We start from the raw sequence: 246521 nt of genomic DNA, 5'->3' as shown, positions 1-246521 counted from the left end.
TCCGATTTCAATATGTTCTCTATGTTGTTTGTCGTCCATACATTGTATAATCCCGTTTAAATTATGTACTTGAGAATGTGCCTCAGAAAAAGAGTTTTCGTCTTGTGTCATTACTAACAAATGAAGAAAAGCTTCTGTTTAAATTAATCCTAAGGTTTCACCCAATTCAATTTTATTTTGTTGTATAGCTCCAAATCACAACAACAGTCACCCCAAGGCAATTTATACTGTAAGGTAAAGTTACTTAAATGTTAGAGAGAACTCAACAACCAGAAATGAGCAAACACTTAGTGACAGTGGGAAGAAAAAAACATGAAGCCTCCAACAGAATCATCAGAATCGGAACACTTTAATAAACACTTTAATAATCCCTACAGGTATTTGGCAGGAATCTGTTGCAGATGATTGGAGGTAAGGGAAAAGACTAAATCCAAACAATAAGTGAAAGTAGAGTTTGATCATTATTAGTGATTAAATGCAGTTGTGATGTATGAATCCACAGGGAGTGAAAAGAGGTAAATGAAAAAGAAATGAGTGCATCAAAAGAAGCCCAGCACCAGTTTAAAATAAGGGATCATTCACTGTCGCCTCATCCAGCCCTAACTATAAGCTTCATCAAAACGGAAAGTTTTCAGTGTAGTTTTTAAAAAGACTTCCTGAATCCAAACTCAAGCTGGTTCCCACAGGAGAGGGCCTGATAACTGAAGGCTCTGCCTCTCATTCTACTTTTAGAAACTCTAGGGAAGAAAAGTGAGCAAAGTGCTCTGTTAGGTTAATAAGGTACTTTAGGATATGTGTTTTATGTCGGATATAATATCAGACAGCTTGCTGCTTGCTAAAAACCAAACCCCCAAGTACAAATTGAATTCTTCTCATTCCTTATTACTGAGAATATAGAAGCCATAAAATGCTCCGCATATGTTAAAGCCGAGAACTGTTCTACCTTTGATACCCTGTAGGACTCCCTTTAAAGCTTGGGTGTGGCACTTTGATTTAGTCTTTTTTTTTTTTTTTTTAATAACACAAAGACTTGTGTTCTCTTTGCTTCAGCCTTGTGTTGTTTGATGCAAAGAATAATATTAAGAATAATAAAAAAAACAATTATTACAAAATGTGGTATTTTCATTTCTAACAATCAGATTGCAAAAGTCTGTCTCTCAGAGATGCGGTTTGAGTTTTGAAATAACCCTCAACCTCTTGCACAGATACACTGAAGACGTTTCCCATCCATCACTTCCTCAGCAACCTCTGTACACATATGCTATGTTTGAACTGTACAACAGGATATGCTAGCTTTGTTTATTTCACCACTTCTTCTTTGTGTCACTGTGCTGCTGTGCGGCTCGATAAACTATTATTATTCTGATTTAAGACTGATATTAGTGCTAAAGGGTGTAGAAAAGACCTATTTTCACTAGTCTTGTATGACTTGTTGCATAATCAGCGATCTAATATGTAAAAAGGAGAAAAATGTAATTAGAATAAAGGCTATTGTTTTTTTGACAGGGTTATTAACTTTTATTTAAACAGGAAGTCAAACTTTTAAGAATCTCATTCACCCACATCAGTACCCGGGTCCTGTTTTGGTTTGGACCTGTGTGCTGTGAAACAGAAGTGCCAACCGTTGAATCACCATGCTGCCTACTGAGAGACCTGTTCATGTATGCTGCCTCATGGCTTTTTTTTTTTCTTTTTTCTTTTGAAGACTGAAGCATCTGCATTAAACAAAATCCCAAGGACAGCTGTGAGAACAGATGTTTCAATTTCCCTCTTCATGTAATCCAAGAGATAAAAAGATCAGAGCAGATGTTGCTGTCAGGAGATGATTTGCAGCCAGTGATTTGCAATTTGTCACTTTTAGGGCTGCGATAAGTAACCGTAACAAAGCTAAATCCAACAGGAGGAATGTCCTCGTTATTCAAAAAGGCTGATTAGATTCTTCCACAAGGGGGCACTGAAGCATCACAGATGCTCAGGAGCTCAGCGCTGTGCTTTCTTAGCGTCTGGTCCCTCTCAACTGAGTGGATAGATTAGGCAAAACGTCCTGTTTTCCATCGTTAATTAATCAATCAAACAAACAAACTGCACGCAAAGTGACCACCAGCTGCGACTTTATTCAAAAGTTTGAGAACAGCAATACTAAAAACACTTGACTGATTGGGATTTTTAAAGTCATAGATTCCTCATTATGCCACCAATGTACAGAAGCCACTTGACAGTTGACATTTTGATCTTCAATACTCAAAATTACAAGAGGCAGCAAAGCATACTGATAAACAGCTGTCTGGATAAGTTTACACCGAGATAAATGTCTACAGAACAATTGTGCTGTGAGATTTCTAGATTAAAAGTACTACATCACCTATTAGAAAAATCACATCTTCTGAGCTTCTTTTGTAAGGTCAGTTGTCAATGCTCCACAGAACGCATACACAAAACTCTCATTCAAAGTACCAGCTAATGAAAAGACCTTAGTTTCTTTGTTTTCATACATAAAATAAAAGTAGACTTCTTTTTTTTTTTAAATGTAGAGTTACGCCAAAACTACTTCACTAGCCCCGTGCATGGGTTATTTTCCAACATGATGCCCCGCTGCAACAGTAGCACTAAAACACCTCACTGCAATGATCAAAAGACTCAGGATTGGAAACATATCACCAAGTCACAAGGTATCACACACGTACAAGGCTGAATCCAGTAAAATCATACATTTGATGAAAGCAGCTAGAGTCAGTTTTTTACAGTAGTGACCAGCACACTGCGTCCAAATTCAGTTTTTGAGCTGTTCAAGCCTCGAACAAAAGCTTTTTTGTTATTGTTGTCTCGGCTTTGTAGTTGAATGAGTCGATCTGAACACTTTATTTTGCAAGAAAACACTGTACAGTTGTTAGGTATACATCGGAACAAAGACACGTTACTCTGAGGGTGTAACAGCCAGCGAGTAAAGAAACAGACATCGGGGACAGTCACTCTCCCGCAGAAGATCCCATTTCAGATTTCACGATGCCAAAAGCTGTGAATCTATTTGCCTTAGAGTTTGCTTCATCATGGTGATAATGTTTTCTGTCTTGGAACACAAACCACCTTTGATTTCTCAAAAATCTCCTCACACGTTTGCCACTCACTGAGTGTTGTCAGAAGTACAAAAGTAACATGTTATATGGCAAAGACAGTTTGCATCAATTTTTTCCTTCTATTTGCTTATAGAAATGTCGATATGCAACATGTACATGAAGCCTGTAGAAAGTCAAGATGCGAGGATTTCATACTTTTATGGTGCAAGACGTGTTAAAGTCTAAATGACACAGTAAAACATCTCTACTTAAAAATGTCAGTAGCCCCTTATCCCATAAATGAAATATTGTTTTCAAAACCTGAATTCACAGTACAAAAATATAATATGCCTTCACTAATTGGATATCATGACGTCTCTGGTAAACAGCAGACTTATGATAGTCTTTAATGACCCCTTCCAGTTATATGAGTCCTTTACATGACCTTGCAATACCATTTGGCACTTTGGCACACTATGTACTCATACACAAACGTAAATTATGCAACCACTAAAGCATCTACGTGAGGATGTAAGTCAGAATTTTCGGGAGATGAATGCCTAACCTCTGCTTTACGTTGTGGAATGGCATTGTTTGGGGAGGGGAGAGATGACATTTACACAGTTTTCCCCGTCATGGCCAATTAGACAGCTTCTGCAGAAGTTTCAGTTGATACAGACATTGTTACTTTGGCTATTTTCACAGTGGTCTTCACGCAACTCTCTGCAGCCCTGTTGGCAGAAATGTGGGTATTTCTGTTCTGGCAGTCTGACTCGAGGCTATTGTCCAACTGCTGGCCACTGCCCCTGCAGGCATTGCAGGAGCTGAGGAAAGCATGCCTCAGGTCCTTGCTCCTCAAGGCGTAGATGATTGGGTTGACAGTGGAGTTGAGCAGGCAGAGCATGCTGCAAAATGCAAACACTGTCTTGATGTCATCGTCCATCCTCCAGAAGAGGTCATAGACCATGATGGCAAGCAATGGGCCCCAGCAGATTACCAGCACCACCAGGATAAGCACCAGGGTCTTGGCCAGACGGATGTCCATGCGTGCCTGATCAGGGCGTGTGGTCTGCACTTTGGTCCCATCTGCTGAATAGACAACAAGGCTCTTCTGGGAGGCGCGGCTCAGCATGCGGACAGCATGGTGGTGAGCTTTCCACAGGATATATATGTAGGCGTAGATAATGAAAATAAGCAGCACGCTGGTTACACCGATCCAGAACATCAGGTAGTTCTCATCGATGAGGGGGAATATGTCTGAGCAAACAGAATTGAGACGCTTACAGTTCCAGCCCAGCAGAGGTAGCACTGCGATGATGATGGAGATTGTCCACATCATACAGAAGGCTATGACAGCCTTGGTCCGTGTCACGATGCGCCTGTAGGCGAGAGGCCGGTGAATTGAGATGTAGCGGTCAATAGCAGTGAGGAAAAGACTCCCCACTGACGCTGTGAACGATGCCGTGACTCCACCCAGCTTGAAGAGAAAAACATTGGGGCTGTCCTTCCTGTGGAAAACATGGAAGTCCAAAAAGCTGTAGACAAAGATAACACTGCCCAGCAGGTCAGCCACAGCGAGACTGCCGATGAAATGGTAGGACGGTCGACAGCGGAGGGTGCGGGACTGCAGGATGACGCAGAGCACCACCAGGTTTTCCAGAACAGTGAAGGTGCCCAGGGTCAGAGACATCACAGCCACAGCCAGCTGCTGGCTAGGAGTCAGGATCATGAAACACTCCATGTCCATAAAGTTCTCCCCACACTGTATATTGTTAGTCTCATCTTTGAATGTACTCCTGTTGCCAAACAAGTCTGTGGCATTGGTAGGGTAGAAGGGGATGCCCTTGAGGATGAGCTCCTCGTCTGGAGGTACTTTGTTTGGGAAAGAGTTGCTGCGGAAAGCAGATAACGGCTTCTGCAGAGAGAAGCTGCCCTTGAAGTCTACATCACTGAGCGGGTCATCATAGTTAGCATCGTTGGAGCCCAGATACTGCAAACCAGATGTAATAGTCCGAAAGGTGGTGTCTGCCACACCATCCAGCACAGATTTCATGGCTGCGTCTGAGGGTTATACTGCAGTCTAAGATGTCTGGACAACCTACAAATTGATTTAAAAACAAACAAAACAACAACAAAATTTCAGAAATATTTTTTTAAAATCTAAGAAAATACAAGCCATAAACAGAAACAAGTTTGCAGCAGTGCAAAATTTGGGCTGAAATTTCTCTAAGATGGATAATCCTCGCATAATTCAAATTTTCCACTGCAGATATCTGAAAGTCTGTGCAGTTCAGATTTTTTTCCACACGTATTACTGAGTTAGTTAGTTAGGCATGACCCACACAGTAGCTCACTTTGTTCTTAGTACTGTTTTATACATTTTTTAAGCTTATTGTGCAAATTTGTGCAGTCTACTATGAGACATATAAAATTACAGAACAATAATTATTAAATAACTTCCACATACAGTTTTAAACACTCCCACACGAATTTAAACATTTAATGTGGGAATGTATATTGGAACCTGTGTTCCGGTGCGTAAATTAATATTTGGAAATACGTAACATTTAAGAGAAAAAGAAAAAAAGAAAAACCAACCCTTTGATGGCGGAAGAAACATTAAAAAGGCATTTGAAGTACTAATCTAAGTATTAATGTAGCGCTTGCAATAGAAAAGTGCTGATTTTTACCTTACATAATTTTCCCAAGTGCACAGAATCGCCCTTTTTCACCGCGCATTAGTCCAAGTCAGAAACGCATCCTCCAACCAACTCAGATCTTACATAAAAGGAGAGACAACCACCATGAAAGCTTTAAACGCAAATCGTCACTTTTATCATAATAATTAGTTTGCTTTTCAAATTCTCTGCGCAAGTTAAGTTTTTCGGGTGTCTGCAGAAGTGCCTTTTCGCTCTTGGAGTGCGCTCCTGCTTTGTAGAAACAGGTTGCTGTTCCTGCTGCTCCTGCTGCTCCTGCCGCCTCCAGCGTCTCTCCAATCTATTTCTCTCTGTCTTCACACTTATGAAGCGTAGCTTCCACAAAGCCCGGTCACGTGTTTCCATACCGCGTTATCTGCCCAACCCATGAAGCTGTCAAGTGCGGTGCATAGGAACAAGGCAGACGACAGAGGGTTCTTATGTGGGGAAAAAAACAGAAAGAAAGAAAAGAAAAGGGATTTTGAATTTTGAATTCCCAAGATCCTCTTTGCAGAGGATGTTCTCGGGCAAAGAACCAGCATCACCACAGCACAACAAATAGATAAATAGCAGCTTAGTAGAAGCTTGCTGTCCTCCTACTTCATGACGTTATTGTGATCACAATCGTTTGTATTGTACAGGAACAAATAGCTGCACGTTTCAGTTGCCTTGAGTAGGCTTAACTTTAATTTGAATGCTTTCAAAGACAGATGGAGGTCGCAGACTTCATTGATAGTCACTCCATGCCTGTTTATTCTGTGAATAATTAACCACGATTGACAAACTCAGAGCGCAGATAGCACACTTCATATATTTTGTTGGCTATCTCTAACTGTTGAACCCCATCATCCCCACCTATCCAGTCGGGTCTGCCTTCCAGCTATTTTTAAAGCTTAAAAAACAACCTCAAGATCCCGATTTGGAGAAAGAAAATTGGAGAAAGAAATAAAGAAAAGTACGTTTTAGTCGCATTTAACATTAAAACACTTCACATTTCACACACAGTCCTGATCGGTGATGATTCAAGGACATTTTCTTTGTTTTTTCTTTGTACACTTCATATTTGCTCCAGTGTCCCTTCTCATCTGGACAGGCCGACTAGTTATCAGCACATTCGATCAGATTACTCACCAACAAATTAAGAGTCAGATCCTGTTATGAATCACAATAGCAAAGCCCTGCCCTGTGCATGGTCGTAATAAATAAAGATTCAGTTCACTGATTATGAATGATCTAATTTCCATTTATTCAGACATTTTAGTGATGTTTTCTTCTCCCCACATGGCTTCAGGCCAGCGCAATGGCAGAATTGGCAGTGCAGGCCAAGGAGGCAGGAGATGATAGCAGTAATGTTGCAGATAAAATCAGAATAGATGCATTAAAATTGGACATTTGTTGGTCACAGGCTGCCTCAGCAGACAGACAATTAAAAAAACCAACTTGCTGGCTCTGTGGGACTGAAATTAGACTGTGCCTCTGTCATCATCACAGGTGTAATTATTAATATTGTTCCGCCATGGCTGCCAGTGATGTCTGAAGGGAACAAAGTGTACTGTTTCACAAAGTGTGAATTCATTTATTGTCATGGGGAGGAAATGACAGAAATGCCAAAAAGAACTTAGATTATTTTTTTGTCTTTTTGCTTAAATGAGGTCAAGGTTGTTAGTATGAGCCTGTGAGTTACTCGTAGATTTTCTCCAAGCTAATTCTCAATAATCTGTAGAAAAACTGAGAAAGAACACGTTATTTACAGTCACAATCAGCCAGACTAGATTCGATAAGATCTGAGCTTCACATACTGATTGAAACCTGAGTGAAGACCAAAATAAAAGCCCTCTTCCTCCTCTGTTGATAACTGATAAGCTCTAAAAGACTAACTGGGAGATAAATGCCTAGTTCTAGGAAACATCAAAGCAGTGTGAGGAGAGAGACGCTGCTTCACGTTGTCTGCTCTGGGTTTCTCAGTTGGTACACAAGCTTGAGGTAATGATCTTACTGTTTTTAATCTCCCTCTGAAAGGAGAATGGTTCCCTCAGATGCACTTTCACTGCTAAAAAGCCAACTGTGATGTTGCAGTACATCCTATCCACTTGTGTTTTGATCATATGCTGTACTTCACCTTTTCACTGCATCTTTTTGTCAACTTCCTTGCTGTATTTCCTACAATTTAATAGCTGCAGAAGTAGTTTGATGCAATTAAAGTTAAGGACATGAAAATATTTCCTGGCAGGTGTAATTACTAATAAGGAACAAAGCACAGTTGTGCTTTAAGCATAATATTCATGTTAATCAAAATGTTGACATTCAGTAGGTGCTTTCCATCTTCAGCAGCAAAGGTTATAATGTACCAAACACAGGTAAATAGACTTATATTCATACAGTGCTTCTAGTTTTACTCAGAACACTGTCTACACTACAAGATACATTCATCTATTACCACACACTGGCAGAGTGCTTTTATTCTTTACATTTAGCGTTGCCACTTGAGCTACAGGCACCGAAAAACACCACATCCTTCACGATGTAATCAAACTAGCAACCCAAGGGTGTCTTTTGTGATCACTCTAAAGTCCTCTGCACTACCAAGGGAGCTTTTGAAGGATGAGCACAGTATGATTAACTGTGCAGCTGTTCTTAAAGTATCAGACAACCTGAAACGTCAGGGTGAGGGCGGTGCTATATAAAAGGTCGGGAAAGATACAATTGATCCTGAGTTAAGATATTCTGCGCTATAGGTGGTAGTTTTGATAGGGTGGACTGTATTCGTGGGATGCAGAATGTCAGTATAAAGTTTACAGCGTTAGTTTGTGGACTAGGATACATGTCCTGGCTGTAAACGTGGGGTATTTTATCATGAATACATATTGCTTCACATGAATAATAAGAATCTGTGAGGGGATTTTTGCTACGCGATGCTTTCAGGCTTCTCTTTGTTATTCGAGTTCCATCTAACATCAGGTTTAAGCAGGCTTTGGTTAAGGTAAACAACCTGTGTGACAAGCAAAACACAAACAGCAGATAACGATCAGTTATCACCCGCTGACGATTAAGCATTTATTTACTTTTTAAAAATTGATCTGCATTTGAAAACAATGGCCAGCTGACAGAAACTATAATCATGGCCTGGCTGTGGCTGCACATGAAAGCAAATCAGAGAAGTCAATAAACTGGCCAGTGGGTTCCCAGGTGGATAGGGACCATCTCACATTTGAAGCCAACTTCATGTGGCCATTTGAGGAACTGATGCCACTTGAATGGAAACAACAGCAACAGATTGTAATATTAAAACAGAAGGGGATAAATTTAAGATCAAGGCAGACTGTTCTTTCTTTTACGCATCATTTCTGCAGAACTCACCTTTAAGCATCAACATCTATTTGACTGACACCTGGAAACAACAAAATTCTAAAATGTCACTTATATTCAACAATACTAACTGCCTTCTTATGTGGAGTTCAACACCTGTGAAAATAACATACATCCGCTAGCATGTTGCAGTTTTACTCTAAATATATAGACACCACAAAATGTTCCAGCAAAAATGTCCAACATGTGAATTTCATCTGTTTATTATTCTCTTCCCAATCTCTGAGACTTTGTAATATCCACCACATGGAGCAGTTAGACTTTAGGCAGCAGGGTGGTTTGCCAAACTGACGGGTGTACTGTGACAGTTTTCTCTGACTTGGTTGGCATGCTAACCTGTGAGTGAGCAATGAGTGATGGCTGAAGCAAAGCTCACGGCCATCTGCGTTTCAGTTGTGGTACATAACATTTTGTCCTCCAGTGACTCACTTCGAGTCCATGGACCAGACAAAGAGCTCAGGGGGAAATTAAAAAAAATAAAACAGTCAGAGGAAGGAAGTCTTACTAGATGTAATTTAAGTAACTAACTGGTATTCAGTACAAAATGTCAAACTCTCCAGTTTAGGTACATTTACAGCCATTTAAGCCCATTAATAAGCGTATATGGAAAACGACCTTCTTAGTCAGAAGTAATTTTGTTACCTCACCGAATGCATGAAGTCATTATTTCAACATTAAGGTGCATAAACAACTGTCTACATTATAATATAGGCTGAAAATAGGAAACAGCTATTTATGTAAACGGTGCATGAAATAAGCTGCTGCTGTAGTTTTGTAGAGCCTGTGTTAACCCGGTAAAAGGCCAGTACTATAACATGTAGATAGACGATTAATACGAGGTACTGCCTTTTCTGGATGTAATGCAAATAGTCTGCACATAGACTGTACACGTGTCTGCACCTGCTGTTGGACCCTGCAGCTGTGCAGTAGTCAGCCTGTCTAAGGAATGTTCAGTTGGCGACGTATCAGGACAAGTGTCCAGAAAGTCCTGTGCTACACTAGCATAACTTGTATGGAGACAGGAATTGTCCTGCTGAAAAAGCCACAGGGTAGGGTGCTATCACAAGAATCGCACAAGTACAAGTGTCTCAGTTTTCCCTCAAGAATGATCAGATTTGGGATGGCAAATCGTGACTTATGGCATGCAAGTCCGCATCCAGCATCCCAACAGCAAGCCCTCTGTTGTGCCATCGTGGCATTGTGACAGTGTTCTGCACAAACTATTGTTTTGTTTTCTGATACCACTGGCTTAAGAATGCAACAAACTGAACACATTCTGAGGTGTACAGATTCATTCATTTGCGTTTGACAAACAAATTAAAATTCCCACCACTGAGTGAAACCAATCAACGAGAAAACTACTCACAGAATATGTTTGTGTTTTCCAAGAGATTCAAATCATGTACTGGGAAATTAATTCAAAAGAAATCTTACTTTTTAATGGTTCGTTTTTTTTTTCGAGCCTCAAAAATGACTGCATCACACTGCACTTGAAGCTGTCAGGTAAAAGTTCATCAAGGCTGTTTACTCCATCCTAACTTCCTGCCTCTTCCCTGCAGGTTTTTTCCTGCAATTTTTTAGGAAGAAGTTCTAACAAAAAATCCCAGATACCTCACTAATACATCAGTAACAAACTCATCAATATCCAGCTAAAAAACAAACAAACAGAACATCAAAAATAAAAACATTCCTGCATTCGTCTGATCCTGGTCTCCCAGCGGTATTCCCCTGATCTGAATCCTAAAAATTCATTGGGAAACACGAGCATTCAGTTGCTCATGCTTTTGCTCAAACAGGTGAAACCAGTGAGTAAGGTTATCGCATGACATGTGGATGAGTCATCTGAAAATAGGCCACATGTATACTTCTGCCTTTTTGCCAGTAAGCAGTCCAACTAACTTAGAGCTTATTTTTTTCCTATGTGGCACTTACTCATCATTCCGTGTAATATTCTTAGAAATCTATCGAGACAAATGAGCCGTTGTTTAGTTCCTCCATAAATAGACCCAAACTAGCTATAAAATCTGTATGTAACAGAGCTGCAGCTGCACCATCAGTTCATGATAAATTACAGTTTACTCCAGCTCTGCAGCAATAACCAAACTTCCTCTTATTTATGCTAAACAATAAATAAAATTGTGATGAATAGATCTGATTAGTTTTATGACACTATTTATGGGTCATTTGTGGGTGAATCCCATCTGTATCTATTATGACCGAAGAACGGGCCATATTCTGTTCACATTACTGGTAGATGGATGTTTTCATTGTTAGCTCTTCCCCGTTGAGAGGCGCTGTCATTTCAGAAGGACAACCCACATTGAAATGCTGTCAGGCAAACATCACATCTGTTTGTGTCGTTACTGAAGTGATTGTTTGTATTTGAAAACCCTTTTCACTGTGACCTTGCTTCAATAAAACGACAGAACAGAAAATAAAAGGTTGATAATGGGAAAGAGAACAAGTGATTGCAGTTTGATCCTCCTGCACGTTTTCTTTCTCGTCACAGGCAATGTGTTGAATTTTAAAAAGAGTTTGGTTATCTAAATTTTTATTCCTCTCCGTTGTGTGTGCATGTGCTTTACAATTTAAGACAATTAGCATTCACTTTCTTACACAACTGTACACATTTTATCATAACAGGGGGTTTTGGTTGTGGTTTGGCAGCAGTGTTTGGCTAAAGGCCCAGACTTCAGTGCATGTGCTGTCACAGTTTATTAAACAGATTATAAATCATACTGGCTTTGTTGAGTTTCTGATATTTCTTCTTATGAGTTTGGCATACGTAGTTACTGAGTGAAATGTGGTACGCAATTTTACTACCCTAAGGCTGAATTGTAGAAACCTTAGAGGTGCATGAACTCCTCATACAGCCTAAGCATCAGATCAAGGTTTAAATTTTGCTAACTCATACATATCCATCCTACAGCTTGTTTGGCCTGTTTGGACTCCCATGATGATATGCTCAATCATAGCAGATGTTGTTTATATGCTGAAAATGGGCGATTTTAGCCTGTTAGGTGGTTGCTAGGTATTGAAATTAAAATCATGTGGTTATAAAATAAATGCTTTTGCTGTGAAATTATAACAATGGGATGTTTTCATTATGTTTTTGTAAGATAAAGACTAAAACAGGTTATTTTAGCCCACTTCTGGGTACTTACCAGGCAACATGATGGTGTCATAATACATCATGCATAATTCAAGATTTCTGGATAGAAATGAGATGTTACTGTTGAGATGATGCTTTTACAAGGTGTTATAGGTATATAAATGTATTTTTAGCCTGTTATTAGACAGTTGCTAGGCAACACGTTGATATCATAATATCTGATATAGATAAGAACCTTCAGGGGCCTAAGATGTACCCTGGGCCCCAGTTTGATTACTCAACTCCTGATGATCTAGGTCGAGTTGGTGGACAAAGAAACGAACAAACAGACAAAAAGGCATTTGCTATATTATAGGAAGATACTGCAAAAGAACATTTGCATCAGCCTACATTGTGATTAGTGCTAATTAGTTAATGTTTGCACACTACAACTCCAGAAGCTTAAGGCTCACAAACATACTAAACCATGCCAAGAACAAACCACTCCAAGGAGCATCTGCCTTTAATCCCAGCAAAGTACTGAATTATATTATAAGTACTGAGTTATGGAATTATGGATCATCTGAAAAAAATTCAAGTTTTATGCCAGAAGATCCTTCACAGTGAGTGTCTCACAAAACCTCTGTCTGAACCATGGGAAAATGCAAAACTCGCTATGCTTACATTGCGTGCATCATTGTGTTAAATTATTGCTGTGTAAACTACAGCCTAAATGTGTCTCCTTTAGCAGAAGGGTCTGTCTTTGAATGAGAAAAGAATATGTTTGTTTGCACACCAACATACAGTGCTAAATAAAAATGGAGCATTGCATTAATGGTCTGTCATTTATTTTGCAGAGTTAATCACTAAACAACATAGAGGAGCCCTGTGACAGAAAGTGTTGGATAGTTAAATCTTACTGAAGTATAAAATAGACATAATTGTATTGGAGACATTAGGCAATGAGAAAGATTTTAATCAGCTACCTTGTAAGGATATGCAATTTCATTATAGTTAGCAACTGAAATGTGATTGTGAAGGTGTTAATTCTAATTATGTCAGGGCTCTGTGTGCGGGCAGGCAGAGAGGAGGATCCAAATGCAGGACTCGGAAAACGGAATGCAACTCAAAAACCTCAGCTTTATTGCTGGCCAGAAAACAAAACATGAAGTGAGGACTGAACACCGAAACCAAAAACACACAGGCATAATCTGAGGGTACGACGCGACACTGGGCATGGGAAAACACAGGGCTTAAATACACAGGGTAGTAATGAGGAAATGGGCCACAGAAGGGAGACACAGCTGGGAGAGATCAGGGCTAACGAGACATGGGGAACAAAGCTGCACACACTAACATAAGACAAAGTCTTTCACAATAAAACAGGAAACATGAATCACAACTCAGAGACATGGACTCAACACAGAGACAGAAAATGAAACATGGAACTGAACTATACATGAAACCACCATTCCTAAAACATGGATAATAGAAACATGAAACTCTAATAATAATAATAATATTAATAATATTAATAATATTAATAATAATAATAATAATAATAAACATCACAACAAGAGAATGAGAAACAATCCAAAACACCAAGATAACTGAAACACAAAGTACCAGAGAAACAAAGAATAATCCATGATGCAAAAGTGAACCAAAACATAATAAACTCAAAATACTGGGTCCAACGGACCCAGAACCGTGACAAATTATATGATTTAAAATATTATGTTAATAATAACATTTCTTCTGTTGTTTTTGCATTTTACCCCATGCAGGAATGATTTCTCTTTGCATATAGTTCAATGTCATTGAACATCAAGACCATTAAGGGTAAATTTGTTGGTCAGTAATGAACCCATCCTTAGCTGCTCATAATAATACCATTTAGATGAATGCTTTCCCTAAATTCTTATATTTAATTTAATGTGTACAAATCTTATTAACATGACGGAATAAGGCTGCAAAACAACAACCACGTCAAGGAAGGTGAGCGTTGTAAAACTTGTTTTCTATGAAAAGTCTGCAGGTAAGTCATTATGACCGCAGTCACCAACAATACCTCCTTCTCTATTGTGTTTATTTACCTTCAGTTTTAAAATAATCTTCACTGAGTTCTGCTGTAAGGTTTAAAGTACTGAATTTAAATTTATGCTTTGTCCCTGAACATATGTTAGAAAGACAAACAGGGTAACTGGGTTATTGCATTTGAAAAGTAACTTTCCCAGCATTCTTTCATCATTTTCTAATTCTTGAAAAAGTTTCTTTTGACTGTAACTAAAAACTGTCTTCATATTCAAAAGGTGAAAATAATGAATGCATAAAGGAAACCCAGTAGACTAAAAGTATTTAATTATATTAGTATATAGGAGGCTTTATGCAGGCAATACAGAATATTTTTTTCATTTGTCTTGAACTTGAGTCAAAAGTGGCAGAGAGAAACATATTGGTGGTGACAACAGCAAACATAATGCACTCCAAGCTGGAAAAAAATGAATCAGCATTTGTTTATCTCCCTGTTCCTGCTTATATGAAATGCAATGAAGTCAGGATGTCTCACATGGGTGAACGCCGCAGTGCTCTGCTGATGCTGCTGCATGCGGACTGATGATAGCCTACTGCCTTTTTAAGCATCCTCATACACATTTTATGAATTATATGTCAAAACACCTAATGTGGGTGAGCGTGCTGCAGTCTGAGCTGAATATGAGGAATTTTTTAAAAAGTTCTTAAGGAAGTCAGCCTTCCATCTACTGAGACAGGCATGTGTGCTGCTCATGAAAATCAAGCCGGACTGTCAGGAGTGCTCAGTGTTCCACAAAGTCTTTTCATTTATTTGAGCACCAAGGGTAATTTTCTTTTTTTAAGCTGATGTTTTTAGAATCATATCAAACATTCACAGTTTTGTCCTCTATTAATAGCTCCCTTCTTTATTACAACTGTGAACTAGGACGGGGGGTGAGGGTGGGGGGGTGGAGGGGTTGCATTGATTGACAACAACACGGGCAGCTGCAGCCCGCAGCTGTTTATTAGGCCTCATCTCCGCCAATTACAATCAATGAACTGGACATCTCTGTTTGTGCCGTTGGTGCCTCTTTATTGGAATTATCTATATATACAGTATCTCACAAAAGAGAGAAAATCCAAAAGGTGAAAATGTCCAAATTGTGCCCAAACTGTCAATATTTTGTGTGGCGACCATTATTTTCCAACGCTGCCGTAACTCTGTTTGGCATGGAGTTGACTAGAGCTTCACAGGGTGCCACTGCAGTCCTCTTCCACTTTTCCATGATGACATCATGGAGCTGGTGGATGTGAGAGACCTTGCGCCCCTCCACCTTCCATTTGAGGATGCCCTACAGATGCTCAATAGGGTGCTTGATCAGTCAAGTATCTTTACCCTCAGTTTATTTAGCAAGTCAGTGGCCTTTTTGGAGGTGTGTTCGGGGTTGTTATCATGTAGGAATGCTGTCCTGTGGCCCAGGTTCTGAAGCGAGGGGATCATGCTCTGCTTCAGTATGTCATAGTACATGTTGGCATTTATGGTTACCTCAATTAACTGTAGTTCCCCAGTGCTAGCAGTAGTCATGCAGCCCCAAACAATGAAATCCCACCACCATGCTCGACTGTAGGCAAGACACACTTGTCTTTGTACTCCTCACCCTTTGCCGCCACACATCCTTGACACCATCTGAACCAAATAAGTTTGTCTTGGTTCCATCAGACCACAGGTAATCCATACCCTTAGTCTTGTCTTAAGCAAATCGTTTGCAAGCTTTCTTGTGCATTATCTTTAGAGAGGCTTCCTTTTGGGTCGACAGCCATGTGATGCAGTGTGCGGCGTATGGTCTGAGCACTGACTGGCTGACCCGCCACGGCTTCAACCTCTGCAGCCACGGTGGTAGCACTCATACATCTATTTTCAAAAGACAACCTCTGGATATGACACTGAGCACGTGCACTCAACTTCTTTGGTCATCCATGGTGAGGTTTGTTCTGAGTGGAACATGCAATATAAAGCGCCTTGAAGCAACTGTTGTTGTGATTTGGCGCTGTATAAATAAAATTGAATTGAATTGAGTGTGAGCACACAAAAAAAAGAATTGAGTGTGAGAGCAATAACACCAAATTCAACACACCTGTTCCCCCTGAAAGCTTGTAACACTAATGGGTCACATGACACCAGGAAAGGAAAATGGGTAATTGGGAACAAGTTGGACATTTTCAGTTAGGGGTGTACTCACTTTTGTTGCCAGCGGTTTAGGCAATAATGGCGGTATGTTGAGTTATTTAGAGGGGACAACAAATTTACACTGTTGTACAAGCTGTACACTGACTACATTGTATCAACGTTTCATATCTTCAATGTTGTCCCATGAAAAGATATAACAAAATATTTTTTTAAAAATGCGAGGGGTGTCTGTCTGCGGTTTGCACCCATACACTTGTTCATTTGGTTGCTCTTATTAAGTACAAAAATTATCGGGTGCCAGTTGATGTCACTGGACTGAGGAGGCGACTCATATGCTGTAAGGCTAATGCAGAAGCGTGAGGTTTGAATCCGCCCTGAGGTCTTGCTGTGTGTTTTTCTCTCAGCTCTCCCGTCTTATCTCTTTGTCTCTTGTCCCATTGCAATAAAGGCTGAAAAGCCCAGAAAATCAATTTAGAAAAATAATATCTTGTGATTCAAAAGGTTATTGTGCACATGTGTGGATATGTATTTCATGGTGCCTGTTTATCATCTTCTGCTCAACTGCAGTACAAAGCTTCAGTTTGTAATTCACTCACCATCAGACGCCTCGTCCTTTGTGCCAGTTACAGTGGGGCAAAAAAGTATTTAGTCAGCCACCGATTGTGCAAGTTCCCCCACTTAAAATGATGACAGAGGTCAGTAATTTGCACCAGAAGTACACTTCAACTGTGAGAGACAGAATGTGAAAAAAAAATCCATGAATTCACATGGTAGGATTTGTAAAGAATTTATTCGTAAATCAGGGTGGAAAATAAGTATTTGGTCACCTCAAACAAGGAAAATCTCTGGCTCTCACAGACCTGTAACGTCTTCTGTAAGAAGTTTTTCTGTCCCCCACTCGTTACCTGTATGAATGGCACCTGTTTGAACTCATCATCTGTATAAAAGACACCTGTCCACAGCCTCAAACAGTCAGACTCCAAACTCCGCCATGGCCAAGACCAAAGAGCTTTCGAAGGACACCAGGAAAAGTATTGTAGACCTGCACCAGACTGGGAAGAGTGAATCTACAATAGGCAAGCAGCTTGGTGTGAAAAAATCAACTGTGGGAGCAATCATCAGAAAATGGAAGACATACAAGACCACTGATAATCTCCCTCGATCTGGGGCTCCACGCAAGATCTCATCCCGTGGGGTCAAAATGATCATGAGAACGGTGAGCAAAGATCCCAGAACCACACGGGGGGACCTGGTGAATGACCTGCAGAGAGCTGGGACCAAAGTAACAAAGGTCACCATCAGTAACACACTACAACGGCAGGGAATCAAATCCCGCAGTGCCAGACGTGTTCCGCTGCTGAAGCCAGTGCATGTCCAGGCCCGTCTGAAGTTTGCCAGAGAGCACATGGATGATACAGCAGAGGATTGGGAGAATGTCATGTGGTCAGATGAAACCAAAGTAGAACTTTTTGGTATAAACTCAACTCGTCGTGTTTGGAGGAAGAAGAATACTGAGTTGCATCCCAAGAACACCATACCTACTGTGAAGCATGGGGGTGGAAACATCATGCTATGGGGCTGTTTTTCTGCCAAGGGGACAGGACGACTGATCTGTGTTAAGGACAGAATGAATGGGGCCATGTATCGTGAGATTTTGAGCCAAAACCTCCTTCCATCAGTGAGAACTTTGAAGATGAAACGAGGCTGGGTCTTCCAACATGACAATGATCCAAAACACACCGCCCGGGCAACAAAGGAGTGGCTCCGTAAGAAGCATTTGAAAGTCCTGGAGTGGCCTAGCCAGTCTCCAGACCTCAACCCCATAGAAAATCTGTGGCGGGAGTTGAAAGTCCGTGTTGCTCGGCGACAGCCCCAAAACATCACTGCTCTCGAGAAGATCTGCATGGAGGAATGGGCCAAAATACCAGCTACTGTGTGTGCAAACCTGGTAAAGACCTATAGTAAACGTTTGACCTCTGTTATTGCCAACAAAGGTTATGTTACAAAGTATTGAGTTGTATTTTTGTTATTGACCAAATACTTATTTTCCACTCTGATTTACGAATAAATTCTTTACAAATCCTACCATGTGGATTCATGGATTTTTTTTTTTCACATTCTGTCTCTCACAGTTGAAGTGTACCTCTGGTGCAAATTACTGACCTCTGTCATCATTTTAGGTGGGGGAACTTGCACAATCGGTGGCTGACTAAATACTTTTTTGCCCCACTGTATAGTAGCCTGCCTCAACAGATTCTGTGAAGCCCTACCTGTCCATCTCTGGACCTCTGGTACATTTTAAATTGGCCCACTTTGTTAGCGCTATTTATTGGAGACTGTTAATGCTTGACCTGCATTAGAGTTCTTCTTTGGGTCCAAGTCACTTATATCCCTCCTGTCTCTTCTTCTAAAATCCTTCAGAAAATTGATCGTGCGATGACGTGCAATGACATATGCTTTTACACTCTTATTTTGAAAATATTTTTTTCAAATTGCTATTAGTTCTGCTTTTCCTGTCAGATCTGTGACAGGATAACAACCCAAAGTGCAAACTCCTCTCCTTCCACTGGGTTTCATTGAACATAGCTTGAACATAGCAAGAATTTTTCTTGCATTTTTCCTGACAGTTTGCTTTTGCCTATTTACCTGCACTGCTTGGATTTTGTATTTTAGACAGGTTTTTTTGCACTACACATTTTCCCAACCCCTTTGCTCAGTTTTTCCCTTGTTGACTGCCTACCTGTGTGCGTGATTCCCCATTTGCACATTAAATTGTAATTATTGTAATTATTAATGATTAGTCTTTTATCCTGAGTAGCGTCCGATTCCTGCCTCTGAGTGTGTTCTTGGTATGATCCAGTTAAACCTAGCAAACTGATGTTGATTAGCGTTAAATAATGGAAAGAAATAAAGAAATAAAGTCTGCATGCTAAAAGCTCCCGCGGTGACAACAATTTATTACGGCCACAAATGTCTGGTAATAACTAACGCTGTTTTGCATTAGAAGCTTTTACTTTGCATATTTTGTGTGATGAATTTCCTACAACTGATTTCAAACCTTAGTTTCTGACTTATTGCCCTCAAGGGAACATTTGTCTAGCAAAAAAGGTTAAGGTTACTTTATTGCCTCTCAAAGGATGATTGAAAAACGTCTGCATAAAAACAAGACAACAGAAAACTCACTGCTGTGTCTGTCCTGCAGGAGCTGTTTGTTTAACTGGGAAAGGGGCAAATGATGGCTTATAATGGTTATGCTTACACAAGCAGACCCTGTAAAACAGCGGTCCCCAACCCCCGGGCCTCGGACCGGTATCGGTCCGTGAGTCGTTTGGTACCGGGCCGCGAGAGTAGAGGCTCAGGTGTGAAATGTATGGTTTTCAGGGTTTTTATCGGTTTTCAGCGTTATTTTGTTATCGTTTTTATCGTTAACTTGGTTTTCCTGGGTCTTTTTTACGTGTGTTATGAATAAATTTTCTTTTTTTCGGTACAGGTAGTAGTTTTATTTTGTTGTATTTATCCGCGACACCTTAAAGGCCGGTCCGTGAAAATATTGTCGGGCATAAATCGGTCCGTGGCGCAAAAAAGGTTGGGGACCGCTGCTGGAAATCTTTCCAGAATTTATTAACACATATGGAGAGTACAAAATATAAGTGAATCATCCTATTGGCCTTCCCAGCAGTGGACTGTTTAAAAATGCTTCGAGGGGTGACAGCATGTTAACAGAACATAAAACATGGAAAAAGTTAAAATCTTACATCTAAAACAACAGAATAAATCATGGAAATTTCAGCTACCTTAAAATGCAAAAGTAAAACAAGGAAAAGTACTTTGGGATGCAAAGCTTGTACTCAGGGGAAAAAATATGACCTTCAAGGATATATGTTTGCAGGCACATTTGTATTCCACAAATCCTGTTGGGTATCACACACTACTGAGTGGACAAAGAAGCCCGACCCATCCAGGTGAGAGATAAAAGCAGCCACATCGCGGCTTCTTTCTTTAGAGATTTTAAGAAACACTGTGGGCCTGCCAGCCTGTCGTGGAGGTTTTGTGTCACACTGATATGGGGAGCTGAGCTGTGCGAGGCAGCTGGTGAGGATGCCCCCGAGTGCCTCCTGTTTGGAGAAGCTCTGGGCAAGATTGACTGGGAAGAGACCCTGGGCCCACCCAAGACACACTGGAGGACAAAGTATCCCAGTTAGACCAGGACTGCCTCAGGCTCCAACTCATTAAATTGTACCACTCACAACAACAGTAGCTGCATATGAATTAGAAATAGAGCCAGAAGTTCTGATGTTTAATCAGTCTAAATAGGACAAAATTAATTAGTAATCAGTGATACACAAATTTGAATCCAGGAGGGTTCCAACATGAAATCATCCTTGTTCATAAAACTCAGTAATAAATCTTGGGATCTTTGTTTTGCTCAAAAATAATAATACTCATTTTAACAGACAACAGTAACATTTGCAATTAAGGTGATGATGAACTACCCCAGACAAGCTTTACTGCCCCAATAAACTGTAAACAAAACAAAGTTATCCAAACAAAGTGATTGCTAAATATCTACAGCTTCCTCTCCAGAAACTAATGGCAGCACTCTTACCCATGTTTAATCTAGTAATTCATGTTATGGTGTCATCACTGTCATTATCAGTCTTTCTTCAGTAAAAGACAACATGAATTAATTTAATTAGGTTTAATCTCCTCTATATATTTGATTAAAAAAAAAAAACGGCAGCATTAAAGGAAAAAAACATCCACCCCTCCACCCCCCCCCCACCCCCACCCCCCCCCCCCCCCCACACACACACACACACACACACACACACTTTTTAACCTGCTTATCTAATTAAGGGTCACGGTGGGTTGAAGGCTATGCCAGCTTTAAAAATTGGGAATCAAAAATATGAAAATGATTCAGATGAAAAGCAGAAATGAGCTCATATGTGATTATTTAGCATGACACCGTTCTGCGTGTCTTTGCATGGTCAAATTTGAAACAACATTAGAATAAAAATCTGATGAAGGCTCCTCACAAAAGAGGAGCCAAAACCAGACGGAGCTAGCAGGTGTTATGATTTTAAAATAACTTGCAAAAAAACAAGACAACCAAAGAAAATCCAAACAAAGCAATAACCAAGAAAGAAATATGGTTAAAAACATATATAAGAAAAGCAGACTCACTGTGAAAGTACACAGTCAGCGACTACAGACCTACAGACATCTGACAAAGTGAAGAATAGATTATAAATACACAGGGATCTAATAACACACAGGTAAAAATGATGGTGGTGGGGAGGAGGATTACAAAAGGGGAAAAAACAAACAAAATGGGAAGTAAAACAACAGGAGACGCATGAAACTATTACCCAAATAAAACAGGAAGTGACAATAACAGACATCAGGGAAACAGAGAAAGAGGGAAAACATGACAGGAGGCTTTTCTCATTTCTCTACTTTGTACCTCCTCACCTCCTCTGTCCTCCCAACTGTGACCCGGGAATCATACTCTGTACGCCTCAGTGAAGGAGAGAGGAGCCTTGCTGGAGAAGCTTTAATCTACCACATGCACACACAGGTGTATTCTTTGAGGAAGTGTTTTTATGTATGATGCATGAAAGAGCTGGGGCACCAAGAAAATATACAAATCTGACCAGGAGGAGAAATATTTCTTTGCATTCAGAAGTTATTTTAACTTCCTTGCTTCCTCTGTTGGTGGGAGGGATAAGCTGAAGATAAAAGGAGAGGAATCGAGTATCTACAAACTTTTTTAGTTTTCACCAATATACAAAAACTACATGCATATAATAGAATTTCTACCAGCATGTTTGCTGCTGAACTCTCTTACAGATTTCAGTCCAGGTTTCTCTGAGCTCCAGGACACTCTTATAACTCCCAATAAATTTACCCCAGATGTCAAATAAGTGAATCATCGCAAAACTTCAGTGCAAAAAATCCAAGCACATAAGTGTCCTTTGAGAGTGCACGACGCACGACGAAGCTTACACTCTGTATGCACCTACCTGCCTCTCTGTGAAGCGCAAGCATCCCATCTCAACACCGAACAAGCACACTGACTTAGATGTACGGTTGGCATGACAACCAGTGAGGATTGAAATGGCTAGTCACATGACACAGCCAAGGTTGAGCACAGACAAAACACGGGAACATAATAATTTTTGCTGCAGGGTAAAGATTTTACAGCAGACAGTGCATCAAAGAAAGGGGCCAATAACAAGATGTTCTGAGCCAATTATCCCTGGGACACCCAGTGGGTGCAAGCATGCCTCCTGTGCAGCGCAGCGCATCTGAAGTGGGAGTCTATTCCAGCCCAGCACATCGTGATCTGACAAGTGCTATTGAACTGTGCACAAATGGTGCATTACAGCTGCTTGAGGAAGGGTAAGGAGACAAAGAACAAAAGAAAAATGAGCAGAAAATGGGTAACATCTGCTATCTGAACCAAGGCTAAGCTTGGCTGTCATAGCAACTGAGTCCCTTTGAATGAGATGTTGGTGGTGCGGCATCATGTGGCTGAATAGCAGGCCTCTGGACAGAGCCCAGCTGAAGTGTGTACACTGAAGGGCTGTAGTCATTCACACTATACTGTCCAACATCTGTCCCTCGAGAATGTGGGAATATTAAAAGACTCAGTGCTATGAGAAACACAATGGATGGGCCTTTTTTTGTCCATATGAGGTGACTTTATGTAAGCCTTTGTTTAAACAGAATTCAACCAGAGACATGAGACTCTTTAAGGACTTTTATTAGACCGTGTACGCATGCCATTTATGTTACAAGAGCACTCATTTCTAATTTTTTAGTGATTCTTTTGCACTTTATTATTTGCTTCAGTTTCACATAACTAATCATTCTGAATTACTGGGTTAAAATTCCAGGATTCCATTAAATAAAATAGAAGAAAATGTAACAGCAAAAAGTAAAACTATAAAGACACTGCAGATGCACTTTTATGAGGAGCTGCTTTTGTTTATATGTCTGTGAAGGTTCTCAGTCATCCAGGTCATCGTAGTCAAAGGAGCTTGCAAAGAAAAGCGTCTGGACTTCTTTAAGTTGCTAGAAGACGTTTCACCTCCCATCTGAGAAGCTTCTTCAGTTCTAAGGTCAAATGGTGGGGAGTCCCAGATTTAAACCTAGTGGGAGTATCCCCCCAAAAGAGGGACAAAAGGACCCCCTGATGATCCTCTAATCGCCTAAGCCAAGGTGTGAAACTGGGTGTGGGACCCAATCAGCCAGGGTTTCGGGTGAGCTCATTGTGAAACCTGGCCTCACCTTATCATGCGAATTCCTGAGGTCAGATGGCCCAGGATGTGAGTGGGTCTTCTAGCAACTTAAAGTCCAGACGCTTTTCTTTGCAAGCTCCTTTGAGTGCTTTGGTTTATAAATACAGAATAAAAGGTATTACGACTACATATACTGCAACATGCATATGTAGGCCTCAATCCCTTTTATTGTACTACATACATATGACCTACATGGACATCACAGTGATCCTGGGTTCAAATCTAGTCTGTGTGGAGTTTCATGTATCTGCGTGGGTTTTCTCTGGGTACCTCCCACAATCCAAAGACATGCTTGGGGTTATCCCACCTCTCGCCCTATGAAAACTGGGATAGGGTCCAGCTGTCATAGGGGGAGATAGCTGTTTTTTCCAGATAAAACCTATATTTAAAAAAATCACCCTACAAAATGTGATCAACTAAATGACCCTATGTAAGTGAAAAGAATTAGCTCCACCTGAACTACAAACAACATCAAAACACAATGTTAAAACATTAAAAATACACCTTTTTTGTCCATCTGAACAGTATTTGAATTACTGATTTAGACGCTTAGTTTAACTTTTTACCAACTTTCAACTTTTTTAAAATTAAATGCAACTTTTCAAATTAATTATGTTGATGTATATGACATTAAGCAATCTGATGTCCTTCTAGCTGAAAACAAGCAAAGCAGACTGCAGTTTGCTGCGCTGCGCCTTTTGTGTTTGCCGTCTGTCTTTGCATTTAATGAGAAAATACAGATATGTGTCTCATCTGCACAGATGGAGGCACTTTGATTGCATTAGTATTCTTCTCGGTTTTCTGACTAATTTAGCAAACTTATTCCCTCCCCCACGATAACCTTTTCCTTCCTCCTCTCCCTGCCTCATCGGCACAAACTCAAACTTTCAGTTTTATCATACAGGAGGGCATAGAGAGGATTAAACCTCTGACTGTAAACATTTGGTCTTCGTTGCCTCATGAGCGAAGAAGGTAATGTTTGCTCTATTGCAGCCCAAAATTGTACTGCTAAGTCCAATTTAGAGTATGATAATGGAAATGAACTCAAAAAGGAGCAAAAGTAAAAGCAGATGCAGTTAAAATAACAACAATAAAAAAAATTGTAAAAGCCATTAAAAAAAAAGAAAAATAAATAAGTAAATAAAGTAATAGTGGAGGGGAATAAACACAGATTTACTTTTTTTTTTTTTTTAAATCAGTAAAAGTGAGTTTAGAGGAGTAAATTAGGAGCTGGCTGCTGCTGTTCACCATTTTTACTTGTACATAGTTCTGTGTAAGTTCTTTTCTCTAATGTTTCAGTTTACCAGCAGTTATTACCCAGCTCCAGAATCACATTTGGGCCGACAGAATTAAAGATGAATATTTACCCAGCTTTGTTTGAGACTCTGGAGTAAAGGCCCTCATTCTGGTCTTTCCATTTTCTCTAGTGTACTTTTTACTCATGACACATTTGTTTGACATTTAATGAACTATGCCTTCTTACTTTCTTAAGTTTTGTTTATAGTGTTGCACTGGACCCCTGTTAAGTCCATGCTGTAGTAAGCAATTACCTTGCTCTCCCATGAGTGAAGCTGTTAATGTCAGAGCCAATGCATCCTGAACAACAGTTACTAGGAAAAAGAGAAGACTTTAACCTTGAATCAACAGAGTCTGATAAAAGCATGTTACACAATTGCAATTACAGCCTACATGTTACATCTTGTTTCACATTATTATCCTTGTGCTAATCCTATACTGTGTTTACACAGCACATACTAAACAGACATCTCACAGTTGCTGAGGTCTGCTTTGCTGACATGTGTAGATATGATTCTGAAATGTACACCTCAGGCTACAGCATGCGCTACCCTGCAGGACACAGTGCTGTGGTGCAGATTTAACACACCACTATCAGCCCAGCAATGGAAGCACTCTCACGTTTGTCTGTATAGGTAAGACTGGATGTGTTTAACAGTTCCTCTAAACTATGTGACTAAATAGCTTGTCAAATGACCCTACTGTATATAAAAGATGCACTTAGCCACCATGCTGTTACTGATTGGTTTGTGAAGTCCCGTTTTGAAGCCTTGAGCTGAGTATTTCGGCTGTCACCTTCTTGGTGTTTTAAAAACTGAAAATATGAAACCACGAGCTCTGGGTAGGGAATGAGACTGTGGATACAAGAAATGGAAATAAGCTTCCTCCGAAGGAGGCTCAGCTTTAGAGTTAGGCTAAGGAGCTCAGTCGCACTCGAAGGAGGCCCTCGGGCAGACCTGGGTGATACTGGAGATATTATATCTTTGGGTTGGCTTGAGGACACCATGGTGGTTCCCCAGCTACCTTCCTAGGAAGTAGCTGGGCATGTCTCCCTAGATAAGCAGTGGATGAACAGACGGACAGATGGAATGGATGGATGGATATGGCCCAAAGTCAATAACTAGGTAGCAATGTCTTCTATTCACTTCAGTTCAATTCAGGATTCATGAGGTTTAGGAGGGAGAAGAAAAAAGCAATACAAAAAATGTAAAGAACTGCAGCAACTGTGGACTAAATGCCAGCTAAGACATCACTGAGGATTCTAAGAAAAAGCAAAACTAGAGAAACTCAATCAAGAGGATTAAGGGGAGATCAATGATCTTAAGCCACCACCTGCAAAACTTTTCCTCTTTTTGGGGGGTGTCTGGTTGATGCCTCTCCAGTGCACCTGTTGTCACTTTTATTTGCTCCAAAGCAGATTGACAATAGTTTATTCTTCCTAGTTGGACAGAATGGTGTCTCTATTATGTCTCTATTTAACTGTGCTTGTGTTATACTGTGATGATCACATGCTCCCTTAATGTTCTTCAGCAGCGTAAACAAACAAACAAACAGAATGAGGGTTAAACTGTTCACAATATAAAAATACACGTTGAGGATCGCCAATCAGCATCTTTGTCGATAGAAAGAAGAAAACACAGAAAAAGGAGCAAACTTGAGCCAAACTTGAGCCTCAGCCAATAGCTGAGGCGGCATCAACAACACAAGGTTAGTCATTAATGTTGTGGTTTAGATTACTTGGCATAAGAAAAGTTATGGTCCTTATTTAATTAATCTTCATACTGAGAGAGGCTTAAAAATATTTGTTGTTCAGGAAACCACGAGCTTTTAATGCTACACATCAAAAGGGTTGATAAAAAGCTGGAAAGGCAGAGAGAGAAAGCTTTTGTTTCTTCTCTTTGGATCTCATTTGGATCTCAAAAGCAAGAACAAATTGCAGGGTTAATAAATAATCACTCGACAAGCAGATGTCCATCTTTTAAGTTGGATAGGTACATTTTCCATTCGGCCTATAATCTCATACAAATCACTACTGCAGAATTATGTAGTTCATGATGTAACATGAAATATGAAGCTTTCATGTTGCTGGCGCAAGCTTCATATTTACCATAAAGACATAAACGTCAATATTTTAAAAGTTAAACATTTTAGAGCAAGAATACTCTATGGGCTTTTGTGTCTGAAATCTCCAGATCCATGTGTGCTGATGAAATCTATCAGCTTTAAGGTGAAAAGTCTAAAACGTCAGAGTCCCAGAGGCTCATTTCAGAGCTGGCATTAGTATTCATGTTGCATCCACGCTCTCCTGGTATGATTTATCTGCGCTGATTGCATTTGCCATCTACAAACGCATTAAAATCTGATTTTTCTCTGCTTAAATGAAGATGAGGATAAGATAGAGAAAAACTTTAATTACTCTTTGGGGAAAACAAGGATGCTGCAGCAGAAAGTATAACAATAATAAAACACTGCAAAGGGGAATCGAAAAAAAGAACAGAACAAATGGGATTTTGATCTTGGACGAGAGCGAAATAAACTTTGGAAGCAGAAGCACATGAAGGATGGATGAACGATAGATAGAGAATCTTTTTTTAACAGAAGGGAGGTGCTTAAAAGAGCGATTTTGTCAAAAAAAAACAAGCTCAAAATTTTTGCTAGCTCTGTATAGTATGGTGCAAAGGTTTCGCTGCTTTTTCCACTCATTTTCAGTTCAGTCCTTGCACTTCAAATTTTCAGAGTAATGCTTTTAATTTTTTAGGCCACTAAACACTTACCTATGATTTACTCAAGCATAAAAAAGACCCTAAATTAAGGAATAGAGAACTAAGCAAAGAACCAAATTTAAATGGTATCATAGCCTGTTTGTTACTAGCAGTCTGACACAGAAGCACATACCTGGTTCCCATTTCTTTACCTGAAGCTGTGAAAAATGTCAAAGATACCACACTTGGACAGTCATAAACCTGTCAGGCACAAACCAGGAAATTCCAAAGAGCCATTAAGTGAAAATATTATGTGAAAATATAGCATGGTGTGCAGGGCCTCTTTTTTTTTTTAAATGAGGAAACTGGACAAATGGAGGACACAAGAAGTGGCAGCCCTAAAAAAAACAAACCTAAAAAAACCCCAAAACCAAACAAACTATGTACAGTATATGAACACAATCAGAGAGTTATGTACTTAAGAAATAGGGAAAAAACAAAGAGGAAAGAGGAAAGACCTGACACAGGACCTGCCAGATCCATCTGGTGAAGTACCACCAGATTTTGATCCACCATGCAATGCCATGTGAGAAGTGTCTGATTGGAGCGGCTTCATTTTTCAGCATAGTAATTATCTCAAACACACTGCCAATGCAGTAAAAGCATGCCTGGAAAGAAAAACACACAGTGGAACACTATCTGTCATGGATTGACCTCCCCAGAGCCCGAACATCAGCAGTGTAGAAGCAGTGTGACGGAGAAACGAACAAAAGGATGAAGAAGGCTTAAAGAAATGGCATGATGATGAAAACTCAGGCTGTGCTGATAAATAAAGGTGGTACCAAATACTGGCTTGTAATGAGGGGTGGCTCAACAGTTTTGCAACACGCTGTATGCATTACATGTAAGTAATACAATTCAAATATATATATATATGGCATAGTGGGGAGTATAATAAGGACTTTGCTCCTCCAAACACATAACAGATGCTTGTTATAAACATCCAACGAGGAGAACAGATGAGCAATAAAATGCGAAATTGTCTTAATCTTCTATCTCATCCAAATTACATGAGAAACAAAGTGTTTTCATTTCAGGGAGCTCCATCGACAGCTTATAATACACGGAGCTAAGTTTAACCATGTTTTTTCTACATGAACACACATGCTGGCAAGCGTGTTTGTTTTACAGACTGAACGGAGTTATAGATTTGTCTCTGGTCCTCATTTTAACAAATAGAAAATTATGCAGAACAGCACTTTGTCAGGCTCATGAAAGTACAGAGCATCACAGAATAAAGAAAAAAGTTACTTCATTGTTCCAAACCTTTAATTTCTACATATGTACACAGAACAAACATATGCATAAAGATCCAATCTCCTGTAATAGAGATGAACCCCGGGCACTGAAATGTGAATATGTGTGTTTGCAGCTTGTGCAGCAGAAACTATGATGCAGACCCAGAGGGTGGGAGGTGTTGTCTAAGCTGGAGTTTAGGTTGAATGATGCAGGCAGGCTGCTAGTGGAGGCTGGTGTGGGAAGAAAGCTGATGGACAACCCGGAGGAGGGGAGAAAGGACTGTCATCTTCCCATGTGCTATTTACATCTTTTACAGAGTTTGCAGGCACACACACACACACTGACTGACTTCATCACATTTCTTCATCACAACAGAGGAGGAGGAAGAGGAGGAGGAGGAGGAGGTGGAGGTTTGACACCATTTTACAGAGCTCTGACTGAACTGACAAGGAGTGAAGAGCTGAAGGTGCTCATTTGTCAGGACAGAAAGGAAAGTGCCAGGGCATTATTAAGGAGCAGATTTTAAGATTTCAAGCACGCTCCTTTAAGACAAGTGTCATCTGAGAGCGAGGTTGTAAAAGCTTGTTTCTATTTTATAATAGTGCTGTTGCTTCTAGTTTGACCTTTTCTAGTATCTGGAACACTCGGAGAGCCCTTGTGTTCGCAGAGTAAATAAAAAGTATAGTTTTCAGAGTTGAACATTCACACAATTAAGTGATTTAAAAAACACATTTACGCTATCAAACAGTTACACAGCCACGCAGTTTTTTTTAATGTGGCCATGCTGAGAACGACATCACTCAAACTGGTATGGTACTGAATTTGTTTTTTAATTAATTATTAATTAATTATTAATTATTTTTTTCTGGCCTTGTAAGATAAATATAACATTTTGGGGTCACTCGCTCTTATCATATTCAGGCATGACTGCCATGCAGAAGTACACAGTGACACACTTGGAAAATAATTTAGGGGGTAATTTGACTCCCACCCATGTTGCCCAGGACACAATTATTACGACTGCTGTTGATATTAAAAATGAAAATAATGATATCATCAGTCATTTTCATCTGTTTTGTCTTTTGTATTTTTGTCCTTAATGATTTGAATTCTGAAAACAAGTGTGGGAAGGTGGATAGATCTCTCTGAAACCATGTGCAAAAGTGTTTAATGGAAAAATTCCACAATCCATTCTTTTCCTCTCATCCAATTTGGCTTGTGGTCTAGGGTGGGTTGGAGTTTTCTCCCTCTTTTCTCTCTCTCTCGTCTCCTGTCTTTCCTCTGCTCTCAGGTGGCGATGGACCCCATAGCTTCCCACTCCTTATCCGACACGCCTGTTACTATTTTACCAGTTCTCAAGGACCAATTTGAGCTCGCTTTTTCCTTGTCAGGTGAAGCTCTCCCTCTGTGGAAATTACTCACCTGCAATCCTGAGCTGGTCCATTTTTGAAAAAGGAGGAAGTTGTCACTTGTCTCACTAAAGTCACCAGCCTGTCCGCCCTTTAACGTCTCCTCATCTTCTGTGAAAGACTCCAGTCTGTCACCCTCTCTGCCTCCTATTTCCTAAATAAATTCAAACACTTGTCCCAGCCTTGTGAACTGAAACTCACCATGTGGCTTTCTCTGTTGTAAATTCCTGTGCAGAACCTTGAGTGTTTATAAAAAAAATCAAATCATGTTAAAACTACAGATTCCACTGAATTAATTCAATTAAATGATTTACCTAATTTGATTGTGGCACACTGTTAATCCTATAGACAGACAATTTGTTTGAGGATTATGATTATCTGAGATGAAAGTTATCCAGATTATAAGATACAAAATACACGACTGATCGACATTTATAGATATATAGATATAGAAAGCTGACTTTCACTGGTGCCAGCTGCCATTAAAAACCTACCAGAAATACATCAATATTAGAAAATACAAGGATCAGACATGCAAAATATGAAGCTCCCTGTTTAAATTAGTATCTTTATTCAATCACTATAAATATTTTTTAAAAACTATGTAAAAAAACAAACACAAATATTCAGTGAAATTAAATGCACTCTAATGTGTGTAGGTGGCATGTTAGCATTTAGCTGCATCTTTAGCACCATAAAGGTGCATGATGGTGTTCGCAGTCATCAGGAGTGTGCGTGGCTTGGAGGTAGCTGGTTTCTGGGAACTGTTAGGTATTGGCAATATAGTGGCGAGGGCAGTCCAGCAGAGAACTGCGGCATCCATCAACCTCGAAACGACCAGCACTTGATTACACCATGAGAAGCAGATGTGGGGAGGTCAGCCCTGGCAGGAAAACTACACCTATGAGTGTATGAAGAATCAACGACAGCCCAGGAACTCCATCTGGGACTAAGACTGAAAGACTAGAATTTAGTCTGTGCTGTTTATGGCTATGCCTCGGCTCCTCCCCTGCTTTTAAAGAAGAAAAGAAATGAATGGGCAAGGGTTGACAAAACACATCATTTGGTACCTTGGTATTAGTGTTTCACCAGTGTTTGTTCATGTATAGCATAGCTAGTGAGCAATATTAAGTACTTGCTGATGAATAGGCGACACTGGCTTAAGTTTAAGAATCTTTTTTGTACCTTGTGGATTGTGCGTGGATGTTTCTACAGATTTATTTTGCTGCCTTTATGTTTTGGCAGGCCTTAGACTCTACACGTAAAACACGAGTCATGGGCTTATGTAGTTCTTGCATTATATAATACAGACATCAAAGAAAGAAGTGAAGGCAAATACTGTTGAATATTCGTGTAATTGAGTTTAAAAACCTCTTTTTCTTGGCCAGGACTCCCTTGAAAAAGAGGTTTTTAAACTCAATGGGACTTTTCCTGGTAAAATAAAGGTTAATAATAAAAAAAAAAAACCAAGTCAGATTGGTCAGATTTACTTTATCACTGACTTAGATAATAAAGAGCCAGATTAGGGTTTAAAATTTTAAGGGAATTTAAGATTTAAGAAAAGTTTTTTACTGGGATCAAATGAAGTCCAATCAAAGCCAGGAATGTTGAGACTGTATCCTAACAGGTGGTCTTGTGCTTCAGTTTCAGATTTGGGGATTTAAATCAGATGAGACTGCAGCTCTGAGGTGTTTGTTATCTAAAGCACTGTCTAACTGAGATAAAGCACTGGCACTGTCTGTACTTTAATTCTGGATTTTGTGTTGGAATCTGGGTATTAGCTGTTAAAACCACTTACATTTACACAAGAAAATACATCACCATACTGTAGCTTAGGCTCTAAATCGCATATCACACATCGCACTGAATTCCCTGCCACAAAACGTTGTATAGGAATAGCTAATCCCTTTTTAATCACGCTTTTCTTTGCTTTCACTTTCCTTCTTAATTATTTTCCCCTTTTCCTTTCTTCCCATTTCAGAACATCGGGGGGAGGAAAAGATGTATTTTCGACATGCTTCATCAACAAAATTTTGCACCCACCTCGAGCCACCCTGACCTCTCACTTTCATCTGTTCTGCAGCTTCATCTCCTCATCATTAAATCTTTTTCTAATCTCTACCAAACCTCACCACTCCCTTCACCCTTCACCCTTCACTCCTCCACTTAATTTCCGTTAACCAACTAAATCTGCAAAAGTATATACGAGTTAGTTATTCAGTGCTGCTGCACTCGCAACTTTGTCCCTTAGTCACGTGTATTATTCTGCAGGTGAAAACGAATGCACTATGCTGAGGTTAAGTCAGCTAAAACATACAGTGACCAGCTGGAAACAAAAGAAAACGGAGATGCTGCAAGAAGTTGAGAACAGATCAAATTGAGAAAAAACGGCATACTAATTAGAACCAAAGAAATATAGAATAATATCTAAATTATACCAACGACTAATGGAAAGCAAAGGAAATACACCAGGTTCAACAGAAAAGGGAACTGGAGCTAGTCGTGTAATTTTCAAAATGTAGGCAATTGTATTAGTATTTAAATAGTATTTACGTTACATTGAAGGAAATATCGTTTCAAGAGAAGATATTTGTGTTAACTGCTTGTAAGAAGCTATCGCAAAGAGTGCAAAACCAGATCCACCAACACAAGATGAAAGGGTGAAAATATGAATATATGAAACATATGTTTTAGAGTAACTGACTTAAAAGATAAAACTTTACGAGGAAAAGTGTGAAGAGAAATGGACGGAATTTATCCATCAATGATAGGGTGAGGAGCGAAATATGGATGTTACAGAAGCAAATTGTGAGACTAGCCGATCCAAATTGTTCACGGGTTGATGTAATGTTTTGCTTTTCAGTTCTGATTTGATCTGAAATGTGAAATTTACTTTGTTCTCGCACAAACTGAAAAAGGCTCTGAACCCTTTTTTCCCTCATTTAAATCTTTTTAATAAAGCAGTGTCTCCTTCTAAATACAACTGTTAAGATATCAGATTTATTGCGGTCTAAGAATATTATTATATATGTTAGACCATAACATCTTTACTAAATAAAATTTGTAAAAACTAAATCCCAGTAACATTAATGTTCCTTGTTGGGCAGTTTGAAAAGCTCACAAAAAGAACAATCACACTTAATGGACAGAAGAAAGGAAACCTCATGAACTGATAAATGAGCCACAGGACCTCATGTCTTCCATCAATGCAGTGATAATTGAACCAAAGTCGTTCATGGGGAGCCGGGACAGAGAGTTTGTTTGTGAGGCACAGAGAATGACAAACTGCCATACAGGGTGATTTAATGTCCGCTGACCATATCACTCCCACAATGACTGCTCCTTGCCAGCCTCACCAGTGATGATTCAAATGGTTTCCCTTTATAAAAACTTTCAATCAACTCTTTTTGTATTAGGCTGAAAACACAACCAGAAGAAAAAACATGTCTTAATAGTTAGTTTTGGTTGTTTTGATAATTTAAGCATTATTTTTCAAAATTGATTTTTTTTTTTGTTTGTTTGTTTGTTTGTTTGTTTTTTAAATCTTCAGACCCTTCAAGGGGACATAGGGTCTTAATTGATCACAGAATAATATGATGACCGAGTGTGGCAGAAAGGATTTTACTGTGGAATTGGAGCCATGCTTGGAGCAGTGAGGACATCAAGAAGCTGAAAGTTCAGACAGAGGTTGTACCAGATTTTCAGGGGCACTGAGAAGGGGCAAAATGACAACATCCACACCCATCATCCACTATGGATAAAAAGTATTGTAGCACTCTGTAATTGTGGGATTTGGGTTCTCAATTGCCGCACAGGACACCGGCATGCTAAGAGAATCATCTTTCCATGGGAGCCTTGTTGCATTGTGCTTAAAATCTGTCTCAACTTATTGAACTGGCTCATAGGAAACAGTCAGTTCGGATCCTAGGTTATCTGGTGGTGAACACATGTGGTGAATGTTTGTTTGTGGCTGATTTTATTTTTTTTTTTTTTGCTAAAACCTGGTTGTCTATTTCCTGTTTAGTGCCCTGTTTTCATGGCACATAATATAAAAATAAATGACAATATCAGTAGGGTTGAAACTGAATTGATAAAGCCAGGAAATGTGCAGTTTAATGCACTGCTACCATATTTATGATTACTGAAATCGACAGGATAAAAGAAGAAATCAAACTCTGGTGTGTGTGTTTATTTCCCCTTCTACATATCATAATGCCTAAAAACCCAGTTCTTCCTGTTATGGACAGTAGATGCCATCATGCTGTCCCTGCTCAGTCTCTAAAAAACTGATATGTCTTCCTCTGAGCTTTCACCTTCCTGCTCTGATGCCTGGCCTTCTTCCACCTCTTTCATCAGTTTTGAGTAAAATCCTTTCTGTATCATCCTACCCTCTGCTTCTCAGAGTGTATACGTTGGTTAAGAATGTAAGGTAGTAAGTCCTACAAAGGACACTGAATAAAAGTTTAGTTGTGGAAGGGGTCAAATTACTGTGCATTTCGATTTGATTTTAAGCAATAGAATCATAATATCTGCAAAAAAAAAAATCCTTTGTGGCCATAAAATACAGTAGTTGCATTTTCTGTCCATGTGCATTATTAGCCCAGCCCACACCAATATGGCATCAATAGAAAGCCCAGGATGCTCACTTGACAGCACAGCAGGAGTCACATAGATTGCATAAATGGTGTGGAAGAACCGTACACAGCCACAACAGCCTGGCACCTCTTCCTCATGCTTGTCCCCAGCTCGGTCACACACTGCTGTGGGATGGTGTCCTATTCATTCCAAAATCGCAGGCAGGTCATTTCATCCTCTCCACTTCCAAGTTCTGGAGGTAGTCTCTGATAAAGCCCACTCTGTGGGGGTCATCTTGGATCCTAGATTGGGGACATATGGGAATTTTCTTCAGTGATGACAAGGGTTATTTTTCTAATTGTTGTAGGAAGAATCTGGAAAGTTTCCTCCACATATTCAGGTTTATTTACAGTTGTGTTGCTGACCCAAGCATAAATGGGCCTGAAGGTGAAGGGTAGTCATGGAGGGTTTCCTGGTTGCCCTATGAGTGATTTGTGGAGTCTGTTCCGGATTGTCTGGGTAGAGAGATGGTAGCCATATCATCCTGCAAACACAGGGTGAGGAAACAATCTTCTCATGTAGTTGTCTTTTTGGGACGCCTACTTCACAGCCTGTCAAGCTTGGTCAGCACGCCACATTTATAAACTATACGGGTACAATGCAATATCAAACGCCAAAATCTAAGCAAAAGCTAACTAAGTCCACTTCAGTGACTCCAGTTAGCCAAGGTGATGATTAGCAGATAGCAATTGACTACAGCTTCCTGTCAGTGAAAGAGGCCACATGCCTAACAAAAACTTCCTGGTGGATGAGTAATAAAAAATAATAATGGGAAGTTCTTATGAAGGAGGAAACTATCAAGAGAGGCTTTTTAATGCTGTTAAATCGTATGCTGGATGCTTTACATTTTTGCTACTAAAATGTTTTCTCTACTTTCAAATTCGAGTGGCTTGATACACAGATTACAGTTTCTCTACTAGAAACAGGGTGAAAATCATCAATGGGCCTTCTGCTCAATTTGCCTCAGAATTTCATGGTCTAAAGTTTGCATGTATAGAATTAGTAGTGAAATTTTAGCTTTTATAAATTGTGCATATTTAAGACATATTTTTTGGAAACATGGTCCATCGGCACGTTTCCAGCATGTTTTTCTGCATTTTGAAAACCACGAACCACGTTTGACCTTGAATACCTTAAAAGAAACACCAGTGAACATTTTTAAACCATAAAATTCAGTTTCAAGTCACATAATATTATGTTTATGTTTTTTGCGTCCCACTTATTTCTAATAACCTCCAAAACTGTCCCCATTCAACCTTCTGGTCTTCAAATCTGGTGTTTCGTAAAAAGGGGAACTGCTATCAGAGGAAACGTTTTTTCCCCATTAAAGTAAAGCAGAAGAGGAGTTAAGCCTTGACTCTAATGAAATAAGGCTGACTCACTGTAGGATTCAGATCCATTACTTTGAGCACTATAAATCCTTGTGGTGGTGCCACAGACATCTGAACCAAGGCATGACAGCAGTTAAAGGCTTAAATCAACCATCAACCCGGTTTATGCACATGGTGCGTTTTAGTGGTCAGGAATACATCAGATCTCAATGCAGTCTAAATTCATCACTGACTTGCATCTAAACCTCTATACCATATTATATTTACCATGATCATAACCCCAAAAAAAGGATCTAAGTTAAGTTCAATTTTCAATCGCATTCATTGTACTTTTTTCTGTCTATATCTTTCTTCTTGCCCCATGTCTAGTTTTTAAATACCCCAACCATGAGCCCTGCACCCCAGTTAGCGTACCATTGACTTTACCAAAATATCCTCCACATTTAAGTAAATAAGTTGGGGAAAAAGCAGAGAGGTAAGAAGTGGACTTTTAAATTGTTTCTCCACAATCCAATGGGATCACCAACGCTACTCTGCTATCTTCAACCACAGCACAGTATTTTTCTGTGTAATTTAAAAATAACCAAAACAGATCGAGTGTATGTTTGCTCGTCTGAAGGATTTAGTCCTGAGCTGTTCCAGCACAAAGAGACATTCATTAATGCTGTACACTATTAAACCACTACAGGCGCTGAACAACAGCGAGCCTGTTTACTCTGAGTTAGAGGGCACTCTTTGATGTGGCGGAGGCCGATCTTGTGGGGAATTCAGCCTCTTAAATCCTTACAGAATGATGCGATAACTCAGATCAGCGGTGCTTTGTGTCACCTCTGCTTCAGATAGAGACAAAGAGGTTTTGCTGCTGTGCCACAAAGGCTTTTCTCCACACTCCTTCCTAAAGCTCCCATTTCAAAGCTTTTCCCCTAGTTCCATTATATCAATTACAAACACCCCCTCACACTAAAATCCTGACTCAATTTTCTGCTCTTGGATTTCAAAAAATGCATGATTACAAATAGCAGCTGGGGTGCTGTTTCCAACGTCTATTTTCTTCGCTGCCTCGTGGCCAAACTGGATAATTTATTGTGCTGAAATGTCTTTTTGATGCATAGAATTTTTTGAAAAGCAATTTGCAATATTACTGCTGTTGTGTGGGCTTGTCTTTCTTTTGTGTCAATCATAGTTTATAATATTCAAGAGCATGAAAACTGGCTTATGATTTTTTCTTTCTCTGTTCAGAGAAATGCAGATAAAGGCTCTGTTGTATGTTTTCATCCACATGCCAATCAGTCTGTCTCAGTCCTTTTTAAAAGTGTCACTTTATAAGCAGCATGTTGAAAGCTGCTGTGAGGAAACTGTTGGCTAAATGAAGCTTGGAGTTTCCCCACACTGAGTCTCATCCTTGTGTTTCAAATGCCTCTCAAATGACATCAAGTCATGTCATTAGTGAGACTGAAAGCTGAAGGGAGGCGGACCTTACAGAAATCAAATGGATCCCTGCGGTGACAGTTGTAGTAGCGGCACGAACCTGCAACACTTTGGCTGCTACATTAGGAGAGTTTTCTATTAAATTAACTCAGGGTAAGTGCAGCCAGATTACCAGATTGCATCTTGCTTTGAGTTATACTGGACTGTAACTGACACCAGAAATCTTCCCAAAGAGGGCTTTAAAAGAAACCATTAAAAGAAAATATTTTCTTGGTATTCAAGGGCTTCAAATTAGGTGATTTTTAATATTTTCCTTACTGTAAAGCGCCATGAAAATAAGAAACAACAGCAAATTTCCCCTGTTAACAAGTGTGGTCTTCATATCAAAGAGCTAATATCAAAGGGTTTAGGAGTTTCAGCTCCCTATGTGCCACTCTCTTTTTAACCCTCTGTTTCATCGACAGTTGTGGGCAATTCACTCGTTATGTCATCTTAATGTAAGCAGATAAAGGCCTGGAGTTGATCTGAGGTATGGTGCTTGCATTTGGAAGATTTAGCTGTGAACACACAACATGTGGTCAAATGAGCTTTCCTTGCAGATGAAACAAGCCATCCTCAAGCTGCAAAAACATAAAACATATGAGAAATTGCTACAATAGTATGAGTGGCAAAATCTGCAGTTTCGCACATGCTGAGAAAGAAAGAAAGAAAGCACTGGTGAACTCAGCAATGCAAAAAGAACTGGATGTTCACGGAAGTCGTGCTGGATGATCGCAGAATCATTTCCATGATGAAGAGTAACGGCTGTCTCTGTCCAAACATTAATGGACCTATGCTCATATCCTCTTACAACTTGTGATCGACAACTTGTTAGCCAATGAGTTTGCACATTACCCAGTCAAATCTGCCCCTCACTCATTACATCCAAATTCCAAACACCAACGTGGACACAACAAAAAAGATCACCTCATGGCAAACCAAAGGCTATGTGCCTCTTTTATATTTAAGAGTATATAAAATGACCACCAGCACATCATCCATTGGTTTTTCACATTTCAAAGCCTCAACATAAAATCCTGGGTTTTTAAAAAGAAGATACTATATTTGGACAAGTTGGCAAAGTCATCAGCTGATGCTGGAAGATCTGGTTACCATGATACATCCATAAACTGCACAGGTGCAGTGTAGCCAGGCACATACCTGGTAATTGGTGCTAAGTGACAAGCTTAAAGAAATCCCAACAACCAAAACTTCAGCATTGTCTTTTTAGTCGGGTTGTACAACACAGCAGGGGGTTTTATTAGTTTTATAACAGCATGAGAAAATGCTTCAAAAGGCAAAAACACTGAGGTGTAGCCCAGCAGACGGGCTTAGGCACCAAAGCAGCCATTAACATAATCCATAGGGACCCATATATAGACCAAAATGTTTTCTTTAACCACGCTATCGACCTTGAACTTAAAATTGTTAAAATTGGACACTTTTACATTTTTATTGGCCATCAGAGGAGCAGCTGTTTTTAATAATTCCATCTTAGCTTGATTTTTCTACCTTGGAGGTGGCCACTTGATAATTGCATGCTATTGGTAGCATCAGCACTGTCATGCTTAAGTATGGACTTAGCTTAGACTGTGTGTTGCAGAGGAGAAAATAATGGTGCTTTGTTTCCAATTTGTGCTTCTGTGTCTGCACTTTACTGGATTCCCACTCCACTTTAGCAGCAGGGCAGTAAACAGCTCTCCACTTCTTTCTCCCTGGACATAAAAAAACAAGCGTGATTGGTCCCCAGCTTTCCCGTTTGGGATTTAGATTGAGTGGCTTTGACACTACAAGACAGACTCACTGTCAGGTTTTACATACAGGATAACAGGTTTGAGGCTTGTGAAAACCTTTACGGTAACATTGTCCTTTAGCACTAGACTGAGGAATGGAGGGTTAAATGTGTCTTTAAATCCCACTACTTGTATACAGTCCATCCATTGTGTGAGAGAAATGTTTGGTATTGATTAAAAGCTACACAGAAACTTGTAATATGGTCATTTTGAAGTCTGTGGCAGAAAAACAAACAAACAAAAAAACACCCTTCACATCTTCAGTTTTCCAGACAGATGCAATTAGAAGCTACAAGACAAAACTAAAAAATGATGCAAAGCCTGCATTGACTTTGTTTTTTGCTGTTTTTGTTATAAAGTCGAGTGTTGCTGTTGCACTCATAAAACCCTCTATTAAAATCCCTATTTTCTTTCGCCTTGAACACTTGCAGAGAACAAACTAAATGTACCACAGAACAAGTGACGCCTTTTCTGTGGTCACGCTGCCAGCTTTCATGACAAATGATCTGATAATACATATATCACCTTATATTTAACAGACAAATCCCCCTGACTCGCACTCATATTAAAGTCCTAAAGCTAGATGTGACTCATTAGTTTTGCACATCTCGCTAAATTTTGTCGCACATATATTTTCTCTGGCTGCAGGCACTTGTTGGTAATAACTCTGCTGCAATGACTTGACATAGCATTTAAACACAAGGCAGAAGTTTATTATATTAGCACTATTTTAAATACAATGATGGTATAGTATAGGGGAGGAAAAGGCAATTTGAGGCTCTACAACACTTTAATATAAAATACATTTCCAGTTAATGGCTTTCATTCAATAAAAATTAACCTGAAGTCATTCCAGGGATGATTATAGATTGAAAGCAGTCTCTAAGAAGCTCGAGGTCTGTGGATTACAGCCCATTACCCCTCAGAATAATGCCCATTATGCAAAAAGTGCCTTCAGCACCAATACAAGAAGTGTGTGCTTTGTGTAGTGAGATGGAAAGTCGGGGATGATTTCCCAAACTTTAGACATGCAGCATAAACATCATTTTTTGTTATTGACCAAATACTTATTTTCCACCCTGATTTACGAATAAATTCTTTACAAATCCTACCATGTGGATTCATGGATTTTTTTTTCACATTCTGTCTCTCACAGTTGAAGTGTACCTCTGGTGCAAATTACTGACCTCTGTCATCATTTTAAGTGGGGGAACTTGCACAATCGGTGGCTGACTAAATACTTTTTTGCCCCACTGTATATTCTTAAAATATTCACTTGTGCCATAGCCAAGATTTTATTCAATCTAAAACCACAGGACTCAGTGAAGAAGAACCCCTTCCTGCTTCCCTCTAAAATGTGCCAAGAACAAAAAGTATTATTTCTTAGCAAATAATTGTTTATAATTTAACAGTGATCCATATTTGAATTATCCACATTTGTTGCGTTTACTGTAAGTACATTGTGCATTACTATGTGGAAGGTGGACGGTCACAAAGGCTTCAAACATCGCTTTGTTTCACAACAGTATTTTACATCTTTATGATTTAAACTTTTAGAAATACTCCTAAATTTTCCACCAATTTTCTGTCCTGTGTAAAGCTGGAATCCCCACAAAAGAAAGAGTAGTTCATTTTTATGGAAAAATCCCTGCAGTTCTCCCACTGCAAAGCCATCCAGTGGACCCAGTTGGAGCTTGAGCCTCCAGGCTGCACGTCTGATACCCAATGTTTGATTGATTTTATGACACTGTAAGTGCAGCTGTTAATTCCAGCTGTTTTAATGTAAAATGTGGTAGACCCTTAATGTAAAAGTCAATAAGAAGTGTTGAGTTTACGGTGACAGAAGGACATTATCACATAAACATAGTTATTGAATTGTAAAATCCGCTTAGTGTAATTTGAGGGATAAAAAAATCACAGTATAGATGGATGCAAAGAGGGGAAAGCAGATTAGCTTTTGTTTAAGCCACTTGGAAATTGTTGGAATTTCAGTGATAAATCTGTAGTTACATGTTTTTTAGAAACACTTAAGGATTAAGTGTTCTTTTATGGGCTAAGACCACCCATGAACTGGAGAAACAGAATAATTAAGCCTCTCAATCTCATCACAAATGGGAGCTTTATTGAAATATTGATTATTTATTAGTCCTTATGAGGCAGGTAAACTATGAGTCTTTCTCTGATGGAGTTCCACTGCAGTATTGATCTTAATTAGCCCCTCAGAGTTGGACATATAATATAATGATGACTCTTCTGTTGTGTTTTTTTTATATTTTTTATTGTGCATCAGTGTGATGAATCAGGCGGATCTACACCAGCCAGTCAGTGAATGGGTCGTATTCAGCCTCACTGCTTCATAAAAGGGAGCCTAAAGGGAGCTTCGGAGACAAAGATCGAGAGCTACAGAGATCGAAGTGGTGAAATGAGCATGACGCGCAGGGGAGCCATATCAATAATGTATAGATATTTCATCAGTATTTTGTCTCTGGGTGGTGGTGATTGCCAGTTTATAGGAAGCACTGTATACCAAAAAGCCTCTCCAAAGACAACAAAGCCTATCTCCCGTGTCAAATCTGTCATTACTATTGCCGTCTTGTTCAAGGAAACTTTGTGGAGTCTATTTCCTTTTACGGCCCTTCATAGGACACACACCAGCACTCCCCGCGCCTCGCTGTTGCCTGAACTTAATGAGGCGCGGCAAGATGAGACCTGTACCTTCTGGCATTCTTAGGATGAAACTTTGTCAAGGAAAAAGTAAAGTTTATGGAAATGCCCAATGAGCAGGGACTTGTGCCATTTCCCTCCATCATTTCCGTACAAAGCAGAAGCCACAGCACACACTCCTGCAGCTATATCACATGAAAAATGACTTTTGCTGTGACAAAAGCTGCCCCCTCCTTCCTCACTTCCACCAAATCCAATTTAGTAGTTTCCAAATCACTCCGCTGCCTCTCTGAATATGATAAGGAGATGCTTCCATATTTTTAGTACAATTGTAGGTGGAATTTGGGGGTTATTACGGCTGTAAATTACACCTGAAAGAAAACCGCAGTTCCGTAGATGGTAAATATACAGCTCAATCTGGGCAGCATCAAACATTTAAGTAAAAATGGTGTTTTATCCACTGGGAAACAGGAGCAACAAATAGGCTTTATACAGGTTTTGCAAGATTATCCATAACTGGCAGCAATGTAGATGTAAATCCCTCAAAGAAATATCAGAAATCATAGAAATGCAGCAAATGTGTAGCCTATAGACCAACTCTTCTTTATAGGCAGATATAATGTTACTCTTTCACAGACTATTAGGTTTATTACATTTCAGGAAAAATGAAAGTGCTGTTGCAGCGTGGTGCAACAGCCCTACCTATGCTAATCTCCTCACCACATATCAGCAGGATCTACTGTGTTTCTACTTATTTATTAGAATTATTAAAGTGGCGGATGCACATAGTAACATGGTCAAAGGTTAAAAAATAAAGAGGTCAGCATATGTGCATGTTGTCCCTTTAAGCTCAGGCTTTTTTTTTTCCTACTATTTTCTACAGTGCAAACCAATACTGAAGAGATCGGAGTTGTTTGCTTTAATGATGGTACTGAAGCTTTTCCGACTATCTTAACCAGGTGCATGAGGTCATCACCTGGAATGTTTTTTGTTTAGCAGGTAAACCTCAAACACGGATTCCTTTTTTTTGCCTTGTTAATGTATTTGAGACCATCTCCTGTGTTGTGCCAAGATAAATGGACTGACATTTATATAGCACTTTCCTCAAAGCACTCAAAGCACTTACACACAGATATACACTCATACAGTGCTTTATTCACAGTGTTTTATCTATCACGGACACACACAGACACACACTGATGGATGCATTAGGGCAATCTGGGTTTATTATTTTGCTCAGGGACACCTTAACGTGCAGACTGGTGGAGATTGGACTCAGAGTTCCTATCTGCTTCTAAAACCCCTAAAGCACCAGTGTGGCTGGTGCTTTAGGGGTCAACACAGTGGCTCATCTGCTTCTGTCTCACCCTCTGCCTAAGATCTTCCTCTATCGCACCAACCCTCTGCATGTCCTTGAATCTTCTCTGTGATCTTTCCTCCTTCCTGGCAGCTCCATATTAAACATACTTTGTCCAGTATGTTCACCATCCCTCTTCTGCACATATCCAGTCATTAAAGTAACCATTAACTCCTCTGTATACCAAAGTATTCTATAGTTAAATATCAGGCCATCTGAGTTACAGCTGAAGCTTTAGTAAATCTGAGTCTGGTTCATGCAACAGGAAACTGATCCCAAGTATAGCATGAAATATACAACAATAAAAAAGGTGTTGTAACAGCCCGATCAATGTCCAGACCTCAACCTGATTAAAATGACCTTAAGAGATCTGTGTATAAACAAATGCCTGCAAACTTCCCTGAAGTGAAGCAACGATGGAAAGAAAAATTACCAAAATTCCTTTACAATGATGAGCGAGACTGAAGATGTCAGAAAACCATTACTTCAAGCTATTGCTGCTAAAGCTAGTTCTACAAACCCCCGGATCATGAGCTGTGCTTAGCTGACACGTGTAATATGCTCACATATTGTTCATCTGAGGTTGCATTTAAATACTTTTAGAACCTGGCAAGGACCAAGTGATTTTTACAATTTTTTATGATTTAATCAGAATTGAAAGATGTACATGAATGAGGAGTATTGTTATGATTACTATTACTATTAGTCGATTATATGGGACTAACCACTCGTTAATTGAGCATGACCAGACAGCTTGGAAGAGCTAAACAATTCTGAAAGTGGCAAGAGAGATGGTGGCATTGTCACGCCCAGCTCGTCGCATGAGCTTTCTTGGTCGGGAGCCATGAGCTTCACATTTGAGTGTAAATCTTCCACCTGCAAAGCAGTTCGACAGAGCTCAGCAGCAGACCTTGAATATCTAAAATGGACAGTGTGAGACTGCAGGTTAAATATGAAACGAAGGACCTGCTAACCAAGTTAGGAAAGAGAATGAGTTGACCTCGCAGAATACATGACCAACGCATTATCGTGCATGCAACTGAGCTCAATCTGGCTGTCCAGGGAAAACAAACCAAGCTTAAATTTAAGAATTTTAGTACTTAAAATTGCATAAAAGGTTGCCAGCTGCACACAGCCAATATTTTGCAACCCAAAGGACTGCTGAGAAGACAAAAGGCCCACAATATCAGCCTCGCCCAGCTTCCTGCGGACAAAGCTCTCCACTGATACTTTTTAATTTGGAAAATGTTCCACAAGTTTGTTTTACTTTCCGTCAGTGGAAAGGATTCTCCCCAGTGTTTTTCACAATTCATGTGAACAGCAAACATGATCTCCCTTACTGCTACAACAAGGCTGATAAGATGGCAACAAAAGGAAAAACCTTCTTCAGGCTGAAGACCAGTTTGAAGTATGTAAAAAAAACAACAACAAAAAAACCCATAAATGTGGTGAGAATTATGTGAGGAAAAGCAGTAAAATGCAGAAAAAAGATTAAGGCATCAAGCTTTTCTGGGTTTAATCAAATACAACAAAGAAACACAGGAAAGCTCACACAAAAACTTAATTTATCCGTCCTTTAATTTTCTTAAAGATTATCCATTGAGTGTCACGGGGGGCTTGAACCTATCCCAGCTGTCTTGGGTTGTGAGGCGAGGTACACCCTGGAGAGGTCACGAGTCCATCAAAGAGCGACAGCCAATTTAGATTTAGATCAATCCCAGGACCCGCAGTGCTAGTCAATGTGCTGCCCACGAAAATAAGCTTAATTTAATGAGTCCGAAAGTTTGCAAGAAGTAGAACACAGTGAATATATACTGACAAAACTATTCTACCAGGTGGGAGAAATGTTTTGTGGACATTTATGCTGATCTGGTCACCCATGTTGTCCAAGTCATGAAGCTTTTGAGGGGTTTTTTTTTCTCTGCAGGAATTACTCGTTAAAAGCCACCTGATATAGTGGCAGAATGGAGGCAGCTAAACACTGGTGGGAGATGGAAGAGACTGTTCAAGCACTGAGGTAAAGAACGTCCCAACTTTGCACTGTAAAATACAATAATAGCACAAAACTGAATCATCTAATGCACCAGAGGAAAATAAGGTAATGTTCTGTGAAATGTTCACGTAAATAAGAAAATGACCTGTTTTCGTTTTTCCCGAATGAAAAAAATTCCCGATGTTGAAAGAGCACTCCGGTAGTTTAGAAGCTCACAGACTACAAAAGCAGGAGGTCAAAATTGGTCGCGGGTGAGAAATCACGACTTTTACTCCCGAGCATGTGGGAGAAGTGTCAAACACTGTGTACTCTGTGCCCTTTGTGGGCTATTATCGTCATTTACAGGCACTTTACCGGTAAAGGTGAAAAAGTACAAAGGGTCTGAACCTTTTACCTCTCTTTTAGCATTTTCACACATTTACCTCATCACTTTGTCGGGTCTTCCACTGGGCAGTTATCCTCGTGTTAAATCGCAAGCCTTTCAGTCTCGCGTTAAGTCTGACTGTTCTGAAGAACAATTCGTTTTTTATTGTCCGTGCGCTGGTACATCCCGTGAGGTCAACCTGCAGTCACTCTGAAAGATTTTGTAAAATGTCAGTTAGAAAATTACACCTTCAGGTTAAAGGCGTCCCTCCACCTTTTCTTCTCAAGCGATGACATTCTCACTTCACCGAGTTAATGGAGTAAAGGAAAAAAACAGGAATCACATCTCATTCTTTAATTTTCTGTGGTTTTACTCCTTTGTAGCCTGGAGCGAGGAAAATTCATTGACGTTATACTAACTTGGTGGAACTGCACAAAACTTACTGTGATTTGATGTTGATTGCAACAAATACTGGCTCTGATATAAGCAGTGCTCAGTGTTAGCTGCTGAAGAAATCCTTTGGGGGGGAAAATGTGGGAACTCATTAAGGAAAAAAGAAAGGCCTGACCTTTTCAGTATAAATGCAAGCATGTGGACGAACATTGGTGCTTACTTGCTACCACTTTATATCCACTCACTGTGGCTTTAACAGAGCGTGCGCTGAATAAACAAAGCAACTCCACACATGGTTCATCAGCCTGCTGCTATACTTCATGCAGCACAGAGGACATTTGTGTCATGAAGAACATTTCCACTTGGGCCAATGAAAAAACATGGATGATGCAGGAGGTAAGTGAAAAGCTAAAGTACGGAGTACCGCTTTCAAGTGTGGTGATGAGGCTGCGCTTAGAACAGGAAGAGCCAACCCTCAATCAGCAAATCATGCCCATGCTGGGAAGCTTTAACATTTCTTTTGTGACCCTGGTAACATGTGCCAGGTGATAACAGGTCATAAGGCAGCCAGGTTTAATCTAGTGAAGTCATTTTGACCTAAACCAAATATGTCTGTTGTTGAGGAAAAACTAGGCTGATCACAAGCAGGATGTTTGATTCATGGAGAGACATTTGTTTGGTTTTGGGAGATCAAAATTGCTAATTTCAGTTTGCTTGCCTGCCCACATTATTGCAAAACTCACATTTGAGTGTAAATTGTGGTTAACTAGTTTGTCAAATTCTGTCAAATTGACAGTTATATCAAACATTGGCGCTTTTAGTCAAATATGATACAAAGAGAAAGTGTATAACTAATTACTGCTTTGTACGGTTAGCCGCCAAATTACAACTTCACTACAAAGTTTGCATTTATAGCTTATACACAAGTATATATGCTCAGCTACATGAATGGCATAAACTGCATACAACAGTGCAAGCCTGACTGTTTTATCTGATGCTCACAAGCAAATGCAAACAACACTGACTGCAGTTCACTTAAAGGCCATGGGTGTCTTTCTGGGATGCAACGAAAAAACAAAAAACATTTAAAATAATGTTAAAATAAATAAAAAATATTCTTTTTTGCCATGTCACTTATCTTTAGATGTTTGTGCCCTCTGGTTGCTTTAAGCAGGATCAGTGTTTATGCCTGATATCCAAGTAGGTTTACAGGTATTTTGGGAGTCTTTGAAAATGCAGCAGCAGGCATAAGTGCAGTTTCTGTGTGTCACGTTGATTGAAAAGCTGATCACAGAGTGGGCTGACACTACACTGGCAGCCTCGCTGTGCTGCTGTAAGAAACAAAGCACGCAGAATAGCTTTATGGTGTCACGAACAAAGACCCCCCGATCGCTGCTTCTGATGGAGACTGAAGACCTGTGCTGCAGCTTCATCGGCCGACGCCCCAAATGGGAGTCATTTGTAACCTCATGGCATCAAGCCGAGAATCTGCTAGTAATAGATTTGTGCTGCAATGCCTGCTCGAGTCCATCAGCTGAAAAATTTATGCAATTAAATTTTTAATTTCATCGGGGTAATCAGGTCAGGACTGTCTGACTTTATTATCAGGACTAAAGCCTGTTATTAAAATCAGTCGGCTGAAGACTTGATTCACAGTCGTGACTTTAGGGTTCACTGATGATGTTGTGAAGTCCCCAAACTTTTTTTTAAATGTTTCCGATACCATCAGATGTGAGGCTAATAACGCAGCTCGAGGGAAGTCGATGAGCAACCTAATCAGGATCTTAAGAAGGGCTGCGCTCTCAGGAATGATACAAATTAAACTAAGATTTCAGAATAAAGTCAAGGTGAGGATGTACAGGCTGAGAGGAGGTAGAAAAAGATTGAGCAATGTGTAAAATGTCTCTGGTGGGTACACAGAACTGGATGCAGTGCCTGATTTCACTACATGTGCAAAAGTAATTACTAACACATGGCACCAGGGCAAATTGGGTTTTTGAGTAAGGAAAGAAGCCTACTGTTGCTATTTACAAAGAGGGCGTAGTAATTGTGTGTATGAGGGAACTCAGAGATTTTTACAAGTTCCTTTCTCAAGGTAAAAAATATAGGAAGAGCGGTATTAAATCAAGCATGCAAAGAGATTCTCTGACGTTTGTGGCACGCAATTTACTGTTAATTGTGTCGAAATTTAACACAGACAAAATTAATATTTTTTGGCACTTGATATTAAAATTAACTGATGGGAACTGTGTGTTGGAAACTCAGCAAAACTATGACAGCTTACTTACTATTTTGACCCATTTAGCAAATTTGGCCCTTAATCTTTAATTTCAGGTGTTTCAGTCTCATTGCCACAGGTATATAAAATCAAGCACCTGACTGTGAGCCTTGCCTTTAGAAACATTTCTAAAAGAATGAATTGATCTAAAGTGAGTGGTGTTACTGCAAAGTAAAAGTGTTCAGGAACCACCTCCAACAGCAATTTGGATTATGACATATACCAATCAAACCAATATTAGGTCCTGTTATGTCACCAAAACAGCTCCGTGTGTGGACACAGAGCACTCTCAGGGCGTCCTGTAGCATCTGGCACCAGTTCTTGATTTGGTGGAGATCGAAGGTCTTTGTTATATTGGTTGATGTGTTCCTGAGTTGCTTTTGGAGTGTTTCAGAGTGTATGTCTCGCCAGAGAAGGCTGTTGTCATTGGGGAGGTGGGCTTGATCTGTAAAAATGTTTAGGTGGGTGGTGCATGTTGTAGGAACATCCACATGAATGCAGAGACCCAACAAATTATAATGAAGTTGTCATGCAGGGTATTAGTTACTACCTGTTTAAAACAAAGCCTAAACATACATCTTGTTTATAGGTGCATCACATTAAATTTTATGTGCAGAAATACTGAAAATCAAGGCTTCTGCAGCAGTAAATCGTGCTACACGACTCACATTTAAATATACTGCTGGGGCCATATTTGGCCCTATTTGATCACTTGAAGAATAAACTGAATGATAACATCATGAATTTTACTGGACAAGGAGTGGTTTGATTATGAAAACCAAATTAATTTCCTCACATCGTTTAATTATTATTAATTTGAATAACACATTGGGTTTTTTTCAAGATAACAAAAATGTAGTTTACAGTAATCGCAAACACTGTCAGTACACGAGCAGCTCTGAGCTGCAAACAGAACATTTCTGCACCTCTCAACAGTGAGAGTCGCAGAGATGCATTATTCAAAATGCAGGTAATACTGAGACAATAATGACCCGCGAGTCGTCTCTGCTGAATTAATATTGCAGTGAAGCTCAGTGGTTTTCAGCCTCCAACACCTGAGCTGAGAGTGAGAGCCTGGTAATCTTTGCTACACCACCTGTGCTCATACAGAGTGTTTGGATTTCCAGATCCATACAGCCGCGGTGGCGCTCCCCTCCTCCCCTCCGGGGCACAAACACACCCAGAGGAAACGCATTATTGACGAAGCAGGATCTTCCTTTTCACGCGTCTGTCTGCGTTTCCTCGAGCGTCCGTCTTCCGCCACGTTTTCGTGAGGAACACGACACAGAAGGTGCCGAAGGGGTTTTGGAAAAATAAAACAGGTTTGGGTCAATATTAAATCTAGAAGAACAGTTTGCAAGGATGGATTTAACTGAATGAAATTTAAGCTCGTAGAGAAAAGGAATGAAAACAGAAAAACAGGTATGAATCCTGCACCTGCTGCATGAGAGCGGCGGCGTCTCTGCGGCAGCAACCTCACAACAAAAAGGTGAGGGGAGGCTTTGATGAAAATCAGCCAGCTTTCATGTGAAGCCGGAGGGGAAGAGAGCCCAGGGAGTGCAGCTCATCCATCCCCGCTATAAGGAGAACGGTCGCCTCGGGCGCCAATCGACAGGAACTCAAAACACACATGCATGATTTGTTACACTCGTGTGTTACGCTCCCCTAACTTACATTCATTTCCTAACTCCAGATCTAAATTCTCCACGCTGCATGACTAACCGCTCAACGTCACACTAATCTTAAAATAAGCACAAATTCTGACTCTTGATCCTAAAAGAGAAGGAAAAAAAATCCTTCGCAGCACGGGGGTGCAGAGAGACACATTTCAAAGAAAGTTGCACCTCACAATTGTTCTGAAATGGTAACTTTTAGTCACACAGAAGCAGAAATAGAGTCACCGAACGTCAAAGTGGTATCACCCACTATGAGCGAGCGATAGAGAGACCCGTAACAAACAATTAAATATAGCTGATTACATAGTCCTCTGTGTAAATCGTTTCTACAAAAACAACAGTGGGCGATGAGCGCTGCAGATGAGAGTTACTCAAACAACAATGTGGGCAACAGGTTAAGAAAATAATCCATACGTTTCCTGGCAACAGGCTTTACCGAAGGGATTAAAACAAAGCACGTTGAGCACGTTTAATAATCGGAGGAGGAATTATCTTCATTTGCCTGGGCTTCACGGGGAGGTCAGAGGTCAAGCGCAACACAATGGGTTATAGAGGTGGCGGAAAACTGCTGCCTGGGGACCTGGGCATGTGTCTGTTTTGTATGGGTTGATGACTTGTTATTCCTGTCATACTCCTCAGCAGGACACTTAATTAAAAAGATAAATATTTGTTTGTCTCGAGGCCGATGATTAATCTTGTATGTTAAATGTTCTAATTAGCTTTTTCTGCATGGCCACAGCCTGTGACTCTCTATGCTCGCAGCATACAGATCAGGCACAAGCTTTCACTGACATTTCCACTGAAATTTGGCCAAGAAAGATGGCTGCATATGTGGTGCTAATATGAAAAGTCAGGATTAATGTTTCACTCAAGTTGCTGAGATATATTGTGGAGCTTTTTTTTTTCTCTTTACAGCACTCACATATTACACAATTAAACTGGGGAGGTTTACATACATCTGGATCTTTCTAGGTTCTTAAACAACCTAAGATGAACAGCAGTGGGAGTGTGTGGGCGTGGTGTTGTCCTCTTCCTCTTCTCCCCTTGTCTCTCTCTGCCCCTGCCTTCTCCTTTAGGACACACCTGCTGCTCATCTGCCCTTGTTTACCACCAATTACCCTCCAGAGGTGATATAAGCTGGAGGAGAGCAGTGTGGGTGTAGGAGAGGTTTTTGGTGGATTTCCTCTGAGCTGGTCTGTGTGTGATTCTGGCCTAGGTGTGAAAAGGTTTGCTGTGTGTCCGACCAGCCCCACCGTGCGTGGCTCTTTGTGAGTAGCTCTCAACTGGGCAGTTGTTTCGTGTATGCGAAGCGGCCTCCATTTTCTTGGTTTGGCCTGCCTGGTTTATTGCTAATAGCAGCGTTGCTGTCTTTTTCTATTGATACTATCAATAACCAACATGGTTATTGGTTATAATAAAGACTTATTTTGTGTTTAACACTTCTGCCTGGCGTCCTTTTCATTCCAATCCGGATCCAGTTGTTACTGTCCCCCACCCTCTTCGCCTAACCTTCATGTGGGGACGTAACACATGATGACTCTCATATCATTGTAAAGGGATTTTGGACCACTCTTCTCTGTGGCGTTGCTTCAGTTCATTGAGGTTCGCAGGCACAGCTTTCTTAAGGTCCCACCACAGCATTGAAATCTGGACTTTGACTAGATGATTGCAACAGTGATTTTCTCCCCCCATTTTTAGTCATTTTGTTGCAGGTTTGCTGCCGTACTTGGGGTCCTTTTTCAGACAGATGTCCTCTATTTTGACTGTAGAATATATACAGAAGCGCATACGACTGACTACAGGCCTGGAAGGTCCTGTGGCTACAAAACCAACCCAAATCATCATTCCTCCACCAGCGTGACCTTGACATTTGGTGCGCTGTTTGGTTTTCACTGTGCATTATGGCCAGACATTTCCACTTTGGTCTCGTTTGTCTAAAGCACTTTGATCTTGGTCGGATTGTTTGTTCAGATGCAACTTTACAAACCAAACCCAAGAGGTTTTCTTCTAGTAAACCTTCCAAACACGCCGTTCTTGTCCAGTCTTTTTCCAATTGTGTTGTCATGAAATTTAACATGCTGAGGCCCGTAGAATCTTCCCTTCATTTTGCAGTATCTCAGAAGTGCACGGTCTGCGTTTGTGGTGAGTTTAGTCTTCCCAGGAGTGGACGTCAAAGTAGACTATCAGTATCTCTTTCCACCTGTTAATAATTCTTTGGAAATGACTTTTACACCCTTTGTGGATTGATGGGTAGCAAGTTAGAGGTGCTCACACGTGCAGCAGATGAGCAGTGAATTAAGTGCATTTGATTAGCTTCACCTGGCTGCCACTTACCTCTTTCATTCCTATAGAAGCAACAAACAGTCTTCATTTTGACTTAGTTTCTGTTAAGTAAATAAAAAAATAACATGGTGGTCACATGTAGAAATTTGGTCTGTTTCTTAAATTAATGTCAGGGGTGACTAATTCAAGACTGAAACTGTAATTCACTTCACATGTCCTGATGGTGTAAAACTGACTGTTAATGCAGTTCAGCCACCTTTTCAAACATGTCGACACACCGAAGGTTCAGACAAAGAGGACAGATTTTTTTTTAGCCAGGGTGTACAAAAACAGTTTTTTTTTTTTGTTATCACCTTCACTGAAAATTGGTGATTTTTTTTTTTTGTGCATCTTATCTCACAATTGTACCTAATATATTAAATAATTTACACCGGGCTCTGGAGCGTTGGTACAAGGAAGTCTGAACAGACTCGTCATGAAGTAATGAGGGGAAAAAGTCACACCTAGCCTTGAATGAGCTCATCAGTGAAATGTCCAATCAATTCATACCCTGAAAAAAAATGAAGGGAATGTGTGAAAAATGACCGAACTGTTAATCCTCTTGAATTAATGCTGCAAACTCATAATTCGGTAACATCATCCATGATTATAGTCCAAATACATAAAAGACCCAACTAAAAGTATCCCTACTCACATGTTCACAGATGTTATTCTGTGGCAGGTGGTTATGTAACAATAAGTATAGACATTACTGTTTATTTTGTAACTACAGCACATTACAGTCAGCATTTATTCTTTAAGCAACAGGGATGAGACCGACTACAGAAGTGAGGTGAGACGCCTGGCCACGTGGTGTGCTGACAACAATCTCTCTCTGAATGTGGAGAAGACAAAGGAGATTGTTGTGGACTTCAGGAGAATGCACACCCAACATGCTCCTCTGACCATTGACGGAGCGTCTGTGGAGAGAGTGAGCAGCACCAAGTTCTTGGGTGTGCACATCACAGAGGATCTCTCCTGGATGTACAACACCACAGCACTGGCCAAGAAATCACAGCAGCGTCTCTTCTTTCTCCGCAAACTAAGAAGAGCAGGAGCACCAGCCCCCATCATGTACACTTTCTACAGAGGCACCATCGAGAGCATCCTGTCGAGCTGCATCACTGTGTGGTTTGGAGCCTGCAATGCGTCCTGTCATAGAACCCTCCAACGCATAGTGAGAGCTGCAGAGAGGATCATTGGTGTCTCTCTCCCCTCCCTCCAGGACATTTACAGCACCCGTCTCACTAAAAAAGCCCTTTGCATAGCGGCTGATCCCACGCACCCAATGCAAAGCTTCTTCAAGCTGCTGCCGTCAGGGAGGAGACTGCGGAGTCTCCAGGCCAGGACCAGCAGGCTGAAGGACAGCTTCATCCATCAGGCTGTCAGGAAGCTTAACTCCCTCCCGATTCTGCCCCCTCTCCCCTCTCTCCTCCACGGTCTCACTGAACTCTGTCACACACACACAAACACACACACTCTCTGACTCACTCACTGGCCTGCACCAGTTACCAGTCACTTTGTGGAGCATTTGACTGCCATTACCTCATAAGACTTTGTTGTTACACTTTCTCTTACCGTACATTACTAAATCTCCATTTGCACTATTTGCCTATTTGCACTACTCTGCCTGGTTTACACTCAATGTCACTTACCCATTATATTGTATATTGTATAGCTTTCTTGTTATATGTAAAATTGTATTTATTTAAATTTTTACTTTTTAATTATTTTACTTGCATTTTTAAATATATTTAAATGTTCATTTGCTATTTATCTAGGGATTGAGAGTAACGCAATTTCTATTCTCTGTATGTCCTGTACATGTGGCAGAATCGACAAATAAAGTTGACTTTGACTTTGACTTTAAGCTTCTGTTTGATTTTGCTTTAACATGCTTTAAGCATTTTGTTGTGTTTTGTCCTCCTGCCCGGGGCCTTCAGAGAAAAATCAGTTAAATCTAAGTGAAGCAACTTTTCTATTAAACTGTTACCTCGTCCTTGGCAAACAAAATACACCTTAAAATGAAGATGTTTTTCACACAGATGTGCTGTTTCTTAGACTGAAAAGTGTCTAAGATTTTTTCTGCCTTTTTGAAGCCAAATCACATGGCACACAAGACATTTTTTTAAAAAACAAAATCCTAATTGGCTAAACACAAAAACCAGTGTTCTTCACTTTGATGCTGGATATAGCATAAACCTTTTGGCTTTAATACCTCGGTGTAGATGAAAACTGGGGAACAACGAGCGCATGGCGAATTAAAATCAAAGTCAAGCGATTTGAGGCTCTAATCTTCTGGAAAAGTTGTATTTATCCTTCCGTTTGAAGCTTCTTCACTTCTGCGAGACAATTTGTTGATTTTTGTTTCCTTTTGTGTGCCACCCATCTGCAGCTTGACTTCACTGGTTTTGTAGTTGTAGTTACTTTGTAGAGACTGTGTAATCACGTTGTCATCTCCCCCGCCCACCCATGTGGCCTTTAAAACAAAAGTCCACACAGATGGGCTGAGGCAGAGTACTGAGATCTAATCCTTATCTGAGATATGAAAACATTTGGAAACCCCCGCCTGAGTCTTACAGGTGGAACTCAATGAGAAACCTTAATCTGTTAATTGAACATCTGCGCAGCTTTGTGTAAATCTACATGAGACCTGATGGTGGAAACTATTTTTGTAGTGTAGACTCATCAAGACAGCAGACTGAGCTTTAAAGATGTTTACTCCTCTTTCAAAATCAAATTAAGGAACTAGTTGACAAAACATGAACACGGTTTGTCAGGTGTTATTTGTTGCTATAACAATTCCCAAGTAAATAAATACCAATTAGCTCAGTTGTTTAAAATTATAAACAGCAAAACAATGAAAAAAAAAAATTACCTAAGCGTAATTTTTTTTTTTTTAAACATTTTAATAAGAACACAGGCAATTAAAGCTACAAAGAGGTCTACAATGTAATTTAATAACATCGAGGTTTTCTGGTGCCCCGAAATGTATGGGCTGATAAAGCAAACGTGCTGCAGGTAAGAAAGCCTTGAAATGTCCTTTATCTGTTGGGGTGTGAGTGGCTGGATGTACACCGTAACCGTGGAGCAGTCCCAAAGGCGTAGCTACGGGCTACGGGATGGCCCGGTTGGGTCTCTTTGGAGGGGGAGGGGGCATTAGCTCAGAGTCTGGGTCTCGCGGGTTTTTCCGGTTTTGGGATTGTGCTCCCTGAGCACAGCGGTCCAGATACTCCAAAAGGATTTCCTTAGTGACGGGCTCCCGGATGCTTTGACACACAGCTGGACAAAAAAAAGGAGAAAGGAAGTTACAATAGAAATGCCGACAGGCTTTTCCAGCAACAGTGAATTCATGGTTCTTTCAAGCACGTTCTCATTCCCAGGTGATCAAATAATGCAGTCTGTCTCTTGCTAATCTCTTCCTAAACAGAGCCAGTGAGTCAAAGTAAAGCAAAACACAAAGATGCAAAGGCGAGTCATGATGTACACTAGAACTGCCTGTTTCATGTTTCATGTATCATGACTCAAAGTCCTACAATCCATTCACACACCTTCTAACATGCACGCACACACACTGGTGGCTGTACCAGGACCAATTTAGGGGTCAGTATCTTGCGGGCATGTTGAAAAGATGAGCCAATGATTGAACTGACTGGTAGATGACCTGCTCTGCCTCTTGAGCCACGCCCGCCTCAGAGATGTCCTGGCATAAAAGTTACGTCGCCACAGCAGGTAACTCTGCATGTCTCAGTATGTGCCAAATGTCTATCCTAACACAACCCCGCTATACTATGGAGCCATTTTTCTTTTATAACCTAAGATGGCCTGGTGGAAAAAACGAAAAACTTAACGTCATCACTGACCGTCCACTCTCGAGATTTAAAAGCAAGAGACACCTTGTGCATAACAGAAAGATTCAGGCACCTGAAACAACTGCATTCTCTGATGATGGTGTGGATGATGCAAAAACACCTAAATTAATGATTCATAATTATATTAATCAGAGAGGATTCGACACGCATCCAAGCTGCTAAAGTACATTTTAACCACTATTTTATCACAGACACACACCAACTTTTGAGTCACTCCCACTGTCTACGGAAACATGATATGGACTTTTTGATTTTGAGTGCTAGAAAAAAGCCCCTCCTGCTCCACAGCTCCCTCTGCACGGTTATGACAGCGCCATAATACCAGCAGCATACTGACGACTATATCCAGCCTCTAAATGAAGCGAAATGTTATCAGCTCGGGGACAAATGTGTTACTATCTGACCAGATTTGAGATAAAAGGCGCTTTTGCCATCTGGGCTCCGAGGCTGTACAACAGTCCGCCTCGGGATCTAAAGCTCAATAATTCAGGACCATCTTTTCTATCTTCTTCAATCAATTTCGTTCATTCTTTAAATGTGTTTTCCCTCGCTTGTGCTTCTTGTTTTTATTGCTTCAATATGTACTTTTATGCTCCTCCTTGCATAGCGCTGTGAACTCAGCATTTAGATTAAGTGCTACACAAACATGGTTTATTGCCGTGTTTATCTATTATTTTTGCATTCTGTCCTCGCCTTGCTCTGCTTTGTTTGTGTCCATTTGTTTCTCCTGTTGTGGTTGCTGTGCATTTTCATAGCATGTGGCACGTGGGGGAGAACTTTAAAGTTTAAAACAAAAATCACAACTTGTGAAATGAAACCCAATTTGATTGAAGCATTGAATTTGTAATCGTTTTCCCCTTTTCATGCATTTCCCATTATAAGTCCATTATTTGAAAATATATTAGAAGTAGTGCCACATCTGCACTGTCTTCAAGACAGCCATTAACTGTGGAGGTGAAATGAAAGCCTAGGGTTGCATTGCCTAACTGCAAGAGATGGCCTAAAAATGTGCATGGATAACGTTTGCAGTCCATCACAGCTGGATTTTCATTCCACCTTCGAGCGTGTCCGTGTGAATCGACTGCAAACATATTGGATTTTTGACTGATGTCGTTGCACCGAAGTAGGTCTGAGAGACCATAACCCGGGCCAGATTAAAGCCCTTGAACTAATAAATTGTCTGACAGCTCTGTGGTAGCGTTTATCCTCTCTCACAACATCTACCTCTTTACTGCTCTAGGGGTGCTGCTGGTGGAGAGGAAGAAAGGGTACTCAGACTGAGAACTCACGATTTATTCTAACTTTAAGACCCATAGCTCATTAAAACCTCATTAAAGAGACTTAAATGTACAAGCACAAGACAAGCAAATCCTTGTACTTAAAAAAAAGTTAAAAAATGCATCATTATATATGTACAAAAAACTATACAGCAAAACACTTTATTGCCAAAGTGTGCAGAAGACCAACAGCGTAAAAATGCAGAGCCTCAAAGCAGATGCCTTAAAGCAGCGGAAGAAACTGAGGCTGCAATTCACACCGGACCACCAAAATTGGACAATAGAGGATTGGAAAAACGCTGCCTGATCAGATGAGTCTCCATTTCTACATTTGCATGGTTGGGATTTGTTCAGAATTTAGCATAAGCACCATGAAATCATGTATTCATCCTGTCTACTATTAATGGTTCAGGCTGGTGGTGATGTTGATGGTAGGGGGATTTCTTCTCAGCACAATTTGGGGCCCTAAGTTCCAACTGAGCATCATTTAAGCACCACAGCTGATAGAATCTCACACCACCCTACTGCATGTATCTCTCAGGGCACAATCAAAGCCCTTTGAGAAGCTGGCGTTGCCCCTCTGCAGCCAATGTGGCTCCACCAAACAAGACCCTGTCTCACTGAACAGGGAGAGAACCACAGTTTATGTCAATGCTCAAAGCGGTCGAACCCTGGACAACTAAACAAAAACCAGCATGTATAGAAAAAATGTGTGGTGTGGTGACTTTGCCCCAAAGGCATATTTCTTTCCTAGTAAGCTTTACTAGCTTTACTACAAAGACAAACGACAAGTAGTTTTATCTACAAGTAATAAGATACATCATACGGCTGACGCTGCGTGACCCTCCACTGTGCGCATTAATCAGCACAATTATAAGACCGACTTATGGTTCCTACTGATTGGTTCTTTGGGTCAGGGGCAGGAGAAAGGCCATCTTTGCTGCTACAGTTTTCCATTTAGCTTCCTTTGATTGTCATGTCATGTTATCAGCCAATAATATATCATGCGCATTCCCATTCACGACAGTAAAACCTCTTAAAGATTGGAAATTGTGTGGCAAAATGTCAGCTACTCTATTCACAGTGAGGAGCTAAAGAAAACAACTTGTCCTCAGCTCCAAAGACAAGGCCACAGTGTCAGTGTGCATTCTTAATGGAGAGTACACAACATAACATCTGCCCCTCCGCATACACAGTCTCACAATGCAGAAATAAAACTGAGGCTGTTGCAAATACAAATAAAAGAAATATAGATAAAATAACCCATTAATCACAGGCTGACTGGCTGTTATTTGCACAGATTTAGACTCAGATACAGGAGACAGTGGGATATTAAAAATAACGGCTGGAAGGAGAAGGACAAAGACTCACCCATGGCTGTATCATAGGAGTTGGGGAAGCTCTTGTCCACCCTTTGCCTCATGAACACCCAGCTGTTGTTGGTAAAGGTGCACTCAATGATCTTGTTGTCGTATTGTTTCAGCTCTTTAGTGGCCTGCGCAGACAGAGATGAGAGACGGCGCGTGCCTTTAATGTGAGCGAATACAAAGCATATTCTTTTCTCTTATCACACGTTAAAAATCGTGAATCTAGGTGGGGTATTATGGTCTGGTTTACCACAGCCTTGCTTTTTACTTTGAGCTGAATCATTGTAAAAGGTTTCAGGCACATGCTGCACAACTGATCAATGCAGCTACTTTTGATAAATGACACACACAACTGCAATTTCTTCACATTTTCTTTATCATCATCATCAATTTTGTTATTACTGATACTAATTAGATACTTTTAGAAGACATCAAGAGGAAAAAGACTTAAACTTAAGGCTGCTCTATGCCCGATGCATTCAATTCTACAAAAGCAAAGCAAATTGCAATGACAGAGCACTAAATTGGGATTAAACTGACCGTTGGTTCATACAGGCCACAAAGATCAGCTAATCTCAGTGCCACATTAGCTGATGGCTTAGCAGATATCACTCTACACATCCAAATGGCACAACTAATTCTGGAAACAGTGTTTAAAGATGACTTGTTATACTTTTGTTTATAGTCATGGAGAAATTGAGCATGACAATGGCTGAGAAAGGTGATTTAAGTGGCTTTAAATGTGTCATGGCTGATGGTGCCAGACTGGCTGGTGGAAATATTTCAGAAACTGGTGATCTGCTGGGATTTTCTCCCACAACCATCTCTAGGGTGTACAGAGAAAATACCCAGTGAGCTGCAGGTCTCTGTGCATCAGGGAGGTTCCAGCACAGAGCCATGTCACCAAATTACTACAGATGGAAATAAACTACTTTTGACTTGACTGGTCTTCACTGAAACGCAGTAATATGCAGCTCACTGTGCAGATTAACTGAATGTCTTATTCAAGTAGCGGCAACATTTGACTGAAGCAAATACTGACATGTCTTGTGGGAATCTTCTGAGACCAAGGATCTCTCTAGGAGAGAAAACACTCAAGAAGACTCAGAAGTCTTATACAGAAATATTTTGGGTGACATTTTTGAAATTAAAGGATAAATGTACCATGAGTTAATGTTCACATTAACATCCATTTTCCACAGTTATAAATTTTAGGTTTCTATTAAATGAATGTATATTGCTATTTGTATTGGTCTTTAATACTATTTGGGCACAAGCTTTTTTTATGTACAGTAGTTTAAATTCTTATGTTATTCTTCTTGTGTCACACATTTCCTTCAAGTTTCAATTGATTTTTAGCATCAGTATTAAATAATTGTGTAACTGTACCTTTTAGAAGATGAAAACATCAAAAGCACAGGCTATAAAGTATTGTAGTTTAGACATGGAAGGTTTAAATGTAATAAATCGAAATCAACTGTGGTGTGACTTTAGGAAGCATGCTTCTTTGAATGTAAGACGAGGCTCTGATGCTTCATGCAGAAGTATGACGGAAGCTAATCATGTAGTTAATCTTTATTTTTGATCATTAAACACAGCTGCATTGCTTCAGAAGGACCTACAATAACACATCAGCACATACAAACACTAACACAACACGAGTGTCTGTATTTCATCTCTCAATAAAGCAGTGCAACAGCTCCTGCTCCACCTACTGAGCTACACAGGATCACTGACTTATTACATCACACTTTGCTTTGAAAACAAAATCAGCTCTACACACTGAGCACACTGTAACACTGCTGAAGTATAAGAAAATGGCACACGATACTGAAGATCAAGCATGAGTCAAAGAAGACATTTGAGCATCTGTTGTTTATTTGTCGAGGGACTGAGAGGATTGTCGAGACTTGGAAAAATGCAAATCTTGTAGCTGCTGGGAACGTGGAAGACAAAAAGTGCAGCTGAAGCGGTCACGTGCAATTGCACGCTTTTAAAATACGCAATAGAATAAGCAATGACATGAGTTGCTATGAGGTGCTGTGATGTGACTTTTCACCTTGGCCTCGCAGAGAGTAAAAATGACGAATACCTCCGGGGTTCAGCGTGAACACGCAACCTTTAGCTGAGGTCAGAGAGTGACTGGAGTTGCCAGGAAAGCACCAGTATTTGGCAAGACGCTAAAAAACACAAAGTAAGAGCTTATGTGATCCTGGAGCGTGGTGCATCTGGGCTAACAGTGGGGGTCGAATTCACACAGGAAGCAAGAACGCTTGTGAGAAAGGAAGACAGAAAGTGAGAGAAAGAATCCAGACTAAACAGACATCTTTTAAAAATAGCTTTTTAGATAAACACACTAAATGGCCTCTAAATTGATTTGCAGCTGTAACTGTTAAATATTGACAAAACTACTGAGAGCTTATTTTGAAGCCAAGTCAAACATTTTTTTTTTTTTTTTTACTAGGAGAAGAATTGCAGATGATGTAAAGCAGCGACAGAATCTCTGAGCTTTCCTAAAGCTCCACACATCAAACTGCCAGCAAGCTGTGAAGGGCAGTACAGGCAGGCGGGACGTGCTGCTACAGGCTGGATCTCTTCCTGCTGGTGAAGGGTGACATGTTGGCTGCCATTTTCCATCACCACTTGGTGCTTAATCCATCCAAATCTGTTTCATTATGGCAGCACACGTGTGCCACCAGTTATCAGGGACTTTGGCAGTCAAACTCTTTATCAGCCAATGTTGCACTATTGCAGAGCAGAAGCGCTCTGCTGCCTGCCTTCTATTCAAATCCTGAAACAATCAGAAATATATACAGCAAATATAAACATGGCTGACAAGGAAGAAAAGCAGCCTTTTGTTGTGGACAATTTTTTTTTTTTTTTACTAAAACGTGATGAGAGAGCTCTTTTTTCCCCAAGTATCAAGGCTCAGTGAAAAGACACGGAGGTTATGATTGGTCATACTGAAAAAGTTCCAGGACTTGACTGATCAAACCACTGTTATGACCACTTGCAAGAGAGAAACAACTTCCCTTTAAACTGACTCGACTTTGTTTCATGTCAAGCATCATCGTTGCTGACGAGAGCTCCATTTCCACAGCGTCCATTCCACAAAATGACACTATAGCTGAAGGGTTGCTGTTCTGAGCACTGCAGAAGAACAATCGCAAGAAAACAGAACAGGATTTCCAGGGAGTGACTAAAGTCTGAATCTGATTCCTGAAACCTTTTCACAGCATCGTGCATGCTGGAGAGTTGTATTTTTAATATCCAGGCTCATGTTCATAAAAACACTAATTACTCATGACGTGATTATGTCTTAATGAATGCAATTTCCATTCACATTAGTGGTACAGTGCCAGTGTGTCATCTGATAATCCCACTAAGGATTTCTTGTGACTGTACAATGTTAATTCCCCAGTAATATATTCTGTCTCCCACAGTTTAGAAATTTTGATTTAAAATTTTTAAGGCATTATCGCTTCATATATGCAGCAGTAAAAAATAAAAATAGCCAATCATTAAGGTAACAATGCTGTTATCTTGTCCTGTGTATCAATTTTTATTATTCTGGTCAGGGAGTTTATAGTAGCGCTGACCTCAGGCAGTTCAAGTTACAAATAGGGCTGTTCGATATAACGATATATATCGGATGAAGATATAAAAACGTCTATCGTTTGTTTCGTGGTGTCGCAAAATAAACTGTTTACGGCAATATTTTTTCATCGTTTTGATGGTCACTGTAGTGGCTACATTAATTTCTTAAAGTTCTCTCTTTCTCTTATATTTAATATAACCACACTACGGACGGACAAGAGCCTGTTTTTATGCGTTGTCGTTAGCAACAACGACGGTAAAACCATCGCGTGTCCACTTGTTTATTTTCCACATACACCTTTCACAATAAAGCTCAAGATCCTGTTGAGACTGAATCGCGTGAAAGAGTATGCAGAGTATTTACGGATGAGAAGCAAAAAAGAGCCGCCAGGTGCTAACAAATAAACCTTGGGCTCAAATGTTAGAACAAGCCTTTCCCCGCAGCACGCTGTGTAATAAATACTCACAATTTATGTGTAAAAATGTATAGTTTCATGCATCGTTAAAACACTGGACTCCAGGTACACGACGCCCAGCTGGAAACACTTCACGCAAATCGAGCTGCTCGAGATTCACTACATCGTGCAAAAAAGAAGAAGAAGAAGAAGAAGAAGCAGCAGCAGCGGGACCAAAATTAGCTCCAGACTACTGGAATTTATGATATCTGACCTTTTACCAACCTGTACACAGCACGCAGGCAGTCGCCCTGCTTCCTTATCAAATACTGGATCCTGTGGGGACTATTGTACGAGCGCATTATGCTACAGTATGATGTCAGACGAATAAACAAAGTTTGTAATTTCCTTGAATAGCTGTTTTATTTTCCCCATCACGCCTCTCTGTGACTGACCCTGCCTTTGTTTCATTCTCGACTTAATCAGAAGGGGCCCGGAGGTCTGCGGCACTGCAGCACCCGGGCCCATTTTAATAACGAGAAACTGGATGAAATAACGTATAAGTGTGGAAATGATATAAGATGCAAAAGTAAGACTATGAACAAACGCACCCTCGAAGGAAATAAGATTCTGGATAGACTGTATCAATATTCAATCCTAATATATGATGCATGCTCAAAAAGAATACGCTAACATCTCCTCCCTATTAATATTAGCTTCCACTAAAACACACACAATTCAACAGGATGACTCACAAGACAAATGTTCAGTAGTAAAGTTAAAATATTTGTCACAGATCAGCTGCATTATCTACTATGTAATTACAGCTATATGTGCCCTTGAATAGCTGTGCCAGAACAAACAAATGGGACTTCCGACCACTCCACGACTCCTTTTGAATGTGCGAGATGACATCAGGATTGAGGTCTCTGGTGAATATGTATAATAACAATCATTATCCCACACATTCAGATTGGCTGCCGCATCGAAAAAGAAAGATGAGCATAACAAGGTAATAATGTGTAAATGAGGCAAATTAGAGGCGAGCAGGCATGCGGCGCACTGTCGAATCTGGCAGTTAAACAACAACTGCTCCAAAAACTTCTCAAACTTTTAACTGGTTGGTTTGTTTTGGTCTGCAGCATGACTGAGTGTTTTCCTGTGACAGCACTTTTAATTACACAGTATTCATACTTTTTTTTTTTTTTAAATCCCACAATTTAGATTCAACAATATCCAGGAAAAGTCTAAAAAAAAAAATGTCTGAAAAATCCAAATCACTTCAATAACATTTCAATAAAGTCCTGCCACAGATTAAACACAATAAAATATGTCTTTGCGTAACTGTTCGCTTACTTAGAAATACATAAGTCGTATAAATTACAATTCAGCGCTCAGCAGGTGAATTCCACGCTGATAAACTCTCAAATCTCAACTTCCTCAAAGCAAAGACACACCGACGTAGGTGTTTTGATTAGACCCTAAGTCTGAATGCCTTGAAATTAAGTCATGTAACAAAAGTGTATGACGTTTGATTCATTTTCGCAACTCCAGTCAAACTCCAAAGGATTCAAAATGCATCAATAATAAACCACATGAGAAGTTCAATGCACTTATTGGCAAGATGCATCTGGAGTAGGAGCAACAAAAACGTACACATAGAAGATGCCCTGCTTTGGAGCAGATAAGCTGTAAAATTTACTACTTTGCATTCTTTTCTTTTTATGCATTTCTTTTCCAAATTTTTAAGGCGAAACTATTGTATATTCTGGAAAAAACAAAAACAAAAAAACAACAACACACACACAAGGGTGGAAAACGAACAAGAGTTTGACTCAAACAGACTAAGTTTGTGAAAAAAAACATCAAGACCATACTTCTATGAAAAACCCACATATCCACTGTGTTGGGAACAAAAAATCAAGCTAGTCCAGAAGTGCAATATGACTGCCTTGAAACATCTCCAGCTTCAACAGAGTCCCAAAAAAGTGTATTTCATAAAGTGTTTCTATGAAATACTAAATAAATATTCTTTCCATGAGCCAAAATATCATTTGTGATTTTAAATGAATGACATTAGCTAAATAGTGGTCCATGTGGGTGGGACCAGTGGGTGGTCCCTAGATTGTGGTCCAGGCAATCCTGTAGTGACAAATTTCAGAGTTCACGCCCTGGAGGACGGGGCTGTGGCCCCCCCACACCCTCTAGCAGATTATTACATGAAGGAACCTTTTAAAAAACAAAAAACAAGCGCGTCCATGCTCACAGGTGTACACACGGGTGATCACACCCACAAACTACACCCTTTTTGGCTCCTACCTCAAAGCACACTGTGTTCTGTTGATCTTATGTGCTGCACAATAATGTTTAACATTTAGTATTTACTGTCATATTCCCATATATCATTGTGATGTTGTTTATTCTATTACTCTTGTTCTCTTCTGCTTGCTTTCTTTTTTCTTTCTCAGCAGGTGATCCAGGTGATTGATATATGCATTTTTTTTTTCTCTGCCCGTTCTGTTGGTTTTTGTCTTTTGCCCTTCTCCCCCGTCCCTCTTCTCAGCTGTTTCTCTTTCCCTCTTTCTTTCTCCCCTTCTTTCCCCCAGTCAAGTCTGTCCCGTATTCAGTAAGTGAAAATAAAATAAACAATAAAAGGTGAATCAAATGGACCATTACGGCAAGGCTGGGATGGTCAGTTTGGTAAAGTAAATCCGTTGGGCATCTTTCTTTGCCTTTAGACAACAATTCTGATGGCAAAAGAGCCAAACGGGACAGGCCAAAAATAAAAATAAAAAATAAAAAAATAAAAAATAAAAATAAAAATAAAAACATTTTTTGATCTATTTTCTGCCTGTGGCCACACCAGCATTGGGAATTAAACTAAAGCAAATATTTAAAATAACTCGAGTGAAACAAAACAGGTGGAAAGTGTGGGAACACTGAGGTTGTTGGAAATTTCCTACAGACTAAGATAAATGATTTTTCTTAGTACCAGTTTAAAAAAGAGACAAAGGAAAAACAACTCAGTCACGCAGAGAAAATTAACAGCAACCATAAATTCCAGCTCATCTTCGTTAATTGTGGCATTAAATGAAGAAACAGACTACCAGGGTCAGGTGTTCTTTTATCTCAATCATCTGGCTTCAAAGAGGCCAGTATGAAAAAAAGCAGCTAAATTAGCTCATACTTTAAGAGGAAACAGGTGCACCGCTTCTCCTGCAAACTAATGAACTGCCATGTGTTTGTTTTCCCAGAAATATATGTAGAGAAAGGTCTGCTGTGCCAATTAAAAAGGCATGTCATTGTTTCATAATGACAAAATAATACCATTTACTTATTAGATCCTCACAAACACCTGCGGAAGTAATGATGAAAAGGAGATGTTTTAATAAAATGTGCTTCTATCCTGCTCATCAGTGTGTTCATATTATAAGTTAAATGCACAAATGAAGGATTTGGAAACTAGAATCTTAGAAGAGGATTGGAAATGTCCAGGGAGCTTGAGAGTCTCAGATGTTGTTCCTGGGATCCGCCAGTGCCACTCGCCCAACTTGCGGGTCACTGAGTGCTCCGATTATCACTGTTGTCTTCACACTCAACATTTTCTCAAGATCCTCTTTCAGCGTTTGGTATTTCTTGAGCTTCTTGTGAAAAACAAGAAGTTGCAATAGCTACATCTATCACTACAGCCTTCATCCTCTAGTCGTTCACTGCTACTATGTCCGATTGAGTTAGCCTGTATCTGGATGTCCTACATGATCTTATCTTGGCCATTCTCGAACACCCTGGAGGGCGTGTCACATTGTGACCTCGGGACTTCCAGGCCATACTGAGCACAGATATTTCTGTATACTATGCGGGTGCCTTTCAGTGTTACCCTTCCTGCTAGCATCTTGCACCCTGCTGTTATGTGCTGGATCTTGGCTGCTCTGGTAGACCCCAGCATCTATGGATCTTGTGCTCATAGATCTTAGGCTTGTTCCTGTGCTGTCTTTCAGAAAAAAAAAAAGAAAAAAAAAAAAACAAATTTCAGAGTTCAAATGTATTGAGTATTTTTCTGCAACCAGGTTTTGGGTGCTACTCCATCCTCTTGCCCAATTATGATCGCTTCTGGTTCAAAAATAAAATGGCAATGGCAGAAATGCAAACTTGATGCTTCAAAATGGCAACCCGCAAACCAAATGCTGACGTCACGGTGGAAATGTTTTTGAAAGTCTAGGAATAACGACAACCCAAGCATGTGAGTCAACCCCAGTTTGTGAACCTGTATAGTCAAAAAATAAAGGTCTAATTATGTAACACTTTTCTATTTCTGATACACGTTTTCAGTTTCATCACAGCTTGGTGAGTAGTTGGTGAGTGTTTTCTCACAAGTCAGCATCCTCCATGCATACCATGGGCGCCCACAGCAATCTGCCAGTGACCAAATCAATCGTAAGGAGGTTTTCAGTGCAGCACACTCTTGGTGACTCAACCTACAGCAACCACATGCTAACCGGTCAAGGACTGCCCATCGTTTCCTAGCAACCTTTGGTTGTCAGGGGGTCACTGATGGGTCTCTCAGCCTTAGTGAAAGGGGCTTTAGCAATCGATTTCACAGTGACTACCGGTAACCTCCAGCAACCAGTTGGAGAATACTCATTTCAAAGCAAGTGGCGGTCCCAAGAGAGCCATCAACCAGTCTCTAGGCCTGTGGCCTAACCCGGGTCACAAATAAAATCCTGTTTCCAAAAAAGCTAAAATGATAAAATAAAGAAAGAAAAATTACACAAATTTACAAATGATTTATACTGTGCATTTAATTAAAGTATAAAAACAACATATCAAAAGGAAGAAACCAACATTTTTTGTAGTGTTTTGAAAAACATGCTCATGATGAATTTAATGTGAGCAACATGTTTGCAAAATTTGGGATGGGGATAAGAAAATACAGGAAAAACATTAAATACTGCTATAAATAAATAAATAAATATGATAAAATAAATACTGTTATGAGTGGTTTTAGTACTTGTGTTTTTTTTAGCTTGTAATTGCACTGACTTGACTTAAACTGTTTCCAGAACATTACTGTTTTTATTTACATTACATGGCTTCAAAGACTTTCTTTCTAAATTCTAATTACAGCTGAATTTTTAACAAACAGCAAGTCATAAATAAGTCCAGACATGCTTATTATAATTAGACCATTTTTCAGTAAATACTCATTAATTCCAAACAGCATTTAGAGAGCCACACAAATGTTTTCCAGAAGTCTGCTGTCTCGCAATATTTGTGAGACAGCAGACTTCTTTCTGAAGCACTCAGCTGATAAATTCTCAGACAACATCCCTTCCAAATATTCACTTTACCTATACCCTGTAGGTGCAGACAATGTAAGAAATTACAACAATAAGGAACTAAATTGGAAGACTGAGCCAATAAAACAAGTTTTCGTGAAGATTACAACATTTTTCCTATCACACACAAAGTTGGTTTGATTTCTCTCAACAGCAGCTAAATGGATTTCAATATAGTGGAAACTGGATATGCCTCCAAATGCATCTAATAGGCACGTTGAAATTACTAGCACAGCCACAAGGAAGGCGATGAATGTCAAAACCATTGTGTGACAGAGCACAGCAGACAACAAACGCACACACAGGCTGTGTAGAGGTGTCAGATTTATCAGGAACAGCCTTTCTGACTAAAACCACAAGTCATCAAGTCCTGCGATGACAAGTAATTACCATTTTTAGCATATTCACATTCAGACTTACTGTAAAACACATTTTACCACAAAAATAACAACATGCAATCTGACAGAGGATGACCCCGGGGCTGCAGCTTTTGCTCCGACACCCCGTGAGAAGGTTAGAGACCGAGCAGTAAACAGAATCTGCCGTGTTTGGTGACAGAGCCCAGGGCTGATACATGGGAATCTGGCACGACAAGACGATACGATAGGGAAAAGAAAAGCTTGTTTACTGTGTTTTTGAACCATGACTGAAAAGGCTACAAATGCTACAAGTCATTTCATGGAAATTTACAGCAAAGTAAAACAAATGGAAACACATGTTGCTCGTCAGCTGCCTCAGACTGGCAAATTTTCATTCTAAATTAATGGACCCTAACCAATATATGATGGTGATGCGATGGTAGCTATCACTGGAGTGCACAGGACCGAGTCTGTGTTGCTGTTGGTCAAATGTCTGATGATGTCATCTCAACTGTGTATTCACACACAGCAGACATTATGCAACTATGAAACCCGTTGAACTGAACATCACTGTTATGTGGAGCTTCCAAATGCATTTTGTTTACCACTTTTTACAGCAACATGCATCAATTTAACATGACACAAGCATGATGACTCGCCACACTCATTCTGTAAGAGTAACTTTCCAACAGTACATTTGTTGTCTTCTTGCTTCTATGTTTACCTGCTCAACATCTGTCAAGCACCCAACGATTCGACACAGTCTCTAATAGGTAAATGCATTATCCTATTAATTGTTTCAACTTTTGCAAGTCAGAAAGTCCAGAATGGCCTTATCAACTTTCTGCATCCTGGAACATAAATTCAAATTGTTTATGTCTGACATGAAACAAAAAAAGGCCAAACTTTCATAGAAAAGGTGTTGATATTAATTAATAAATTGCCCAAAATGTAGCATTTGAATGTTATGCTTGATTAATTTCTTCTTCTCAGAGAATTCGAGTGTAGTTGTTCCAATTTGGGTTTAAAAATGTCCAATTTGGGATTTCTAAAATATTGCTATTTTATTGTTTTATGGTAGGTGGTATAACACATTTTATCAGCGCGGTACTGCAGATATATTAAATGTGAATATACAATTCTACTACAAACTCCATGTTATCAAACACACATATAAATTTACTGAAATATCTGGGCAAACAGTTTAACCTTTACTAATGAGATCAGGTATTTTTTGTAAGAAAAAGGAAACTGCAGCTATTTAATTTAAAAATGTGAGCAATAGGCAGCAAAAAAATATTATCTGATTAAATATTACACTGAATGTATATAATAACCACACGTGAAGACTTAAGAGGTTCTAGAAATAGAAATAAAGCTACTTTCGGCTGATTCCTTTTTCACTGCAGGTTGTGCCACAGATCAGGAATTTGTGCTTTTTCTGGGGATTGAACCTGGGATCTTTGCACAAACCACTACACATGGAGCCACTGGAAGTAAAACCTGAAGCTAACTGGGAAACCAGCGATTTTAAAATATGAGAAAATGTGTTAATGGAAAAGGAAAATTAAGATTACACTTGTAAAAGTGGTTGGAGGACTAATTTATAATCAACTGCAGTTTTGCCTAACCACACACCTTTAAAAAAAATAAAAATAATCAGACATTTTACACAAAGCTAATTTAAAGCTGGATGAGGATGGAGGCTTTGGTTTTTTGGTACAATGCTTTATTTTATTTCTCACCTTCATCTGCGCAAAGGGCCTGTCGTAGTTGCCAACATAGAGGAAGCCAAAGGTCTGTGGTAGTAGCCTGCAAAGACAAAATGATCTCAGTTAACACCAGCAACACACTCAGCACAGGATCTCAGTAAGAGCTGCAAAGAAATCACTATGTCGCCTGCATTTTGCAGCTAGTAACAGAATGGTAGAGACGTGAGATTACACCTCTCGAAGCCCTTCTGTCACTCGGCACAGCTTGATGTTTTTTAAACTAGAGTATAGGCGTGTTTATAGTGCAATGCAATAATAAAGTCTAAGTCACATACAGACTAAACCCAACAGCATGGACATTGTATAAAACTAATCTCCAGGTGATTGTCATCTTAACAGGCTGTTGGGTTTTAAAGTGAAGGTTTTGATCTTGCGTGCGCAGCTCTCAATTCGACAAACATGTGTCTCACAGCTCACCAACAGATGTCTTAATCACATACTGTTCCCCAGCATGCTCCACCAAAAACACCCCCATGTGCCTGTAGTTATTTCCAGACACTTTGTCTGATGATATGTGTGCCACAGACTGCGCATACAAGCATGGGCACTGGCTTCATATTAGTTAACCATTTTTAGAATGAAAATAAGGGGGCCGCTGAGCTAAAGTGACGGCTAAACAACAGTGCAGTTACACAGTCTGATCCAGCACGCAGATTTCAGTCGGAGCTGAAATTGGAGACCATCTTTCCATCCATTTCAACCCCCTCTGGTCTAATGATAGCTAGCAGAGGCAGGAAGGAAGCAGCAGGAGACATTAAAAGAGCCAAATAGCCATGCCGTGATGGACACTGTCCAGCGCCAAGATCTTACAACAGCGTGTCCAGTCCCATCATTACCTCAACTATTACTTTGGACCTACACATTGTGACCACTTTTGTAAACACGCAGGATTCAAAAACAAGAAAAGTGCCCTTGTGCTGACACCATTTCTCCTAAAGCATCCATGAGATAGTCCCAGAGGCCATACAAAAGGTGCAGAAACAGATAAGATAAGGTTTGGAACACAGTCTCTAAAGCAGAGACTCTTGTTGTGGTTCACAGACTATTGCACAGCTCTAAGCTGTGTTTCACTTACAGGGTCATGTGTAAATTACACCGAAGCATCAATTTTCATCTGAGCTGGGGTGAGGCGAATAGTGCTACAACAAGAGAATTTAACCATACAGAAGAAAAATAAAAGGTTTTTAACGCAGAACAAGGCGGGAGATTCTGTACAAACAACCAAGGCGCTGTTAAATGTCAATGCAGTCTGCAAACAGCATGAACTCGGAACTATAGTAGCTGAACACTATTCCAACAGAAGCAAAAGATCAAACGTAAATTAAGCAAGAGATTAGAAAGGGTCATAGGACTCAGTATCAATGAAAAACAAACAAACAAACAAACAAACAAACAAACATATGTTTAAAAAAATGTTAATACTAGGACTGAAGCATGATAAAATACTGCATCATGCACCACTACCCTCATACCAATACTCTGGTCACTATATCTGAGCTATTTCCTCAATGGAAAGCCATTAGACGCTCTGAGATTGAACTGAGCTTCACTAAACCCTATTAGGGCAAACAACTATAAAAGAGTCATTTTTGAACATGCACAGCAACCAGTTTGGACAACCTCTGACACAGGTGCAAAATACCCTACTCAGTCAAATCAGGCAGCGACATGACTTCAACCGGACAGCTACAATGCCCGATTCCTCTGATGTCACAACAGTGTTCGTCACTGTCATAAAGTGGGCGTCGCATGCTCCATTCAGGCAGCTGGCTCATCTAAACTAAACTATTTTCAGCAACGAGAGTGTGTCTAATGCAAACGATCTCCTGTAATTTCTTGGGTTTGTAGCTTAAAACAACCCTGAATTTATCCAATATGGCTTCACTGTCTTCATGAGATACACTATTACAACATATATCTAGGGGTGACACTGGGACATTACTCTGTTGCATAAATCAGCCTCCACAAAAAATATCTAAAATTCTAACGTACTATATAAATTTTTATATGACATCTTGACAGATTGATAGGGGAAAGAAGCTCCGTTGAGCTCAAGTATGATTAGTAATTCATTACCATGACACTCAGATCCACCCAGAGCGCAACCTAGCTGATGTTCACATGTTGTACTTAAAGATTTTGTTGTCAGACAAAAACAGTTATCAGAAATGCAACTTTTGATGTTTTCTTACGCTCCACAGCTATATTTAGAAATTACTGAGCCTTCATAAAACAAAGAGATCATTAGGGGCACCCCACAGTAACTTCAGGTATTGCTGTGAAACTATAAAGAGCTCTTAAATTAATCTCCTAATTGCTTAAGTCATCTTCTAATTTCTTTATCTCTTACGTCTACAACCTACCAACACAGCCCTGCAAACTGCAGCAGATATAACATATGGGACTAGTGCAGGCTATATACACTTGTATCTATAAAAAAAACTAATATAAAGAGATGGACTAATTGATGATCGTGAGTTTATTTGTTCAATATAAAAATAAATGGTAAAAATGAACATATTATGGTAACTTGTATAGCTTAGCATGATTCACGGATAAATCTTTATTTGCCTCATCTGCTGTCTGTAGGATATAGACATCGTCCACAACTGTTGTATTAATCATATAGATATCCATACATAAGAATAAGCACAATAAGATCCACTTGAATAGTATTCTGAATCTTGCACAGTAAATGAAGTCTAAATGTAACAGCTATATACAGCCGCATGTCCTTGTGGTCCGCGCTTCAGATGTCATCTACAGAATTCCATTCAAAGACACGCTCCACTCTAGTTCGCAGAATCCTTCGTCTTTGTGCTGAAGGATGAATTGCTACAAGCTCACAGCAGACTTGGTGATTTATAGTGGGTGTATATTCCAAACCCTTCTGTGCTGCTTCTAAAAAGCGATGTATGTTAATTGTTTGTACATAATAAGTGAACACAAACTCTCTGACACCGTGTTCGGCCTCCATTACAGTCTAAATCTTTCCTCTCTGGATGCAAAAGTGGATAGAGCTCAACAGTTCAGTAAAAGAGTAAAGTACAAAAATTCAACAGCATTGACTTTGTGTTGCTCTTGACTTTTCTGGTGCATTTCCAAGGCAGGTACTTGACTGTGAGGTCTGACTGTGGATCCTTTACACACACAAAATATGGTTTGCAATGTTGTAATGACACTCAACTCCCCAGAGTACAAGAGTAGTAATGAGAAGCTTGGGCTCTGGGCTCTACAGAGACAACCCAAGCCATTTAGACTGGACCATTCTCCATTTTTTAAGTTCTTAAAATCACTGCACACCTAAAAGGAGATGATGTAACCATTACTCATCCTGCCTTCAGAGCGAATACTGACTCGAATTATCCATAATTCAAGTAATCTATACAATAGTCGAGACTGTTCTATGCTTGGGAGAGGCACTGGAAATGTCCACCAACACAACTTGCTGCTTCATCTTTCCATTTCCTTGTTTTCCACCTCTCCTGTCACACAATAATCACCGTCTGCCTCTGTGCTTGCTTTCAGAGATGGCAATAAAACTTGCAAGGCTGTATGCCTCTGTGGTACGCAAAGATGTGCTCAAAGATTGATTGTGTGGGCTGATGAATAAACAGTTGTTACCTCCGTACATGCCTCTCTTTCTCTCTCTCTCTCTCTCTCTCTCTGACTAAGAAGAGATTTGAAAAGCTATACCGAGGTCTGTTGAGAGCTCATCTGCCAACAAAAAAACAAAAAACAAAAAAATCATCTTTTGGGGAAATATCAGAACATTCTCAAATGGCAACAATAACCGTCTGTGTTCTCCTACACACACAGGGAGGACTCAAGGCGCTGACTAGTGGGCCTGCTGGCTGGATTCGGAGTAGAATGAGTGAATGTACTCTGCTGCCATCCTCTCAGTCTGCTGTAGGTAAATGGTAGCAGGCTCGTGGCTATAAAGCTGGGACAGTCACTAAGGTCAGCTGGCTCTCGAAGGAAAAGGCAGTGTTTCCAGAAAGCTGACAGCGACTCAGACAGCACTCACAGACTGGACAGCAGAAAAGAACACAGAGTTGAAGGATGTGCAGAAACAGAAAAAAGAGCACTGGATCTTACAGCCAAGCTAGCAGCTCTGTGAGACTTTACCCAGGCCCAGCGGTGCTTTGATCTACTGCAACTGCCAAGTCAAAGTTACAAGGCAAGTTTCCGCAGGTTTAATGTTTGGTAAATTGCAAACACCAGAGCTGAAGCTATCAAGAATGCCATTGCTTTTGGAGATAATAAAATTGTGACCTGATGATGGTTGAAAGAAACACTGAAGTGATGAATTTTCCCCCCCAGAGGGGAAATGAGCACCTATAAAACTGCAGAATAATCCATCCAATAATTTTTAAGTCGCTCCAAACCACAAACGCCAGCCTCCTACTGGCACAAGAGGACAAATTGAAAAGATGAAGAGTTATTTGAATTTGTCTTCTGGGAAAAAAAAACAAATAAACACAATGTTTTGTGCATATCTACCCTGCAGATTTGCAGGTGCATGATTAGATTTTGTTCAAAATCAAATGTACTTTAACAAGGGAAATGTATTCCTTTAATTCATTTTCTTCAAGGCAATGTATTATGCTTTTTCTTGTTTTTATATATAATATATTCTCTTATTCTTAAGGTTTGACCGGCACACAGCCCCCCCACCCTCACCTTTACTACAGAGCCCTCTCCCTACACTCCTACCTCCCTCGCTTCCCGCTTTTCCCCCTCCCTGACATTATGACATCCCCCTCCTCCCCAGTTGTCAGGAAACAACTGAGGAAGCTTCGCCCCAGGAAGGCAGCAGGCCCAGACAAGGTGTGTCCTAGGATGCTAAAGGCGTGTGCTGCTGAACTTGGGGAGCCGCTACGACGAGTCTTCAACCTCAGCCTGCGACTGGGGAGAGTGCCAGCCCTCTGGAAGACATCCATTGTCCCAGTCCCCAAAAAGAACCGGCCCAATGAGCTGAATGACTTCCGACCGGTGGCACTGACGTCACATCTTATGAAGACCCTAGAGCGGCTCCTCCTCAACCTCCTCCGACCACAGGTACAACATACCCAGGACCCACTAGAGTTCGCCTACAAGGCGGATGTCGGAGTGGAGGATGCCATCCTGTACCTCCTACACAGAGCCCACTCACACCTGGACAAGGGAAAAGGCACGGTCAGGATCCTGTTTCTTGACTTTTCCAGTGCCTTTAATACAATCCGGCCCTGTCTGCTTCAGGAAAAACTAAACAGGATGCAGGTGGACCCCTGCCTGGTCGCTTGGATCTCCGACTACCTCACTGACAGACCACAGTACGTCAGGCTGAAAGACATCACGTCTGACACTGTGCTGTCCCCTCTTCTCTTCACCCTGTACACCTCTGACTTCTGCTATAACTCTGAATTATGCCATATTCAGAAGTTTGCGGACAACACAGCCATCATGGGGTGTATCTGGGATGATCAGGAAGAGGAGTACAGGAGTCTGGTGAGGAACTTTGTCACATGGAGTCACACAAACCACCTGCAACTCAACACCTCAAAGACCAAAGAACTGGTTGTGGGTCCAGACTAGGTCCACTGCCAATTCAGATAGAGGGAGAGGAGGTGGAGGTGGACAACACATACAAGTACCTTGGGCTGTGGGTGGACAACAAACTGGACTGGTCATGCAACACACAGCACCTGTATAAAAAAGGCCAAAGAAGACTGTACTTCCTCAGGAGGCTGAGGTCTTTTAACATCTGCAGGAAGCTCCTGAGGATGTTTTACCAGTCGTTGGTTGCAGAAGTACTGTTCTATGCTGTGGTGTGCTGGGGGAGCAGCACGGCAAAGAAGGACTCATCCAGGCTGGAAAAACTAATCAGGAAGGCTGGCTCTGTGGTCGGCATGAAGCTGGACACCCTGGTGACAGTGGCAGAGAAAAGGACATTAAAGATGCTTCTGGACATTATGGACAATGCTGGGCATCCTCTGCACTCGGTCGTAAATAATCAGAGGAGCCTATTCAGCGACAGGTTGCTTCTCCCAAAGTCAAGAGCCAACAGACTTAAAAACTCCTTTGTCCCACACGCCATCAAGCTGTTTAACTCCTCGTTAGAGGAGAGAGGGAGGGGAAACAGGGGGACAAAGGAGGGCGGGAACAACTGAGCTGTAGTGCTTTTTTTCCTCCACTGTGCAATACTCGCAATATTTTTTCTTATATTCGACTGTGTATATCCTTGCTCTCATTCCCGTTTATTGTATCTGTCGGTGCTGCGCTACTGGAAACTGAATTTCCCGGAGGAACCCACCCAAGGGATTAATAAAGTTTCATATAATCTAATCTAATCTTTCAAATGATGAAGTCATTATATATGCATATAATTGCTTTGATTGCTCCAAGTACTCTGTTCTAAACAGGTCAATGTCAAAGACTGCAAATATCCCAGGCACACAACTCTGATTGTGAGCACAGAAGCCCCACCCACTGATTCAACCTTCTGTTTGCAGAGGTTAGCCAATCAGAAGGAAGACTGTTTAAAAGGAGCCCGATATTAGAGAGGGAAGAGTAAAACAGATTTTTTCAGACAAAAGTTGAAATACAGGACTTCACTAAGGTCCCATATTTTGAACTGTGAGTAATGTGAAGCTACTCCTTTAGTCCAATAATAAAATACTGAGCTTAAATTGAATAAAATGTGGTCAAAACATAAATCCATTCAACTACTTATCAAAGTGGAAAGACCAGGGGCTCATCTCAGATGACATTTGGTGAGAAGCATGGTAATTCCTAGACAACGATTTTGAATCACAATGATGAATTAACCTACTGTAAGCCATTTTCACACATGCTCTGTAGCCCAGAACTTATTTAGACGTTACCAGATGGAAGTGCAAATGTCTGGTGAAGTCAGATGGGCCATCAGCTGGTCTTTAACCTGCCAGCTTCCCAGCATAAAGTCAGTGTGATATCTTATGAAGCTCATGTGAGAATATAGCAGGTACTTCATAATGAACACATGGGCATCATGCACTCATGGAAGTACATGTGTGAATCTCCAAACCTGGTCTAGAGTCTCGAGCAAATATAGTTTTAAAGGGAGAAAAAAAATGGGAGCGAACTAATGCAAACTGGAACAGGGAAAACACACAAACTACACACAGAAATGGCCTGGCTCTTACGAGTAGACCAGAGTAGTTGGTCAAAAGTTGTATTATTTTTGGATGAAAGGATCATATCATATCATCATAGAAAAGTTCAGACATGTAATTAGAATAATATTTCCCAACAGATCTTTTAATCTATCCATTTATAAGCTTTGTTAAAAGGATGGCAGGTTATTATTATTAACGCATAACCGTAACGTTATTACTGTAACAAAACGACGATTTATTTTGATATATTACTGAGAAAATATGTCAATGATATCTAACAATGTTCATATTTTTGATCTGATATTACCGGGGCAAGGTGAGGGAGGTTTGAGGAGTATGTTTAAATAGTTTCCTTATTTTGTGTTATTATAGTTTGTATTATATTTTCTTTTATGGCAAAAATATAATAAAAAGACTGTTCAACAAAAGAAACGCCCTGGTCGTCCAGCATCTTTAATCTCTGAACCGTTTAGCTGCAATTTGACAGTGCTAACCACTGCACCACCCTGCCTCCCAAGAAACACATTTGTAAGCCTTTATTACCTTCCGATTTCCACCTCCCCAGTATAGAATTGTTTTCTGCGGAGCTGTAATGTATACTTGGGTAATGGTTAGAGCGAACATCAGTGGAGCTGAATAATTTATGTAGCAGAGGATAATAAAAGAAAAAAAGCAAGAAAAAGAGGAGCACAAAGCACATACAGCATATACGAAACTTCTGGCACTTCTGGAAAAAAATGTGCTTAGGCAAAATGGAAAAGAAATGAACTTTTCATGCATTAGCTGTGCTGCTGTAAAAGGAAGTGAACCCTGAGGCAGAAGGGAAATCTGAAAGGAGAAAAGAAATGGGATGAAATAGAAACTGAAAGATGAATGTCAAGGAAATTCAATGTGTGTGCTTTGGACTTTACACATGTGTGCACATGTGGTTGTCTCTGAGTACTCCAGTGTGTCACAAAATCATAGGTGCTATTGGATTCCTCAGGCAGAGCGTTTCCCTGGCAACAGTGACGTACCCTTCTCCTCCGACTTTGGTGATCTTGAGACGAAAGTCCACGGAGTTGAGGTTGGGGGGCTTCCATTTGAGGATGTCGTCACACCTTCCAGGCTTGTACCTCTGTGGAGGAATCCAAACCCCAACAAAATTACAATGTGGCAGACACTTTGGAATAAAAATACATGAAATGTACCTTCAAAGAAGGGGGGGGGCCTATGCGGAGTAAATTTATGTGTGCGTAAAACACAAGAGAATTAACGGTTGAATAATTCATGAGCTGAGCAGAATTTTTCACACAGTCACAGCTAATGAGATGAAAACCCTCATACAAGTGAACCTCTATTAAGACGCACTGTTGGCATCAAACTAATTGATCTCGGGTTATAAATTAGCCTTCGAGTATCGAAAACATCATAAAATGCAAACAAGCGCCTGAGTGAAAAAAGAGAGAACTAATTAGAAAATTTGCACGCACTGCAAATTTGAAAAGAAATGATTAAAGATGAAAAATTTATGGTGGGAACACCAGAATAGAAGAGTAAATATAAATTTGACAAAGTATTATGCATAGTGATTCAACATGATTACATTCTTCACATCACTGCTGCGTTTCACTGCGCAGCAACATATGACACACGGCGAACAACATGCTTCTCTCCATCGCTTCGATTATTCATGCACGCCTGACATTTCAGAAGGGCATGAATCAAAAGAAGTGAAACATGAGAAATGTAAAGGCATGACGGGTGGAGGCGGGAACAGATGACCAGATTCTGTCACTGTCAGGTTGCCCAGTAACAGAAGTCTACTCCAAGGAAATGTGTGGAAAACAGACAGGATTCCTCAGGAGAGCCTGCACCGTCACACACATGACTAAATTACTAAATAAGGAGTTCCTGCTCAACCCACGTAATGCCCCCATGGCAGTACTATAGAAAAGAAATGTAAATCAACACAGTATGAGAGAATCATCACTAAAACCTGCCCTGCTCCTTCGTGAACAAGAACAAGAAGCCTGGTGTCTGAGTTCAGCAAGCTAACAGTTTTCAATCAAGCCAAGCCGATATCTCTAGGAAGTATAAAAGTATACCTAAATCGTGTGACTCTGTGGTCAATTTTCAAGGACATTGCTGGTGGTACAATATGTTTTCTGAGCCTGCGCAAAGGCAAAAAAACATTTATACCTGTTCCAAATAATGACGCCTCATGGAGCTGTCCAAGAGCTGTCTTTTATATCTCCATTTAGGTAATTTAATAAATGTGCAAAAGGGGTTACGTGTTCAGAGATTTGAGCAGTCTCTCCTTTCATAAACTCATGGCACGAGCAATATTTTATTTGTTGTTTGAAGAATGAAAAAAAGCAAAGAAAAAGGGAATAATAAAAAAACCCCAAAAAAACCCCTAAGTACATCCTTAGCTCTGTGGTTACAATTCTGACCATTAACTGAAAGATCTTAATTCTGGTCAGGGTAATTTGTGTCTCTCTAAAGGTTGAATACAAACCAATTATTTTATGTTCTGCTGGAGAAAGACATGCAGATAGAATAGAAAAGACTTTGCATAATGTGCCAACACTAAAGCTCTGCTCATAGGACTAGCATTCACTGGGGAGCGCCAGTTATCTGGAATAACAGTGGAGGTTGTGTGTGAACCACATTTTGTGCAATTCTTTCAAGTTTGTAATTTAAAAGCTAAAGAACTCCAATTACCTGCCATAATTTATTAAACACGGAGATCCTGCGCTTACATTAGTCCCGTGTGAATGTGAATCTTTGTGATATGGGCTCTGTATTTTCCCCAGATATTTCTTATCCAAGCACGTCTTCTGAAACCTTTCAGTCAAGAAGTTTAGAGCCTCTGCTGGCGACTATAAATGAAAGCTGAGATATTGGGTGCAAATTCATGAGGGGTCATGGAACGACACATCAAGGGGACACACTCAGAATAAAGAAGCATAAACCACAACAAACAGTTAAAAAATGAATTAGTATTTTATTGTTATCTTCACCTATCAACTAACGATATCTGTTTTACCCATTTAGAAAGCCGCTGAAGGTGGATGAATTGTATTCCAGCTGACATTCCATGAAAACCAGGGTACACTTTGGAAAGACGGGTTCTAACCTTAACCTTATCTTCTGTTACAAGAACCCTCTGCATGCTCTCTTTTACTAAATCATGAACGTCCTCTGCGGTCTTGCTATAATTCCTTCTGCCTGGGAGGATACTTTGTCCAAACCATCTCAGTCTTGCTTCTCTCTCTAAAGCTTGATTTAGACTCTACGTCCTAACTTACAAAGAAACTGGAAATTTATTTTATCCCTACACCGCAAGCTTCCATGCCATTCAAGTCTTTATTGTGTGTGTTGACCAGACTTGCAGTTGCATCATAGACTTAAAACTGGTTTCCAGTTATGGAAATTAAGTTGTAGATCTGACGCAGAAATGTAACTCACGTTTTAACCACGCAACCTGAGCTGTCTCTGACCTCATTTCTAATCGTATCCCTCCTGGTCACGGCAATGAAAATATGAGGATCTTCAACTCTGTCACCTCTAGCTCCACCTCCTGTCTTTAGTCTGTTAGTGCCACATCTCCAAACCATGAACAACATGTTATAAACCTTCTCTTTTGTTCTTGCTGCTACGTTCTAATAAATCCTTCCTGACACTCATCTCCATTCAATCCACACTGCCTCACTTCTTCCTTTCTGTGCACTGGACATTGCTTTGGATGGTTGACGCCAGGTATTTAAACTCATCCACCCTCATTTCTTCTATTCCTTGCAACTTCATGTTTCCACCTGCCTCCTTCTCATTCTTCCTAGCTTCTACTGACTTTCATCCCTCTTTTCTCCAGTGCATACCTCCACCTCTCCAGGTTCTCTTGCACCTGCTCCCTACACTCCCAAAGAAACAAAACAAAACAAAAATAACTTTCAGTCCTGTAGACAGCCTCCAGGTCTAAAAAGTGATGCTAATGTGAAAGTCCCTTTAACTTCTATTCTTTCTAGATCACCTAGAGTCAAATAAATGATAAAGCAGGTACGGTTTAGGGTTGAGCTAATTTGTGACTGAGAAGTCGCTATCCGGTCGTTAAGTCTGACGTCACTAGCCGTGTCTGGGCCTAAACTCCGCTGCAGGTCCATATATCAAACGATCACTATGGCATTACTGAGAGTTAAAAAACTGTCTAAAGTCTTTCACCTTTAATAAAATGATCAGCGTTCTGCTCTACCAGGTGTAACAATTGAGTTTAACATCCAGGCATCCACGGGCGACCGTGGCTCAGGGGGTTGGAAATCGCATCTGTAACCGGAAGGTCACCGGTTCGATCCCTGGGCTCTCTGTCCTGGTCGTTGTGTCCTTGGGCAAGACACTTTACCCTACTTGCCTACTGGTGTTGGCCAGAGGGGCCGATGGCGCGATATGGCAACCTCGCTTCTATCAGTCTGCCCCAGGGCAACTGTGGCTACAACTGTAGCTTGCCTCCACCAGTAGGCATGTGAGAGAATGTGAGAGTGAATGAATAGTGGTATTGTAAAGCACTTTGGGTGCCTTGAAAAGCGCTATATAAATCTAATCCATTATTATTATTATCCATAAAAACGGAATTTATGACATTTAACGGAGTTAGAAGTTAGCAGGGAGTTAGCTCGCTAGCTTCTATCTAAATACAATATAGCATGTCCTGACTGCAGGGTTTTGGAAACAAATTAAAACGTACAGCTCTGTTATCACTTCCAGCATAAATGAAGACAGAAAACTAAACAGCAGTGACGTTTGTAGGGTTACTGACGTTTGGCTAGCTGGTATATAATGATGTGCTACATGACCGCTAGCGACACAGCTATGTTAGCAAAATATAAACAAGCTAACTTTTTTCCCACTCGATAAAAGTTAACGTGAGTGTTCTCGGTGGTCAGGAACAAATGTAATTGCATGGCAGGATGCTGTAAAAGGACCAAACTTCAGCCAGGAGAACAACTGAGATAATCCATCCACAATACGAGGTTAGTCATTCATATACTGCTGCATGGGCTGGGCTGTAGTTACATCCTAAGGTTTTAAAAACTGAGCTTAAATAAATGATTAGCGGTAATAAAAGCCAAGGGAGGTCAACAGGGATCACTGACTGTTTTAGGAGCTTTTTGAGATTAAATAGAAGAAAATACAAAACATTAAACATGTTAACAACACAAAAGCCATATTCAACGCAGACTACTTTAGGCCCGGAAGTAGGATTCGTCACGTCATCACTTAACGACCGGATTGTACATCTTATAAATGTGCTATAGAGCTAACACGGAGAAAAGCATCATTATGAGATTCCTGTACTGATGGAAAACTCTGAAGATAACTTTATAAACTGGTTGACATGAGGTCAGATTGACTTTATCATTTCTGGTGTAAAGAGAAGGGACCACAAGTGTTGGGCGTCCTCCAGCTTTGTCCACCGTGGAGCTCTTAGTGTGGGAGGTGGCCTTCGTGTGCCTTTGAAACCAACACACGCTATAAAAGCTTTTCGTGGTATTGAGCTAGACAGGAGGAAAAAGACGGAGTGGCTCTTTTACAGAGCCTTGACTGAGTACATCTTTTCTTCTGAAAATGTGGGTGTGGAAAGGAACATTCTTCGGTATAATTAGTTATGCTATGCAGCACAGGTATCAAAATAAGCATTAGAAAATTACTTATATCACTTTTGCAAAATAAAACATGAAATCTAAGAACTACATGGTCAACAACTGTTGATAAAATGACTTTATAAGTGAGCTGAAAAAATAAATTAATATGGTGCCAACTTGTAAAGTGCTAGAATAGAGAAGGGCAAAAACGTTTGCAGGTACTGTGGGTCTTAAAACTGACAGAACCTGTCAAGTTAATGAATGGCCGGACCCCCATAAAACTCATTGCCCCGTGGGATCTATTGAGGCTTGCTCCCAACTCTGCATACTAAAATGTGCACGCTAACATTTTCAACCGAAGTTATATTTGCTTTAAATGAATGCATGCCAGCAGAGCCATAGCAACAACCTCATGAAAGCCCAATCAAAGATAAAATAAAGAGTCAACCTTTAAATTCATTTCTAAATGGAAAAAGTGCTGCCTGCTGAACCTGTGCTTTCATTACTATTGGCAGTTTTATCAACAAGTGACTGCACATGCAAAACAAGAGCTTTATTATTGAAGTGCAAAACAGACCTTCAGACCCGATCGTACATTGAGGAACTCCTCTCTCATCTATCAAATTCATTTTCAGGTAATGATGTTCCATTGCATACAAATTGCTTGCTGTTTCAAGTTAGAAATTCAGAGGCTGCTGGTGTCAGCGTGAAGGGAAGGAGAAGACAAAATGGGGGGAGATGCACAGCTTGAAAGCAGACGAGTGGCTGTATAGTGTCATTAATTTTTAAAAAGGACAGAATAAAACCAAAACAAATGTCTATATCGAGTGTGGAACAAACGATTTAGCTTAACGTTTACTCCAGGAATATCTTGCATTAGTCAACACACTGAACAAAACATGGCCTAAGTTTAGTGTTGTAAATCTACTTTCAAACTTGTGTACAATGTTTTTGCTCACATATAAAGCCAAGACTTTTTTCCATTTCTTTGCACTGGTGCCCTTTTTATGTCAGAGTAAAGCGAGGTGGCTTCAAAGCAGTTGTCAGACGTTTGTCAATGTCTGAAGAATCAGGCCTGGGCTTTGACCAGAGTTACTTTTTCTTACTCTCTTTTTTTTTTTTTTGTAAGATGTGGCACCTGGAATTAGGGCTGGGCCATATACCGTTCACGGTAATACCGGTATAATGTTGGGCAACGATAAGAAAATGAAATATCGCGATAGATTATGGGTAAAACGCACATGCGCAGTGCCTTTGTTTTCATACGCACATGGCGGAAAAAGCATGCCGGCGACGCAGAATGAGAAGGGCGAAAGCGGATCGTTAAATGAAACGGATGAACCAGAATTGGTTTGTAAAAATGCTGCAGCTTCAGTGGTGTGGAACTGGTTTAGCTTTCGTTCGTCAGATACACAACAAAGCACTATTTTTGGTAGCACATGCTAGCGGGCCGTTGTTATTACCGTGTTTTTTGGAAAATACGGCACACTTAAAATCAATCCTTTGATTTTTCTGAAAATCGACAGTGCCCCTTATAATTCCGTGTGCCTTATGTATGAACTCTGGTTGTGTTTACTGACCTCGAAACAATTTTATGTGTCACACGGTGCTGGAAAATGTTTAGTATGACTTTGCTAAGCTATGAACCTGCACCACTTGATGGGCATTATGGCTATCGTAGGCAGGAGCCTCGCGGAGTGATACGTACTGTGCTTCAACATGATATTACCGTATTGTGTGTGTATAACCTCTTTTGAAGTTTTGTGGATATTATACATGGTTATGCTGAGGGTATGTCGGCCATTTTCCACTGGAAATGCCTTTTGGTTAAACTGTCAGCAAGGATTTTGCATTTGCACTGTTAAATTTTTATATAACTTTAATGCACATAAAAACAGCTGCTTGTTTAAGTGAAAATACGTTGATTTTTTTTGCACGAATAAAGTTGTGGAGTTGTAAAGTATTTTGTCTAGTGTCAATTATATCGTCAGTTATATCGTTATCGCAAATTTTCAAATGTATATCGTGATAAATATTTTTGGTCATATCGCCCTGCTTTACCTTGAATTCAGAAGCCTGGACATATGATGGACATTTACTTATTGCAAATTTCCCAAAAATCTCCTGCACTAATTACAGACTAGTGCAATTGATCGAAAAAAAGGAATGTGACTGGACAAATGATTGTTACTACGTGTGATGATTTTGCAATCTCATTGCCTCGGCAATGGCTCCTTCGAAAAACTGGACCAGGTCTTCAAAATGATTTTGGCACCTCAGACATCAATGACACAGAGTTTGTATGTTATCATTTTGTGACTGGAGTTGGAAATGACATGCAATCTGTTTATGATAATACGGTGATTATCAGAGCCATTAAGGACTGTTTTCAAAAGTTTTGGAAAATTCGTTTGGGGAAAGTTGCGCAACAAAATCAGCTCAGGCCAAAACCTGCTCCAGATTGCAGTGGCAGCTTTAGTTCTTCGTGCTGGAACAAGTTTGTCATGAAGATACTTTAAATGTTAATAGACTATTCGGACTTTTTCTTTTCCTTTCTTTGTTGTTATTTTTCTGTTGTTAGCTCATGTGGCCTTTGTCAGTCAACAAACTTGAATAATAGTCAGCAGCTTATGTGTCTCCAGGAAAATGATGTATCTATTTTTTCCACTGTTAGTAATGAATCAAATGAAAATACGTCTATTGTGTGAAAACAATATATAGAGAATATGTAGCTCATGTCTTGCCATCTCTATTTTAATATGTTTTGGTTTCTTCTTTAAATTCTACACCTCTACTGCCCTGTACTCCGTCTCCTTATCTCTTGTCTGAAGGCTCTGGATAAAAATACTAAACATTATAATTGGGCCAGCTTTCGGAAATCCCAGCATGATGACACTGTAGGCTGCAATGCAGCCAGGCCTGCTTACTTTGCAGTTTTCTACTTTAACAAACTTCAGCTTTTTGGGGACCAAAATAAATAATTAAATGGAGTCTACAAAACTACCACAGAAAACTTCTCAACCTCCAATATTAAAAAAAAAAAAAAAAGAGACAGGCAGAGAAAGAGGGAAAAATGCACCTGCAGTCTTTGCTTTAGCCCAAAAAGTAAATTTCAGCTCCTTTAGAAATCTTGAGCTCATAAAAGTCACCAAAACAAACATGATTAACTATTACTTTTTATAAGAGCTTGACATGTTATCAGAAAAATATCTTTATCACAATATCACTATTGTGATAAAGCTACTTTTAACATAAATTAAACACTTTGTTGTGACTGTTGGTGCTTAACCACTGACCTTCACTGATCTCAGCAAAGAGAAATAAAAAAAACTGAGAGGAGGAAAGGAAGCAACATGAGAATTTAAATAAAATAACTGCAAACAGACAATGTTATTGAATTGCTGCAGATCAGAGATTTGTTACCCTTTCAGTCTAGAAATAAATGTCTGTATTTGATCTGGTGCAATCATATTTTCACTGGGAGAAATCTACCTCTGTCACTTTCACTGTGGCACAGAATTGTGAGAAAAACAGCAAAGCTGAATATCAATATTCAGGACCCCTGCTTTTTTTTTTTTTTAATTAATGTACACTATCATGTACACACGCTACTTAAACACACTTCCCCCAAAGAAATTAAAACTAATTCAAATTCAATTCTTTTATTTCAATGTTTTTATGTTTAGCACATAAAAATTATCTGGTAATCATCTTAAAATTAGGTAAAAACCTAACCTCAAATGATCAACACCGCATGACATATTGCACAGTACCCCTATTTAATTCACAAAAACCAAGCAGAAATGTGGAGGCATTGTATGAAAAACTAAGTGCATGGCTCAATAGACGATAAGCTGAATGACTATATCAGTCTTTCACAGCACTGTGGAGGAATTTCCCCCCACTTTTCTTTATAATGTTGGTTCAGTTCAAAGGTGTGCAGGCATTTATGTATGTACAGCTCTTAAGGACCCCTCGGAGCATTTTAATCACAAAGAGGTCTCTTTTTAACAGAAGCATTGCAATGCCTTGATTCTTTTCTCTTCAGCCATTCAGTTGTAGATTTGCTGCTGGACTTGGGATCAATTTCATGTTGCATGTCAACAACCAACAATACCAAAAATTAAATACTTGCCAAAACGCAGTTTTAACTGATGGCTAGCCATATGAAACATCCAAGGATGACTAAAGAATTGCGATCAAATGTCAAAGAAATGTTAATGCTTGTACTATGTTTCATGGGAAGCTATTTGATTGCTGCTGAGACATTTAAACTCAAGCAGAGGATATGCTGTCTACAGCTTCTCAGACATATATTCTTTAAAAGCGTCCAAATCATATGAATGGTTTCACAGACACTAAAGCTTGAATATGAAAAGGAAAAATAAAAGAAGAAGCATCCACATTTTCATCCAACTTTAGCGTAATATTCCCCAGGTATGACATCATATAGCCAATCTACATTAACTTTTTTCCTAAAGTTTAGAACGTCTGAGTTTATATGATTGCACAGCTACTAAAATCTACATACTGTAAATATTTATCCTGAGGGTTAGAGCAGGGCGATATGACCAAAAATATTTATCACGATATACATTCGAAAATTTGCGTTAACGATATAACTGATGATATAATTGACACTAGACAAAATACTTTACAACTCCACAACTTGATTCGTGCAAAAAAAAAAAAAAAAAAAAAAAATCAATGTATTTCACTTAAACAAGCAGCTGTTTTTATGTGCATTAAAGTTATATATATACACAGCTGTAATGCTCCGACAATCCATCAAGCGGTGCAGGTTCGTAGCTTAGCAAAGTCGTACTAAAACATTTGACAGATTTTCGAGCGCCGTGTACGACATAAAATCGTTTCGAGGTCAGTAAACACAACCAGAATTCATGCATAAGGCACACGGAATTATAAGGGACACTGTCGATTTTCAGAAAAATCAAAGGATTGATTTTAAGTGTGCCAAAAAACACGGTAATAACAACGGCCCGCTAGCATGCGCTACCAAAAATAGTGCTTTGTTGTGTATCTGACGGACGAAAGCTAAACCAGTTCCAAACCACTGAAGTTGCAGCATTTTTACAAACCAATTCTGGTTCATCGTTTCATTCACCGATCCGCTTTCGCCCTTCTCATTCTCCGTCGCCGGCATGCTTTTTCCGACATGCGAGTATGAAAACAAAGGCACTGCGCTTGCGCGTTTTACCCATATTCTATCGCGATATTTCATTTTCTTATCGTTGCCCGACATTATACCGGTATTACCGTGAACGGTATATGGCCCAGCCCTACTGAGGGTTATGGTATTTATTAAATAAACAAATCCTGTCATCTATGAACTGATTATTTGACAATTACAGAAAGCATAAAACAAATCCAGCCTCTGATTGCTACACAATTATCCATCAACACTTAAGTGCATCTTGAAAAAAGGCTGATTCCTGTGCTTTGAGACACACCACCATAATCAAAGTGAATCTGCCAAATTAGAAGAGAAATCATTCATAATAAATGAAATATGAATTTATGTATAATGCCTGATTTACTGTAAAAGGAAGCTTATTGAAGGGTTTGCGTAAGTACTTTGATTACAGTTTTTTTTTTAATGTCTCAATTTAATAACATTCTTGTCCTTCGAGGCAAGTGTGCGATGAAAAGGCGGGACAAGTCCAATAAATCTGTTCCCAAGAGTAAAGCTTCAGACACACTGGTCTGTTTCTTTGTGAGTCACACTGATGGTTTGAGTGTTGATATGCAAAATGGTGCAGTTGCATTAAAAACAAACCCTCTTGGGAGAAACCGGCTTGAGAAATAAAGGGCAGGGGAAAATCTTGAGGTAAACTGTCTGCAGCTATGACACAGACTGAAGAATAAGTGAGTTTACAGAAACTGATTATACTGATTATGGAGCAAATAAAATGCGCATTAATGAATGTTGTGCCCTCTAAACTCAAATATCTGTCTCAGATAATCTACAGCAACATCATTCAAAAGCTTTAACTTCACCAGATCCAAACTGTATATGAATCACAGTATTTGCACTGCCTTAGATTTGTGAATACAGCTTAAATGATGTGGTTTAAAAAAAAAAAATAAGAGAAGAGAAACATTTTTTTTTGTACTTTTTGCACCGAGATCACCATCTGGAGTGTTCCCATAAGCAATTCTGCCATCTGTGGCAATTCCGTTCAAAATCTTTTAATTCCCTAAACAAAGAAAACATATCCCAAGGACACCATGTGTTGGGTGAGATAACGCGACTAGTGACCGATGGCTGCTGTGGCGCTAACCTTTGTGCTAACATTAATGGACATTCACTGAAGTAAGACCCCGCTGAGATTAACCCCGAGACCACCCTAATCCCATTCGCACAAAAAGAGATTAAGGTTGCAAAGGGTTCTGTAGACACGAACACAAATCAATGACTTAGAAAAACAATTTCAATATGAAGGAGTGTTACTGGCTCCCTGCACACTAATGATCGCTGGAGCTGTTGGCAGTAAATGCTTTTTGCTTTCAACCTCTGTGAATATGCCTTTATTGAATGACTAATGTACTTAAAAGACTGTGTACCTTGAGGATAAAGCTGACCAAAAGATCAAAAGCCTTTTGCATAACTTAAACTCTTGGCCTTCTGTTATTTGAGGGAATTTCACAGCCCATAATGTGTCTGTATCTGGAGGCAACCAGTACACATGAGAGAACAGTGCTCTCTCTGTCGCAGTGCATGACTGCATCTTTTTTCCCTTTTACAAAGTAAAAGATAATATTACACAACTTCTCCAAAGTGCTTCTCTCCAGTCATTAATCTTTAATAAATTCTAATGCCAGTCCTCATCTCCTTGTCTGATCTACTCTTTTTACTTGAACTTTAACACCATGCTAGGAGCTCCATAAGGCTGTGTTTGTGTGTTGAGCAGAGGTGCACTTTGAGCTAATGCTATTGAAACTATTTAAAAAACGAAGCATACACAAAAAGACTGTGAACTGTGGCAACCACTAATGCAAGATGTCAATAAAATTCAGTAACTTTTAGTGATGAATTTACACAAAGTATCCAGAAGTGGGCACATACAAACTCAAAAATATTTAAAATTTAAAGCAAATGATTGGTAATAAAAACACCTTTCAAAGTATATGAACTTTGGTAAAATCTGGCAGATTTACATCTAACATTTTTAAATCGACTTTTATTAAAATGAAAAAATAAATAAAAGTTAAAAAAGACCTATACATTAGCAGAGCAATGCTGCTATCATGCCTAAAGCATTAAATCAATGTCACGACTCAAAAAAAGGTGGCAAATATATAGTAAAAACACTACTTTGAGTTACTCTTTTGTTTTATGTTAGAAATCCACAAACGACACAGCTCGCACTGTTTCCTAGTTACAATTTTTTTATTTTTTTTTTAAACAAAATTTAGTATACGAGTGGCAGATGCTGCTCTCTTAGTTAAATGGCAAACAAACCTCTCACTAAAGCAGGCTAATCACATCTGGCCAGCACGCAATCCTCTAAATAAGATTAGTCCTGAAGCGAATGAGTGCATCCCAACCATAAATCTGACTAATGTGCAGGTCGGCAGCTCCTAGTTGGCAGCACCCTCACGTGAAAATGGAACTAGAAAAGCCTCAACGCCAGACTGTCTCTGTTTTTGTGTGTGTTTTTTCAAACACATGATGAATTAAGATACATTACATTACTGAATAACATATTATTGTACCAAACCCTCTTAATCATTGAATTCAGATGTTTTGACTCCAAATGCCACAAGTGTATAAAATCAAGTACCCAGCCATGCAATCTGCCTCACAAACATTTATGAAAGAAAGTTGTTCTAAAGACTTCACTCAACCCTCTCAGGCTCAAATTAAACTTTTTGTTGCTAATGCACAAGTCCTGCAGTGGTACTTCTGAGTTAAAAAACTAATAAATTATGTATGTGGGGTATTCAGGTTGTTAGTTTTTAACTGTTGCAAATCGGCAACGCCTGCCTTGAGAGGGTTAATCTGAGCGTGACATTGTTAAAGGTTGCCACCTCCCTGATATAGTCCTCGATCAAACGCAAGTGGTATTATTGTATAGTGGAAGCATTTCGCAACCATATAATGTGCTCAAGTCCTTCATACATCCCCGACTCAGTAACTTTAGAGTTCTAAACCTTCTCTGGCATTAACATCAGCATAATAACTCTGTGTCAGGAGCTTCATGATATGGTTTCCATGGCTGAGGACGTCCTGTAGGTTTAATATGCAAGTTGTCTACAACTTAGGGTTATCTGCCCTTTCCATGCTGTTATACTTAATTCTTCATTGTAAACATCTGAGGGAAATTCGTCTCTGGTAACTTGTTTTATTTGGTGCAGGCCATTACATATTAGTATTCACTTCCACCTTGATGCTAGATTTCCATCTATACTGCACGCACCAGAAGAAAAGACTCTTCTGTTATCCAAAATCTAAGTACTGCAACACGGAAAGATTTGTTTATTTTTATTCTCTAATATCCAGAACACAGAAAGACACAACTTGAAGTGGTACAACTGTTTTTTAGTTATAACTTTTGTTCTAGGGTGCTATAAAATAGTGAAACTGGGAGCTATAGTGCTTTCAGCACACAGTAAGACATCGGCAGACTATTTTCAAATAGACCTCAAAACAGCAGGTGAACAGCTTTCCTATTTGTGTTATGTCCAAAGTGTTGTCAGCGTTGTGCCTGTTACCAACCCTAGTGATGGCAGCTTTTATTATTAACTGTTGAGATTGTACCCAGGCTACTATCACGCTGTTCGGAGTGGTTAGATGCATGCTAAATAATCAACTCCCGTTAAAGCAGAAGTATATCATAATTATTTATCTCCGTCTAGAGCAGATGGATAGAAATTCGTTCAATATAAATAAAAACAGACATTGTTACATAATATTTTCCATTTCCCTTCTATTTGCGTCATCATTTAGTCAAACACTTGTCATCTTTTTGGGTTCCAGCCCATTAGTTTGCCTGGCTTTGCAGGGAGGAAGTAGCTGCTGACCTTCAAAGTTTGGCAAGATTTCATTCGCAGATATGTGAAACAGCTGAAGAACATTTCTTAAAAGACGATTCAATCACGAATCAAACTGAGTACAGACACTTGGAAAAAATCTCTCTTACAGTGCACAGCCTTTCAGTGATGTGAAAGGACTTCTATCCATTTCAAAGGTGAGACTTATACAGGGGAGGGAGTGAAAAAAGGCACCTGACAACAAATTGTTTGAACAATGACCTGTCTATGCAATCAGTTTTCTCATTGGAGATCATTTGCACCTGATGATTCCCTTCCTGGCTGCTGAACAGCAATCATTTCAATTCTGTAAACCACGGCTGCCAAAACAAATCACAAACCCCAGTTGACAGCATCGTCCTAATCCATGACTGGGATGCAGATGATGTGGCAGTTTCCTCTGAAGGTTTTTCAAATTCTCAGACACATACATAGTGACGTCAAAGGAACCAGTGTGCTTTCAACACCCTCCTCCATATCGCATTTCACAGAGGCTGCAGATGACTATATGATCATAAATCAATGACTAGCTGCACAATAAAAAAAACAAAACAAAACCGTAGTGCTCTGATTCCAAAACAATTTCTGATAAAGACTGTAAATAATTTATAAATAATGATAAGGATAATATAATATAACAGAACAATTTTTCAAAGAGTTAAAAAAACAAAAACAAATTCAGAAATAATAAACCCTAAATCTAATTGGGATTCTTTCTTTCATGAGAGAGAAAAGAGTAACCCAACCACATTCATAAGGAACCAAAATGCAAATGCAAATCAAAAGGAGAAAACTGAAATTGGAAAGATGATACTGCTGAAGGACCAAAACACCTGCAAAACATAAGAAATTTATTGCACCATACTGACTGAGACAGTGATGCATCAATTAAGCAGGCTCTGTGAAACTACTTGGGAATGCAGATGGTGGAGGAAAAGTGCAGCTGTGTAAACCTGCCTCCAGTAAATTTCTTTGCCAGATTTCCTGAGAACTGTGGCTACAAAACGGGTATAGCTACAGTTATCCTAAATGATAATTACTTCTTAAATCATGAAAAACAGCAAGAGGGAGAAACACACCGACTGTGTTTTGTGGTTAAATCTATGATCGATTTAGAATTCAGGTTATTTTTTGCAGGTTTGCAGCCCTATTGTGTTGATTCTGCAATCTCAATGAGAATTCCCTTTACAACAGAGTTAATATTTTATTTTTTTGTGACTAACAAAGAGAAATTATGCTCACCAACAATTAACCAGTGAAGTTTAGTTTTCGTGGTTCTCTAAATTTAAGTGAATTTGAATTTAATTTTTGTAGCCAGAGAAAAATCTGTAAGATTCAGACTCAGACAACTGGAGACCCGACGACCAGGTAGTCGTTCTTGTTATACTTAGAACTTTGAAGTCTGCCTCCTGGTGCGCATGTGTAGCTGCTGCACTGTGATGTAATGTCTGTGGATGAGTCCATGTGATCACAAAAAACAGGCAGGCGTAAGGACATCTATATGGACCTTTGCATGCATCGTCTGAAATTACAGTTCCAGCTTTAGGTCCCAGTCACACAGGCCCAGAGACCGGTCAGCTACTCCCTGGCAGGGAGGACTAGGAAAAACATACATTCCTCAACCAGATGGCGACGGACTGCAGACGGTTGATGGCAATCACTAAGTACTGCAACAAAAACCTCCTTGAGATTGCTTTGGTCATGAGCAGATTGCCTTGATTGCCCCTAGTTGGTGACTTGTCTGTAAACACTGTCTAACTACTCCGTAAGCATTTAAGATACAAAACCAGAAATGGAAACTGCTTGTGGTGACCGACTGAATTCTAGTCATGCGTGTCTGAGGCCTAAAGAAAGCAATCCAGTGTTGCTTTCCAGTGTCACCCTATTTCTTTTAAATAGTTGCATATTTGTATGAAAAATGTTGGCTTTTATTACACACTATGATAGCTCTAATATAAATCAGCTTAATTGCAATTCAATGGCTTCCACATAGCTATGCTAATGGGAACAGAACCTCATTATGGTACCAATTTCAGGAAAACCCTCAGAAATGGATTTTTAGAAGCTTTTAACTTCCATGTAAATGATCTACTGTACATTAGAAGAAGTCTTGATAATCATGAGTTGTAATCTGTGAGTAACTAGGCAATAGTTATATCTATCTATCTATATACATATATAGACATATATACACATATAGACATATATACACATATATAGATATATACATATATACAGATATATACATATATACAGATATATACATATATACAGATATATACATATATACAGATATATACATATATACACATATATAGATACAGTGGGGCAAAAAAGTATTTAGTCAGCCACCCATTGTGCAAGTTCCCCCACCTAAAATGATGACAGAGGTCAGTAATTTGCACCAGAGGTACACTTCAACTGTGAGAGACAGAATGTGAAAAAAAAATCCATGAATTCACATGGTAGGATTTGTAAAGAATTTATTCGTAAATCAGGGTGGAAAATAAGTATTTGGTCAATAACAAAAATACAAATCAATACTTTGTAACATAACCTTTGTTGGCAATAACAGAGGTCAAATGTTTACTATAGGTCTTTACCAGGTTTGCACACACAGTAGCTGGTATTTTGGCCCATTCCTCCATGCAGATCTTCTCGAGAGCAGTGATGTTTTGGGGCTGTCGCCGAGCAACACGGACTTTCAACTCCCGCCACAGATTTTCTATGGGGTTGAGGTCTGGAGACTGGCTAGGCCACTCCAGGACTTTCAAATGCTTCTTACGGAGCCACTCCTTTGTTGCCTGGGCGGTGTGTTTTGAATCATTGTCATGTTGGAAGACCCAGCCTCGTTTCATCTTCAAAGTTCTCACTGATGGAAGGTGGTTTTGGCTCAAAATCTCACGATACATGGCCCCATTCATTCTGTCCTTAACACGGATCAGTCGTCCTGTCCCCTTGGCAGAAAAACAGCCCCATAGCATGATGTTTCCACCCCCATGCTTCACAGTAGGTATGGTGTTCTTGGGATGCAACTCAGTATTCTTCTTCCTCCAAACACGACGAGTTGAGTTTATACCAAAAAGTTCTACTTTGGTTTCATCTGACCACATGACATTCTCCCAATCCTCTGCTGTATCATCCATGTGCTCTCTGGCAAACTTCAGACGGGCCTGGACATGCACTGGCTTCAGCAGCGGAACACGTCTGGCACTGCGGGATTTGATTCCCTGCCGTTGTAGTGTGTTACTGATGGTGACCTTTGTTACTTTGGTCCCATCTCTCTGCAGGTCATTCACCAGGTCCCCCCGTGTGGTTCTGGGATCTTTGCTCACCGTTCTCATGATCATTTTGACCCCACGGGATGAGATCTTGCGTGGAGCCCCAGATCAAGGGAGATTATCAGTGGTCTTGTATGTCTTCCATTTTCTGATGATTGCTCCCACAGTTGATTTTTTCACACCAAGCTGCTTGCCTATTGTAGATTCATTCTTCCCAGTCTGGTGCAGGTCTACAATACTTTTCCTGGTGTCCTTCGAAAGCTCCTTGGTCTTGGCCATGGCGGAGTTTGGAGTCTGACTGTTTGAGGCTGTGGACAGGTGTCTTTTATACAGATGATGAGTTCAAACAGGTGCCATTCATACAGGTAACGAGTGGGGGACAGAAAAGCTTCTTACAGAAGACGTTACAGGTCTGTGAGAGCCAGAGATTTTCCATGTTTGAGGTGACCAAATACTTATTTTCCACCCTGATTTACGAATAAATTCTTTACAAATCCTACCATGTGAATTCATGGATTTTTTTTTCACATTCTGTCTCTCACAGTTGAAGTGTACCTCTGGTCCAAATTACTGACCTCTGTCATCATTTTAAGTGGGGGAACTTGCACAATCGGTGGCTGACTAAATACTTTTTTGCCCCACTGTATATACATATATACACATATATAGATATATACATATACATAGATAGATATATACATATACATAGATAGATATATACATATACATAGATATACACATATACATAGATATACACATATACATAGATATACACATATACATAGATATACACATATATACATATACATATATATACACATATATACATATACATATATATACACATACATATATACACATACATATATACACATACATAGATATATACATACATATATTTTTATTTTGACAGCGAATGCGCACCTGCGGACCACTTATGTGCAGCCCTGGTTATTTAGCTCGTCATATTGCAGCCACAGAAATAATTTTGTCCATGAAACCATAAAGCTGCACTTTCTTTTTGCCTTATAGTCTGATTTGTCATAACTTTTCCGTTTTGTGGTAAGCTTTTCTTTGGCTGTCACTTCTTCACCCTGACCTGTCTTATTTGGCTCAGCAGAACTAAAATATATATCTGTCTGTGAAGGTTCTCAGTCATCCAGGTCATCTTAGTCAAATATAAATCCTGCTGCTTTTACCCACGCACTCACATAAGCTCAGCGATTCTCTGCGCGATCAACCTCTCACATGTTTAAGCTTGCTGCGGGAGATTTCACTTGTCATGTTTGCATAGTAAGGTAACGATTAATAAGACGATGTCAGAGGAATTGGTGCGCAAATTATCATCACTCACAGATCAGTGCTGTCGCTCTCTATACACAGTTCGCGCGATTGCAAAGTGAAAGCAAAAAAACAAGCGCAAATTCAAACGCGATTTCAATATGTCACATATTGACAGTGGCTCACCGATGCCAATGACATAATTACCCAGCTACATTTCCGAAAGAATGCAAAAGCATTGACATATATTTTTCCTTCCTACAATAGCCCGACGGGCAGGGCAGAGATAGATTTTGGTACCCCGACTGGAAAAATCGCTAGCCCCGGGACGTCGGGCTAGCGATATTGCGAGCCCTGTATCTGATTGAGGAATCACTCATCTTTGGAAAAGAGAGTTTATTACAGAGAAATGTCTCTTTCCAAAATAAAAGCTATACTATCCGCTTCTTCTGGGCTATATTCTCAGCAGCATATTAAGCAGCTGTCTAAATGACTCGGCTAAAGTTAGTAGCATGCTTGCTTGTTTTTTTTCTGCTTCCACTTGTCTTTGCACTAGGATGATGTCGGCATAAATGTGCAGTCATATTCGTTGTGTTCCCACTAGTGCTTTCAGGTTAATCTCGTTGAAATGACCTTAACGCCACAACACGGCAAATCTCCGTTAACGAGCTACCGCCGATCGCCCCGTGCATGGGGCTAGACGGCCAACACGTTAACGAGCTAACTGCGCTAACACACTAGTTCCCACCCATGTAATTGAGCATTGCATGACACATCCAACATACTGTTTTACTTTAGTCCATGACTCGCTTACCTTCAGGGTCATACGTCACATGAAAACCAAAATAATTCCAAACGCCAGATCTGAATGAGAGTGGGGGAGGTCCATGTTGTAAGGAGAGCTTAACTTCTGTCTCGCTAGCTTGCCCTGCGCTCTTCCTTCTGACGATGCTGTCTGTGTTGAGCGCTCAGTGAATCTGCGCTCGACTACTCCGCCTAGGCTGCACTGTCGACCCTAGGCGGAGTAGTCGAACGCAGATTCACTGAGCGCTCAACACAGACAGCATCGTCAGAAGGAAAGTTGATAAAATAAATTACAAATTTTGTATTGTTCGATACATATGCGTACCGAACCGAAAGCACTGTATCGAACGGTTCAATATCGAACGGTTCAATATCGATACGAATATCGTTGCACCCCTAACATATACACACACATATATATATATACATATATATATATATATATATACATACATATACATATATATATACACATATACATATATATATATATATACATACATATACATATATATATATGTGTGTGTGTGTGTGTGTGTGTGTGTGTGTGTGTGTGTGTGTGTGTGTGTGTGTGTGTAAAAAAAAAAAAACACCCAGCACGCCCCTGCGGGCGGTTTATCCTTCAAGCTCGGGTCCTCTACCAGAGGCCTGGGAGCTTGAGGGTCCTGCGCAGTATCTTAGCTGTTCCCAGGACTGCGCTCTTCTGGACAGAGATCTCCGATGTTGTTCCTGGGATCTGCTGGAGCCACTCGCCTAGCTTGGGAGTCACCGCACCTAGTGCTCCGATTACCACGGGGACCACCGTTACCTTCACCCTCCACATCCTCTCGAGCTCTTCTCTGAGCCCTTGGTATTTCTCCAGCTTCTCGTGTTCCTTCTTCCTGATATTGCTGTCATTCGGAACCGCTACATCGATCACTACGGCCATCTTCTTCTGTTTGTCTACCACCACTATGTCCGGTTGGTTAGCCACCACCATTTTGTCCGTCTGTATCTGGAAGTCCCACAGGATCTTAGCTCGGTCATTCTCCACCACCCTTGGGGGCATCTCCCATTTTGACCTCGGGACTTCCAGGTTATACTCGGCACAGATGTTCCTGTACACTATGCCGGCCACTTGGTTATGGCGTTCCATGTATGCCTTGCCTGCTAGCATCTTGCACCCTGCTGTTATGTGCTGGATTGTCTCTGGGGCATCTTTACACAGCCTGCACCTGGGGTCTTGCCTGGTGTGATAGACCCCAGCCTCTATGGATCTTGTGCTCAGAGCTTGTTCTTGTGCTGCCATGATTAGTGCCTCTGTGCTGTCTTTCAGTCCAGCTTTGTCCAGCCACTGGTAGGATTTCTGGATATCAGCCACCTCCTCTATCTGCCGGTGGTACATACCGTGCAGGGGCCTGTCCTTCCATGATGGTTCCTCGTCTCCCTCCTCTTTCTTGGGTTTCTGCTGCCTGAGGTATTCACTGAGCACTCGGTCAGTCGGGGCCATCTTCCTAATGTATTCTTGGATGTTCGTTGTCTCATCCTGGATTGTGGTGCTGACACTCACCAGTCCCCGGCCCCCTTCCTTCCGCTTAGCGTACAGCCTCAGGGTGCTGGACTTGGGGTGAAACCCTCCATGCATGGTAAGGAGCTTTCTTGTCTTTATGTCAGTGGCTTCTATCTCCTCCTTTGGCCAGCCTATTACCCCAGCAGGGTACCTGATCACGGGCAGGGCGTACGTGTTGATGGCCCGGATCTTGTTCTTACCATTCAGCTGACTCCTCAGGACTTGCCTGACCCTCTGCAGGTACTTGGTGGTTGCAGCTTTTCTAGCGGCCTCTTCATGGTTCCCATTCGCCTGTGGGATCCCCAAGTACTTGTAACTGTCCTCTATGTCTGCAATGTTGCCTTCTGGTAGTTCAATCCCCTCAGTTCTGACTACCTTCCCTCTCTTTGTTACCATCCGACTACACTTCTCCAGTCCGAACGACATTCCAATGTCATTGCTGTATAGCCTGGTAGTGTGGATCAGTGAATCGATGTCTCGTTCACTCTTGGCATACAGCTTGATGTCATCCATGTACAGGAGGTGGCTGACAACTGCTCCGTTCTGTAGTCGGTATCCGTAGCCAGTCTTGTTAATGATCTCACTGAGGGGGTTCAGGCCTATGCAGAACAGCAGTGGGGACAGAGCATCTCCTTGGTAGATCCCGCACTTGATGGTGACTTGTGCTATGGGCTTGGAGTTGGCCTCTAGTGTTGTACGCCACATCCCCATTGAGTTCCTGATGAAGGCTCTTAGGGTCCCATTGATCTTGTACAATTCTAGGCATTCCAGTATCCAGCTGTGGGGCATTGAGTCATAGGCCTTCTTGTAATCAATCCAGGCAGTGCACAGGTTGGTCAGTCTGGTCTTGCAGTCTCGGCTGATTGTTCTGTCTACCAGTAGCTGGTGTTTTGTGCCTCTGGTATTCTTGCCAATTCCTTTCTGTGTCCCGCTCATGTATTGACCCATGTGCCTGTTCATCTTAGCCGATATGATGCCTGACAGGAGCTTCCATGTAGTACTGAGGCAGGTTATTGGTCGGTAGTTGGAGGGGACCGGTCCCTTCTTGGGGTCCTTGGGGATCAGGACCGTCCGGCCTTCAGTTATCCATTCCGGATGTCTCTCGTTAACTAGCAGCTGGTTCATTTGTGCTGCCAGACGCTCGTGGAGTGCAGTCAGCTTCTTCAGCCAGTAGGCGTGAACCATGTCGGGCCCTGGTGCTGTCCAACTCTTCATACTGGAGACCCTTTCTTGGATATCTGCCACTGTGATGGTTACTGGACCCTGTTCAGGGAGGTCGCTGTGGTCAGCCCTCAGATCCTCTAGCCACTGAGCATTGCCGTTATGGGTTGCATCCTTCTCCCATATGCTCTTCCAGTATTGCTCCGTCTCCAGCCTTGGTGGTGCTGTTCTCTTATTGTTCCCTTGCCACTGAGAGTACACCTTTGCTGGTTCTGTGGAGAACAGCTGGTTTATTCTCCTGCCTTCTATCTCTCTGGTGTACCTCCTCAAGCGGCTGGCCAAGGCTGTGAGTCTTTGCTTGGCAGTTTCCAAGGCCTCAGGTATGGACAGCTTGCTGTATTTCTTAGGCACCTTATTTGTCGCACCTTTCTGCAACTCCGTTAGTTGGCTAACCTCCCTCCGTGCTACTTTGATCTTGCCCTCTAGCCTCCTTCTCCATGGAGGGTACTGCCCCTTGTCGCTGTTCAACTTGTAGCCAAGCATCTCACTGATCACTGTTGCCGTATTGTAGATCAGCTTGTTAGTGTCGGTAATCGTGGTTGTAGGTATTGCCCGTAGTGCTGCATTAACATCATCTAGCAGACCTTCTGAGGGAACTTCACGTAATCTTGGTAACCGGCTACGCGAGATCCAGGTTTCAAGCTTGGCCATGATCCTATTTTTCAGGTCAGTTCCTCTCGCACTCAACGATCCTTCTCCTATCGCACTTGGGGCTATGTACCCAATCTCGGGTGGGGGTGATGATATCTCCCCCCTGACCTGGCGTCCTGACTCCTCCTTGCCGTAGCATTTGTGTTGTACCTCGTCAATCTCTAGCTGTGAGAGCAGTCCCTTCTTTCGAATGTTGGAACACTGAGCTACTAGTTGTTTCGCCGTCATTGTGGATGTTGGGTATCGAAGAATCCATAGGTCCCTCATCCTATTCATGTAGCCCCTTCCGCCGGGGTTACTTGCATAGTAGCATTCCAACAACGCCCTGTTTTCGTCTCTTGCCCACCGATGCCTTCTTGTTCCAGTAGCCCACTTTTCGTCAGGGTGCCCTGGTTCCTCAACACCTGACGCGGACCTTGTTGATCCGGGCGACGTCCGAGCCGGCATGCCTTCATATTTATCTGTCTCGCTCATGTCTGCGGTAGGCTTGCTTAGCATAGGGGGTCTAGCCTTAGGACCCTTACTGGATACAGACGCCCCAGGCAGGAATCGAACTTGCGATCCTCTGTTCCAAAGGCGTGTAGTCTAACCACTACGCTATCCAGCTGCTATCTATCTATATATAGATATATATATATAAAAAGAACGGAGCAACATTATCATGACTGTAGCTTACAGGCGGGAGCATTTATTTATTAGTGCCAACAAAATGAAGGGCTTTTCACCCTTGTTTTTCAGTGAGCTGCTGTTATTGATGACACACTACCTATTTCAAAGCATAAATCTATTTCCACAAGCTACCATTAGTGCAATATGCTTTGTCACTACTATTGCACAAAGTCAAATGCAAGCACAAAAGTAGCCTAGGAAGTGTTTTGTCTGGAACTTTTAAGTATAAAATAACTGCTTAACCCTTTAGTTAAACAAGTGGAGTCACTTGTTTTACATTTGGGTCACACATCAGCAGCTTTTCGTGTCTCCTTCTTCACAGCCTGGTTGGAGGATGACATTTATATCATGTAAACATTTATACTGGTATTTTCATGGACAATTTAATATGGCACGGTCCTTGTGTGCAGAAGGTCATCTCTGAATGCACAAAACATCAAACTTTGAAGCTGATGTGTTACACCAGCAGAAGGACACACTGGGTGCCACTCCCATTACGCAAGAACAGAGGCTACAATTCACTTAAATTGGACAACAGAAGACTGGAAAAATGTTACATGGTCGGATCGGTCTCGATTTCTCCTGCTACTTTAGGAAGGTAAGGTCAGAATTTGGCGTAGACGATATAAAACCATGGTGGTTCTGTAATGGTGAAAAATTGGACAGAAGTTTTTGTAAAATATAAAAACTTCAGTCCAGGGTCTTTCTGCATTAATGTTTGTAAATTATTCCGCAAAAGTAGAATATACTGCAGTGGATTAGAAGTCCTTGAGTCGATCGCAGATGATGATAAGAGGTGTTTTAGTGTTACCACCATAGGATTTTCTGCTGTCGTAACACCAAACAAATACGTATTTCAACCAAGTTCGTTTAGGCTGTAACAGAAAACACTATGTGTCAAGTTTACTGCGTACTGTCTTACAGGAAGGCCTGTGAATTCATGTATTGCCGTTTCCTTTACAATAACCGAGGGCAAGACTGGCACAGAGAGTGACAAACGGTGGGTGGTAGTGACAAGCTGTTCGATTCTTTTGTATGTGCATGTAGGAAGACAAAGCAGAGTCTGACAATCAACCTGCAGCAACGGGACTAAGGGTTTGAAAAATGACAAACTGTCACACTCTGTTGAAGGCTTACCCCACATGGCTGGAAGATAAGCCCATCGACTTCATGGCTGACCTGGGATGTGAAACTGCCTTCTAGGAGCTGGAAATAAAAACAAGAAAAAAAGCCCAGTTTGAGTCAAGTAAAACAGATAAATGATAAGATTGACAACTGACAGCTTTAGCTAAACTACAGGAAATTACATTGATTTATGAAGTTTTCTAAAGCTATAGAGCTTGCCAACACTTACCTAACACTCTAAAAGCAATGAAGTATCGAGTTTCAGCATAACCGGAAGGCTTATATTTGGCAAATCACTCAGAGTTACAAGGACAAGCCTGATATGTTATTTTCTCCTTGTAGCCTTGAGACTAAGCACTAATCTTTTTTTGACTGATAATGCATCTCTGAGAGATCAATACAGATAACTTGACAGACTAGGTTAAGGACAAAAATAGCAAGAAATCATTAGGTCCCAGATGATGTGAAAGACAGCATTTCATCTCTTCTATGAACACCAACCACTGTAGCTGCTGCTAAGAAAAGGAGAACAATGGCACCATACTTGAGGAGGGATGCCCAGTAGGGCTGAACGATTATGGAAAATAATCTAATTGCGATTTTTTTGCCCCAATATTGCGATTGCGATGCGATATGCGATTATTTTTTAAGGTCTTTGTCTTCTGTATTATTAAACAAAGACAAGCAATACATCATATAGTATGGCCAATACTATATTACATTAATTTTAAACTGTTCTTTCCTGGAAGACAGACCTCTGTTATGATGACATGAGGTGATGCATGAATTGATGACTGACATTTTTATTTAACTTCTTCAATCACAACAGTATATTTGAACATACACAATAGTTTATTTTTAGCTTACAAACATCTGAGCATAAAGTGCTGACAAGGAACCCTGGTGTAAACATTAAAATGAAAGTCAGTACAATGTGCAGATTGCAGAAATATACATAAAAAAAATCAGTGGCTTTACCACACTCAGTTTTTCGACATCTGTGAACTACTAGACAGTCATTCAATTAAAAAATAATATTAAATAAATAAAACTAATAAATAAAAAATACACACATCTTACTGATCTCTGCAGTCAGTAACATTACACATAAAGTGCAAACATAATAGCAATTGTATAAACACACACACAAACACGCCTTTAAAATTTAAAGGCGTGAAATTGGACGGTCTAGCCTTCTGATTAGCTAATCAGAAGGCTAGTTCTGATTAGCGTCACCGCTGTCTCGGTGGAGTTTAATAAACTCGGCCGTCTGCTTCTTGCTATCTAAAATATAACCAGACACTGGCGTAAATTCTCAACTGTCTCATACTTCTGTTTAATAAGTTTTCTGTTTGACGTTTAGTCAGCTGTGTGAAAACCAAGGAGGAACCCACCCGGGGGATTAATAAAGTTTTATTTTATCTAATCTAATAACTTTAATCTCAGCCAAACCGATTTACTCACGAACAAACAAAACACTGAAAAAAGCCCAACAATAACATTTTTAGGTTGTCTAAGTGACTTATATATTACGTTTAACCCGAGCAGCGAAACTCCGCGGTGATCTGAAAATGATGTGCCGGGAGTTGTGCCGTTCTCGGCCGCATCAGTAACCCTCGAGCTCCCGGCTAGCTGTCGAGCTGGTGGGTAGCAGACGCCTCTGAAAACGTCGAAGCACTTTTGCAAATATGGGATATCTTGATAAACCGAGCAGATATTTGATGTTTACACAACTACTTTCTCGCCTGAAAATATGTTAAAAGTTTATTTTGTGACCCAGAAAGATTAGTATGAGTAATTTTAAAACTTAGTAGCGGCCGCCATTGCTGGAAACTGGAGTTTGGCTGGGCCGCGCTATGAATTCTGGGATATGGTAGTAATTTGGACAGCCTTCGGCGCGTCGCTGTGACATAATCGGTCTACAAATGCGGCCTCAGGAGGATGCAGCCCATGAATTTGGACATGTCCAGAGTATAATCGCAGCCTTTGCGGTTAGAAAATTGCACTTGATCATGTCGCGATATTATCGCAAATGCGATATATCGTTCAGCCCTAATGCCCAGGGGAGACAGAGTTATTGTACAGCAAAAGCAAATTTTCTACATCATGAAGCACATCAACTGCCATGGCAACGACAGCAAGGATATTAGCATTTCTAAATTAATGCTGAATATACCAGCTGCATTGGGGAACATATGAGGAAATCTCCCAATTCAAGAGCAATTTAAATTGTTGTCCTGTCTTTCAAATAAATACTGTTACCCGTCTACAGTCGGTTGTAGTTTCTTAGACTGAACACTTCCAGAGCTGCAGTAAAAACACAGTTTACCTATTAGATGACTCTTGGAAACATCAATGGAGGGTAATGAGGAGAAATGGGGAGAAGGACCACGGTTTCATTAAGTGTGGGTTTTAGTATCTAAGCATCAAAAACAAGGACTATCAGAGATATGCTCACTGGCTTCCACCTTGTGTTTGAAAGCCATTAGCCAATGAGTGTGAGGTTTCACAGTTAGACATGTCTCTTGTCATCAAATCACATTTCAAGATGGTGACGGAAAAAATCTCATCTCAAGGCTATTAAACTCAAAAAACTGGTGAATGATGTCACAGTAGCTACGTCCATCTTTTATATGGTCTATTGGTATGACTTAAAGATTTCCTGCATCAGCTTCCACTTTTCCATTGCCTGTCCATTAAGTGGCATAGAGAGATCTATTTATTACCCATAGCATAGTCAGTTGTTTCCCCTTTTAGTCAGCTGATGGAGGAATCCAAATGCTGTTTCAAACATATCTATGTAAAGCATAAAGAGGGAATAGCACACCTCTTCAACTACAGAGCAAGACAAATGGTCTTGATTCAGTCAGATATATCCTGAAAAGAGAAGCTGGGGTGAAGGTGAGTTGCAAAGAAGCTTGCAGTTTTTGTAGTTAAAGCAGATTCATGAGCTCACTCTGAATGAGATTTCTCAAGTGGATGCTTAGAAGGATTTCGGCTGATCCAACAACTGATCTGCTGAAATCCTGGCAGAACTTAACTTTTTTAATCCATAATACTCAAGCAAACTTTTGAAAAACTCAAAAACATAATTAGTTTAATACCTATTAGGATGCCTTAGACGAAACATGTAATACTCTACTCTTGTTATTGCACAGTAAACGTGTATTTATTTCATAAACCTGCATATTCTGCAGTACAAATATAGTGCCTCATTGCAGGTTCACTATAAGCTATGTTCTCTTGTACTGCCTCCTTGTGTTTTTTTAATGTAGAGAATGGAAGCATACAACTCTGTAACTGTGAAAATTAAACAACTTTTAATTGCTTTAATCCAAACACTTTGTAAGCAGAGAAATAAAATGCCAAAAAAAAAAATCATGTTCAGTCAAGCATAAAAATGAAGACTGAGGCTTTTGTGTGGTTGACGGGGGGAGGTCAATGTGAAGAGGCCAGCCAGGGTTAGCCGAGTACTCCATCTTCAGTGATATTTGAAAATGTAAGAAACTGAAATGCAAGACCTTCAAACAAATGTTTCAAGAGTGAACAAGAGAAACGAGATGAAACTGCAATCGAGTGGCAAATCAACCTTCCACAAAAATAAAACTGTGCAAAGACTTTAATGTGATGTTGGGATGTTAGTGTCGTGCTCGCTGTGAAATATTGCCAATATAAAGTCAATGTTCACAGTGGCAGGAAGCGAAACCTACTAATGCTGCTGCTACTGCTGGGAAAGGGAGAAATCGATATAGAAACGTGTCATGTGGCATGGAAAATTCTGCCAGTTGTCAAACCTAATATATGATTGCACAGCTACACACTGCAGAACTGAATATAAGCATTTCAAGGGCCAAACACTAGCAGAAAATACAAAATCAGCTGAGAAAGAGGGCTTGCAAAGCAAGAAATGTCACACTCTCTGTTGCAAAAATATGCACTATATGAATGATCAGCTACGTGACTATTTATGAGAGGTGTGACTCATACAGATGAACCCACAGGGAATTCTTTGCAGTTCCTCTCAGTTCATCGTGGCCCACATCTTTGTGTCAGTATTGTATTTTAATTCACTGTGCTGGCCAAGAGCAAATGCATAAAAAATATGGAAACATCAGATGTTTTTTTAGGAACTATCTTAAAAAGGAATAATGAAATTGTAACATGATAAATCAGTCATTAAAAAAAAACAACAACTCCAAAACAAAACAAAAAAATCTGCGTTATCATTATCTGCTGTAGTTATGCTGGAGGAAGCTTCTTATGCTGTTTTTGCAAACCTTCACTGATCTTTGGCATTTGGTATGTTCATGCAGAGTGTAAATATATTTCGGCAAGCAGGAAATGGCTTTGGTCAATAAAACAGAAAGCAAATGCATTAGTGCACTGCAGTAGATATCAGGTATCATATCAAAGCCATCAAGATGTGCTACAGCAGAAAGCAATGCATTCTAGCCATGCAGAAAGGTACTGAAAGGTGGAACAGGGGTGACCTTTTATAATATATTCTATCATGTCTTTGCTGTAATGACAGACAATAAAGTGAGGTCATTAAACTTTAATTAACATTGCCTGCATACATCTCCACTTATTGTCCAGCCATGACATTTCAATAAGCAGCCATGAACATTGTAAAGTGCCTGCTGACTAGGAGATAGCAAAGTGTTCAGTAGATATGAAGACTGCCAACTATGATTAGAGCCAAGATGAGCTAACACACACTCGTAGTATAGGAGATGAGAGATTGTCATCTGTCCTGGTGCTGCTTGGAGACAAACCAAATTATAAGCTCAATCACAAATACAAGAAAGTGTGGAATGAGACAGCTAAATTTCCACTCAGCGCAGGGCTCAAAAAGCCTGTTAAAACCAGAAGACCATAGAATTCTTATATAGACGGTCTCTCCTGTTAAGGTCCCGCTGACCTGAGTATTTTGTCCAGCATTAGACCAACAGATTGAGCTGCTCTGTGATCTATGATGATATACTCTGCCACAAAAATTCTCTTTGAAGAGAGCAGATTCTGCTGTACAATACATCAGAAAAAATCTGCTGTGAAGACGGACACTTATTCACTTATTGCATTTTTAAAAAGAAATGGGGATACAAAGATACTGATATTAAGACACAAATATAGAAATTACCTGTTATACCACATGCATGGCACTATTTTTTCCTGTAATTTTTAAATAAAGACTTTCACCTTTTATTTACTGAAAGAAAAAATATTCATGGTGCCAAAACATTCTGACAGCCTTGTTATTAGAAGTTAAAGGTTAAAATAACATTATGCTTTATAATTAGTCTTTGTCCTTGAGGTGTTTCTTTTTCCACTGAACATCTGCAAAGCCAGTTTTATTTTTGTATTTATTTATTTTTACCTCTACTGCTCACATATTGCTACGATTCTTTCCACAGTGCTGCAACCAGCAGTTAGGACAGTGGAGTATGTAAAGCTCGAAGCAAAAACCTGCTTTCACACACTTGTGTGCACAGTAAAAATGAAAAGGGGACCCACTCATGGAAAAAAAAACCTCAAAACATTCCATTGCATTACTTGTGGTCAAAAGGCTCCACAGTCAAGTTTATCCATTTTGGTAGCATAAAAAAAAAATCTGACAGCTTCTATGAAATTTTACCAGCGCGGCAGGACTAGAGAGTGTGACTATTATCAATAGTTATCTTGCGGTTATCTATTCTTTTGTTCATCCACTGATCTCTGTCCTGCTGTTATACCACTTGATTTACACAATAACTCATCACCTTTGCTGAAATGGTGATCTCAGTGATATGGATGCTATGGAAAATGGTGTGATCCTTGGGTCATTTGCAGCATAAAGCGTGTAGCAGCATTCAGTTCTTCTTCAAAGATGATGAATTTGCATTCAAATAGCATGTCTATTATACCACTAGAGGAGTTCCACAAAATACTTTTTCGTTTTTCAGACGATGTGTTCCAGGAAAGTAAGAGAAGTCATTAGCCTTAGAGGGGCGCAGATGCATTTATCTAAAGCAACGGCAAAGTGTTCACTCCCTGCCATATCTGCAAAGAAAGTGGAGCAACATCAGTGCTCTCCAGAATGATGAATGAGTCACAGCAGATCACACAAAGCTTGACAACCATGCTGACATGGAGAAGGCAGGTAGCCAGATTAAAAGAAATGGTGTCTTTATGAAGGAATGGCACGTAGGCGGTAAGATCTGGGAGTTCCATTTCAGTTCTCTTGCCATCTTAACACACCCACCCACCACCTTCGGCAAGCACAGTGAACCCTGGATGGAGTGATGAGCAGAAAAGAAGACTTCCACTCACACGTACTCCTACAGTAAGGAAGTTCCTTGGAGTGATAATGCAGAGAGGGGGCAGCGACCCTGCTTTTATGGTTAAACCTCTTTAGGAAGGAAACACAGAGCTGAGCCTGGGACAAGTAGGTTAAGGTGAATAGCAAAGCCCCATTAAGAGATCAGGACTTTATCGTAGACTCCACGGCAGAGACAGGACAACGAAGACGCTCGGGGAGATAAATCAGTAATATACAGAGCACTTTTTCTCAGGTTGAGAGAGACTGAATGACAGAGTGATGGAAGTCAGACCAATTTCTTCACCAGTGTTTCACGTTCGAGCTCATTTCACAAAGGGACACAGTGATGAATGATATCCAGCAAATACTGATAGGATTGAAATGACATGAAGTATGCTACTCTGCTTCCCTCTTTTTCTTACGGTGATTCGTCTTTAACAGAGTAAAAGGAATATTTTATATAAGCAAAGGACACAGGAGAAAGTCATTTCAGGTTATCTGAATATATACAGATTCAGTAAAATAAAATAAAATAAAAATGCCATAATGGTCAGAACATAGATATTTATTGGAAGCTATACACTCACCAGTCGAAACAGTAAAACCACTCCCAGGTGAAGAGAATAACACTGCTCTCTGGTGAAGAATGCAATGCTTTGCTGAGAATCCTTCAGTCCTGGCAGACCAACCGTGACTATGACACTGCCAGAGAGCAACAACATGCCGCAGCAGGACATTAGGCCCTACCACACTTCAAAAATGGCTCGGGAACGAGCTGAGAAACACAACAATGAGCCTTAAGCAGGAACAAGCAGGAGGCCTCACCCTGAAGCCCAAGGCATCTAAAGGACACACTGTAAATATCCCAGTGTAAAACCACACAGGACACCACGCAGGTCCTCTGTCAATGCCTTGATGGACTAGAACGTTTTCGGGAGCACAGAGATTATGTCAGTGAGCTCATTTCAGTTCACCAGAACTGAAATTCAACTAATATTTTTCATGAATAACTTAATAATAATTTGTTGTGAAAAGTATACACATAAATTATACGTTTTTTATAATTTCAGATAAGTTGTTTGCTTTGACCAACACTCCAAAGCATTTAGAGATACTCACTACCTCATGATACATAAAAAAATAAAAGCAGCTGATTTTAGGAGGGAAAATACACTAAAAGACTACTGGGCATTTGCCCTTTGGGAATGCGGATACTGTAAGTGTTGCAGATTGCTTTTGTTTCGATCTACTGATCATTTTAGCTCTAGTGACAGCTGTTGACAGCCAGCTAGGTAATGGCCCTGACGCTCTGATGACTTGATGCACAAGGAGAAAAATGACAGTGACAGAGAAATAAATGTGCAAATGCCACCAGTCAACCGAGAAGAACAAACAAATTTATCAAATACATTTGGAGTTTGATATCGGACCGTTTCGACCTGTGTCGCCATAATTTCTCATCCATTTAACTGCAGTAAAGTCAGATTCACCTTCAAAAACAAACTGAAAATGAAGGCTTCGTAAAAGTTGTGAAATTGCTTTTCTTTGGGGATTTTTTGGTCTAAAAAACCTGGAATCACTACTGTGGTAAAGATTTTAACAGTTTTCTCTTATTACTCTTATTTAATCCAGTTGTCTTCTCCAGTCTGCACCATTTTTAGCTTTTCTGCTGCTTCCACAAAATATCCCATTGGTCAAAATTACAGCTGTGATCTAGAAGATGACTTTGAATGACCCATCCCCATGTGGTTAAGAATGACAGACTGTATTAGGCTGAACTACAAATGCTTGTGTGAAATACCAAGTAAAATGAAACTGACAAAAGGTAAAAACATTTTCTGTGCATTTCTACTAAAAGTCAAAATGCCGTGCAGTCCTACCAAGATGAAATAAACCAGGAGGCATTAAAGGTGTACTGAACTCTTACTATTCAATTTCTAAAAACAAACAAACAAATGAATTGATGTTTCCACTGCGAAAGTTGCAAGTGACCAAACAGAGCTACGTGTGAAAATATTTATAAGGAATCTGTCCCAGAATGTTTGTAATGAAGTAATGAAGAATATCTACAGTGACATTTTATAAAGAGTAGAAATAGGATAATGTATGCAAAATGCATCTTATGGTGTGTTTTTATAGAAATGATCCAAGCATTCAGGATAATGCAGCTCATTCTTATTAAAGTAACACTGGCTTATTTTTTGTGCAATATAACAATCTCTTCCTCACCACAGCTGGACTGTTATTAAGCACTTTCGTTTCCTAAAGCCTTTGTATTTTCCTGCAGCCTGCTCATCCTCTTTACTCTAAGGAGGTCTAGGTGCGGGGGCTGAATCAAAGGTGGAAAGGATGGATTGATATTCCAGTCATACTGTGGGGCTGTTGCTGGAGGAACCTTTCAACCCTAATGTGAATGGTTCTATAAAGGCTGTGTGCAGTTGCCTATTAGATGAAAAGCCCACATCAGAGTGTGCAAGGCAGCTAAACCACTGGCTGGCCTGGAGTTAAACATGGTTATCCAGTCTTGAAAATGTCAGTGTCTTTAAAAAAAAAGAAAATTGATTGTATTTGATTTGACACTTCCAGAAAAAACTCAATTATTAACACTTAGACGATTAAACTAGAAGAGGCCAAAGATGATGAAAAATCACAAGGGCGCAGCGTGAAATTAAAATGTGTTATGAGGGGAATTTGGTTTAACCGGACAGGTGTCTTGATGACTGATGGACATGGTCCAACATTTCTAGCCACAAAATTGGAAAAAGTTTTTACAAGATCATGAAAAACTTTCAGCATAATAATGAATAATATTAAGTCTGGTTCAGTAACCCTATTGACTAAAGAATTATTAACGCAGAGCTTCATTAACACCTCTCTGATAGTGTTATTTCTGCATTGGACTGAATTCTATTTTAGAGATATAGGTAACTGTATTTACTGGGCTTTCTTTGTGAGGACATCTGTAAAATATAGATAACTAATTAAGCAAACTCTGTGAGTCATTATTAAAAAAAAGCCACCAGGTATTGTTGATGGTTAGGTAATGCAATACTTGCATATTGATCAATGACTGGTCAAGAGGTAAAAGGGTATGGAGTGGGTCTAAAGACTGGGTTACAACCAAAAAAAACCCCAAAATTACAAGTTGGTACAAGCAGTGGAAACCTTTGCAAAGAGACAGTAAAAATGACAATATTTGAGCAATATCAATATTTTGGGCATTAATTAAGTGATCATAGGAAAGAGATGGGACTTTAGCCAGTCCAAGTCTGTGCTGAAGCTACACCACTGCCAGTTAGACGCATTACCGGTCTGCCTCCAAGACAGGAAAGATAAACTGACTACTGCAAACGCACAGCAGTGCTGAACACAGCCCACATACTCAGACACATTCATACAGACAGCAGACAGAGTGTCAGTGTGAAAAGGCAATGACCAGGAGGCAGCCTTTTACTGGGCTCCGATAGCATGCTGTGCTGTCAGTAAGAGAAGAGAGTGTGATGGTTTTGGAGTTGGCTGCATATCTGAAAGGTAAAAGATCGGACTTTGTGTAGAAGAGTTCAAAGGAGTTACATGTCAGGATTTAGATGTGGTTATACTATTACTGACCTTAAACTTTGATATTAACCCTTGAGCTCCCCTAGGGAAAAATGGGACCCGCTTGGGTACTTTTGGATTTTTGATTCTCAATATATCAGTCATTTTAAAGACTAGTTGCATGAAACTTGGCCAGGATGTGTGTTTTAGGATTATTTTTTAAATTCAATGATCCCCTCTATGGTGTGGTGTATAGTAAAGGAGATTCACATATGTACCCCCTGCAGTCACCCTTGTACCCGCTTGGGCCCCATTGACTCCCATTATAATCACATATTTTCGATATACTGTAATCCTGACATGTGATAATTTTTTTCTCGTGAATACCTAATGGATCTAAGCCTCTGCCTTCAAAATAAAGGAAAAATATGTTTTGGATCCAATGAGCACAATATTAGGTACAGCACCACCATAGACATTTTCAGTGTTTTTGAATGCAGGACATGGTTATCTTATTATGCAAAATACATGACAATAAAACAGCTGACCACCATAAAATAGTCTTGATGTAGTGGAACTGATATAAGAGAGTGGTGTGAATGTGATTGAGAATATATATATACTGTGTGTGTGTGTGTGTCGGTCGCAAACAAAACAGCCCGTAGAGCCGCCTCCTTGAAGTGAACAACGGCAGCCTGCTTCGTTTTTTTTCTCTTTTCTTTGAACCTCTGTCAATGTTATTTTTCTGACTTGGCTGAGGGCAAAAACAAGGCTCATTGTGCAGAGAAGGGAGGGGTGTGAAAGCAGCCACTTCTTTGTTGAGCCAGAGGGGGGGAGGGGTGTGAAAACAGCCACCTGCTTGCTGAGCAGAGGGGGAGGGGCAGTCGTTACTCTCCCAGGCAAGTCAGCAGAGCGGAGGGAGAGAGACAGAGAGAGATCCTTTTCTATCTTCTTGGATTCAAGTGCACATTTGAAGTCTGTGGGAATAGTTTGCAGCCTTGTCTTACTAGTCATTTCTGCACAGTCGCCACGAAATGCACAGATGCGCGCACCACAACACGAAGCGCACGGTCAATTTAGGGGAGCTTGGAAGCAGTGATCATCCTGCAAACAGCGCATTATTATCGTAACGGCTGCAAAAGTTAGGATATGTCCTGTCTGCAACATCCATCCATCTAGAGGTTCGTGCTATAAAATGTAAATTACATCTTTGTTCAGTTTGTTGTTGAGTTTGCTAAGGTCAGTTCAGTTTCCCAGTGTCACAGGAATGGAACAGGAGGGAGAGACAGAAAATGATCATCGTCTATCCAATAAGATAGAGGATGATCATTTTTTAATTCAGGTGCACCTTTGAAGTCTGTGAGAATAGTTTGCAGACTTGTCTTACTAGTCATTTCTGCACAGATGCCACGAAATGAACAGATGCGCGCATGCACAACACAAAGCGCACGGTCAATTTAGGGGAGGCTTTTGCTGAGAAAGCGCAGCGTTCCAAAAAGCTGAAGCAGTGCTCATTGTGCAAACAGCACATTATTATCGTAACTGCTGCAAAGATATATATAAGATATGTCCTGTCTGCAAAATCTAACCATCTTATGGTTCATGCTATGTATGATAATGTAAATTACATCTTTGTTTAGTTTGTTGTTGAGTTTGTTCAGGTCAGTTCAGTTTGTTTTTTTGCAATAAAGTGTTATTGTTCCAAAAATAATAATGCATTCAAATCAATGTTGTTATGAATTATTTACCTATTCAAGGCTGTAATAACCTCATGCCAAATACTTCCATTTGCAAGTCATTTTTTGAAAATATTGCATATTATGGGTTTCCCCCCCAAAAAACAGGGTTTTTTTTATGACAATAAAGCCATAAAAACCTAAAAAATATTTAAAAAATAATGAAAAACTTTATATCTGTGGTTAGGTCTGAAGTTGTTTAAAAGATCTGATGTGAAAAAAATCAGAAAAAAAATTCATATATGATATTGCTATATCACCTTTTGTCAGGGGACCCGTGTGGGTACGAAGGGGAACTAATGGGTGTAAATTTTAAAAACTCTTATTACTCCAAAAATAATAATGCATTCAAATCAATGTTGTTATGAATTATTTACCTATTCAAGGCTGTAATAACTTCATGCCAAATGCTTCCATTTGCAAGTCATTTTTTGAAAATATTGCATATTATGGGTTTTTCCCCCCAAAAAAAACAGGGTTTTTTATGACAATAAAGCCATAAAAACCTAAAAAATATTTAAAAAATAATGAAAAACTTTATATCTGTGGTTAGGTCTGAAGTTGTTTAAAAGATCTGATGTGAAAAAAATCAGAAAAAAAATTCATATATGATATTGCTATATCACCTTTTGTCAGGGGACCCGTGTGGGTACGAAGGGGCACAGATGGGTGTAAATTTGAAAAACTCTTATTACTCCAAAAATAATAATGCATTCAAATCAATGTTGTTATGAATTATTTACCTATTCAAGGCTGTAATAACTTCATGCCAAATACTTCCATTTGCAAGTCATTTTTTGAAAATATTGCATATTATGGGTTTTTCCCCCCCAAAAAACAGGGTTTTTTATGACAATAAGGCCATAAAAACCTAAAAAATATTTAAAAAATAATGAAAAACTTTATATCTGTGGTTAGGTCTGAAGTTGTTTAAAAGATCTGATGTGAAAAAAATCTGAAAAAAAATTCATATATGATATTGCTATATCACCTTTTGTCAGGGGACCCGTGTGGGTACGAAGGGGCACAGATGGGTGTAAATTTGAAAAACTCTTATTACTCCAAAAATAATAATGCATTCAAATCAATGTTGTTATGAATTATTTACCTATTCAAGGCTGTAATAACTTCATGCCAAATACTTCCATTTGCAAGTCATTTTTTGAAAATATTGCATATTATGGGTTTTTCCCCCCAAAAAAACAGGGTTTTTTATGACAATAAAGCCATAAAAACCTAAAAAATATTTAAAAAATAATGAAAAACTTTATATCTGTGGTTAGGTCTGAAGTTGTTTAAAAGATCTGATGTGAAAAAAATCAGAAAAAAAATTCATATATGATATTGCTATATCACCTTTTGTCAGGGGACCCGTGTGGGTACGAAGGGGCACAGATGGGTGTAAATTTGAAAAACTCTTATTACTCCAAAAATAATAATGCATTCAAATCAATGTTGTTATGAATTATTTACCTATTCAAGGCTGTAATAACTTCATGCCAAATACTTCCATTTGCAAGTCATTTTTTGAAAATATTGCATATTATGGGTTTTTCCCCCCCAAAAAACAGGGTTTTTTATGACAATAAGGCCATAAAAACCTAAAAAATATTTAAAAAATAATGAAAAACTTTATATCTGTGGTTAGGTCTGAAGTTGTTTAAAAGATCTGATGTGAAAAAAATCAGAAAAAAAATTCATATATGATATTGCTATATCACCTTTTGTCAGGGGACCCGTGTGGGTACGAAGGGGCACAGATGGGTGTAAATTTGAAAAACTCTTATTACTCCAAAAATAATAATGCATTCAAATCAATGTTGTTATGAATTATTTACCTATTCAAGGCTGTAATAACTTCATGCCAAATACTTCCATTTGCAAGTCATTTTTTGAAAATATTGCATATTATGGGTTTTTCCCCCCCAAAAAACAGGGTTTTTTATGACAATAAAGCCATAAAAACCTAAAAAATATTTAAAAAATAATGAAAAACTTTATATCTGTGGTTAGGTCTGAAGTTGTTTAAAAGATCTGATGTGAAAAAAATCAGAAAAAAAATTCATATATGATATTGCTATATCACCTTTTGTCAGGGGACCCGTGTGGGTACGAAGGGGCACAGATGGGTATAAATTTTGAGGGATGCTCAAGGGTTAAACAAAAACCTTGAATAGCAAAGGCATACTCCAAAGCATTAAAAAAAACAACTAACTTTTAGCAGAAAAAGGTTGATTTAAGTAACTGCTCACTTTATTTGACAGTTGAGTGTGTAGACTAGAGACAATCAAACCCAGGCCATTGGTAATGGCACATCTCGTATGTCCCTAACAATCACGCATACAGCTCACACTGGCAAATAATCCTCGTTAACCAAAAAGTCATTCCATTTGTGTGTTTGTCCAATGACTAGACAACTAAAAGTCTAAAAGAAAAAGGGAGGCTTACTTGTCAGATAAAATGAAACTATTCTAATCAATTAAAATATTTGCAGATGACCTTTTCTTCTGTTTACTAATTGGATCATTAATTGAGTAAATTTCTTGCTTCACGCTGGAGCATAAATATTTTAGACTACCCTTCTTGTTTAGGAAAAACAACTGCACTTGCTTTCTATGTGTAATTGGGCTGTGGAGAAAATGTATATGCATCAACAGAATGGATACAATTCAACCTTTTAATACTAACAAATGTAGCAGTACTAACCTTATACTAAATAATGTATATTTTGCTCCTGGAAAATTACGAAGTATGTGAATGCACCACACTCAAAATGTGTCTGCAAAAACTCTGTAACAGAGACCTGTAAAAATGCCTCTATAAGGGATGAGAGTGAACTTGGTAAAAACTAATGATGCATGATATTCCCAGGAAACTTCCAAAGGCCTGAATTACTAGAAATTACCACGAAATTTCTCTGGTTGATTACCTACATGAAGACAATATGTCTATATATTTTTTTAAGTTTATAAAAATTTTATGTGGCAGTTTGCATACATATAACACATATGTTGTATACATATCAAACACAGGTGAGTAGTAATAATGTATTTGGGGCAGTTTCTTTTAGTTAGTCTGAAACACGTTATGGAGGCATTTCAAAACAGACGGGTACACGTGTGAGAGTTTTAAATGAACAGGCACCGTCTATTGGCTGCTTCTCATCTCCTGTTGATTATCACTCATGTATTACATAAGCAATTTAAACAAGACTTTATTGATATTTACCTTTATGTAGGTCCTTCTTCTGAAACAGATGCATTTAATAGGATCATGTTTTGGAAAGAGGGTGAAAAACATTCTCTATACAGATACACAGTGTGACATTTTGTAGTCCATAGGGCCTCACAGGAATTTATACTGTGTCTGTAATAATTTCACCTTTCAGGTTCAAGCCAGCCAGCAGCTGCCATGGGAAATGTCAACTTGGAGCTTGAAGCTTAGATGCTGTTTCCATGGTTATGTTCAAAAACATTTTTTCCTCTTTTGTAAAACGAAATAATGCAATAGCTGCAGTATCACTCAGGTTTTTATGTCCTTGTACAAATTAAAAAATAATAATAACACAATTTTGACTTTAAAATTCACAGCACAGAAATGATTAAAAATTATATTTTAAAAAAAAATCAGTTTAACATAATAGAAGTTGTGCTGCTGGCTTTTTATTAGGATGGATGGGGACAAGGACACCCTGAAACGACCATGGTTTAAAAAGAAGAAGAAACCAGCAGCCTAAAAGCAGAGTAGCAAAATGCAAGGACACCTGCTGACCTGACCCAGAGGACACGTGTTTCGTCATCCGCCCTGAGCCTGGAAGGAGGAAGGAGAGCAGGCAAGCAGAACAAATAAAAGAAGCTGCCTCACTTGATTTTGCTACATATTTAGCTGCTTTCCCGTTAGTGAATCCGACCTTTACTGTATAGATATGCCATGCATCATCAGCTCTTGCATAATGTCTTGGAGGCTTTGAAGAAAACTAAAAAATCTCAAAGCAACTGAGGTAAACAAACATTAGTCATCCAGTCCATGTTGTGTGTTCTTCCACGCAGCATAAGCCCTTATACAACAGTCAACATGTTTCCCTATGAGTGGGTGCAGCAGCAGGCACAGCAGCAAGAGAGAGAGTGAGGACGCAGGTTATGAAGTGCAGCTTGTTCTTGAACCTAACCGTGGAGGATGTATTACCATGGCCTTAGGTGCAGGCTGACACTTTTTCCTTCTTTTTTTTTGCAGTGCATTTCATAAAGTAGGTGGGACATGCAGCTGAGCCGTTAGAGTTCCCCCAGCCTCAAATTAGATAATTTTCTGGCCTTAATTAGGACGAATAAATCTTGTAGATATGAAGGTCAATAATGTAGATTTGATCTTACTAGCTTGCCCATTATCCAGTATGTTGGGTAGATCACCACAGAGGAACTTTTATATTAAGCTGTGATAAAAGCGTGTTTGTGTTGTTGTTGTTTTTTTAAACCAAGTTAAAACACCCACATGAAGGCGTTACTTTCCTCCGGCCCCACCACAGTATACCTGCTCCGACTGACAAACATGAACTCTGACTCATGAGTCAGGGAAATGCAACAAGAGCACCATGAAGGGAGGACGTTTACATGAAATCAAGAACCATTAATACTGAGGAATGGGAGCCGGGAAAGAATAAAAAGGCTTCTCATCACATTTTGGCCATCGGCCATCTGAAAGTGTAACTTTGGCCTTCTGACCATGAACTAGTTTTATTTAACAAGAGAAATGTTGGTGTAGCTTGCTTCAGTCTCGCACATCTGCAGCACTACCATCGGGGATTAACTTTTTCCAACTGAATTTTGAAAGTGCTTCCATTTAGTTAAAACCTTACGTAGAAACTCCGTCTCCTTCTGGCTTTGCAGAGATAAATTCCTGGTATAATTTAAAACATGCACGCGTTTCAGTTTGCCTTTTTCACAGCCTAAAGTATAAAGCAGACAACTCAAATGATGTTAGGTTAAACTCTCAGCACAGATTCTGCAGCTGCTTATCAGGTGTAGGCAGCCTCAAGGCCATATGTCACCAACTGCTGACAATCAGTGCACTACTAATTTATACTCACTGACCATTTAATAGGAATACCAGTGAAATCTAAAGCAAAGCACAATGTTGCCAACAAGGGAAACTATTCGGGCCACTTGGACAACATGAACTGCACACAAACTAACAGATATTCTAAGCGACTATTCTGAATACTTTCGGTCCAACTTTTCAACTTATTTTGTCATCAGGAAACTGCAGGAGAAAAGCAGCCATCACAGCAGCACACAAACAAAAAGTAACCAAACAAAACTGCCTTCATTCAAAATCTACCCCTAGTGATTTTATAGAGCATTTGCCCTAAAATCTATTTCACTTTTCTACTTACATTTTAAAGGGAAGTCGATTTCATTGCTTTTTTTTTTAATATTCAGCATGCTACTCTAAACCTTAATCTCACCCAGTGTGATTAGGTTAGTGCTCTGTGAAAAGATTGCAATCTCACAAAAAAAAGTATCCAGATAACCATTTTTCAGGTCTCTATCCAAATTCAATCTCAGTTAGGAAAAAAAAAAAAAAAAAAGGTGTTTCAAGATGACATTGAGTTCAGCTAAGAAAGTTGGTTCTTCTTTCCCCATTTCATGACTTTCTAGTTTCCAGGGAGAAGATGCTAGCTGTGTTGGAGATATCGGTATTTTGTAGGGGTGGGGGGAAAAAAATCGATACTGTGTAGTATCGTGATATTTTGTTTGCTAATAATGTATCGATACAGGGACAGCAGAAATCGATATTTTGTTACAAAAAAAGTTTTTGTGGACTGGAACATGCTGACTTCAGAGCATGTTGATCAGCTCCTTTTTCTGAGCAAGAATCCTGACATTCCTTCACTGTCCAAATGTGTTTAACTTTTTTTTTGGCAGCAATAAACATGACAGTTTACTTATTTTAATTTAAGACATGTTTTGTTTTAATTAAGTTTAAAACTTTTTTATTTAATGTAAAACTATATTTTGTTTTAATTTACTTTCAAATTCTTCAGTTGCTGAATGGGCTGCATAGTTTTCATAAATTGAGAAAGTTCAGAATAGCTATAAGTGTACCAGATGGTTGCATTCAGTTAAGTTGGACTAGACTGTAATACAAACCGTCCAGTTTGTCAACAATAAAACTGAAATGAGAGAAAGACTGAGTGTGAGACTTTGATATTAGATAAAATGAATATTGATAAAGTTTACCTTTATGTACAGAATCTGAATATCGCAAAATATTTTTTAAAAATAGCAATAATATCATATCGTGGGATGTATGGCGATTCCCACCTCTAGTACTTTGTAGGGGATCTTTATTCATCATAGGCCTAAAATAGGATACATGACGGTGAGATATTAGAAACTCTATAAAAAGGGCACAGCGAAACCTAGACCTTCTAATATCCTTTTTTAATGTTAAGGTTACTAAACTGTGACTTAATTGAATCTGAATACACCTTGAACCACATTTAATTACTGCACGCTTTACAAAAGGCCTCACTGCATGATTGCTTTTAAAAAATGAATTAAAAAAACAGAAATTTAAAGAAGAAAAGCCCGTTTAAATTTATTCCTAATTTAAAGAGCAATTAATTGAGTTGAACAGATGTAACTTGTTTCTCTTTCTTCCCCTCACAGACAGACCTTTCCACCAGAAGACATCTGCTCATATGCTCACAACAGCAACTCATTTTCATGTTATTCATTAAAATAAAACAAATTCTGCATTCTTTTGCCTACTAAAAACATGGATTTTAGTAGCTTAAAAAAAATGAAATAATTTTCTTGAATTCTTCTACACTTTTTTTTATTATTGAATTTTCAGCAACGGGCTTTCTGAGGGTTTTTCAAAGCCTTTCTTTGGACATTGGCTGTTTGTCTTTTGTTTTAGTTGTTTGTTAAGCCCCTTAACACTGACCTATGAACCATTCAGGCATAACAAAAAAAAGAAAAAACATCTTTAAGGAATGAACCCGGACTGTAACTAGACATAATAGACAGCTTGGCAAAGAGACAAGTTAAGTTGCGTCTTTAGACACTGTGTTACTAGTATTGTTCTTGTTCTTCTTCAGAGCACCGTGCATGTGTGGATATATATTTCTGATTGGTGCTCAACCACACAATACCTTCTGTTGACGCCCATACCTGCCAAAAATAACCACCAAATTTTTGCTAGGTTTCAGGACTAATAAGCTCCAATTTTTTAAGAGTTCATCATCAAGGTCAAAAACCACCTGTTTGAAAAAGTTCTGTCACACACCAAAAAGTTAATAAAACTTAGACTTGAGTTTTATGATTAGTTCACTCTTAAGGGAAACTTGCCAGCTTCCAGTGGGCTGAGACTGTAACACTCTTTTCTGTAATCCAGGAGGGAATATGAATTTCTACCTTGTAAACTGATCATCTGTGGAAATTGCCAATACTCTTAAACTCTGCAAGCAAGAAAATGACCAGACATTCCAGTCTTGACTTGATGTCTAATGCCACGAAGGGAAGATTTCTGCCGAATACATTCTCAGTCCAATTACCAGAGAATTTTTTTAATGTATTGAGAATAATGTGCATTTTTGTTTTTATTGTGAAACATCAGCCATCCCAAAATGATATTTAGAATATTGTACAAGTGCACAGATCAAACTAATTTACTTGTGAACATTTATTAGTAAGTTGAGATAAGAGCATATTTGACAGTTAGTTAAAGATTTCATCATAACAACCAGGAGAAAACTGCAGCATTTAAACAAAGAGCTACAGTTAAGTGCAGGAATTTAAGGTTAGAGCAATATTAGACACTGCAACTTTTCCCATCTCCCTGCAGGTGATTATTACAGTGGGTGTAACTGGAGTTTGACAACATGGGTACTTGTATATAAAATACATGTAAATAAAAATGCATATTACTATAATACACTAGCTCTTTGTCTGTCTGGCAACTCCTTCAACACAGTCATGAGCTTAGTAGCGTAACTTGGCAGATATTTACATCTTGGGCAACTGAAGGTAAATATATCTATTGTATTAAATATGATATCGTCATGACGTCTAGCAACAAGCAAAAATGACCAACTGCTAGCATTTATACCCAGAAAAACCTTATAAACACATCTCATTTTAGTTTCAAGACAATAACATCTAATTCCCCCCCCCATTAAAACTTATCGCAGTTGCTTCACATTTAGTTTTGGCAGGCCTACACAGTCTGTCGAGCAATATCACAATAAATATTAGCCGTGACTGAATTTCAATTAAAAAAAAATTATATCACAATTTTTAAAAACCCGAAAACGAATACTATTAGTTTATGAAGATATTTAAAATTATAATTCGATATTTTATTTTGCTGTATTCAATGATGAAAAAACAAATTACACACAATTTCTTTTCACAAGCTTTGTAATTTATGATAATTGTAATTGAAGGGCCTGATTTATATCAGATTCATGTAAGAAAATCTAATTTGGCCACAGTTTTTCTTCAACTAATGAAGAAGCAGTGTGCATCACATCAAACTAAATTAAACATGCCATGAATACAATTAATTGTAGAGCAAGATCAGAATTATTGGCTACTGTCAGCCAAGTCCACTCAATCCTCATAAGAGGGAAATTCCAAAAATATATTATCTGGTTGCCCCGATGGACAAATTCTGTAAAACTAAAAGGGTTCTTTGTAAGATAATTGGAAAAGTGGAGGAAGCAAAAAGAATAAATGTTCCCAATTGGTGGGGAAATGGCGACATGAATGTGTAAGTGTGCGAGATAAAAAACAGGAGCCTAGCAACAGACAAAAGCTATCATACAACTCCAGCCTGTGACTGAAATATCCCCAAAATGGAATTTCTGGTTGATATGCCATGAAGTAGATGGTTGTGCTGCTATGAATTAATGAGACAGATTCCAGCTTCTCCCTCTTAATGTCCCATACAACAGAGATATGCCTGTATGGGGAGCAGATGGCCAGTGAAAAAACACAATAGAGCAGTCAGAAACCAGACAGCTCTGACTTCATTTCGAGAAAATCTCGATCAGCATGAACCCCAAAGCTCGCAGAGGTTATGCCTTACAAAGTGTCTTAGAAAAGACGATAGCAAAGGGTTAGACCAGAGGTAACGCAACCATTCATACTAGGAATTTTGCACAAAAGCAGAAAAACACCAAGATATCAATGTTGGCAGAAGAAGAAGTGGAAAAAGCAGAAGAAATGTCAAAAACTTCACCCCCTCCAAACACTTTGATCGTCGCCGAATATGGAGCGCCAACATTCCCAACTGATCTTTGTCCGAGCAAAACATGAAACTAATTGTGCTCTGACCTCCCACAGACCTGATTGTAGGGTACAAGAGCAGGCCTTTGAGAGAGGCTTAACATCTTTTGAGAGAAATAAAGTCACTGCCATTTGCAGCCTATGAACAGCACAGTACTCTAACCTGGGCCATGAAGATGTACGACAGGACAAAAGCATAAAAACATCACCCAAAATAGACAGTAAATATATCTGAGTAAACATAGAAATGTATTTTATGTTTATTCATGGTATTAATGTGCTAATTAAAGCAATGCTAGGAGACGACCATTCCAAAATGTTATAAAGTGAAGTTTCGTTTTTTTCCTCCTAGTCAGAGTTTGCAACACCAGCAGTGTATTGTTACGCTTACAGCTACCACACACCTGAGACCTATTATGATCCATCCCAGCCTAGGTAGCTGTGAGTTCCCTCCCTTAGGCCCAACCTCAAGAGGGCGCCTGCTTCCTTCTATGAGACTGGGCTTGCTATAAGAAGTTGGTGTATTGATGTGTTTCAGCTGCTCTTGGTCTGCCCCCACCAGCTCAGACCAATTTGCTCATGAATTACTGTTGCCCTGGAAAACAACGTCTAGGGATATAACTGGGACACAACTAGCTCAACAAATTCATTTTAGGAAACAATATGTGAGGAATTTGGGTCGTCTGTGTTTCTTTGTTTGAAAAGCTGGATTTTGCTTCAACTGGGCGCCATCTGTGTAAGAAATGGAGAGGGAAATGGACTGGAAAGGGAAAAGAGCACCGTTGATTACAATACCTTGCGTGAAGCATGAATGTCATAGAAGGGCTTTTGTCGGACACTGTAGGGCTCCTTGGTCTTGTCAATCTGTCCAGTCTTCATCTTTTCGTTCCTGGGAGAAATTATTTCCTTTTCTATGCATAACAGCCGGATATTGAAATCACACTGGCCAACAGGCTGTCCCTGAAACACAAAACAAAATCAGTTATTCAACTCTACCCTCTTGCAAACATTCACAGGTTATTCTATGCTTGGCTATTCACAAACAAGAACAATTAACATCTATACGAATGCGGCAGTATTTATTTGGACTTGGATTTAACTTTGCAGTAGTTCCAAGGCTAGATTAGCGCATACATTTTAAAATGCATTTCTTTTGTGAAAACATATTACAGATATGTCAAGATTACTGAACTGCCAGTTTTGTTACCATGGCAACACTGGTAATTTTACTTTTCGTGGGGTTGAGGACTAGGACTTTTGTACATCTGAACAAGGCAGGCATTTTCAAAAGGGGAACAAAAAGAACTTTACAATTAGTGTGACAGTAGCATAAAGTACACTTTGAGGTGCTTCTTGGAATCCTTTCCTCAGAATGAACAGACTGATGAAAATAGGACGAGGGACTTTTTTCATGATGACCCAGTCAACTGCGAACAAACTGCTAGGTATATTCAATCAGACATTAGACCACAAAACAATACTCCATAAATGTGTAAATGCAATTACATATCTCGCCAATATTTGACCAATACTGAGTGTTTAAATTCATCGGCATAATGATGGAGTTGCTCCCGTCCTTTGCAGCTATAACAGGTTCCACTCTTCTGGGAAGGCTCTCTACAAGAGTTTGAAATGTGTCTGTGGGAATTTTTGCCCATTCATCCAGAAGAGTGTATGTACGGTCAGACCACTGATGTTGAATGAGCTGGCCTGGAATACAATCTTTGCTCTAGTTCATCCCAAAAGTGTTTGATGGAGTTCAAGTCAGGAGTCTGTGTGTGCCAGTAAACACCAAAACTCATGCAACCATGAGTTTATGGACAGAAAATTACATTCCCAAATGGTTCCCAGAAAATTTCTTGGTAAGCTGAAGCATTAAAATTCCCCTCGACCTACCACAGAAAAATCACTCACTATCACTCACAAATGTTCATAAAGGCAGGCTGCATGGCTAGGTGCTTGATTTTATACAGCTGTGGTAATGGGCGAGAAATCACCTAATTTCAATCATTAAGAGGTGTAGCCCAATACTTTTATATATGGTAACCTGTGAAAAGGTTACTTTAACATCAGCTGAACTCGTCCCAAAAAAGTACACTGCACAGCTAAATCAGCTTTTCTTTGTCACCATGACAACAGTTTCTCCACAATGTTGGTCAATCACTGTTATTCCACATAGACAAGCATTTCAACCTGAGCCACTACTTTCGTTTACACAGACGGGGTCCACTGTGACTTTGACAGGAAAAAGTACAGCAAAGCTTGTTCCTGTCCCGGGTTATAAATAATAAAGCTCAGGTGGAAAATGTAAAAGTGTTAAATGGTGCCGAGGAGTTTGAGATGAAAACAGCCTGATTGTTCACTTAATGGTACGTAGACTTATTGGCCACTTTATTAGGTATGGCTCATGATCAAAACAAATACCTAATCAGCCAATCACATAGCAGCAACTCAATGCATTTAAGCATGTAGACATGGTCAAGACAACAGAGTGAATGGTTTAATAGACTTTGAATGTGGCATGGTTGTTGGTGTTCTAATTATTTTAGAAACTGCTGATCTGCTGGGATTATTATTTATTTATTTTTTACACACAACCATATTTAGGATTGACAAAGAATGCTCTGAAAAAGAGAAAATATACACTGTTGATGTCAGAGGTCAGAGGAGAAAGGTCAGACTGCTTTAAGCTGACACAAAAGCATTGAAAAAAAAACATTCGATAAAAACAAGGTATGCAGACAAGCATCTCTGAACACACAACGCATCCAAGCATGAAGCAGATGAGCTGCGGCAGCAGAAGGCTACAGGTGCTACAGATGTCACTGTTGTCAGCTAAGAACAGGAAACTAAATAAAAAAAATAAATGGAAATAAAGTGAATATTGGCTTTGCATTCATCAGGATGCGACTTTATTAGGATGCCCATGCTGATCTGTGTCTGCAGGATGCTTAAGTTGCCAACTGTCTGCAAACAGATTAACCATAACAACTTGAGAAATGAGAAGCCAGTCATGCTGTGTCCTTGTGATAGACTCTCCAATTTGCTTAATGTAGCCTTAACAATGTTATAAGGGCAATTTGGGAACTTCAAATAAGGTCACAGACAGATTGAAGTTCAAGATACTCTTGTTTAAACATTTCTTTGAAGAGTTCTTTTTCTTTTAGGGTGACTGCAAAACCGCACTACATCCTCCTGGAGCAACAGCTGGTATCATGTCCCACACATTCGGCACCATCTGTCAGCCGTGTCATCGGGACAGAACAAGATGTAAGTGTGGATGATTCAAGGCATGTGCTGTCCACGACTGTTCAACAGGGAAACAGCAGACAAAAACCCTGTTAACCAAACATTTCTAGGGCTAAATATCATTTTGGGCTGTGACTCCAGGGGTTAATCTGTCACAGAGAATATCATTAATGCAAATATGCCATTTATGATATCCTCCATATTGATACTGCTGTCACAATAACAACCATGGTTTAGATTAGCAATGGGGGAGGAAAAAGAAATCATGCTGTACATTTATACTAACATGAACTGGATAATGTAAAGAAAATCACAGTGAAAAACTGATGCGGTAGTCTACACCATTCTGCCAAAATTTCATTGCAGCAGCTCAAAAATGGTATTTGTAGTATGTACTTCCCCTGTGTCCTTATATCCATGCCTGAGAATGACCCTAAAGGAATAATGGCTGATGCTCAGGCTACCCTCATGAAGTCCATTTCTAATTCGTTTGGTCATTCACACCAGTGGCCTGCAGAAGGTCATTTTGTGGGGCTCTGGCAGTGCTCATCCTGCTGTCCTTGCACAAAGAAGGAGATACTGGTTCTGCTGATGCGTCAAGCACCTTCTAAAGCCCTGCCCTCTTCGAGAGCAACTGCGCATCTGATTAAAAGTGTTCTTTTATTTTTTTTGAGCAGTTTATATATACACATTAACTTTTAAACACCAGAGAGCAATATAATGAGAAATAAAGGATAATAGCATGAGGTTGGCAAGGCTAAAAAAATACAGCAAAAACATGAAAGTGTTTGAAATCCTGTTGAAAGCAGATAATTTGGGATAAATTACATTACATATCGGTGACAAAATAAGAGATGTCAAAGCAAGTTTAATGCCAAGCTTCCCTTGGGATATTCGTGACAAAAACAGAGGCTTTCGGGATGTTTTGGACTAAAACTGTTCGGCATCCTGTTTGACAACAGCACTACTTTATAAAAAAGAAAAGGCCCACAACATTTTAAAGCAATATTGGAGCAAGCTATTATTTTAACAGGCAACATCAGTTACTGCTAATACAGTGCATCAGTTAGATTTTAAGGAGGAAGAGTAACACTTTTTCTCGATTTTTTTTCTCTATATATTTTTCTGAGACTAGAAGCAGTCGGATTAATGAGCGAACACTTGATATAAAAAGAAGCAAGTATTCAGGCTTTACATCCACATCTCAACAGATGTGGGCAGATTTGATCTAAACCTTGAACACACACAAAAGCCTACAGTTCCGGAAAATGTATTTCCTGTCATCCACCTCCATCACTGAGAGCCGGGGTCGCTCCCTTTGGCCTCGGGAGTACATTGGGTGTCTAAATTTGTAGACTGGCAGGTCTTAGGCCAGATTTTATGACGACATTCTATCCAAGTGTACGAGAAGAGTCCCTGAAGCATACAGTTCCCGCTCCTTTATGAGTCACTGCAATGCTGTCATGAGCTTTCTTCTCAGACAGAGTTCAAAACCAAAGAAAAAAAATGCATCTAGAGATACAGCAAAGAGTTAAGCATATTGCTGTGTTTAACAAGGGGTTGCAAGGTACTTCATAAGTACTTCTACAACATATTCAGAATTATGACTACTCTTCTTAATATACTGCATAATCCACTTGTATTTAACACGGTAGAACAACATGAATTGGTGGATTAGCATTGTTTGAGTAAGCCACACTCAATAAAGGCAGCCAGGGCTTGTGTTCCCTGCAGAATGGATGTGATTTATGAGCAAATTATAGCACGTGAGGTCAACTGAGAAGGCACGATTATCGAATGGCAGCTTTTACTAGCTAGAGGCCAACACTAACCCAGCTCTGGGTCTTGTGTTAATCTGTGCAACTTGTACTTCATATTTTCTGCTGTAAGTAACAGTCATTACTGATAAAGATGTAAGGTGTATGTTAATGCAGTATATTTTTTAAGTAACTGCACAAAAGGAGACTGCAGGTTATCAGTCTGCTGATCTGAAAGAAATGATGGAGCAGATTCAATAGCTACAGACTGTACCTGCAGATTAACTTTTCAAGCAGAAGTAAATGGACCTGACGGCTGTAAAACCTGCCCGTGCCTCGACAGATAGCATCTCTGTGGTGAATGCTATAAGCACTCCTTTCTGCTCAACCCGTTTATCAAGTTAAGCCAATTATCTTGTCTACTTGTGCACCAAAAGCAAGATTATTTTAGCAGCATAAAAGATAATGAGGTCAATCAAAGTGTCAGCACATAGGCAGCGATGTCAACTGCAAACCTCCATGCTTTTATTTCAAAATAACAGCTTTCAACAAAAAAATAAATAAATAAATTTAAAAAATCAGAAAATTGGGGGGCACGTATGTAAATGCTGTTGTCTTGTCTGTTCCCCCACTGTGGGGGAGCTGACAGTGACTGACAAGCTGCAACAACTTTCAAGAAAGACAAAAAATATTTGTAATTATCTACAACAAGTGAAGTAAGAGAACTCCCTAGCCCTAGCTTAGGGTCATTTTCAGAGTGTAACCAGGCACAACTATTTTTCCAATCAAAGTTTTTTTTAAAACGTCAGTAAAACTTTTTACTGACTCCTTAGATGCCCTGAAATTACCCAACAAGGCGAGAGGGCACATTCTTCTCCTTAGACTCAAATCAAAAGCATCCCTCTATTAAGCTGCAACCCAACTTTAAATATAAGCAGGGGGTCACATTAGGTCATGAGCCAGGCTGGTGCTGTGTTCTCTCACTTGCTGCATTTCTACCTTCAATCTCAGAATAAAGCCTCAGTACCAAGGAGCAGCCCACCCCAGGTAATAGAGAAGGCCAGAAAGGATCAATACAGTGCTCTACTGATAGCAGGGTGGGGAGTCATGGGGAGCTGCTAACCTCCACAACATCTCACACAGACGTTCCCCTCGCCACTGGAGCCCTCTATCGAGCCGCTTTCCTGTGTGATCCTCTGATCGATAGAGAAGGGGAGGCGACAGAGAAACATAATAGCGGAGGTAACCCCCTCACCAACTTCATCCCAAGGTATTCATCAAGTTCTTTTTAAAGAAGACAGCAGAGGGCTCCTAAGGGTAAACATGCAGGCTCGTTTGTATCTGTGACTATCTGCATGCCATTAGCAATATGCAGACATGTTAAAGGGATAAATTAAATTTAGAGTTCGAAAGAGTGCAAGTAGTTACCAGCCTCGCAGTGTTGTTCCCGGGCAGTTCACGAAAAAGGTCATAATAATTTAACAGGAGAAACATGCTGTTAGACATATAAAAGAACACACAGACGCACCAGGCACTTACTGCCACACTGAAGCAAATAATGGACTGCTCATCAGGTCAATCCTGCACAATGCATCGTACTGACAATGTTAAAGGTTAATATTTAATAACATTTGTCTAAGTGGTTATCAAAAACAGGTCAGTGTAGCTGGCAAAACCAATTTCAACTGAAAGCACAAGAGAGAAAAAAAATCACAAGGAAAAAACTTTGCTAATTAATATTCAATTATGGGTCAAAAGCAGTTCAGCCCCAGCTTTGTTGTTAAGGTCAGGCTTTAGTCATGACATGTTGCAGGGTCAAACGGAGCCACGCTTTCCCTTTAGCATGCAGAATGATGAAGCTCTGTCATCTCTATGCAAATACTGCAAAGCCTGGATCAACACTGCTCTGCTGCCTGCTGCATTATAGCACTGAAGGAACTCAACCACGAGTTTGAATTTTCAGGTATAAGGGATAAGCAAATCCTAAACCATGTCAGTGCTTCTTCACGTAATACAGTCCCCCGTTTGGATTATATACAGCCTGCTACCGACTAAGACCACAAAATAAGAAACCCTTTTTGCTGAACCTTAAATAAAGAGTTAAAAAAGCAGAGGGCAGAAGCAGCTGCAGGCGGACTGCAGCATTAATAGAATGCATACAATGTCCTTTTAGTTGATTCTACCTGACATCTTGACCTGGCACTTCTTCCGCAATAAAAACCATAAGAAAAGACGATACCTTCTCATACTCACATTGAATTTGATGATGTCATATATCAAATAGCGAGGCACGGGGTGACCGTTCACCTTGTCGATGATCATCTCCTGCAAGGAGTAAGACAAAGATTCGGTCAAGGGGGATGGACAAACGACAAAGGAAAGGGGAGAAGATGCAGAAAGTGGATAGAAAGTAAATGTTCTGAATTACGTGAGGTCTTAACATTACAGCATAATAAAAGAGGTTCCTGTTTGAAACCTGCTATGTAGAAAGTGTGGGAACTCTCTAGAGGATGTATGTTGAGAGAGGAAGATGCCTGTGGCGGTGCAAAAAGATAGCAAGCCAGGTGTGTGGTGTGTAAGTACGTGCACAAGGGTGTGTTTGTGTGGTCAAGGAGGACATGAAGCAGAAATAGCACTGCACATTTATTATGCAAGGCTGTCAGGTCGAGGTCAGGTGCAGTCATGACGGTTGACACTCATAAGAAACACGTGATTAGTTTTAAAAGATGTGCACAACAGTAACAGTGAAGATGACGTGGAAGTGGAACGTTTTACACTTTAGCTGATAAATATTTGAGACTGACTCACTACGTATAGAGAACTATATTTATCCCCTCGCCCCTCATAAAATATAGAGGCACCTAACTGTGCTCTAGTGATGTACCTGACAGATAAACGAGTAACAGGTAAGACATCACTCAAGGACACACAAATAAGCAAAATGAGTATTTTGGAGGCCGAAAGGCTCATATCAACAATACCAACAGTATGAAGTATGAAGCTTCTGTTACCGAGATCAGAAACTAACCTTTACTAGCTTCTTTTTTTCATTGTTTTTGGGGGGGGGGTCCTATAGCTATTCTTAGGGATGGGTACCGGTGTCCGGTGCCATAAACGGTAGTTTATCAAATCCGATGAAACACCTGGCGACGCATAGCGTTTTTTTTAAAAGCCCAGAAATGCGCCGTATTTGATAGCTTGCTGCGAGACCTCACACCGAGCACATCTACTGCGGGTGGGTTGCCTGTTATGCAACATCCCCCAAAAACACGAAGAGGAGAGTCCTGGCCCCTAGCCCTGCCAGTGTAGCAGAAATGATGACTGATGATGATGCAGCAGCAGCCGTTCTTCTCTGCGTGAGTAGCTAAATGTTGTTCGGGTGTAATTTACGTTGAGTAGGCTAACCACGTTATTACATTAATGCATGTAAGGTGAACTAGCAAACATCATCATAGCTACATGCGGCTGTCTTCTTGTTTGATGGCAGATACTCCCTTCACCCTGGCCAAAAAGACTAAAATGACCAAAGAAAAAGTGGAAAACAGTTAAACATGAGAGGTTTTTGGACAAAGTTTGTGTTTTTTTTCCATTGTTTAAGCACTGCTTCCAGCCAAGAATCATACCATATATGCCCCATAGCTGCAGAAAAGGCTAACATTGTTATCTTTTTACAAAAAACAGCTGAGCATGAGAGGTTTTTGGACCAATTTTGTGTTCTCTATTCTTTAAGCACCGGTTTGAGCACCGTTTGAGCACCGTTTGAGCACCGGCACCGTTTCAAAAGTACCGATTTGGCACCGGTATCGGATAAAACCTAAACGATACCCATCCCTAGCTATTCTGAAACCAATCAACTACTCCAATGACTGTAGGAGGAAAATTTTCTTATTTTTTCTTCTTCTACTGGTTCAAACATGACTGGTCAGTAGAGCCTGGACATCTACCATCCTTTGGTAACTTGATGGATATTCACTTCCAACCCTGCTGGCAGTAAAAGCGGTCTATGTGATGAGCTGAGCGAATTGCCCATTACTGGTATTTTACAAACGTGAGTGTTATTCTTGTCGCTTTATTGGCAAAAAGTGAGTATGTCAAAACATTTCTTTTAACATTTATTTGACTTAAAAGAACCCAAAGGCAACAATTTCTTTACATTTCAACATTTAACAGCAGCCTTCAGTGCAATGGAAAATTGTTATAGACCTGTCATCTACCAGCCACTTTCCCAAGATGAGAAACTTCTGCTTGAGTACCTGCATCCTAATGACTACTTGAAGTGTGTTACAATAAAAACTCCCCCTGCTGGCTGACATAATTTTACTTCACATCTCACAGGGCAAAGGACCAGACAACACAACTAAATTTCCACAGCTAGATTGGTGGAGAGGAGAAAAGGTGTGAATGCAAGGCATGCACAGCTCTGAAGGAGGATTTGGAGAGGAGAAATGATGTAATTCCAGGAGGCTGCTGCCATCATTATGGATCTGGTGCACTGAACCATGGCGCAGACAGACAGCAGCGGATGAATACATTAATGTGACCAAAGGAAACTGCCAGGAATTCAATCTACACTGTGCATTCATCCAAAATTGGAACCCAAGTTGATGTAAAGCTCATTAAAACTGTAACACAAAACAGCATGTAAAGACAAAGACCAGAGGCTCTGGGCTAAAGATGAAGAATATCAGACAACACGGCTGGGTTCTAAAGGGATCCTCATAAACTAAAAAATACAGCCTCTATCAGCTAAGAGCCAGAAGCATCAACAGATTAATAAACACGAGTCAAAACAAACCTTGCAGCAATCTAAACACACGGCCACACAGCTTCTTCAAAGGAACACTTAACACGCTGCAATTAGACATCCTGCCTGAGTGAGGAACTTAAATTCACCACATCAATCAGAAACTGTTAAGCTAAGAGGAAGCGCAAACCTGGTGTTTGCATAAACTCTCAAAACTTTGACGAAGCAAAGCCAGGAGCAACACATAAAGAATGAAAGGCAACTTATTTGTAATCTTCAGTATTTGAAAGACAAAAACAAAGACTGGCTGGCTTTATAATCACTGATGACATGAACGTGCAAGCAGTTTCCTATGTTTTCATGATGACTCATACATGTGCACCTGCTGCAGTGGTGCAGCTTGGACCTGCGTGACACACGCTGCACAGACACGCCAGTGGAAGTCAGAGCCTGGCATTACAGTGGAAGGATAAGTCACCGACCCCTGCTGAGCACACAGCAGAGCGCAACAACAAAAACACAACGCAGAACAAAGACTGAAAACTGAAACATTTCATTAGTGCTTTCCCCAGGATGTGTGCAATTGGAGTCTGCTGTTTCAAACTGAAACGTGCTCACCTTTCGCACCAGGTTTGACAGCTGGTGTCAATTAGCCTTTTCTAATTTCGTAAAAAGACTACGCAGCAGGAGCAGGATGACAGCAAATTTGGAATTGGAGATGACGCTGGACAAGAAGCATAACTTACCCCATCCAACAGAGTATTTGATAGGTGGACACGTGGCTCTTTCCGGAAAGGAAACTCTAGATTTGATATGTGGAAGACGGCGTTGTCTCTGTCGATCATGTACACCTCGTTTTTTCCATTGATGAGCATCATGTACCTGTGGAAAAACAGGATGCATCATTAGCTAGTTGTAAGTACAAGTTAACAAGTTTTATTTGTGTTAATCGCTGTGATAGCAATGATTATAAGAAGAACCACTGAAACCCCAAACTCAAGTAGTTATAAAGAATATATTGGAAACTGTAACGCTGTCATAAATTCAATAAAATCCTGGCAATAAATCCTACATTTAAAAAAGCCCAACTAGGGATGGTCATCACAAACTAGCTTAAGTTTAGTACTGTGTAGCTTTTATCTTTTAACATATCCATACATCCATAAATCCGTACATCTCCAACATACCCCCCCCCCCCCCCAAAAAAAAAACGTTATATTTATACGTGTCTCCCATCAATTTTAACCCAAGCAGTTGAATGATTTTTTTTTTTATTTTTTTTTTTATTTTTTTTAAGAATAATGATTTCCTTGTTTCCATTATACAAAAGGGGGGATTTAAATTGCAACAAAGACAACAGCTTCAACCCCAAAAAAGCAAAGCACTGGCCTCACCTATTGGCTGAATCTTTACTACTAAAATGGTAAAGAGTGTGTGTGTGTGTGTGTGTGTGTGTGTGTGTGTGTGTGTGTGTGTGTGTGTGTGTTCGACCCTGTCGATCAAGAGCTCCTTCACAACACATTCACTGAACAGGAACAGAATAGATTAGAAAAACAGCATCTCAGCATAACTGTTTCAAAATGTACATGTTTTCCATTTCACTCAAAGTATGTTTAATTGTTTCTTTGGGGTAAACTATTATAGCCTTTGTGCCACTTTATTAAAATGTTTTGTATTGCTTGTTTTCATGTAATTTCTCCAGACAAGCAAAGAGGCCTATAATTTTCTTTCATTAGCTTATTTGGATGATTAAGTATGGTAATAATAATAATACTTTAAAGCTTAATTGTTGTAGGCAAAGAGAAACAACACAGAGTCTGTGTATGCCTCCAATGTGCAAATGAGCTGTGTTCAATTGAAAAAGCAAAACAAAAACAAACAAAGAAAAAAAACCATAGGTAAAGGTGCAAGAGCTTTTAATCGTGTCTGAAAAAGGAAAGATCACCAAACAGATGCTTAATTACCAAAGCACCCATTTTTCCTTTTATCTAGCTGCAGTTAACGAGAACTGCAAACTAAAAGCTGTGATCAGTGTGGCTGAAACTGAACAGACACATAAAAGCTTGCTTATTTTACTTCTAAAAAGAATAAAAGGTGGCTGATACTACAACTTGTTTTCTTTTTACAAAAAGCATCTTAATAAAATTTTTACTCGATGGTAAACCAATTATTTTTCTTATTACAGAAGTCCCTTAGCATCTTCCACTAGCACAAAAACACTTTGTTAGCACAGAGTAATAATCTTCAAACTGCATACATCACCAGTGGCCCATGCTCAGCTAATCCACAGCACGCCTTTGCAGGTGAGATAAAGAGGCACAAAACAACATTTCTACAGTCTGTTTTCCTCAAGCTAAACTTTTGCAGCAATAAAGCAACGTAACATACCTTGTGTGATTTCATGCTGTTGTCTCTACAGTATATATTTATTACTGTTACCATTTTAAAGGTTTTTTGTTTTGTTTTGTTCAAAGAAAACCAACATGGTCAGTCTGGGGTCACACATTGTTTGTGTTATTGGATTAAATGGTATTACACTGCAAGGGATTCGCTGGTATTTTGTCCATCATAATCTTTATTTTTTCTGCTTTGGGATTCTTCAAAAGTAATATTAAGTAAAAGCAAAACAGAAAGTGAAAAGACAATCCACTGCTGGAAAATTACTTTTCCACCCTTGAGTAGGCCAATCTGGGAGATTCAAAACTTGAGAGCAGCGACTGTTGGACTGTTAAAAGCTGTTAAAACAGGCCAGCTTTCAAACATGGGTCATGATATGAGCATGTGGCTGGTATTAGTTTGACTCATAAGGTGTGCCGCACTGCCAGCGCATGAAGGATAAGACCCCTTTTAGATTTTTATCACCCTTATTTCTCCATCTGCACCACTACAAGGATGGGGTGGGGGTATCTTTGAATAACCAAAGTAAACACTACAGGTGAGCTGAGATGTTCTTCTCTCAGGCATTTTCTTTAGAGGCGTGGGGCTTACAAATTAACTGGATATGGGTTCCCACCACATGCATGTTAATCTATTATTTTGTAGACACCCCATCTGGAAAATAAGTCATCCAAATTATTTGGAACCCAGTTATAATTTAAGGATCCATCCTTCTGCTGGTGCTGTCTAATTTAGAAAAACTGACCTAATGTATTTCATTTAATGAGATGTTTTCTTCTTATTGGGGCTAAATTGAACTGTGCCAGATGAATTTTGTGCATCGGGCCAGGTTGCTTTATCATCTTTTCATTAAGATACATAAAACTGAGGTCGAACAATATTCGAAAATACTGAGCCTTGAGCCGTTCCTCATTTCTTTTCATTTTAAAAGGAAAATGAGAAACAGGTGCAAGGATCTATCAAAATGTGCAGCAAATAAGGCAAAAACTTTTTTTCGAACAATTCTAACAAGCTTGAAAGTCAATATGAAAGTATGACTATCTTATATAAGTATATAAGCTTTCTTATATACTTTTTTAAGCAGTGTTCAGGAATAGTTCTTCATGCATTTAACACTCTTCTTTGGATGATGGCTGTTTGTTCTCTGTCAAAATGATTTTAACAATGTTGAGGTCTGGGCTCTGAGGAGGCCAATCCATGACTCGACTTAACTCAGTTTTTAGGGTTTTCTATTAGATAGTAGCACCTTTACCAGGACACACTACACCCACTGTCAGAATATGCCAAGTTTTCAGCTAATACATACACTTCTTTTACTGTCAAACTCCATTACCTTTGATAGTTTTCAATTATTTGAATACAAAATGCTAACAAATGATGTGTTTTGGGGTGCTAGTTTTAAAGATATTATACATATTACAATATTATATAGATATAAAATACATACATTTCAGTACCAAATAATACCTGAAGAATACCCAGAGAGGCACAGTTGTGTTTGCTGCTTTATCAATAAACACAATGAGCTGGCAAATAATTAAAAGCAGTTTCGAAACAGGGACATTAAACAGACTTAAATCCTTGATCTTCCCTTCTGTTGGTTCCCCAAAAATGAGCTAAAAAAAGATGGGCCACACCCAAAAACACAGACACCATTGTTGCCTTTGTGTTTCCTCCAGAACAGTCTCCAAGTATAACAGCAGGTGTGAGCATTCAGCATTGTTTTTACCCAACTGCTTTGATTAGATTTTCCATGTCAAATAGATCTTTATTAGGCTCTCTTTGTTGTCTTTTTTTTTTTTACTTAAAGAACAATATGTACAGAATGACAAAACCCAGAAACTCAACCATAGTTGACAAGTCCCATTAATGTCACTCAACTTATTTTTGTTGTTTAACTTAACATCCATCCATATGCGTGACATTATTCTGTTTAATGGTTGATTAGTTAAGAGTCAAGTAGGCTTGTCTTTGTTAATTCCACTGAGAGAGAGAATCTGGTGGCTTCATTACACACCTCTTATGAACTCAATTACACTCTGCAGTCTGCTGGCTGCTCTTTAAAACAAAATACCAAGTGCTGAATAAAGCAGAACTAATATGTCGTAATGAGCAACTAAAGCCCTGCTGCATTTGGAAAGGTTAAGTATCCTACTCAATGCGAGTAAAAACTGCAGCAAATTATCTTGTATTTCAAACCAGAAGAAAATTGGTAGAAGACTTTCATGTGATACCAACTTACAGCTAGTACACACACTGAAGGGATTTACGCATTGTCGGAAAGCCAATTTGGATGACAGAGATGAATTTGAGATTAATGACTTCCCAAAGGACAAAGACACAAATTTCTCATACCTGCTGTGACTCTCCACGATTATAAACAACAGGATTAGACCTAATAAATATGCCACCAACACCAGCTGGTTCAAATAGGGAAACTTGTCAAGATGCCAAGAGTGAGGGTGTGTGGAAGTTTACACCAGCAACAGTGATGTGCGTTACACAAGTAATGTGCCAATGCCATTTACCCTGCTGACTCTCAAAGGAGATGTCTGGCCCAGGACCTCCAACACGGACCGCACCAAAGTATATCTGGTGAAATATAATGATATATGAGCGTCTTTATGTATGGTCTTGTTTTATTTTGGTCATCAGCCAATGTACTAGTTAATAATTCCCTAGCTAGCCTTAGCCCCTCTCATCCCTAAAGCCTTAATCTTCATTGCAGACATGGATACACACACAGACATCTGGGGAGCTGCTAGCCAAATAGTCATTCTGGTCATATTTATTTAAAATCTGCTTAAAGTCCAGCAGCTGGGGCACATCTGTCATAGATGTATTATAATGCAAGATGACTGCCCCTCCCTGAACCTGGTTCTATTGGAGTTTTATTCCTGTTAAAAGGGGGTTCGTCCTTCCCACTGTCGCGAAATACTTGCTCACAGGGGGTGTTGTCTGATTGTTGGGGTTTTATTGTATTACTGTAGGGTCTTTAGCTTACAATTTAAAGTGCCTTGAGGTGACTGTTGCTGTGATTTGGTGCCAGATAAGTAAAATTGGATTCAATCAATTTAATTGTCAGATGAATCCCTGAAGTATGTCTTAAAAGCAGGTTGACAGGAAACACGTGGAGACCATAGGTATCATTCAGCTGCCTCTCCACTCTTGGGGTCAGATGGACTTCACAGTCACCATACTGGGCCACAGTATGGTGAAGCAGTGGATGGTCTGATATCCTCGTGTCGGTGTTGTTCCCACATCATCACAATAAATGTTGTTCCAGGTTCAACATTGTAAGTGACCTATCACATTGTTGTGACATTCCCCTTTTGTGCCTTTGAAAAATACCGCCTTTAAAAAAATCGACTTCACTTGCGAGAAGAGAAACTGCTTCTGTCCGCCGATCTAGGAACTTGAATTCTTTGCATTTCAGGATGCTTTCCTTTAACAGTAAGCATTATAAATATTGTCCTTACAGAGGCGGTTTCTCTTCTCGCAAGTGAAGTCAATTTTTTCAAGGCGTTTGTTTGGGTTTTTTTTTGAGGTCACGGATGACGTCAGCAGAAGGTGGTTGGTCACTTGCAATGTTGAAACTGGAACAACATTATTTATGATGACGAGGGAACAACACTAACACGAGGATATCAGATCGTCCGTGAAGCAGTAGTCCTCATGCTCTAGAGGTCTGATGTAAATAGTAGTGCCACTCTAAGCACTCAAAGTACTTAGACAGTGTAAATACCTGAGTTGAAGGCAAGTGGATTTTTTTTTTAGTAGGTTCTTGAAGGCATTTTATCTCTCATATAAGAGGCGTCCATATCCACTTTCAAGACCCTAAAAAGAAGTGCAGTTGCCTTCAACTAAAGTGCTTAAGACTACCATGACCTGCATAACTGACAACCTGCCCAGACACACTAACCAGAACTACCTGCAGCTGAAGCTCTGGTTCACGTGACTCTGCGCAAAGTTTTCTAAGGGTGTAGAGCAGAATGTCGACTACCATTGTTTACTCCCATCCAAGAAGGTGGAGCTGACTTCTGACTGCAGGAGTCCCTGAGGGGTCATTATGATTATTTGTCACAATATGAGCCCACTCATATTTCCAGAAGACCACTTTTTACATGACAAGATAATCTTTCAACAAAGCGTGGGTTCCCTATTGCGCAGACACCTGCGTCTCATTAAATACATTAAATTATTATCCATGACATGATAGAAACAAGTAAAAAATAATCCTTTTCAAATATTGTAGAGAACCAGGATTTTATTAAAATAAATCAAATGGTTTCTAATGCACAGACAGGACACTTTCTGTCCTGTTTGTGGCACATTAGTATATGTGACCGTTGTTTTTCTTGTGACATTACCAATAAGTTTGATGTGTCACATGGCCCTCTTCCTATTGAAAAAACAAAAGTTGTATCCAAGATGGCCGACTTCTAAATGGCCACCATGGTCACCACCCATCTTGAGGAGTTTGCCCCCTCACATATACTAATGTGCCACAAACAGGACTTTAATATCATTACGGTGTATCCATATAAATGGCCCACCCTGTACAACTTATGGAATACGCTGGTCAAGAAAAGTGGCCGTCATAAGATGGTGTTATGTGTAGAGTATGACCACACACACGCACACGCACACACACACACACACACACACACACACACACACACACACACCCCTCCCTGACAGGAGAAAGCGTAAAAACACACTAATCCTGAGATATAAAGCAGGTGGAGACACGTCCTGTGGATACTGCAGGGGGATGGAAAAAAGAAAAGAAATGTTGGTGGAGAAGGGAAAAAAAAAAAAAAATGGTGAGTGGGCCAGCACTTACATTTTTTGGGTGGGAGAGGATTGACTCCATCCTCAGTGGAGCTGAGGATGGAGCAGGGTAAGAAAGGGAACAGGAAATGCCTGTGTTGCCTAGTTTAGGCAAAATGATAACTCCTGCAGATAGAAAGATATACTTGTGTGCAGGGCTAATATCTTTTATCTCAGAAAAGGAACAATGGCTAAAAAGATCAAACAGAAACGCTGAGTGTCACAACAGAGAAGATCTGTCAACCAGTGGGGACACAACAGGTCTGCACAGAGCAGAAGAAGTTCCCCCGCTGTCTAATTAGCCAACTAGCCACGGCTGTCAAGTACGTTCAGAGGAAAGTAGAGACCATTAGTTCTGTGTAACTCCCAGTGGTCCTCCTCCTCATCACAGTCACACCTTCATACCAATACCATTCCTCCCCTCCTTCCTTCTATTAAATTATGTTGACAGCAGATACTTTATTCTGTTCTTATGGACAACAGGAAATTGTGAAATATAATATGCTCATTTATTCAGACAAGTGGATGCTTCTGCCCACCTCCTCCTCGGCTCTCTGGGTGCTTCGCATGTTATGCGCATTCCCGAGCCACATCCCCCAAACTCTTTGGCCCTAATGAGGCACAGACGGTCATTGTATCGGCTCTGCAAGTCTACAAGGCATGACTGACAGCAGCTGATTTCCAGAGGAGGGTTTAGATCAGATCCAACAGCTTTGCACATCATTAGTGATGTGTCAAGGGGCTGCTCAAGGGACGGTGCTTTCTTTTTCCCCCATAGGGAGGGCGGGGTGATTTCTCATTTTAGACGGAAGCGCAAAAAAAGAAAAAGTGGGCAAAACAAATGGATGTACATATTGTATTTGTTTGCTTGATGCAGTACTCATGTGACTCAAAATACTATTTAAATACTTACAAATTTAAGCTTTTATAAAGAGGCTTACATATGCAGCCAAAGGCAACTAATCCTTTATTGTTGCCCACTACTTGGGCAAGGATTAAGGAACCCAGTACTATGGGTTCAAAAACTACACACACTATAATTGTATAGACAATGTTAACTGTGCTCAATTTTGACAGGTTTTTTTTGACTGGTTAAACATTTTTTGGGGATGCATTTAATTGACTAGGAGACTAGTGAATTAAATGTGAGGAGCAGCCCTAATTTAAAGCTTACTGAACACCAGTAAGAATAAATTCCTGTAATGTAAACAACAAGTTCCCTGTTGAAACAAAATTTCAATAACTTACAAGACAGAATTTTGGTGCAGTCTATTATCATCATTAGCATCACAGACACTAGGCTAGTACACGCCCTTGCTACAGTGTTGTTTGGCCTGTTTTTGCTGTTGGTTATGAAATGAAGGGTGTAGAAACGAAAGAGTAAAATCAGCTAATTGACCGGTAGTTGTAGAACACATGATGACCTTATTATATATCATGTAAAAGTCAGCTTCTGTTAATATAAATGAGATGTTTCTGTGAAATTAAAACGATACAATGCAGCTTGCTGTGCTGTCCACAAAAGGCAAAAAACCACAACAAACAAAGACCCCACCCCCAATTTTAGCCATTTGTGAGGTGGTTGCCTGGAAATCTGATGGCACCTTAATACCTAATACATTACTGAAGTTTTGTGGATATCAATCTGATTTAAATACTCTGATATAGATAATAATTTTCACATTTTAATCCCATTTGGCAGCTGAACTCTTGACTGTGTGGGCCCCACAGGAGGCACACAGATACACACACTTAAAGATTTTGTGTGTTATAGTAAGAAATAAGAAATTAACTAAATAACAAACAGAAACTATAAAACACAAACACACATATGCATTTGTAATTATTTATTAAGCATACTGAATTAATGAATAAATGTTTTATCTTTGTGTTATTTTATTTTGTTATATAAAACACTGGCAGTCTTACGGAGAAAACCAAAGAGCCAAAAAAAAAAAAATGGGAAAGATGGCACTGAAGTCTTTTTCACTGACATTATTTCATCTGGGATGTAAAAGAAAAACACTGGATTGGTGTCCTCTCTTTAAATAAATCACTGGAGTGGTAATCAGGGATGAAACAGGACTTTAAAGAGACAATTAAAAAAGTCCAAAACTTTCTCAAGTCCAGTTTCTTTGAGTCCAAATTGAGCAACATTGTTTGTTTAAATGCCTAAGAACATAATTGGCTCTCTCCCTTCTCTTTGCCCTTCATCTCTGGGGCACAAACCAATCTAGCCCTGACAGAAGGCTGTATAAGAAGAGGTGAAAAAACCCCAACTCACTTTATGTCTCCCCTCTTGGCAAATCCACTAATTTTGCTGTCTTTCCAAAGCCCATTAGAAGCCACCTCCCTTGGCAGATTGCAGGCAAGTGACAAGTTTGTTTTTAGTCTTGTTTTTTTCCCCCTCACTGTATGACTGGTTGCATCGAGAAAAGCTATATAATATTTTTAGGTGAGTGGGGAAGCGTCAGTACTTTGTCACCGTCACGCATGTTATCATGGTACTGAGTGAGGTAGTTTAACTGTCACAGATGTTGATGCGTTGCCCTGTAGTCATGAGAAGAGACTGCCAGAAACACCGATTTGATCCTGACAGCAACTCTGTTAGACCATTACAGGCTGCTGAAAATTAACATTCTTCCTCACTTAACCTTTTCCTGTAAAAAAAAAATTATACTTGCATGTGATATTTAAAAAAAAAGAAATTACTCATTTAAAAGTAAAAATTGCTTTCATTAGAATTGGAAACTTTTTTTATCCTCACCAGGGTAACAAAGGGATTAAGAATATGTAAAACTAAAGTGAGGACCCCTAGCAATATGCAAAGAGAAAAATCTTTCACGGCCACCTTGGAGAGACAAATTTCCTATTAAAAGTCCATTTCAGGCCTTAAAAATGCCACTGGAAAGAAAGTGGGACATTTAATAAGAAATGCTCTGCACATTTCATGTAATCCATCAAGAGAATGACAATTTAAGATCACGCCCTACCACTGCCATCTTAATGAAAACCCACCAACTCGACAATCTTCCATCATCTTAGACTGCAAGTCCTGCTGTTGCTTATGTATACTTTTTTTTATCCTTTGAGAAATTTTAGAATTAGACCCCAGCAGCACATCGAACAAATGACCACAAATCTATTGGTGTTAGTTTTGAGAAGGGCAAACCTTCGCCCCTGGCAGAAACATCTGGAATTCAACATGTAGGGCAGACCTTCCCAAAGTGTGGGGCCCGGCCCCTAGGGGGGGCGCAGAGCCATTGAAAAGGGAAAAAAGCAAAAACAACGCTTGGACACTGCTAGCGTAATGGACTGGTGTTTGATGGGGCTCCCACACACACGCAAAGCATGAGATGAAGCATAGCTGAATATGTTTCCAAACTAGGGCTGTTCGATATATAACGATATATATCGGATGAAGATATAAAAACATCTATCGTTTCATTTTACGCTATCGTTTGTTTCGTGGTGTCACAAAATAAACTGTTTACGGCAATATTTTTTCATCGTTTTGATGGTCACTGTAGTGGCTATATTAATTTCTTAAAGTTCTCTCTTTCTCTTATATTTAATATAACCACACTACGGACGGACAAGTACCTGTTTGTATGCGTTGTCGTTAACAACAATGACGGTAAAACCAACGCGTGTCCGCTTGTTTATTTTCCACATAAACCTTTCACAATAAGAGCTGAATCACGTGAAAGAGTATGCAGTGTTTACGGATGAGAATTTAAAAAGAGCCGCCAGGTGCTAAGAAATAAACCTTAGACTCAAACGTTAGAACAGGCTTTTCCCCGCAGCACGCCGTGTAATAAACACTCACACAAAAAAAAAAACCAAAAAAAAAAAAAAAAAACAGCGGCTGTTACAACTTGTGTCTAAAAATGTGTAGTTTCATGCATCGGTTAAAACACTGGACTCCAGGTATACGGCGCCCAGCTGGAAACACTTCAGGCAAGTTGAGCTGCCCGAGATTCACAGAATTTACAGAAAATGTTACATTTTTGTGATTTATATCGTTATCGGGACGATAGAGGTCTTATATCGGTATATGAGATTTTGGTCATATCGCACAGCCCTATTCCAAACCAACTTCATTCTAAGCCAAAGACTAGAAAATATGGTGAAGCATATCTTCCCTCTGGCTTCACCTGCACAAGTGCCGAGGTAGGTCTCCCCTGCATAATTGGTTTTCCCTTCGTCGGGAGCACGCGCTGGGCTCTCCAAATCACGGACAAACAGTATCACACATTCTTGATTTTTAGTTCACAAACACTTCTTGTAATGACTAACTACTCATGACATTTTGGAGATGTTAGCTCTTTATACAGTAAAGTTAACACGGGATACAAATAATATCAGGCTGATCCTGCCACAATTTGTTCCCCCGGTTCAAATCCCGGACAAACAGTATCCCACAGCTGTTTATGTTTTTAAACCAATTTCCACAGAGAGGCATTTTTTGAAAAATGTATTGATATCAATGTTGAATATTATTACACAGGAAAAAAAAACAACTACACGTAAAATAATTACACCGTGACGCCTCTGCCTTTCTAAATAAAATGACAGTAAGTGTGTGTGTGTGTTTGTAAGCATGTAAAACCTGAAGATAGAGACAAAATACTGTCACTGTTAATCTGAATATCTGCAATTCATCTCATGTAAACAATAACGTGGTGCACAGTGTGACGTGAAAAAAGGCACATACCTCTGACGTTGCGAGACGAACTCTGTATTCCTCGTCCACACGTAAACGGAAAAAAGGAGTTTTAAAAAATCTCAGTTTCCGGTGATTCGAAACGCCGTTTACATGTGGACGAAAGGTCCAAACGCATAGAAACAGCTGCGTTTTCAAAATACCCGTGTTGGTGTGGACGTAGTGTAAAGGAGTTAGTAGTTCATTTTCTTACTACCTGTAATTTATTGCAGATTACTTGTATTTACTTAATTGTTTACTAAATGTTTGAGGTGTGAAATAAACCGCATTGGAGCAAAATATGGGTGTGTGTGGTTGGAGGGTGTGTTTGTGCGTGCGTGCGTGCGTGCGGGTGGGGGACGCGAACATTTTTCTTGTCAAACAAAGGGGGGCCTAGTAAAAAAAGTTTGAGAACCACTGATGTAGGGGGTGCTGAGGACCAAAATGACCGGAGGGATTTCATACTAGTGATGTCACAGTATCAGAAATTTAGTAGTTAGTACCAATACCAGTAGAAATACATGCGTTTTTGACACCTAGTTAATTACTTACAATTATCATCCAACATAATGCAAAATTGCATATTTAATTGTTGCAAATGAATGTGTCAACAGCAAAGCAGTTCCATAATTTACTTTGCCTTTTGTACTAACGAGTCAAAGCAAAGCTACAAGTGTGTTGCATGGAAGTCAGAATTTCCAGGTTTCCGAGTCGGAATTCAATAGTTATCAGAATCAGAATACTTTATTAATCCCGAAGGAAATTAGTTATATCACCTCAAATCAGTGAAACAAATCTAGCTTCTCCAATTTTGCTACTGGAACGTGTTTAAATCGGGAGTGATGTCATTCCCAGCTCCAACATTTGACTTTTTCCCGTTTCAGTTCAATCTTATCCTTATAACACCGAAACAAAAAAACAGTTTAGGTATTATTTTGTAAGGTGAACAACAGGAGTGGGTAAAAAATGAAACAAAAAAAAATATACACTATTGTATCACTACACTTTGTTTGACAGTATTATATCAATACAAGGACACCACACATTAATATTTTGTTAAATACAATTATCTGCCACCACCACTCTGGGGTGAAGCCTTCTGAGGTAAATGGACCAAAGCATAGTGCAGCAGGTGCACTAGCTGCCATCTTCCATTTGTATTTTTTCCTGTGCTTGTGGACCTCCTTCTGCATCTTCTCCTTTTTTAGCATGTAACGGCAGACTAGATCCTTTTGTATGCTCCCTTCAGTTCCTGAAGAATTGCCATCTGGGTGCATATGCTGCCCACAACAACTACAGTACCAATAAATAAATAAAAAAGCTTATACAGTTGCATTTGAAAATTTTGGGAATTGAATGTTAATGTAAGAATCACCGCGGGACACATCCCCATTTCATACTGATGATCACCAAGGCAGGTACCACTGATCTTACAGCACATCATGGCAATTATATGACAAACAGATTAATGCTGTGTTACACTTGAAGTGGACAGCCAAAAATTTGAGATGCCAGTTGGAATTTTCAGCTGGAGTGCTCCCACATGAGTCAGATTTGCCACTCGATTGTTGGACAAGTCACAACAATCCCAGCTTTGCAATGCAAGAGTGGGATTGTTGGAATTGTAGAACTTGTAATCTGTACTCCCACTGTTGTGTATTTGTGACCACTACAACAATGATCCTCTACTCTAAATGGAACAACTGAATGACTACACCTTACTGGAGGCAAAGCTAGGTTTTCTGACTACTGCTACTGGAACAATATTGACTCAAGCATGGTAAAGAAATACAACAGACTCCAAGAACCAGCAAAGGAAGAATAAAACATTTTCATCACTGTCATGTCTACATTAAAACTTTGCAACTTCCTTTAACTGTTCATTAGATTATTCACACATTCAACTCTTCGTCAACAAGAAGCAAAACATTTAGCTCACTGCACTTGTGCAGAGAGAGGGGAAAGAAGCCAATAAACATTTACTTGTTTTTTGCCACATTTATTTTGAAGCCAGACTTGTCACACCAATTAAATTCATCAAGGACTAAGCCATGGCCCTGCTCTGCACCCTCTAGAAGACTCACAATCACAGTCCACTAATATTGTCCAGTCCAACCTACAGTCCAGATTCAATGAAGATCTACACTGTTGGAATTTAATAACACTGATTTAATAAAAAGAAGAAGAAAAATCTATTTCTCACCAAACCGCCTCTCATCATCACTTCTTTTGTGTAAATTCAATTTCACACACAAAAGATAAACTTGTATGACACACACATGGCTATTTACTGGATAAATTAAAAAGCACGGGCACTAATAAGGAAACATGATTTTCGATTGCTTTCATCCATCCCTTGGCTTTGGAGAATAAAGTAACATCAGAAGAGGCTGTTCCTCGCAAAGAGAACAAAAGCCTCTCTTTTCCAAGCGCAACTTTATTACTTGTATGTAGACCAAAGCGAAGACTGCGTTGTGAATATCCACAATGCTGCATGATCCTTTTACAAAAAACCCCATTGCTTTTGTCAGACGTACTGCATGCACCGTGTGTCAAAAAGACAACAATGATAAATAAAGAGAACTGCTGAAAAAGCACGAGAACCGCAAACAGCAGGCTGACGCTATGCTGACAACAAAGACCATCAAAGTCTACCATATCAAACCTTTTGCCGTGTAAATATGCTGTGGTTTGCATTCTGATGTTGTTCGCACACATGCGCATGCAAAACACGCACACACAAAGCAGGATGTGAATAAGAAATATGTATGTCTGTAGCCGAGTGTCAACAAGTTTCAAGAACTTGCAGGTATTCTAAAAGAAGCCAGAAAACATTTTTATTTATATATTAACATAAGATGGGGCACATTGTTTACCACAACTCAAGAAATAGACATTAATTCATATGGCTGAAAAGTGACAACATTTTTATATCATACTTCTACACGAAACATCTCCAAGCTTCCTCTTTTACATGATGCCCCAATTGTTTGGAAAGCAGTCGCAGCGAAAAAACAGTAACTGAAAGGGAGCTGAATGTATTAGTCCAGGGGTGTCAAACTCAAATACACAGTGGGCCAAAATTCAAAACTGGAACAAAGTCGCGGGCTAACATTAATATTTATTGAAGAAAAAAAAAAATCTTCCTCCAGATATAAGAATGAATCTTTTCTTATGGACTCAAACAAGTTTTGCTGGAAAACTGAATATGGAACAAGCAAAGCTTAATACTAAACGATATATATATTAGCTGTATAATACCAGTAGGCCAGCTCTAATAGTAATTTGGTATGGCTTCGCGGGCCAAATGTAATTAGGCTGCGGGCCAGAGTTTGACACCTATGTATTAGGACAACCCAAACATGACAGTTGGACCTCCAGCACTCCAATTATACTAGGAGAGTTTAAGAAAGAGTTGACTGAGGTTAGAGGAAGTATGAAATCAAGACCAGATAAAGTGACTGGATCACACCAATTGAATTAGTCATCCCATTACAGCTAGGATTTAGAAATCACTTTCACTTCTAATCTAGCAAAGCACTGGCTGAATACAGCGTTGTATCACAGGAGGCTGTAACACAGCCCAAGCCAATATATGCTTTACCAAGACAGCAAGCTGCTGTTGCTCACCTCAACCTCAAACACACTATAGTTGAAGCTAAAGGTGTTATCTTGTATTTTTCCTTTTGTCAACAAACGCCATGAAAGACCAAAGTTATAAGTGTCTGTGAATACTTTGTGACTTTCCTGTGACCTCAGTCAGAAGAATGTGTCTTGATCCTACTAGGGTAGAATCTGTTCCAACAGTCTACTATCTTTTTAACTAGGTCAAAACAAGCAAGCAAGCCACCCAAAGGATCTAAAAGAAGCAGTCAGCTGGATTATCTGCAGACTCTAAATGAACAAACAGCTCAGGAAAGTCGACGCTGTTAAAAATAAATCAATAAATAAATCAGGTGGTGTTGGAAATAAACTAGCAGAAGAATTTACTTTGTTTACCAACCCACTGGCCTAGAAATTTGCCATACATGGGATTAGAGCCCTCCACACTCACCCTGTGTTCCACAGTACTTACATCAACCATACAAAGCCAGATTCTGCAGTAAGACCACAGCACCGTCTGTGTAAAACTATCAACTCTAGATCACTGTGGTCACTGCTGTTTTCAGTATTTCTCAGACAAGAGTGAGCCATTTAGAACCACATGCACATGCAGATTAAGACATAATCAATTATGACAGTAACACATTATTAAAAAGGGCAAGCAATAGCAAAGTCAACCCTTAGATACTGTTCGGGTCAAATCTAACCAGTTTTGACATGCGACAGCAGTAAAAATGCCCTAAATTCATTATTTTGAAGTTAGCCAGAAAAAGTAGCCACAACATGTAACAATAAAAATTATTCTGAGTTAAATGAGGTTAAACACATGGGAATGCCATACATGCAAGCATTCCTCCCACTACTAATAGTGCAAATAGAATTAAATCATTATGGCTGGTTTTCATGTTTTTCCTCCCAAAACGAGTGTTGTAAGACATAAAAATACACTTTCCATTAATCATCTATTTATTAAATGTCATACATTCTAAATTCCTGTGTCCGACAGACAGGTATGTATCCATTGTATACTGATATGTAGTTTAACATTTGTTATTAGGGAATTCTTGGCCCAAGTCAAGACTGTACCGGACCAGACCATGAAGACATACTTCCTGATATTTCAGGAACTATGTCTAACAGATCCTTTATGAGTAACTATAATGCTTCAAAATGGGAAATTAAATACAAGGAAGAATGATCTCATTTTAGAGTTCATGTATAGTACAAAGATCAGACAATGTACCAATTTAATATTTGCTCCATCTTTTGGTTTGTTCATAGATTTTTGTAGCACACCTTTTATTTCACCAGTTGAAGTTTTTATCATGCACATTTCCCCAAGATGGATTTTCCCACCTTCTTTGATTATTTTAAATATTATTTCAAGCAATATGTCCTCTGGATTTAAAAATGTAAAAAGTATTTTACCATTTTTAAATTGCTAAATTTGAGGAGAAGGTGGTGCATTATATCCTCAATATATCCTGTGCTTGAGTGGTGACTCATAGCATACGGAGCCTCTATCTGCATCTGTTTTTCACAACTGAAAAAAATATCAGGTTACTTTTCAAAATCAAGTGCTGGAGGGAAATAAGGTGACAGACGAGAGCCAGAGGCAGCAGAGGAAGAGGTCAGTGTCCCTCTTCAGTCAAACGTCAGAGCAGAGCTGAACAACAATTTCAAGATGTTCTGAAAATAATGGAAGCTGATTACACACATTAGCGGGATCTTGGTCAGAGGCCAAATCTGTACTCTGCTAGTCTCTCTCTTAGGGGAAACTAAAGCACCGATATGTAAAATTCTTTAAAATGACTGCAGTCATTAAATATTCACCAGCACACTGCACATTTGCACCAGCGAGGGAAACAGGGCTTCACAGCGGACTACCAGAATACTAACACTTCTTTTTCCCTCAGCACTGGCTTTACGTAACAGAGAGATAAAACAAAAGAAAAACAACAAATTCAACCTAAAATGTGACCAGACAGAAGAAGTGCCCCATGCTCTCTCTTTTATATGGGGTAAGAGACTGGAGTCAGTAATCCTGTTCAGGTTATATGAAGGTAATTATGCAGGGAACATCACTGATATCAAAGAGCACTCCTGCTGATTAGCCATGTAAAATCACTGTAATTAAAACCTAATGAGAACGAGCATCTCTGATGGACAACTCTGAAGGACATAAACTTACGGTATGCCTACTGACACAAAAGAAAACCCATTGAACTTTGAACACAATGAAGTTAGAGACACACAGTCTCATACCTGTACTGACACATGAAGACAAGCAGTCATTTCTCATAAACTCACCGCGTGCCGTCGGCTTTCCAGCTGACTTTGTATGGATTCTGCTCGAGGAAACGCAAATTTTGCCTATCCATGGACACAGGCTGCGCACCAGGAAAACCAGACCTGCAAAAACAGCAACAACAGCCCTTACATGTGTGCCTGATCTTCAGCCTGGCTCTAAACACAGCTTAGAAGATTTTTGGTTGGCTGTTTCGGTAAGCTTACGAAATGTCACATTTATTCCATTCAGGATCTTCTATTAATGATCAGGGAGTCAAGTCTTTTCTAGCACATCCCAAAGATTTTCAGTGGGGTTAAAAATAATGTCTCATGCTCTCTGAACGAGTCCTTTGCAATTTAAATCCTGACATCATCACCTTGGACTATGCCTGTGCCATCGGGAAGGGGGAAAAAAAAAAAATCAGAGCAAACTTGGTGGTTCAGTATACCCAGGTAGTCAGCTGTCCTAATTTCTTTTGGGCTTAACCTCGACCTGACTAACCCCAGATCATAACACCACCATGCACAGGCTTGTATGGTAGGCACAAGACATGATGGGTGCATGTTTAAATATTTAAGCTCACTAGCAAACTAAAGCCTTTTTTGATTTAGCTTCAGTTTTTTTGTTTTTTTTTTAAGCTGCGCTGCCGTTTAGTCCCAATCCTTCTTTGCAGAATGCATGCGAAAATACTATCACATTTCTTCACTCTCAAACATAGTCATACGTTTTACTATTGGTGCTTATGATGACATGATTTCAAACTCTTAAATCCTCTCCAACCACATAATGCCTTGGAGAGTTCTTAACCCCATTTTAGTAGTTTCAGCAATATCCCTTGTTGTTTTTGTTTTGTTTTTTTCCTTGAAGCAAACCAATAATTAGACTCTTCTGAAAGGAGATATCGCATGGTTGTGAAAACAATGTCTTAATACACGGTTGTTTAGAAAGCGAATCATTGCATCAGTTAGGGTTACATCACCTGTTGCCAGCCAAAACATGAATCACTGCAGGAGTCACCCAGAAGAAGCCTCTTACCTTTGCCTAATTACAGTGGTGACTTTTTTTTGGCCAGGCAGTGTAATATGCATACATATGATAGGATACCAACAGGCAGCTGGCAAACCTAATAGTTCTCTCATCAGTTCAAAGAGAACAAGCTGATAATTGCAAATACATCTGAACTATTTGTCTTGAATATTCAATATATTACAGCTGGGATGCAACACTGACATATAACCTCTGACAGAGTCAGTCAAATCTATTGTTTAACTCAAGACCATTGGAAGACATTTTTTACAGAGTTTTTGTGCGCACAAACACAGGTTCCCAAAAACAAATATAATCTCTGCAAAAGCAACTGGATGCATTAAAGAAACACCTCTCAGACACTTTACTTTGTGGCTTAAGTCATAACATAGTTTATGACAACCTAGTGCACTAAGAGAACAACAACTAACTTTGGCGCTACACACTGAAAAACTTCCTAAACTATAAATATGTGAGGATTTTAGTATATTAGCAAACAAAGACATAACAAAAATAATTTTAACAGCAGGCCATGGAAATCGCAGCATTTCCATGGCCTGGAAATGGAAGTCACTGCAGTCGAGCTGATGCTCTGCAATTTCATTAAAAAAGCTGCAGCGGCATATTTCTCCAGAATAGCAACATCTATTCCTGACTTTGCCGCCTGTCAGAGAGTGTAAAGATTTTTTCTCTGGAAAAAAAAGGTGATTTAAGACAAATGAGTCACTCATAGCACAGTACAGTACACCCACACATGTGTAAACAGACACACACACTTTCCCAGAGGAAAATAAGAAAGGTAAAAGGAAGGTTCTTACTTGTCCCACTCGGCCATCTCCTGGCACATTCTTTGGATCTCGCCTAACTTGGGTTGTATGGTGACCTGTGTGACGCCTTTCACATTGACACCTTCAAGAAATACTGCACCCTGGGAAGATAAAAGAAGAAAAGCAGAAGGCTAAACTTGGAATGAATTTTAAGAAACATTTATTCCCTCCTACACAGAGAAGAAAAACACATTGAGTACCGGTGATACTTTTCCAAACAGCTGCCTCTTTGTTTTATGAATCCCTGTGCGAGACAACAGGTACAAATATTAAAACTCCTGCTTTCACTCCTCTCTATTTTGAATGTTATTTTCACTTTAATTATTTCAAGAATCCGCATCTCACTCTGGATCAACCCCCTTTTCCCAGTATGAGTGATGGAAACAGATGCAGGGTTTTTCCTGGCTCAATGTAAGCCTGTGGGGGTTGACTACACACTCAAGCACAAGTGTTCTGCATAAAGATATGGCAAAAGGTCTGTGTTACCTTATTTATGAGAAATCTGCAATTCCCGGTTATTTCTAGGGAGCTCATGAACAAAATGCTTGATATCACAAAACCATGTGATGATGAAGGTTTGTGCTACACGCTTTAATAAATAGAAAATACTATTTAGTATACTAATACATTATAAATTATGATTTCTGTTCTGTAGTCTGACAACACAGTATCCAAGGACCTATTAAGAAACTGAAGGGTAAAAAAAATACAAATATAAAGGAAAATATTTATTTATTAGTATTACTATTTAATGTGCACGTTTTTCACTTCAGCTCGGTTGCTCATACACAACTTTTCACCTTGTGTATGAGCTTCTCCCTGTATAAAGCTAATTACTCACCTTTAAATCTAGGAGGGACAATGTGCATTTCATATTAGGGCTACTGCACATATACATATATTTATCATCTATTCTAGACTCTTGATACGTTCACACCAGATGATCTTCTAATGACCTTGTAAAGGTGAAGTGAATCAGAGTACAGGACATCAGAAACTAAAGTTAAATCAGCATTTTTTATTTTTATTTTTTTTTAAAGGCTTGTCTAATATCACATATAATAGTCATGTGTTTATAAGATCTTGCCTTCTTTCTCCTTTATTTTGCTTTGGTACCTCTGTGCTCTCCTCATTTCTTCTAAGGCTCTTCCAATAATAATGTGTATGTGTTAGTCCCCGTAGGGAAATTACTCCTCTGCATTTAACCCATTCACCCAGTCAAGCAGTGGGCAGCCACCAATGCAGCGGCCGGGGAGCAGTGTGTAGGGACAGTACCTTGCTCAGGGGTACCTCAGGGTGGCCGTTCAGTGGAGTCGAACCCCCGACCTTCCGATCATGGGGCAACCACTCTACCTACTGAGCTATCCCTGCCCCCCCAAAAAATTAAACAATTAAAAGGAAGTTCTTCTATTAGGGAACACCAGTTTGTTGGGGCATTCACAAAAATTCTGTAAAGTCTTTACATTACAACAAGTTTCTTGAGACAACTACGTCTAGGCAGATTTCTTGTAGGACAAGTAATTTTTTCCCTTGTTGTCTCCTGACTGGCTCTGTAAGTATGCTGTACCAGGCAGCTCTGCTCTCGACTGGTCAAAGTAAGCCTGTAATGGACAGATGGTTAATATGGTCCAATATTTTGCCATATATTATTTTATTTTTAGTGTCTGCCTTTTTCCCCCCCACACTGTTCCCAAAGATAACTTCCCAGATGGGTCTGTGTAAAAAACCATCTGCGCGTCAGGATAGACAAGATGTCTCATATTTCACTCAAAAAAGTCTCTGCGAAAGTTCTTTGAATTTCTGATTGGGTAAAAGGAATTTAAAAACTGCCTTTTAAAAGTTTAAAAATCCAATCAAGTCCAAAACAAACAAAAATACAGTAAGTGAAGCACATTTGAGTTGATGAAGACTTTAAATTGGACTGGACACAAAGTTAATCAATGAGTGAAAGAAGTGGAATTAGGTTTGAGCTACAATTGGAAAATTATTTGATTTGAGCTCATTTTTATGAACAAACACTTGTTTGTTCTGGCACAGATTTGTAGGTTTGTAACGCCCTGCTATCAGACACAAAACTTACTTTATAATACTTTATACTCGGGAGTAAGCAAACATTTTGTTTTCAAAGTTAATGTGTTAGAAGCAGGACAAATGAGCAAGCATAAAGATTTTCTTATGCAGATCATGTGAGGAGTTTCCAGTCTGCAGTGGTCACTATCTATCAAAAATGCTCCAAGGAAGAAACAATGATGAGGAGGAATTAACAGTACTGAAAAAGCCAATCACAGTAGCTGTTGGCTCCATTCACACAAAGTGTACTTACATTTCTAGCGAGGTCTAGCAGGTCAGGACATGTTGTATGGTTTCAGAAGAATTTGCCGTTATAACTTGCATATTGTGAAGATTTAACTCTTTGAGATAAAGACGCTACAATAATACAGAGAAAACCAACAATCAAATCGCCTCGCCTTTGAGCAAGCACTTTGGCGACAGTGGGAAGGAAAAAAATCTCTTTTAACAGGAAGAAACCTCCATTAGCACCAGGCTCAGAGGCATTAGTCTGCCGCAACTGGTTGGAAGCGTTAAGAAGTTGTCAAAATACGGTGGTAAAAAAAATGTAGTAAAAACAATCAGACTGTAATGCAAAAACGGAAGGGGGCCGGGGACTGGTGAGTGTCAGGATGAGACAAGGAACATCCACGAATACATCACAAAGATGGCCCCAACTGACAGCGTGCTCAGTGAATACCTCAGGCAGCAGAAACCCAAGAAAGTGGAGGGAGACGAGGAACCATCATGGAAGGACAGGCCCCTGCACGTATGTACCACTGGCAGATAGAGGTGGCTGATATCCAGAAATCCTACCAGTGGCTGGACAAAGCTGGACTGAAAGACAGCACAGAGGCACTAATCATGGCAGCAAGGGAACAAGCACTGAGCACAAGATCCATTGAGGCTGGGGTCTATCACACCAGGCAAGACCCCAGGTGCAGGCTGTGTAAAGATGCTCCAGAGACAATCCAGCAAATAACAGCAGGGTGCAAGATGCTAGCAGGCAAGGCATACATGGAACGCCATAACCAAGTGGCCGGCATAGTGTACAGGAACATCTGTGCCGAGTATAACCTGGAAGTCCCGAGGTCAAAATGGGAGACGCCTCCAAGGGTGATGGAGAATGACCGAGCTAAGATCCTGTGGGACTTCCAGATACAGACGGGCAAAATGGTGGTGGCTAGACAAACATGAGAAGACGGCCGTAGTGATCGATGTAGCGGTTCCGAATGACAGCAACATCAGGAAGAAGGAACACGAGAAGCTCGAGAAATACCAAGGGCTCAGAGAAGAGCTCGAGAAGATGTGGAGGGTGAAGGTGATGGTGGTCCCCGTGGTAATCGGAGCACTAGGTGCGGTGACTCCCAAGCTAGGCGAGTGGCTCCAGCAGATCCCGGGAACAACAGCGGAGATCTCTGTCCAGAAGAGCGCAGTCCTGGGAACAGCTAAGATACTGCGCAGGACCCTCAAGCTCCCAGGCCTCTGGTAGAGGACCCGAGCTTGAAGGATTGACCGCCCACAAGGGCGAGTGGGGATTTTTATATATATATATATATATATATAATGTTTCCTCTGAAAGTTGATATATTTTAACAGTAATTACCTGCCTTCCCTTAAGGAAGTATTTTCTCTGATTTAAGATCAGCTATATATCCATGCTACTTCTTAAGTGCATAGGAGACAGGAATCTAATTTAACCTTCTCCTTAGAAGTCTTTGACCTAAGTGAGGAAACTTTACTAACAGCTGGAGACTGTAGGTCTTGTTCTGCTCTGCACCCACAGTGAATCTGGCATTGAGGCACATGAATAGATTCTCCACCTGCCTCAGGTTCTGCTTGGGATAACGTTCTGGCTTGCAGAACAGAACTCCTGTTTCCAGCGGCACTCCCAAGACAGTGCAGTTGGACGTGTCCAACCGTGGGAAGAGATCCTCTCTGAATCTCCGAGGAAGAAACTGAATAATCATCAAGAAACAAAACAACAACTACTTGGCCAGGGAGCCATCTGGTAAAGAAAAAGCAAGACAGATACAACCAGGGACAGCAAGGAAGCAGCAAATGATTTTTTTTTAAACATAGGAATGTGGGTGTGAGGGGTGCGGTTCTTCTGGAAAACTGACTCTGGATTATGGGTCTCTATAAAAACATGCCAAAATGAGTCACCAAATATCCTTAAGTGGCTCACCCATTAAAATCTACATATAGAGAAACTGTGGAAATGTTTTATCCTTCGAAATATCTTCCTGATCATGATAGGTACATAGCTGCCGACTAGTCTGACTGCGAAGCCGGCCACTCAACCAAGAGACAGTATACTGTTCCTCCTCTCTCCTCTGGACCTCGCCTGTGCTGTATCATATTCTCAAATATTAGATTTGGCCCCATTCAGGTTGTCAGTGAGCTCTGTGTGCAATAAAAGTAATAAACAGATGTTCTGCTGTTGTAATCTGAACAAATGTTTCACACCAATAAATATGTTTTTAATACTTTCCACCATACAAGTGCCGCTTCTGTCTTTTCATTGCCTCTACACTGGCTGCTACTCGTGTTGTTTCACCATTTAGATTTAGGCTTCTTATACAGTCACTTCCTTGAAGTACTCTGAAGCATTAGATCAATGTAAACAGAAGGAAAAACTGATTACAAGCAAGAGGAGATGATTCGAGGTTTCTAATTTCTCAGAATGGCACTGATGAATACTATACATTAACACTGGCAGGCAGCTTTTATCTAATCAAAATTACACCTCTGTCAGCAGCTGAGAAAATGGAAAGTGTAATTTTCTCTAAATTTAAGCATCAGATTTATTGGATTCAGCAACAGACTTACAGGATTATTATATACTTGTGCCTCTTAAAAAGGGAGGCCTCCCCGTAGACCCAAAAATCACCCAGTCACGCAGCAAAGGGATCAACATATTTTCTACTTAAGAGTCCATTTCCTGGAACACAGAGGCCTTACCAGTTTTATCTTCTCTTTCTTCCGCTTGCCGGGCGCCGACCCAGAGGAGCTGGGGCCCGACTCCTGGCCAACCGCGTTGCCGTCGTCGTCCACGTCCCCGTCGTCGTCGTCAAAGCACCATTCTGGCAGCTCGGGGGCAGGTGGTGCGCCCTCCCCGTCACCATAGCGACGGAAAAGCTCTTTGAGGTAGTCTCCCTTGTAGATCCCCGGGGCCCGAGCCTGGGCAAAAGCAGCCACCGCTGCCTCGATGCTGATAAGAACAAATAACAGAGACAGGACTTCTTTTTTTTTTTTTTAAAAACCTTCAGACTAGTTTCAAGTTGACCAAACGATCATGAAAGTGGGTGAAAGATATGGGTATATAGATGATTTTCTGTACAATAAGTGGACCTTTTACATGGTGTAGAGGCACTATCTTTATACCAGGGTGTCTAAAGCAGAAGCTCCCATGAAACCAAAGGGAAACAAAAAGAATGAAATATTTAATTTGCTTTATTTTCCTTAATGTTATGATCATTTAGTGTCTCTTAACTTCTATCTACAACTAGACTTCAGTATGTGTGAGAGAGGGGTGGAGTAGAACAAGCATAAAAGAGAAGATAGTGAGCTGACTTTAACCAAGAACAAATGTTTCTAAACGAGTGTCTGTCTAAAACCCATGATGGAGGGACGCCAACCAACTGCCTTGACTCAGCAGCAGCAGCAGCAGCTGAACCACGCGACAAAAACCGGAGGCCACATCGTTTCAAAGGCGGGGATGGAGGAACACTTAAAAACAACAGTCACATTTGCAGAATAACACAAACTAAAAATAATTTAATGCAATAGGAAAAAAAAAAAAAAAGGAAAAAAAAAGCTGTATAGGAGATTATTGCTACCACTTTAAATGAAATGTCAAACCGCATTTGCAATAAGTCGAGACAAAAAAAGAAAATACACTTTTCTTGAAGTAAACATGTTTGTAAGCTGAAAACAAAATATATTCAATCGTTTCAAGTTTGAAAGACCTTTCAACACAGAAAGAGCAGTTTGATTGTTAAACACTTCTACACGTGTTTAAACTGTTATTGGGCGTATGAAAACTCGTGCTCACCTTGTACTCACTTAAAACCATCAAAAATCTAAAAAGCATAAAGATATTTTTTACAAGTTTCTTACTTGCAGTTGAAAACTAGGGAAGCAGATATTCTAATGATCAAATTGTAATTGAATCCACTTTACAGGAGCATTTGCTGGTGTCAGGTTCTAAAAGGGGAGCTTAATCTATCTGATTCCGAGATTAAAGCTGTTAAATTTGTCACGTGACACAGTTAAATATGAAATTTATTGAAGCAAATAATAGTGACCTTGAAACACAATAAAGCAGGCTGTGTAATGCTTGGATTTGACAAAAACATCCATCTGTATATTACTGTATACTAGTATTCTATTGCACATATTGTAAATCTTATTCCTCTGTCTCTCTTGCTGCATTGAGCATGTGTATGACAAAAGAATTTCCCTCGGGATAAATAAAGTTCTTATCTTATTCAATGCAGAAGCTTCAAATAGCTGAAAATTAAGCAGGTCTGATTCTGACCTGTGTGCCTAGACAGGAGGTTGAGGGACTGCATGCCAACTATTCTGACTAAAGGTGAAGGAGAACTGCCAGATTATTGTCTGTTCTCAAGAACAATCTCTGCTAGGAATAAAAATTTTAAGGTGACTGTGGAGAAAAAAAAATCATTTTTTCTCAACTCAGAATTAAACCCGCTTTTACAAGAAATAAAACTGCATTATTTACCAGACAGTAGACATTCCTGCATAAAGTTATTATGTGCATTTAATCACAGAATAAGCATGCTAATACTGTACCATTTACTGTGCACTAAATATGCCATGTCATTTTCCCTTCGGATATAGTAATTTTTTCCCAGAGGAAAAAATAAATAAATTTGAAGCCATTTAACATTACGTGTGGTAATACGCATTAAAAAGGCCCATTGTTGTTACTTATCTTCCAACACGTAATAGTGGATGACAGCTGTAAATGTTCTCAGGATATTCATTTCACAGGAAGTAGTGGGCGGTGGGAGGGTGTTTATCCAGCCTCCATGTCTGCAGCTTCCAGGGATTCTGCTATCACAGACTGCTGCTCCACCTCTAACAAAAGATGCATCCTCACCCCTCCTGCTCAGCTGCTCTAAATTATTTCTCTCGGCTGCTCGGTCACTCAAAACCAGCCAGCCTCTTTGTAAAGCTTTATTTAGACTAGTAGTGACAGAGTAACCTTTCTTGCAGTCACACACATGCTGAGAAGAAGATGGGAATATCAGCTTAAAAAATAAAAAATACTGATACGGCTGGGAGAGTGAAACCAGAGTAACACTGGTGGGTGCTCCATGTTGTAGGGTTTGTGTTGTCATGCAAGACGACTGAAGATTGTGAGACTGCCCTCCCAGCAGTGCAAGTGATTGAAGCGTGTCAGCCCTTACCTCCAGTCCATCTTCTCCACCAGGTACGCACATATCAGAAAGCCTGTCCGGTTGAAGCCATGCGTGCAGTGAACACCTTCAGGAGAGAGAAAGAAAAAAGAAATATGCAAACCTTTCAAAAAACTCCACCTCAAGTTTACACAATATATTGTTTTGTTGTTTTTCTGTCCCTATTGTTTTCACATAAATAATAGATTTACATTTATTTTTTAACGATGAATAGTGTTCTTATTTCCATTTCACGCAGCTTGCCAATTTATTGGATGTGTGTGCCGTCACCTCAATTTACGCTCAATCAATTCAACGTGGCAATTATGAACGAGACCCCCTTATTTCAACAAACGAGCCATTGGGCACAATTTCATCCAATGTAACATCTTTCACATCAATAAACCCAGCTCGCCTTTGAGATATACTGCGGCTGACTGGATGTTTTGAGGAGGGGCATCAAGTCACACACAAAGGACTCACAGGCAGATCCTTTTCTCCTTAGAGGGGGGTCCTGCCTTTATACCTACATCAAAAAATCTGACACCAGCCATTGCACGCACAGAAAAGACCCAGGGATTGATGAAACATTCAGGGATTGGAAAGAGCATGAGAAAAAAAAAAAACAACAAAAACACAAGGAGAGAAAATTCTGCTCTTTCAGAAGAAAAGATTCTGGAAAGGAAACCCTCCACAAAAGCACTCTGAAGCTTGTAGTCATATCTCACAAAAACCCTCCTAATTTGCGACGAACTGACATTTATTCAGACGAGATCCCTTCAGCAGGTGCACAGCAGGATTAAAAAAAAAATTAAAAATACATATAAAATGAAACCTGACTCGCATGTCTCCCAATATATTAGGATGTTTGCCTGGCAACGGCAGCGATAAAGAAATCACATTTAACAGACCAATTGTCTAATTTGGACGTGTGCACTGTGGAGAAAACAAAGCCTAATCACCAGCTGGCTAAAGGCAGGAGATTGCTGGGATGACATTCACACATTCTGCTCTGATGTTCGAGCAGTCTGATTTAAAAGTCGGGCAGCAGTTACAAGTTAAGAGCAAATCTGGACAGGATGAGGTGTAAGAGAGCACCCTGCTGCCAGTAGCATAAAAGTGCAGTGACGTTACCCCGTCTTCGGCCGGTAAGTACCCCCTAGGCTAACCTTCAGGCAAAGGACATTACAGACCAATACCACTACAATAGAAGGCGCTAACTTTTTTTTTTTTTAATTCCCCACTAAAAACATTTACATGACAATTGAGGATATCATGTGTGCCACTAGAACACTCCAAAGACTTCAAATAAAGCAATGGGCAAACTATTTTTTATGTAAATGTAAAATGCAGCAAGGTGTTTCGGCACAACTATAAACACAGGCCTGATACCGATATGCATGCACTAAGCCATTATCAGCCAGTATCAGTGTAAGCCTAATTTAAAGGCGAAGCAAGGTGCTCCTTTCTTGTGCATGTGTTTAACCCATTAACTATGCCTATACTCAGCTTGTAACTAAACCCATAATAACTTAATTTGTCACAACCTGCATTAGAAATTAGAATAGCTTGTTTTGAGCTCATAATAACAAGCTGAAGAGCTACAGGGAAAAATAATAATAATCTAGTTCGAGAAAAAAAAAAAGGGGGGGGGGGGGACAGTGGAAATAACCTTCCCACACACCAGCATCTACATCGCTCCCTTTTAGATCAAATCTATTTAGCCAAGGTGCTCATTGATATTCCTTCACCTATAAATCACCTACACAGTGTTCACTGGGAGATGAGTGTTGTTTGCGATATGCAACTCCTCCACAAGCTGACAAAATAGTGACTTGCACAGGACTGCATATTTTAAAAATGTGCAAAGACACTCTGTGTGAGGGCTGAACATGGTGCTACTGTGCAGACATCAGAAGAGCACTAGTTGTACTGGGAGGCTGTTTGATATTTGACATGAGTGTATGAAAGTGTTTGCTGAAATTTTAAACAGTGAAAATATATTCTGACAAGACCTCGCTCCAATTTGCGTTTAACCAATCCTGGAGTGAGGCTGCCCTCTGCTGGACACAAAAGCTAACGTTACCAATCAGCCAATCACACAACACCAATTCAATGAATTTAGTGTATGTAATGATCAAGATGAGTCATTGACGCCTAAACTGAGCTGAAGAAAGATGATTCTAGTGAATTTAAACGTGGCGTGGCTGATGGTGCCTGACGGACTACTTTGAGTATTTCAGAAACTGCTTATCTAGGGGAATTTCCCCGTCCAGCTGTCTTTAGAGTTTATGGTCTGAAACAGATCAACTATGCTGTCAGCAGCAGCTCACTGGCCAAAATGCCTTGTTTATGTCAGAGGACAGTGCTTCAAGCTAATGTGAAGGCAACAGTAGCTCAAATAACCACTAACTATGCATGCAAAAGAACATCTCTGAACACACAACATTGCAAACACCAAAGCAACTGAAAACCTCGCACAGCTTAACACCAACGATGCACCTGAGTATTGTTGCTGACCATGTCCATCCCTTTGTAACTATAGTGTACTCATCTTCTGACGGCTGCTTCCAATAATAATAATAATAATATGCCACGTCATAAAGCTCAAATCCTTTGGAAGTTCAAAAATTTAACTGTACTCAAATTCCCTCCACAGTCACCAGATATTGATCCAATTGAGCACCTTTGGGATGTGGTGGAAAGAGAGATTTGCATCAGTGAGGCAGTCCAAAATTTTCCAGCAGCTGTGTAATGCTAACATTTTAACTTGGACCAAAAAAAGAAAGAAAAAAATAATCAACTAAAAAAGGCAATTCAGAAGGCAAAAAAGGGGATCTAACCCAGTACTACCAAGGTATGCCTAATATAGTGATCATTTAGTGCAAAGGCAGTTCTTCCAAAAGCAAACTTTTCTATTGAGAGTATGCGTATGAATTTAGAAGCTGCAACACGATACAGATCTTCATTCTCTTCCTAAGCCTAGGCATCAGCATAATGATCAACCACGCTTATATCAGAGAATCAAAGCAAAAACAGCAGTTTCTTTGAAGTTTACAACCCACAAGCCACGAATAAAATTATTTTTAAGAAGTAACAATAAACAAGATTGAATGTACATACGCAAGAATATGATCAATATGTTAAAATATAAGAGCTAGAAATGATAAATAACAGTGTTCTGTAATGTACGAGTAAACTATGTTGATGTCTACTTTTAAGGGGTGTAGCAAAGTTTTTGCAGTAGTATTATAATGACATAGCACTAAACTTAAAAAAAAAAAACTTACAAGGACACAGTGACACTTTATTCTTTACTGCAAAATAAAAGTGGCAGTGTAAATGAAGCAGAAGGTCTCTATGTACTTTAAATGTGGGTTTTTGAAATGATGTTCAGGCATTAAGATTCATACTGACTGGGATAAGTCATAGCCAGAATTTGATTACTGCTGAAGCAAAGCTGTTACAACTGTCTGACTAAATTACACACAGTGCAAACTCATTTACAGCACCAGATGTTTTTACACTTAAAGTCTATTTCTGTCTCATTTCATATCCTTCTGTGTGCAGAGGTGATAAACACAGTACTTAATGGGTTCCAGTCACACTGGCACATCTGATATCTTAATAAATGAAAAACATAGACACACTCAGAGGCTTCTCTTGGCCAAATACTCAGCTTCTGGTATCATTTTAGTCAGAGAGAAAATACTGTTAAACCTGAATAATTTTCCACAAATAAGTAAACAGTAGTGGTGCAACGGATCACGGTTGATCCGTAATCCAAACCGATCCCACTCCACGGTTCGGCACGCACGTGATCCGAAGATTCGAAAAAGAAGAAAAAAAAGTTTGTGTATGGTGCGCGTGGTCAGTCTGTCAAGCGATAGCTATGGTCAGCGCTAGCGGTCCAAGTGGAGGAGCAGAGGAGTTTGGGGTATTTAAGCAGCCCTTTGCTACCTAAGCCGACCGGGCTAAAGCTATTACAAAAGCTATTGGGGTGTTTAGCTGCAGACAGGAGGCCGTATTCTGTTGTGCAAAACAAGGGTTTTAAACTAGTCAACGCGTTAGTTGACGCATTGGCGCTGTGCAGCCCCACGCACGGGGCGGTCCGCAGTAACTAGCTAACAGAGATTTGCCGCGTTAATGCAGTTATGGCATTAACGTCATTTTAACGAGATTTACGCTGACAGCACTAGTTTAAACTATGATGAAGGTGCTTGAGCCACGCTATGACATCCCATCGCGCGTCCACTTTAGTGACAAGATCGCTCCAAGCATGTATGAACAGGAAAAGTTTAAAGTTATGGCTGAGCTGTCCCAGGCATCTTCTGTTGCCCTAACTAAAAGTGGGTGGACCTCCAGGGCAACGGAAAGCTACGTGACCGTGACCGCTCATTATATCACAGCGGCGTGGTAGATAGAAAGCCCTGTACTGCCCTATATTGCACCTTAATTTGTTTTTATATAATTGCGTGGAATGAGTCTTGAGTTGAATGTTTTTTGATAGGCAAAAAAATACTTAAGTAAATGACAAGTTAAATTTTTGTCTTCTTTTTTTTCTGCTGATCCGAAAATTGATCCGATCTGTGACGAAAAAAAACATGATCCAATCCGAACCGTGAGACTTTTGATCCGTAGCACCACTAGTAAACAGGATCCAACATTATAATATATGAAAAATGTAAAGTGACACAACAAATAAAGTAACCAGGGATACTTTGTGCAAAGTGTTTAAAGATAGTGTGCTAAAGAGTTGGTTAGGTTTTTATAATATGCATCTGTTTGTTTCCCATAGGGTTGGTCGATTGGACGAATATATCGACGATAGGTTGAGCCTATGGTCAATAGTTTTTACAAGGGCGATTTATTTATCTATTTATTTGCCCATGAGTAAGTTTGCTAATAATGATGGAGCTAATAGTAGCAGTCAACAGAAAAGAAAAGTGCTGTTTTAACAGGACCCTCTTTCATCGGCGAGCAAATGCACCCTCCTCAGAGTGCGCCCAAATGCTGATGGAGCTGCAGAAGCTGGTGATAGCCTAGATTGCTGGTTGGAAAATTTTTACATATCGCCCAACCCTAGTTTCCCAGGCACAAAAGAGCAAATAGATATCGGGGAAAGCAAAGCAAATGAACCCTGGCATTCTCATTAGCTACCTGCTAAATTGTTACTTTGCTGTCGGCAATGATCAGTACAACTTTTACTCTTCCTGTTACAATAGCAAGCTTTGGGAGGTATACCTTCTGCTGGTGTACCTTAGATTCAAAAGTGCACCTAGTCTGTCAATTAGATTGGTGAAATACTCGCCTATCAAATCTGTGGGATTCTTCTCATTGAAGTGTTCACAGAGCCTGATGAACATCTCAGTGGTCTCTTCTGAAGGACACTCCCCATGGCTAAAAAGGTACAGGATGACATTAGTATTCAAAACACATTAGCATCCACAGTTCTGCAAAATGATGAATTTGGACAGTTAATTTGTGACAATGCTTTTTAATCTTACCCCTTACACTGAAGCTTCATATATTTTATCCCTTCTTTTTCAATTTCACTGCGGTCATAAAAGCGAGTCGTGTTCGTCAAGTCTACGAGCAAACCCATTTTCACCTGAGGAGGAGAGAAATGGGCACTGTGAGGGAAGGTTTTCTGTGCCACTTTAATACTTATGTCCTTGCTGAGGGTACTTACCTTTAGACTTTTTAAATAGTTGGACAGCATGCTCGGATTGAACCTGTTCTCCTCTGCAACTTGGTCATCATATCTGGGACCTAACATCGTTTTCATTGGCAGGAATTTCTCTAGGAAGGAGAAATGTAATGAATGAAACAAAAAATCCTGCAGTATTCTAGTATTAAAACTCTTCTTGTAAACTAATCTTGTATGAGCAGGGACAGCAGCTTTGTCCCTAATTTAATGACTAGTTTTTAGGGTTACGGCTAAGAGTCTAACTTCATACAAAGTCAAATCTACAAATTCAGATAAATCAATAAAAATAAAAATAAAATCACTGACTAAGTATTTGTCAAGGTCACATTCAATTAAGCATTAGACAGCACCCCAAGTGCATTTGTTTTGTAAAGAACTTGGTTAATAGCCAATAAAACTGTGGATCCATTTGTGTAAACTACACAGAATTTCTTAGAATAAAAGCCTGGATTAAAAAGTGCCACCAACTCCAGCTGTGCCTTTAAACACAGCATCTGTGTAAACTGTTGCACTGTTATAAAGTTGAGGCGGAGAGGAGACAAGCCTGCAATTGCAGGTTTTACAGAAATGTCTCAACATCACATAACTGTAATGATAACAATGATGAATGGGCGAAATAAAACAGTAACACCAATACTTTTGTATAAAGTGTTAACAAGACAGCCTTGCATCACTTAAGACTGGGAACTTAGACTTGCACTGTCCAACTTTGACCTTATAACTTCCTTCTACTTATGTTGGGCTGTTATTTTGACAGTTGTACATTGCAATAAGGAATACATATAGGAACAGATCTATATCCACAGTCCATACTGGCATTCGTATCAACACAGTTTTATCCACATCTATCCTTTCAAGCTATTAATACAGAACAGAATGTGGTAAAAGTTGCACACATTCCCAAAGTCTGTTACTGACCACTGAATTATTTAGGATATCCCCAGGGTGGCTGTGGCTACAATGTAGCTTACCATCACCAGTGTGTGAATGGGTGGATGACTGGTGTAAAGCGTTTTGGGGTCCTTAGGGACTAGTAAAGCACTATACAAATACAGGCCATTTACCATTTATTTAGGATATACTCAGGCTGTCTATCACTGACCAGTCCCAGGAAACACTGGTACACTTTTAGCTATGAAGCATAGTTGTCCACCTGTCTGTCTTTGCTCCAAGACACTACACTCCAAGAAGCAGCTCCTTTCCTTAACCTCAATGACATTTTCATCAATGTCAAGGAAAAGAAGCTGGGAGGTAGTTTTAAAGATACCCCAACTGTACAGCATTTCTCTCCCTCATGCTCTTGATCCACATTTTTTTGACTGGCTTAGGTTTTACAGAGGCAACATTACAACTCAGACACTTTTCTAAATTCTGGCTTTTAATGAAGGACTCCGAGGTTAAAGAAAGAACGTCATTGTCCATCTCTTGCAGGTTAACAAGTCTTTCACAGAAAACATCAAGTGACCACAGACTTACAAGCCACGCAGATTTGTGCAATATGATGATATCAGTCGCAACTAAAATTAAATCCAGCTACAGTCAGTTAAAACATCTAATAACTGTATGAAACTGGTGGAAGGTGAATTCTCCGATACTTTGGTTCATTTTTTTTCTCAGTTATTTTTGGATCTTAAAAGAAACCTGAAGCTCAAAAACAGATGTAGCAGCTGATGGGTGCATACCTAAGATAAAGATAAGAGAAGATTTTATTGATCCCACGGCGGGGAAATGTGTGCATTACCACAGCTCAGGTACAGATAGCAGAAGAATACAAAGACTATACCAGAATAACACCAAAATACCTACTGGAAATCATAGTATTATCAGACAAAAACAGCAATTGCAATAACAGTTAAGAGTTTATAGATTATAAAAAGCAAAAGAGAAAGAAAGGTGGCATTCAAATACATTAAAAAAATAAAATGCTTCTCGTGCTAAACGCCTCTCAGCATTAGTAATGTGTCACACACGTATGCTCGCCGTGAGCTCCTCAAGCCATAGCCCCGGTTTGTTTGGACACGTGATTCTTTAACGGTGAAGCATACCAACTTAGCAGCACTTTTCTGAAGCTCTTTTTAAAACTTTTTCTTTTAAAACCAATGGACTACCATACGTTGTGTTTGTTCAACATTAAAGTCACCCTAAACGCTGAAAAGAAGCGAAAAACATTGCTAAATAGTTACCGTTAGCGACCTAGCAAAAAGAGCGCGCACGAATACAGTGTCAGAGAAATTTCCATTAAAAATATGCCAAAATTAAGTTAATTCCATATAAATACCAAAAGAACAAACCCTTTTAACTAAATCAAGCTTACAAAATATGTTGACGTCATTCAATGAAATCGGCGCTTTGATTTACACTTCATTTAAAAGATAACGCATTCATTTTTACAACAGAGAAACAGAGCTTAAATATGTGGTAATCTTTCTGTACTTACAGACCGAACATGGACCAACACAGCCCATTACTGCTACTTAAATCTGACAGTCTAAAATAATAAATAACTGATATATATCAGGCAACAAGCATCACAGCAACACAACTGAACGAAGCTAACTAGTAGCAATAGCTTCATCTGGTAAATAAAACACTATTCTCTTAGTTAAATTCATACTAACCTGCCACAAGTTGCCCTCTTCTAGGACAATTGCGCCATCGAGGAGGAGGTCCGTTATTTGACATGTTGAGTTGAGGTTGGTAATATCTAAAAGCCTCTAATATCAATAACCCCGTTGCTTGATGCTGCTTCTCTCCCCCACAGCAGATGCTGGGTAGATATTCACCCGAGCACTGCGGACTCAGGGCCCTTTAGCTCCTAATTCAGGAGAATCAGCCAGCAAGTTTAAGCCCGGTTAACCTTCTGAAAGACTAGGAGGCATTTTACACGAAACGCAGGCTGTTCCGATCCACTGCAGATCAGCCTCTGAAGAAATTCAGCTATCTTTTTCATTTGTCTACCATAAATCTAGGTTTTTAGCAATCAGCTAGCAACACCTCAGTGAGCCTTCTTCTTCTTCTTCTACTGGTATTTTTATACGGCGGCAAATCGTATCCGTGCATTATCGCCACCCTTTGGACTGAAATGGTTGCTGCTGCAGCAGCTTGAAAGCTAGTTCATTTATTTACAAAGAAGAAGAAAAAACCCCACAAACGTTCTTACCTTATTCTTTTATTTATCTGTCAACACTGCTTTAAATTTAAATTTATTTATTATTTATATTCTACAGTTTGATGGTGAGTAAATGCTCCAAAATTTAATTCTGATTCTAACTGGTATATATTCTGAATGACAATAAAGTGGCTATTCTATTCTATTCTATTCTATATGTGTTTAGCTCCTCTCCTCTTTATGTAGACCTATAGTTCTTTTTTTATTTCCCCCACCTGTTGACAATACACAGAAATTTGTTTTTGTGTATTGTGTTTCTTTCTGTCTTTATATTTCATACCTTTCTTTTAGTTTATTTTGACAGATTTACATGTCTTTGATTGATTATCTGTTTTAGCTGTGGGGTAGATATTACTTGGCTTAAAAAATACATATAATATCTTGTATCGCTAGTATTTATTTTATTGCATGTTGTCTCATGTCGTTTGGCTCTGTTTTGAAAGGTTTTCAAAAGTTTATTGGCAACTTCAGCAGATCTCTTTACACCAACCAGATAAAGTGAGACGTATGCAGTACAATAAACAGTGATAGAAATCCGTATGACACAGTGGATTGGACTTTCTTTTTACATCCAGAGCTACCTTAATTATTTGTGGCATAGACTCAACAAAGTGCTGGAAACATCCCTCTGAGATTTTGGTTCATATTGACATGATGTCATCACACAGCTGGTGCAAATTTGCATCAATGATGGAAATCCCCTGTAACACCACCTCCCAAAGCTGCTATTTTGGATTGAGTTCTGATGATTGTTGAGGCCATTTGAATACAGGGAATTCACTGTCATGTTGAAGAAATTAGTTTGAGATGATCTGAGCTTTGTGATTGAAAAATTTTCCCGCATAACCATATGCCAGCAGCAGCAGCCTGCACCACTGATACAAGACAGGATATATCCAATCCTGTTGTTTATGCCAAATTCATGGAGGAGGTGAGTGTACACCACACAACACCATAGAACACTGGTGTATGTGTGCATAATTTATCTTGAAATATTAACACATTTTTCCCTTTCACCAGTCTAACAGTGCATTAGTGGAAAATATAAGTGAGCTGGCTCACTTTCTTATGAATGTGTACTGTGGTTTCTCCAATTACACTCAGTGCCATGCACATTACAAAGCCTTGCTCACACTAATATATGGTTACATGCAGAATACTTCAAACATTTTGTCATCAAATAACAAAACAGGGTGTCAAGTACAACATTTATTCACTTTATTCCATACTTTTTTGTTTTTGTCTGTTTACAAGACATATGGCAGAGACGCTTCTGCACGGTGAATATTTATCAACACAATAACAACATTTACATTTTAATGACTCCTCCAGTTTACAAATGACACAAAGCGATAAAGCAAAAAGAAATGCAGCGAGTCACACCTCAACAAACATCAAGCATATAATACATGGCTAAAATATTTACAACAAAATATCACAATACTATAATACAGACTGTACATAAAACCAGGATCAGTGTCATAGCAAAGCATGTCTAGAATGCTAAATCCTGGGAACACTATATCATATTTTCAGTGGTGATAACTCATATCCTTAAATCTTTTCATCTCTTCACATTAAATGAAACTTATTCTTCCTGTACGGCTGAATACATTGAGATGACCTAATAAAGCAGCTACTACATACACAAAAACGGTTAAACATGTTTGTATCCTGTTGTTCCACAGTGCTAGGCAACTTAATGACACACACACAGTCATATCAAACCATATCTATTTCTTTCACAGCTGACTGACTGCAAATCTATCTGCATCATTTACCTTCACTGCTCTCACCTCTTATGATCTTGTTCAATCATGTCTAATGTGACATATATGGTCTTAAGTAATGCCTTTTCTTGCTGTTTTACTGGCACGTGCTTACTCAGTTTTTCAGTCTCCGGGACAGGACTCTCCCCAGAACTCTGACTTCGATAGGGGTTGGCTGTGCTGCTGTCTGAGGAAATTAATGCAGTGGATTCTCCAGGAGAGGGAGGCGTCTTTGCAGGTTCAACTGGACTTTCATCCTCCGTATAAAGACCATGAGTCATTCCTGAGTTTGCGTAGTCCACTATGTATTCACTGGCTGTGTTAGTATCATAGCCTGTAACTAATGAAGGGGTAGATGTGCTCTGCGCTTTCTCTGGGTATACTGTATCACAGTGGCTTTCAGATGGATTTCTGAATGGCTGGAAGCAGATTCCCTATGGATACAAACACACAGACAGAAGGGAGCCGTAAAACAAAAAGCTAGGATGAATTACAGCAGCTTTTATATATTATCAAGACTCGGGCATGGATTGTTTCTGTAGTCAGTGAAAGCTAAACCCTACATAGACATGATAACTCAGGATAGAGGACCTCTGGAAGAGGGAAGATGTTAAAGGAGTCACAGTGCATGGACACATAAATGAGTTCAAGACAGAAACTTCAAACTATGACAAAAAACATCTGTAAAACATCTGTGTGCCATTCCAGAAAGCAGGTTCAACAAAGCATAAACTCTGAGTTGCTATAAACTCAGAGAGTTGAAACAGCCCTGATTATGTTCACCCTGAGTGAAGAATGCATGCGTGAAAGAGGATAGCAATCATCGGTGAAGCTCTGATACCAGGATTCCCCATGGCAACAGGTAAATAAAGAGCAGCACATGAATGCTTATGAATCTGGACCGTGATAGCTGTCATAAAAAAACATGAGGGGAGAAAAGGGTCATTTAAAATCCTCCAACTTGAATTGTTTTAATCGCTGAAGCTCGAATTCCACCAAATTTTACATTTGATTTTTAGATCAGATTTTTCAGTTGTAATCTGACAAATTACAGAAAATGAAAACTGAAGAAATGGAGCAAACACATAAGACAGTTTATTCATGGACCTGCGATATCCGTCAGCCCAGTAAGATTGATTTTGGAGATTATCATTGGGAGTAGTTGAGGAATTTATAGACATTGCACCTTACTAAATGTTGCTCAGTGTCATTTGACTGTATTTGACTGCATGACTATACTCAAACCTGAAGTGCCATCAGAACATATTAGAGCTCTCTGCAGTTATGCAAACATAGCATATCAGCACAAATATTCATGTGGGCTAATTTTACAGTCACCTTGGAGTCACTGAATAGAGTCAAATGTAAGGCCATCTTCCTCTAGAGATAAAGCTAAGCCCAGCTCTAAAGTTACACACTATGTATCGCACCATCATTGCATTGTAAACGTGCATATATGGATTTGGTAATACAAAGAATGTATGCATATTTTTATACTTGAGCCTAATCTGTCTTCACTGCTAGAACTGTGACTACAAAAATACAGAACACACCAAAAATACTTGTTCAGTCAAACTAATTTCATAATACTAATTTCTGACAAACTAAAGGGATTTTTGTGTCTCCGTGGGATACAAATTTTTATAGTTTTTAATAAACCTGATCAGAGTGCTGAGTGCTTATTTCCAACTGGGGTTTTATGTTTTGTCAAGCCAGCTAAGGCGAAGAAAGCCTGGTTGTGTTGAACTTCCTTTATAATATAGGCCTCAGGAAGTGTGGGGGGAAACTGTTTAAGATGATATTCAGAAAACCACTTTCAGGACAACTGAAAATACCAATTATTATTTTTTATTAATCCAGCCGCCAGATTTTGGTAGTTAACTTTTTGATTAAATCACAGAATCTTTTTTTCAGATCTCAGAAATTTGAGGTGGATGTGCAATGATCAAGAAAAAACATCTTAAACAGCTTTTTTCATTCAACACAACAAAGTCAGAGAGACTCAGTTTGCTGACACATGTGACAAGGTAAAACAGAAAACCCTCACACTGTAAAATGTGAAAGTAAATTACCAAGTAGTCACTTTAGCAGAAATATAGAATAACATTCAGCTTCTCTACAATTCAAGAAAGCACAAGCTGATGTATTTCTACCTTTTTTTGCTTGACAATGAAAAACCTACAATTTAATCATGCAACTTCTTCAGCAACATTAATGCAGATATAATGCATCCCACTGGACAGCCTCAGATAATAACACACATAGTGAAGTTAAAAACAAGCAGAGACACATGAGCACAAAGAAAATCTAGAAAACCCATGTGAACAGACACAACGACTGGACTATTTATACACCAAGGAGTGATTTGGGATTAGAAACGGGGAGAAAAACAGGACAGATGTGCACATAATCAAAACAGATGGTGGGGACAAAAATAAATCTGAAAAACTAAAAGAAGACAAATGAGAAAGCAAACTAACAAAGTAAAAATGAGAAGAGGAAACAATAACTCAAAAGCCTAAACTACATGTGAAAATATCACCGCCCCATCCCGCAAAATTCATCATTATAAATCAAGGGCCATGACATCCTCGTCACCTTTTGTTGACTTTGCGATGCCCAAACACCCACAGAGCTGAGGGCTGGATTTGGCACGGGCTTCTCCTGGAATTTCTTCCATCTAAACAAATAACACACATCATTAACACATCGTTAGGAAGAAATCTGTAGAAGTGTTTGGTGCCAAAAATGTAATCACAACATGACCACAATGTCTTAACACATCAGAGCCTGTCTTCCACTATTGATGGCCTGGAAATGTTTTTGGTTCAGTGTTTGCATTCAAAAGGAGCTCGTAACAAATCATCAATAACAAAAAGAGACTGAAACTTACTGAACAGCAATGCATAATCCGAGAAATAACACCAGGAAGATGATAACGCTTCCAGCGACACTGAGTGGAGTAACAAGCCCTGGATCTGTTAAAGACATTTCAATTGATCATTGAGCACTTTGCAGAACAGACATTAAACACTCTTAAAAAAATCACTGACTGGATTTATACAGTTTTAAATAATTAGTATTACCACAGCAAAGAAAAGAAAAAGTTCATAACATTCGGTTTAATTCAGATACTAGTCCAGTGAGTCATAACATTAGAGGTTAGGATCTTAGTTCTTAGCACGCAAACAAATATCTTAACACTGATCAACCGTCGGCTGGCAATCTGTCACAGTGTCTTCTCATGGTTGATAAATAGTTCCAAAGGGAGGTGAATCAACGTCAAGACGGCTTCAGGTACTTCTTGACTGTTATCTGGGTGACGTTCTACCCAGACAGACAAGTGTTTACCGCAAGGGTGGCTCAAACCTCTTCCTCTTGCCCTCCTTGCCCTAATGAGCCAATCAACTTCACACTCAAACACAGTCTCGGTCGTTGTGTCCTTGGGTAAGACACTTCACCCGTTGCCTACTGGTGGTGGTCAGAGGGCCCGGTGGCGCCAGTGTTCGGCAGCCTCGCCTCTGTCAGTGCGCCCCAGGGTGGCTGTGGCTACAATGTAGCTTGCCATCACCAGTGTGTGAATGTGTGTGTGAATGGGTGGATGACTGGATATGTAAAGCGCTTTGGGGTCCTTAGGGACTAGTAAAGCGCTATATAAATACAGGCCATTTACCATTTACTTGCTTCTCACGGTTTAAATTGGTGATATCAGCACCAGACATAGATCATTTGTACCATTTTAAGTGTACATAAAAATAAATGACTTTAAAGTGTTGTTTATAGTAACAAAATCAAGCTTCGGTAATACCAGTTTGTGTGTAAAAAATAAAGGCAACTATAAGGTTTTTTATATCAGGACATAATAAAGCAAATATCTAATCCTTACAAGGTCTCGAAATTAGGTAAATATAACCCGAGATCAACAGCAGCTCGTGACATATAACACTGTGAAATGGTCTAAAAAAAGTGAAAATGAAGAAGCACTGTGTGAAAGACCGAGTATACCTCGTGACTCAGTAGCTCGTAGAACACATTTAGCAACACAAATGTAAAGTAATTGTTTTCTGTATGAATTTATCAGTCTCTCATGTCCAGTGTTGGGAAAAAAGTAATTAATTATAGTTACCAGTTACTTCTTCAAAAAAGTAACTGAGTTAGTAGCTGAGTTATAAGATTCTAAAAGTAATATGTTACTAGAAAAAGTAACTATTGCATTACTTTAAAAAATGTTTAACCTTCTGGGTCCAGAGTATAATTGGCCGTTTTTGACTACTTTTGATTTTACTGCTACAGTTCACCTTTAAAAACTATTTACTTTGCCTTGTTTGGTATCATTATTTTCAGCACAACCTCACATGTCTGAATCTACAGTTATGTTTTCATTTAGAGAAACTGTAGTAACACAATAGATCTAAAATTAGACAAATAACATAAAATCCGAGTAGAAAAAGTTATATTTTTTACTGTAAAAACCATAAACATGTTTAATGAATCATATTTCATAACTTTAAATGCAAATATAAATTGCTAATTTTAAAATCCTCTGCACAAGTTTTGCAGACAACAAAGTTATTTGCAGCAATTTACCTTTGTTTAAATAACCATTTCAAACTATTTAAATAACAATCAGGTGTTCTGCATTAAATAAGATGCCACACAAATTATTTGTTCCACTCCAAAAAATAATTTCTGTCCACTATAAAGGAGAACATCACACGCCTGGTGTATCACTCCTATATACTGTAATCTGCCTTTGGTGGCTTTCTGACAGTACCTGTAACATTCAGCAGTCGCCTCATTGTTCACGTCAACCCGCTGCATGACGTACTTCTCTAGAAGAATGTCTCAGGTTTGTAGCCCCAAAGGATACAGCCTCATTGTTTCTGCAGAGAGGTATATACTGTTTTTTCTTCATTAAATTATATACTGTAAATGCTTTACTGTTTTGTTCTAGAGAAATCTCTCTGCAGAAACAATGAGGCTAAAAGTCATGACGTCAGTTATCATCAAGCGTTTAGAGGAAAATGCATTAAAATCAGACATGACTATGTCGTGAAAATCAGCACATTTCCTGTATCCTTTGGGGCAACAGACCTGAGTCACTTTCATTAGTAGTCTTAGTTATTCCGCATTGAGTTTCTTATATTCCCCATTTAGTTCCTTGAATATTACATTTCCCCTTGTGTCTGTGTCCTTCTGTGTCCCTCTTTGTGTGTCTGTGTTTATGTGGGTTGTGTGTGTCTTTGTGTCTGGTTTCCCATCCTTGTGTTTCATTTCATGTCTCCCCGCCTTTCATGTTTATCTTTGTTCCTCAGCCTGTCATCATTGTCATCACCATCGTTTCCTGTTTTATTGTGAAAATCTTGCATTCCCTCTTCAGTGTGTTTAGTTTTGCTTTCTCTCACTCGTCATGTCTAATTTGTCTTAGCTGTCTTCCCCATGTGTTTCCTGTTCCCTTGTCATTCCTTGCATATTAAAGCCCTCTGTTTCCCTCTGTCCAGCGTTCTCCCTCATTCCCCACCGTGTGTTCTGCCTACCTGCGTGTTTAATTTCATGTATATTCCAAATTTAGTTAGTTTTGTAGTACAGCCATCCAGCAATAAAACCGATAAAACTTTCTGAGTTCATTTTCACCTCCATGAGTCTGCATCTAGGGTCCATTCCTGCCTGCCTTACATGACCAGTTCATGACGCCACTTTGGTTTCATCCAAAGGACAGGAAGTCTCAGTTTGTTCGGGTGCAACGTTGCATGCCTAAGCTAACTGCCATGTGCAACTCTTCTAAACAAGCCATACTTGTTCATTTACCTAATTGCACTGTCTAATTGTACACTGCATTTTTGGATTACTTTGTTAAATAAATAATGGCACAGCATAATATGTCATGTTTTGTAGTTGCTTTAATGTTGCATTTACCTAATTTTAAGACCTGCTAACGACTGCGTTACTTGTATTATATCCTGATACAAAAAAACCTGAGCTGAAAGAGAGTGTACTTTCTTGTTACCATGACTGCATGTGGAGATTCAAAACCACTTAATAACCAGAGTAGTTGTTGAGTTTTAGGTTTTTGGTTCAGTTTTTGCTGTTGTGCTGTGACCAATTTCGACCATGGCAATGCCCATGGTCATAGACTTGTAGATAATATTACAATAGCAAAGTAAATCCTGCCACGCCTTTTTGTCTGTAAAAACAATTAATATTTTATGGAAAATAAATGATCCGTCATTAATTATTAAACTTTTTCTGCAGTTGTCAAGTCTGCCGTCAGCAAATAAGTGCTGTTGTGGGTCTCAGAGCAGTAAAACTGCAGCATCCTGTTTCTGACTTTCAGGAATGTTTCTATTTGTTTGCGTCCTTAGATACATGCCAAGGTAACTGCTGGAAAACACAAAGGCTTTGGATCGAGGCCATAAAGAGATTTTCTCTGAGGCTCATCAAATTTTAATATTTGGCACTGATGTCGGGATTAGGCTGTTATTACTGCTATGAGTCAGTTGAGCTGTGTTTGGTTAAAGCTCGACTGTAGGAAAACACTTTTGACTGAAATAACAATCTTTACTGGCCTGACATGCCAAAGCATGATTATTGTGCTGATGCATCTGTTGATTATTCACCAACTTAGTATCAGGGTGGTATTGGGTGCACCAAACCAAAGATAATCCGCTCACAGGCTCATTCTGAATCATTCCTCTAAGTCAGAGCTCTTATAGACCACTTACCAAATTTTGTGGTTGTAAATTTCTCATCACTGCTTTTTGATATTCCGGTCAGAGCCCTGGCATCGACATTGACGGTGTACTGGGTGTCTGGACTCAGATCTTTTAAAGAGACGTTCCTCATTTTGCCATCCACAGTAACATCTGGAAGAAACCCATTAAAGAAATGCTATGAATGTTGCGTTATATGAAAGTGTGCAAACTTCGCACAAGTGCGTTGCGTACTCACTGAGATACAGTACATCCTGCGTCTTGTAGTAGTTGACTGTATAGCTTTGAACAGCACCGCTGCATTCCTTCAGTGATTTCGTATTCCAGCTCACAAAGGCTTGTCGGTAGCTAGGTACAACTGTGATAGCAATGCTGTCTGGATCTGTAGGAGCGGCATGGGCAACATCAGCTTGGGACAGCATTTTAAAAAGTACTGTTTCAGAATGAGTCAAAAGTTTGGACACACCTTCTAATTTAATGAGTTTTCTTTATATTTACTACTTTCTACATCAGGGGTGTCCAACTCCAGGCCTTGAGAGCCGGTGTCCTGCAGGTTTTGGATGTGTACGTGATCCAACATAGCTGATTTAAAAGCCTATATGACCTCCTCAACATGACATAGTTCTCCAGAGGCCTGGTAATGAATTAATCATTTGATTCAGGTGTGTTGACCCAAGGTGAGATCTAAAACCTCCAGGACACCGGCCCTCTAGGCCTGGAGTTGCCTACCCCTATACATACTGAATACATCAAATATATGAAGCAAGCATTTATGGAATTATGTAGCAAAGAAAAAAATGATAAATAAATATGTCTTATATTTAAGAGTCTTGAAAGTAGCCACCCTTTGCTTTGTTGACAGTGCTGCAAACCCTTGGCTTTCTCTCGATGAGCTACATGTTGTAGTCACCTGAAATGGTTTTCACTTCACAGGTGTGCCTCGTCAGGGTACATTTGTGGAATTTCTTGCTTTCTTAATGAGGTTGGGACCATCAGTTGGTTGGTTACTGCAGTTGTGCAAGAACCAACCAGCTAAGTAAAGAGAAACAAGAAATAGACGTGTCCCCCAAGTGCAGTCGCCTTAAACCATCAAGCGCTACGATGAAAGTGGCTCGCATGAGGACCGCCCAAGGAAAGGAAGACCAAGAGTCACCTCTGCTGCTGAGGATAAATTCATCCGAGTCACCAGCCTCAGAAATCGCAAGTTCACAGCCCCTCAGACTAGAGCCCAGATAAATACCACACAGAGTTCCAGTAGCAGACACATCTCTACATCAAGTGTTCAGCGGAGACTGTATGAATCAGGCCTTTGTGGTCAAATAGCTGCTAAGAAACCACAACTAAGGAAAAGCAACAAGCAAAAGAGATTTGTTTGGGCCAAAAGACACAAGGACATTAGACCAGTGGAAATCTGTGCTTTTATCTAATGAGTCCAAATTTGCGATCTTTGGTTCTACCATGTCTTCATGTGATGCAGAAAAGGTAAACAGATGGTCTCTACATGCATGGTTCCCACCGTGAAACATGGAGGAGGTGTGATGGTGCGGGGGTGCTTTACTAGTGTCACTGTTAGGGATTTATTTTAAATAGAAGGCACACTGAACCAGCATGGCTACCACAGCATCCTGCAGCGACATGCCATCCCATCTAGTTTGCGTTTAGTTGGACCATCATTTAGATTTTCAACAGGACAGTGACACCAAAACACACCTCCAGGCTGTGTAAAGGCTATTTGACCAAGAAGGAGAGTGATGGAGTGCTGCGCCCAATGGCCTGGCCTCCACAGTCACCTGACCTAAACCCAGTCAAGATGGTTTGGGATGAGATGGGCGCAGAGTGAAGGCAAAAGGGCCAACAAGTGCTCGGCATCTCTGAGAACTCCTTCAAGACTGTTGGAGAACCATTTGAGGAGACTACCTCACGAAGCTCATCGAGAAAATGCCAAGAGTGTGTGAAGCAGTAATCAAAACAAAGGTTGGCTAATTTGAAGAATCTAAAATATAAAACATTTTTTTAATCATTTCACATTCTTTTGTTTTCTACTAGTGCTGTCAGCGTTAATCTCGTTAAAATGACGTTAACGCCATAACCGCATTAACGCAAATCTCTGTTAGTGAGTTAACGCGTCTCGCCCCGTGTGAGGGCTGCACGGCGTCAACGCTTCAGCGCAGTTAGCTCGTTAATGCATTTGCGCCGTGCAGCCAGTCGGTTATGGGTTGCAGTTATGGCGTTAACGTCATTTTTAACAACATTAACGCTGACAGCACTATTTTCTCCATAATTCCATATGTGTTTATTCATAGTTTTGTTGCCTTCAGTGAGAACAATGTAAATAGTCATAAAAACAAGGAAAAATCATTAAATGATAAGGTGTGTCCAAACCTTTGCTGGTAGTGTATACATCCAAACATCTGAATTACTTACCTCCAAAACTGGAGCAAACATGAAGGACTTTTGTGCCCTGACCTGTCTTGTCATCAAAGAGGGGCGTTACTGTGATATTATATGGCTTTTTTTCCTGGAGGCCTGTAAGAGAGGGGGAAGACTAGTCTGAAAACTGATGACAGAGAACTAGCAAGTGACTGTTACAGCATACTTGTTTAGCTTTTTAGCCACACAGCTCAACAGTGATTACGTGCATCCCTTAGAGGAGTTTTGTGCTGTTAGTGCCAAATTTGAATTTGTTCTATGCTTTATATGATACCGCCTTTAGCTATGGTAATATTTTAGCTAGAAGCCTATCAAGAGTATAACTAAAGTACCAAAAGCTGTGTAATCTAAACATACCAAAGCTCCAAGTGCACCAAGTGAAGTGGTTCTTATGATCTGTTTATATGATGAAATGCTTCTTGGGATTAGTATCTATTATAATCTAGTATACGTTTCAGATTTAATATGTGTGCAACAATGGATAAGAATGATTTATTTGTTTTAACAGTTATGCTTATAATTAAATAGTTTAGGTCATCTGTTTCCTCATCTGAGGTTTGAAGGCATCCAAAGAGTTATGAGAGAAGATTTGAGAAGCCCTGAGATGACTACAGGGTTAGAAATGTAGAAGAAATAAAAGTGGGGACACTATGAAAGGCACTTGGGTGAGAACTGTGATAAACAAGAAAAAATTAAGTAATAGCTTCACAATAAGCAGCTTCCTAGCATAAGTAAACACAGATGCTATTGAAGCAGACCTACAAAAACTAAATGGAAATGAAGAATACAAATACAGGAGCTATTTCGGTGATTGTCCTTGTTTGTTAACCTTTGAAAAATAGTGTCTTTTCTAATACTTAAAAAAAAACAAGAAACAGATTTTACCTGGTCCGTGGAACCAGACCTTCACAGAAACATTGTGAGTAAATCTATTTAGCCTGGCTGTTCCTCTGCTTGCTTAAACACAACTGAGCACAAAGAAACACCGCAAACTGCAACACATCTCAGGACACAGTTTTCAAGAAATAACTGTTTTTCTGTAGAATGTATAATGGATTACAGAGCAGCTTTTAACATCTATCTCACCCAGGCTATGCATAATTTGCTACACCCATGAACCAATGATGCTGGAAGATAAGACACAAATGGATCATGTCTTTGCCAATAAATCGGCATGACTCAGATTCCAGCCACAAGGCTCCCTTGGAATTTATTAAACATCCATCTATCAGCCTGTCATCAATTTATCGTTATCACACTGCTCTCTAACGTACCGCTGAGTGTTACATTCGTGTACTCGCTCTCTTTCCAGTGGTACTGACTTCCATCCTGGGTCCAGTCAATTTTATACCCACTGACTGGCTGCATAGGAGCCATCCAGCTGACCTTAATAACTTTGTCATCAGATAAGGTCTGGATGTTGGTAACTTGAGGAAGGCCTGCCGATTAGATAAAGTGAAAGAAAAAAGAAGCAAATTGCTTGACAACACAGCAAAGCCTTTGTCCATTAAACTGAAGCAATCTGGTACATCAATAATAATTGCCCATTAAAAATGCTCAGTAAAAAGCATTTAAACTTACTCTCTCCAACGGCCGGAACATAAACTGACTTCACCACAAGAACTTCTTTATTCTGGAAGACTGTGACATTTATTCTGTGTGCATCTTGGTTTACAACAACATCACAAGTTGTGTTGCCACAGAAGGTATAATTCCCTCCAGTCATGTGTTCACTGTCATGAGTTTGTTTTATGGTGTAATCAAATGTGCCTCCACAGTCTTTAGGAATACCCTGTGTGGATAATTTGAAGCTTGTCACATAAAAAAATAGAACATACAGAAATCTGCTGTTTAAAGACACCAATGAGATATTTCCTTACCTTCCACATGACACGGACTTTTCTAAGTCCATTTTCTTCCAGTTCAGACACTTTTCTCCACAGGCGCAGGTTGACATGATTCTCTGTAAAAGGTCAAAATAAGAAAAACTATTTTACGCAGGCAGGAATATTATTATATTTGAAAACTGTCAACGGTTTTGGTCTGAAGCCAAGAAAGGAGAAAGCAGTGTGTCTGTTCACACGTTAAATAATATCCTGGAGCTCATGGTAACCGCTGCAAACAACTACGTGTTTACAGCGAATAATTCAATCATTCATCCACTTTGTGAACTGCCTCTCCAGTTCGGGGTCACGGAGGGAGCTGGAGCCTATCCAAGCTCTCTCGATGTGAGCTGCGGGGTACGTCAAAGACCGCAAGTCCATCGCAGTTCATTATTTTTAGTAATTCTGCTGCAGAAGTTGTAGACTGACCCTCATCTTCGTGTTACATGACATCGGTTCTCTGGAGGTATTTTTTTTTTAAACACTACAGTCATATTACACAGCATAAAAGACTAAACTTTTGACTTTGTATTATCACATTCAAGTCCAAACCTGCAACTCAAAATGTTTCAGACTTCATTCCTTTAACATTCCTTGATAATGTTCCCTCTCAGGGCCTCAAACCTAAGGTGGCCCCTAGAGACAAAGCATGTACAAACTCCACAACACTTACAAATTCCAAAGCACAAAACACATGCAAACTCCAAAACACGTACAAAATCCAAAACACGTACAAAATAAAAAACACGTACAAAATACAAAACACGTGCAAACTCCAAAACACGTGCAAACTCCAAAACACGTACAAAATACAAAACACATGCAAACTCCAAAACACGTACAAAATACAAAACACGTACAAAATACAAAACACGTACAAAATACAAAACACGTACAAAATACAAAACATGCAAACTCCAAAACACGTACAAAATACAAAACACAGGCAAACTCCAAAACACAACGGAAGTGTTCCAGGACGCTAGGGGCAGTGTTGAGCTCGATTTGCAAAATAAACGGTTTGTTGCAAACACATGGGCTGTATCCCAATTCAAGGCTGTTGATTTTCTTCACTCATTTCAGAGATCTTGACCCCCCCAATGTTCAGCACAAAGTTACACCCATGCTTACTGTTTAGTTTGGTCATATGTAGTTTTTCCTTGCTCCAGTCACTCCAGATGGCCTTCCCCAAAACACAGCGTACTGAAAAGCCGTAGGTAGTGCAGGAATCCACATTGTTGATCATGATGGACCCATTAGCTTCATCATTTAGTAGACAATATGGTCTTGTATTGTTTCCAGTCTCACTGTGGTCACACTAGGAGAAACAAACATTTCTTCTTAGGAACATCACTTCACTTCTAAAACATACTCAAAGCTTTTACCAACAGTCACTAAATTTATAGGGTGCATGTTTAAAAAGAATCGAGATTTATAAAGGTTTATTTTTTATTTTGTTGAATTGATTATCCAGGGGAAAAAATCCATGCAACAAGGAACTTTTTTGAAGTTGAGGAGTTTTAGATTTCTTTTTAAATAATTTATTACATTAAGTAAAATACTTTTCTTGCCAAATGTCACCACTATTTGCCGGAAGTCATCCTTTAGCTGAATGTTTTTATTTGTTAAAAGTAATGTTTAATCTTATCTAAAGATAATTAATTGTAACTTAATTAAAAGGAATATTATAATATTAGTATTATAATATTTTTTAATTCTTAGAAACATTTCGAAACAAATCGCTGTCAAAATTGAATGCTGAAAATATTTTATAATGAAGTTAAAAATGAATATACTGAGAAATCAATTGCGTCAGTTATGGATACAGCCTAAATATTCAGCTATAGAAATATCACATGCTGCTTATTTATTTTCTATTTGTTTCTTCCAACTAGCACAGTATATCCATTATGTCCCTCATGTATGTATTTTATTTCCCATTCCACAGCTTTATGTCCCTTGGGGAGAAAACTTACAAACATACAGTACAGCTCTAGGTGAAATCCGCGAAGTAGCCGACTTTGTTAATTTTTGGTTTTTTTACAATTATTATAAATGTTTTAAGGCTGTAAAAACCCGTCACTACACACTTTATGCACTTTTCTCAGACAGGCATGAAGATTTTCACACTTTTATCTCTTGTTTAAACACTCTCAAAGTTCAAACCTTCGTAGAAAAATAAGTCCAGTATTATAGAATGAAAACAAAGGAACCCTTGGTTGCCTTTGACGGTGCAAAAACGTTTAGTCAACATTGTTGAGTTTGTTGGGGAGAAAACTTACAAACATACAGTACAGCTCTTCAGAGTCACACTGCCACAGCTCGAAGATTTATGTAAATTTGACTACCTGAACGCATTCTATACTGTGCAGGAGACACAGCACGAGATTGATTGATAATGGTCTACAGCCAATCAGGACGCAGAACACAATGCGCTGCAAAACAGCGAGGCTGCGAAACGTGAACCGCATTATAGTGAGGGACCACTGCATATGATTTTTAGGTGATTACAGGTTATCTAATTTGTGTTTTACCTTCACTACCTGTGCAGCAAATGTGTTTTTATTTCTGCATTCCTCAAATACCGCAGAGATTAGAGGTTTGAGACAAGCCAGCTTTTCCTTACCTCGACAATTTCTCCTCCAGCTAAAACCTGGAAGTGAAACAAGTCCCCAGTTAGCCATGAAGGGTTAAATATTGCAAACATGTTGGCAGAAACAAAAAGAGCTTATATAGTGTCTACATTTTATTTCCCATTCCACAGCTTTATAGCAGTTTATACCATCTGCACTTTTGCATCTGATGACGCAAATACTGTTTATGACTAGATATATAATTTTTTTCTGGACAGAAATCTTTAGCTAAGGCACATATTGGGTACTATTTTAAAACATTATTGCTTAACCAACTAAATTAACTTTCACAAGACTCTAGGCAAAACTATTAACATGTGTATTAGAATTTCCTTTATTTATGTATTATTCACATTATTTACTTGGGTTTTAGCAGGTCTCAATGTCTCACACCTTATTCATGCCATTGAACAGCCATGTGATTTTATTTCAGGAAGTTGGGAGGAAGCAGACAATTCCACAGGAAGAGTCTTTTGTTTTCAACCACTGTATCAGGTAGCAAGGGAGTGTAAACAGCTGTGCACTGCCTTTTGTTTCTGTAGAAGGTATTTAAACCCAGGGCTGTTCTGGGTTCAGGAGAGACTCTGCTGGTCATTTGCCCCGCGATGGCTGCTCCCACCAAGTTTGGGTTTTTTGTTCTTTTTAATTAAAGGATGCCAGCTACGCTCACCGTTTGTCTGCGGGCTTTATTAAGTTAAACTTCCACAACACATGAGATGAAATAAGTACAGCCCAGGATTTAATAGCTTGTAGAACAAACTTTAACAGCAACAAATCGAAGTAGCCATTTTCTGTTTGACTTCATCAGTCTCTCACATGCTTCTCACATTGCTTCATTGAGGTTTGTGGGAATTTGTCTCGTAATGTCCCGCCGCAGCATTTCAGTCAGATGGACTGGACATTGAATGGGTCATTGCAACAGCTTTATTAATTTCTTTTTCAGAGAAATTCAGCCATTCTTGTGTAGCTCTGCTGCTGTCCTTGGGATCACTGTCCGGTTGCACATGCCCGGTTCCAGCAAAGCTTGAACTATCAGATATACTCGTCCCATCTGACTCTAGAATACTTGCAGAGGAGTTCATAGTTGACTCAATGACTACAAGGGGCCCAGGTCCTGTGACAGCTGCTATGAGCTGTTTGTGCTGATATGTTGTGTTTGGTGGTCGTGTGCATTATGGCCAAACATTTCTGTGCTGCTATGTTCCTTTTAGAGAGAAGAGGCTTTCTCTTGGCATCCCTTCCAAACAAGTCTTACTTGTTCAGTCGTTTTCTAATTTTGCTGTCATTAAGTTTAAAATTTCACATGCTAACTGACTCCTGAAGAGTCCTTTCAAAGTTTGACCTGGAGGCGAATTTACTTGGAAATTAATTCCTAGAAAGACTGTCTGATTATGTTAGTGCTAGTTACACTTGCTCATCAGTTAATCTAGTGCATTTGCATAGCAGCATCAAGCTGCTGCTTACTCTCTTAATTCCAGTGGGAGAATTGTTTTTTGACATGACTGTAGATCGAGATGACACATTTTTTGGGACTTCCTTTTTATTTTGTCTTCCTGGAAATCTGTTTATGTAACTTGCTGTTTAACGTATGAAAATGACATAACTTGTGGTCATCGTCATTGAAACTGTTGTGTTTCATTCAGCATTTTTATGGCAGTGTCGTAACTAATTCTTGTTATTGTTTCAAAGTGAGCAGCTGTGCATGTAATGAAAGAGCAACGTACTTTCCTGCATTTGACTTCACAGCGACCCGGCTCTAACGGAGAAAGTCGTCGCCATTTAACTGAGAGCGAACCTGCAGAGTCAGCCACCTCTAGGTCCTTTGGGGGAAGACTTTTACCTGAGTAGCAGACATTTCAACATCATCAAAAACATTCATAAATATAGTTATATGCAATGTAATCCATGTCACTTACTTATGTCATGTAGCGCAAATGTACGAGGCTCAGAGGAAACATTCCAGTGATGAGTTGTGGCTTTCACGGTAACAGTGATGTTGTCATCTCGAAGTGTGAATAGTTCTGTGAGTGTGCATGTTGTTTTCTTTGAGTGGCATTGTAAAATTTCCTTTTGTTTATAAAAAACACTGAAGGAAAGAAAAATCTATTAAATAATTTAAGAAGCATTAAAACAAAGGGAAAAAAATCTACATTAGTTGTTATACACAAGAGAAAGAAAATACAAAACTTACCTTTCTACGGCATAGTTCACTGGGGGATTCATGTGATGCTCCCATGTGCATGTGAGGCTGTCTAAGCCACCGCTTTCCTCTTGATTAAGCTTATAATGGACACATGAAATATTTCTGGGTTTTGCTGCTGAAGAGAAATTAAGTTATTAATGTCCTACATTTCCCTTTAATGCAGGAATGCTCAACTATATTTATGTTGGTAATGGAAGAAAATGACTTCTTACAGTACGTTTCTATAATGGTGCCTCCAATGACTTGCTGAGTATCTGCAGTATAGCACTGCAATGTCGCACGAGGGTGAGTGAAATTTCTGAGTGACAAGACTGTGTGTGTGCGGTTCAACATGCTGGACAGGCTATCATCAATGCGATCGTTGTTCAGTTTCCAGTAGATTTTGCTCGTGCCATCGCACGCGCTCTGACATGTTATCGTGATGTTCTCTCCCGCTTTGATGTATAGATCTTTAGGGTAAACACTGCAGGTGTTGCTGTTGGGGCCTGGAGGAAATGATCATTTTAATTAAGGTAATTGAAAAAACTCTTTTGTCTCTGTAGCAAAAACTGAAGCCGGCAGATGGATTGCTTAGGTTATCAGATGCATAGAAACAGGGAAAACAGCTGGCTCACAGAAAGCACTAAAGCATAGGAAAAAAGCGCTTGCATGAATGGGTGTCTTGGTCTCGTCCGTGCCCACTCCGGGTCAGGGACCAGACCCTGCCCCAAGTGGAGGAGTTTAAGTATCTCGGGGTCTTGTTCACGAGTGATGGGAGAAGGGAGCGGGAGATCGATAGACAGATTGGTGCAGCGGCTGCAGTGATGTGGACACTGTACCGGTCTGTTGTGATGAAGAGAGAGCTGAGTGTAAAAGCGAAGCTCTCAATTTACCGGTTGATCTACGTCCCTACCCTCACCTATGGTCACGAGCTGTAGGTAGTGACCAAAAGAACGAGATTGCGAATACAAGCGGTGGAAATGGGTTTCCTCCGAAGGGTGGCTGGCCTCTCCCTTAGAGATAGGGTGAGAAGTTCGGCCATTCGAGAGGGGCTCAGAGTAGAGCCGCTGCTCCTCCACATCGAAAGGAACCAGTTGAGGTGTTTCGGGCATCTGACAAGGATGCCTCCTGGGCACCTCCTGGGTGATGTGTTCCAGGCATGTCCCACTGGGAGGAGACCCCCGGGGCAGACCCAGGACACGCTGGAGAGATTATATCTCTCGGCTGGCCTGGGAACGCCTTGGTGTTCCTCCGGGTAAGCTGGAGGAGGTGGCTGGGGAGAGGGAGGTCTGGGCTTCTCTGCTTGGGCTGCTGGCCCCACGACCCGGCCCCGGATAAGCGGAAGAAAATGGATGGATGGATGAATGGGTGTGAACGGGTGACTGAGGCATGTTGTAGAGTGCTCAGGTAGAGTAGAAAAAAGATCTATAAGGACCACTTCATTTTATTCTTTTTATTTCCTCCAGCACTCAACTTCTAAATTCTTCTTCTCTGATTATGTCTCATTGAGTCCATGTGTCTTGTTTTATCTAACTCATCATCTTTTCTTACCCCTTTCCTCACCTGTGTCCCCGTGTCTGTCTGGTCTCTCAGTGTTTGCTCACCTTTCTGTCATTGTGTCAAGCCTGCGCATTTGTGCTTTGTTTTTTCCTGTTTTATTTTGGTGTCCGTTCTTACTTGTATCTTATTTGTATTTCTATTTCCTTTTGTCAGTTGTAATGAGCCCCAGCTGTGATCCCACCTGTTTCCCTTCCCTTCATTATTCTGTGTGAATATATATTGTCTCAGTTCTTCCTCTTGGCTGTGTCCTTGCTTCTTGTTGATTTTCCCTCTTTAAAGCGTGTATTTCTTATTTTTTAACCTGCATTATTTTGTGGTTAGTTGAAGTTCAGCAATAAAGCTGCTTGTTAGTTTTAACCCTTGTTTCTGAGTGCTACATTTTGGTCTGACTCCTTACTGCAACAATACCAGCCTCGACTGTTTGTTCACTTTTTTTGTATTTAGCCCACACTTCCTCTTGTACAGAGGGTTTTTTTTACACTTGGGTTGGGTCATAGTCTGCTACTCTGAGAATACGAAGTTCTTCTTACCCAGCTTCCTTTCTTTTTCTTGAACCAATTCTCATTTCTTCATATTTTTGCTTCCAGGAAATCAGACTTTCTTGTCATTTTTCTTTAAAAAAAAAGGAATAGTTCTCTAGGTTTTTGGAAAGTCTTAAAAACACAGTCTGACAGGCATAAAATAGGATTTTGCATCAACCAGTTGGTTCCCAAAGAGCGAATTAGTCGAAACCTCTGCATATGTCAGCATAGTGTGCAGTGTGTCCTTAAAAGTAACTGAGGAAAAAAGAAGAAGTGGCAAGCAGTAAAAAAGATACTCTGCAGCACATGATCACATGAACGTGTCCTCAAGAAAGAGGAAAAAAGTTAACAAAAACCTGAAAAATAACCTGAGATGTGAACCCAAACACAGAAAAGTTCCACTAAATTTTGATCCACCATGAAGTATCATCTGGAAAGCACCTGACTGGAAATGGCTTCATTATTTAACCTGACAATAATCCCAAATACACCAATGCAGTGAAAGCATACCAGGATATAAAAAACACACAATGTAGCACTATCATTCATGGATCTGCCTCAACTTTATCGAGCAGTGTGGGATCATCTTGACACAGAACAGAACAAAAAGGCAGCCGACATCCAAAGGAGAGCTTTGAATGTTCTTCAAGGAGCCTGGAGAATTATTCCTAAAAGTTTGGGCTGTGCTGAAAAATAAAGGTGGTCATACCAAATATTGACTTTTAAGCTTGTTATTTCCCCATTTTCTCAAGAAAATATAAATAAATGAGGAGTGGCTTGAGACTTTTTGCTCACCTAACTGTAATCTAATCCCACTTCTTAGTCCAACACAATTTTAAATCAGCAGAAAAATCTGTGCAAACTGGAGACTGAATGTGATACAAGAGAAAGTTTTGTTAATTAGGCTTTGCATCTTATGCAAAGATTTAAATGTAATAAAGTCACGATCACTAAAAGTGTTAAAACATTAATCTATAGCATTCGAAATGCAAAAATAACCAGTGTAACATCCAGAATAATGCAAAGCTATCAAGAAAAATCTTTTTCTTATTCTTGCTGTTCTTGCACTGTTTGCTGCAACGTAGAAGTTTCGCAACTGAGATGAATGAGTCAATCAAGTATGTCAGCAGCCTAAAATGAATACGATATGATACACAAGACTTTCTTTGATGACTCGTTCTGTAATTTCATCAAAGCTACACCATAACACCGTCCATGCCCAGGTTAGTTTTCTTACCTGGAAAAACTCATCATGCTTATTCCATCCTTTAATGTGATGACTTTATAGCTTGCTCACAACTTTACTTAATTTGGCATGCTTGTGCAAGTTTTAGCTGTAACAGGTTCGTTCCATGTAACATTTAAAGCTTATTTTTTGATGACCAGAAGTTTCCATTTTAGACAGCCAGCGTTGATTCAGGTAGTTTTTGTTTTGTTTTTGTTTTTTTAATGAGTCTTAACTGTGATCATCCTGAAAAGCTCGATCATCAATCAGCAGGATGGACATATCTTCAGTATTTTAAACAGGTTTTACTGCCATGTCTGTGTTAACTGGAGGCATTCTGATGAGTTACAGCAGGAAAATCCCAGGTGCTAGCTACAGTAAGACAAGCAGCATAGCAGGCCAGTAATGCCATAACCCTGGAAACAATAACACTTAATTGAAATGCAATAGCTTACGCTTTGAAAACCTACCCATGATCCACTTCTCAACAGACGTTTTTGAAAAATGAATTTTTGCTTGTTTTTGTGTAGACTAAGCCTTACATCCTTAGAGAAGCTTATAGTTATTTTAAAAAAAAAGATTATTGTTTGGGCACTGAGAGTAGAGAATAGACAGAGTCTGGGGTGGTCCAAGGCCCAATCACAATCAGTGACTTGAATAATGTAAATCTAGAAGCCTGTGAACCTTTATTTAGATCAGAAAGCAGTTTAGTCAGATTCCCACAATGTCTCATTTCAAGTTCCTACGCCTGATCCTCATCCTTGCATAACATACTGCAGAATGCCTCAGGGGGGATTCATGGAAAGTATGCTATCAATTCACAATACTTTCTGTTAGTGCTCACTAACAGTTTCAGGTTTAAAGCTTATTATGTGAAGCAGCCACAGAAAGATTTCAGTTCACATTAACGGTACATGAGCTCTTTGAGATTCATTATTACAAATAATAGCATCGTGACGATCTGACACGACCCTGAGTCTGCTATGTAAACAAGATGACATGCTCCAAACAGCATCAACTCTTACACCGTCATCAATTAAAAAGAAAAATTTCTGAGAAATTTCTGTGAAAACTACGATCGCTGGTGCTCTGACTCACATTTAGTGACTGAACAATAACAAACTAAATCTTCAAAATTCCTCTGAACAGGTGTGATGTCTGAAATGTGTATTGCACTGCATTTGGTTTGAATCAAGCTGCTTTTCTCATGCTTAGCACCATATGTACCCTGTTCCCTGACTTCCAAGAGGTCAGTGCCCCCTGTGGTGGCATGACAGAGACACGACCTTAACATTACTTACTGTACAATATAAAGCGCCTTGAGGCGACTGCTGTTGTGATTTGGCGCTATATAAATAAAATTGAATTGAATCGAATTGAAACATTAACAAATAATTTCATAGTTTTATAAAACCGGTGAAGAATATTACGCCAGAGTTAATACATATTTTACCTTTGATTCATGGTGTTTGAGTCCCATGAATCAATGAGACTACCGGAGGTCTCCCTGGCCCTTTGGAGGTACCTCACCCTCAAGTTGGGAAAACATGTATAAAGACTTGTTAATAATGTAGTTTGTAATGTAGTTTGGATAGTTTAGATTATTTAGCACATTTCTCCTGATAAAACTGTTACACTGAAGAAGGATGGTCTATTTTTACAATATTTAATTGTTGTGTTGTTACTTTAACTTATCTAAAAAGGACAATGCGATCATCTGTTATAAAGAAAAGCAACAGACCATTAGAGGAGTTCCCAGAATAGGTGTAACCTTGTACAAGTTAGAAAGGAAAAGCACTGTAACTTTTCAATCTGATTAGATTTGTTATTGCATAAGTTGTTGTTTTTTTTCTCTTCTAGTCCTCATGGAAAATATTTAGACAAGCAGGGACACTTCCATGTAGAATATTTGTTGATTTTCAGTAATCGGAGAAGGATTGTCAGACATTTCATCAGGTTCTGTTCACTTTGGTTAAAAAATGAGGTGTTTTATTAAATCAATGGAGCCACATATGGTTACCACCTATCCGGATCTTTGCTTTTAGAAGAAAAACGAGTCATTCTTAGTAATGCATACTTAAACAGAAATAACACCATTCAAAGCAAAACTCTGATACAGTTAAAAAGTTTAGGATTCTGATCTTATTTCAGATCATAATTATTTAAAATGCTGGAGGTTATTATTCTTTCAAAGTGAGAATATTTGTAGGTAAATTTGGGTCTAAGCACACATGCAAGAGTAGCTACCCTTCATTACTGAAAGTAGAACAAAAAATGGGCATTTCCCATAAAGCCCAGAACTGAGTTTTATTGCTCAGCATATCTGGAAATCCCTTTAATACTTATTTTGTTTTCCAACTATGCGACGCATAAAATGCTAAAATTGACTTACCAGCACGAATGGATGAGATTCCAGCCAGGATAAATACAAGTTGGAAAGTGTACATCTTTTTATCCTGTAATCAGACCTCAGACAAATCCGCTGTTCAAATGCATTTAGAGCTGACAGTTATTCCGCTGAGCAACACAGAAGCACTCCAACGGCTTCAACCGAGGCTGTTATGATAGACGGCACCCGACCCTCCGCCACATTTTCCTAACTAACGCTTTATTTCAGCCATCGTGTAACAGGAACTGAAGCAAACCCTGAACTGAACAGGAGGTATTACCCAACTGGAAAGACAGAGAGAAAAAGAGGAAGTGAAGTAACTCCTCAACCGCCTTCAAACTTTGATTATTTCAGTCTGTTATTATCTCGGCGACGTGAAAGGGAGCTCATTTAAATACCTCCCCGCTCCGGAGACTCGCGAACCACACGTGACTGCCGGTAAATCAGTTCGTATAATCTGGCGCACAGCCAATAGCAGCAGAGCACTTTATGACCTGGACATCAGCAACATTCTCAAACACAGAGTTAATTGAGTTTTTTTTCTCTCTCATTAGTTTTTATTGAGTTTTGTTTCAGTTTCCAGGCTTGTGTCTGTCGGGCAGACTGTGGTGTTTAAAGGACGCTCAGTTGGTTCCTTAACAACCTCAACCGGTTACATGACAAATTCATTCCAAGAATCAAACCTCTTATAGGAAAAAAATGACACACAAAATACCTATTAACAGGTACAGTTATTGCTCACTGTGCTATGAGATAATCTACAGGAAAAAGTGAATAATCAACTGTGGTGTCATTTCCTCTATTACCGCGACTGCTATAAAGGAAGCGAGTCCTTTTGTATAACAGAATATGATCGATACATGGATGGATTATGAGTCAGCACCTCAACAAACAAATCAAAGCCCCAGGAGGATTATTTGTTATTGTCTGTTCCTGTTTGAGGTTATTTAGACTCTTCTTTTATGTCTTCAGACCAACAAGAAATATTTTTCAACAAGAAATATGAAGCTCGAGCTCTCTTATCAGTCACTTTTTCTTGTTTTGCGCTCATATAGTTCCATCTAATGGTCGAAACATATTTCGCTGAAAATTTAATCCATCCATTTTTTTATGCTTAACCGATTCAAGGTAGGGAGGAGCTCATTCCAACTGTCAAAGGGCAAGAAAATTTAATTATAACAAGTAAAACTGAGGGGAAAAAAATAATTATGACATTCTTTACTGACAGGTTCAATGAAAAACACATTAACATTCCCAATAGCCATCACTTAAAAATGTTAGTTCGGTAGTCAGTCATTTCCCACTCCACTGAATATTAATGATACATGCAATTTCTAGGCAAAACAGTTTACTTTTATTTTCTGACCTTGCTGTCTGTCATTTGTGGAAAATGTGTGTGTTGACGTCAACTATGCAACACTTTGTTTTTCTGTAATTGTCCTTACAGAGCAGTTTGTCGGCACAGCAGCATTATAAATTGTGTTTAATGAGCCAGAGCAAAAATGTAGAGCTCCAAAGAGAAAACAGAGTAGGAAGCAGGATAAATGTACCAACCATGACTTTGGCTTTGAGCTGTGCAGGGCCCAAAAGATGAAGTTCTGTGTGAGTAGTGTGTGTTTTTGTAAAGGATTGAAACATTGTTACCACTTATATACTGAAAATCTGCACTCATACTCTAATGTGTATTTGTGTTATATTAAGAAGCTGGTCAACTGGTAGAGTATGCTTGCTTGGTACGGTTTCAGTGAACGAAGTTATTTTGTAAGATTTTTAAATGGCTTCTGAGGCGTTATCTCTCTGTTTCTTGGACAGTTTCTGGAGGGATGACTGGCAGGCAGGCAAGATTCTGAAACAGCTGTTAGTGTAGCAGTGCAGGGACAGAGTTTGACGGGTCTCAGGTACGTTTTGCTGGCAGTATTCATGAATCTCCTCAGGAGAGTCTGGATCCAGGAAGAAAGGCTCAGAAAGTCGTTTTCAAACTGCAGACTGCAGACGGATAGACGGAGTTACTGTCCAGGAAAGGAGACTCTGACAAGGGAGGCCAGCAACAAACTCTGGCCCACAACCTTCTACCTGCGACTTAAAGATATAGGTTTCTCAAACAGAAAGAGAGAGAAAGGAAAGAATGAAGAAAAAACCTCCAGCCTGTCAGTATCATTATAGAAGTTTGTATTTGTACAAAATGGCCTGGGCACCCACACCAACTACAGGCCAACACAGAGCCAGTGCACAAAAAAGGGGCTTTCCTAAGGAGGCTGAGATCCTTCCATGCGTGCAGCAAAATTATGGAGATGTTTTGTCACTCTGCTGTGGCAAGGACAGTGGTCTTCTTGGGGTGCAGCATTGGAGCTGGTGACACTAAGAAACTGAATAAACAGAGCAGGAGATCTGAATCTTAAATTGTAATTGGCTGCAAACTGGACCCACCCATCAAAGCTGCGGTGGAGAGGAAGTAGCATCAGTCATCAGTTATCCATCACGGACAATCCTGACCACCACTGCACCTCTTACTGAACAGGCCCGGGTGGAAAATGTTTCTTTCCACCTCCACTAAGACATAAGTTGAAAATCTTTTACACCACATATGATCACCTACTATAATACAACATATATGTGAGGTGGAGAGTCATCTGCCAGATATGTTATTTTTGTATTACTTGTTATTTCATAATCATTTCAACTGCTGGAACAAATACTACTACTACTACTACTAATAATAATAATAATGGGAATATGGGAAAAATAAAATAGGTCTCATCTCGTCTGTGTAGATTTTTTGGCTTTTCATATAGCTCCATCTAGTGGCTGATACAGATATCGCGGTAAATGACATTACGAAAAACAAAAAGGTAAAGTATTATTTCTGACCTCTATAAGCTCAATTAAAAAGTAGTAGCCGATAGAAAACATCCTTAGAAAAAACTTTATATTTGTTTCGGTGAAAACAAACTGGTGTACAGTTTAGTTTAGCATATCGTGATTATATTGTTCCGTTACGAAAATAACCCGGAAGATATTTTATGGGACAGTTTGAAGTCGCTAATGTTGCTAACTTGGTTAGCGTGTGAACGGTTTCAGCCTACTCAATACGTTCAGTCGTGTGCTTGCTTTAAAAATACACGTGTGTGTGTGTATGTATGTATATATATATATATATATATATATATATATATATATATATATATATATATATATATATATATAATGTGTTGTTGGCTGACAGGCTGTGAAATCTTAGACTATAATCATTTCCGGGGTCATCTTTTACTGTCGATACATAACAGTTTCTCTCAGCGACTTGTCACCCGTCACAGCTTTTATGTCCGCTCCTCTGCTAATTGCCGCTGTTGTTGGCGGTGGGGTCCTGCTTCTTATGCGGCGTTTATTCCCCCGTCAGAAAGCCGTTAAGTTGCTCCGTTATTCAGGAGAAAATATGCGAGGCAAGACAGTCATCGTGACCGGGGCAAACAGCGGGATAGGGAAGGCCCTGGCCGGGGAGCTTTTGAAGCTCCGCGCCCGGGTCATTATGGCTTGCCGGGACCCGCGGAGCGCCGAGGAGGCAGCACAGGACATCAAGAAGCAAGCGGGACCAGAAAACGGGGAGGTGGTCATCAAACACCTGGACCTGGCTTCTCTTAGATCAGTCCGAAATTTCTGTGAGGAGGTGACTCAGGTAAATGAGAACCCAAACAAAGCAAGAGAGTAGATGTTTGTAGTTTATTTACCAGCTGTGGTGCACTTTGTTATTGAGCCCAACTCAGCAGAAAAAAACAGAGCATTGTTCCAGGGGGACTGTCCTTGGTGCTGAAATTAAGTATTGGACCCCAAACCCATATTTGTTACAGATGCAAATAAACTATTGTCCAACAGGGGCCAGTCTAGAAGTGTTGGTCTCCTGGCAGATGTTAAGAGTTAATATCCTATTATATTGTAAGCTTCAGCAAAGACGATACTGTTTAACTGTAGCAGTGATCCTTGAAAGGCTTCAAGTATTTTGTTTATGTGGTCCGATATCACAGATTTTCATCAGGTGGCTTTTCATTTCATACAACAAACAATACTCTGTGTGCTTAGACTATTGAGTCACAAATGAGAGTAAACACAGGAGGAGCCAAAAGCTTCCTATACATTGATTACTGTGCAAAATTTTGATCCACCACTCATTTTCTTATATTATGCCTCCAATGAGCCAGACATTTTTAAAGTGGTCTTGATAATTCTCCTGGCTTTCTGGAGGTCTTTGAAAGTCTTTCCTTAGAGATTTGCCTTTTCACTCATTTTCAGTTCACTCTTTGTATCTGATCATTTTCAGAGCATTCATTCTAGCATAAAAAAAGCACCTAACTCAAGAGATGAACCAGTGTTATTGCTACACATAATGGCACATACTGTCAGTCTTTCATAACAAAATGTAAAATTTCTTCTCATTTTTAAAGTTGAATATACAACAATGCCAAAGATAACACAGTTTGACAGGCATAAAATAATATTATTGTACCAACAAGGTGATTGCCAAAGAGCTGTCTGTTGAAAACTTGGCATATCTCAGCAGTGTGTCCTTAAGAAATTTGAGGGAGCTGGACAAGTGGCGGGGAAAAGCGGTGGGCCCAAAAAACTGTCTACAGCAGATAAAATAATGTACTTAAGATATAGGAGAAAAAATCCAGGAAAGAACTGACACACTGCCAGTGCAGACTGGCCTCCCCAAATTTCAGACCTCAACATTATTGCAAAGAACAGAACAAAAGGCAGCAAGCATCCAAAGAAGAGCTTCGAATGTGCATCAAGAATCCTGGTGAACTATTCCTGAAGACTACCTAAAGAAATGAGAAGAAAGCTAGCCTAAGAGAGCTCAGGCTGTGTTTAAGAATGAAGGTGGTCATACCAAATATTGACTTTCAAGCTTTTTAGGATTGTGAAAACTCAGTTTTTGCTCTATAAAACAGTGTTTTTCTATATGTTATACACATTTTTCAATAAATCTCTTCACCAGAGCAAACTTTTAAGAAATAAAGGGTGGCTTGACACTTTTGCACAGTACTGTAATAGACACTCAAGATGGTAAATTCACAATGCTGTATTAGTTTGATGAAGAAAAATTGTAACCACAGGCTATTATAGCATACCATTCCATAATTAATATAATTAAATGATAAAGACATACAATCTAATACAATTCAGTATAGCCTCCGCTATTAGAAAGTTTTATCGTTTCTATTTTTTTCTGTAATTTAAAAGTTCATATTAAACTATGTTTCTTACAGAAGTTATAATTAAAGTTACGGATTAACTGTATTGTTATATAACACACTGAGATGCTTTGGGGCTTTATTTTTGTCCTTCCTTCTAGCATTCAGGTATAATGTCTTTATAAGTACACATCATAGTTTAAGTCAAAGAGGTTTAGGTGTAAAACATTACTTATATATTTAGGAATTTGGCAGATACCTCGTATAACCACTGGGTGTCTCAGGGAGATCTCTGCAACCCAGAATGTGCTGTACTTTAAGTTTTATTAAAATAGGTATTATATTAATTAACTTAAGCCTTTATTTACCACAGGCCTGCCGGTGGGCCCATTTCACAAGCATTCTTAACCATGACCATAACTCAGTTAACATTTGAGTTCGTGAAAAAATTCAGATGGTTTCTGAAAAATCTGAATTATTTTCTTTTTCATTTTGCAGCTGAAATTACAAATTAGGTCATTTAGCCTGTAGAAGTCGTACTCAACAAAGGGATGAAAAGTTTTTGGCTTTTCCCTTAAGAAGAATCACTAAGATTGTAATAAAAATATTTTGTAATGCTTTCTTTTTTGGAGTATGGGGTTATTTATTCAAGCATAAATTGCATTTGTGTTTCTCAAGTGAGTGAAAATTGTCAGAAAAATGCATACTTTTTGTTAAATAAGATAATACAGACTGATTGCCTTCATTATACTCAGACCAGCCCTGCTCATGTGCATTGTCACACCATAACCCCATTCTAAGTGAAGAAAAAACTTATTTAAGTTGTTTGGTTAAAATTTGATCTTTTGTTATGCATATGGACAATTAATGCCTCTGGATGCTGGAGAAGCTGTAATAAAACCTTAATTGGAGTCTTAAATGTTTCAAATGTATCTTTGTTGTCAGGAGGAATCCCAGGTTGATGTGCTCATCAACAACGCCGGTATTTACCAGTGTCCCTACACAAAGACAGACGAAGGTTTTGAGATGCAGCTCGGTGTGAATCACTTGGGTCACTTCCTCCTCACTCACCTGCTGCTGGACCTCCTGAAGGCTTCGGCCCCTAGCCGCATCGTGGTGGTTTCCTCTAAACTTTACAAATATGGCCACATCAACTTCGATGACCTGAACAGTGAAAATAACTACAATAAGGCCTTCTGCTACAGTCAGAGCAAACTGGCCAACCTTCTGTTCACGCTGGAGCTGGCCCATCGCCTCGAGGGGACGGGGGTCACAGTCAATGCTCTCACCCCGGGGATCGTGAGGACCAGGTTAGGCAGACACATCCAAATCCCCCTCCTGGCAAAGCCGCTGTTCTACCTTGCCTCATTGGTCTTTTTCAAGAGTCCATTGGAGGGGGCCCAGACTCCTCTCTATCTGGCCTGCTCCCCAGAGGTGGAAGGAGTGTCGGGGAAGTGCTTTGCTAACTGCGAGGAGGAGGAGCTGTTACCCAAAGCTACAGATGAGGAGGCAGCCAAGAAACTGTGGGACATAAGCAGGAGGATGGTTGGACTCGCTGACTGAGCAGAGTCCAGCTCTGTGGATGGAGTTTGGGGAGTGGACTTAAGTGTTCTTGGACCTGATAGCTAATCTCTTGCAGCTCCACAGACACCATTCTACAAGCGTCCACTTGCAATAAATAAAAGAACTATTTCCATCCTGAGGATAAGAACATTAATTGAAGAGCATATTGTAGAGTGAAGTGCGATAGTGGTGTGTGTGCAAGAGTGCCACAATGCTTAGAGATTGTATAAAGATTTTAATTTTAAGGTGTGCCTATCAAAGTGATGTTTAAAAAAACAATGAAGCAGTGTTATGTGAAATAATCTGCTTACGTCTCAATAACCCTCCAGGTTTGCTTCTCCCCTAATTTTTAATAAGCTAAATAGCTTTCCAATTTCCACACCATTTAAGAAATCAGCTTGCACACAGCCGTAGCAGGGTTATATAAGTGCATGTAAACAAACCCTCACTCCCTAGAAAGACTCAGTGGGGGGGGAAACATTTCCCTGTCTCTGATAAAAACATTTCATAGAAACAGATGTGAAAATTAACTCTAAACTTGATAATTTACTATATTCTGTAATGAATCGAATGCATAGATTACAGTTTTGTGTCTTGACCTAATCAGACAGGCATCCTCGGGTCAAAAGGAGCAAACTCTCAGGTGCATCGCCTCATAGAGTTCTTCAAAGCCACGCTGAGTTGTCACATTTTCCCGTCAGTGCTTGTGCTCTGCAGCTCCTGGAGTGAAACGCGTATCTGTTTCAGGTTCAGCTGTGGTGTTGGAAAGCTAAATTTTTGCATGCTTTAGCATCTGCTTTGCTGTGCAGAGGAAGGCGAGGTGGTGGAGTGATAGCAGTTGATCTAGTTCCCTTCATCTTGATGTGTTTGAAGTGTAAATGCTTTCTGCTAGGACAGCAAGGTTAGCGATGCCGATCGGTGAGCTGCTGCGCTGCAACTCCCTCCTGCGGATGGATTGAGAGTCCTCTTACCTCATTTTTATTAGTTAAAGTTCAAAGGCATTTGAATAAATTCAAGAGCCTTTCCAGACCATTTACTCAATTGCTAAGTGTGCTAAATGAACCAGTTTTCAAATGATACCAAAGGGTATTTAGAGAAGGACTGCAAGTAATCATTTTCCCACCAGAATAATCAATTTTTCCCAGTTAATCGATCAAATGAAAACTATCCTTCATGATATTAACATGCCATCGTCTTCAAGGAAGAAATGTGGTCGGGGGAAAAAACCTGAATGATTGTGAAATCAAGATCGAAACACCAAAGCTGGACTTTGGAGATATGGAAAAAGGTGATGTGGTGTGATGAGTCTGGTGAGAGTGGTTATACTCTGGTGATTGACAAATCAGGACAAGAACAGACGTGGATGAAGCACTTACCTTACAGGTCTGTGGGGGTAGTGTGTGAGGTTGCTTCAGTTGGTCAGGTTTAGGTTAGGCACCTATGTACCCAAAATACACATAATGAATACACTGAATGAGCTGGTTTGGCCATCAGTACTTTTCTTCCATGACCACGCCGGTAAATTCCAAGGTGACAATGTCAAGGTTTAATGGGGATCAAATTGAAAATCAGTCAAACTCTTTGTTTTTAGGTATTTTGTCCAATCCCTATTTATTTAGTGCTTGGCGTGGCACTTTTAATACATCAAAGGGGAGTATACCATGATATAATTTTCCTTAGTAGCTCTAAATTAGTTCGTTAGATATCACAGACACTCACAGAATATTATCCATTTCCTTTTCTGTAGTATTTTCTTGATGATGACTCCTGGGAAAACACAAATAAACTTCCTCTCTGTTCTGAATTTGTTGGCAAAAATCCTTCTCTACTAACCTATTTTTTGCAATTATTTTTTTCCCAACAGTGAAAAAGCAGAGCTACTTAGTGACTCAGCAATCTGAGTCTGAATAATGAAAGGTCTTCCACTCGTTCATTCAGTCAGCTGAACACTGCAGATCAGCAGACATGTAATTATCTTGAAACAACAACCGATCGCTATGCAACTGCGTGAAAGATATTAAAACATGATATCGCTTTTATTCAGCGGCATTTCAAATCCCCAAATGTGTACATTAAAGGCTGGGAGCTTGTATGTATAATTTGTGCTTTATTAGGCGAACAAAACAACCAAAATATATAAACATGCATCGTTGTGAAATAAACGGGGTTACAGTGGTTTGGTGGGGTGTGGGCATCCAAATCTGAGGTAGAAAGGGGACAGGAAACCTCTCTTGGGGGATATAGAAGAGCAAAAAAGAAAGCAATACTGACTGGTAAAACAGATCAAACGTTCCATCAATAACAATAAAACACTCCCATCAATACTGTCAAATCCATTTAACAGAAGGAAAAACAAAACAAATGTTTCTCATGGTTCGTTTAAGGTACTAATTTGTCTTTGTTTTTTCGCTTCCTTTCAACACTTGTATGTAAATCATCACAAGGCCATCGCTGTTGCAGCAGATTAAAAATAACGGCTGAAACAAATCTCTGTGCACGTCAAGGGGCAATTAAAATACCTCTCTCAGGGTTTTTAGAATAAAGCAGTGGAAGTTTTTTTTAATTTATTTACAAGTTCCAGATTACCAATAGGATTTTGCACTGTTTTTTAAATGTATCTCTTGCTAACAGCTACATACAAAATATATCACTCAATTTTAAGTTAGTATATATTTGTACATTTGTAGTTTAACACATACACATTCTCAAAAGTTTTAAGGACTCTGTGAGCTCCTCTTTGTCTGTTTCCCCACATCTGACCCCTAACTTGACTTACTGCCTTGAGAAATTTATAATGTAAACAATTGCCATCCACTGCCACGCCATCAGTGCTTTTAAATAATCAGCAATGGTTACATGTTCATGATACTGAAGAACTCCTGGCTTCTACTCAAGCCGTCAAAATGGCTGCACTACGAGAAGGTGCAGCTGAACAAACCAGGGCTCTGTGTCTACTATTGAAGATGCAACCTGATTGGAAAGTCCTTCAGTTCAGAAGTGTTCCATAAAGCTGCGCCTTAGTCAGACTGTCCTTCCTGGAAAGTCCCAGGGAGCCAAATTTTTGGTTGTACGGAGGAGGAGGGGGTGGGGCTGGTGGTGGCGACTGGCTCACCTGTGCAGGCACGCTGTGCATCTCCACTTGATAGTGCTGCAGTTCTGCGGCCATCTCCAGAGATCTCTGGTGGAGAGACTCGGTGGAGCTGTTGGGGCTGGGGTCTACATAATCAGTGCTCTGGCCTCCAGATGCGACATTTCCCTCCCTGTCTTTAGAGCTCCCTGAGTGGTACAAGCTGTGCTCTGACCCCTGACTGTCCTCAGCTCGGTACAGGTGAGCTTGGCTGTGAGCCTGGCGCAGCCCTGGGCTGCATTCGGGACTGGGGCTGGCAGCTGCCCACACTGGGTCCATGACATCCACTCCGTGGTGGTAGTAGTCAGCCCCTTCCTGGAAACTGCTGTAGAGCGGCCCAAGTCGAATCTTGGCGGGACGGACGGAGAAGTGCTGCTCCGAGAAGCTGTAAGGTGAGGCCCGTCCTGGGCTGCGGTAGGTGTGAGCACTTAAGTCCTCCACGCTAAGTTGTCTCCACCGGCCAATCAGCTCCTCTTCCTCGGGGGCCAATGTGCTGCCTCTACGGCTGTCTCCATAGGCGACACTTGGGGAGGAGGACGGGGGGAGCGGCTCATAGGGCTCACTGAAACAGGAGGACATGGTACGGCTGTAGACGGGAGAGCTGCCGTTCTGATGGTGGCTCAGCTCTGTCTGTTGGAAGGGATGAGCATTGGCAAAGCCCCGTGGACTGTCCCTCTCCCAGGATGAATCACTCTTTCTCTCATAGTCCCCTGCATCCCTCCATTCCATGTAGAGGGAGTGATGGTGGGGGGAAGAAGCTGCACTGCTGGGCGGTCCGTTGCCTTTGTCCTCAGACCCCCCTCCACTAAAACTCGAGTAAGAACTGGAGGCTGCACCCAGTGGGGGAGGGAACTTAGCAAAGTGCTCCTGGGAGAAGCCAGCTCTCAACCCAACCGAACCTTCCTCTGGAGTACTGTCGGTGGAGTTCTGGGGCCCGTACAGGAGCTTCCTCTCGCCGTGAATATCCATGCTGGGCCTCCGCTCACGGTGACGGTCATCAGGGCAATACAGGGCTGTGTCACTGCTGTACAGGTCAGTTTTATAGGCTCCGCGTAGCCCCAAACGTTCTCCGGGACCCAAACTCTCCAAAATAAAGGCATGTTCCTGTGTTTGCGGGCTGGGGGAGCGGGAGGCCTGGCTGCTGCTGCAAGCCTCATCTGGCTTTTCAAGCACTTTGGCAATGAGAGAGGTCGGGACAGAGTCAGAGTAGGTGTGACAGAGGGGAGACTCCTCCAGGTGCATGGTCAGGCGTTCCTGGAAGTCAGCAGGCAGCTAAAAGTATCAGAGAAACAAGGGTAAAGCAGGGAAAATCGGTGAATGTTAGTTATAAATTATAGCAAAGACCTTATTCTATGTAGTGTAGGAACTGCTGTACACTACACTGTCAAACTCTCTCTCGAGTAATTAGTAGGTAAATCAGGGTGTTGACATTAAAGGCACCTTTAAACTGTGCAGCAGCAGCAATAATTTAAGTATATCACATGTCACACTGAGCATCGGGTTTTGAGGCATCTGCGTCAGACTGTACAACATCAGGCACCAGACTATTTGGATCGTGGAGTGAAAGTAGAGTCAAGTCATCAGCCTGTATCATCTGCATGTATCCAACGTTCCTCTTTATTCATTTCATTTTGTCTCGCACATTTTGATTGGTGTAAAATGATTTCGTTTTTTTTTAATGCATGGTCATTTGTTTTGTTCTATAGCTACTTTTTTCTATATGAAAACAGAACACAAGTGAATGTCTTTATTATTCGTCCATTATATTTTTATTGAGACTAATATTTTGCAGGTGGATGCACACACAGACCAGCAAGCATGATTGACACCCTGATGCTGTCTCCAAAACTGAACCACAGATGGATGTTGACGCTGCTTCCACAAACAACAGACATTAGATCAGATTATTGCAGTGAATCCATCTTTCTTTTGTGTTGGGAAAAAACAGACAATTAATCTGCCCATATGGAGAAGATATATATAAATCTTATAAAGTTTGTATCTGTCTTGTCTGAAACTTGTATGAAAAGCATACAAGAGTGAAAACAGATATAAGATCCCTTGAAAAATTATATACATGAAACTTGTATGTTTTGCATACTTCCTAAAACAATATATGAAAGTAATGAGAAAGTGGCCACTTTCATGAGTAAATCATATAAGCCTTATACGATTCACTATATGAAGCAAGCCAAATCTGATGCAAGTCTTTTATAAGTTTTTTCTTTTTCTTTTCCATATTGGTGGTTCCTAAATGGGCTAAATGAAAAAGAAGTTAGTCAGTAGTTTGAGTCATCATTTAGGGTTTTTTTGTCCTCATTCTTTCTACTGAGAATGCTTTGTTTACTTAGTTTTATTCTAATTTTTTCAAAAAAATTTTTTTTTTAAAATTCGAATTCACTACGCGATAGTAAAACATCACTGCGCCCCCTCAAACACCAAACCAATTTCAGCCTAAATGGAGGGAATGCTAACGCATAAAGATAATCTTATTGGTGTATCCATCACCAGACGTTTCACATACAAAGAGATGAAAGAGGAACATTTATATATTTAATGCATCATTTCTAGGATTTACTCAGAGGTTAAAGTGAGCCAAAACTGTATCTTTGGTGCATATTTACATACGTTGTGGTTGATCTTGTTAAATTCTAGTGTTAGCTGATAACTTAGCCCCCTCTCATCTAAACATAGTCATGGAACGGTTCCTAAAAAGCAAGGCTTTAAAAACAAGGCTAATGAAATGTCCTATCTTTAGTATAGTATTTCATCAAATATTATTTCTTAGAATTTAAGCCCAAAGAGTCATGCTGATTGATTTCTTTCTGGTGACATGGCACTTCATTTCTTAAATAAGATATCTCAGAGATTAAATGTGTGTGGCCTCCGACATAAAAGGAGTTTGACATCCCTGGTGTAAAGTCTTGTTTTTGTGTCAAATTAAATTTACAGTTTCATTTAATATGATACATGATGCTTTTATTTTTCCATTAATAAATGAAATCAAAATTTAAACACTGCATATATTTGTATTTTTACTTGTTTAATGATCTGAAACATTTAAATCTGACAAACATGTTTAAAAAAAAAAAAGAAGAAGAGAAAGAGCAAACACTTCACAGCATTTTAGCGTTTTATCCAAGCTGCTCACAGGTTCTGTTATCCCTGCACAATGCAGTATGTGTGTCAGTATGTTAGATTGTACTTTAGGTGGTTTCTGAATACGATACAGCAACCTACACGTTCACATTTACCTGCCTTCACTGCATGAATTGTGTTCACAGCTGCAGGGGGAAAAGTGTAATCTTCAGTGTCACGAACCTCAACCAAAGAGAACAATATACCTGATTTTGAAGTGAGAATAAGTCGCTTTCCTGTTCTATTTCAAGCATTTCTTAATAAAAAAAAAAGCCTCCAACCACTATCTCTACCTCTCCATAGCAACAAGCATTAAGCTAACTGCAGCACATCATCAACAGGAATCTAGTCAGTTGTTCCTAATTGGCAATGAGAAGGAAGCTAATTATAACTTTGTAGATAGAGAAAAGACAAACACTACAGAGAACATGAAAGAGACGGTTTATCATAGCACTTTTATTGCATCTCGGACAAAACTAAATGCCACTTAATTACTGTCCACACACTTTTTTCATTTGGGCTTGTTTTAAACAAGATCTCAATTAGCTTTTATGCGTCATTCAGAAATCCAAGCGTGATCATTTTACACCCTCTCTGTGATTGTTTTGCAGCAGAACAAACGACTAAAGCGCTTCTGTAGGCGCTGAAGAGCCACTGCACCTCTCAAAATGCTGCAGCGCCATTCATCAATACACTTTCGATTAGCTCACACCCACAGGACCAGCAGACGGGTGGACACACAGTGAGTGCATGTATAGCCTCTGACCCCTATTATGTTTGGCAATGTGCCTGCAGAACAGTTTTTCACTTTATGATAGACCCTTTACTGTTAACGGTGCCTACGTGCGTGTGTTAATGTGTGTACCGTGCAAGTGTTGGGGATATTTTATGAGTCTTATGCAACCAAATGCAGTTTGCATTGATATTTCCATTCAGCCATATGCCTAAAACACGTGGACAGGCGTTCTTTAACCTCGTGGACGCTTGCCAGTTTCAAATCTACCCTTGTCACATGGGCGAGGCACAAGGCCCACGGCTGATGCAGCGGAAAGTGGCACCAAGCTGGGCTAGTGTTAAAACACTCATCAATACCCGCGTGCATTCTTTTCACAAGGAGCAGCAGGACACTATGATGAGGCTGCACCGTGCTCTCCATTTATATTTTGCCACATACAGTAGTTTTACCTCCTCTGTTGAGTGTCCTTCAGAATTGCTCACAATGTGCCTTAAAGTAGTTCCCATGCTGCTTTGTGGTTTTACGTGATTAACAAAACCGGTGCAGTGTGACCGCACTCTGGCTAAACTGCACACTGAGTGACCAGAACAGAAACACCAGTCTGTGTGCATGGAGTAGAGGTGTAGGTGTTATTGTCACAGTTTCAAGTCATGGAGGAAAACAGTCATCACCAAAACCTTAAAACATTGCATCCAACACAAACCACAAATAATAAAACTAAGAGAACAAACACTGTTGCCCTCTCCTTTCTGGCTGCTTTCTGCATTTCCCCAGTCTATGTTTCCCTTTTTGTGGGGCTTGCTTTGTGTCCCCATTTCTGTTTACTTCCATCTTTCTGCCTTTTTCGATGCTTCTTGTTGACTTCAGCTGTGTCTTATTATCCCTCTATTATCCCTAACAAATTAACACAATTTTAAATAAGATGATAGCTTTTAACACTTTGGTGAAAATCCTTTCCGGACACTGACTGCCTGAAGTCTAGAACCCATGGACGTCACCAAGTACTCTGTGTCCTCTTTGAGATGCTCTATTAAGCCTTTACTGCAGCCATCTTCAGTCACTGCTTGTTTGTACGTCTTTCTGCATTCAGTTTCATATTAAATAACTGAAAAGCATGTCCTGTTGGGTTGAGATCAGATAACTGACTTGGCCACTGAAGAATATCTCTTTTATTTAACATGACAAATGCTTTGATTGCTTTTCCAGCATGCTTTGGGCCATTATCTATTTGCACTGTGAAGCACTGTCCAATCAGTTTTGGAGCATTTGGCTGAATCTGAGCAGAGAGTACAACCCTGCACACTGCAAAATTTATCCTGCTGTTTCTATCAGCAGTCACGTCATCAGTACGCACTAGTGGCCCAGTTCCATAGACACAGGTTTGATTCTAGGTCTTTCTCATGATGTCTACCACCTCAAAAGGGTTTTTGATCAGCTGTTGTAAAGGTTTTCTTTTTCCTAATCATGGAAATAATTCTGTCATCATGCACTTTAGTTGTCTTCAGTGGTCTTTTAGGCTGGAAAGAGCCTTCATTCTCTTAAGTTACTGCTGACTCTCCAATAGGTCGAGTTCGATTCTTCAGCCTAATGATGGCCTCTGTCACTTGAATTGACACATTTTTGGGGCTCATATTGAGTAAAAAGCAAGTTCAGATGAAATAACACCTGGAATCAACTCCAGACCTTTTATCTACTTAATTGTCATGAATGAACAAGCAAATTAGTGTCATCTAGACATAAAACTAGATGCAGTTAATTGTCAAACTACTTATGAGCATATAAAACTGGACAATTATCCATAAAATGTGTCTAATACCTGAAAAAAAGCTAAAGCAATACTTTTGTTAAAGCCCTTGAATTAAAGCTGAAGGTCTGCACTTTATTCACATCTTGCTTGTTTGATTTAGCTTTCACTGTGGTGCTGTACAGAGGCAAAATTATAAGAATTCATTGTCATTGTCCAAATACTTATGGATCTGATTGTATATGCTATTGCAACTTTTTATTGTCAGGCCTTCAAATGATCTGCATTTGAGAAAAAGCAGAAATCTGTTATGTTTACTAAACTAAATATTTCTCACATGATATATGGTAAATGCACATCACTGTAGTTTGGATAGAAATAAGGTAAAAATCTGATTTGTTATAAAGGAAGATGTTAATGCTGATTTGCTATACTTAAAAGAAAAATTAGTAAATCAAGCTGTGGTTCATGTCCTTCAACACATAATCATTGTGTATAGTATACATAGTTCTATAGTATATATCCAGATTGCTTCTAGCTAAAAAAGTCTTTTAAACTCAGAGCCATCGACTTTTTGAAAACTTGCCTCTTTCATCTCTCTCAGGTGAAGGTTATTTAAAGAAAAAACCCCATGAAGCTTTAATTCTTCACTTTCTGTCCTTCCTCCAGTGACCTACAGTACTCATCGCTTCGGGAAGACTTATCTTTTCTGGCTCACAAAGGGCAAGATGACCTTCATGTTACAGTCAAGACAGCAAATTTCTCTTCGCTCATCTCATGTCATCAGCTGAAAATTCAGCTTAGTGCTGCTCAAGATACACCTCATTCAGACCTCTCCTCCCCCTTAGCTTTTACCAAAGCTTTTTCTTTTACCTGGCTACCGCTGAACTGAAAAATTACAGATTTTTCTGTCTTTCTGGGTTCACATCAAATGTCAGCGCAAAAAAGCCTGAAGCTCATACAGTTCTTAAGCTTGGTTGTATGCGACTTTTGTGAAGAAAGGCTACCAGGGATTAGACTGAGGCCTCACTAAAACTGAGGAACATATGCAAAATGCATTTTTACAAAGGATAAAGAGCACTGGAAAAATCAAGCCTGTAAAAGTGAGTGCACAGCTCACCTCTGAGAGTTGAGCCATGTAAAGAGACTTGTTGCACTGCAGAAGCTGAGCAGCCAGGTTACAGTCCTTTCTGTACATTTCCTGCAGAGGCACAAAATGGCCACAATCAAATGAAAGAACAGAGAATGAATATTAAAACTTTCGTTGCCAGCTAAATTTCTGGTCTCTTTTGGATCAATACTGCTTAAACTCTATTCTCCCAAACCTACTTTCCTTCTTCAGAAACACAAAACTTCTTATTTAACTGCTTATTTGAAGCACTAAACATGCTTGGGAAAAAAACTACAATTTGCAAACACATTTGTACTGGTGTAAATGTACAAATTATATGGATCTTGCGTATGGGGGGTACAAAATGACTCCGGAGCCCCTCCCCCCTTTGAAATTACAACATTAAATTGTGCACACGCATAACAAGACGTAGAAAATTTTGGTTTTAAGTCCTCAGTGACAATCGCCTAAAGACTAGTTTGTGACCTCCAGGTTGCAAAGGTGAAATGTTCATTAACCACAGCTGGTGAGTAGTTTAATTGTGAAATCAGTTTCTAAAGTTCCAGTCACAAAGGCCTAAAGAATGGCCAACTGGTGACCAGGAAAAATTTGTTTTGCTTGAAGTGACTAGCTGTTGCTGACCAGACCAGCAAACCAGAAATGCGAACCTTCATTTTTAAAGTCAAAGTTTTTTGTTTTTTTTTTATTTTGATTTTATTGATTAGCATTCAAATTCAAATCTCAGTGAAAACAGTGAAAAAAAAACACAAACAAACAGTGAAAACAGAACAAAAATCTACCATAAAGAAAGAAAGCATGAGACAAGGCTAATGAAAAGGTATTGGCTGAAGCATTTGCTTATTACGCCAACCCTTTTCACAAAATATCTTTTTGTATGCAGCTCCTGTACACAGGGCTTGAAGAAAATAATAAAACAAAGCAAAAACCAAACAAACAAAAAAAAAAAAGAAAAAAAAAAACTTTCCACCTTAGATAAGTAACTACATCAAAGCAAAAGAATCAAGAGGTTGTTTTTTTTTCTCCTTTTTGCTCTTTTCATTCTTGATTTATATATTTTCTATTACTCTATTTTTAAACATGTTTTTAAACAAGGAAAATGAACTACACCTTTTTACATCACTGTCATAACTATTCCACAGGTTAACTCCTCTAACAGAAACACATCTCTGCTTTATATTTGTCCTTATCTTGTTTTTTTTAAAGAAATCTGTTCCCCTTAAGTCATATTGACTCTCTCTGACTTTGAACAGCTTCTGAGTACTGGGGCAAAGCAAGTTATTTTGTATACATTATCTGTGCCATTTTATATTCAACTAAATCATAAAATTTCAGGTTATTCAGATAAATAAACAAAATGTTAGTTGGTTCTATATAGTTTGATTGGTTTATAATTCTTATAGCTTTTTTTTGTAACTTGAAAATATGAAGAGTGTTCGTTTTATATGCATTACCCCATATCTCTAGACAGTAAGTCATATATGGAAGCAACAGAGAACAATAAAGTGTGTATAATGTTTTTTTGTTCAGGACATGCTTTGTTTTATAGAGAATAGCAATGGTTTTTGACATTTTTGTTTTCACGTGGTTTATATGAGACTTCCAACTCAGCTTATCATCAATTATCACTCCAAGAAATTTATTTTCGTACTCTTTCAATTTCAATTCCATTAACCCTTATTTTAGATACATTTTTCATTTGTCTAGTGCCAAAAATAATCAATTTTGTTTTCTTTATATTTAATGATAACTTATTTACATCAAACCAGTTTTTTAATATATTTAACTCCTTTTCCGCTGTAGTCAGAAGCTGTTCTAAGTTTTTACCTGAGCAGTACAGAGTGGTATCATCAGCAAACAATACACATTTTAACAGTTTGGAAACACTACATATGTCATTTATATATAATATAAATAATTTAGGGCCCAGCACAGAGTTCCATAGTGCTGCAGCCAAGATGTTTGAAAAGGTACAACTTTTACTTAAAAGGTGAATGTTCACCTTTTATGGTTTGCAGTTCATTTTTCAAGTCTTACTACTGCCTGGTATGTAATGAGCAAGTGTTTGCAAACAAGTCAGCATCTTCCATGCAACTACAGGCAACCATAGCAAAATGCTAGCAATCAAAGCCCTTGGTAGCCAAAGTTCAGTCCAAAGATCTTGGCCATGCTAAATTATAAAGCTTTTGAGTTTACATTTAAGGATATGTGGAAAATTCTGATCAATCGCCACAGCACAAGAAATTCTCACAACTCTAATGCACACTGTACACCACCTTATGGCAATAGGAAATCAGCATTGTTTGAAAGCATTATCGGATGATCACGTTTTCATTGTGCGTTCCACACATGTAATGTCAAATATTATTAGTGGATGTAATCTAACACCAACTAGAGGCCACAGGCTGTTGTAAAAAAACTAGCTTGTCAAGGGATTAATACTGTCACGACTGCAAGAAAAGTGTCAACTGCAGCAACAGCAGCACATCTCCGTGTCCCCAAAGGTGTTAGGGCCCTATCATCACTCCTTGTAGCTTTAATTTTGCATGTTAGTTTTTGGTAGTTTATCTGCCATTTGTTCCTGGAGACAAAGAAATCTTCATTATATAACATCACTGAACTTAGTCTTCAGCTCTTTATTGCTGTTTCTTTTATCCTTTAGTCAGTGCAAAGTTGCATCACCCACACTGCCATCTTATTTGCTGATATGCTAATATCTGCCGACAAGTTTATGCATTTACAGTAACACACCCAGTAACACACCAAACATTTTCTTCTTTATTATTTGTCAGACACAACACGTAGTTCTTGTCCCAGTTGTGCATAACTTATGTAGCCTAACAATGTCTCTGCTACAGAGAACATGGTAAAAAGTGTTGAGTTTCCGCAATGGGATACCTGAATGAATGAACCACTTCCTCTACAAATGCCATAATTCAAGAGGTAACTACCCCTAGTGACCAAATGTATAATAAAAACAAAATTTAAAAAACCCCAACAACTTTTAACTTATCCATTTATGTTCCCGCTGCCTATAAATCAAAGTTAGATCCTACCGGTCATATTTTTTTATATGTATAATGGAACAGTAAAATCATGAGTCCATTTTGAACTTTAATGCAACAAGGTCATCTTACTACTGAGCTTGCATGTCTTACTCACAAGTTTGTCCAATAATCTGAGAATTTGCAGCTCCTTTCTGGTGCTCCAGTTTGCATATCATAGTGTCACTGGGCAAGACTATGAAAACCCCAAACAGAATGTATGGAAGCGCCTATTTTCTATTTGCCTCAAACAATAACTTCATACTCATCGTCTGGCTCTGCAGAGTTGAATGCTGGGCACTGCTTTACTTACATTGTCTTCTTGAAGCTTCTCGATGGTGAGCTTTGCCTCCATCAGGTGGTTGTTGAGGACGATGATCTCTCTGCTCAGAGCACGCTTTTCATCATCGTGGTGCTGTGACTGATAATGACAGAGCAGGGATTTAAAGATTACTTTAAAGTACTTTCCTCTGTGTAATTCTTTCTTGTGTGTTTTTTAGGAATGAAATTTATAGAATTTATAGAATAGATTGTTTATAAGAGACCTTTCAGACTAACTTTCAAAATTGATTCTTGCATGTTTTTAATTCAAATATGAACCCGGTAAACATAAATAGAAAATTTTTGATAGATCTTTCTAATTTTCTTTTGAGATCTAGGTCGTCAGTACTGTTTATATTGGCAACTGTATATGTATATTTCACCTAACTCTTTTGGGTTTTGGTGCCCGTTGGAAGTGCTTTCTGTTCTGAGTGTTGCTGTTTTAATTCCCTTTTACTTTATCTTGTTTAGTTTTACTTTTCATGGTTGCCCTCTTGATTGTCTTCAGCTGTCTTTAGTTCCCCTTCTATTTCCACCTCACATGTATATATTCCCAGAGTGTTCCTTTGTCCTTTGTTGTGTTGTCCATGTAACTCAGTAGCTTTTCTTTGTGTTTCTGGATATTTTCATTTGGACTTTTTAGATTAAATGCTTGCTTTGGTTTCTACTTCTCTCCTGCGTCCTATTTTTGGGCTGTCACACCTAATCCATATTGCTTACAGCTGAATATGACAGCAGCCTATTACATACGTATTTCTTAGCTACTGTTGATGAATGGGAAACTTTAATGTCAGTAAACTGAGCTTCCATATAGTTAAATAATTTTTTATTGCATTTTTTTAAAAGCAAAGTTTCTGTTAACTTCATCACCTGTCAGTAAAATGTATTTTGGCCAAGAGCTTTGGGTTTGTGGAAGCTGTAATTAAAATGCCTGAGCGTACAGTAGTTCCGCCTCTTTGAAAAGTTTAACAGACTCAAACTATATCACAGTGTTTATCAGTCTTGTAATTACGTTCTCTGTAGTTGTGCAGGGCCAAGGGGTCAGATGGGTTTGCGGCACCTCAGGAGTAAACAAGCTTTACTATTACAGAGAGACTTACTCAGCACCTTTCTCACCCTTGTGGAGGGTGTACGTGAAATGAATCAATAACAGCTGATGAGAACACTTCAAAAAAAAAAAGAAAAAAAGAGGCTACCAGCCTTTATTTTAAAAATCACCAATTTTCTTTACACAAAAAGCTGGGTGACCTTCAGCTCTTTATTACCTGTACTTGGTATCTCACATTGTCATCAAAATGATGGCGACAGCAATGATTATTATCTTGTGCTGTAACAAACCCATTCGACGAGCATTTTCAGCTGTCTATTCAACAGCGAAGACACCTGATGGTCATACAGTGTTCTCCGGCAGACTAGTTAATTGTATCTTTCCACCAGCAAAAAAAAAGCAATGTCTGACAAATGAAGTGAGGTGCAGAGCACTGAGGAACAATGGGTTTGCTATCACTCTGCTGTTGGAAGGAGGACAGCCAATTGTAATAAGCCATAATTAACGTCAGTGGTACCAACAGAAGGGCATTCATATTCAAACAAGCTCACCAAGTGCTCTGTATCATCTCTAAATCTCAAGGCTTTCCTACTTGCTTCTTTTCTGTCTACAAATACTGCAAATAGTTGACCGCAAACCTGAGAGCTTATTGTACAGCATGTACACAGGGTTTAAAACACACAGACACCTGTTAAGATACTCACATTTCTGTGGATCTTCTCCTCCAGATCCTGGTTGATCCTCTGCAGTGCTGAGTAGCTACTTTGTATTCTAAGTGACACAATAAACAACAGCGCTCACTTGCAGGTAATAGATTGAACATAAATAGTAGCAGCCGAAGACTTCTGCAACTGGAAATAAGCAGATTGGCAGGCTCAGCAGTGCACTGCACAATTCAAAGCTGAATAGCACGTCATATGTCTCGTAATAGAGGGATTTTTCCCCCCACAAGGCATGGTAACATATATGGAAAGATTTTGGGCACCAGTAATAAATATTGAGCCGCAGCTCCACTATGGCTGACAGAGGACCCCAGCCTGAGGATGTCAACGTAATTAAAATGAAGGGGAAAAGGTGACGTTTTGATTATATTTTATAATTACACCTCTCGGGGTTTCTAAAAAGTACCTCAAATATAAAAATGCAACTCCTTTTTTCATTTTAATACTAGTAAATGCAAGGTTTATGTCATGAAACGAATTATTATTATCTTTGTTTTAAATCTGTCTAATCACCACCAAAGCAGATACTGTGATTAGTTTTGGGAATTGGTTTTGAGTCAGCGCCATAATTGCTTTTTGTTGTTTTTGTTTTTTACTGAGTGACATCAGCACCGTCACCGATCTGATGGTTCTTGGTGGAAATCTAAATGGACAGATGTACCGAGATGAGGTGCTCTAACCTGTACACTGCACAGAGTATCAGTAGTATATCCAGACACTTCGTTGGCCAGCATTTAGTCCCAGTATGGCTCCTGTTGAGGATGCCTGAGACATGCCGTGTTGACGTGATCATCAGAAACAGCTACAACCAATGACCACTGCACAACGGCAGCCTTCACCCATCCAGGAATTGGACAGCAATTCCTCAACAGCAGACTCAGACACTTGTGTGGCCTTTCACAGAGGAAACCATGCACTCTATCTTGTATATGCACATTCTAAAGTGTCAGACTATAAAATCTATGAAATCTATTTAAAACACAAACTGGTATTTGTTTTTGATACCACAAGTAAAAACTTGTGTAAACAGCAGGTGAAGATAACAGAAAAAATTACTTTCCAGGAGGTAATTTAAAATGATACAGTATTGTGAGTTACCCAGATAAGAAACACTGCACTGCAGCACTGCATAATTTGCTGATCTCTCAAACACTTGTGGTACAATTGACTTGTGCAATTAAATTCTTAGATCTTAATTGAAGGATGATCTCTAATATAATGACTTAAAGACCCCCTCAATACGTGCTTTACGATATTGAAAAGAGATTAATAATAGCTTCAGCCCGCTTTGGTTCTCACATAAAATCTAGAACGCTCGTGGTAGACATATAATCTTTATTATTTCACTATGTTTGAGTCTCCAGGTATTTTCTGCTAACATCACATTGGTATACCTTCTGTAGTGGATCATAAGGGGTTTCAGAAAATCACCTCATATGTCTACTCCTTAAACAGTGATGCAGTATTAAACATTTTTCCTTAGGCACATGAATGAAGTGCTATATTTAGAGCAGTCAAGATGAGACGAATCCTGCACATGCTTTAGATAAAACAAAAGCAGAATTCAGATTGTTTTTTAGTAGTTTTAGACAAGTGTAAAGAGGAATTTTGTCAATCTTTGTATTCAATCATTTTCAGCTTTTTACGTTAAAAGCCTTTTGTAGCTATTTCTGGAAATATCCTCACTTTCTTAGATTTTTGAGAAATTTATAGCACCATCTATACAGGTCATCTTGCCTGGAAGTCTTTCTGTCTCGTAGCCTCGTATTAGTACCCTCCCACTTCTCTTTCTCGTGATCTGCACTGTGTGCAGTCACTGGTCTTGGCCGGGTCCACACCAAACAATCCGGACCCCGTCTGATCCAAACAAATTTATTTTGGTCTCTTTTGACCAAAGAATGTGCTGCCAATATTCATCAGGCTTCTTTTCATGTTCTTTGGCAACGTATATTATTATCCTGGCGCCAAGTTGGAAACGGCGAAGCGCAAGTGGCACCATTTTCTGAGGGTGGCCACTGCACCTTCTGTTATTCATAGGGTGGCTCTTCCAATTACTCCTAACACCTGGTACAGCTGTGTTTCAGCATAGAAGTCTGATGCTGAACATAGGCTCATCCACCCATCCATATTTTTGTATAAGCAATCACCCTGAAGTGGAATTTTAAAGTAATATTGTAGACTTCTGACATGTAGTTTGATTGTTCATCATCATGTACAGTAAATGTCAAACCTCCAAGCAAAACACATTTGAGCTGAGCAGTACTTAAAGGCACACTGCAGTGTGCCATTCTTGGGCCCTGACTATTTCAATATGACTAATCTTCAAAAGTAACATTGTTTTGTGTAGCACTGTGTTACAGCACCAATGATGCGGCATTAAATGCATCTGTCAAATGCTGACATAAGCTCAAAATGTTTAAGAACCCAAATTTCTCTTCTTGAAAGAGAAATAAAACTGAATTTGGAAAGGAAGCAGTGAGTTTGGTGACACTTTTCTGGAAAGGGTTTAATAATCTGCTGCCAGCGTCTAATTTGATCTCTTTATTTTGTTATTTTGTTATTTCCCTTTAGGTGACAGAATAACCATGCTCTGCTTAAAACTGATATATTATTTGTTTAGCATTCAGTTTATCATTGTGTCCGTGTCCTGTATTATGCTTTATATCAGGGGTGTCAAACATAAGGCCCGGGGGCCAGAATCGACCCGCCAAAGACAACAATCCAGCTCACTACATGTCTTTGGAAAATGTGGATGAGTGCATAGATTTTGGACTTCTAACTGTATTTTCACATTTTACAAGTTGTCCTACTGATAAAGACTTCCCCCACAGCAATTCACATACAACAGTGTAATAAAGTAATAATTACACAATTGAACAACAGAAAAAAATCCCAGTTTTTTTACTACCTACTAGTCAGTTTCAATTTCAGTTTTTTACAATGTTTCCACAATAAAAAGAATAAATTAAAAAACAGGGAATTTTCTGGGAATTAATAACAACTTTCCTCTTTATTACTACAGGACAGTCTAGACCATGAGCATCCAGAGCTTCTTCTGAAATGTAATATTTATCTTTCACAGTTTAAACCCAAAGAGTCATGCTGATAGATTTCTTTAAATAAATAGAGCAGCATTTATTATCATGTAGTAAAACTAAGATGTGTTATAGAAATTATGCTTCTTTTTCTTGTATTGAGATTTTACAGGGATTAAACAGATTACAGTTCAACTTTCCTACACTGACAAAAAAGGGAGGCCAGCTTAAGATCAAAGTGGGCCACCGATGTAAAATGAGTTTGACATCCTTGATTTATACAGACTTATAAACAGTATTTGATTGAAGAATACATTTGTATATTATTATTATCATTCCTATTATTGTTCTGCAGAACAGAAACCTGTGCTAACCCTGTTTTAGTCAGGCCAGTTTAATGTCAACAGGCCTAACTTTTTCCTGCTCAATAAATAAAATTAAAAGTTTTATCTCAGACTTCATAAAAAGTCCACTAAAACAACTGCTACGTACTTCTTGTGTTGTTTGGGCTGTAATGGGCTTCTCCTACAGCTCCCTCAGTATATTTTATCTTTCCTCAGTTTTAAGCTTGTGTTCAGTGGACCAGAACTGCAGATACCCATGGGTAAGTGCTGAATGTGGAAAGTCCAGTGCAAGCACTATCCACCACAGAACATTTGTGAAAAAGATGGGATATAAAACATTTGCTGTTGCTGTTTACATTCCTGTGACAGAGCTGTGTTGTTATTGTCTTTTACTCTCTCTGCTCATGTTTGCTCTCACGAGTGGAGAAAAAAAGAGAATCTTAATTTTCTGAAACTGAGAAATGTTGACTGCAAACAGAGTCCACAAACAATTTGTGAAATCTTCTGTGCCACACTGCCACCATCTTCGCCCCCTGGGTGTTGTAAAGTTTGTACTGAGGGGCCTACCTGCGCAGCTTATCAGTAAACTTGTCCAACTCCTCCTGTGCTCTGCGCAGCTCCGTCTCCAGGTACTGCCGTGTGGAGTCAAATTCGCTCTGCAGTAGCTCCAGCTTGTGTGTTGTGTAGTTAAGTCTTTTCCGTAAGTCCTCCTTCTGCTCCAGCAATGAGCTACACACACACACACACACACACACACACGGGTTCAGAGCACATGATGGAGGAAACAGGCTCCTAACTTGAGTGCATGCTTATCTAAGTAGTCTACAGATCTTTTTAATGCACCCCTGAATGGCTGTGCAGTTATGATGGGAGCATCATGAGAGGGTGATAAAAGTAGAAAACTTGTTTGCAAAAGTGCATGGTGCGAGCAAAACATGGGATCAAAACACAGATCTCTAATTAAGAATCCAGGCTGGGGTAAGTAAGGATACAGAGCTTTTAAGACTTTAGAGCATTAGTCAATCTTTTTCAGTATCAAAGCTTTGCAGCACATCACAGAAACCTCATCAGAAAGTAATACAGGCCCAATGGAGAAAAAAAGAGGTTTTAATCAGTGATGAAACATGAGACAATGAAATCTAATATGTCATGCGAATAGACCCCGAAGGCTCAGATTTACAAAACGACGATATTCCCCACATGTAATATGGGAAGACAGCACAATGATGAGTATTTTTAGAGTATGTGCATTACCTGAGCTTCAATCTAATAAAAGGGCAAGTGTGAGTGGGAAAGGAGGAAATGTCTGTTGCCTTGATGGATCTGAGTGTGCACGGTGGGGCTTAATGGACCTCATATTGACGGACAGATGGAGGGTAATGACTCTATCTGAGACGGATAACAGATAGCAGATTGGATGGAGATGTGGTCACGACGTTCTTGTCACTTCCTCTCTTTGTCTCTTTTTCTCACTGTTTAACGAAATCATAGATTCAGGGAGTCGAGGGCTGAGGGACATCGAAAAAAAAGAACAGGGACAGGTTCCTTTGAGGGATTTTGTTTTTTCAGGACACTAAAATGAGGTATCACCCAGTTTAATCTAATTAGCATGCATGATAATCTTTCTGCAATCGATAAGATGAAAAGTAGAACGGGTCAAACCAGACTTCATACAGAACCTCATTGGGTATAAATGAATATTTCTGCTCGATTATTTCTCAGTAGTTTTGTCCAAATGTCTCTTTTAATTTCCCCATTAAAGGCAAATTACAACACAGATGCACCAGATATGTGCAGGAGACATGGACACAGAGGACGACTTTGGTTCAAGTAGCTATGTTTGGTATATCCACACTAAGCTTAGAAAACAAAATTGAGCTGAACTAAAAAAGGTGACTCATGAGCACTATTATAGGCCACTATAGACCACTATTATTACACCTGTTATTATGGACCACTATTTGTGTACTGAAAAGTGTTTTTTATGGTTAAAGACCATTATTTGTGCATTAGTGTCATTTTTTTTAGAAGCTATCTCATTTCAAAGGGTTGAATGACCATATTGTGTTCCTATCCTCTGACCTAGATAGAAGTGTTACAACAGCTGTTCAGTTTAGGGGAATAAGGATAAGGATGCTAAATAAGAACCCAGACACACAGTACAGGGTGGGCCATTTATATGGATACACCGTAATAAAATGGGAACGGTTGGTGATATTAAAGTCCTGTTTGTGGCACATTAGTATATGTGAGGGGGCAAACTCCTCAAGATGGGTGGTGACCATGGTGGCCATTTAGAAGTCGGCCATCTTGGATACAACTTTTGTTTTTTCAATAGGAAGAGGGCCATGTGACACATCAAACTTATTGGTAATGTCACAAGAAAAACAATGGTGTGCTTGGTTTCAACGTAACTTTATTCTTTCACGAGTTATTTACAAGTTTCTCTTTGTTCACAGCCATTGACATGTCGAAGAGGTTAACACGTGAGGAGCGGATCGAAATTGTGTTGATATCTGGTCAACGCAGTAACCGGGTCATTGCAGCAGATTTCAATGCAAGACACCCTACAAGACCACCCATCTCCCAGGCTACAGTTAGCAAACTGCTGGCTAAGTTTCGTGAAACTGGTTCAGTGTTGGATTTGCCAAAGTGTGGACGCAAGAAAACTGTCACTAATGAAGAATGGTCTGACACTAACCCACATTGGATGGATCCCTCCAAGACTGTTGGAACAACAAAAGTGATGGTTTGGTGTGGTATATGGGGTACAATGATAGTGGGTCCATTCTTCATCAATGGAAACCTCAAGGCCACTGGATATTTGAAATTGCTACATGATGATGTGTTTCCCTCTTTATGCACTGAAGCTGGCACGTTCCCTGAGTTTTTCCAGCAAGATGGTGCACCACCACATTATGGGTGCCAGGTCCGAGCATTCTTAGATGAACAGTTTCCTGGAAAGTGGATTGGTCATCGTGGGCTAGTTGAATGGCCCCCAAGGTCTCCCGATCTGACCCCCTTAGACTTTTATCTTTGGGGTCATCTGAAGGCAATTGTCTATGCTGTGAAGATACGAGATGTGCAGCACCTGAAACTACGGATACTGGACGCCTGTGCTGGCATTTCTCATGCGGTGTTGCTATCAGTGTGGGAAGAGTGGGAGAAGAGGGTTGCACTGACAATCCAACACAATGGGCAGCACATTGAACACATTTTATAACTGGTCAGAAACTTGTAAGTAACTCATGAAAGAATAAAATTACGCTGAAACCAAGCACACCATTGTTTTTGTTGTGACATTACCAATAAGTTTGATGTGTCACATGGCCCTCTTCCTATTGAAAAAACAAAAGTTGTATCCAAGACGGCCAACTTCTAAATGGCCACCATGGTCACCACCCATCTTGAGGAGTTTGCCCCCTCACATTTACTAATGTGCCACAAACAGGACTTTAATATCACCAACCATTCCCATTTTATTACGGTGTATCCATATAAATGGCCCATCCTGTACTATAGACCAGTTGGTAACCCCTGGCAACTACAGGTCGCTAGAGAAAAATGTGTAATTCTTAGCCAGCTGTACCAAAAACCTCCTTGCATTTGCTTACAAAAGCTGCTCAAAGTTGCACTTTTTGAAATGTGTTGGTTGGAGCAGTAAGGCGGTGGTTTTATTTTGATGGGGAATGGTGTCTTTTTCTGGTTTGTGTATCATGTTTTTAGCTTCACTACCACTTGCCGAGTATTCGGAGGGTGTTTGCAGACAAGTCAGCATGTTACATGTGGTCAACACAGCAATCACAGCAAGGTTTGTGGAGCAGCGCTCTCTTTGGTGCAGCTTTCATCTGGTCAACACGCACTCAGCAACTGGCTGGAGAATATTAATTTTGCCCTAGTAACCAGAGGTTGCCAGGAGCTCAAGGCCTGTGTCAGTGAAGCATTGGTGGATTAAAACTGAATTCCACCACTGTCCAATGTTACAATAATAAAAGCTGAATACAGTTTACTGTCCTAAAGTCCAGTGTTTTGTCAACCCATCCACCCACCCCATCTTCTCCACATGTAGACTTTGTGGCTCTATAAATATCACCTCACGTCTACCTTTTCTTGTCTTCTCTGCCACACATAAATGCAGCTAGATCCTTGCACAAACTCACAATGTTTTGTTTTTCTTAAAGAATAACAAAAAGATACATAATGCAGTGCTCATATTCTCTCAGGTTGATTCCTCTGTATTAGATATGGATTGCTTCTATTTTTAAACCAATTAAGTTTTATTTTATGAAAAACTGAGCATCTGAATTTTTCATTTCCACTTTTTTTTTTTTTTTTAGCAAAGCAACATAATATCTTATCAAATTTAGAACTTATTTTTTCTCATGTTAGGTAAGTTGTGCTTCTGTAAAAGTAGTTTACGTTCTCTTTTTAAGCCTTTTTTTATGCACTCAGATTGAGTATCCTGCCTCAAGCACAGCTCTAGTCTCCATTTACTCGACTGTAAATACAAAAATGCTAAATACTAAATAACTTCTAGCTTCAGTCTAACTTCAGACTGAAAGTGGGATAGTGTTTATGTTTTATGGAACTGTGTCAGTGAGTAGAGAAAACCTGCCCACAGAGTGATTCAATGAATGTCTCAAATGACTGAGTGACATTTGAGTGCCGCATTATCCAAGCAGCCCCCACCTCCTCGCCTCATGCCTCTCTGTGATTGGTTGGAATCATCAGGGGAAAACAGGTGTTTGTTGTTTGGTAGAGGATGAGTTAACGTGAAGTAGCTCCAGGGATGTTAAATCCCCCATTAGTGACCTCCCCGGTGAACAGGAGCTGAGTCAGACATAATGAGTGTTTTCATTCCAGCGAGATGAGATGACGAGGCAGCGTGACTTCTGGGCTTGGAGAGGCAGGATGAGGCTGCTTTAGCACCTCTGGATGGCGAGAGGAGACACCTCGTGGGCGGATGAAGGGACAAACAGATAAAAAACGAGGATGGATGGAAAGATGGCGTCTGAGACGTTCACTCTTACCTCTTTTTCGGATGTTTGCTGCCATTTCGGGGGACTTTTAAGGCGGTTTTGCCAATGTATATCTTTTTCATGGTTTGTCTGTGTTCCTTCCCTCTCATGTGTTTAAAGGGCTTGACCACAGGGAGACAGCATTTATGTTAGTTTTCCAAAGGAGACCAGCTAAGTCTGGAATTAGTGAGTGATCTATCTGTGTTGACCCTGCCAAACAAAGCAAACAGACAGGATGGCAACTTTTAGTAAGGACAAGTCAAGCAGGACAAAACTGATGTTAAGATCCATGGACAGATTCTGTTGGTCATATTCATATGAAAGAACCCATATTATTTTTTAAAGGGCCTGTAGTTGTATGTAGGGGATCTGCTACTAAAAATAACAAATAAAATAAATGCTTTTCTCATAATTTTTCTCACATGCTGCACCTCTTCTCACCTTCTGTCTGAAATGCTCTTTAGCTCCAGTCTATTTAAGGCCTCTCCCCCTGAAAACCCGAATTTGCTATGATCCAACTCTCATTCTACATAAAATCCCTTTTGAGCACAGAGCACACATAGCAACGTTTGCAACTTACCCCTCCGGATATTGCATCAAACTGAAAATAATTCACTGGGTCTTCAGATGCCGTGAAGATTCATGCGCTTACTCTTAGTACCCGACACCAGAACATTTGGTGTGCTTTGCTCATGGCTGAGATATTTTGGAGAATATGTGCCAAAACTAGCCACTCTTATACCACTGTTATGTAGATGAGTAACAGAAAGTCTGGAAAAGTCTGGACTACAAATGAGGCATAAGAAGGACTTCAATAGCTTTTCTTTGTGGGTGAGAATTACTCTATTTGGTGTTGACTTTGTCTTTTTAACTGTGCAAACCCCTGTGTAGAAGACTAAATGACATGGAAATCCCATTAAGCATAATGTGGACAGTTTAATGGCAAATATCCCACGAGTTTTGTCCCGTTTCCTTAAATTCAAGGCACTAAATTCAAAGTAAAGACCATTTTTGTCTTACTTCTTCCACTGACGGTGCACAACGTTTCCTGCAAAGAAACAGCGGAAGCGAAAATGAGAAGTAAAACTGTCTGAGACATCAGCTGTAAATGTCAAGCTTTGGACTCAGTCCTTCAGACATAAAGAGCAAGGGATTCCTTTCAGCTTTCTAGCAAAGTTCAGCTACCATATGAGGGGAATCCATTAAAGGAGAGGGAATATATACGCTCACGGTTTGAACACTCATTAACTCAAATATCCAATCAGTCACATGGCAGCAGATTATTGTAGTTACGCATGTAGATACAGTCAAGATGACCTGCTGATGTTCAAATTGAGCATCAGAATGAGGACGAAAGGTAATTTAAGGGCCTGAACATGAGATAGTTGTTGTCGTGGCAGGGTTTTCTGAGTCATCAACCCAATATCACAGCAAAGCATGTAATAGACCTGCAGGACCATCCTATGGATGCCACGCTTTGCCTCTCCTAGGTGTGAAATGGAATTAAATTGTAGTACCAGTAGAGGGCGATAGTTTATTTAAAGCCAACAAGTTAAACTGACCAAAGTAGGAATGAAGTACAATCCAGGCTCCTTCTATTCCACGTAATATTAAGCTACGTGGCTGATATGTGTTTACGTGTATATGTGTTTCATTAAAAGTTCGTCCATGACTGTTTTTATGTTGCTTTTAAATACATTATCGCCCTCTGCTGGCACTGAAAGGTACTGCAACTTAAGCATGCCTGTCCATTTCATGCGTAGGAGAAGCAAAGCATGACATTCACGGGATGGACCAGTGGGTCTATTACACACTTTGTCAGTATACTGGGTTAAAGTACTTCAGAAACTGCTGATCTGCTGGGATTTTCCCACAAACCCATCTCTAGGGTTTAAAGAGAAAGCATTTGACAACATCTGTTGACTGTGATACAAAAGCAGCAATCACTCATGAAACAAAGGTATGCAGAAGAGCATCTCTAAACAAGCTACTGATCAAACCTTTGCACAGATGTGCTACAGTAGCAGAAGACCATACTGGGTGCCACTCCTGTCAACTAAGAACAGGAAACTGAAGCTACAATTCATACATGCTCATTAAAACTGGACAAAAGAACCTTGGAAAAACATTCCCTGGTCTATGAATCTCAATTACTAAAGTGACATTCAGATGGTAGGATCAGATTTTGGCATACAGCATGGATCCATCCCGCCTTGCATGATGGTGTAATGGTGTAGACAATGTTTTCTTGGCACACTTTGGGCCCCTTAGTACCAGTGAAGGAATGTTTCCAGCACCTTGTTAAATCTGTGCCTCAAAGATTTAAGAGCGTCCAACCAATTAATATTAAGATGTACCTAATAAAGCGCCCGGTGAGTACATTCTGTGTATATTTTTATTTCTTAAATTAAAGGCTCCCACAAACAGCTTGTCTGCATCTTCTTCTAAAATCTAAGTTCCCCCCACTCAGTTTAGGGAACATTTGGGGAACTGAAAACCTGATTTTGAATGAGAAGTATTCTTTTGTGACCACAAATGCTGTATATTAAAAGAAAAAATGCTAATTGTTTGACATGGAAAAACACGCAAAGAAGCACTAAGCTGCCTAATCACTGACACGCTGTGAGTGTGGTTTGATGAAATTTTGAAAGCACTCTGGAACATAAGCAAACAACCCCCACAACTGCCTTCATACAAAAAATGAAATGTTTGAAACATTTGTCTATATCTTTTTAAAAAAACATAAATGTTCACAAAACTTTTCTACGTTCTTAAATATTGTGTTTAATGCTGAATTGTTTGCTTGTGGTCAGGAGCCATTAGACAAAATCTGTTGGAGGTTAAAAAAAACTGCTTCTGGGTCCTGGCAGGACATAGACTTGTTTCATGTCACTAGTGGTGGGGGAAAGTCTCCTGTGACAGGCGGATATCAGACTTATCAGTAAAAACAAACATCCCTTGCAGACTCAGTGTCTTCATCTCGTATATGTCCAAACACAAAGAAGAGGAGCTGACACATCCAGGCAGTGTGAATGAAGGAGTTTGACAAGCCTGAAAGACTGAAAGTCTTTTGTATAAATATTTCCTCCATCCCTCCAGTCCTCTGCGTCTTGGTGGCGTCCGCAGCACAGGTGCAGCCTTCAGCACACAGACAAATGGCGCATGTTATTGAATGAGACAGGCTGTCAAAGCTTGATCAAAGCTCCTCTGATCCGAGCAGCGGGCTGACCATCCGGGAAGGAAGCAATGACCGACTGTGGATGGGACTGCAGCGAGTTACAGCTCATGTTTGGGGTGTTGTACCCACTGATATTGTGTACACACACGCACGTATTATGAAATAAAGAAACATGTTGATCTACTAATGCCCAGTTGTTGGGAGGTGACTTCTGCTACTGGCTGAGAAGGCAGGGAGACATGTACTCCTCCAGATGGTGACAGCTCACTACCGCCACTGGAGCCTTCACTCCAGCTGCTCCCCTCTGAGTCATACCAGCTTCGAATATGTGTGTGCGCGCGTGTGTGTGTTTAAGATTTGGCAGGTGCGAGCATGTATTTGAGAGCATTAAAGTGGCAGAAATGTGTGAGTTTATCCATGCAGGTGTACGCTTGATTGTCCGTATGCATATGTACACATTTGTTTGTATCTATAAGTCTAGGTGTGTTCCTGCTTGTGCGTTCGTGTGTGTGTGTGCCTGTGTTTACTCTGCGGCACAAGCTCTGCCTATTCAACCTCCTTCTCCCAGGCTTGAATTAAAGTAACGCTGTCTGCCATAAAAGTGAAAAAGGACAGCTGTTAGCGACACGTCTCAGGCCCCATCAGGCGTCCGCTGTCAAAACGCCAACGCACAACCGCGCACGCAACACCCTCGCTCATTCACTCGCTTGCTTGCTTCTTCGTCTTCCTTGTGCCCATCCTCACACTGCAGCAAAACCTTACAAGGGGCTCGTTCGGATGGCGGTGCCTGCCACCCACTCGTGCCACGCTGACATTCGAGAGCATTGAAAAGAAGAGGAAGAGGAGGAGGGCATTAAAGTTGTGGAATGAGGGAGATGGAAAAGTAGAGGGGTGTGTGTGTGTTTGTGAGGGGGGGGGGGGGGGGGGGGGTTGCTAGCCAGAGTATTTACAATAAAGCCAAAGACATTAAAGAGGAAGCGAGCTTTGCCAAATTACAAAGGAAAAGCAAATAGAGCGGGTGTGAAGTCTCTGCTGAAAAGTCATCATTTCTTTACCTCCTTCCTCTCCTTTTCCTCGCCTCTTCCGTCAATCTCTTTCTTCCTTCCTGGCTTCCTGATTGCATCTACCTTTCAGCAAGATTGGCTCTCAGGAAAAACCCTTATCACAGGCCCAGACCTCAGCATTAGAGCGGGGGAACCCGAGTGGCTGACTCATCCAGCAGCAGGGAAAGAAGGCAGAGATGATGCTCTTTCTGGCCCCTGTGCCTTCGGATTAACAACCTGCAGTAGTCACTCAGTCCAATGGCATGTACAGTATGACTCAACCACCTCACAGACAAAAATCAGCTTTCAAATTAGGGTGCTATTCTGTCAGTGTGTGTGGGTTTATGTCTTAGCTGTTTCTCGGTCCTGCATTGATTAACTCGGGAGCAGACACCTAAGTAGTTTCACAGCAACTACCAACATCATTAGCGGCAGCAGGGGATAATGACCCGCTGAACGGATTTCACGTGCTGCTGATTGCACCCGGCACTGGGGAGTGTGAAATCACGACAACATCCCGAGAGGATTTTAGAATGAGCGGAAGAGGTGATGGAGGCTCGCCGATCCCAAATACAAACAGTTCTGTTCTGCCAAAACTGAAGGAGTGAACACAGAGAACAGAGTCCAACATCAACCACAGAATAAGCTGCAGGCAGACATTTAGACGTAGAAAATGGCACCGCGTTAAAAAGAGGGTTTGATACAGGCACCGGTATAATGATGAAATGCAAAGCTAGAGAACTGGTTTGAATGTTATCTGTTTATTTATCTTCCAAGAGTGCCTCTACCACTTAATACATTAACACTTTCCCTACCAGAGTATTGTTTTCAGCATACCACTCATTTGTGATTCCCTAATTATTCAAGCCTCCTCACGGCATTTTTGTTCAGGGAATATATAAACACATAATACCCTCGCCTGTCACTTCATTATGTATACCTGTTCAGCTGCTTGTTAATGCAAGTATCTTGTCGGCCACTCAATGCATGTATTCATGTAGACATGGCCATTAGAAGATTAGGAATTGTTGTATGATGGTAGGGTCAGAATTAGTTGTAAACACCATGAAAGCATGGATTCATCCTCACTTGTATCAACGGTTTAGGCTGCTGGTGGTGTAATGGTGATTGCGTTTCTCATTTTTGGACCATTCTCAGTAGATCCTAGTAGATCAGCAGCTTCTGAAATACTAAGTCCAGCTGATACGAACAACCATGTCACATTGAAACCCTCTTTCTTCCCCTTTCTGATTCTCTGTTTGAACTTCAGCTTCACCCCATTCCTGCAAACGTAAAAATGCTTTGAGCTGCTGCCATGTGATTGGCTGTTAATGAGCAGTTGAATGGTGTACCTAATGAAATGGTCAGGTAGGTATGTTGGGTTTATGGAGGCTTATTGTGCTTTTGACTGAGTGCATTTGGGCAGTCCCTGGAAGAAATTTGTTTTCCATGTCCGAATCAAAAATTTGATATTTGAATGCCAAATAAATTTTTAAAAAAAATCAGAAGCCACATCCTTGGCCACGGCCATTTTTCTACTTTGCCATTTTAAAGAGCGTGATCAAATCCACTCCAGAACTGAACTGCTTCTATTCTTGCCCATGCTTCAAGTCTTGATCACGTTTTATTTAATGGCTTTGCAGTTTTTACAGAATCCTGCTGGAAAACAACACAATACATGACACAGATCATTTAAATGACTCTGCAAATACTTCTTTCACCTTGAGGAACTACAGAAATAGCTTTCAAATTTGCAAATAGACTCTGTATATTTTTATATATTTTATTTATTGACTCTATTTAATTTGTAAAATATGTGTATACACACACACACACACACACACACGTAGAAAAACATTTAGTATACACATCCAGAATTTTTTATTTTTTATTTTATTTATTTATTATTATTATTATTATTATTATTATTTTATTTTTTTTTTGCATATACTATTATATATTGTACATATATTTATTAGTTTCAGATTTAGCCATTCGTATATTTTGCCTGTTTATGTTATTGTATTTTGCACAACTCTGTTGCTTGTGAAGCTCGCACACAAGAATTTCACTCGCATGTGCTGTACCAATGTACCTGCACATGTGATGTGACAATAAAAAGTGATTTGATTTAATAAAAAAAACAAAGATAAAATTCAAGCTAGGAGCCTCAGAGTGGCAAAAACAATGACCTATGCGTTCCTAAAAGAACAAACCCGCACACTGAGCGCATTAAAAACATAAAAACATGCTGCTCTACAAAAAAAAATGAGCTCATCCTTCAGACAAGATACTCATAGTGCCAGCGAAGCCTTCCGAGAGCTGTCCTAGCAAAGACGCTGAGATCACGTCTTTCTCGACCCAGAATACACCCTCTCACAATAACCCCAACTTTTAAACTCTTTCACAAGTTGAAACCAAAGTTTTCCCACTGATTACTTTGTTCCATCTCAGTGGTTCTGAATTACTTTCACAATTTAAATTTTCCCAGAAAGGATGAGAGCAGAAAATAAATAAATAAATAAATAAATAAATAAAAGCATTTCTGTCCACAGTCTTTTCATTTTTATCCATTTATTTATTTATTTTGCTGGTTGGAAAGAGGAAAAAGAAATACAGCTGTGAAAATGCTGTTGTGGTGCAAAAAAACAAGGCCAGTGTTTGCCACGTTTGCAACCACAACCAAAAGCAGACGGGATGGAAAAACACAAGCGGCTTTCAAACGGGTTCAGCTCATTAAAAATAGAACAGACACAAACACACATGGATGCACGTGCACACATGTGTATACACACATACACGCACACACGCATGCACAGCACGCCACCCACCATCGCAGCATGCTGTTTACGAGTGGAGCTCGAATGGACAGGTAGTGATTAGATGCAACAAAGGAACAACCTCTGCATATCTAGCCTGCAGTGTAGTGCTCTGTGTTTCTGTGCGTGTATGTGTGTGTGTGAGTTTCCTCAGCATTTACCTCGTGCACTTATACACAGATGTACTTACTGGTCCATCCATAACTCTCAAGAGGCTGCCTAAAAAGCCTCAACTCAGGGATGCATGAAAGGATCTTTAAAAAAACACAGAGAGGCACTATATTGGGAAGACGCAATATAGCACTAATAACTTTCCAGCATAGCCCCATTAATGTAGCGGCTTGGAAAGAAAACAAGGGTAATCTGTGACCTCCGGCTTGACCGAGGCAAACAAGCTGCAGACATTTGCTTGAAAAGCTTTAATTTATCTGTTTAATTTTCTTCTAAACTCTCACAGGTTGATACTCTTTATTACAAAGGTCCCTGCAGTTTGGCTTTTAAATGCTTTATGGCTTGGTTAAAAAAGAAGGTTTTGAATAACAGTTCAACATTTTAAGAAATGCATTTATTTGATTTGAGAAGATGGGTTCTACAATTGTATCTGTCCAACAGCAATGTAACCTCTTGTGCAGGCATGAGTTTGTGTCAGACTTTTAACAGATGGGAATTTTACATGGCGTCTGCTATTTTCACAGGCATGCTAACTAGAGATTTAGCCCACAGCCACTGAACTGACATCTCATCTGGAGCTGCGTATCTTAAAATCTTGCATGATTCCTACGATTAGTACAAAAACATGTTTTTTATATGTTGCGTTCATTTTATATGATGCCCGGCATGACGGAAAACCCCTACAGGTCTCAGAGTGGTGTCTCGTATTCATGTAGTGTAAAGTACGCTTGCCCTATTTTTATGGAAAGGGTAAAAAACAAAAAAAGGGATTTATAATTTGTTTTGCCTCAGCGTCTTGATGACTTGTGCTCACTGCCGGGTTTTACATCTTACATCTAGTTGTAAGAAAGGTAAGCTTGCACGTATCTCTGTGATGCCAGAAACATCTGACAGAACAAGCCAAAGAGCCCAAAATCACAACCCAGAGGAACCAAAATATCCAGTGCAATGTCCCGATGACTGGTGTCATTTTTAGCCTGGCGATTCATCTTACATGCACCTTTTTTTAGAAATCCTTCAAATTACCCTTGATATTAAGCTTCAGAGCTGCTTGTGTTGTTGGATTTTGTTATAGTAAGAGCAGAAACCTTGTACTTATCTATGTGACACCAGCAACTTCTGTGTGAAGGACCAAAAAGCTCTCCAGAGAGTGATCCGTACAGCAGAACGCTGCTGCAGGATTGCTCTCCCCCCGCTTCAGGACACCTACACCAGGAGATGCCGGACTAGAGCAGCGCAGATACTGAAGGACCCGTCCCATCCTGGCAACAAACTGTTCCAACTTCTGCAATCTGGTAGAAGGTTCCGCATCTTCCGGGCAAGGACAGAGAGACTCAAGAGGAGCTTCTATCCCCAAGCCATCCGTGCCCTAAACACACACACCCGCCCGCTCACATCATCTATAATTGACTGAGACAGGACTCTCTTCCAGACACTCTAAACCAAGGCACAATGTACATTTCAATTCCTTTAACTTTAAATATGTTTATATTGTCTATCCTGTAAAATAGTCAGATGTCTATTCATATTAATGTACAGAATTCACCTGCTAGCTGCTACTACTGCACATTCACCCAGTGTATATGTATGTATATATATATATATATATATATATAATGTTCTTCCTCTACACCCCCCCCCCCCCCCCCCCCAATTTTTGCACATGTCGAGGAGCGTGTCAGACTACATTTCACTGTGTGTTATACTTGTATAACTATGCATGTGACAAATAAAGAACCTTGAACCTTGAACCTTCTAAAACACATGTTTGAGAATTTTATCCAAACCACTCTTATGCAGGGGTTATGCAAAGGTTAGCAACCATTTAGTGAATACTGCTGTATTTTTATAGACTGTATACAAAAGACGGATTTCTGGGTCTGAAAATTAACAAGTTTAGCATTATAGTTCTGTGCTAAACACTATTTTAGCTCACTTACCAGCTATATTTTAGCATTACCATTCTTCGTCATTGGCTTTCACAGTGGCTTCTGTTCAGAAAAAATCTAACTCTCACTTTAAAATTCATTAAAATGGTGTCACTTCCATTGACCACAAACTGACCTACAATGCTGATTACTATGTAAATGTCCAATTCAAGTCAAATTACAAAAAAATTGAGTTATAGCCGCTGTCATATTAGGCAGGCTTCATCACAATGAGGAATAAATCTGGACCAGCACAACCTGACCGCTGGTGCTGAAGAAGGCAAAGGGGAGGAGAAATAATGGGGTTAAGATAATAAGATAGGCTTAATGGCCCCTGGGGGAGCTCTCAGAGCTTCAGGATAGAGAGACCTACAGACAGTGTGGGAGAGAGAGGCTGACTGGTCAGACCACAGAGGACAGTGGAGAGCATCAGTCTGTCAGAGCAACACTGTCCACTTCAGCAGGTCAAAACTAAGTTCTCGCCTCTTCAGAGCAGCCTCTCTCCCACGCCGCTTTCAAACACGTCCTCTCTGTTGCTCTAACATCTCTCTATCTATAATGATCAGCCAAAACTCCCCTTTCAGAACAGCTCAGGGAATCTGAAGGTGCCCTGAGGTCTTCGTAGTTCTCATCATTCTGACTTAGGGGACACTCCATAGAATTGCAACAAAAGTCTGTTAATTTTCCAGCTGTTTCAAGCCACAAATAGTCATTTCTCAGAAGGAGAAAAACAAAGTTATGTAAATATACTGCAAGTTTTATGTATCTGCAATCGATAAACAGCACCCACCACAGTGAGGTCCCAGCCAGAGCTTCATTTTGGCAGCATTTTACACGTGTTTATTGTGGAGAATTCCTCAGACTGCCAACAGGATGGAATTGCACAAAAGTACAGACAGTTCTGTTTATTTTGGAGCTGGATGGGTCAATAATGTTGCTGTTTGGAGGGGGAAGGAGGAACACTATATGGAAAAAAGTGCACATATACAATAAACCTAAAGGAGCTACCTAAGGAGTTTGATAATGATCGTGGTCTACTGCTTTGTGGTTCAACTTTGCATTAACAGTAGATCAACTGAGAGTTGATCATGGAATATGCCACAATGGTGGTGGCATCCTACTACAGTACTACGCTTGAATTCAGTGAGCTCTTTCACAAATTAAACCCATTCATTCACAAATGGCTGTAAAGGCAGACTACGTGACCACATGGTTGATTTTATAAACATGAGACTGAAAACCTGAATTCAACGATTAAAAGATGTTGCTCCTATATGGACAAGAGATTGTATCCATCTCATGCTGATCCAGTTTATGGGTATTAGTAGTAATATTTTTGAACAGCTTGAGGTTTGTCTCATAATTGTGAGTTTAAATGACTCACTCTGAATGCCATTGATGTCTTGCATATAGTAGGCTATATTTTTTGTTATCTACCTTGGGACTAAAAATATAAACTAGCCATTTTGCTAAAATCTGTAATGTTTCTGTCTCATGCAGTATTTTGAGACTAATGTCCATTAACGGGCGACATCTCTATGAAATAAACCAGTTTAAAAGAAACCAGAGTTGCTATGGAAAAGGATGGATTGGTACAAAATGGCCAAAGAAACTGGACTGAGGGACTTCCAAGTGCATCCAAGTTAACAGCTGGCAGAACAAACGGGGAAAGCCCCTGTTTGTCCTCTAGGTAGGCGTTCCTATAGCGATGTAATATTGCGTGAAAACTATGAATACACGTATGAATATGATCACAAGCAGCAGATCTTTTTGTCAATCCTCTGACTCCCACAACCTGCCATCACTGTTCTGGAAATGTTTCAACGCAAACAATCTTGCCCTTGTCGGAGTCACTCTGGTGTCCACCTTGCCCCATTTCGGCACCATTTATCCACCATGTTGACTTTGAAAACTGTTCACTAACCTGCGACAACATCCCAGACGCTGACAGGTGCCTTTGCTATAACATAAACATGGCCGTTTGACTCATTTATAATAGAGCAGCTGCCCAGTGTTCTATATGTATTATTAGCATCAAATAGAAACAATAATAACTGAAACACAGCACAAACAGCGACTACCACACGAACGAGCAGAGAAAAACCTTCCAGTTGGCAAATTTAAGTTCAAATTAAACGGCACTGGAAGACTTCAGGAGAGCCTTTTATTTGTGTTCTTGCCAAGAATTAGATGAGAAAACTGATATCACTCTCATACCACTGGCAGCCAGTCTGGATTAGGAAACAGGCAGCGTGGCTCTGTCGCAAGGAACAAAGTCCACAAAGCAGCACGAATGAAACTCAATAATTGACATGTATCGTGTTCATTTGAGCTGTGGAATAACCAAGCTATAAAAACTACAAGCTGCTTTTGTGCAGATTAAATGAAGAAGACAGGACATGTTAATTAGTGAGCTTCAGAGGAGTAGGAAGATTCGGTTTACCTTCAGATCGAGGCCGAGACATTATCGCGGACTAACTGAGCTTTTTTAAAAGAAAACAAAAAACAAAAGTGCAGAAACATAATGAATACAGATCCCTCCCTTTAGGGCACAAAGGGTCACTGAATGACTTAATGACTAAAAGAAAAAGATCTGTGGTCTTCAAAGTCACCAGAGTTCAAGCCAAGTGAACACCTGGCAGGTCACGTGTTGGATAACTCTCTCCACCACCATCATTAACACATCAAATGAGTGAGTGCCTATTTATAGCTCATATCCCAGTGAGCATTTAAGCTCATATCTGGCCTCTTCATGACACTTTATGTTGTTCTTTCTTTAATCTGTATATATCTAAAAAGATCTACTTAAAAACAGGCTTAAAAAGACCAAGATATAAAGTGCAGGATACATTCTGAAACTTAACAGTATGAAGCACCTTTTAATCGCCTTCTCTTCCTGTATAATGAGGGTTCTTAATGTGCATATATTATTCTGAAATTATATCCAGTCGCAGTGGGTTTGATGGAAGAAAAAAAATGTCATCAATCATCCTAAAAATCTAAAAACTAACCCAGACTTTTGTTTTACTGCCTCTCAAGGACGTCACTTCCATCACCGCTCACCGAGACAGCGGCATAATAATTTTGCTCAATCTTTGGCTGTCAATCATGCTTTTTAAAAAGCGGTATCAATCTTATATTTAAAATAAAACCCTTCACACTGTTATTCATCCGCTAGAGTATTCTGACAACGATTTTTTTTAAACTCCTTGAAACTTTAAATCTGTTTAATCCACCCGAGGTCTCCTCTGCGTTGGAGCTCCAATGTGTCGCTATGCAAAATTTACATCTCCATCTCCAGGGCCCTGACACATGAGCCCGGACAAGAGAGGGACAGGGATTGCGAAAGAGGAAGAGAGAGTGAGCGAGAGAGCAGGAGCAACGGAGTGTGAGAGATTTCAGGACATTTCATCATTTAGACTCGAAGGCATCTCGCAGATATGGTGGGGTGGGGGGGATGAAGAGGTAGGGTCAGACTCTCAGGTGGGTCCTGATTTCTCTTTAACCCCATCACAGCTTGCTTATAGGCTACAGGTGACCTGGTTTCCTATGCAAAAAGCGAGCAGAATAGACACGGGGCTACCCCCCTCTTATTTCGGCACAGCTGCTATAATTCAATTAAAGCTGTGACACAGAGGTGAGGACAATTGATGCCTCCTATTAAAGAAACACCCCGTCAAGATTAATTACCCCTCGTCGACTGGTTAAATGGCTTTTAAACTGTAATCTTCCTGAAATCGTAATAACACCATCGGTAATCTAACACAAAAGGAAAAGCTTGGGATCTGTTTTCATCTGAGCCGGATTAATAATGGTTCATTAGTACTGGTATTAATTAAAACATGTCTACTGTAGGCCAGTGAGGTGCAAAACAGAGAGTGGGAAGTAGAGGGAGGGGGGGTGGCCCCTGCATCTCGTCATGTTTCCGCTGCTGCTCTATTTCTCTGAAATACTTAAATCAGAAAAGTGGGCGAGCACCTGCAATTTTGTAATGAGCTCATTAAAATCCGTCTACACCAGCACGCGCTCACGTTTGTGTTTTTTTGACTGTCATGTTGAAAAACATACAGATCAGAGCTGCTCTTGCTTAAGTATTCGTGGTGGAAAAACAGCGTTATCATGCAGAGTAATTAATCAGTGTTACAGGTGCATTCCGACAGGTGACAGTCCAAAAATCACACAGAAACCAATGTGTAACAGTCGTGGATGGACATTTTGGGAACCTGAAAAGATTCAAGATTATTTCAAATAAAAAAAATAAATAAAAAAAAACTCCTGATTGATCTGTTTGGAAAAAAGCTTTTACAGTAACGCCATAGTCACTGCAGCGGATTTCCAGCCAAGAGGTTCCCCGCATGGAACCGTGTCAGCCTTCTTCTGCAAAATACACCCTTTTATCTTTGACAAAGTATCAGAGAAGAGGCATCATTCCTAACAGCGCTGCATCAGTAAACAGAGAGCACGGCAAGTGCAGCCACATCACGTACAGATGAGCACATAAACACACATATTCACACGCAACCAAAAGCAAATCAAAGATGCAAACAGTGAAGCAGTACCTTCCGCTCGCGCAGAGCTTCATCCTGAAGACCGAGAGATAAAAATCCTGCTGCCGGAGCCTCGCCGGGGATGGAGAAAACCCCCTCTCTATATGCTATCTGGATTGGTTTACCCAGCTTTCCCTTAAAGCTCGGAGAAAACCCCCAACACATGCACCCACCCCACCACCTCCTCCTCCACCACTAAAACTGTCGCTGCCACTAGCACCACGCCACTCCAGCAGTAGCAGCAGCAGCGGCAGCAGCTGAGCCAGGAGGAAAGACAAGAGGGAGTGAGGGAGAGACTGTGCAAGAGTAGAAAGACAGAGAGAGAGAGAGACAGGAAGAGTGGGAGGGAAGGAGCTTAAAGGAAGAAGACAGGGAGAACGTGGGGGCGTGATGATGGAGTGCTGAAAGATATGTGCAGAAAAGGAGGGAGAGTGAGAGAGGGAGAGGGTGAAGCTTACCTGATGGTGTCTATGTTGTTCATCACTTCGTCAGGCATCTAAAGGAAATGACAGCATGTTAGTGGAGCGGACCCATCAAACTGGCCCAGAAGCTGCCAAGTGGAGCACCGTTGCAGCACAAACACCCTCCACAAAAAAAAGAAAAGAAAAAGAAAGAACGAGAAAAGAAACATACATATTCAGCAAGCACACTCTGTGTTTCCCTATGTGTTTGTTTATGTCCCCACACTCCCCCCCACTCACATCCGTGCTCCCTCATCTGCTCCTCTTCCCTTTTTCCCTTACTAGTGAGAAATCCCATGCAACGCTCATCAGACTGCGGCCGGATGTGTACATCTGCGCTCACTTGAGGTGAGAAGAGAACAACCGTACCATACCGGGAGTGCGAGGGGAGAGAGTGAGAAAGCGAGGCAAAGGAAAGGGGGAAGAAAGGGAGGGAGGGAGAGTGAAAACCTCCATTGCAGCCAGACTGCAGATACATGGCAAGCCCCCCCATGAGGGATACTGGCAGCGACTCAGTATCTCTGTCGAGGTGCTGAATCAGAGAGAAGGAGCACAGAGGGAAAGAGAGGGAGGAGGATGTGGAGAGAGACATAGAAAGAAGGGGAAACAAGGGGGAGGTGGGGGGGGGGGGTGGAGAGTGGGGAGAACAGGTGGTTCAATCTGTTGAATCTTACATCTCAAGTCCTTGGCTGTTAAGGAGAATAGGTTTTATATGAATCGGCTGCTTTTTTTCCATTTTTCTTTTTTTCAGAAAGCGATGAATTATGCATCGATTTGAGAATATTCCCCCATCTCCGTTCAAATTTAGGCCCGATCGAGGGTGGTATCCACGCTGTTATGTTATCATGTTTCATAATTTGACGAATGCTAGAAAGCAGATTTTACCATCTGCACTTAGGGGAGACGTTCATCCATATTTATCTCCTGTAATTAATGAAGGAAGCAGTCGTTGCGAAGAGATTATTTGAGTCAGATTACCAACAAAACACACCTTAAAGCGGGGGGTGGGGGGAATGCGTGTTCAGTGTGTGTGTGTGTGTGTGTGTGTGTGTGTGTGTGTGTGTGTGTGTGTGTGCACAGCAGAAGGTCAAGTGCAAAGAATGTTTCATTACAAGTACAAGGACTTGTGTGAGGAGATGAAACTTTGCAGCGACACACAGACACTCACACTGAGATGAACGCCAACAGGCTCACATGCCTGCCTCTCAGCCCCCACACACCACCCACCTTTTTTCAAGCAGTTGCTAAGGTGACGGCAAAGGCTGAATTTTAATCAGACAATAAATTAAGGCAATGTGATCTTCTCCTTTATTATTAAATGGGAGCGACACAGAGTTTGAAGATCTGTCAAGTATGTTTTGTTTTTTGGGGGGTGAGAAATGCTAAAAAAAAACAGACCCCAAACCCGGAGATGTAAAACAATAAGCTTGCACGCTTTCTAGTCAGCAAAGCGGTGCACATTTAGCAACTAGGTAACCTCAGCCAAGTGCTTCATCATCCTCATCATCCACCACTGACATGGATGTCATGCTGAGACTGCAAAAATACCCTCGCTGGTTGTAGTAATTGCTGATTGAGCCCTCAGGCTTGTCCTCCCGTGTAATGCACTCTAGTGGTGTAAGCCAGTGGAAACACTGGTTGCTACTCGAGAAGGAAACAGTTGTGCAACAAGGTTCGCTGCTTTCACAGCCATTTTAGCAAGGTTATGTTTCAAACTGAGTAAATGATGGATGTCAAAAAATAAATGCGAGTGGGCTGAGTCAGTAAATGACAGCATTGTTCAGTTCAAATTGTTTGTGTGGAGGAGTTGCTAATGGGTAGAATGCTAATGAGGAGTCCCATAAAAGTCTGCTTATTGGTCAGCATGAAGCAGCGCTCCTGTGCAAACTTACAGACACATCAGTATACCCAGTCTATTGAATCAGCTGAGGATGTCTATGTGGGTCAGCAGGAGAAATCGTACACCCACAGCTCATTCTTGCTCCAAATGATTTACTATTAATTGGAAGCTTTAGCACAGCAGAACTTGCATGGAACACTCATAATGTCATCACCAGGATGACATGCTTTGTCTGCTCTCTGACTACATATTCTAGGTTCAATAATCACCAGTGAGGTGACAACTTTAAAGAGCTTGACTTGGGCGAACCCAAGTCAATTGCAAGCCATATTTTTATAATTAGCAGTAAACTGAATGACTCTGTGTAAGACTCTGAGAGACTCATCGCCCCAAAGCTCGAACTTCTTCTAGACCTAGAGGCGTTTCAGTGGTCATAACTTTAAATGTTTTGCTTTTATCCCAGTGTTCTTTTCAGCAAAATAATAAAAAGCCTGAAAAACAACTGCATATGAGTCAAATCAACACACTGAATAACTAACAGATGGTGGAGAGCAAATCAGAGCTAAAATTAGCGCATAGGTTGGAGGTCAGAAACTCAATTACATTTAAGGTGTCACAGACAAGTATCACATGTGGAGTTCCCCAAGGTTCCATCTTGGGACCCCTTCTGTTTAACATCTACATGCTCCCACTGGCACAGATTATAAACAACAACAAAATAAACTACCACAGCTATGCAGATGACACACAAATATATATCACAATGTCACCAGGAGACCGAGGCCCTGTACAGGCTCTTGGTAAATGCATTGAGGAAATCAATGACTGGTTGTGCCACAATTTTCTCCAGCTAAACAAAAACAAAACTGAGGTAATAGTCTTTGGCGCCAAAGAAAAACGATTACAGGTCACCAGAGAACTTCAATCTATACATCTAAAAACCACAAACCAGGCGAGAAATTTGGGTGTAGTGATGGATGCAGACCTAAACTTAGAAAAACACATTAAGACAATAACAAAGTCAGCTTACTATCACCTCAAGAATATATCAAGGATAAAAGATCTGATGTCTCAACAGGACCTGGAAAAACTAGTCCATGCATTCATCTTTAGTAGGCTTGATTACTGTAACAGCATCTTTACAGGTCTACCTAAAAAATCAGTCAGACAACTACAGCTCATTCAGAACTCTGCTGCTCGAGTCCTCACTAAGACCAAAAAAGTGGACCACATCAGTCCAGCTCTGAGGTCCTTACACTGGCTGCCTGTCCGTCAGAGGATAGACTTTAAAGTTCTGATGCTGGTCTATAAAGCTCTGAATGGTTTAGGACCAAAATACATCAATGACCTCCTGACCCAGTATGAACCATCCAGATCCCTCAGGTCATCTGGATCCGGTCTTTTATCAGTTCCCAGAGTCAGAACCAGACACGGAGAAGCTGCATTCAGCTTTTATGCTCCTTATATCTGGAACAAACTCCCAGAAAGCCTCAGATCAGCTGAAACACTCAGTTTATTTAAATCCAGGTTGAAGACTCACCTGTTCTCAGCTGCATTTGAATAAAGCACCAAATCCACACTTTAAGCTTAAATTTCAAAACTTACATTTAACTACTGATTTTATCTACTGTTCTGATTTTATCTGTTTTGATTTTATATACTGTTGTTTGTTTGTTTGTTAATTAGTTAGTTAGTTTATTTGCTTGTTTTATTCTATTTTAAATCATGCTTTTTATTTGTTCTTGTTTCTAATGTCTCTGTAAAGCACTTTGAATCACCTTGTTGTTGAATTGTGCTATACAAATAAACTTGCCTTGCCTTGCCTTGTGTGGTGTTTGCAGTTCATTTCTACTGCCCTCAAGTGGGCAAAATGCTGGAATGACTATTATGTTTTGTATCTTTCGTTTTGTCTTATATGTGTATGCAAGTAGGCCTCTATATAACATACAGACTGTAAAATGGGATAAAGGCAGGAATGTCAAGTATATGAATGTTTTTCTGGTTCAGATAGCGATAACAAAGTTCTGTAGTGGGGCTATAAAAGTTTCTTTTTAAATTTTCTCCCTATAACTCTTGCTTTAATAATTTATTGTTTTATTTATTTTTATAGCATTCATTTTATATGCAACTGCTTCTTGGATTATTCAAACAAAACTCCACAGACTGCACTAGACAAAGACATTGTAACTCTGTAACATGCCCGTGCTTACTTGAGCTCTTTACGCTCTTAATAATAGAGCAGAAAAATCAGGAATGGCTCACTCAAATCATACAAAGGCTTGATTTACTCAGACGTCTCTTCAAAAACTGAGAGGAACAATTTCCGTTCCAATCACAACATATGTTCAGAGGCCTGGCCTTGATTAAAGACTGGGAAGACTTTCATCACTCACCATGTTGATGCCCCTGGGCAGAGAGATAGATCTGTAGGGGTATCTGGGGAAGTCATAGTGAAACTCAGGAAAGTGACTCTTCATCTTAAATCCTTGACTGAACTCTGGAGGAGGTGGAATCACATATTTCTCATCTATTTGTTCTGGTGTGTCTGCTTTTATCTCCAGGTCATGCAGCTCATCGCCCTTCCTTACAGTGTCGATGTCCGTCTCCAGATACTTTTTTTCTACCAGGTCAGGAGAAGTCCGCTCTTCTGGAGTCTTCTGCTCGGCTAAAGGGCCTTGCTGCTGGGCCATTGAGCAGGGTAGCCTGGGGCTCACCACGTGGATCTCTGCTTGAGGCTGATCAGCATTTGTATTGGTGAAGCCAGAGGGAGATGCTGGTTTTCCAAATGCCTGCAGGCTGTTTGGGTCAAGCACATTAGATGTCACCTCATCCAGGAACTGGGAAAACTTCAGTTTGGCTTCAATCTTTTCCTCCAGTACACACTGTGGTTTGCCGCTTTTAGAGCTGGTGTGTGAAAGTACAGAGCCCCTCCCTTGATGCAGATTTCTGCTGTGGCTGTCTCCTCCCTGCTCTGCCTGTGGATGTCCTCTGCCATGAGGCCTGCTAGAAGGAACTGGTCCAAGCTTTTCAGACTCTCTGTCTCCTCTGAGTCGAGTCTGAAAAGCTTCCTGGCTCTGCTTCTTGATAGACTTGTGCAGGATGCAGGTCACCCCAGAGTTCCAGCTGTGCAGGCTGTCAGTGCCGTCACTGCTACTCCTGCTGCCTCCTGGACTGCTGCTTGGATCGCTGGGGCTAGATGGCTGACTGGGAGAGGACTGGTTAGAAGCAGGGTCTATCAGCTCCTCCAGCCAGACTTGATCACCATTGAACATGGGGGTAGCCGGACTCAAGGGGGCCCATGACTTTGAGAAATGCTGGCCCTTATTTGCTGTGCCTCTCTGAGAGAGGGAGCAGGCTTTGCTGCCTGTCCCATCCATCGGCTTAAGTCCAGTCTACACAGATGTGTCCTCTCTCTAATTGTTTTAAATGGCAGATGATCCATGGTCCAATGGATAGCTCCAATTTTAAAGAGTTCTAACCCAATCCTGTCTCACTATTGTGTAAGCAACCTCACAGCGATCCAATACATTTCACTCTAGGCTGAACAGATGGCCTCCTTCAGTGCCAGGCGAACTCCCTGCTATCACAGGCAAGGGCATCCATAGTCTGAGGCCACAGTCAAATTCACTGAGAGTCACAGTTAATCTGCAGAAGCTCCAGGTTTAGGTTTACTGACAGGGAATTTTCATAAAATCCTAGCCAGTGTCTTTACTATTTGAGCAGACAGTGCTGGTCTTAATTAGACTGTCTATTGATAGCAGAGCAGGCAAAGCTTTTTCAGCTTTTTCCAGGTCAGTGGTTGTAGAAGAGAATTGATCCAACTGAGCACAAGGCAGCTGACACACACACACACACAGACTAGATGGGCTTGCCGAGTAATTGATTGCTGGGATCTCATTAATATCTCATTAAAAGAATAGTCGTAATCATTAAGAAATTCTAAGAGAAATAATAGTAAGTTGGAATTTGAGTTGTCTGTTACAGAATAATGCCAAAAGTAAAAAAGTGAATTTTAGAAATTGTTTTGCAGTGTGCAATTATACTGCTTTATTCAATCTATTCCTCTCAAATGTCTCTGTGTTATGTGTATATCCCATAGTGTATGTTAGAAGAAGGACCTGCATTCCAAAGTCCTGATTTTAGCTTTATGGCTTTTACCATCAATTAACATTAGCAAAGCATCCATATAACATAGATTCAAATGCCTGCTAGTTACTGGTAACTAACAGGAAATAACATGCAAGACTTTCCATCATCAAAACTGCAGCAGGCTTTTACTAAAGATAAATGAAGAGGAATCTAACTATAATAAAAATGCACCAAAAAACACACGAGAATCGGTTTAGTTAGCTACCACACAGCTGTTGGCTCCTACAGCTTTACTGCATCTGTATGGGTTCAAATTGTGGTCATAAATATTTTGTACTTGTAAATCAGGATTTGTATGTGTAAAAAGAATTTGTGTGTGCCTAAAAAAGATTTGTATGTGTAAACAGAATTTGTGTGTGCGTAAAAAAGATTTGTGTGTGGCCAAAAAATAAGTGTGAAACTCTGCACTCAAGTTTCAAGTTTCAAGTTACAAGTACGAATTTTGACCCTATTTTTCTTCCTTTCATGTGATTGGTCAATGTCATGTCAATCACAAATTTAACTATCCAATCAGAGCACAGATGGGTTTGGCTGTCGGAGGGGTGCTTTATGGAGCTTCAGGTCCTTGAAGGGAATAAATGCCCTTTTACATGCCAGCCCAGCATTTTCCTTCATCACCAGGAAGGAAAACAGTCTGTGGTGGTTCGAGTTTGGTGATTTTTGTTTCCACAGGTTTACGTGCTTAATACAGGGACCTCCAGAGCCTTTTCAACAGCGCTGCGGACCTCGGGAGGGGGGGGCAGTGTTGTGGAAATGACACAGTCTTCACTAGTGGGGATAGTTACAAAGCTTTCTTCGTTATGAATTAGCGATACATGTTTTTATTGAACATTTAAAGAACCAGCAACAAAAACAGAAATTCTTGTAGAGGACATAAAGTCAGGGATAGAAACGGCAAGAAGCAGGTGCATCTAGTACAGGTAGAGCTACTGCAAAAACCCACAGAGTTCAGCTGCCAGCGCGACAAATTCTGGATCTTTGGCTTTTAGTTAGCAGTTAGCATTAGCAGCACATCCTGCGTCCGATGTGAAAGGACCTTTATGCTGCGTACTGGGACTCACAGCCATGGTCCTGGGTCAGCCCTGACTTTGTGTTAAACTAATCCTAAAGTAATAATGGTATTTCTAACCACTGATATACCACAACTTTATCCTTTCAACAACTGTACTGTAAGTTAGGTGACCTAGCTTCTATCGGATAGTTATATAGAGATCCTCCAGCTTCAAACTGTATTACCCTTCAAGGACCTGCAGTTCAAAAAAGCCCCCTCCGACAGCCAAACCCATCTGTTCTCTGATTGGATAGTTAAATTTGTGATTTACATGACATTGACCAATCACATGAAAGGAAGAAAAATGGGGTCAAAATTCGTACTTGAGTGCAGAGTTTCACACTTATTTTTTGGCTAAGTCCACACACAAATCTTTTTTACGCACACACAAATTCTTTTTACACATACAAATCCTGATTTACAAGTACAAAATATTTATGACCACAATTTGAGCCCATACCATACCCATACCCATACCTGCCTGTGGTCCCTGAAAATAGTAATGATGCAAATTTTAAGTGTTAATAAAAGTTGCTAGCAGAGTGGAGTGGAGTATAAAGTCTTACAAAGGGATGAAGTAGCTACAAAGACAGAAACCAAAACTAAGGAATTAGCTTACCTTATTAGCGTAACAAGCTTTAGCTTAATAAATATACTAATTTGTTGTTTTACAGGCGTTTCTTGTCTTCTCTACTTCTCAGTGGCCAGATGTAGCCTGTTAATTATCCAATTGAGCCAAGCCAAATGCTCTGAGATATTCATAGTGTTAAACTGTAAACAGAGCTAGATGCTGTCTTTATGCTAAGCTAACCTAAACTCCAGTTTACCAGCTGTCATAGTGAGAAAGGCAGGGTATATCATGGACGCAGTTTCCACAGTCATTAATAAAAATGTAGTTACAGGCACAGTAATAGACAGTATCCAAGTCTTTTCTCAACTGTAGAGGGGAAAAAAGTTTTATTTCTAAAAAAGAAATTTAAATGTCAATACTTTTAATGTCAGTTTTAAATGAGAAATTCTGATCTACGATCCCTAAATACTTAACTATTTCAGTTTTAAACCCTTAAACGATTTTAATCTTAGGAACTTTTTGACAACAACTTTTTGTTATTTAAGAAAATCATTAACTTGGATTTGCCTGTATTTAATATCAACTCAAGTCATGTTAAATAGAACTCTACTACATCAAAAGCAGACTGCAGAAATTTGAGGGTTTGTACTCTGGTGTAAAACTCTGCAGAATCAAATATGTGACAAAGGAGCAGCTGAAAGTCCTTTCTATTACAAAGATTATTTGGAGTGGGGGAAATAGTTATTTGATACCCTGTTGAATTTTTATGTTTGCTCGCATCGAAAGAAATAAGCAATGTCTAATATTTATGGTAATTTTCATTTAATGGAGAGAGACAGAAGATCAACCAAAGTACATCAAATAAAAGTTACTCAAATCAAAATTATATCCAATATTCTGTGGTACCTGGGCCCGATCATTGACCCCCTCAATGCAGTGGAGTTGTTCTGTACCCTCAGCATAAAACAGGCCCCCTGATATGCTCATTTCCCATCCTGTCCAAATCTTAGCATCTTCGACTCTTTCACCTCAAGTTCCACCCCTTTTTTTTTGTTAGTGCCCCCATCTCTAAATCATTCCTCACAGCAGGTCTCACTACCCTCTTGTAAACCCTCCCTTACACTCTTTCTTGTATCTTGAGTCACAAATCTCCCCTAACACTCATCTCAACCCTGCCTGCACCCTCTTCCTCACCTGTACTTGTACTGAATAAATCCAAAAAAGGAGATTCTTTTTTTTTTTATTACCAAATGCGATTTTAAAATTGTCCGCACATGTATATACAGTAAAATATGCACATTCGTGTGCTGTCACACTGCTGCTGTCAGAATTCCTCTTTAAACTTCTTCACATTTTGTTGTTGCACTTCATTGTCTTCTAACTCTCAGGTTAATCATTTTCTGATATGCATGCAATCTATGTCATGAGGACAGCTTTCCAATATTGGAGCATGTATTCTTATGGGTATACTGTAGCTGTAATGTTCATCAATATTCAGGTGGTTATATAACTACATCAATAACACCTCTATTAGTCTGTGCATGGGTGGAGTGTAAAGACTGGCAAGTGAGTGTTTGACAGATATAAAACA

At 39.8% G+C, this 246521-nt stretch overlaps 5 protein-coding genes across 6 annotated transcripts; 1 reads left to right on the top strand and 4 right to left on the bottom strand.

Moving 5' to 3' along the window:
• Positions 1-2101: 2101 nt before the first annotated feature.
• Positions 2102-6033, bottom strand: cnr1 (cannabinoid receptor 1). The gene is made up of 2 exons (XM_085372309.1): positions 5744-6033; positions 2102-5151 (listed from the first exon to the last, which is right to left on the bottom strand). Exon 2 carries the CDS (start codon positions 5104-5106, stop codon positions 3697-3699), a length of 1410 nt encoding a protein of 469 aa, XP_085228435.1. The 5' UTR covers positions 5107-5151; positions 5744-6033; the 3' UTR covers positions 2102-3696.
• A 49586-nt stretch (positions 6034-55619) lies between these two features.
• On the bottom strand, positions 55620-169552 carry rngtt (RNA guanylyltransferase and 5'-phosphatase). The gene is made up of 16 exons (XM_085372042.1): positions 169162-169552; positions 166526-166635; positions 166341-166444; positions 166145-166233; positions 160846-160921; positions 158372-158621; positions 153350-153459; positions 151526-151627; positions 134424-134559; positions 131187-131258; positions 124723-124887; positions 103076-103144; positions 78824-78924; positions 70642-70708; positions 59214-59337; positions 55620-55975 (listed from the first exon to the last, which is right to left on the bottom strand). Exons 1-16 carry the CDS (start codon positions 169223-169225, stop codon positions 55809-55811), a joined length of 1806 nt encoding a protein of 601 aa, XP_085228168.1. The 5' UTR covers positions 169226-169552; the 3' UTR covers positions 55620-55808.
• A 1952-nt stretch (positions 169553-171504) lies between these two features.
• Positions 171505-193193, bottom strand: LOC146617318 (interleukin-6 receptor subunit beta-like). The gene is made up of 16 exons (XM_085371928.1): positions 193018-193193; positions 187553-187825; positions 187329-187455; positions 187054-187223; positions 186862-186977; positions 185131-185157; positions 183636-183822; positions 182502-182584; positions 182203-182413; positions 181896-182060; positions 180616-180717; positions 178430-178573; positions 178204-178344; positions 174375-174459; positions 174080-174161; positions 171505-171915 (listed from the first exon to the last, which is right to left on the bottom strand). Exons 1-16 carry the CDS (start codon positions 193070-193072, stop codon positions 171505-171507), a joined length of 2379 nt encoding a protein of 792 aa, XP_085228054.1. The 5' UTR covers positions 193073-193193.
• A 3104-nt stretch (positions 193194-196297) lies between these two features.
• On the top strand, positions 196298-200525 carry rdh14b (retinol dehydrogenase 14b). Its single transcript, XM_085371929.1, has 2 exons — positions 196298-196687; positions 199149-200525. Exons 1-2 carry the CDS (start codon positions 196334-196336, stop codon positions 199764-199766), a joined length of 972 nt encoding a protein of 323 aa, XP_085228055.1. The 5' UTR covers positions 196298-196333; the 3' UTR covers positions 199767-200525.
• A 2227-nt stretch (positions 200526-202752) lies between these two features.
• Positions 202753-242431, bottom strand: LOC146617316 (brain-enriched guanylate kinase-associated protein). 2 transcript variants are annotated; one of them, XM_085371926.1, is made up of 7 exons: positions 241553-242431; positions 237317-237354; positions 218722-218883; positions 214758-214824; positions 212998-213105; positions 209632-209712; positions 202753-204165 (listed from the first exon to the last, which is right to left on the bottom strand). In XM_085371926.1, exons 1-7 carry the CDS (start codon positions 242429-242431, stop codon positions 202753-202755), a joined length of 2748 nt encoding a protein of 915 aa, XP_085228052.1. The 2 variants fall into 2 exon arrangements, with proteins under 2 accessions (XP_085228052.1, XP_085228053.1); XM_085371927.1 differs by lacking the exons at positions 237317-237354; positions 241553-242431 and adding an exon at positions 223185-223282.
• Between the last annotated feature and the right edge of the window lie 4090 nt (positions 242432-246521).

This window comes from Diplotaxodon limnothrissa, linkage group LG15 (genome assembly GCF_057381915.1).
Source record: "Diplotaxodon limnothrissa isolate DT_005_m linkage group LG15, D_limnothrissa_male_GT1.1, whole genome shotgun sequence".
NCBI lineage: Eukaryota > Metazoa > Chordata > Actinopteri > Cichliformes > Cichlidae > Diplotaxodon > Diplotaxodon limnothrissa.
The sequence above is the reverse complement of the archived record's forward strand: the minus strand, read 5'-3'. Positions and strand labels throughout refer to the sequence as shown.

Coding starts and splice junctions, on each gene's coding strand:
- cnr1 (XM_085372309.1), bottom strand. CDS start 5,106: ATGAAATCTGTGCTGGATGGTGTGGCAGACACCACCTTTCGGACTATT.
- rngtt (XM_085372042.1), bottom strand. CDS start 169,225: ATGTCAAATAACGGACCTCCTCCTCGATGGCGCAATTGTCCTAGAAGA. Junction 134,560..151,525: donor TGGAAAGCCGACGGCACGCG/GTGAGTTTATGA, acceptor GTTTTTCCACAG/GTACATGATGCTCATCAATG. Junction 124,888..131,186: donor ATGACATCATCAAATTCAAT/GTGAGTATGAGA, acceptor TTTGTGTTTCAG/GGACAGCCTGTTGGCCAGTG.
- LOC146617318 (XM_085371928.1), bottom strand. CDS start 193,072: ATGTACACTTTCCAACTTGTATTTATCCTGGCTGGAATCTCATCCATT. Junction 187,826..193,017: donor AATCTCATCCATTCGTGCTG/GTAAGTCAATTT, acceptor CATTTCCTCCAG/GCCCCAACAGCAACACCTGC. Junction 180,718..181,895: donor CACGAATGTAACACTCAGCG/GTACGTTAGAGA, acceptor CCTCTCTTACAG/GCCTCCAGGAAAAAAAGCCA.
- rdh14b (XM_085371929.1), top strand. CDS start 196,334: ATGTCCGCTCCTCTGCTAATTGCCGCTGTTGTTGGCGGTGGGGTCCTG. Junction 196,688..199,148: donor TCTGTGAGGAGGTGACTCAG/GTAAATGAGAAC, acceptor CTTTGTTGTCAG/GAGGAATCCCAGGTTGATGT.
- LOC146617316 (XM_085371926.1), bottom strand. CDS start 242,431: ATGTTCAATGGTGATCAAGTCTGGCTGGAGGAGCTGATAGACCCTGCT. Junction 237,355..241,552: donor TGCCCAGGGGCATCAACATG/GTGAGTGATGAA, acceptor CATTTCCTTTAG/ATGCCTGACGAAGTGATGAA. Junction 218,884..237,316: donor AACAACATAGACACCATCAG/GTAAGCTTCACC, acceptor GTGTGTGTGTAG/CTCATTGCTGGAGCAGAAGG.